The sequence below is a fragment of the Juglans regia genome, chromosome 7, assembly GCF_001411555.2.
Source record: "Juglans regia cultivar Chandler chromosome 7, Walnut 2.0, whole genome shotgun sequence".
NCBI lineage: Eukaryota > Viridiplantae > Streptophyta > Magnoliopsida > Fagales > Juglandaceae > Juglans > Juglans regia.
Window position 1 is genome coordinate 50,050,785 of NC_049907.1, and position 240,971 is coordinate 50,291,755.

The window sequence follows — 240,971 nt, forward strand, 5'->3', positions numbered from 1 at the left end:
TTTTGAGCTTTTTTTGGGGTCTAGTTGTTGATGATTAACCTTGTCAATGACATTGGGGCAGGGCACAAATATTAACCCCACAGTCTTCAAAGTGAAAACGGCAAAACAAATCCCCGTCGTTTACGTCTTCCCAATACTATTTGGAAAAACGGTGCGTTGTACTGCAATTAGAGCACGAATTAAAAGGCAGAGAATGATCGTCTCAGCGCGAGGATGAAGGCATCCGTGTTTCTTGAATTTAAAATAACAAATAACATTTTTCAAGATTATTATTTGCAGCAGAAGAAAAAAGAAAACAAAATAATTATAACAAAAGTAACTACATTTTCAGTAACTACATCACTTTGGGAAATTGGAAGGCATGGTGAATGCAGTTTTTAGTAAGAGTTTTGCAATGTATAAGTAAGTTTACGTATTAATTTATTGATTAATATTGTTATTTTTATATTTTAAATTTAAATTAGTATTATTTTTAATAAAATTTACTTTTTAATCAATCATATTAAATAGATGCGCATATTAGTGCGCAAAATCGTTTACATTTAAATTTTTCCTTTCAGTAATTGGATTGAAATCTTCGATGTCTGTATTCACACTTGTTTTTTGTGTTTTAAAGCTTGAGTTATGAAAACTGGCAAAGTGATATTTATTCTTGCGATCTTTTAGCTTATGTTTCTTGCTTATCTTCTTTGATCGATTTGTGTGGTTGAGAATTCCTGCATACATATTGATATTGATTACAGTTGGGCATACCTGGCTGGTGAGGTGATTACGAGGGCATTAGTTAGGTTTTCCTTCATCTTGATTAAATTTATGGATATTACACTACGCAATACTTTCTTTCGCTTGATTATGTGCATTATTGAATTTTGGTTTATTTCATATAATGATGTTCCTCTTACTGGCCGGGCATGCCCGATGATATAGTACTTAGGGATTTATAAATCAGTTCTCTTTGTATCTAGTGAAACATCAAGACTAGGGTAAAAATCCAGTTTTTAAGAAACAAATTGATTTCTGGAATTTACGTGGTATGCTCTATTTCTTTTATGTCTAAATTATTCAATTTCTTTCCTATGCTCTCGTATGCGTATCTTGAATGGGTAACACCCTTATCTCTCTGGCTTCTCTTCACCATTATATGTTACGATCCCATATCGACTAAGTATGAGATTGGTTGATGGTTTATAAGTCCCTAGACACCCTTCCCTTGTATGCTAGTTTTTAAGAGTGAGTTCTACCTAGTGAACCAGGTAAAGGAACAAAGAAAGAAAAGTGCACCCTTGTTGGGTGTACGTATAAGCTTATTCTTTTAGCATGTCTCCATGATGGAGATTGATAATATGTGTATGTTAGGTGGGAAGATCATTATGATTGGAAAACTGGGTCTGTCGTTTTCTTGATATAAGATATTTCTGGAAGATTGTAGTCAACATCATGCTTTATCGATTGAAGTCTCTTAAACTGCTTATAGAAGATAGTTGGATTTGATACTAGGATGAAGTGAATGGAAAAATAAACCACTTCACCAAATGCGCTTCTTGTTCTAATGACAGAGGAGCAAAAATATGGTAGGGGAAGAATGATTGAGCACCCAGTTTTCCATTTGTTGCTTTGTGTCCTTGCACAGAGCATAATGAACTGTAGAAGAAAAATAGTAGCCTGTTAATGTGAAGAGTCTCTAGATGATATGGTTACCTCATTAGTTCCGATTATCTGCATATGTTTCAAAATCTATCTATTAAGTTGTGCTTATATAAGTTGGTGGTTCTTTTTAGGTCTTGTTTTCACTCTATATCATCTTACAGATTTTTTTCCAGAGTATATTTTCCTTTGAACTTTAAATTGAGAGTTCTTGATATGGATTTAATATCTAAGGGAGCTTCTTCTTCTTGTCTTAAAAATCTCTCCTTTCAAATATTTCATTGTTATCAAACAATTGTAGAGATCAACAAGCATTTTCTTTTTACACAAAATGCAGGCAACCAGGGATCACTTGCTTTTGAATAGAACCCTATCTAAGGTAACATTATAAACTAGAAGCAATCTTAAATCATTTTGTGCTGTCACTTTCATATGATATTTATTGAAGAGCAATGAAACAGCCCCGCCATTGGGTATCTCCTGGATGTCAGAACTCATTGTGGAAATCCAAAATGGGCATATTATGCACCTTATTAGGCAATTTTAATTTTAATTTTAACAATTCTCTACAGTTCCTGAATTATGCACCCTGGAAACTCTGAGGGAATGATCTTTTCTGAATAGGTGAACTTGAGCTTCTATGAATCATAGTAATTTTAACGAGTAGACTTCTTAATTTGCACAAACAAAAACTCCTGGGGACCATTAGATTGCTTATATCAACTAGGGGAATACCTCGTAGGACACACTTGTACTTCAGCATGATCAGGCAGAAGCATAAGTAAGCCCACATTGTTATAGAGGACATGTTTCTGGTAAGAAAGTGAGGCATAGACTTTAGGTATATCAGAAAAATGATTATACTGAATAACAATAAAACTGAAAGATTGAGATATTTAGGATGGGCTCAAGAAACTCATGCACAACATGGTTTTTCTAAAGTAAGTGTTAGTTTTCGGTAATTAGAGTAAAGAATTTACATAAACATCGACGTGGCTGAAACTGACTTTGTGGTATGTTGTTCAGTGTGATATGATTCTCCTTGTCCTTGTTTTAGTATTTAATCATGTTTTGTTAGTTTTCCTTGTATCTGAATAGGTTTAGACTAAATAGTCCACCAAGGAGTAGAGGCGTTAGAAATAAAGCTGAAGATTCACTTTAGCCAAGAAAAAAAATGGCCTGCCACTCCCTACAATTATCTGTTGTCAGTTATGTGAAAAAGTCCATGGTTTGTGCTTAACTAGATTATATGTTTATGTTTTCTCATCATAAAGAAAAAGAAGAGAGAGAGAGAGGAGGAGGAGGAGCAAAATCCCCATCCTATTTGCTGCAAATAATGTTTCCTTAGTGTCTGGTTTCTTCATGCGTTCACCTCCTTAAACGAGTATGTTACAATTTCTCCACTTCTCAGAGCCTTTATCTAATTCAAAGAAATTTGAATCCGTTTTCAAAATCTCAAGAAAGACATTCGATTACATTTGTTCTCTTGTGAGGGATGATATGATGGCTAGGCCTTTGAACTTCAATGATACAAATGGCAAGCCTTTGTCTTTAAATGACCAAGTGGTTGTTGCTCTTAGGAGACTTAGCTTTGGTGAATTACTATCAAGCCTTGGCGAGTCATTTGGGATGTACCAATCAATAGTTTCCCAAATAACCTGGAGGTTTGTGGAAGCAATGGAGGAAAGAGGACTTCACCATCTCCGTTGGCCTTCGACAGAAGTAGAGATGGAAAAGGTAAAATATAAGTTTCAAAAAATTCATGGCCTTCCAAATTGTAGTGGTGCAATTGACATCACGCACATCATGATGACTCTCCCTACAATGGACTCGACTGATGATGTCTAGCTTGATCGTGAGAAAAGCTGCAACATGATCTTGCAGGCAATTGTGGACCCATAAATGAGATTCCATGACATAATTACAAGGTGGCCAGGAAGCTTGAGTGATGCCCTTGTGCTCTGAAGCCCAGGTTTCTTCAAAATTTCTGAAGAAGGTAAGAGGTTAAATGGAAAGAAAGTGGAACTTTCTCAAGGAATAGAGTTAGGAGAATATATAGTAGGGGATGCAGGGTTTCCCCTTTTGCCATGACTTCTTACTCCTTATCAAGGGAGAGGCCGCTCAGATTTTCAATCCGAATTTAACAAGAGGCACTTTGCAACCCAAATGGTGGCACAGAAAGCTTTAGCTAGGTTGAAGGAGATGTGGAAGATAATTCATGGACTAAGGTGGAAGCCTGATAAGCATAGGTTGCCGAGGATCATTCTGGTTTGTTGCATACTGCACAACATTATTATTGATATGGAGGATGAGGTGCAAGATGAAATACCTTTGTCTCGGCATCACGATTCGAGTTATCGACTACAAACTTGCCAATCTGCCGATAAGTTTGCCATTATCATCAAAGAAAATCTTTCTCTCTACTTATTTGGAAAACTAACGTGTTGAGAGCATTCTTCTTTGTCCTTGTGCATGTGAACAATTTTCTATGATTGTACTCTGCCTTTTTGTTAGCTGAAAAGGGATGTTATACTATTTGGTTATTTTTCCTCTCACATAGACTCTGTCAATCTTGAACACACTGAAATGATACATAAACTTGAATCTCTCTCTCTCTCTCTCTCTCTCTCTCTCTCTCTCTCTCTCTCTCTCCCTAAGCTTGAACATATAGTAAGTGATTGTTAATTTATGTGAATCTCTCTTACTCTCTGTATCTTAGAAAATATTTCAACCCAATGCTGAAAATGATTTAAGGAGGTGAAGTTGTGTTGTGAGTCTGTGACACAATAAAATGTGCCAGACAAAAGAATGATGATGTGTGTTAGGGGAAATGAAGGCTTAGGAAATAAGATGTTTTATTGGATTTTGAGAAATAAGAGAGAAAAAGTTTGAATTAAAATATTATAAAGTTAAAATGTTGTTTGAATATAATTTTTTAATATTATTATTATTTTGATATTTGAAAAAATAGTATTATTATTTTTTACTATTTAGGAGTTTGAAAAAATTATAATAATTAAGTAATAAATATATGAAAAAAATGAAGATTTGAAATTGAAAGTGTTGTATTTGAGTGATGTTTAGGAATAAAATATATAAAAATAGTTGATAACATTTATGTTGTCAAACCAACCCTAATTCTCTCTATTAATGAATACGAATTCCACGTTAGTATTTTAAAATAAAAAACAAAATATATTTACCGATTGAACTAATCTAAAAATAAAAATAAAACCTGCCTTTTGACTGTAAGTAATGATACATACATAACCTTTTTTATAAAGCTTTTAACACGTTTATTTTAAATACTTGTCTTCATTTTAGATCATGCCATCCTCAATAACACTTGGTGATGTAATATATTTAAAGTGGAAGTCATACTAGTGGTTGATAAAAGAAGTAATTTCAAATGTGTCATGTCATCACTTGTGATTGAGGATGATATAATTTACAAGTATAATTATTTCTAAAACATAAAAAAAATTTATTTTCAAGTCAGTATATAGAAAATATTTGATAAAATATTTATATAATATAATTTAATTTAAACAATTAATTTTAAAATTTGAATCTTACAAATTAAATAAAACTATTTAAGAATCGAAATCTTATTTTGAAGGTTGTTTGTTTTATTATTATTTAAAAAAAAAAAAATTAGTTGTACAAAAGAAAAAGTTGTCAGGATAGCTTGAACATTAGTTAACGAGTCCAGGCCCAGTCTTCCTGTTTTAACGGATTTGGGCTAATGGTATGGAAGGTTTGTTTCCAGATTAAGCCTGAAAACATAAGATGGAAAAAAAGGAAAAGAAAAGAAATACCGACAAAAAAATGCCGTTACGGATCAATCATAAAAATAAATAATAAAAAAAAAAAAAGCCGGAGCCGGGGCATTTCTAGGGTTAGGGTTTTGATTTGAACATGGAAGTGAAGAATCTTCTCAAGGACAAGAAGTTCTGGCTCGCTTCCTTTCTCATTGCCTGGGCCGCAGCTCTCCAGGTAAAATTATTTCTTATACACGGCCCAACCCATGCCGTTAATTACCCATGAATATTGTGCGCGCGTATATAAATTACATCCATCTAATTGGTGAATGAATGTGATGAGGATCTGTGCGTTGATGTGGTTGCAGGGGCATATGATGTGGTTGCAGAGGCAGGACTCCTTCAAGCAGAAGTTTGGTACTCTCAATACAAATGGTAGTGATGATGAGAAATGAATCACCCCTGTGCTATGTTTGAAGCAAAACAGGGACTTGGTAGCTGTTGATTTCAAGTCCTTCATCTGAAATCGTTCTGTTGAATACTGGTGAAACTGATTACATAAACTATAAAGGGAAAAAACCCCCGGTTTCTTTTTTATTTGGATAATTATCAAGTTCTTGTTCTTATGGGCTTGCTTACATGCTACCAGTGTTGCCTGTTTGGATTTAATTTTCAATTTTTCTGGGAACACCAGGAGATGCACTGAATTTAAGTAGTGCGAAAGATAACTAGGAGCATTTTCAATGGTTCTTTACTTAATTTGGATATTGCGCATGCGTGTGATGCTAAGTGATAAGTGTAAAGAAGAGTGAGTTATTCTTGGATATTGCTGTTGGTCGGTTAATTCCACTTTGAGGAATTTGTGTGAACTCCCCGTATTGAAAGGCCTAGTTGGGACTCACCAGGAAAAAGCTTGTTTTATAGGAAGTTGGTTGCCATTAGGCTTAGGTGGAGAACTTTTAAGTTCAGTATGACCTCGTTGGGTTTACATATATTCTCATAGCCCCCAATATATAGTGGTTGTGATCTACCAGTGAAAAGTTGTGAAACTAGTTGAATATGTTTATAAGTGACGAACTCTTGCTTACAGGTTATGACTTATGTGTATAGTTTTGAGCAGTTTATGCATTGACAATCTATGTAACCCTTGAGTTTTTCTTCACACCGATAGCTTAGAGATGTGGCCTCTAGCATGGAGACATGGAGGAATCATGGGTTAGCATAAAATGATTGTTGCTACTTCCTTCACAATTTCTTGAGGAATAAACTAATTGGTTTTATATAACTCTGCTTTTAGGACTTGTGAAGCTGTGACAAATTTTTGGATATTCAGTTGAAAATTTATTTTTGATAGGTAATCGATCAATAAGTTTTATTCATACAGTTGAAAATTGACCACCACATTAGATGATTGTTACACCGAATGTATGGGTTGGAGCCCCCACCACCAGCAGTGGCTTCCCCTGGTGAGTGGTCGTGTGGGAGTATGAAGGAGAAGGTATATAATTGTGCAAAATTCCAGTATCTTAAAACTTCAATACCCCATTGTTTTTGTTGTTCAACTCCTTGCTGTTGCCATTGCTGGGTGGGGATATCGTTGCTTGAAGAAGCAGTTCTGATATACAAGTGCTTGGCAGAGTAGCAAATCATGTAGATGCAGCTACCATAGCATTTGACATAAGGTAGATGAAATACTGGTGTAAGGATAAATGTTTGTTGTGACTTTTCGCTAGTGACTGAGAAGGAGCTTCATGCTGTAAGGCGCAAACGTTTGGCGCATTTTGGTTGTTTCTTCATTTTTTTTATTGGTGTATTCTTATAATCGGCTAGGGAAGTTCTCAGGAGGATGTCTGATCATGTATCTATAGTATAATAGTGTAACGGAGTAACTAACAGTTGCTCTAATTGGAAGTTGAAAGTGCAGATCTTTTACCCTCTCCACTAGGGCATAACTGTCCAAACTAAGTGAACATGGCAATTTGTTGTTTCTTATGTTATGTTTCCCATGTTGCTCATTTTACACCTTGGCTTGACCGTTAGTGCATTTTTTTTAAAAAAATGTTTAAAAATTTATTATTAGTGAGCTTGTGTATTTTAAAAAAGAATGAATTAGGCTTCGTTTGATTATGCATATTAGATTAAATGAAATTTAAAGATAAATAAAATATTATTAGAATATAATTTTTATTTTTATATTTTATATAAAAATTTAAAAAATTATAATAATTAGGTAGGATAGCGATGAATCCATTGGCATGAGCTTCGGGCCGACTAGCTTGATCAATAGAGTTTTCCCGTCCACACGTACGGGTTAAGAAACGGCGAGAAAGAAATAAGCTCGGTGTCGGTTATAAAGTACTCTTACTGGGTGGGTGTGTAACGTGTGTTGTCGGAGTACAGGCTTCTGGATAGATGAGTGGATCGGCTATAATAAATGATATTATTTTTATAAGATATTTTATAAAAATATTTTTTATTTAAAATATAATTATATAAAATATTATAAAAAAATATCGTGTAAATCATTTTCCAGGATACTGCTTATTTCACACCAGGCCAGAATGATCTGAAAATCTATACTGCAATGCCATGTAAAGACTTCTGGCGTGGTTGTTGGTCCTTGGTGAGATCATCTTGTCGTCATCAAGGAAAATAAGAAAAGTTGGAAGGAAGCCTGCGTCGCTTGTGATTTCTGGGTACAGTATCCCTGGTCTGTTTCAGTGTCAATTCCGTACGTTCGGGGTCAATGCCCCGGATGCTTTGAAGTTCCCACATAACCATATCATCCCAAATAATGCAAAGGAAAATTATTTATACATAATATTTTATATAATTATATTTTAAATAAGAGATATTTTTATTATAAAAATAATATTATTTTATAAAAAAACCTTCATTCTATAATATTATTATATAATATAATGTGTGTATATCATTATACCAACTTGTATTCAGACTCTTTCTTTAGAGAAAGATGGCAGTTTTATTGATCGTGTAGGCCGTGAACATGTGAAAACGTGTCATTTCCAATTCTGACGTTTAAAGTTTAACCCGTGAAATTATGTGTTGCAAAAACAAATACTCGCTAAACTGACTATTAGCTAGCTAGGTCCCAGCTCCAAGGAGAGAGAGAGAGGGAGAGAGAGAGAGAGAGAGAGAGAGGTGCATGAATGCTATATAGCTTTATTTTCCACGGAGTAACGTATTACTTAAGTTGGTCCCAATTTTGTTGTTTTACTTAAGTTGGTCCCAATTACGCATAACTTGGGAATGAGTTCCTGTTTGACCTTATATATAACTTGAGTCCCACCTCAAACCCGATCCGCTCTTTTTTTCAACCAATTCAATATTTTCTTCATTTCAGTTGGTAGTGACTATTTCTGACGATTGGAATAACGTTTTTATACATATTGTAAGATTGTCTGTTGTCCGTCGGAATTTGTGGCTTCTGACTACAATTAATTTCTGATGTACCCGGATCTCATTTCTACGTATGTATGTACCTCGTTAATTTTCGGACTTATATATATTATAAGTCTACGTGCTTTGTTATTTATAAGTTTCACATATCATACACCATAATTTTTTTATTTTAAAATAATTAAATTTGTTTACTTATCATCTATATATCATATATTTAATAAAAAAAGAATTAAAAAAAATGGTGTGTGGTATGTAAAATATATGAATAGAATTTTTCTAAGTCTATATATATTTTTTGTAAATATTATTCCAACCGTACACCATCCCGCGCGCCCAGATGGGGTCATGCAGATCATAAGCTCAATCGGTTGATGCAACTCATGTCAACACTCCCACTGCAGCGTTAGTCGACACTAGCTGCGAGTGGGACCATATATATCTGATAACGCTGATATTGGTGGAAATAATAATTCTGACTTTTCATGTTTCTCTCTCTAGATCTTCGCATTAAACTCTCTATCTCAAAGTCTATATCATATACATGCGGACTTTATAAGAGTGAAGTTACGCAAGACGCTGTGATACACATCATATATGGGAAAATGCAAAGAAATTACGTTCTGGAATTAATGCGAGAGAGAGGTCGGTACAGCTACGGATATCAGCAGGGATAGGTAGCCGACTACTGCGGCTTTACGCCCAAACAATGAGATGGGTATGCATAAGTATTTGAATTATATAAGTCTTAACCAAACCAATGGAATTTCTTTTCCCTTAACGTCACCGCTTACCTGATAAGTGATAATTCTTTCCTGGTAGCTAAACATCAATACTTTAATCATCCTCGAGATGATCTTCAGATCAAGACCCAAAAAAATAAATACACGTCTTATATATATATATATATACACACACACACATATGTATTTGTTGGGTATGACTTTAAGTCATCAAGGCCGGCCGGTCGTACACGTACACACATGGGCGGACGTATACCTATATATAGAGTAGTACTGCTAATTTGGGTTCACACCCTGCAATACAAATCATGATCTTAAAGCATTTCTGAATCGATATTATTATACTGAGAATTGCAGTTATATTTGTGTTTAGCTTGATAAGAATACTCCGTTAATTTCTGTTAGGGGAAGTAGGAAACTGGTACAATAGGAAGATGATTAGTTGCAACTTGCACCAACTGTTGAGCTAAAATATAGCTATCTACCTTTGTACATATATATATATATATATTATGCCAAGTACTGTTTGAACAAGCTGGTTTCTCATGATCTTGATCTTGGCACTAATTATTAAGGACCAGGTCGTAGCGTGCGAATATCTTTAATGTACGTACGTAGTGCATGTATCATAATATATATGCGTTTTTCCAACCATTTAGCCTGCTAGCTAGGACCGATCGAGAATATAATGATCAGTAGTTGGCCCCTTAATTTAATATATGGTAATCATGCATGTTACTACAGTAGCTAGGCAGCTTAGTTCGGTATTATTAAGGTCTATAGGACAAGATCATCCTTAATTATATAAATTGGTGGGCTGATTTGAGAATCCTGCGCATCATTAATCAATAATTAACAAAGAAATATTACTAAAGATTTTTTTAAGTTGTTTATTAATTGGTTTTATGTTAAGTTATTTGTACTCATATTTTAATTACAAGAAATTAGGGAATTAATTCCCTTCCAATTTAATTAAGAAGAGGCCGATTAATTAAAATTAAGACAAATAGTTGTGTTAATGAGACCCAAAGATCATCTAGCAAGAAGCTGATGCATACATGACGATCGATCGAGATATAACAGACAAAATAAAGAGGAGAGACGAGGGGTTTAAAGGCTCCATCGGCTAAGCCCTGCCTCCATCCATTGCGTGAATTGTGAAATTAGGAGGAAAATGAGAGAGAGAGAGAGAGAGGGATCATTCTACACGCTAGCTATTCATGACATGAGGCAGCTGAAAGGACGGGGCCGGCTGGGATCATTTAAACAGTAAATATCGCTGTACGTACGTGAATTATTTATAGACAAAAGTTTTTAATTCTTAGAAAAAAAAAAAATATGGTTTGGCATGATTTAGGACACAAGCTATCTAGTAACTAACAGGATTAAATATTAAGTTTGTCTTTATAGTTTGTCTTTATAAAATTGGTCTGCCCTATATATAATATAGGTTGTCTTAAAATACTCAAATTATTTCCAGAACTTTTTAATAATCTACTTAATTAATTAAAAACGATCAAATTGATTTTCTGTAAAAAATTCAGTTAGTAAATTAATGTTAAAAAAAAAGGGCCTACAATATCATCACTAATAAGTAATAACAATTCGACACGTGCCACTTAATTAATTTACAGGTCCTATAATGGGCCATTTGAGTCTTTTTTAAAATCACATATATAAAATAAAATCATGTTCAGTTAAAAAATAGATTAAATAATCTAACTTCAAGAAAAATCAAATGCAAAGATCAAATTGGTATTATAAATAGTAGTCCACCCACGGCCAGTAAGTTATATATAATCCATGCACTGCTATTTACTTATGCTATAGGGATGCTAATTAATAAATAAATGACGTCCATGACTGTACTGGCCGGGGATGATCATGATAAAGACATTAATATTGTTTTGTTCATCATATCAAAGTAAGCAAATTCACAATAATTAATTAATTATATACATATTTCTTATAAGCCAAGTTATTAATTAATTAGGTTTATGCTACTCAGTAACGTATGTGGCATCATGAAGTACTTGCAACAGCCAAGATAATTAAGAAATAATATTATGTATCTAGCTATCTACCTAGCTAGGCCGCATGTTTTAATCCGTTCATATTCGTACGCACCGGGAGATCATCTAGAGTTTGATTTGATTTATTCTGATCACGAGTTCCTCGATCGATTGCTCGCGGCCAGTGACACCCAATTATATAATATAAATTAAAGCAAAAAAGAAGTCTAAATGCTCACTTGGTGGGGGCAATTTTGATCCTAGCTAGTAATTTAAGCAAATTTTGAAACAATTTCATGGGAATTAGCTGACAAATTTTAACGAGTGATTAAAATTAATTAACCTTCCTCGGTTAGCAATGCAAGCTTAACTAACGTAATAAAATGCCAAGAACTTGATGGTCTAATGACAAATGATCCGCTTTTCTAAATAAAAAACCAGAGCCCGAAAACCCCCACCCTCTTATATAAGAATATAAAAAAACTAACATGATAAAAATTACTTCCATCTGTTAGTATTCTATGCTGACTAATTTGAAGAGAGTAATTAAAAAGGCCGGTTATAATTTATTAAGTATTTAAATTATTTGAAAGTCGTTGGATTGATTTATAAGTATTATATCCAATGAGCCTTATCCTCTTAATTTCTTCTTTGAATTTCATTCGTAATTGAATAGAAAAAAAAAAGAAAAAAAGAAAAGAAAGAAGACGTTACTAAGCTGCACACGCCACATTAATTTAGGAATTAACGAGCTCACCCCGCCCCTATATATATATATATATATATATATATATAGTTGTCTTCTAGAATTATGACTTTGGGAAAAATTGCCTGGTTTTTTATTTATTAATTATATGCAAGCACAGACACTACTACATGATCAATTAGTACAATACGCTATATTTTTTACTTTACATATCGATCACTACCCGAGGTTCCTGATTTTGTCGCTCTTAATTATTCTAATTGGGTGATAATCTCGACAAGACAAAATTTCCTTATATTCTAAATAAAATTTTATTTTGATCACGATATATATATACGTACCTCTTCGATCGGATTATAATTATAAACATATATATAATTTTTCTTAAATATATTTAACATTTTTCTATTATTTATTTGATCTTGGTGTCGTTGACATAGAATACAACAATTAATGTTTTTTTTTAAATACCACGAGGTAGCCACGCGCGGAGGGTGGTCTATTCTTTGTTCCTTAAGTTCATAACACCTAGCTTTCCTTCATCTATAAGCCAAGCCAGATTCAGTGTGCTGGCTAGATACAAGTTACAACATCGCCACGCCGGCCATATTAATCATGAATAGTTAGGTTTTGCCTTTCATCATATATATCTATAATGCCATAGCTGATACCAACGGTAGACCTGCATCTGCCAACCACTTATACGTCGTTTGTTCATCCAATTAATGATCATGCTATATATTTATATAACAAATAAACTAATTTTCTTCTGCGGATTATTTCTGATAATCATGAAAGCCCAGCAGTAATTACCACATGATCTCGATCTGATAGATATACATACCTCCTCTTGTACGTACGTTGCATCTCGCGTCATGTGTTCTTGGAAATCTTAATTCTAAGCTCTCAGATATTGCATATATACAAGATGCATGTCTATATGTATGTAAGCTCCACTAAATTAACCTACGTACGAACAAATACCCGATGGTTTTATACTATAATTAATGAACAAATATATATGTATAATAAATATATCATACTGATCATGATCATGTGAAAGATCAAAAGAGAGAACTACAGTAGCTAGCGGCCTACCGTATGGGTAAACACATGACAAGCTTAATCATATTACAAAAAACAATCAATCAAGGGTGCTGCCTTCCCAAGCCTTACACACTCCAGATTATTCTCAACGGGTGTCAGGTTGAGATCCAGAAACAAGACTCTCCGACTAGTTGTTTTCTTTACGACGGGTACTACTTGTGAAGAAGAAGAAGAAGAACTAGCACCCAGATCAGGAACCTGCAGCAGGCTTTGTGGGAGATTGAAAGGAGCTTGGTTTTCGTGATGAGTCAAGGCTGTCCTGTGCCTCCTCATGTGACCCCCCAAAGCCTGCCCTATGGCAAACTCTAGGCCGCAAATAGAGCACTCGTGGGTTTTGGGTTTGGTTGGGGATGAGCCATGTGACTGCGACTGATCGAGATTTCCTCCGTCTGCGCCTCCCATCATCAACCTCGGCTTCTTGTGGCTCGCTCGGTGACCGCCTAGCGCTTGGAACGACTGGAATTTCCGGTTACATGTCTTGCACTCAAAGACACGGCTTGGAGAGTCGTCGGAGAAAGCGTTCATTTCTCCCCCGCGAGCGAGTAGCATCAAGCAGTTTGCCATGGTCATGTTATCGATCTCTCTTTCTGCTATGCTTCTCTTCATGTGTGCCAAAAACTAATTAAACAAACAGAAATCAGGAAATATATACTCAGGCCGGGTGTGAAAAAGGGTAAAGGATACGTCCTTTTGAATGAATAATATGGCTTTGGTGTGAAAGAAGTTTGGCTTTGGTGTGATGAAAATCTGAATGAAACTTGGGCAGTCTGCGGGGTTACGATATATATATATATATATATATATATATATATATATATATAGGGCCTGGTTGGAATTCGTATTTTGTTAGTTGCGGACTGTGACTTTTCTTTTGTAAAGTTGACATTTTGGAATGACACCAGTAACCAGCTTGTTAATTACTTGTACAATAAGGTAACACGAGGAGTATGATTGTAAGGGGGGATTTAATTTGGGAATTAAGTAAAATATTGGGTCCGGAAGGGTTCAGTGTGAAAGTGCCGCCATGGGATCGACCGCGTAACAGCGTAAGCATGACCTCGTGGCTGAGGCAATAAACCAAGAACAAGTCTCCAGTACTGGCAGCAAGAGTACTGACTCGTGGCTAGTCCTTCCCAGAATCTTCTTCAACTTCTAGAACTCGAAGAATCAGATTTCACTTACTTCCTAGTATGAAACAGATCGCACCCTCGTTGTCAGTACTCCTCGAACTTATACTATTCAAAAGCATGCATGACTCTCGATTACATTGAATTTTCTGTGAGGGAAAAAAAAAAAAAATCTAGAACTTCTCGGCTTCATAATTTTCATGTAGATTATTCTGAAGCACATGAAATAAGAGAGAAAAAAGATACATATAATACACATGATGCGATTTGGATATTTCTATCATAGGCCAAATGTAATTATACGTAGGAATATTATACGAATTATAAGTTTTTTTATTTTTTTTGTTTTAAATATTGCTTTTACTTTCGGGTTTTTTCCGGTGATTAGCTTAATTTATAATTTCTATATTTAATTTTGGAATTTTTTTTTTCTAATAATTAATTCAGGATCATGTGAACGAAGATGTTACGCGTTAATTAAACAGGTAGCCTAGCTAGCCAGCTGGATAGTCCAAATTAAGCATTAATAATTAATATTATATACAATGAAATAGCTAGCTGCTGATCATCATGTATTTGGAAATTAGTGGAGTGTGAATCACGTCTTCACTGATCTCATTACTGGTAACAGTAAACAGTACGTACGGCTGCCTGCTGCGCACAAATTAAAAGAGATCGATCATGGAATTTTACCTTGTTCGATCATGCATGTTTCTCACACTGCGTGCGTGTCTGCCTGCGCGCCTTGAATATTTTATGGCTTAATCTTATCCCATGACCTTTCTAGCTAGTTGATGATCATCACTTCGTATTAATTATTTGTGGATTGAATACTAGTACTCGCCTCCTCCAGCTGATCTTTGTGGCTTGTGGTGGTGAAAGTACTAATACATGCATGTATTAGATCTTCACGTTTTCACTGCCTATAGTATTTAATATTAATGCTAGCTAGCTGATGTTGAATTGTGAAAGGATTTGGAAAAGTTGGCGTACCGTGTAAAAAGTTCAAAGTTCCGCGTCTGATCCTGATCATCAGTGGGCAAAACTGTGCGTATCTCACCCAGCTTCTTACGTGGACCATCATTGTCCGCCATATATGTATATACTTCGCTAAATCCATGGGTGACTGTCGATCGAAGAACTTCTAGCTCTTGCATGGCCTATATCTATATAACATAAGAAATCTTAGCATTATTTTTAGATCCTGAAATTATCTCAGATGATTTGTAAATAATAATAAAAAAATAATAAATAGTTTGTGAAAAGATTAATTTACTTATAACCAAACACATATTTAGAGTGCATTTGGACGCTAAGGTAATTTAAGATAATATGTAAATAGTAATAAAAAAATAACGAATAATAGTGAAAAAATAATAAATATAAGTAGTAAACTGTTTGTAAATACTAGCTAGTTAATAGTAGAGAAGTAATTAATTTGAACTTTGAGATTACAAACAGTTCACTAACCAAACACAGCCTTAATGAATTAATAGTCTGGAAAGTTGAATCCATATTCTTTCAATCCACTGAATTTATTTGTTTTATATCAATTACAAAAATATATTAATTTCCAATATATACTATACCAAAGTTCAAAAAATAAATTCGTTGATAGTACTTTTTCTTGGAAGTAGCTGAAAACTTGCAAGATCATACGTACGTGATGTATTATAGTACTGACGGTGCTGCCACGCACGTATAGATATATTCCCGCCTCCCCATCGTTTTGGTCAATAGATACTTGATTGGAATGCTATATGGAGTATGTGTGTTATCTTTCGGTTTGCTTGCTGGATGAGAATGCTTATACTTGTAAGTCAAGATTCACATCTTAATTTAGTGTTGCTGGCAAGTACATGATCATTCTGTCCATGTCAACGTGTAAAACCGCCACAGCACATAGGGATCGTTTGATTCGTTTTAACAATATTGTCTAAACATTGTTAAAAATAATGTAATCAAGGTGCTTTCAGAATATATAATATTGAATATATGAAATAAGAATAATTTTACTTATCATCCTCTACACCACACACCAATATGTAATTTATTTATTTTTTTTCCTTTTATTTAAACATACATATTTATACGTCAATATGAGTGTATTTAAATAGAATGATAAAAATGATAAATTACATATTAATGTGTTACATAAAAATGATAAATAGAATTTCTCATAAAATAATGCTTATGAAAAAAAATAACTTATTGACATGAAGTATTTTTATTTGGGCTATTTTTTATTTTTTTATTTTTTTAATGATCTTGGATTTTACTTCCATAAGAATTTCTGTTAATGTATGTACAAAATGACATCCGTCATTAGCCCTTTACTCCCTGTATAGACTATGGACCTCTTAGGTAGAAGGGCCTTAGCACAGGCAGCAACACATGACTGCTGCTAAATCTCGGCCCATACTTCGATAGTCGAAACGAGTCGTTCGCTGTTTGGTTTGTGATTTTTCGATTTTTGACTTTGGGCCTCTCTATTAGCCCACATTAAAACTTCGGGGGATTGGTAAAGGGATAGAAAATCGAGCTACAAACCTAAACGAGCGATGTTAAAGGTTAATTTCATTTTGTTCTATCGAATTTTTATTCAATTTATAATATATATTTGAAACTAATAATTATATTAAACTAGATTCTTAAATTTTTAAAACTTTTCAATCTCCCATTCTATCTACTAACAGCATCAAATCTAATGGAAATTTACTATAAAGATATAATTTTTATCTAATTTATTATTATTGATCATATAAAATATAAAATAATATATATTATCAATTAATAATAAATCATTAATCTTTATTCATATATCAAATTATTTTATACCTAAGTTGTAAGCAAGTATGAATAATTTATGTACATAATGAAATTATTTGATATTCATTAACTATATATAAATTAATAAAAAAAACTTATTTAATGATTTGTGACTTATTATTAATTCATAGTATATATTATTTTATATTTTATATGGTCAATCATAATAAATTAGATGATAATTACATATTTACAGTGAATGTTATGCACATGAGCAGTATGTGCAATGAATATTCGTTAGATTTGACGCTGCCAGTAAACGGAATGTGGGGATTGAGAAGTTTTGTAAGTTCAAGAGTTCACTTTGATGCAATTATTAGTTTCGGAAGTACACTGTGAATTGAGTTAAAGTTCGAAAGGACAAAGTGTAATTAATTTTTTTTTATTATATTAACATAGAAAAATCTTAACAATTGATTTTAAAAGCAATGACATGTTACGGTAATTCAAAAAATTTAAAGCATATTTGCCTGAAATTGACATGCATGGTCACTTGTGAGCTTATTACCTACCTCACTTACCATATCACAAATCACCAGCCCATTTTTTTTAAGTCAATTAATTATCATATCTATCTGCTAACAGCTTAGTTTTAGCTTTTCAAATTTAAACCGCTCATTAACTATAATTGCTGAAAACTGGGGCGCACAAACTTAATATAAAAACGTTAATATCCGTACAATGTAGGTCGTACACAATTAGATAATTTGTTATTAATAATGTCTTGTCCCAACTTAGGAATGGGACGTAAGTGTAGAAACTAGAAACTCTCAAACTCATGGTTAATGTAATTTATTCTTCCTCTATTATATTATAAATATTATATGTTGAATTATTAATTAATATAATAATTGATATAAGTTAGATACTGCTTATATTATACTAGTATAATTAGGCACTAGTTAGTAGTTACACTATTTTAATCTTATTAATCAAGTTTATTAATCTCACTATAATAAATTCAACACTACATATATTATACTAGTAGAATGAGACATTAATGGATTAATAATTGTTAATAATAAATACTAAATTATAATAACTAAGCTTAGTGTTGCAAAACTAAACTTATGTAGTAGTGCCACACGTATAAACAGTAAACTGAAAAAATTGAATCAGGCCGGACTTAAATAAGAAAAATCGAAAATTTTGGTTTTGATGATAAATTGGCCTATATCAATTCATAAATTTCCAAAACCTATTTATACCGGTTTAGTTGTAAAATTTATCCAAAATCAGATTGAATTCAACCAGTTCCACCCTATTGCCATTAGTTTCATCAAATTTATCTCTAAAATTTATTAAAAAATACATATTTTTCAAAAATTCAAAACCTCTCTAATTATAAACTCACATTAAATTAATCAAAATAATAATATAATATTATTTTTAATTTATTTGTATCATATTTTAAAATTACATTAAATATATATTAATTAATAATTTAATTTGATACTTAAATTATTATTTCTCAACTTAAATATACTATGACTCAAAATTGAAAAATAATAATTTGAGTAAATGAAATAATGGTTACTGAGTGAATAATTTAATTTTCAAATTTAGAGATGAATTTAAATATAGTGTAACTTAAAATTAAATATTTTAGTATATACCGAATCTAATACAGTATTTTTAAATATAAATTCTTCAAATTTTAAAAATAATATTCATTTGATGAGTGTAATGCTTAATTATAGCTTCTTTTACGAGCTCACGGGCTTCCTCCGTGAATCACACACCACTGGATCCAGCGAAATATGCGAACCTATAAGGAACCAACACCTGGCACATCTACCTCGTATGGTAAAGCGTCATTTCAAATTAGATTCCCATATACGTACGCCTCTTACTTTAGCGGCCAATGGCCATGATTCTTCTGTCAATTCCCCATAGACCCCAACGAATAAAACTCACGATGAAGATTTAAAATCACACTGTGGTCCCCACAAAATCGTAAATTTACGGCCCAGATGAACCGAACCATATATGGAATAGTACAGAGCTCCATACAATATCTCTCGTCACAGTTGAATCACATGCTCAGAGAGCGCTCCCCAAGTTCTTCTTTCCTCCTAGCCCGTGTTTCTATCCCCGGCGCGTCGCCGTCGGTAAACATATCCGGCGATCGCTCCGTTCAATTCACAGGGGAGGTACTTTCTCTCCGGAACCCTCTCATTGATCGCAGTTCAAGGGTTCAGCCTCCATTTCCATATCCAGTGCACACATACATGTACATGTTTATGTATAGGTTTCTGAAAATTCACTTTGGTCGCTTTGAGCTTTATCTCTCTCCAATACGATTCATTTTTTAAAATCTATGTGGATCATTGGCTCCATGCCGTATGTGATCGAAGCTCGATTTCTTGGGTGGGTTTGGAATTTTTTTTTGAAGTGTTAGGTTTTGTGCTTGTGTGCAGAAGAAGTAGCAACTATAGAGGCTTTGAGTTGGGATTTGCGTGCTTTGTGTCTTCCATGGTCAAAACGGCGCACTAAAAGGTATAGTGGTTTGGATACTAGAAGATAGTTCGAGTTTTGTGAGAGTGGGCTGACTCTGATTGGATACTAGAAGATAGTTCGGGTTGTGTGAGAGTGAGTCCTGCTTTGGCTGGGATCATAAAATGGTAGGCTCGAACTCCGATTGAAGTTTTTGCATGAAAATGCTGTGTTCGAATCTGTGGTCCTTTGGGTACTTTGTATCTAATTTTCGCGCTAAAGAGGTTTTCTTTGGCTCTGTCATTATGCATGTTCTGCGTTTTTTATTTATTGTTACTATTTTGTTATATTCCATTTGGTTGAACATTTTGTAAGTGTTCCATATCTAAAATGCGTGTTTCTTTGTGTTGAAGTTATTTACGTTTATGTGCTTATGATACTTTAGTATACATTGGTTGAATCCCCATTTTATATAGATAGTATCTTGGGCCAATCTTGAATACTGTTTTTTGATAAGTAATAGAAAGATTTATTGAAAAACCCGAAAGGCATAGCCCAAGTATACATGACATGTAAAAGAGAAACAACTGACTAGAAATAGAAAAAAATACAAGAAAATCATTAACTCAGCCCATTTGAATTTATTGCGGCTGCCCTGTGGAACATATTATTGAGGAAGAAAACTTTAAACTCATCCATTATCTGCTCATGGTACTCAAAATTTCTATCGTTTATTTTCCTCCAAATACACAATACTAGACAAATAGGAGTAACCTTCCACACTGCTGCAATTTGTGGGCTGCTATATAACCTTTTCCAGCTTTCAAGGAGGTTTGCTAACCTTCTAGGCATAACCCAAGCCAACCCAACTATACCAAATAAGTCTTTCCACAAGGATCTGACTACCGCACAATAAAGTATAAAGTGTTCTACAAATTCTCTGTTGTTTCTACACATACAGCACTAATCAGCTACAATGATACCACATTTCCTTAGGTTATCAATAGTGAGGATCTTTCCAAAGGATGCTGTCCACAAGAAGAAATTTTGAGATTTATTGTGTCTTTGAATATAAAATATCTATAATAATGAGGCTGATTTGTAAATAACTGCTTTACATTTCATCTCAATTTCCGTAAATTTATGTTAAATGATTTCTCTAGAGTGAAAAAGTGTCCTGTTTATGGTATATGATCAACTGGAATTTTAGGAAACAAGGGCTTGACAATTTGATCCCCTTTTTATATACTTCCTATAAACATTGTTTTGTGCTTGCTTAGATTACTTGATCACCAAAAAATTGTACAATTGTACAGGGAAATTTAGTGAGTTATAAGGTTTCGTACCTACCATTTAAAGTTGTAAAGATGAAAGGAGTAATGCAGTTATTTCTAAGAATCAATTGAAGAGATTACTCCCTGTAAGTTAGGCTGACTAAAATTTCTCCAACCCGAAACATTCAGTTTTTAAGTGAGATATTTGAGTGAGTCTGCACCCTGTTCATAAAGTGATCCAGCCTTTCATCGAGTTCCTTAGGAGTCTGTCCATATCTCACTGGGTTTGGATTACTTGACAAGTGATATTGCATGAGGTCTAGCCTTTTTCCACTCCCCATCAAATTGTAAGGTGGACACCTGGTTGTTAATTGCCACCATCAATCTGTTGTATCTGATATTGTATCTGAAAACTTTTCATCAAATTACAAGGATAGACCTGCTGGAGTTTCTTAAGAAGAGCTTAATATCACAGTTTATGGGTCCAGATCCAGTTGGTCATGAGTGTTTGATTATTGCTTATTTTCTTAAGAAAGGTAACTCCACCTTTTCTTCCATAATCTCAAACCCTAAAACAACTAATCGAAAAGACCATCCTTTTCTTCCATAACTCCACCTTTCCTTCCATGCATAAAGACCATCCCAAAACAAGTTTCCTAATCTCATACATATATTAAGTTTTTCTCTCTCAATACGTAATCGAAGATTTTATTGAAAAACATAAAAGGCATAGCCCAAGTAAACATCTCTCATATATAGGTAAAAGTCAAAGCTTTGTTCTAGAGCTGCATTGTTCTCATCTGTAGCCAAATAAACTAAAAAATCTTGTGCTTGGTGGAGCAAGGAAATGCCTTAGCTATAAGCACAGCTTAGACATGTGAAATGGAATCTGAGTTTGTATGCATCTATTAATGTTTAATTCTCATTGATAGCTAAGTGCCTCTGGCTTCACCTATCTGTTATAGAACAAATTCCCAAATATTTTCCTGAGAAGAGCCAAAAGATCTAGCCTATTATTTTCCTGTTTATGCATAAGCACGTGAACGTGGTTTGGCATAAACAAAAGACCAATGTCTCATCTCAATGTGTTTTAATGTTTTGAAAAAGATCTCAACAAACTATGGATATCAGTTGGATTTTGGGGGTACCCTTGTACCAGAGTTTCCTTGAGGTTTTGAATATGCTTTTTTTTTTTTTTATCGGTTGAGGTTTTGAATATGCTAAAGCATTAGGAGGCAAGTTTTCTAAGTATGGTGTAAGATGGTTTTCCTTCAAGTCAGTTGTGCATCAGCTGTAATTGCTTGAAGATTGTTTCTATGAGATATAACTTAATTTAGCAAGAAGCTGGCATGCATTTTTCACACCAATTCTTGCCAATATCTTCTTGTTAAAAAGTCCCTTTGAAGGGTGCCTTTTCTAGTTATTCAGACCTGAAAACAGAACTCTATAATGGCTGTGTTAGAAGAGCATCTCAGGAGGGAATTTGAGGGTCTCAGTATGGATAAGCTCTGGATGAGGCAAGAGTGGATATAAATATATTTAGAAGTAGCTATGTAACCTGTGGCTGTGGACCATCCTGAAGATTTTTGAGCATTTGAGGTAGATGTACTGCCTAAGTCACCAAAGCTTCGTCTCTTTATCCAATTTCCAATAGAAATAACTAATGAGTTTTTTTGTTCTAAAATGCAGCATTCTATATGTGGCTGTTTTGATTATCCATTCTTGTATTCCGTATTTCAATTTTGTCTTTATTGTTGCAATTAGATTAGTGAACATGAAATTTGTGTTATGACACGCTTCTAATTTTTTTTTTTTTCTTTGAGATTGTGCATTCTCATTTTTTTAGCAGGAAGATTGTGCATTCGTAGTTGACCTTTATAAGCTCTTGTTATTGGCAGTCGTTTCAGCAGAAAAGCTTTTGGATGCAGAGAGACGCTGGGTGTCTTACTGATGGAGAGATTGGTTGTGATAATTCATCCAGAATTGAACCGAAGCGGAGTCATCAGTGGTTTATGGATGCCAGTGGACCAGATCTATTCAATACTAAGAGGCAAGCTGTAGAAGCTGTGAATGGAAGGCCAGTTTCAGGAGTTCCACAAATGAATGTTTTTCCATGGGATAACACTTCTGGCTTCCATTCTGTTCCAGGGCAGTTCACTGAACGCCTCTTTGGATCTGAGCCTTTACGGACTGTCAATCTTGTTGATAGGAATATTCCTTCTGTTGGAAGTGGAAATATGGTTATAGGAATGAGAAGTTTTGAGAATCAGTATGGAAACGATCCTTCAGTGGATTTGTCTAGGTCCCATAACATTGAAGATCCATCATCGTGTCTGAGCTTTGGTGGGATAAGAAAAGTCAGAGTCAATGAAGTTAACTCTGACAATGAAATGCCTGAATCTATGGGGCACTCCTACAGCAGGGTTGATAACACTGGATTTTCTATTGATGCCTCATATAATAAGAATGATGAAGACACCATATCATTGGGCCCTGCATACAGGAATGGAGATGAGAATACCATCTCAGTGGGCCACAACTTCAGTAAGGTAGATAACAAGTTCATATCGATTGGGCACCCTTTCAATAAAGGAGATGGCAATTTCATAACAATGGGTCACAACTTTAGAAAGACAGATGATAGGATATTATCCATGGGTCAGCCCTTTGACAAGGATGATGGAAATTTTATATCCATGGGTCAGTCGTATGAAAAGGGAGATACGAGTGTCATATCATTGGGTGCCTCCTATAACAGGGGGCATGAGGATTTTACAATGGGCCCAACCTATAGTAAATCCAATGAGAATTTCATGTCAATTACTTCTTCCTACAATAAGGGGAATGATCACATCATATCGATGGGTCCTACCTATGAAAAGGCGGATTCCACCATTGTATCTATGGGTACTTCCTATGACAAAGGAGAATCCAGTGCTCTCTCTATGGCTCTAAACTATAGTAAGGGTGAGAGCAATACCATATCTTTTGGAGGTCTACATGATGAACCAGAGACAAATCCCTCTGGTGGCATCATTAGTAGCTATGATTTGTTTATGGGTACTCAGAACTCAGCTCAGGCTTCAGAAATATCAGGCCAGAAGGATTTGGTTGAGTCCAATGCCGACCCAATTGTAAATGATGTTCCGAAAGCCAACTCTAAACTTGAAGTCAACCCCAGAAAAAAGGAGCCAAAAACAACTAAAAAGGCCCCTCCTAACAACTTCCCTTCAAATGTCAAGAGTTTGTTGTCAACTGGTATGTTCGATGGGGTCCCTGTTAAGTATGTTTCCTGGTCACGTGAGGTATATTTATTCTTTAGGCTGCTTTTACATATTTGTCATGCTGATCTTGCTTTCTGGATCTCTTTGGTTTTGTTATTTTACATCTGCTAAACTTAATCTTTGGCAGAAAAATCTTAAAGGAGTTATAAAGGGAACTGGGTATTTGTGTTCCTGCGACAACTGCAATCTCTCCAAGGTAAGGACCTTGTGTTAATTTTCAGCTTCTTTCAGAAAAGGTAACTAAAGAGTGTTCAATCTGAGTTTAATGACCAAGCTTTTATGTTGGATTGCATTATACAGTCTCTTAATGCTTACGAGTTTGAGCGTCATGCTGGTTGCAAGACCAAACACCCAAATAATCACATTTACTTCGAGAATGGAAAGACCATTTATGCTGTTGTTCAAGAGCTGAAGAGCACTCCTCAGGAGATTCTATTTGATGCAATTCAAAATGTGACGGGTTCTCCAATTAATCAAAAGAATTTCAGGATATGGAAAGGTAATTCACAATTTACAACTTAAGTGACTGGTTCAGCATAAACAGGAATACATTCTGTGTCTCCATTGTCTCTACTGAACCAGGTGAAGTTAAATATCTCTTATTCTCTCTTATATGATATTTTTTTTTTGTCTTCTTTTCCTATTCTCAGCATCATACCAAGCTGCCACACGCGAACTCCAGCGGATCTATGGAAACGATGAACTAAACATGCCATCCTGAGATGAAAACCCTTACTTTCTGCTTCTAAAAGAAAAGAAAAGAAAAGAAAAAAGAAAACCCTTGGTTTCTGACGATTTTGAGGTTGGTGGATATGTGATCTGTGCATAGCAGCATATAGCCTATAGAAAATATAGACTCCTTTTGGGATTTAATAGTTTGAGCATATGGATGTTTATAACTACTATGGCTTTTTATATTTTCTCTAGATTATTCCTATTTTTTTTTTTTTTTGAATTTTTGAAATTTGGATTATTTGTTAGATTGTAGATTTAACAGTTTTGGTTTTGATTGGAGCACTAGAGGTGCCATTTTCTGTGTTAGTCGTGGTGCAAGAGAATCCCTTTCTGAGCAATGGGCAGGTTAGGTGCTTGGTCAGGCGCTTTGGGGAGTGGTAGTTTGTCCTATTTTATACCAACCAGATATAGAAACGAGATAACATTTAAAATTATAGAAAATCAGAAGCATTTGACTGCAGATAATGGGACGATGAAACTCGTGGGACTATGTGTATATGCCCTAAGGAATATTTGGAACAATCATCTGGTGTTCAGCTGTTGTAGATTGCAAGCAATCCCAACTGCACAATTTACTGTAGATTGAGACAATGCACTCCCCATCTTGCCAAATTTTAGCTCAAGTTCGATAATTTTAGCCCAAACCTAATGTATTTCCAGGTATGGGACCCAGATTCCAATAGTGTGGTTCTTTTTCGCAGTCTAGTGAAGTCCAGGTCCATTTTAGGTCCAGTATCGTTTGTCTTGGGTGCGTCACAATCAGTTACTCTTGCAAGTTTTCAACATGTCGATGCTTGGAGATGATGCAGGAGAGGGGACAAATCCCAGTAGCAGCTCCTGATAGGGTCCCCAGTAGCCGCTCCTGATAGGGTCTCTCCATGCGAGTTGGGGTTGTGCTTTACGAGCTGTAAGACCTATTATATATTCACTGTTAGTCTGTGGGTGGCTTCACCGTGAAGAATCTGGTGCCTGGCGGATTCCGCGTGGAGCAGCATCAGTAGTAGCTGCTTCCACATATTAGAGTACTGGTGTTCTAGTATATGCAATTCTCCCAGTACTAGAGCGATATGTCTACTGTCTTCGTTGATATATATATATATATATGTCTATATATATATCTGGATTTGATGCAACGAATATAAAGATTTATCTCAGTGCCTTGAAATAGCATTGATGAACGTATCTGTCAGTCCGACAAACAATATAAAGTGCTCATCGCACCTACATAGTTTGCTTTTAGCGTTTAGGTTGGTCAACAACGTATTGGGAAAAGATACTGATGCAAGAAAATCTGGTGAGTGGAAGAAAGGTACTTTTACAGCGGAAACGAGGTTGCAAAAGAGAATTGATGTTCTCATATTTTAGAAATCAACCACAAAAGAGCTCAGGCAGATGATGCTATATACTTGCAGCAAAAGACGATGCTCTAGAATTCTTTCGGGATAATATTTTATGTTGCCTGGAACTGGAACGTACCAAGAGAGAGAGAGAGAGAGAGAGAGAGAGAGAGAAATGGGGGGGAAGGGGTGTGAGGGTCCAAATTCTTTGGTTCCTTCAAACAGTTTCATCCGTCCGAACAACGCTGCTAACAGTAATGGCAGCATGATCGGAAGTCCCCAAACATTCACCAGGTGTAGGTGTGCTGATTTGTTGTTCGCTTCGTGCTGCCGAACCTGTGTTTGATTGAGATGCAAGTTGATCCCTCCTTTTACCCCATAGAAGGACATATAGGCCAATGAATATAATGACTACTCCAATAATCCTACAAGGCCAACGGGACAACATCCCACATTTTTTTAGAAGTTTTGCTATATGTAAATAAACATGACTCTTATCCCACTTCTACGTGACATTGTTCATCAATTATTAGATCGATTATTCTTTTATAAAATTCAAAATTTAATATATGATGAATAATGTCACATCATTACAGTAGGATATAAGTGAGATGTGAGTCATGTAGCATAATCATATAATATCATGCGATCGATCCAAACCTTCCTAAATATATTTTCTCTGCTAATACAAATGAGCCCAAAATTGTAATAACGATCGTGGTCAGAGGATTAAAAGCAGAGAGGAAAACCGGACCCTTCTCCTTGGTTACCACTCCCATTATATAATACGCGACCCCAGAAAGTATTCCCTGTATAGCGACATCATCTGCATGCGTTAGAAGTTAATCTGTTGAGTGCAACCACCAAACATAGAACTTTTGGACTCTGTTAATAATATATGCATCAGACATCCTTTTATATCATATCTGAAACAATGAAGAAAATGCTAACATTTAGATTGCAAATGTTACATTAATATTTGAGGTTAAATTTTTCTTACTGCATAGAGACTGGCTAGTAATTGGACATCCAAGTGTACTGACCACACTGCAGCATTGCCCCTTTCAAATGCCAAGCCCACTATGACGGCTTCCACCATGCCCGAACTGCATATCAAAGTTGTGAGGGAGAGCTGGGCAGGATATGATCTTAGTGTAACTGCCTGCAATAAGCACCCATAACCGGCGACGGAAAAAGAAAAAGGAAAACAGGAAATTAAAAAAGATACTTCAAATCTTTTTGCCAGATAGTGTAAAGCTTGGGGAGTTAGATAACATTGGATTGGGAAAGCTAACTTGCAGAATGATGAAGCAACACCAGCAGAAACAAGATGCTATGATCAGTAGAGAACCCTTCATGAGATCTTGCTTATTTGTTGCACTAGCAGATTGAGCAGGGTGGTCTGATCTTCCTTTCGTCCATGGCAGATTGAGCTCGCGTCCTTGGATTAGAGTCATCAACATTACTCCTCCAACCACCACTATGGTTCCCAGTATCTTTGCCTGGCTTTGAAGTCTCCTAATATTGACCTTCTCGAACCTACAGATCATTACCATCCGCAAAAGTTACATCTCTATTTCCAACAATTCTAGATCTCTTCTTTGACTTTACATGCAAGCACATGTATAAATGATCCTGATATTAAAACTAACCCAAAAATCCAAGCCGTTGCAAATGCCAGAGCAGGAAGGATATTGTTCATAGAAGATGCGAAAGAGGCACCCGTATATGTCATCCCAATGTAGTATAGGTTCTGGTCAAGCAAAGGGCTGTATAGAAAACATCTGAAGCCCAGTAAAAATTCTTAAGACGATTGAAGTAACTTTAAGAAATTCTATCTCAGTTGTCTAGATTCTTACTCAAACAAGCTCAGCAACATGGCCTTGAGTAAGATGGAGAAGGTCATTTTTGGCCTTGATTGCCTGTTAAGCATTATATATGTCAATATAAATTATTATAAGCAGCTTCTTCATTTAATTTGTTGGTTTTTACAGCACAGAGAGAGAGAGAGAGAGAGAGAGAGACCTTTCCAAAACAACGGCGAAAGGAGCCATAACAGCTGTGGCAACGGCCATCCTGTAGGCCACCAGCACGTAATGGCTCATGCCCCGGTTTAAAACAAACTTGGCAATAATGGTCATCCCTGCAGAGCCAAACTGCAAAAGAATCACTGCCAAATATAGCTTTACCCGGCGAAATAAGCGACTGAAGAACTCCATGATAAATATTAATATTTTCTGTCTCCTTGTAAAGCTTATTATAAGCATTTATATATATACAATAGAAATTAGGGTACTGAAATATATAGCTTATATAGAGTTTTAAACCACACAGATTAGACAAGTTTATTTTTATACGTTCTCCTTTAAGAAAACATTCCTCAATGTAGAAAAATGGCGTTTCTTTAAAATATCAAACGGCCAGCGGTCTCTAATTACCTCATATACTATCGAATGATGCTTATTAAGAGGGCTCAGGTAATTGCACTAATTGACCAAACAAGGCTATGATCGACTCTAATTATAGCCATTTCATAAACCGTAGCTGATGTAGCCTAGCGGCCTGCATGGAGATATCAGAACATGAATACTTCTAACAAACAATCTGCTGCATGCACGTACAAGCTGCTTATCTTATCTGGACGACAAATTAAAAAAAAAGTGTATACAGAAAATATTAGATTATTGTAGGCTTTGTGGAGATTAATTTGGACATGCCTAGCTTGAAACATTATCTCATTCTGCATGTATCCTTCTTGGTCTTGCTTTTGCTTGTTAACCATATAGGAACCTCTCAAAGGTAGGGCCCTTCGGATCCATCCCTGCAGAGTAAACTCCAGTCTCGTGTATCGCACCCTCGAAAGTTTTCCTACATGGAACTGATTAAATCGTTGGCACTTTTCACTAGGGGTGTGGCCCCAAAAAATTGTTTGCACCCATGAGATTAACCATATATATATATATTGCAATATTTAAGTTTTCATTCAGCAATAGTTTGCCGAAGGTCTATCGAGGTCCAAACTAAATCATGTGCATGCTTACGGTTTTACCATGCAAAACGTATCATGCATGCAGTCCCATATATAAGGTATAAGGATAAGGAGTCAAGCAGCGTTAAACCCAAAAAAAAAGAAAAAAAGAAAAAGAAAGAAGGAATCCATGCACTAGTAATTAATGGAGAAAAGCTCTCTAGATTACTACTTAAAGTTAATTGATCACGACAAAAGACTCGATCGAGCAAGAATTAATGATAAGAAGAATTTTTAAACATTTCAGCTTTCTTTATATAAATATATATATATATATATATAACAGCATAAAACATAACTACGTCCTCTAGCTAGCTAATAACAATATTATAACACCAAATTAATTAATACCATTAGAGAGACGAGTAAAATAAGCTAAAAACTCGAAAAATTTATCTCGTCATACATGAAATTAATGTTTTTTTTTTGTTTTTTTTCCTAATCAAGCTTGCATATTTATAAATAAGAGGTTTAAGTTACAGAACAAGAAGAGTCATTGCCACTATCAATAAGTAGAATACTATAAAGTAAAATAGTTATTGGTATGCGACCAATCATTCTATTAGTTGTGTCCCATTGCGTCACAAAATGCGCAAATCGATTTTGAGATCCATCTATTTTCTTAAAACACCTTCATTTATGAGAGGACATGATAAGAGCAATATCTTTAGAGATGATAGAAATTTGCCAGATTGATGATGATCCTTGAATTGCTGAGATTACAAGAAGAGAATCGCCTTCAATTGTGAGTATATATGGAAAATTTAAATGTTTAGCTATATTGACTGCAAGTCTTGCTGCAATTGCTTTTGCTACTACTGGATTTGTTGTTCCAATTTCTTCTGTCCATATTTCAATTGCACTTTCTTCATAATCACGACTTACTGCAAGGGCCAAAGAGGACGTTGTCCTGACTGCCGCATCAAACGAAATGCTTACAGTGTTGAGATGAGAGTTTTGTCATAATTGTGGTTGCTTTTCTTTCAGTTTCATTTGCCAAGCAGATATATATTGTTGATAAAGGAAACCCAATTGATCTATAGCTTTCCTAATAGATAAAGCTGTTTGATTATGAACTATATCATTTCTCAATCTCCAAGTGAAATCCAATATCATAATTGCAAACAGCTGAAAAGGGTGCATTTCCTGTTAGCTTAATCCTAGCTTTAGCTCTAGATTAAGAATGAAAGATATCCAATCTTGTTTTGTAATAATTTCCAAGGAAGACATATTTAGTGGCTACTTGCTTTGGCTCCATAGGATTCTTGATATAGGACATTCCAGAAAAAGATATAGTAGCGTTTCTTCTTTCTCATTACACAAAGGGCAACTAAAGGAAGGCATAGATGGTATGAAGTTCTTTAGCCTTTCTCTAATTGGAAGTAAATCCCAGATAATTTTCCACAAAAGAAGTTTATGGCAATCATGGATTTTTAGTTTCCAAATCTTCCCTATTGCAAAATTAGGGAAACTTACTTGAAGAGCACAATCAATATTTGCTGCTAAGTGATAAGCTGTTTTGACAGTACAGAACTTCCCATATTGAGTTTTAATCCATATATTGCAATCTTCTCTGAAGTTTGATCGAGGCAATGGTATTTTAAGTATATCTCTAATACTTTCCCATTGGAAGAAGTTGAGCATTTTCTGTATATTCCAAGAGTGGGTTGTATTGTTGATGAAGTCAAAAACTTTAAGAGAAGGCGATAATTCCATGAGATAGTTAAGCGGTTGTGGCTTAAAACTTTCCAATGAAAGAATTCATGGATCAAATTAGACTTTCACTGAATTTTCATTAAAAATTTGATTACACATACTTTTTTCTAATACTCTGCGTGTGTGCAATAAATTTATCTAAAAATAAGAATATGAAGCTTTTGATGTCACCTGCCAAATGAGTTTGTTAACAAATATTTGTTTGAAAGAAGCTTGTGACACATACTCGTTCGAAATAAGGACGTTTGACTAAACATTGACCACGAAACGTACGTTTCAGGCCAATTCCGGTTTGACCATTAATACATGATGATGATCATAACTTCGATGATCTATAATTGCATTAATACAGCTAGCGACCGAAGCCAATAACGATCTGTCGGCCAGCTTCAGCTTGGGACTAGCTAGCAGGATATTGGTTCTTATATATTATATTAATTTAATGTCAATTTATATATATATATATATATATATATATAACATACTACACATCATGATCATTACAAAGTAATTAAACTCTTCGATTGCTCACATGAAAAGTAAATACATGTACCAGTACTACCTTGAATTTAATGGCCGGTATGAATGACATCTTGAGTTTTAATTTATGTGAAAGAAGGAATTAAAGCAGTAGCTCATTACTCATTAATTATTTCAAAATTCACTTTTCAGAATTTGAGAAAAAACATGAGTACCGAGAGAAGCCTTTTAATTAGTGTTCACCAAAATGGTTGCGCTTGTGAACAACACCACATGATGACTTACAAAGCAGATATATATATATATATATATATATATATATAGGCAATTAATATTCGCTATCTTGTATAGGTACTGGCCGATGGAGCTTAAAGTACTGATATTTGGAAGGCTGGAGAAATAAATTCATATATTTCATGGATGAGCTGCTTGTTCATGATATATGGCTCAATTAATCGGGTCTTTTTGCAGCCTATTAATTAACCAGATCGAAGGTTCAATTCATTCCATTTTCTTTCATGATCTGATAATACAGATGATCAGATGAAATATTATTTGACACGAATAGGGGAAAAAAGAGAGGAGAATTTGATCCTTGCTTGCTTCTTAGCTTGTGGTGGTGTACTTACGATATAATTCTATGAAAAATTATACTCATTATCTTTACATCATACATGATTTTTTAATTTCTTAATTTTTTTTTCTTATCAAATATATGATGTATGAATGATGAATAAAAAAACTCAATTAATTTAGCAGGAATAAAAAAAAAAAAAGTTAGGTGCATGTGTAGTATTTGGGATGATGGATAACAAAGTTCCTATTTTATATATATATATATACACACACACACACATACATACTCATTCCGTGGCCTCTTGGAAATGCTTGATGCATTGCTGCTTTAATCTAATTCAAGCTATATATATCACTACAAGGAATATGACCTTTATCGGCGGTGCAAGTTCGCCGCAAAAAGACGATAAATCGTCGGGAATAATGTTTTTCCAGCGTTTTATACTTCGCCGCTCAATGGTTGCCAAAAACCGGATGCATAAAATCACCTCCGTCGTTCTTCCACTAATCGTCGTGAATAACATTATTTGGGGTGAATTTTTCTACGTTGGAATATGGTCTTTTACACGCCGGCAAAAAGTTTCGAAATGCGGAGATAAACTGCCGGAAATGGTAAATAGCGACGATTTGAATCCATTGCAACAGCCTATTTTAGCGCTGCAAATTGAACCGACAACTCAGCCTTCTCGCCAGTAATGCTACTCTATTCCAGCGTGTATGTTTGCCACATAAAATTAATACCAACGAAATAAACTTCTTCAACATTTGCAACAAGTTCATGAGTTCGCTGCAAAAAAGAGATTCTTTCTGGACGATTTTACCATCGCCGTGTGAGAATTCTGTCGATTATTTTGCAACGGATTTTGCTACAAAAACCATTCTATATTTGCAGCAGCGTCTTATTTCATTGCAAAATTTTTTTTATCCCAACACAGGGCATCGTTGGGATACACTGGTGCAAGCCACGTTACGTGGTATCCTTTCCTAGCGAGTCTCTAAAATCGCTGCAAATATTGCGAATTATGGTCAGATACCCGTCGCATATGGCCAACTAAAATGCATTAGTACTTGCTTTGGAAATGTTTTCTAATTCTTTAGGAACATTACGTAATACTGTATCTGCAGTCCTTGCCTTAAATGCAAAACCATATATATCACAAACTCATAAATATATATTCCTATAACATACTTAAGTAAGAAGTAGTGTATTGAATCAAATCAACAACCATTTGATTTTAATATTCCATCCACATACATTTGTTAAAAATCCTTGATCAGTTTAAGACAAAACTGGTCAAGGATTTTTAACTATTACATCCTAAATCCAATTAAGCATTCACAAACTTAATGTATGGAAACTTCAAAAATACAAAGAAGTCAAGCATAAACCACTGAATCCAACTTAACCTAAAATTTATAGGCATCAATATTAATGGCCTGGCAGGGTTGGGTGAGAAGGCAATGAGAATTTCATTCTCTAAGCAGTCATTCACTTCACAATCTCTCATCCACCATTCTTTATCCATGATGAGTTGTACTTCTAACATAGCAATTGTAGTACTGTAGTAACAGAGCCCTCGGCTTACATGCAACCAGGATCAACACCTCAAGTACCTTATTGACAAAAAAAAACATCTAAACATATTAATAGCCCACCGTTGCATCAATCAAGGCAGCCTACTAATATAAGCTGAAAGTAGCAGCTACAACATTAATCGAAGTTGCGATATATACAAATTAATGTACTTCCTTTTTTAATGTGATTATTTGTAGCTGATAATGCACTCGGAAGTAAACTGATCAGAATAAATGAGTTTCCACCAACCTAGCTCGTGATGATCAGTAGTATTTATATATATATAATTACCTCTTACTTTTAGAAGTACCAAACAATCAGGCCGCTACAATAAATACTGATTTTTTTGAAAGTGTCAGTCGTGGAAAAAAGTATATCTTTAGTGAAAAAAAAAATTTCTCACCAAATTGTTCCGTGAGAGACTCGTGGCTTATCATTGGTGAAGAATGAGTCTTTTTCCACCAAACCACAAGTTCATGAGAAAAATTTTCTTTTTCCCGCGACATACGTAGCGGTTAAAACATTTTTTTTTCGTGACAAATAAGGTCTCATTTGGTATATTATGGTGGGAATAACATCATTCTCCATGGGAAGAGGTTGTGGCAAAAAATGTTTACCCATGACATATCTTCGTAGAAAAAGTTGTATTTGATATTTCTTATAAAATACTTTCCTGGAAAATATATGTTTTTCGCAAAGTATTTCGTCAGAAATACTTATTTACGAAAAAATCTTATCACGGGGAAATAGTCATTTCTGGCTAAAGAAAAAAAAAAGAATTTGTCACGAGTTTCATTCGTAGCAAATACTAAGAGATTTTAGAAAAAAAAATTATAAAATAAAAATTGAGACTGTGCCAAAAATAATCATAACAAATAGTCTAATATATGTTAAAATAAATATATCTGAACCTTGGAGATTCAAATACAGACTTATAATAATTTAAAAAAATAAAATAAAATTATACTAACATTCACAAAATAAACTTATAATGAGAACCCACAAAGAATTAAAAAAAGGAAATTATATATCCCTAGCTAGCTAGCTGGAACTCACTCGGTTCTCTAACCCATGAACTCCAATTAACTATTGGTGATCTTAACTTCTAACCTTCCAAAATTAAGCAACGTTTTAGTTACGAGTACTTCCCCCTTTTAAGTCAATGATCGATCAGATTGAAACTAGATCTAAATAAATTACACGATATGATGATCAATCTCATGTTACCAAAAAAAAAAAAGATATATTCATGAAGTGGATCGAGGGTGATTATTATATAAAGATATGGGCCATTCATTAATATCTTGCTGTTCTATAGAAAAAAGAAAATCAAGTGGCGGAGGGTAATTATGTTATTTATTTCATAAATGCGTCTAATTATATGAATTCTTTAATCTAATACAGCTACGGATCATCATAACTACTCGTGATGAAAGTTTCAATTGAGAAAGGTGAGTTGTTTCGTGACGTAGTTTATATTAGACAGCAGATGCATTAGAGAATGAGGCGTACGGGTTATTAATTGGAAAATACACACGACAGTACATATATATGATTTATTTTTATATAGCTTTTGGCAAAAGACAGCTAATATTTTCAGATAACATGCATAAATAGAGAATGAACCAAGCATATTTAGAGACAGAGAGTAAATTATAAAATTGAAGTACTTCCGAAATTTATGAGTTTCGTCGATCCATGAGTAGTGAGTTGGATATGCATTGCATTTTCAAGGGGGGGCATGCAGTACTCGAAATTGGACAGTTCATATTATATTATTGAGAAGTGCTATAAATATAAAAAGATTATATAAAAATAAATCTATAAATTGATATGATTTCATATGATAGGGGGGAGACTGCATGCAGTACTCGAAATTGGACAGTTCATATTATATCATTGAAAAGTACTATAAATATAAAAAGATTATATAAAAGTAAATCTATAAATTGATATGATTTCATATGATATGTTAAATTTATTTTATACTAAAAATAATTTTATAATCTAACATATTACATCAAATTACGTCAATTTATAAATTTACTTTTATAACATCTTTTATCACTAAAACATTTTTCTATTTTATTTGGAGCAACAAATACTTTAAAATTAGGATGTCTGAGGCGAAAACTTTGTTCTTTATATATAGGAGATAACACGCGGATGTGACATATTGATGTCCCCACTTAAGTTTTGGAATGTAGACAGATACGTATACATCAAGAAATTAACAAAAGGAGAAGGGCTCAAGTTATATAAAAACCAAGCAAACTTTATTACTACAAAACGAAGGAAACTGTAAACATGAGTAAACCGGTACTTACTTTAGAACATATATATATTACAATTATATAAAAAAATCAAAATACAAACATTTTTTCATATTCGTTAATTGATGCGTCAGATTTGCACATCAATAATGTATTTAGTATTTCAATAAAAAAGTTTATAAGAAATAGATTTTTGTCGTATCCGAGCTCGGTGCCGAAAGGCCTTCTTGGATTGGTTTACGGTTACAGGCTCGGCACGTGGTCCTCTGGACCGAATTCTCTGCCCACGGTTGAGTTTCGTCTTTGGTCCTGGTGTTTCGTAGCTTGACCTCTTCGGGCCTGGCCCCCTTCCTCTTTCACACACACACACACACACACTTCTCTTGCTTTTGCTTGATAGCCATATATATTACAATCAAGTTTTCATTCAGCAATATCTGACCAATCGAAGGTCAAAACTAATTTAAATGCGCTTACGATTTTACTATGCAAAACTTATCATGCAGTGTAAGGTGTAAGGATAAGAAGTATATCAAGCAACATTAAACCCAAAAAAAAAAAAAAAAAAGGAATCCACTAGTAATATTCAATATTGGAGATCGAGAAACTCTCTAGATTACTTTAAGGTCCCATTTGGATGTTGAATTGAGTTGAAATAAGTTGAGTTCTTTATGAATAGTAATGAATTGAGATAGTGAAGTGAGTTTTATGGAGTCCACCTAATATGAGTTTAGATGTATTTATGAAAAATTGAAAAAGGTTGTGGGTTCTGCAATGAAAGATATGTTGAGTTGAAAAAAGTTGTAGATCTCACATGTAAAATTTTTTTGAGTTGAGATGAATTTAGTGATTTGAAAGTTAGGTATTTAGATGTTAAGCTTAGTTTAAAATTAGACTGAATTGAGTTGATCTTAATTCAGTTCAAATTCCAAACAACCCTTTAAAGTTAATTCATGATCACGACAAAAGACTCAAGCTAGAATGAAAGGGTTTTTAAACATTTGATCTTTATAATATATAGGCTACAACACAAAACATAAGTACGTCCCGGCCCCTAATAACAATATTTTAACACCAAATTAATATCATATCTCGAACCCCTTAAAAAATTAAGAAACTGTTGGGCTAACTGCTTGGCTCTGGCGATTATGGGAATTTTGTTAATTGCCTTGTGGGTTCGTGGTTTTCTCTCACTTTCAACTATTTGTCATGATTTAAGGGTCTATTTTCTTGTCTTAGGTGCAAGATTGTTACTTTTAGAGGTCTACTTTGCCGATTTTCTAGACTAATGGAGGACGATTTGGCTGATAAATGGAAGAGATTTTCTCTAACTGATGTTGAGCAGGTGGACGTTTGTATTCAAGATTCTTCATAGGAGTCCATTGTTGATTATAAGGATTATTGCCTCATTTTCAGTTTACTCTCACGTAAATTCTTCAATAATGAGGCTTTTAAGTTAGCAATGCACACTATTTGGAATCCAGTGAAAGGGGTTAAGTTCTTTGATTCGGGAGATAATGTTTTTCTTGCTTAGTTTACTGATACGAGCGAAAAGCAAAAGGTTCTTCTTAATAGTCCATGGTCTTTTGATAAAAATTTGGTTATGCTCATGCACTATGTTGGTGATGTTCAAGCGTCACGTATTAAGATGAATTTCGCTTCCTTTTGGGTTAGATTATATGATTTGCCTTTAATGGGGATGAATTATGATACAATACGTAGTGTTGGGGAGTCGATTGGTAGTGTTGAAGACATTGATTTGTCTGGTCAATCTCCAGGATGGGGAATGTTTTTGAAGGTGTGAATTTGGATTGATGTTAGATTATCATTGCCCCATGTTAAGAGACTCTATTTGAGGAATGGTGAGGTGCTTTAGGTTCATCTGAAATATGAGCATCTACCTAATTTTTGCTACTGTTGTGGGAAGTTAGGTCATTATGATAGAGATTGTGATTTATGGGTATCTAAGAGGATTTTATTTGAGAAGGATGGGTTTCCCTTTGGAGCATGGCTACGTGCGAAAGGAAGGACCACTTTTGATAGACAACGTAAATCCTTTTCAACAGGGGCGGAACTACCTTATAGCTCAAAGCCCCCCCAAAATTTTTAAATTTTGATAAAAATTAAGTTTTAGAAGGTATTTTTAAAAAATAGATTATATAAAAATTAGTATTTGACCCCCTCAAATTTTTTTTTTTTTTAAACTTAGCCCCCCAAACTAGATTTTCTGGTTCCGCCCCTACTTTTCAAGAGATGTATCCCATACAGTGACTAAGGAAAATACAAAAATGGATATTAGTATGGGTGATGGCGATTCATTGCAGAAGATTATTAATGAGGAATCAAGAGTAATGGAGCCCAATGTGGGTGGTTTGAAGAAGATAATGCAGAGGAATACAGGTGCTATTGATGGTATCTGTTGTGGAAGGTTGAAGATGACTGACATGGGCCTTTCTCATGATCGTGGGCCATCTGTTTCGAGTGTGAAGAGTATAGATGTGGAGTGTTTTATTAAGCAGCCTGAAGGCCCACTCAAGCCCAAAGGTAGATGGGATGTGAAGAAGCACAGATTCATTAATTTTGAGCCATCTACTTCGGGTCTTAAGCTTTTAAGCTTTTAGACGTCAAAGAGTTGCCTGGGTTAGCTGAAGGCCCGAGGGTTGTGAAGGAAAATGACGGATTTGAGTTCCACTTTGCTGCTAACATTTGTGAAGGAAATGCATAGGAGATTGACGTTGTGGTTTCGAAGGCTAGGGTTTCCACATCTTATGTGAAGAAAAAGGGGAGGCCACAACGTTGGGAGGCTACTGTTTCTAATGGGCACTCTAGTAAGAATTTTAAAATGTTTAATTTGACTTTACTTGCTAAACAAGGGTGAAGGTTGTTAATGGAACCTCAATCTTTGTTATCTTGGGTCTTTAAAGCCAAGTATTTTCCTAATGAGGATTTTTTGCATGCTAGTTTACCAAGAAAGTCATCTTATGTTTATAGAAGTATTTTTGCTTCTAAAAAAAATTCTTTGTTCTGGTTGTAAGTGGAATGTTAGTAAGGGTGATAAAGTCCGGATCATGCTAGATAAATGGCTGCCTATGAGTGTTTAATTGCTACCTCAGTCTTCTCAACATATTATTCAATCTGATACCACTATTGATTATTTATTAATGCAGAATTTACCTTTGTGGAACAAGGAGTTAGTGTTTTTAATTTTTCCTTCTAATGTGGCTGCCTCTATATGTTCTATACCTATGCTGTCCAGACAGCAAAATGACAGAGTCATGTGGCTGGGTAATAAGAATGGGGTATACTTTGTAAAGTCAGGGTATTATTCAGCTTTAAATTTGTTTTCTCTAAATGATGGTCTTGAGAGCTCTTATCCAGAAGCTACTAAGTGGTTTTGGAGAAACATTTGGAATTTAAAGCTACCTAATAAAGTGAAGAATTTTGGATGGAGGGCATGCAATGATAGTTTACCAACAAGATACAACTTGTCGAGAAGAGGGATCCTACAATCAGCCCTTTGTGTTCATTGCATGCAGTGGGATGAAGATGTTTTTCATGCTATTTGTGGCTGTCCGTTAGTACATGAAGCTTGGGCAGTACACTGTCCACAGATTATGCATCATTTACACCAGGTGAGAAGTTTTTCAGAGTTGGTTTGGATATTGATGAAATTTTATCCTAATTTAGTTCCTATATTTACCACCATTTCATTGGGAGTTTGGAAGTACATGAATCTAAAAAATTTTCAGAATTCTGAGTGTTGCATTCTTGAATTAATTGATAGTTGTCTTGGGTATGTTGAGAGTTATCTTCATGTTAAGAAGTGTCATGTAGTGTTGTATAAGGAAAAAATACTTTCTTAGATAGCTCCTACTCAAGGTAAAGTGAAGCTTAATTTTGATGGAGTTTTGTTTCATTCTTCTGCATCAGCTAGTATTGGTATTATTTTACTGAATGATAATGGGGATGTTATGATGGCTGCAAGCCGTAAGGAGTATGGGGCTTTTGAAGTTGATGATATTAAAGCTTTAGCAGTTTTGAAAAAGCTTTGAGGGGTTTGCAGTTAATACTTTATATAGGTTTGTTGAATCTGATTTTGAAATGTGACTCGCTTATTATTATTGAAACTATTTGTTCCAATGAAGCTAATTTATCTAAGCAAGGGCATGTGATCAATGAGATTAAAAGCCTTCTTCGTCGTTTTAATTCATTTGAAGTTCTCCATGTTGGTCGTCAAGGGAATGAGGCTGTTCATCTATTGGCAAGACATATTTATTTTATTGATGATACTTTGTAATGGTCACATTCATGTCTAGAATTTATTCAAGCTAGAATTTCTTTAGATGTTGCTATGTAACTATGCAGGGATATTATTTGTATTGCCTATTCTCTATGAATGAAGTTATGCTATTATTATAATAATAATAATATTCAAGAGACGAGCAAAATAAGCTAGAAATTAATTTATGTCTTCGTGAAATTGTGGCTGCAACGCATTTTAAATAAGGTTTGACTAAACAATGATAACGAAACATTTTCACGTGGAGAAATGTTTTGAAATCTGAATTTGTATTTCGAATGTTTTTATTTATTTATTTAGTGATTAAAAAAATATTTTTTAATAATATTATAAATTTTTTATTTTTTTATAAATATTTATAATGATTAAAAAAATACATAAAATTAAAAAAAAAATATTTTTTATCTTTTCGATAAATTTTCGAATTACATCTCTCGAGAGACGTCGCATACTGCCATACTCTTCCGCATGATGACCATAACTTCGATGATCTATCATTGCATTAATTAGTTCGATCAAGACGTACGTACAGCGACAGAATACATTCTGACAGCCAGCTTCAGCTAGCTTAGGACTAGCTAGGACTTCTGTTGATCAAGTCGACGGCCTACTTTCTTTTGCTAGCCCCCTTTTTTTTCACTCAAATAGTACTGCATGCATGGTTCTTATTTTAATCTAGAGCATTGCTATTTATAAGCCTATACACCACACACCAAAATGTTTTTATTTTTTTAAAATTTTTTTAAAATTTTTTTTGATTTTATTATTTTTAAAATAATTGAATTATTCTACTCATAATCCATATACCACATATTTGATAAGAAAATAAAATTAAAGAAATCATAAAAATGATGGTGTGTGGCGTATGAGGCTTAGGAATAGAATTTTTATTTAATCTAATGTCATTTGTTTTACATAAAAAAAAATATACTACACTTTAAGAAAGTAATTAATAGTACTACTCTTCGATCGCTCACATGAAAAGTAAATACATGTATGTATGAATAGCAGTTTTAATTCATGTGAAAGGAGGAATTAAGCACATTAATTATTTCAGGAGGATTCACATATTTATGCGTTTATCTTTTTTTTTTTTTAGATTTGTGCTGAAAATTATAGATAGAGATAGAAGCCTTTTAGTCTGGTTTATTTTTTACAGATGAGATGATAAGAAATTATGAGTTGAAATTAAAGTTAAAAGTTGAATAAAATATTATTAAAATATATTTTTTTTAAATATTATTTTTATTTTTATATTTAAAAAAATTGAATTGTTTATTTTATTTTGTATGAGAATTTGAAAAAATTGTAATGATTAGATAAGATGAGTTGAAAAGAATTGTGAAAACAAACGAATTAATTAGTATTCACCAGAAGGGCTGTGCTGCGTATCAGCCGAAAGCCGCAGCACACCACAGGTAAATTTTTTTTTTTTTTTACTCAATAGAGATAGTGTGCGGCGGCTGATATGCACAGTAGACTGATATTTATATTTTCTATTCACCAAAATGGGTGTGCGTGTGAGTGAATAGAACACTAACAAAACGGATAGGCAATCGCTATCTAGTGTCGGTGGGATTAATTAAACTGATAATTGGAAGGCTGGAGAAATTAATTAATATATTTCATGGATGAGCTAATTGATAGCTTAATCGGGCCGGGGGTGATTATATATATATAAAGATATGGGCCCATCTTTTTTTGTTGGATCTATAGGAAAAGTAAATCAATTAGTGGAGGCTGGAAATTATATATATATATATATATATGTTATTTATGTCATGATAAGTGCGTCTAATTAATTATTTAATCTAATACAGCTAGCTAGGGATCGGATCATAATTGATAAAATTTTCAATTGAGAAGGTACGGTGAGACTTTGTTACGTGTCGACGTACTAATTAATTTATAGTTGAGACGCCGCCGATACATTTGTGATTTGAGAATGAGGCGCGCGGGTACGAAAGACTATCTCTTGCAAGAAAATGAACCATATTTAGAGACAGATTGAGGGAGTAAACAAAATTGATCAAGTACTTCCGGAATTTATGACTTTCATGAGTATCGATCAATCCATGAGTATTGGATTATTTCACGTTGAAGCTAGGGAACTCTTCGTTACGTGCCCTAGGTTTCGATACTGGGGGGGAGTTCGTGAAGAAGTGGTTCTGAAATGGTGCGTAGTGAGTTGAAGGGAAAGTACATGCTGGAGATGTTTGGATTCGAAGATGACTTGAGATGACTTGAGATGAGATGAGATGAGTTGAGATGAATTGTGAATAGTAATAAGATGAGTTGTGAATAGTAGTGAGATTTGTGAGTTAAAGTTGTTGAATAGTAATGAGATGAGTTGAGATGAGCTGAGATGACTTGAGATGACTTGTGGGAATAAACGGAACGCTGCGTTTGGGGGTCCTATCCTAAACATGCGTTTTGAGCAGTGGGTCAGTAGTGTTAAAACGGTGAGTTTTGGGGGTCCTCGTTTTCATTGTAGCTGTTAAGTTAGATTTATTTGCTCTCTGTTATGGGGGTGGTGAGCATCTTTCTGTTATATATAGGGGAGGGAAGTCAGGGTGTGTTTTTTAATCTGGAATTTGCTAAATCTGAACTTGTACGGAGGTTGGAAATTCTCTCGAAGAATTCCTGTTATCAATACAATCTTGTGACTCTTTCATACATTTCCACAAACATCTATCATCCTTCCCTTCCTTCCATTACTGCACGGTTTCATTTACCAGTATACTATCTCCCGGATTACATTCGGCAACTCAACAGCAAACACAACAGCCATTACAACAGAAATCATAACAGGTTCTTAACACTTTTTCCACGTACGTACGTGGAAGACATAAATCCCAACCCATGAGCAATATACGTACGGACGCAGGTACGTCCCATGATAATCTTGAAGCATGCATGCAGTTGCCATCTTACATATATATATATATATATATATATTTCTACAGGCTAGAGTTCTCGGACGGATGATCAATGACCACAATTTGATCTTGATTTGAAGAAGTCGTAGTGGTTAACGTTATGGCGTGATTGGTAGTAGCCATATGTTGGGCAGTTGTAGGTACTGCTGCTGCCGCCGCCTTATCGACGTCTGACGTACTCGTAATCAGGTGTTCATGTCCGTCTTTGCTTTTGCCCCATACAACCAGATATAGGCCACCAACAATCACAACCGCTCCAATAACTCTGTAAAAACAAATTACAAACAAACATGAATATTATTAGTTCTTGTATCCAAGTTATTTAGCCTGCCTTGCATGCTATCATGCATATAACTTAATTTATAATACTATTGATCCTATAATTAAGAAAATGCATGGATATCAAAACCATTCGTAAGATCAGCCTAAGATTGAGCTTTTTTGTTGTGGTAATTGTAGTTGTAGAGAAGTGGATCCAATGCATGCATGCCCACCTTCCCAAGGATGTTATCTCGGCTAGAATGAACGAACCCATAATTGCTACGAGAACCATAGTCAGGGGCCCAAAGGCAGTCACGAAAACTGGTCCCCTTTCCTTTATTATCCCTCCTTGAAGCCAATATGCAATTCCTGAAGCTACTATGCCCTGCATGCAGCATGCAACATTTTTTAGTATATATAAAAATATCAACTATGTTTTGTACTCTGTATTAATAAAGTTATATTAATACGGTTTGGTAACTTTTGACACAAATCAAACACGAAATTAACTAATTACGATTTAATTATGAGTTTGGGCTAAATATATAATTATAACCCCTAAACCGGTTAAGAGATTTGAACCTAACACAACAGCTTTGCTGCTGTATTCTACACAATCTACTGTAACATACTATTCACTTAGGCATTACATAGTACATTCCATATTATTATAAGTAGGACTATCCACGACCAGTACTACATTGTATATGTCATGTTATTCGATTTGGTCTGGCCTGATCTCCAACTTGGGCATTATGAAATCCGTTTTCTTTCCCTAATGTTATTTGTATTTTTTTATAATCATTTGATGTCATATTAAAAGAGGATGCAAATATAATATCAGAAAAGAATGATGAATATTTTTTTTAATCCATCCAAACTGATTTAATCCTATCTAGATTCACAATATGCCTATTCGACCATATCGGCCCGACCCAAAAGATATCCAAAGTTCGAAGAGAGAGAAGTTCCCTCTTCCCCTAACTCAGTCTGACCAATATTTATTCTTACTCCCTTCCGTTTGTGCGCCACGATCAACTCCGACATGGTCCAAATCGATTGCTGATGTAATATGCCCTACGCGCAATTTAAACCCGTATCTCATGAATAAGTACTTCAACATATTTTTTTTTCTTGGCAAATAGATTATACCCAGACGGGCATGATTTAGATGTCATTATAAGTTCAAACGAAAAAACAATAAGTGTAACTAAACATAGAGTTTCTCACGCCGTATAGAGCAGCTAAGAGCTTGGTATCCATGTGGATCGACCAGGCCGTCGGGTTGCCCCGTTCAATTACAAGTGCAAGTATGGTATTTTCCACTGTGCCCATCAAGCATATCAAAGCTGTAAGGGAAAGCTCTGCAGGATATGATCTCAGTGTAATTGCCTGCAAAAGTAACAATCACGTTTTAACTAAAATTGATCAGAGTAGAAAGAAGAAGCGATATTATCTCGTGTGGCAGATCGTAAATCAAGTGCAAGTGACTCATTCAAAGAGGGCAGGGTCTCTAATTAAGTGTAACCCCCGGCTGGCCTTCAAGGCCGGCCATCGAAGCTCATGAAGTGGCAATTAAGCCACTTCATAACTTATGGGCATATGAAGAGGAATGGGTGCCCACTTTAGGAGTCCCTTTATTACAAAAATGATTGGAATATCGTATGCAAGAATTAAGTTGATTATAGTGGTCAATTAAGTTTCTCTTACTTGGAGAATGATGAAACCAGACCAGCAGGCAGAACCTGCTATAACCATGAGACCACCCTTGATGTGATCTTGCTCATTTGCAGCTTTCGTAGATTCTTGGTGGGTATTTCTATTTGTCCATGGCAATTTCAACATGGGTCCTGAAAACAGAGTCATAAGCATTGCTCCCCCGACTGTGACTATAGTCCCCAATATCTTTACCTGGCTGTGCAGTCTCCTAATTGACACCTTCTCAAGCCTACAAAAGCACTCACAAATTTGAAACACCCGAAAGTTCATCCACCATATACGTAAGAACAGAAAGAATTTGAGTATGGGTCCAAAGAGAGTTGATTTACCCGCAAATCCAAGCCATTAAGAATGCAAAGGCTGGAAGAATATTGCACATTGCAGATGCAAAAGTTGCTGTAGTGTACTTCATCCCAGTATAGTACAAGCTCTGGTCCATTACAGGCCTGAACAGGAGAAAGTCATGAATGCTTATAAGTGAGACTGAACAGAAAAAATAATGACGATAATTAAATGAAGCTCAAGACCTAAAGCTAGCTTGTTTCTTAATGGTCGAGATTCTTACTCCAATAAACCGAGGAAAAAGATCTTAGCAAAGACAGAGAAGGTAAACTTGGGCCTTACTTTCCTGGTAAGAATGTTAAATCAATGTGATAAGCCTATTCAACTCGTTCATCTTATAAGATGAAAGCAAAGAAATGACACGCATAAACAAAGAGAAGAGAGAGACCTATCCAAGACAATAGCAAATGGTGCAGTGACAACAGTAGCAACTGCATACCGGTAGACTATCACTACATGTAGGCTCATCCCCTGGTTTAGAGCAAACTTAAAAATTATTTCCATCCCTGCATAGATAGATTGTAATAAAGTTACTGCCAAAAATGGCTTCACCCGGATATACATTTTTGCTAAGGATTCCATTGACCTGTTACGCTTCTGCTGGGCAAAAAACGAATCAAGGGGTTTACTTTATATACAGTTTTTTTTTTTTTTTTTGTTTTGTTTTGTGTGGTTCTGGTTCATTTTGTCATGGAAGAAATCAATCTGAACACGTCTTCCTCCTGCAGTTTGGCCCTTGGGGTCCCAAAAGAAAATTTATCACCACAAACATTAGATTCAACAATCTTTTTCCTCAATAATTAATTGTAGGAGATAATACCAAATTAAGAATTTGATTTCACGTTGTCTTGATTTGATTTTCATAATGGTTAAAATATTTATGTTATTTCATTTCAATGTAATTTTCTTAAAAATAGAGATCTATTCCTTGTATTCAAACACCATTAAAAATAGTAAAAACGTAGCCTTCAAAATATATCTATCCCTTCTCTTTCATTCTGTATTTTCTTTTTCTATTCTATATTTTATTTTCTATCATGATATTAGAGTTATTGGCTAACACTAGGCTCGATCTTGTGGATTATCTCTTTTAAAGTTCTTCCACTCTTTATCTTTTTTAAAGTTATTCTGCTAGTTTTACCTCTCATAAGATTTTCAAGTTAACTCAGTTGGAGTATCTTTACTAGCTGTGAGCATTTTTTTTTTGGATTTTGGTCTATTATGAGTATTGTTTTAAGCCTCAGACTCATTTTTGGCCTTTTGATTTTGGTCCTATAGTTTACCAAGGCCATATATAGCCCATTGTCAGTTTAATCTTTCCGCCTATTGTTAGTCATTTGTTGGCTTTGGCCCGTCCGTTATCAATCCATTATTGGCCATAGCTCCAGATTTTTTTATGTTTCAATTGTACTCAGTCACTTTATCACTATCACTTTCATCATCGCATCGGTGACCAACCAACAGATATGAAGGCTACACTCAGATTTCAAAATTTTCTACTTTGAGTTTGACGAAAGATATTAGAGATAATATCAAATTAAAAATTTGATTTGATATTATATTAATTTGATTTTTCATAATTATAAAATCACTTTAGATAGTTTAATTATGACCCATATTTGTGAAATTTCAAGATATGTCCAATGATCAAGCCATATTCCTTCTAAACTCGCCAAGAATATTGGACTTCATTTGTAACACCCCGCTCCTCAAGTTTATGAAAAAAATCATTTTTAGAAAATTTTGAAGAATCAGTGTGATACTACTGAACCTGACTTAAAATATTTTTTTTTTCCTAAAAGAAGCGTCAAGTACAAATATTCCTTAAACTAAATAAAGTCATTTTGTATTAAAATACTGAAATCATAAATGAGAGTGAATGAAAGTTTAAAATTTCTCAAAATCTGCACCATAAAAATCATAACATAAAATCACTATACATGATCTAGGCCACACTTACGCCTCATTGGACTAAGTCTCGTTCTGCAGCTCTACCTTCATAAATATTCTGACATAAGGGGTTTAAAAACATAAAAATAAACTAAAAAAATGAGTCGATGACTCAATAAGAAATCTATCATAACATAAACAAATTTAACATAAGATTTTCATAAAATATTTCAAGCTGAGAATTAAAACCATGGTTGTTCATAAATATGTTGATTACATGTATGACTTATCTTACTTATCATATTGCCCACACACTTCCCTACGTGCAAGATTGTACACAGGCCCAACATCCTATGTCAACAAGGTAAACCGCTAATAGTATTCTAGCATATTATGGTAGGCCACACTTAGCTCCGTAGCTTGTACATCCACCCATAAATCGTATTGGTACTATGCATCTAAATGACCATCTGATTAACTATTATGAACTTATCTTATACTTGATCTTATGAAGGTTTACATGTCTTATGCAACGTGAGATGCATGAAATGCATAATACATACATAACTATAATGTGTGGAATGAAACATAATGAATGATATGTTTGTAAATATCATAACATGCGTGATACATAAACACTGACTTCCAAAAAAACTAGCTGTAACAATATATATAACCGTTGCCATAGTCATATTGATATATCGATGTTCAATTTTAACATTCCCAAGTTTTGTTGGTGATATTCCAAGAATTTGGAGCTCCATGATCTATGGCCTCAAATGCATACTTTGCTTTCCAAATGAGCGGCTCTAAACTAAAGAGATTGAGAGCATTGATGATGGTATAGTTTAATTAATTAATTGTTTTTGTTTTAGCGAAAATGCGGTCCATGTCATACCTGAATAAGTCATGTATTTATTATCATCATGTAGCTCGCGTTAATTTGCTATGTTGTGTTTAAAAAAGCACAACTAGCTAGTTACTAGTTAGCGTACTGCTGTGTTCTTACTCCAATAATCGGTACGTATGACCTAAGAGCCACCAAATTCAGTATAAAGTATTTTTGGTGTCAAGTGGATTCAGTGCTTTTTTTTTTTCCCCCCTCAGATTGTGGATTTAGTGCTTACTCCAAGTTTATCTCAATCCAGGTCAGGCCGCATTGATTTGAATCCGAATATTCTTTCTGAGCGCAAGTCGCTATTTCCTTTAGTTTTCTTTGCCACCACATGTTATTTGTATCTGATGGGCAATGTTATAATGTTGTATGGAAGCTACCTTTACCAAAACTAATTTACTGTTCCTGACTGATGTATGTGGCTTCCACTTGTTTCATCTGATTAATGACTACTTTCAAGAGTACCCCATTCCAATAACAGGAACTAGCATTTTATAATCAGCTCCACAACCCAATAATATCCTCTCCATCCTAAGTTGGTCGCGGTCATTTAAAAAGAAAGTTTGAATTTAAAAATATGATCTAGTAGCTCATTCAATTAAGAATTGATAGTGATTGAAACTGCATAGAGAACTTCAACTAGTGATATTTTAAATTGACGTAATTTCTAGTAGCCGATCGATCTTTAAATCTTAAAATGAGTCTAACTCATTCAATAAATAATAAATGAGATTTAACCTAGTTATTGAGTTTAACTAAAATTCATAATCAACTTCAATAAGTTAGTGCTCGTGGACTTAATTATTTAATATGACCTATTAAATATAATTTAGGTCTAATTAAAATTATCAATACTTCAACCTTAAAATTATTGAGCCGGAATGTTACAGCGTTTAAGAGTCCTATTAACTTAATTGGATTAGCAGTTAGCCTTTGTCCGCTAGTCCACAGTATGAAGGATCAAGTCTATAATAAATTGTACAATATAAACAACTAAATATACTACGAGAACAGGCGACTATAGATATTGATATTTAACAAAATAAGAATATCGAGTACTTGTGTTTATTTCCTTTTGAACTTTGCCAATTCTAGCTTTGAGTCTAAACAATACTCCAAGCAAGATATTGAGTTTGACGTGGTGATCATGACATTAAAATTTCCATCGAAAGAAATGCATTCCGTCTCATACCTAACCGAGTCTATGTCATGACGTGGATGCGCAATTGCGGCGCAATCCAAGATGGCAAATCAACTTAATTCGCATAAAAACCGCCGCCATAGTACTCATACTGATATATCGATGTTCAATGTTAATTAACATTCCCAATTAAGTTTTGTTGGTGATATTCCAAGAATTTGGAGCTCCATTTATAATGTCCTCAAATACATACTGCGCTTTTCAAATGAGTGGCTCTAAACTAAAGAGATTGAGAGCATGCAATTGACGATGATGATGGCCGTCTAGTTTAATTAATTGTTTTTGTTTTAGTGAAAATGCGGTCCATGTCATACCTGAACAAGTCATGTATTTATCATCATGTAGCTCGCATTTATTATGTTGTTTTAATAAGATGCTAATATGATGTATGTATAGAATTTTCCGTCTAAATTAATTAAAAAGCACAACTAGCTAGTTAGCGTACTGCCGTGTGTTCTTACTCCAACAATCCGTACGTATGACCTAAGAGGCCACCAATTTCAGTAGCTATAGAAAGTATATTTTTTGGTGTCTTGTGGATTTTGTGCCTACTCCAACAAATAATCTATCTCAATCCAGGTCAGGCCGCATTGATTTGAATATTCTGAATATTCTTTCTAGAGTAAGTCGTTATTAATTTCCTTTGCCACCACATGATGTTATTTGTATCTGATGGGCAATGTTATAATGTTCATGTATGGAATTAGCTGCAGGATGCATGCCATGTCGATATTGTTATCTTTAGAGTGGTTTAGATTCAGAGATGAATTAAGATGGGTTAAAATGGTTAGTGAATAGTAGAATAAAAGTTGAATTATTTATTATATTTTGTGTGAAAATTTGGGAAAGTTATTTTGAAATTTGAAAATTTTGAATTGTTTATTATATTTTGTAGAAATTTGAGAAAGTTGTAATGATGAGATGAGATCAGTTGAGGTGGGTTACGAATACAAACGAGTTCTAGTACCATAACTAATTTACTATTCCGGACTGATGTATGTGGCTTCCACTAGCTACTTGTTCCATCTGATTAATCATGACTACTAGGGCTGTGCAAAAAAGCCATCAACCCGCACCGTCCGTACCAACCGACCCGACCCGACCCGGCCCGATAAAAGTGGGTTGAGCTAACTTGCGGGTCAAACATGTTAATTGTTGGTTTCGATCCGACTAACTCCTCAAATCTCAAACCCTAGCTATCATCCCTCCCCATTTCTCCCTGTCATCACCGTTAACTCCGTTCGTCATCATTGTCGACTCCATTTGTCTTTCCCGTCGACTCCAACAAGTAACAAGCACAGCCTCAAACAGAGAGAAAATAAGGAAAATCACATGGCCATTCTAACTCAAACAATACAATCACATTCACTTCTCCATGACCCAATAACGTAGCCCTCGTCCACCAAGCAACCATAAATTCATCACAAGCTGGCTGATTAATCGACAAAGCTCATCTTAGCTAAAACATTTTGGTAGCCCGAAGAAAAACACCACGCGACCTAACTTATCCCCATCGAGGAGAATTTTGCGTTGCAAAGCTTTTGTGGTGATCTTATCTAGTATATCTTCCACGTCGTAGGCCAAGTCTCTGAGATCATCAAGCCAAGCTTTCACTGCCGTTTTAGTGAGCTGCTTTTCCTTTGCATCACCAAGGACCTTTTGAATTGTTGTCATGGTTTTACCCCATTTTTCCAGTTGTTGTCGAAGTCCTTGGCGAGCAAATTTCAACAATTCGGGAGACGCCAATCGGTCAAGGAATGGGGTCGATTTATGTTTTTGGGCAACGATCTCAGTAGTTGATGATTATCACGTGACCCAACCCAAAAACATCACGCGACCCAACTCATTCGGGAAATGCAGAAAGAAGCAGCTCTCCCACTGCCATTGAAAGAAATTAATCAAGAAAATATGCAAAAAATAGTAAAACGAAATCTTAATGTTCTTCTCGATGGGGATGAGTTGGGAGGAAGGAATGTTTAGGGCTTGGAAAAGAAATGAGGAGATCGGTTTTACCGTTATGTTCTCAAATGGCAGACGGGTTGACCTAACTAAAGTCGGGTCGGTTCTTTTCTTGTTGGTCTAAACTCGGGTCGGGTCGGTCTCAAAACCTGTGCGGGATGGACGGTGTGCAGGCCTAATGACTACTTTCAAGACCCCATTATCTTGGGAATTTCGGTTGGATTATAGCATATATAGTCATCAACCAATAACAGGAACTACCATTTTGTAATCAGCTCCACAACCAATATTATAGATATATATATAGATATATATATATATATGTATATATATCCTCTCCATCCTAAGTTGGTCGCCCAGGGTTATCCCCTCATCCTCTAGGGTTATCCCCTCATCCTCTCCTCCTTTTCGACACCAAATTAGCCAATATATATAATTTCTAGCCGGCCTCGTCCCCAAAAGATCACTATATATTAATTAATATATATCCCAATAAATTCTTACCTACTACATCATCATCTGATTCCATCATGCCTAGCTGAAGCATCATTGTTGGTCTGTGGATTGCTAGCTAAAACTGTGAAGAGCATGCGCGCCCTTGCTTCCTTGTTTTACTTTTTCATCTCGAGTTGCAGAAATGAGAGAGCCCTTTTAATCAAAGTCCAATATTTTACTTAGTGATAATTGGATAAATTTCATCTTCGTACGTCCACCATTGGGTCAAACCAAAGGGTAAAAGCAAACGAGCTAGGTATGTGGTACTGGTGCCAGGAAGCTTCGAGCTGTACGTAGCATGCAGGAGTGTATTTACTATTCAGCCGCGTGTAACAGTTTCAAATGGCTGAGCAAAACGTCAGGCAGGAGATAACTACTCATGAGCAACGCTGACGACGCCTGCATTATAGAAAAAAAACAAGCAAAACCAAGAAAAGCATTTGCAAAAGAGATCTGCCAATTCAAAGCCTCCAGGTAATATATAATAGATAAAGAGAAATATTCTATATTATATAAAAAAAATTTCACAAATTGATATAGTTGATGTGATCTATTTATTAAGATTTATTTTATTATAAAAAATAAATCACATAAAATTATATCAATTTATAAAATTATTTTATAATTTTAGCACTCTGAATATATAATGGGGCGTCAAAGTTGTCATTATTACAATATTAAAAAAATTACTTTATTAAGCGCATATGAGTGAGTGTAGTCTGAAACGGCAACGCGCAAAAAATAGGGCGATCCTAGGGGAGGTAGTGTGTCTGTGTGTGTATATATATATATATATATATATATATATATATATATATATGTCAAGGAAAAGGATCCAATTAAGAATCATTCACCAGATCAACGTACGAACCTTGGGTTTAGCAATGCTAATTTCTAGATCATAGTCATGGGTTTTCCCTTTTTCTTTCTAGAGAAATGTGTGCATTGGATTTAAGATACTGATCAAACCCTTAATTAAGAGACATTCCTTTGGAGAGTAGCCTGGAGATCATATCACAATATATACTTCTAACAAACAATCTGCATGCACGTACGTACAAATTAAGTAACTTATCTGGACAAGAAGTTCAAAACTGTAAGGGAATGCTCTGCAGGATTATGATCTCAGTGTAATTGCCTGCAAAAGTAAAAATCACGTTTTAACTAAAATTGATCAGAGCAATATTATCTCGTGTATCAGATCATAAATCTAGTGCGATTGTTTTACGGATCTTTTTCAATCATTGTTGTTTATCCAAAATCATCATCGTCAATGACGAAGTGTGCTACGTGACAATATTAGAATAACACTCATATATTCTACAGTCTAAATTTTGAAATTAGAGAGAACCAATACACTGAGAGAGACTATATTAAGATGGAGGGCCTCTAAGTGTTAAACCCCACCCCGCGGGCGCCTGCTGGCCATCGAAGCTCGTGAAGTGGCATACTTCATAACTTATGAGCAAATGAAGAGGAAGGAGTGTCCACTTTGGGCGTCCCTTTATTACAAAAATGATTGAGAATGTCATATGAAAGAACTAAGTTGATTATGGTGGTTAATTAAGTTGCTCTTTCTTGGACAATGATGAAACCAGACCAGCAGGCAGAACCTGCTATAACCATGAGACCACCCTTGATGTGATCTTGCTCATTTGCAGCTTTCGTAGATTCTTGGTAGGTATTTCCAGTGGCGGACCTGCATAGGGGCAGGGGGTGGCCATGGCCCCTCCCAAAATTTGAAAAAAAAATTAATATATTTTAATTTTTTATGATTTAATTAGATTATATTATTTCATATTGTATTGATCCCCTCTCTAAAAAATTATTTTGGTCCATTCTACAAAATTATTTTGATCTTATAAATTATTTTGACTAAAAAATAGAATAAAAAATATTTTATTATAGTTTTAGTTTTGCTCGGCCCCCTACAATAAATTTCTAGTTCCGCTACTGGGTATTTCTATTTGTCCATGGCAATTTTAACATGGGTCCTGAAAACAGAGTCATAACCATTGCTCCCCCGACAGTGACTATAGTCCCCAATATCTTTGCCTGGCTGTGCAGACTCCTAATTGACACCTTCTCAATCCTACAAAAGCACTCACAAATTTGAAACACCAGAAAGTTCATCCACCATATACGTAAGTAAAGAGAGAATTTGAGTATGGGTCCAAAGAGAGTTGATTTACCCGCAAATCCAAGCCATTAAGAATGCCAGGGCTGGAAGAATATTGCACATTGCAGATGCAAAAGTTGCTGTAGTGTACTTCATCCCATTATAGTACAAGCTCTGGTCGATTACAGGCCTGAACAGGAGAAAGTCATGAATGCTTATAAGTGAGACTGAACAGAAAAAATAATGACGATAATTAAATGAAGCTCAAGACCTAAAGCTAGCTTGTTTCTTAATGGTCGAGATTCTTACTCCAATAAACCGAGAAAAAAGATCTTAGCAAAGACAGAAGGTCAGCTTGGGCCTTACTTTCTTGGTAAGAATGTTAAATCAATGTGATAAGCTTATTCAACTCGTTCATCTTATAAGATGAAAGCAAAGAAATGACACGCATAAACAAAGAGAAGAGAGAGACTTATCCAAGACAATAGCAAATGGTGCAGTCACAGCAGTAGCAACTGCATACCGGTAGACTATCACTACATGTAGGCTCATCCCCTGGTTTAGAGCAAACTTAAAAATTATTTCCATCCCTGCATAGATAGATTGTAAAAAATTTACTGCCAAAAATGGCTTCTCCCGGATTTACATTTTTGCTACGGATTCCATGGACCTCATGTTACGCTTCTGCTGGGCAAAAAAAAAAAAAAAAAAAACTCTATATAAACTAAGAGTAATGCTACTTGCAGTCGTGAGCGTGCAGTCGCCGTGCAGTCGCTTTGAAAAAAGTGAATAAATAAGGGACCCATATGAAAAGAAATTAATTTTTTAATAGTAGACCCCACTCTTTTTCAAAACGACTGCACGGCGTTTGCGCATTCCACGACTGTATGTAGCATTACTCATAAACTAAACCCTTTCTGGTTCATTTTGTCGTGGATGAAATCAATCTGAACACGTCTTCCTCCTACAGTATGGGGTCCCCACGATCCAGCATATACTCAAATAATATTAGATTACTTATCACCACAAACATCAGATTCAACAGTCTTTTTCCTCAATAATATCTGAAGTGTAGGAGATAATATCAAATTATTTGATTTAATGTTGTCTTGATTTGATCATAATGATTAAAATATTTACGTTATCTCATTTCAATGTAATTTTCTTAAAAATAGGGATCTATTCCTTGTATTCGAACATCATTCAAAATGGTAAAAATGTATCCATCAAAATGAATCTATCCCTTCTCCTCCCTTGTGTATCTCCTTTTTCTATTCTATATTTTATTTTCTATCATGGTATTAGAATCATTGACTAACACTAAGCTTGATCACGTGGATTATCTCTTTTAAAGTTTGTCCACTCTTTATCTTTTTTAAAGTTATTATGCTAGTTTTGCCTCTTACAAGATTTTCAAGTTAGAGTATTTTTACTAACTGTGAGCATTTTTTATTAGATTTTGGTCTGTTGTGAGTATTATTTAAAGCCTCATACTCATTTTTGGTCTTTTGATTCTGGTCCTATAGTTGACCAAGGCCATATATAGCCCATTGTTAGTTTAATCTTTCGGCCTATTGTTAGCTTTTTGTTGGCTTTAGCCTGGTATCAATCCATTGTTGATCATAACTCCAGATTTTTTGATGTTTCAACTGCTAGTCACATCATCAATGTCACTTTCATCAAATCATTGGCGACCAACCAACATATATGAAAGCTGCACTTAGATTTCAAAATTCTCAACCTTAAATTTCACTCTTCGTCCGCCCTCCACCCTTAATGGAATATGATTTATACATAATAATTTTCACAACATATTTCACAATAATGTATTAAACGAGGGATAATTTTGTAAAATACTTTATAAAAGTAACATTATTTTACAAAAATACATTCATCTTACAACATTATTGTGAAATGTGTTGTGTATGTATCAATAGCCTATTATCAATCCATTGTTGGTCATAGCTCCAATTTTTTGATGTTTCAACTGCCAGTTACTTCATCAATGTCACTTTCATAAAGTCATCGGTGACCAATCAACGGATATGAAAGCTATACCTAGATTTCAAAATTCTATACCTTAAATTTCACTCTCCATCTACCAGCCTCCCCTTAATGGAATATGATTTATGCATAATATTTTTCACAACACATTTCACAACAATGTATTAAATGAGAGATAATTTTGTAAAATACTTTATAAAAATAACATTACTTTACAAAAATACATTCATCTTACAACATTATTATGAAATGTGTTGTGTATGTATCAATAGCATGTTATCAATCCATTGTTGGTTATAGCTCCAATTTTTTGATGTTTCAACTGCCAGTTACTTCATCAATGTCACTTTCATCAAATCATCGGTGACCAATCAACGGATATGAAAGCTACACCCAAATTTTAAAATTCTCTACCTTAAATTTCACTCTCCGTCCACCCGCCTACCCTTAATGAAATATGATTTATACACAACACATTTCACAATAATGTATTAAATAAAAGGTAATTTTGTAAAACACTTTATAAAAGTAACATTTCTTTACAAAAAAAAAATATCCTATCTTAAAACATTGTTTTGAAATGTGTTTGGAAAATATATTATGTGTATCAATACTGGAAGCAAATAAGGTATGTGGTACTGGTGCCAGGAGGATTCGAGACGTAGTATGGGCTGAATTCAGCCGACAACCCGATTCTCTATTATTATTATTATTATTATTAATTAAGGAAATATTTTTTTAATGTGTTTGTGATTTTTTTAAAATATTTAAAGAAATTTAAAAAATATTTGAAAATAAAATTAAAAAAATTTAAAAAAAGTACAATTTTGCACTATTGATACAATACAGGGATCACCTTTCTCAGTGACCTATCATTGTCCTATGAAAAAACATCCAAAACCAAGAAAATCATTTGCAAAATAGAACGGCCAATTCTAAAGCCTCCAAGTAAGATAGATATTGGGGGTGTCAAAGTTGTCATTATTACAATATTCAAAAAATTACTTTATTCAGCACACACGAGTGAGTGCAGTCTGAAACGGCAACGCGCAAAAAATAGACGGTCGATCCTAGTGGAGGTAGCAAATGTAGATCTCTGTGTGTAATTTTTCTTCATAAAAAATAATTCACCTTAAAAAGGATAGTTTATTGGTTCACGCTGCAAGGCTTTCTGCACAAGCTCAGTCTGTTCCTTAACGTGAACCTGATAGAAACCAGTAGCTGTGGCAGCAGATGGAGCGCGGCCAGCGTACTTGATGTCCTCCATAGTTCCTCTGCCCAGTGCTTTCATGGCAGTGCAAAGGCGGGGTGCAACATAACTGTATGCACCCATGTTCATTGGCTCTTCCTGGCACCAGACAATTTCGGCATCTAACAGAAACGAAGAATGATTCAGCCTCAAAATGTGAACAGAACTTGCAAAGTAAAAAACCGACAAAATACACTCTCCTCAAATGACCTAGCAACTCAGAAAATGACCTGCTCAGGAGTGCACCCACTCACATTAACCAATATTCTTGTAATCTATTCACATTCCTCAGCTGTTTCTCAGCTTCAAAAATTTTTCAAGGATCATGGACTAATCAAACATCATTCTCAGATGATCCTTTCTTTTTTTTTTTTAATAAGTAATCACTATTTTTATTGATTAAACACCTAGCTAGAATTTTAATCACAAATGATCCTATATGCCTAGTTATATTCGTATTTATCTATGGGGAAACAGAAAAGGAATACAACTTTGGTACACAGGTGGATTGAGTGCCAACCACAGACATAAATAAAAGAAATAAGCAGCCCAAGATTTGGCATGCGAATCCAAATTTGACTAAAGAGTGACATATTGGTAGTGACTCGGGAGAAGATAGAAAAGAGGGAGGTCGTTACTGAGATACTCCACGTAAAACATAATAGATCTTATTTTCTAGTTAAAAGTTCCAAACACATACTTGGATATCGCTTCAGCTCTCGCTGTATGAGGTCATATGGGAAGGGGCAAAGCTGTTCAACCCTACATATTGCAACATCCTTCGCACCCACCTTTTTTCGCTCTTCATCCAGCTCGTAATAAACCTGCAAGAGATGAATTAGCAATAAGGTTTAGCATCTGACAGGAAAAGGAAAAACTGCATTAAATGAAAAACAGTAAACATCTGAAATAATAACTCACGGAGATAAAACATATCAGAAATCCTAAACTAATATAACCAAAAGAGCCTTGTGTTCAACTAAAAACCTAGATTAAAAAAGCAAAGCAGTCAAAGTGTGACCTTTCCAGAGCAAAGAACCAGGCGCCTAATACCCTCCTCAAGATCAGAGTGAAAATTCTGATCCTTTATTAGACGCTTAAATCTAGTCCCCTGTTTGTCGAAACCTGGGTGGCCTTGGACATCATCAAACTCGGACAAATTGGATTTGCAGTCCTTGTGACGAAGCAAGTTTTTAGGAGCCATTGAGATGAGAGGCTTACGAAATTCCCTGTGTATCTAGGCAGTGAAACAGGAAATCATGAAAAAATAAAAGTTAAATATGAAAAGTAATTCATAAAAATTAAAGATGGAAAGTATCCATGGTCTAACTAGTTGCACTCACTTGACGCCGCAAGACATGGAAGTAATTAGCAGGAGTTGTGACATTAACGATTTGCCAATTGCATTCCTGAATTTGAGTCCGAAGAGTTTGATCCATCTCAGGAATAACATAAGGATTGTCATCACTCATCTGCCATAAAATTGAGAGTAGATATAAGCTGGGAATATGCTAGATAATATGGAATACAATAGATCATGGGGGTCAAATAGAGTGGAGAAGGGGCATGAGGAAGAAAGGGAAAGAGGGAGGGGCTGAACAATGTAAAACAAGGTAGTCCTCAACCAAGACAGAGAATCTGCAGCACAAAAGGTGGAGAGTCAAAAGATCATTTTAGAAAAATTGATAACATGCTCACACTATATGTTAAGTTCTTTCAGTGATCAATATGATTGATTTGAGCACCAATCAAGTCCTGAGAAGTCTACAGGAAATACTCATTTTCTGTAACGCTGAGATTAAGTATAGAGGTAAAAAAAACCTTATTAAGCCTCCGGAGATTCAAACCAGGAGTATAATATACTTGCTCACAAAATCACCAATAAAAATGCAAGGCAGGTGCACATAGCATAAAGTGTTTGAGGATTTATGATGCATCAATTGTCATATAAAACCATTTAGTTCAAGTTGATATTTCTTCCAACATATATTTTTACTTATAAAAAAAAAACATATATAATTCTATGCCCTCAAATTTTCTTCCAACTCCATCACAAGCGCAGATCAATAAAGGAACATACAAATATGAACGTGGATGTGTGCGTGCTGTGTGTGTGTGTGTGTGAGAGAGAGAGAGAGAGAGAGGAGAGTTTTCCTTAATATTTCAAGGGAGAGATAATTATAGAAAAATATTAGGAAGGCGCCCAATTGTTATACATATAAACAACATGAAGTCCTTGATTGGAATACCTGGAGAAAACGCTCCAACCGTGCACTGGAATGTTCCGGACCCTGGCCATCGTAACCATGGGGAAGCAGCACAACAAGCCCGGTTTGACGGAGCCACTTAGACTCCCCACTGCTCAAAAACTGATCAAATATAACTTGAGCCCCATTCGCAAAATCGCCAAACTGAGCTTCCCATATTACCAATGAATTTGGGTTTTCCATAGAGTAACCTAACTCAAATCCAAGAACACCAAACTCCGAAAGAGAACTGCACACAAAACATATTGCTCATGTAAGAGACATTTTAAGAAGGCACCAATTCAGCAAGAATCACTGTGCACTAGAAGTTATATGTAGGAGTTCAGCAATCTTCTTACATTTGGGCTGGCATTTAGCTGTCCTGTAGTACTGAAATTTTGGAAACAAGTAGATGCTGTCTACAATTTTGATCATCATACAATTTTGACAACAACATATGATCATCATACAATTTTGACAATATTCCTAATTCTGATAAGGGGAAACAAACTGCATTTAGAGCTAGAACGGCAAAATCCAACAGCATCACTATCACACACAAAATATGGACATGCATATTGTTTCAATAATTTTTTTTGTACGTCATGTTGTGTCACTAAATAAATTATATGAACAATTCTTGGCAGCAGAAAAAAAAGCAGTAGAGAATCGCATATTCTATTAATAATCATTTGCAAAGAGTTGCACCATATCACCATAAAGATTATATACAGCAGTTGTAGGTTGTAAACACAAATGACAATGAAAATGAAAACCTTGCTAGAAACCAACATTAATGTTGCTATGAATTACTTACAAAAGAAGAAGTTACCATAGACTACCTGTTGCTAACAGTAAACATCTCCTCATCTTGGTTCATGATTACATGATCCAGAGGGCAATACTGCTCCCCAGTTTCCTGATCATGAACTACTGCATGGCGATGACTAAATGTACCTCTTTCAACATCCTGACCACTCAATCGAACGTGGTTACCTTCCACAAGCAATGTAGCAAAAGCAAGTGCTTCGGCAACTGCCCAGTCGATGCCTTCACCTGTTTCAATCATTTGAGCACGTTGCTCATAGACCTTTTTCACTGCTCTGTGAGGCTTAAAGTTATCTGGAAGGTGTGTGATTGCTTCGCCAACATTCTTCAAAATGTCTGGGTTTACCCTTTATATCAGAAAACCAATGTCATTCACACACACACTACATATACATGCATATATATATAGTCAAGACAGCCAAGTAGAAGTGGAAATTGACCAAAACAACACAAACATACCCAGTGTTTCGGACACGTGAAAGCTGTTCAGGTGATTTGAACCCAGACCAGTGTGATGAAAGCCAGTCCCTTCTTTTTGGAACATAATCTTTGCTAGCCAAGAATTCTTCATCAAGGATCTTAATGACCTTATCCTTTATCTTATCAATGTCTTCCATAGTCACCTGCCCGGATTCTAATAGTTTGTTTTGATAGATCTCAAGAGCTGATGGATGATTCCGGATAACCTGTTAGCACCCAATTGAGAAATCTAAGCAGTTTCGCTGACTAAGCTGAAGAGCAGCAGTGTGAGTAGCTTTGAGGATCATCATGGATAAGTAGAAAAAAATATCAAGATTTCTGGGCGAATGTTACTCAAAAAAAAAAAAATAATAATAATAATAAAAAAACAAACAAACTTCTGAGAGCTGAAGAGAAAGGACTTACCTTGTACATTTTGGGCTGCGTGAAGGATGGCTCATCAATCTCATTGTGCCCAAAACGACGATAGCACACTAAATCGACCACAACATCTGAATGGAAAGTCTGGCGCCACTCAGCTGCAAGCTCGCAAACCTGAGCAACTGCCTCCACATCATCACCATTTACATGGAAAATCGGGGCATTCAAGGCTTTTGCAACATCAGTGCAATACTGTGAAGATCTGCCTGCCTTCGGATCAGTTGTGAAGGCAACTTGGTTGTTCACCACTATGTGTATAGTGCCACCAGTAGTGTAGTTTGGAAGAGCACTAAGATGTAGAGTTTCATACACTACACCTTGTCCAGCAAAGCTACCATCTCCGTGAATCAAAACACCCATATTCTTGATCCTGTCCTCATCATTTGAGTAATATTGCTTTGCTCTAGTTTTTCCAACAACAACTGGATCCACAGCTTCCAAGTGACTTGGGTTTGCAACCAAAGACAAATGTATTCTCTTTCCTCCTCTAGTTGGTCGATCATAAGAAGTTCCTAGGTGATACTTAACATCACCAGTTCCTGTATAAAGGCCAATTTCATCCACAGGCTTTGTACCACCACTAAACTCACTAAATATCTGACGCAATGGCTTCCTAACCACATTACCCAATACATTCAATCTTCCTCTGTGAGGCATTCCAATAACTATGCTCTCAACCCCAAGATCTGCTGCCCTATCAAACATCTCCTTCATGCCCGGAATAAGAGTTTCCCCACCTTCAAGCCCAAACCTCTTTGCAGTAGTCCACTTAGTAGCCAAAAAGCTCTCAAACTGTGTACTCCATACAAGTCTATCAAGAATTACCTCACGGCGCTGCCGATTGTATTGCATCGTTGTTGGGGTTTCAATCTTCTCTCTTAACCAATTACATTTATCACGATCTGCAATGTGCATGTACTCATACCCAATGCTCCCACAGTAAGCCTGTTCAAGTCGGGTCAATATGGATCTAAGGGTCTGCACGGGTCTGTTTTCAGACAAAAATCCAGACATATTCCACGTACCCAAAAAGAATTCTCTATCAAGATCAGCTTCTGTGAACCCATAAAGAGCAGGGTCCAATGCTTCTGGTATTTCTCGTTCTTCCAAACCCAAAGGATCCAGCTTGGCTTTCATGTGGCCATTAACTTGGTAAGCCCTCACAAGCAACAACAACCGCATACTCTCTTGAATTGTTTGGCCTGAAATTCCCGGGGATGTGGCGGTTTGACCCACGAAATTTCTAAAGAAATTGTCCCATGACTCATCAACACTATCTGGATCAGCTTCCCAAGCCCTTTGAAGCTCCTCCAAGTAGACACTGCTTGTCCCATCTAGGAAGCTGTCAGTTAGCCTAGAGAGGGGCACAGGACGAGGGACAGGTGCAGCTTGCGCCTTTGATCTGAAGACAGTGGTGTGAAAATACCGGTTCTGTGATGGAAGGATTCGTTTTCTTGTTGCATATGATCCACCCCGAGATATAGTTTTCCTAATGGCAAGCTTTGCTACACCAGAACCACCTCTGAACCAACCCATCACTATCGATTCAACTGTCCTGGTGACCAATCTCAAAGCTCAATGATGAACATCTAAATGATCTGCAGAGGAAACAAATCTTATTTAGGAAATAAAAATATTTCCGATACTGTGAACTCCCAGCATATATAAGGAAGCATATGCAAACGCGCACTATCACTAAGTCGTGAACACCCTAACTCTGAATCGTGAATTCCACCACTTATAATACTTCCAGAAAAACGGTATAGTCATAAGAAAACGAATGAATACAAATAAAATTTAAATCTAGCAATCAGAAACCAGAACAGAAAAGAACGTAGAACTCAACTAAATGTGAAAGGCAACGGAAAATATTCTAAAAGCAAAACGCTACTTGAGATAAAAATAGCCAGAGATCAAAACCAGTGCCGAAATTAAACTGAGATCACATTGAACAACGAAAGTGAAGGCAAAAATAACCGCCCGAAATGAACCTACAGATTCCAAAGTCGGTGTGACATGAATATATTCACAGGATTTTATAATTTGTAGCATATCCCACAAGACATTGAAATTGCATACTGGAAAAAAAAAATTCGAAAGAACAAAATTCTCCGGCTGAACAGCTACAAGTATTGGTAAAAGTTTCAGCAAATACAAAACGGAAGCGATGATCCAAAATGAGAGAGAGATTGTTTGTAAACAAGGAGAATGAGTGCCTACCAAGAGAGAGAAGAGTGGGGGGGAACCCGAATCTCTGTGAAGCAACGGTGAAGACTCTGACTGAGCCAAACAGCAACACAATGACTCTTTATGCCTTCCGTCCCAAACGACAACACGAAGATTCTCGTAACTGATAGAGTACATGATGAAAGACGTAAAACTTCTGGTCCGGCCCAGACCGGATATAGATTTCAGAAGCTACGGTCTTTCTTGTTCGGACGAACCGAACATTTTGACTTGCATTCCTTTTTGGCTTCCCAAGCGTTTACTGTTTGGTGCGACGTAACATCACATGCACACCTTTGTTACACGATAATATAGTACACTGTATGTTAATAAATAATATTTTCTTAAGGAGCATTCCAGATCCCGCTCAAATGCAACATAAGCTTAATCAACTCACGTGACACGTTCCCATAACACAACAACCTTTTACTTTTGTCACATGATCATATCCATTGTACAAGATGGAGACTCTTTACCACTTAAGAATTTACTCAATAAATAAAAAATAAATAATCATATTTCTTATAGTAATGCTACATACAGTCGTAAAATACATAAAATATCATACAGTCACTTTGAAAAAAAGTAAAATCTACTTATAAAAAATTAATTTCTTTTCATGTAGATCTCATATTTATTTATTTTTTTCAAAACGACTGCACGACACTTGTATACTCACGACTGCAAATATCATTTCTCTATTTTATATTGCTATCTTACTACCTTTTCAGCTTACTTTTACCACCTATTAAAAAAAAAAAAAACTTGAATTGAACACTTTTGCCAAATATTTTTACAAAGGCAGGTTTCCACGCTTCTATGTCAAATATACACATATTCTAGTAGTCTCAATTCGAAAGGTGTAAATAGGAACACCAAAGCATTTTTTCTCTAGTAAGAAAAAAAGCTTGATGCTCAGTATCTACCTACAAGCAAGACTAGTAGTCAAGAAAAAATAAGTCAATTATCCGAAGCCCCAACATGGTGGGTTACAGAATAAAGGGGGGAAAGAAAAGACTACTAGAATGGCATCATATCTTGGTTGTACTTTATAAGAATAACACCGGGGAAGATACATGCACCCTACAGTGTCATCGGAATTGCTTAAACACCCAAATGAGTACCACCATCAGAACATCCCTACGCTCTCCCTTTATGAGCCACAGCAACTTGACTTTTGAGCAGCTTGACCACCACCGTCCGTCTGGTCCGCTTTGTTGATCTTGAGGGTTGGAAGCTGAAAATACCAGGAATAATCAGTCCGTTAATTTGGAGAAAAAGAATAAACTAGGATTCCTATGTTTGATGGCACAAATCTACTGCTTTTTCAGGGCAAAAAAAAGAGAATGGATCACACAGAAAGTCAAATCGGAGCTGGGAAAAACAAAACAGGGAAAAAAAGAACGCATACCTCAGCCCTGGAATCGGTCTCTGCAAGCCTACGCTTAATATCCCTTGCTATTGAGAAGAAAACCTCCTCCACATTCATATTTGTCTTTGCACTCTGTAGAAGATACTGTTTTGTTACAAACAGGAGATTATCTTGTGTTTCAAATGTAGATTACGTCTTGACAGCCTGTTGCCACTTACAGTTTCAAAGAACTTGATGCCATACTCATCAGCAAGAGCTTGACCCTTAGAGGTAGGCACAGCCTAAGAAAACAAAGAAAATCTCTTTCCAGTCAACAATGTAGAACACGTTGGCGGGCACACAAATATACACACACATACTTCCAGGGTGTTCCATGTTGGATTGAATAGACTGTTATAGCCATCCATGCAGTTCTGTGCTTAATTTATGAACTAATCCAGCCCAACAGGTGAAAAAGAAGCATTTTCTGCTAATTGATTAATCAGGAAAACCTACCCTTTTGCTTTCATCCATGTCAGCCTTGTTCCCCACCAAGATTTTGTTAACATTGTCAGATGCATGTTGCTCAATGTTGCGAATCCAGTTCCTAATGTCTGAACAGGAAAAAAAAATATATATATATATATATAGATATTAGTCTTTATTTCAAAGCTCCAAAAAACAAAAGATAGATCCATAAGTCACATTATGCTATGAACTCATCAAACATTGTCATCGGACACAAAAACAAAACCAAGACAAGAAGAGAACTTACTGTTGAAAGATGACTCATCAGTAACATCATACACCAGCAAAATGCCCATGGCTCCTCGGTAATAAGCTGCAAAAGAGCATAAAGTATATAAGCAAACTCCTCTAACATATGAAGATAATGCAAGATACAATTCAGGTAAAGATAATACTGGAAAATGAACCGCCCCTACAAGCATATATCAGACCTCCCATTCTATATGCCAGCAAGCACAGAAATCTGGGAACCATCAATACAGTGGGACTCCATCAAAGGTCTGATAGCTATCACATGGAATCATCATCATCCGGGCTACAGCATTTGAGTTTTGGGTTTTTAGGAGAATCATTTTCTTGATTCTCTAAATGAACAGATCAATAGCCGGGTGGCTTTAGGATGTCAAGGCTTGAACAGACAATGAAGATACAGCTTTTACCCAAGGGAACACTCATTTGAAAGTAAGGAGGCAAACTACCAAGCAATCAACCCACATTAAAATCAAGAATGCAATTAGTGAATAACAAGAAACAAACCTGTAGTAATAGTTCGAAACCGCTCCTGACCTGCTGTATCCCAGATTTGCAATTTAATTCTTTTACCATCAAGCTCAATGGTTCTTATCTTAAAATCAATGCTGTAAAAAATATAGTATCAAAATCAGAAGAAATCTTATGCATATGTAACTGAGGTGCTGAAATTGTTATTGGTAAGTGACACACATCCTATGATTTTTGAGCCCATGACCACATCTTCCACCTTGCACTTACAGGTGGAGGAGGTGCCTTCCAAACTAGAGCTTGTTAGCAAAAATACACGCATGCATGTGAATATGTCTATATATATATGTATGTATATATGTATGTATGTATGTATGCACGCACGCATGTACACAAGTATGTTTGTATGTATGTGTTTATATATGCATGCATGTTTATGATGGTCCTCAACTCCTCAATCCATTACTAAAAGGCGCCTGGAAGTCTAGACCCTCCATAAAAGAGACGTCTAAAATGCTATGACCATTGTTGAGTGATTGTATACCATTTCCATCAGTTTATTTTCAAGTCTTTTATACCAGCATAGGATGAAGAAGGCCAACAATCATCCAAGTGCCATTACTTTTTCCCAATTATTTATAGAGACCCGTCATTTTCCTCGATCCTCTTCTTGACAGCCACTTTTGCTTGATGCAAATATGCTATAACATTTCAAAACATAAAATCTTCATGGTTCCAGATGATACAAACCCAATGGTGGTAATAAAACTGGTTGTGAAGGAACCATCGGAAAAGCGTAAAAGCAAACAACTCTTGCCCACACCTGCAGAGATTTCATCGGAATGTCAAGTAACCAGAAAAAATATCAAATATAATCCATCTCCACATTTTTCAGGAATTTGAACCAAGTCAATTTTACATGATAAAAATGAATGATGCATTAGAGTTTGTGATCTATTTGGTGAGTTAACAACCTAATGGTCGAGATCAGGCAATCCCTGACACTCGGCTAACTAACAAAGAAAACCAGGAATCCACAAAACAAGGTATGGGAATTAAACGAGAGTATGCTTTTGCATGATTGGGGAGTTCAAAACAAGGCAGGAAATAAAAGCTCCAGATGTTAACATTATTAAGTATCTATTAACAAAAAAGTGTCGTTGTGAAGATCAACACGAATATCATGTCCAGTATCTTTCAAGTGAACCCATCAAAATTAAGCCCCATAGATCACCAGCACTCGCCTCCATTACGATTCCAGACACATTAGTGTACTCATCAGGATAAATACCCTATGCTTTTCTCTAAGTTCATTACTAAAGACCATGTAGGACAATACAGGACAAAGCTGAACAAAATCAAGAATCAACGGCCTAAAAGAAAGCGTGAAAACTCGCATTAAAAATTACAGCAATCACGTATTATGGACAAACTAAGACCAATAAAATGAGATACATAACACATACTTTAACAACCCAAGGAAAGCACACCACATCTAGACTTATATTCCAGAAGTACTAAATAATGTTACAATTGGAGTCCCTTTGAATAATCACATGAACTTCTTCTTCTTCTTTATTTTATAACTATAACCCCTTAGAATCAGTATAAGCTGTATTTTTTTTTTATCAGTCAGTACAAACTGTATAATAGCAATGACTTCTCTTCCCCAACGTGGAATGTCACTCGGAATTACACATACCAGTCGTTTCGCAGAGCAAATGAAAAGCAGAAAGAGCACCCGTAATCGTCACAACCAAACTTAAAACAAAAACAAAAACAAAAAACAAAAAAAAACAGAGAGAAGATTAAAAATATCTCAAGTAGTCAAGTTTTCTATTGTACACGTTCTTTTCCTCCATTTTTTAAGCTAACCAAAGAAGGAGAAGAAGAAAAGCTAACCACTGTCGCCAATAAGGAGAAGTTTGATGAGGTAATCGTAATCGGCACGAGCCCTTGCTGGTGCTGTAGCCATCTATTTATCACCAACCCCCAACAACCACAAAATGGATCCCTCTCTTGGTCTCTGTCTCTGTCTCTGTCTCTGTCTCTGTCTTTCTCTCTTCCTCTCTCTCTCTCTCTCTCCTCTCAATAAAACCAAAAGTAGAAGATATAAATGCAAGAGCAAGACTGTACGAGATCTGAGATGGAAAGAGAGACGGAGAAGGAGAGAAAATGCTTTGGGCGCAGGTTAGCAAATTGTCGGCGACAGATTCAGAGAGACGATCCGATTGTTTTCTGTGCGTGAGTTTTGGGGGTCTCGTACTTCGCTTTGCCGTGTACAATACGTGGGACTTGGGAGGTGGGTGCGGTACTGTTCTACGACGAGGAGTAGACCCGTGGCCTTGTATCGATGGTCTTGGTCCTTGGATGCAATCCATGATTTTCCCCACACACATGACGTGAGTGCAGAACTGTCTTTGGATCCGTCGGCCAAGGAGTGTGATTATAATAGAATTATTCTCTATTTTTTTTTTTTTTTTTCTCGAATGGGAATTGGATGGAAACATAGATAGTAGAGATTTATGTGAAGCTTGTTCTGTTTAACAATAATCAGAGTAATTATATGATTGAATTAAATAGTCTAATTAAATACATTACAATTATATATCATTAATTAATATTTTTATTATTTTAAGAAGTCTGAAATTAGAATCTTGGTATAATAAAAATATTAATGACGACATTGACCTTAGATAAGATATTATTAATCTTTTAATTGAGTATAATTGAGGGAAAATTCTTATTACAGTCCCCGAATGGAGGACTGCAATACAGTCCTTTAATGAAACGCAGTGTTTCATTAAAGGAAATGAAACACTGCGTTTCATTACAAGGAACAAATCAGGTCCGAACCTGATGAAATCAAAAGAATGAGGACATAGCTCCCTTGCGCCCAGTGAAGTCAATACCAGTCCCCCCTTGCGCCAAGATGAAATCGTATCCCATACCCAGATGAAATCGCCGTCGCCGTCGTCGTCGCTCAGTGAAGTCAAAATCGCAGTCAAGTTTTGATGGATGGACTAATCATTTTCACAAAAATAACAAAATAAATTTGGAGATGAAGGAAGCCAAGAAAGAAAAAGAAAGACGAGGATGAAATGTGACAGTGGACTAGGAAATGAAACTGTTCAGTAGAACAATGGAGCTGTGATTTACGTCAATGGCAACAGTGGACTAGGAAAGAGGCTTTGTAGATTGCTCATTTCGGTCAATCCTCTTTCTTATTCTTATTATTTTCTCTATTCCTAATTTGATTCTCCGGAGTAATGATGTTCGGTTCCTTAAGGTATGGAATAGTTTGGTTCTGAAGGTGGTTTATTTTTCCATTGCCTTGTGTTCTTCGTCTCTGACTTAATTCTCTATATTCCAATTTCGTAGATTAAATAAACGGGAAGATAAACTTCCATCGTTGAGAGAATACAATGATTATTTGGAAGAAGTGGAGGACACGAGTAAGTTCATTACTCCTGAAATTCTATATGTAAAGTGTTTATTGTGACCAAAGGAAAATCGTGAAGCAAAAACTGCAAGGGTTTTAAAAAAAAAAAAAAAAGCTTAAGGAAAACAATGGAACAATTGAGCTATGCTTTGCGTCAATGGTGGCCAAGGATGTTGTAAAAACCTTGAGGAAAACCTCGAGGTAAACAATGGAAATCAGCTGGGGCGCGCGCTGAGGCCAAAACCATATTCCAGTTTCAAATGTTTTGGTTCAGTATGTAGAAGAAAGAGGGGGTAATGTAGTCAATTCAAGACTAAAGATGGGGACAATTTAGTCCTTTCATATACTGGGTCTGCAATACAGTCCTCTTTAGAGGACTGTATATAGCACGGCTCATAATTGAGAAGTAGCTCGTCAAACATATTTCTTCAAGTTGATTATTAAAAGAGTTCACCATCTGAACAATTTTGTGGTCAGTCTAGTGGAGGAGTAGACCCGAAACCCAGCAGAGGTCTGCAAGTCTCATCTTCCTCTTTTAAGACCTGTATCTGGGCCAAAAGACAAGCCCAACTCTGTTACTGAAAAAAGTCCAGGTCCACTTTTTCTAAATATATCGCAAGCGAGTAAATAAGTAATTTTGCTACTGAGAAATTATATTTGTAATCGTGAGTGTGCAACTATCGTACAGTCATTTTGAAAAAAATAAATAAATATAGAATCTACATGAAAAAAATTAATTTTTTAATAATGAATCACACTCTTTTTCAAAATGACTGCACGGTATTTACACATTCCACGACTGTATATAAAATTACTCTAATTTTATACACTACAAATTATATTTATTTTTATTTTTTAAATTTGTTTATTTTTTTTATTTTTCTTAAATTAATTGAATTTTTCTAATCATCATTTATACATCATATATTTAATAAGAAAAAAATAATTAATTAATTAAAAAATTATATATAATGTGTTGTGCGAAAATGATGAGTGGATTTTTCATAAATAAGCCACATAGGAGTTAGGAGCTGCCTACACTCAAAATTCATATAACACCAAGGAACGACAAAAATCACAAGAGAATCTGTATTACGTATATTCCACTATTGCTGCTAACATCACTATGCATTCTTTTCGGTTTTTAACTGAGAGCAAGTAGAAAGGGCAGAGGAAGGGAATGTTAAAAAAGAAAATTGTACTTTGAGGGTATATGCTGAGAAGATGCTCCACCCCCCTCTTCTCTCTCTACGGTCTACACCTACAAAAGGGCACTCACAGGCCCAAATTTCATCACTCACAGACTCTATAAACTCGTCTTCCATCGTTCCTTTCCACTTTGCTATCTAAACTCTTATCGTAAATCCATGGGCATGGAGGCTGGCAGTAGCAGCAGCAATGGCGACGAGGAGGACGAAGTGGAGAGTGATCCTGAAAGTTAGGTGGGCGATGACCGTGATGGGAAACCTGCAATTTTGAGGGCAACTACAATCTTTGGCAATGTCATATGCAACTCACTCGAGACCATAATAATGGCTGTTAAATGCTATTACTCAAGCTGTTTCGATGGGAGAAATGCTTTTAACTTGGTTTTATCCTCGTGGATTCTTTACTAACGGTTAGATCTATTTCATGTACTCGTTTCCGGTTTGTTTTTAGTTCTAGGATCTTATAAATATATATATATATATATATAATATAGGAAAATCAATAGTGTTTTAGCAAGGGCTACCAGCTTTATCATATCATCAGCGATCCTAGTTGTTTGCTTTTCCCTGTCCATTTCACTAATTATGAGAATTACAAATCATACAGATACGTAAATGATGAAAGCCCAAAATTTAGGTTGGCAGGGTTGTTTAAGTTGTGGATCTCCCATTTAATTAGTTGTTGGAGGCCGAAGAAATTCAGATGTTTACAAGAACGTCCCCTATACTTAATATGGTGTATTTGACAAGAACGTAACACCCGAACATTTAAAATTTGAGAAAGGACGGTGTATGAGGAATGAGTTAAAAATTACCATCTTCCGCAACCTCTATACTTGGATGGCTACCCACAACTTGGGATCTCTTGTTTAATAGACTGGAAAGGCTACTGCTCTTTTTAGGCCTCTCTTCACAATACATCTCATCTAATCTAATCATTACAATTTTCTCAAATTCCTACACAAAATAAAATAAATAATTCAAACTTTTTTAAATCTCAAAACAATAACAATATTAAAAAAAAATTTCTAACAATAATTTATTCAATTTTTAACTTATATCTCAACTCAAAAACAAAGCCGTAATCTTGTTAGTTTATTTTTTACCCTCCGTGTATTTGGGTTGTGCCACTTTATGCCTTCAATAAAATGCATTAGTTTTTTTTTTATATAGAACCAAGCTGAAATGGTTAGTAAACAAAAAGTACAAGATTAAGCAAACATAGTACCTTTGCGATAGGATGACAGCAAAAAAGCAACATTACAGGCTTCCATTGATTAGTTTAACCCAAAATGAAACATTACAGCCTTCCATTGATGTGGGTAACAACGCACTACCCACAAAATAAAAAAGCATCAATCAAATGAAACATAGCCCTGATCTATATTAGGAAGTTCGAAATACATCAAATAACTCATCTCAAGCAGAAAATTCCAAATCATTCCCGAAAAAAACTCGGCCTAATAAAAGAAACCAAGCACTTTACCACCAACGTTTTTTCTCCTAGCCTCTTCATGATCCATGATACCAGCAGAAGTTGTCAACACAATATAGCCAAACTACAATTTTCGAAAATGTTAAAAAGGTCAGGAAAATAATACTAAAAGGAATAAATTAAAGATGTAATTCACATTATTGCTGAATAACCTGACGGAAAGACCTATTATTTATTTATTTTTATAGGTGAAAAGACCGCTTATTTATTTCGGGGCCATACCAAAGAATTTTTTTTAGAGCTACAAAAGGTAGAAATTAACTGATTGCCTTCCTTCCAGTTGTAAAGTACAACATAACCCTATCAAACTGAAGTTGGATTTTAGTAGTAGGAAAGACATATCAAGACACAACTTTATAGTACGTTAACAAAACAACAATACTACGAAACTTTTAAGAAAAGCATTTATGAGAAGCTGCCGGTGCTAACCTGTCTAGAGGGGAGCAACCTTGCAGTCCAGCCTTCAATCTCTTTGACACCTACATCAAATCGAGGACTAATAACCCCACATTTGTTTAGCCTTCCATTAAGTTCGACAACAATTTTGCCAGACCTGTGGTCATCAACGTACTCAAACTCCCCAATGTAACCTATAGAACAACACAAAATAGAGAAAGTGTAAAAATTTATAGAAGTTACGATTCCAACCCAAAAAATTAAACAAAGATAATCCATGCCTACTATACCATGCTTCTGCATAACCAGAAGGAATTTGATGATCACTTTTGAGGATGGCCTGATCATGACCTGGCGCTTTCCACGTTTCTCCGCATTGTACATGCTCTTAAGAGCATCATTCAACACACTAACTCGCACCATTGTTTCTGATACATATTGGAGTAAAATGACCACAAGGAATTAGCAAGAAAACCAGATATGGTTAAAGAAGGGATCAAATTGAATTTGCCTTCTTGAATTGTTGTTCGACAATTAGAAAAACAAGTCAAGCTTCCAATTAACTAATAGATGTTTCAAGTTCTTCCCCGCCCCTCCCTCTAGGGAGATGAACCGTGGGGTTGTATGCAAACCAGTTGCTTGACAAGGTTTATCTCAAATCTTAGGGGCAGGAAAACCTCGTTGTACCTAGTTATTTCATATATTTGTTTCAAACAGATAAATAACTCGACACAGCCCGCCAGTTAGTTGTGATCTAATCCACCGATCAGCAAACTATTACTATATTTTCGATTTCCTTAGATTTTCCCTAGCAACCAAACAAGCCAGATATCATACCAAAAAGAACGCATAACTAAAGCCAGAGACTAGTAACAATAAACAAGCACCCACGTCAAAATTGATGCAAAAATACAGTATAAAATCGGAGCCCAAACAGATCGAATCGAAAAGAATAGAACAGAGATCGATCCCAGAGGACATCAAGTGAAAGAATTTGAAGACTCGTACGTATTTGCTTGGTTTTTGCATACCGTATAGGAAGCAGAGAGTTGAGCAGAAGCGCCTCCAAGACCGACGGACGAGCTCTTAGGGTTTCTTGGGGGTGTAGAGAGAAAGAAAGGGAGGAAACCCTCGTGGCTATATTTGGTTTAGAAAAGTTGTTGATTTACTAACTTGCCCCTAGAACTAGGGCTCCAACTACTTCACTATTATTTGGGACCAAGGGCTATTTTATTTTTACCCCAACTTAATTGCCAGTGGTAACTAGGCCTGGAACAAAATGGGCCCGTTTCTTTTCCAACTGAGCTACTAAATTCTATATTCCTGTCAATGGGCTAAAAATTAAAAATAAAATCTAATAAAGAATATGACATTAAATTTAATAGTAGCAAAAAAATATTGTCGGAACAATGAATATGCTTCATTGTTTGTCTTATTAATATTATTATTAACTCAGTTATATATATTCAAGGATTAATTTGGCCTGCAGATGATTGTTTATGTACCGAATTACAACGAGAGAGAGAGGGGATAAATTTTTGGCTATGTATCCTAACTTTAACATGAAATATACACTGATAAACATATTAATTTTGAATGGAAAAGCGAGGAAAGATTCAATACTCCTTTTTGGGTAAAGCTATTAAGACGGACGATGAACTGATGAAATTTGACCGATAAGTCCATGCAAATGCATTTTATTTTATTTTATTTTATTTTATTTCAATCATTTTTTATATATGTTTAAATATTTTTCAGAAATAAAAAAATACCAATTTTCTCATAGTCACTTCCTTAATTATTAAGTAAAAAAAATAAAAAATAAAAAATTTAATCGATCACTTTTATCGATAACTTTTATCGGTTCAAGTAATATTTTCCTTTTTTTTTTAGTTACTAAACTTAATTAATTATACCGTGCAGTCCCAAGAAAAATAATATGTAATTAGTTCGTGTGATGGGTGTTTTCAATTCTATATTGTATATAAGTCGAAAAAAAATATTTGAAAAATATATACTTGAACATAAACAAAAAGGGTTTTGCAATATTGATTAGGGTGGTGCTACTGTGCCAGATGGTTATGACCGAAAGAAGTGACCAATACTTGTTTTATTTAATTTTTTTATATTTCTTTTAAAAAAAAAAGTATCGGTCAGGAATGACCATCAGGCAATATTATTGTCTTCGCTTTGATCAGCAGAATCGAACCAGATCATGTAAATAAAACTGAATGGCAATGGGACATATTAATTTATTGGTTTAAAATGTCTTCTTTCTCTATGTGGTAGCTAGGTTGGTTGGCGGCTCATCCTCATAATCAATCAATTGCCCTACGGGTTCCAAATGTCATATTTCTGTGAGTCGGATACAGCACAAATGATTTAAATATATAGAAATTGTTTCATCTCATCTCATTATTAAAATTTTCTTAAATTCTTATAAAAAAATATAATAAACATTTTAAATCTCAAAATAATGATAATATTAAAAAATAATATTTTATTTAACTTTCATCTAAAACTATCTCATTTCATCTCATCTCATTATTCAAACAGAGTCTTAATAGGAATCAATTTTATTTTATGTTATAGACCAAATGAGTGATTAGGCAAATTATTAAAAAACAGATTTCATGAATGTTTAGATAGTAATGAAATGATAGTTACATGCGGCCGGGCATTATATTATATTATGCAAGTTTTGAATTCCATAATACACGGGAAGATCGATGATCCTTGCAAATTAAAGTACATGATCAAGACAAAGAGAGAGCTTGCTTAATTGACGTTTGACTTTCGAGTTTTAACGTACGTACAGGTCAATCATTTTAAAATACGAGAATGCTTGGCTGATAGGGTATGTACGTGAGCCATATTTGCCAGATCATGATCATTAGCTTGCAACCTAGAAGAAAATGTCAAATTATTATAATTTGATCAAATGATCATGCATGTAATGGTAGACCAAACATATTATTTTAATCCGAAGCTGGTACCATTTTTGCATGCAGTTTACACGACTGGATTAATGGTCAAACAGTGGCGGACTATGTCTATACTACGTACTAGTCTACCGGGTGCATGAATCGTACGTGGCACAAGCTGAGACAGGGACCAAGAGCCAAAAACATGAAAGAATGTAAAGTTGTTTATTATTATTGAGTAATACTATATACAGTCGTGGAATGCGCAAATGCCGTGCAGTCACTTTGAAAAAGAGTGGGGTCCACTATTAAAAAATTAATTTATTTTCATGTGGGTCCCTTATTTATTCACTTTTTTCAAAGCGACTGCACGCTCACGACTGCAAGTATCATTTCTCTTTATTATTATTTCAGCCTTGTTATAGACAACCGGGGGTGGGAATTCCGGGAAATCGGTATGCCACGTAGCAAATATATTAAATATAAAATAAAATTAAAAAAAAATTACTGAAACATAAAAAATTTTGTGAAACAGCAGACTAAAATTTTCTTTTTTTCCGATTTTATAAGCTAAGCTCACCCTCGTTCCAACAACTCAATTTCTTCTGCAACCTCGTTAAAACCAAAGCCCCCAACCCTTTCCATGACAACTTTGAGTTTTTCTAACAGGATCTTACAGTTATCAATCTAAAGGGAAACAAGGAGAACATTTATAATTTTATAATAGTTAAGAATCAATACCTAGAAGAAGATCCAAACAGCACCTGAAGGTTGTTGGGATGATATGAGTTGCTATAGTGAAGACCAACATGTTATTTTCTTTACGGCCATAAAATACAGAATCAGTGGATTTTTTTTTTGGTTGATTTTTTTTTTTTTAAATATATCTCAGCTTTTGGGAATATTGATTCACTCACTTTTCACCCAAATCCCATAAACAATAAAAATGTTGTTTCTTATTGCAATAAAACTACATAAGATATTTCTCTATCTGTTTCTTTCTTCTTTTTTGTTTCTTTCTGGGTTTCTTGCAAGCTTCCATTTGCCGCATGCTCAAATACCATGGCCCATTGTTATGAAATCATGGAGATTAGATCTAAGAAGTAGAAATCTATTGGCCTTCAAACAACCCACGGTAATGTCCCCATGGAGATGGAGATGGATGGATTTAGGGTTACAATATGGAGAGTAAGAGGGAGGAGAAAACAAAATGGAGAGGAAGAGGTCTGACGGAGATGGAGGGAGGGAGAGGGAGGGGGAAATGAATATTCAAGGGACTGAGGGGGGGAACAAAATAGAGAAGAGAGGAAGAAGAAAATAAAATAGATGAAAAACATACCGTTTTATTAAATGACATGGACACGCCGATTGCACATCGGTTAGATAAGGCGGTTGCATCTATCATTATACTTATTATTTTCTTGTTGTTCAGAATGGAAAACTCTTCGAATCCAAGCGCGAAAAGAAGATTAATTATGTATGCCTCCATTTTATAACAAAATACATGTCATTAAGTACCACATATATACACAAGTAAGTACTGCAATACGTCATTAATTACAATATCTTATCATGACATATACGAGAAATGATAATTGGAGTCGTGAGTGTGAAATCGTCGTGCAATCACTTTAAAAAAATGAATAAATACGGGACTTACATAGAAAAAAATAATATTTTAATAGTAGATTTCACTCTTTTTCAAAATAATTACATGATGCTTACATATTTCACGACTGTATGTAGTATTACTCGACATGTATATATAGAACGGAGTATAAAATGGCATAGATTTGAATACGGGGGTACATACTACTATTAGATAATGATTTACAGTAGCATACAGCAGCACAACACGAAAAGAAAGGAAAGGAAATCATCAGTGCTGAAGAATAAAGTTTTTTATCTCTGTTTCAGTAGTTTTAAATTTATGTTAGCATTTTGTCGTTTCTTTTGCTGAGTTGTATAGAAAGGGTATTAATGTCTTTACAAACTTGCTAGGCAGTTAGAATATTCTTTTGGCAGTTGTATATATATACGTGCTTTGTAATCTTTCCAGATAAGGAAATACACACAGAGAGCATTTTTTCTCTCTTCCTAGTTTTTCCTCTTCTACAAATTTCTTTTCATTTCAATTTGTTACATGGTACCAGAGCTCTCTCAATTCAATGACAACCACTCTTGAAGATGATGCTCCTAAAACACCCCACTCGAAGAATTCTTCTTCTAACTGATACCTCAATTTTTTTGATCCATTTAACCCATTCTAAATTGAGAATGGCAATAACCCTGATGCTGCGTTGGTTTCTAACCTTCTTCCTGATGATAATTATGTCAGATGGTCGCATGTTGTTAGCCGAGCTCTTCGTGCGAAGAACAAACCCGGGTTCATCAATGGCACACTTCTCAAACCAGTAGATTACTCAGATCCCCTTTTTGAAGCTTGGGAAATGTGCAACGATTTAATTGTCTCTTGGCTGTAGAACTCTATAAGTGTTTATGTGAAATCCAATCTTGCATTAATTGATGATTCAATCACATTGTGGACAAAACTTAAGGATTGTTTTATACAACAAAACGATCATCGTATTTTTCAACTCAAACGTGATTTAGCTCGTTTATCACAAAGTCAGGATTCTATTAGTGTTTATTTTGGTCGTCTTAAAGGTTTATGGGATGAGCTTGCCGTGTATGACCCACTTCCTAATTGTGATTGTGGCAAATTGAAAATTCTTCATGCCCGTTATGATCGTGACTGTGTCATTCAGTTCCTTATGGAATTATCTAACTCATATTCAAACACGAGGGACCAGATCATGCTTCTTGATCCCTTACCACCTCTCAACCGAGTGTTTTCTATGGCTCAACAACAAGAACGATAACACCAAATTATATCCACCTCCTCTCCTTCTGATCTCATGGTCATGATGGCCAAACCTGCTTACCACTCCACCAAACCCGCTACCAAATTCACCACCTTTTGTGGCCCTAAAACCGACCCTATTGTTCCCATTGTAAAATCCAGGGTCACTCTCTTGATAATTGTTTTAAGCTTGGCAATGCTGCACCCCCATTATGTACACACTATCACATGATTGGCCACAATGTTGAGAAATGTTACAAGTTATATGGTTATCCGCCTGGACACAAGCTCCATGGGAAATCAAAGACTTTTTCAGCAGCTGCCACCCACTCTCGCATTCTACCAGAAGGTGATATTGAAGATGCATCAACTGAAACCGTGGCACTCACCAAGAGCCAGTATCACCAACTGCTTACTCTCTTGCATCCCAAAGAAGCCAACTCTGCTATGGCTTCCTTTTCTGTTGCTCAGTCCTCTCCTTCCCCATCCTCCAATATTGTTAGCTCTTCTTGTATTTATGGTATGGCCACTTGTTCATCTACACACACACAAAAATTTTCTAATTCATACACCACCTTGGATCATTGATACTGGTGCAACATATCATATAATCTGTTGCACCTCTCTTTTCACCTTCATTACGATTACAGTTTCATATCAAGTTCAGCTACCTAATGGAGAAGTAGCACTTGTTACTCATATTGGTGTTGTCCGATTGTCTGAGCACTTAGTGCTACAACATGTGTTGTGTGTGCCTTCTTTTAAATTCAATTTGCTTTTTACTAAACAGCTTGCTTAACATGCTTCTTGTTGTCTAATATTTCTCTCCAATTCTTGTTTCCTCCAGGACTTAACATCTTAGAAAATGATTGGGATGAGTGAAGTAAGAGATGGTCTCTATCACCTCCTCAGATCAAGGGTGTCACCTTTAGTTTTGGTTGATGCTTGGCCTAATTTCATACATAAAGATTAATCCAATTCTGCTTCCACTACTCAAACAACTTATATTCCTAGCATTTGGCATTATCGCCTTGGTCACATATCTCCTTCCAGATTACGTTTAATTAATGATCCTATTGTAACACACAATTTGACTTATCATAATCCAACACCTTGTTCTGTTTGTCCTTTAGCCAAACAGCATCGTCTTCCTTTTCCCCACTCTGAGCATTTATCTTTACATAATTTTGATATTGTCCATTGTGATATCTAGGGTCCCAACTCTACCATTGCTGCTGATGGCTCTCGTTTCTTTCTCACTATCGTTGATGATTTCTCTAGGACAACTTGGGTCTATACGCTCAAACATAAATCTGATGCAAGAGCTTGTATTGTCATCTTTTGTAATTTAATTGAGACCCAATTTCAAACAAAAATAAAGGTAGTAAGGAGTGACAATGATTCTGAATTCCAAATGAGATATTTATATTACAACAAATGAATTATCCACCACAAAAGTTGGAAACACCCAAATAAAACGGCATAATGGAGAGAAAACACCAACACATCATAAATGTGGCTTGTGCCTTGAGGTTTCAATCCAACATTCCTCTCAAATCCTGGAGTGACTATATCTTAACAGTTGTGTACCTCATAAATAGGACCCACACTCCTTTGCTTCACAACACAACCCATTTCGAGACCCTTTTTCATACCCCACCCCATTATCACCATTTGAGAGTTTTCGGATGTCTTGCTTATGCCTCAACTCTATCCCATGGAAGAGAGAAATTTGACCCATGAGGAAGGGAGTGTGTCTTTTCAAGTTACCCTTTTGGAGTTAAAGGTTTTAAATTGGTAAATGAACAAATTTTTATATCTCGAGATGTTCAATTCCATGAGACCGTTTTCCTCTTTCATTCTCACCATCCTAACACAACATTTCCATCTCTCAATTCCCCTATTTTACCTACCACCTCTCCTACTCCTACTACTGTGTCACTCCCTACCATTTCCATTCCCCACCAACAACTCAATTCTTTTACTCAAGACCCTTCCCCTTTTCCTATTACATCACTACCCGAGAACCCTATCTCTCTCCTCAATCCCCACCTTCCCTTCTTGCTATCTCTTCACCACCTACCTCCTCTCCACTTTCAATAGCTTCTTTTTCATCTCCACATGCTCCTCTCCTTTCTCGCAGATCAATCAGAACTCGTAATGCACCTAAATATCTGCAGGAATTTCACTGCCAGTAGACAACTCTTACTCCTCCTATCCCAGTGTTGGACAAGAAGTTACTGCCTCACTTAGGTACTCCTTTTCCACTTTTTAATACCTTATCTTATCATTCTTTTCACATCCATATCAATCTTTTTTCATTGCTATTTCCACTCACATTGAACCACATACTTATAAACAAGCTCTTGAAGACCCAGGCTGGTGCCAAGCCATGGAAAATGAGTTGGCTGTCTTAGAAGCCTATCAAACTTGGGAACTCATTGATTTACCACCTGGAAAGGTTCCCATTGACTGTAAGTATATCTATAAAATTAAGTACAATTCTAATGGCACTGTTAAAAGATTGAAAGCACAGTTAGTAGCCAAGGGCTACATACAACTTGAGGGAATAAACTATCAATAGTCATTTTTTCCTGTTGCTAAACTGGTAACCATGAGATGCCTCTTAGCTATTGCATCCATTAAACGCTGGTATTTACATCAATTTAATGTAAATAACTCATTTTTGCATGGGGACTTACATGAAGATATTTATATGCTCAAACCTCCTGGTTACAAGAAAGGATCCCCACACCAAGTTTGCAAGTTACTCAAAAGTTTGTATGGCTTCAAACAAGCATCAAGGCAGTGGTATTCTAAATGCTCTACTATCTTAATTGAATCTAAATTTTCTCAGTCTAAGGCGGATTATAGCCTCTTCACCCAAGAAACACATGGCATCTTCATTGTTTTACTCGTATATGTTGATGATATCATTGTAGCAAATAATGATCTAAATTCTGTGAATGATTTAAAGACTTTTCTGCACAGCAAGTTTAAGATCAAGGATCTTGATTCTTTACGATATTTCCTTGGTATAGAAATTGCAAGATCAGCTAAAGGGATCCATTTGTGCAAAAGGAAATATACATTGGATATTCTAGCAGATTCGGGCACTTTAGGTAGCACATCTACTAAGGTTCCTATGGATCAAAACTTGAAGCTCACTAAGTCCACAGACACTCCATTATCAGATCCTAGCATCTATAGAAAATTAATTGGATGCCTTTTGTATCTCACCATCTCTCAGCTTGACATTAGTTTTAGTGTTCAAACTTTAAGCCAATTCATGGCTCAGTCCACTGATGCACATATGTTGGCAGCTCAAAAAGTTCTTAGATACCTCAAGGGTGCTCCTGGCCAAGGCCTCCTCTTCCCTAGTTCTTCTTCTTTTCAGCTTGAGGCTTACTATGATTTGGATTGGGCTTCATGTCCAGACACTAGGCAATCTGTGACTGGATATTATATCTTTCTTGGCTCTTCTTTGATCTCTTAGAAGTCCTAGAAACAATCTGTTGTCTCTCGTTCATCGGTTGAGACAGAGTATCGATCGATGGCAGCTACATGTTCTGAGTTGACATGGCTCAGATTTCTTTTATCTGCCCTTCAAGTTTCCCATCATCATGCTGCCTTACTTCACTGTGATAACCAAGCTGCCCTCCACATAACTGCCAATCCCGTCTTCCACGAAAGAACGAAACATATCGAGCTCGATTGTCACTTAATCTGTGATAAAATTCTAGAAGGAAGCATCTGCACTTGTTATGTCCCTACTTCCCATCAACTTGCAGACACTTTGACTAAAGCTTTGTCTTCAACATCTCTCACTCACCAGTTATCTAAGATGGGAGTCGTAAATCTTTACACTCCATCTTGCGAGGGGATATTAGAGAATGATTTACAACAGCATATAGCAGCACAGCACGAAAAGAAATGAAAGGAAATATCAGTGCTGAAGAATAAAGTTTATTACCTCTGTTTCAGTAGTTTTAAATTTATGTTAGCATTTTGTCGTTTCTTTTGCTGAGTTGTATAGAAAGGGTATTAATGTCTTTATATACTTGCTAGGCAGTTAGAATATTCTTTTGGCAATTGTATATATACGTGCTTTGTAATCTTTCCAGATAATGAAATACACACATAAAGCATTTTTCCTTTCTTCTCGATTTTTCCTCTTCTACAAATTTCCTTCCATTTCAATTTGTTACAACTACATACCCAAAATTAAAATGGTACTATGCTAATTAAGCTCCTGCATTAATTGCTTCTTAGCCAAATAAGATACGTTCTTGGACTTTGTACAATGAAACACGATGAAAATAATCAAATAAATTAGGCATTAATCATTCACCAAACTAGGTACTACAAATAGATGATGATGAAGAGCGTAATTAATTAGGTACTTATGCTACATTGGGGTCTAGTAGGTGAGCATGCAGCTACTAATTATTGTTACCCTCGGTGATATCTTCAAGTATTATCAATTACCAGCTTGTAATTACTAATTACTATAAGAGTAATTTTACATACAACCGTGAAATACGTAAACACCACGTAAATTAACAGCAAATTTATGCGGTATCGAGTATAAGTAGAGGTACTGCTGCTTAAGAATCATTTCATAGCTTTATTTTAGTATCTAATATATTGTATAGTTTCATGCACATGCCATTTTGATTACCAACAAATTAGCAATTGATATTGGGGTATAAGTAGAGGTATTGCTACTTGCACCTCTTGGGCGGGCAACCCTCGGCCTTGCCTTCCCGTGGGCAGGTGTTCCCGTCTAGATGTAAGGGACGAATTGGCCTCCCATGTCATCTGCCTACCGCCCATCATGCAGCGTGTGGTATCGTACAATGAGATTTTTAGAGAGAGAGACTTGGGGCTAGGGGTGACGACAAGAGGGAGAGAGTCTAAGAGACCAAGCAGCGATAACGAGAAATCGACGACGAAACAAATAGAAAAGAAAGAGAGAGGAAAGAGGCAAGGAGCTAGGAAAGTTAAGTTTAAAACCTAATCTACATCAAAACAATGTAGTTTTATTTAAAAATAATAATTTTTTAATATACCTTATATCTGTAATATATATATATATATATATATATATATATATATATATATATATATATAGCGGGCCAGACGGATCCAAAGCCCAGCCCAACACTCACCTCCCACATTTCCACTAGGCGGGCATCCGAGGTATGCATGCGGATGCTCCGCCCACCCTGACGAAAGTCAGGCGGGCAGGATACAAAGCCTTCCCAGCCGCCCAAGTACAAGAAATTGAAAAGGCACAAGAAAAGCAGTTGAACGTTTTGAAAAAAATAATTATCGTGGGAATTATGTCCTTAATCAATAAGTGCATGAAAAGCTTTTTGGTTATGCCTACTGCATGATTATAATCATTACGAGCTAGAATGCAATTAGCAGTAGTACTTGATCTATTAGGTCCAAGCAGCCTAAACTGTTATAATATATCAATATTGAAATTATATATTAATTAATATCCCAAAAAATTAAATGGATATATAAGAAGTCCATTACTTGAATAATTGATTTATATATGTTTCAACATAACGTGACATGAAGTAGGGACAAACAGCTGAAACAAACAGACCCAGCACTCACTCGAGGATTCCTCCTATCAAGTTATCTATTCCAAACTTCATGTGTATGACTAACAATTATCATTTATCAATATTATTCATCCACTCGATCGCGCGCGCGCATATATATATATATATATATATATATATATATATATATATATATATTATAAACAGTAATATTAATACTTAGTGTGCAAGTCTAATTTTTTTTTTTTTTTTTAAGTCAAATTTAGTAAAAGCGACGTCAAACAGATCATTATTTAATTTGCTCATGAGATAGAAAGCCGCCCCTTCCTTTATATATCTTGTCTGATCAGTACTAACCGCCGAATTATCTTTGATAGAACGGGCACCGTCGTCGTTGCTACTCTCAAAGAAACCCCTTATAAAAGTCCCCCAACCTGGATGGCTACAACTATTCTCATATTCTCCTAATTAATTTTGTTGCCAAATTACCCAAGAGTTTTGGCCCGAAGATCTAGATCAGATTTTCTTTGCGTTGCAGATCGTAGGTGAGGAATTCATGCATCAGCTTTAAATAGCCTATTATATACGAAGGATTCTAGCTTAAACTCCTGTGGTACGTACGTTATAGATATTTTGGTTATAGACAGTACTGTATGCCTCTCTTCTGATGCTCTTTCCAGTTGTGAAACCTGATATATAGTTAATCTTGTCAAATGAAGCTTTTCGATCGTTTCCGGCAATGATGACGATCATGGTCTTTCGATCAGATCGAACGACATTTTCTTCTTGCATTTAGTCCGAGATATGTTCACGTTCGAAAAAACCTTTTTCCCCTCTCTGATTCTAAGTTTGATGATCTTGGAGATCCTTAGAATAAAGATATAGTAAAAGGACTCAGAGATGACATCGCCGGTGTGTACATTTTACAGTTGTTTGGATAAAAGTTGCCGAAAACTTAGTCTGAGACTCTGAATACAGCTTGCACATGATCTCGTTTGAGTATATTTTGATTTCATTTGATCATTTTCTCTTAGATTCGGAAATTGCGTACTCTCATGTTCCAATGCTCAAATCCACTATTAATATATATATATATATATATATATATATATATATATCCAAGTTTCATGCATGTCCTAGCTAATTGTCATGGAAACCCGAGTCCTTCCACAAACTTAATTTGTTGGATTGGGTTGGGGGAATGCTAGCGCTAATACATAAATGTGATATCCGGTTTTAAAGTTAGAAAAGTAATTAATTTCAATCGGCCATGTTTCTTAATATATGTTTATTCATGGATATATATTCCAGTTCCAAACCATATTCCTTTTCTTTTTAATTAGGAAATCACAATATGATCTCTTTTTTCGAATATTATTTTAGGCTATACTTGATCATCTCAAAGCTTTGCATCTAGCTAGGGCTTTGAGTTCGAGCCTTCTGATTTGCAAGAAGCATCGAAAGTCGTCGTCCGGTTTGAAGGTGCGGTACTTTCTCAACTTTCTTCCAAGCGAATAATCTGATCAGTCTGAAAATGAGGAACGCTCTTCTTCAATCGCTATACTCTCAACTAAACAGCTTTGGTAATGATCTTTATGGAGCTAGCCAAGAAAACTTTGTCGTTGCTCGGTTTAAAATACGTGTGCTAGCTTCTGAAGATGCAAACGAACAAAATTTATGTGACTGGCCGTGCAGTTTTCAATTCTTTTTCTTATTTTGTTGATCAGGAAACAATTACGAAGCGATCCAGGTGCCAAATTTGGACGTCTCTATGCAGATTAATAGCGAAGGGCGGTAAGAATTCTTTCTCATGTCACGTTGTTATCATCCAAAAAATATATAAAAAAAAATTAGTGAAATGTAATTAAAATTAAGGATAAGCTGCCTACAAAAGTGCTAGTACTTCATGGAAGCTGATATATATTGATGGAAATACATATAAATGAATTAAACCAGCTCCTAGTTAGCCATCTAGCTAAAAGATATATGTGAGCTCTCAATTAATTAATCATTCATGATGAAATTGAAAATATTTGTATGCCATCGATCGATCGCTATCCTTTAGAATTTTGTCATCTAAAAGTACTAGTACAACTATAGTACTGCTAGTCATCTCAATTAATTATCATCCAGACGCGCGTTGTATATACGTACGTTGGTTTAGAGACTTTGCAACAAACTCTCTCAAATGATAAAATTAAATGGAACTGGCGGATTGGCCTGTGCATGATGATGGCCGTAGCTAGCTAGAACATTTCCCATTCAAAAAGATCAAGGGATCGTGCATCTCACTCTAAATTAGCTTGACTTAAGTGTACAAGTTCGGCATCAGTCATGTACGTACGTATATGGTCATTTGCATATAAAAAGCGATAGGTGAATATCAGAGCCCCCACACTCTAACCTCTTCATCAATTAACGATATTATTGGTAGATTCCAATGGATTTGACTATTCAAGGGTGAAGACAAAAATCTTAAACCTAAAGAGTATAACATGGGTATGATATTTAAAGACAAATTTATAACTTACACGTTAGGAAGGCATACTAAAATAAGAAAATTATTAAACCCTGATATATAGTACTGCTCTTGATGATCTGGTACTTTTATTTGACAGAAATCTCCATGAAAATGGCTTTTTTAGGAAGTCCAAAATGTTCAACAATGAAGACCTGCAGCTGGGAAATAATGGATATGCCTATGCAGACCCTTTTCGGTCCCTTGTTGACTATAGCTATCAATCAGGTTCGGTTCATTTCCCCATCTGTCACAATTCTTGGTAACAAGTTTTCTAGTCCGGCCACCATTATTGATGATCTTCTAGTCCGTGCCAACTACTCTATAAGACCAAAACTAAATATTGTATTTTAGTGCATTTACTTGCACAGTAGTACTGTACGTACAACATTAAAAAAAAAAGAACTGATTAAATTAGTACCCGTAATTTCAATGACAGGTTATCAATCTGCAGGTGACTTTAGCTCTGCCGACAATGTTCCTCAGCAGTCAATGTTGCTAAACAATCAACCTTCTTTCCCACAATTTGAAGTAGGATATATCCTCCCTTATCTCTAAGGAAAATAGGTTTACTATCATCCTATTATTTATTTATTTTTAATTTTATTTAATGATTAAAAAAATAACTATTAATAAAATTATATATTTTTTTAATTTTTTTAATAATTAAAAATGTTAAAAAAATATTTAAAATAATAATTAAAAAAATACACTATAAATAATAAATATATAGTAAAAAAATAATAACCTTTATCACTACTTCTAAACTCTGAGTTTTGACTTGTACATGATAATTAATAGCGGTACTTACTACTTATCGCTTTCAGCTTACGACCCATCTCTCCCCGGCCCGGCCCCCTGGCGGCCCAAAAGAAAAAACATCTTAAGAAATGTTGGAATCGTAAATTAAAACATCATTAAAAAAAAAAAAAATCAATATTCATCTTATTGGAATTTTTTTTTCTAACAAATGTTAGAAAGCATTATATATTTTAGTTTTGGATAAATTAAGTGATCAACTTCAATTGGGGGCACTAGCTTAGGGATGACTCCTAGCTATATATAATCACATGATCTTGGTACGTACAAGTTACAACTAATTATAACAAAACTAAGTGGTGAAGATCACTAGCTAGCTAGGGCTAAGCTCCATGAAGAAAAAGGCAGACTGTTATAAATTAAGTTCTATTAATCGTTTTGATTTTTCATGAGGACTTGCAGGCCACGACAAATGCAAGGAAACGTCCAATTGAGGGCAATGACGACGTCTTGTCCAAAATAGGAACCGATATGGTTCGCAACGTGACGACATTGAATGAGTTGAAGAAGAACAAAAGAAACAAGGTGATCACGACCTCTGAACAACAGTGGCAACACGTAAGAAGTTCAGCATCAATATTATTGGATAACGAAGCTAAGCACAGAGTACGTACGTCAATGAATATATGACATGTAACTCAAAATTATGACATTTCGTTCGTTTGATAATGGTATTTTTAAATCTAAAGAAAATATAAAACGTTGAGTATATTTCCACAAGTATCAAGTACGTACTAGTTTGGTCCTAAATGAAACTTGATTATTTGATTGAGATAGGAGATCACATGTACATCTACTTAGAACGGCATAAATAATATTCATTTATTCATTTTCAGTTTGTGTCAGATTGCATGCTTGCACGATGAAAAGATTCTCTCTTTATATTCGCAGTTTCATGTGCCTGTACCGAGGAGAAGCCAAAAGCTCAGTGACCAGATCACAGCTCTTCAAAAGCTGGTCTCCCCCTACGGCAAGGTTATAAGCAATTGCAACTCAAGAAGAATATTGCTAATATATATATATATTAATTAAATTCATTTCCTATTAATTAAGATTGAGTTTGTCGCAGACTGACACTGCATCAGTTCTTCAAGAGGCTTCTGTTTATATCAGGCTACTACACGAACAAGTTCAGGTATATAAGCCAGCTAATTCTCTTGTTGCTTGGCACTTGTAGTAGTACTCTTAACTGATCTGATCTTTGTTTTCCTTTTGGGCATGGGGGTTGGAGGACTGAACAGAATCTATTTCAGATGCTGAGTAGCTCATACAAAAGTTCTGTTAGAGCTGGTCAACGACAGGTAGCTAGGCAGACAGTCATGATTTTCTAAATGAGCCCCTTTTATTTATTTATTTATTTGTTCATTACGAACCAAAAACTAACCGTTTATAAGTACTCTTTCTCTAGCCCCTTATTTATTAATAAAACGGAACTTCCAACAGGAATTAATTGGAGAAGAGCAGCCAGACATAAGGAGCAAAGGGCTTTGCTTGGTTCCTGTATCATTAATTACTCAGAAAGTCAAATTTAATGGAGATCAGCCAGCTCGTTGATCAGTTCAACAGATCCATCATGCATAGCTAGAAATGTGTAATTCTATATATACCTATCAGGCATGTTTAGCTACAGAGAAGCATGATTTTTTTCTTAATTTCCCGATCATGATCTACCTTAACTTCATTCTAATCTTTATGCATGAAATTAAAAGATTAACGCGCTGGCATATCATTAATGCACCACCCCTTCATATTTGAGAGATCAATCCTAGTTTTAGCGGCCGGAGATGATTGTCCTGCTTCGTTAATGTTTTAGAACGAAAATATTAGTTCCTTGTTTTCACTCATGCATGTAGAAAAGATCAGTAGCTAGCTAGCCAGCTAGCTTATATATGTTTTTCATTCTAATTCGTGCTGTTTTATAAATATTAGCAACAAAATGCGGGTACGAGCTAGACGACTGACAATTAATTAATTACTAAGATTAATATGTATAACTACTGGCTAGACTGCATATATCTGTGCATATGGGTTAATTAGAACAATGTCGTGATCAGGGTACGCCCATAAATTAATGCCATGATCAGCTCGATCGAGCTGTAATCTGCCATCAAGTTCTATATATATATAGTCTTAATTTGGACCACCAGATTAAATTAATTGAGAGCTAGTTAATCAAACAGAAGATCAGAGGCCTCTTACTTGATGTTCATGCTCATTGCTCATGGATTTTTGGTGATCTTTCATCATCATCATCACACACACACACACATATAAATGAAATATCCATCTCCAAAGTTTTAATACTCTGATGCACTATACACACACACACATATATATATATACAAATAAAAAATTATATTTTGCAAGTCAGTATATAAGATATATAGATTAACTTAAATACCAATTTTCAACTAAAATGACTCGTACAAAATACACATGAAACTAAAACAGTGTATCATGTTAACTAAATAACTATCATCAACTTAATTACAAAAATATATAGCATTAAAGAAGGTTTAGAATTATAGAAACAAGCTAGTAAGAAGTAGAGATTATATACCTTAATTTATATCATTAAAAAAAAATAGAATTGTATATCGAGAAGCAATTGGACAGAAGCCCATTAAATCTCCATCATCGTTAATTAATTAAGCAGCAAAGAAATGAAAATGTCAAAAAAAAAAAAAAGATCAAAGAATGAGAACTGGGCCAACGGCCCAACACCTTCCCCAAAAACTAGGCTCGGTCCGTAACTGCATATGACTCTATGACCCTACCACGTGACTCGAATGACAATCTCACCGCACATGAGGTGGCACTAACGGGCAGATTTGGAAGTAAGATGAAAATTTTATATTTTATTTTAATATTTAATATTATTATTGTATTAAAATTTAAAAAAATTTAATTGTGATTCGAAAAAATTAAATTATTTATTATATTTTGTATAAAAATTTAAAAAATATATAATAATAAGATAAAATAAGATGAGAATTTTATACCTCATCTCACTCAAACCTGCCTGAGGGTCAACAACCTTCACCGTCACAGCCCCGTGACATTAAGAAGAGCCACCAAACTTGAAGCCTGAAACTGAAAGGTCTTCCTCATTGAGTCATTTCCTATCCGTCGTCTATCTTTTCCTTCTCTCTCTCTCGGAGCCCTAGATTTGTTCTCTCTTACAGTACTTCTATTTATCCGCCAATATTTTCTCGGGAAAAAATGGTGAGTACTTCGACTACTCCACACTACCGTTCTATCTTGGACTTCTTTCTAAAAAGTACTTTATAGTTGTGATTTTAGTATGGTATCTTTTAGTTGTTGTTCTTGGATCTGTGGAACTTGTTGCCCTTTTTCGTGGAATTTCTGGTGCTTTTGAGTGGATTATAAATTTCACCAGGCTTTGTACTGCAACTGAGCTGAATCGATCCTGATTTGATCATGGTTTGGTTTTTCCTTCTGAGCCGTTTGGTGTTCGTTACTAATTTGATCCGTTTGCGTATACTTTTGAGTCGGTGAAGGTGGTGTGGACTTCTCTGGTGCAAGATGGTCTTTGTACGTGTATCTGTAAATGCGCGACTTTTTCTGCATTTGCATGTAGTTTTGTTTGTGTTTATACGTATGAAGGTCCCTTGAAATCAGATTTTTTATTTGTTTCACATTATTCATTGGCTAATCTCTATGTCGGCTGCTTTTTTGTGACTATTTTTGTTTATTTCTCATGGCTAGTCTCCTTCTTTGGTCTCGATGAATGCTGCGGCATACGAGGCTTTTCCTTATTTGGTTTTTCTACCTTGATACTTCTAATATTTTATCACTGATTTTTGCTAATTATTTGGTTAAATTCATGATAAAGAAATTTGTTGTGGGAAGTAATTTGGAGTGTTATTGTTTTCTTGATACTAATTATAACTGAAAGAATGTTACGGGAGGGATCAAGCATGTAACCAATAGTGTAGAATGGGGCATGGTAGAAGGGTAAGCTTTGATTTGGAATCAACCAAATCAAAAGTAGTTTGGGACTTGAGAAGGGAAAAAAGGACCTTATGATGTTGTTTATATGGTTATTTTGTAATCACGGGTCACTGGACTGGTGGATAACATTGCAAGTTTTTGAATTATTTAGGGATTTATTTTTGGTTATTTGTTCGTTAAGATTTGGTGGGGGTGTGGAGTGGACCATTTTGTAGATGTTTAGCATGAAAGTATAGATTTCAAATAGGTGGTAGTTGATAAGTGCGAGCATTTTATCCAATATTGCAGGCAAACGCAGCATCTGGGATGGCTGTGCATGATGACTGCAAGCTAAAGTTTTTAGAACTGAAGGCAAAACGAACTTACCGCTTCATTGTTTACAAGATTGAAGAGAAGCAAAAGGAGGTAATTGTGGAAAAGCTTGGTGAGCCAACCGAGAGTTATGAGGATTTCTCTGCAAGCCTTCCTGCTAACGAGTGCCGATATGCTGTGTATGACTTTGACTTTGTGACAGAAGAGAATGTCCCAAAGAGCAGGATTGTTTTCATTGCTTGGTAATATTTAGAGTTTCAGATCTTACTATGTTCTCATGTTCCATTCTCTGATGCTTTGTCTCTTTCGCTTTATGTATTCATTGATTTGCTATATATACGCATATATGAAGGTCCCCGGATACTTCAAAAGTGAGAAGCAAGATGATTTATGCTAGCTCGAAGGACAGGTTCAAGAGAGAATTGGATGGTATTCAGGTGGAGTTGCAAGCTACTGATCCCACCGAGATGGGCCTTGATGTTATTAAAAGCCGGTCTACCTGAATAGAAAGTGCCAGCTATGCAATGGAAATATCTCCAACTATCCTACTTGATGTTTATAAGTTGTGGAACTTAGTACTTGTTTTAATGCCTATGCTAATGGTTTGTGTTTTATCAACATCTAAAACGTCCTGAATTGTGATTTTGTGGTTTTATTGTGTTATCACTTACTAGTATGAATTTATACACACTTATGATATGTCGGAGTATGGGGTGCATATCAATTCAAATGTTTGCTTATTTCAACCCTATGGCTATGTTGTTTTGTATTTCAGGCTGTTCTTTTTCCTTTCCCAATACTGAATGGTTTCAATCGCTATGTTTCGTAAGAGTCGAATATCTTTATCAATTCTTAAGGTTGGGAATGGTGCGAGGCTGAAAAAGCTCTCGATTGTTTGATGATAGAGTCTCAAGTTTGTGTATTCATCCATTGCCCTTAGAGTGGTTCACCACTGCAATTAATCAATTTTGCCTGTTGGAATACAAAAAGAAGTTACAACGATTGCTATTTACCATCAAAGCAATGGGTTTATTTACCAACTACCTGAACGCCCCGTTCCCCTTTTGTTCATAGTTCTCTGCTGTTGCGGCCAGTGCTCGTTCCTGCGCCTGAGCCGGTGGTAGCTTGGTAACACTTGAACCAATATGATTTCTAATTAAGAAATCTATGGTTCGGAAAATATATATCAAAAGCCCTAAAAGATTCTATTGGAGTTTAATATAGTGATTCATTAATTGTAATTAAATAAAAATCCAATACAACGTATTCAATGAAATTTAATATTTAGATAGTCATAGAAGATTAATTATGCTTTAAGAATAGCATATACAAAATTTTTATTTTTTAAGAAAATCTCTATGGGTGTGTAAAGACTTGATATCCAAGTCTGGTAGGCCATTAAAACGACAAAATGGAAAAATAAATAATAAATACGAAAATTCGAAGCAAATTTTAAAACGACAGCACGCTATGACGCTGGCGGAGCGGTGCTCTCTTGTACGAGGTCGGGCCGGTGTTCGTATTGGTTTTCCTCCGTGTTTACAGAACAATGAGAGTGAATTATGCACTACGTAGACCATATCATGCACCAGCACCCGCGAAGACTGCTTGTGAAATCCCATCTTCACCCTCCAGCAGTTCATATAATTACCCCAACTACCTTCGTCTCCTCTCGTCTTGCAAAGACCTCAAGTCATTGCTTCAAGTCCATGGCCGTTTGATAGTGTCAGGCCTTAGGGAAGACCATTTCACACTCTCCCATCTTATTAATTCCTACTCTTCGTTTCACAAATTTGATTTGGCTCGCTCTGTTTTCGAATTCTCGGCTAGCCCATGTGTCATTCTATGGAATTCAATGATAAGAGCTTATACGCGGTCAAAACAATGCAAAGAAGCTCTCATTATGTACCATTGCATGTTGGAGAAAGGGCTGGAACCTGACAAGTACACCTTCACTTTTGTTTTGAAAGCTTGTACAGGTGCTTTAGACTTGCAGGAGGGTATTTTAGTTCACCATGAAATAGCCCGTAGACGATTAGATTGTGATGTGTTTATAGTGACTGGTCTTGTTGATATGTATTGCAAAATTGGTGATTTGAGAAGTGCAAGAGAGTTGTTTGATAGTTTGCCAAAGAAAGATGTCGTGGCTTGGAATACAATGATTGCTGGGTTGTCACAAAGTGAGGATCCTCGTGAGGCGTTGAGATTATTTTGGAGTATGCAGTTGGGGGGTGTTGAGCCTGACGCAGTGAGCTTGTTGAACTTGGTTCCAGCTGTTTCGAGCTTAGCAGATATTGATTACTGTAGATCTATCCATGGATATGCGGTTAGGAGGGATTTTCATTCTGCTGTTTCGAATGGATTGATTGATATGTACTCTAAGTGTGAAGATGTAAGTTCTGCTCACCAGGTTTTTGATCGGATGTGGGGCCGAGATGATGTGTCTTGGAGGACGATGATTATGGGCTATGTGTTCAATGGATGTTTCCTTGAGGCATTGAAGTTATTTGATACAATGAAAGTAGAGAATCGGAGGATAGATAAGATGTCTGCTGTGAGTGCTCTATTGGCTGCTGCGGAGATGAGAGATTTAGACAAAGGGGATGATATCCATAATTGTGCTATTCAAGAAGGGATTGATTCGGATGTTTTGGTTGCTACTCCTATTGTGACCATGTATGTTAAGTGCGGACAATTAGAGAAGGCCAAACAATTGTTTAAGGGACTTCAGTGGAGGGATTTAGTTGCTTGGTGTGCATTTATAAATGCTTTTGTCCAATCTGGATATCCCAATGATGCATTGTCTCTATTTCGAGATATGCAGAATGACAACATGAAACCGGAGAACGTAACTCTGGTGAGTATCCTTTCAGCATGTGCAGAAGTATCTGTAAGATTAGGTAAAAGCGTGCACTGTTACGCTATCAAGGCTGACTTTGATTTTGATGTTTCAACAGGAACAGCCCTTGTATCAATGTATTCTAAATGGGGATTATTTACTTGGGCGCTGAATGTTTTCAGTAGAATTCCATGTAAAGATGTCGTGACATGGAATGTTCTAATAAGTGGGTTTGCATATATTGGTGACGTATACCATGCTATGGAATTGTTCTGTAAATTACAGCTATCAGGAATACATCCAGCAGCAGGTACCATGGTCAGTTTGCTTGGCGCTTGTATGCTGTCAAATGACTTGAACCAGGGCACCTGCATTCATGGGAAAATTATAAGAAGTGGATATGAATCTGACTGTCCTATAAGGAATGCTCTCATTGACATGTATGCAAATTGTGGGAGCCATTCTTCAGCTGAATTCTTGTTCAATGAAACAGAGTTTATGAAGGATGTGGTATCTTGGAATGTTGTAATTGGAGGATACCTACAGAATGGACATGCAAATAAAGCTATATCCTCCTTTTGCCAGATGAAATTGGAGAACTTTCAGCCAAATTTAGTCACATTTGCATGTGTCCTTCCAGCAGTGGCATATCTGGCAGCCTTACGAGAAGGCATGGCTTTTCATGCCTGCATTATCCGAATGGGATTTCTGTCTAGTGCACTTGTTGGGAATAGTCTTATTGATATGTATGCTAAATGTGGGCAGCTCGATTCTTCGGAGAAATTCTTTAATGAGATGGAAAACAAAAACACAGTTTCATGGAATGCAATGTTTGCAGGGTATGCAGTGCATGGACAAGGCAGCAATGCCGTTGCACTTTTCTCGCTTATGCAAGAGAGCTATGTCCAAGTTGATTCCGTGTCCTTCGTCAATATTTTATCTGCTTGTAGACATGCAGGTTTAATAGAAGAAGGAAGGAAAATTTTGGAGTCCATGTTTGAAAAACACCATCTTGAACCAGGGTTGGAACACTATGCTTGCATGGTAGATCTTCTAGGTCGAGCTGGTCTATTTGATGAAGCCTTGATTTTGATAAAGACAATGCCAATGGAAGCTGATGCCGGAGTTTGGGGAGCCTTATTGGGTGCTTGTAAAATGCATTCTAATATCAAGTTGGGTGAAATGGCGCTGCAACATCTTGTCAAACTTGAACCTGAAAATCCAACAAATCACGTAGTTTTATCGAGTATGTTCGCGGAATCCGGTAGATGGGGTGATGAGGACAGCACAAGGTCAAGAATGAATGAGTCTGGATTGAAGAAAATTCCAGGCTGTAGCTGGGTTGAAGTGGAAAACGGGATCCATGCCTTCAGAGGCGGTGACTAGAGCCATTTGCGGTTTAAACATGCTTTCTGCTGTGGAATAATTCGCTTAGAAAGATGAAAGGGAAGGGAATGTGCCTGAGACGAGCTACTGATATCACACTAACAAGAACAGCAAGGAGAGAGAGAGAGAGAGAGAGAGAGAGAGAGAGGGAGGGAGGGAGGGAGAGATGTGTTTGTGTAAGCAAGAATAATGTCCAGTTAATTCTGTCCATGAAGAATCGATAACGCGTTTGTAAAGAAAAAGAAACTTAATATTTAGTCAATAAGTTATCAAGTTATGCTTCTTATAAGTCGCGCAAACATGGTAATATTTATAGGACGAGTAATGTTATTCATCATTTTAATTTTCATTATTATCTTATCATTTTATGATGTGACATTAGATGGTTGAAGACTATTTATTATATTTTACTTGTGAACTTATTATCTAATACCACATCATGAAATGATGAGAGGATGATGAATAGATTTTTCTATTACATTGGTTATAATAAAAATCTAAAATTCGAACTTTTTTTTTATACTAATTAGTGTATTAAGTCCGTCGATAACGATATTTAGAAATAAAATGTCGCATTTTCAATTGTTCGTTAGAGGTTTCGAGTTAAGAGTCGGATGTAAGATGATTGATATTAAATTAAAGTCTTGCCCTCATTAGCATCAAAGGGTCCATAGCTCAGTGGTAGAGCATTTGACTGCAGATCAAGAGGTCACCGGTTCGAACCCGGTTGGGCCCTTCGTTGATATGTAATTTTTTGTTTCCAACAATATTGCCCCACCCTCCTCCCTTCCAATAAGCCAAATAAAAGTGTAAAACTCCCCTCCAAGGGGGGGCTCTGCTTGCTAGTATGTTTCACTTATTTACTGTCCCAATTTTTATATTCAGTTCAATGGCTCATGCACTTCTCAGGTAACCATCCCGTGATCAGCCAGTCAGCCCGGAAGTGGCCACAGAGAATAGAAGTCGAATCCAAGGTTTGAGTGCGCGCAAGGGGCCAGCCAGCAAAGGAGGCACGATCTGCCCGGTACGGCAAGGAAACAAGAGCCACCAGATTCGAGACCATTTAGTTCTTTCTTTATGTTCTCCTATATAGCTGAAACAGGCTATGTGAACCGCCCATAAACGAGGACTTTCACTGTTCATTCAACAAATCAAACGTTTACAATGGGATGCTACCGATTTCTAATGTAAGAACAAGATCACACCGCACTTTGATTTTCTCTGATTTGTGTTGGGAGTCGGACTAGAAATCAGATTAGGACACATGTCCAGGCAGAACCCAGGAGTTATTTGATAAATTTTACTAAACAAGCCTATCAAGGAGAGAGGAATATTTTAGACCGCCAAAAGAAGGCCTCTGAATTTTGCGCTTCACTTTTCACTCTTTGTATGTAGAGCTCCAAAGTATGTGCTTGCTCATTTATGTTATCACTCGGCATAGCATCTTCAGCTAGCTGAACTGCTGCCATTTGAGATATTTGAAAGTTCTCTGCGGTGTGTTGCAGCTTCCTTGCAGTTGTTTCCTCACTGGTCATTACAAGGGATCCCAGTAAAGATTTGAGTTCATGCTTCGCTCCAGCTGTTAGAGCCATGCCTTTCAAATGCTCCACCAGAGCCATCTCCTCACCAGGGCTACAAATGTCAAGTAATTATTTTGTCCATGAAATTGTGACTCAATTCAAACCGTAGCAAAAGAGAGGAGATTTGAAATTAAATATGAAAATACCTTCCAGGACGGATTTTTCCTCTCTTTCTCTGTTGTCTCATGTCTCTGGCCTTGCTTGCCGCACTTGAGATGATGGAAGACGTGGTGGTCTTCCTGGTCCTGCTCATGGAATGAGGCAAACACTTGAACTAACGGTAGTTTATATCATCCTTCAGACGGACTTTGTTGATGTAATAAAATATTATATAAATTCAGGGTCAAAATTTAATCCAATTGAGTGGTAATAAAGTTTGGTAGTCTCCCGATCAAAAATAATGTTTGGTAGAGTCTAGTTGAAAATTGAATGAAAAGATGTCCAACCCAAGAATTTGCCAGACGCTAATAAAGAAGGTGACTGCTGGGCACACTAAAAACAACTAATAACAACCAATAAATCTACCGAAGAATAATACACTATGGATCCAAAGCTATATGACGAGTAAAGTCATACCTTGTGGTGTAAGCACTCATTCCACTGAAATTACTGCTAGCCTCTGAAGCAGTATCATCATCAAGATCACTCGTTGACCGTTCCTCTGTCTGCAGCTTTGCAGCAAGAAGTAATCTTCTCTGTCGAACAGCTAAGTAGCGGGCCAGATACTTCCCTACTTTTTCCAAACTTTCCTCGTATTCTCCTATCAGCATGCTTGCACATTCCAAAGATGCATTCTTCACTTCCAAGATCAAATCCTCTCTCCTGTGCAAAAATGCAACCCTCAAAGCTTCCTCCCAGTCTCTTGCACTAATTAACAAATTAATGCCCTCATTTACATCTCCACAATACTCCAGAGCAATTTTGGCAGCTTCCCCTGGTTTACCAAGAGCTTGAAGTTCTTCAGAAAGCTCACGAGCCAGTTGCATGACCTCATCTTTTCCCATCTCAAGGAGCCCAGCCACTGTAAGCACACCACTCCAATTACCACAAGCACGATATGACTTTAAAGCCTTTTCCAAACTGAAACAGCACAAATAAGTTATAGCTGCATCCTCGAAACATTTTTCCCCACTAAGATGATCTCCCCATGCCTCGAGGACTTGCTTCCTCTTGGCAGGATCATTGATAAGTTGAAGTCCCAAAGGAAAAAGTTGAGGATTTTTCTTCATGAGGTTCATAAAATCGTCATAATGAGCATCTCCTGCAGAAACGATATGTTTGAGAGCATTCGCATACCTGCGCAGCCTAAGGTCAATATTGTAGCGCATTAAGAGAACTGGCATGTGTTCCAACTCTTGAAGGAAAGGAAGAAATTCTTTTGGATCTCGCTGTGAGTTCAATGCTACTATAGCAGCAAGGTTCAAATCATAAAGGCCTAAAGCAGCCTCAAACACAGCCTCGGAATCAGATAACCACAAGAGATGCTTCAAAGCTTCTTCAGCAGAAGGGTAAGACCTTCTTTTAGGGTCATTCGAACTTGATAATTCCATTTCACGAGTAACTTTTATTCTCGCCAAAGCTTCTTCAAGCAATGGGGGATCACTACGAGCAAGAGTAGTCAAGATACAAAGCTCCCTTGCAGGGCTTTCTGGTAGTTGTTCTTCAAGAGCCTTCCTTATGGCCAGCAGAACAGAAGAACCCTTGTTATTGACATCAAGACCTTTCGGGTCTCTAGCTTTCAGATCTTTGATGTCCTTTGAGCAAGGTAAGGATATGATATCTCCGTACAGTCCCTCTGTGACATTCTCATTGTTTATGGCACAAACAAACTCAGTTATGTGGCTCAAATTGTTAGTCTGCCTAACAAACTCTGCAGCTGATTGGAGGAATGCTTGCCAACCACAATGATCAACAATGACATTGAAATCTATCCTATGCCGCCTCACCATGAGTAGTGCATCTCTGAAGCGTTCTTGGACCAATGCATTGACGATAGAGGCCAGGACTAATTTTCTAGGGTAGATACATTCCATATTTCCCCTAGTTGTTTGTAATATGATAGCAGCTTCATCTCCATGCAGGACGCCAACAATTTTGGCACTTCTTTCCCATATATTTATAAACGTTTTAATTTCCTCTCTTCTCCTGTTACCGGTGTGGATGAAATCCTCATACATTTCTAATTTTCCATGCAAGATATCATTAATGCCAACTATGTAGAGCAAATCCTGTTTAGTGGCAAGAATTAAATGCGTGATCACTTGATCAGCCAAATTGGAGTACAATGAAAAACTGCTGCAGTTGCTGCACAATATCCTCCCACCAACACTCAACCTGCCAATGTCATTGAGTCCAAAAAGCAAAGGCTTCAATGATCCACCATCAACAACTGAAACCACACTCATCCAAGGGCAAGATGATAAGAAACTCAAATCATTATGTTTCAGGGCTCCTATCCTACTCGTATACTCAAAAATTTTTCCTCCATCAAACTGAATATAAGCTGAACATCTTTTGGTGGGGTTGGGAGCAATACCGATAACCTGCCCTTCCAGAGAGTTTTGATGGGAAATTTTTGCATGCCAGCCTGAGCATGTCAGCAAACCTGGGACATGATCCTCAGAGCATGAAAGCTCAATTTCCTGCAAATAAAAGCCAAGAAGCCCATCCTCATTTGATGAAGTTTTGGACAAGTAGTGATCAAAACCATAACGGGAAACAGCAAGCAGTATATGCGAATCCAACCATATAAGATGCACAATAGATCCAAACACAGATTCAGATATGGAGGCTTCAACAATAAATTGTTTGCCTTCAAGTTCATCCCAAGTATCAACTGTGGGGAGCTCTACGACACACAAACAACCATCTGATAGAAAAGCAGCCAAACAGTTCTTAGTATTCTTGGAATATAAAGATATCTCCCGGACAGCAGTCGGGAATTTCAGATTGAATAGATACATAGGAGGTGGCATAAGAGACAAAGCAAGGGGAGTCACAAAAATCTTGGAATCATCAACAACTAATGATATTGAGTTCTCTGTGACAGCCGTATTCCAGACGAAGTTGTAAAGTGTGATATGCCCCCCAAGAGTCCAACAAATCAACTGCATTGGTTTTGTCGGGTCCCACATGAACTTCACTCCATCCTTCTTAGAGTACCTAATTTCATGCTTTAAGTACCAATGATTATTGCTGAACAACCAGATCTTTACAGCATCATGTTTCTCACATCTGACAATAGCTGCAAGAAGATCTGATGTGCAATTCCACCTCAGAATGTCTATTGTTGAATCAATTTGCTCATTGATGCTGAATGAGCTTCTTTCTAACCCATTCCTCTCAAAGAAAACTATTGATGGGCACTCATTATCTGTTTTCCTGTCACAAACAGCCGCAATTTTTGCTCCACTTGGCATCCATTCAATTACTGATCCCATAAATGCCTTTGATTCTGAAGTAGCATGCAATGCCCCTGAATCTCGTTCCCATACCTTAATCCTCTTAAGCAAGGTAATAGAATCACAAACTTCACTCAGTGTCACAAAGTACTTCCCATCACCTCGCCAAGAAATGGGACTCTCATATCTAGAATAGGTGGGTTCACCTGAAAACCATAAGCCCACTCATTAAATTTTCAAATTTAATCAACCCCCCCACCAAAAAAAAAAAAAGAAAAAAGAAAACCGCCATCGTAAAGGTAAAACAAAAGTCTCCCCGATATAATCATCCTAGATAGGAGGAAGTTTGAATTGCAACATAAATTTCGTCCAATTAAGACGATGATACCGTTCAAGCACATATAAATGGTGAATTATACGCCTTTTTCTTTGTTCTATGTTAGTCCTTTTCGGCTAAGGTTACTTCATTAGAAACCCAACACTAGTGCCAATCTATCAGAAAGTGTATAGCTTCGTAGAAACAAGTGGCAGCAGAATATACTATGCATGAAAACTTGGAAAAAAACCAAAAAAAAAAAAAAAAAAAATCAATAATGGCAGAAAGTCATGGAAAAGGGTCCTTACGTACGTCAACACCTTCAGGAACAACCTCCAGTGCAGTCTCATAAAGCAAATCCCAATCATGAGTCATAACCATTATCTGCCCCAGACGACTTATTACAGCAAGCACATCCCCGTCAGGACTGGGTGAGATGCACCTAACCCCACCCTCCACTCTGCCAACCATGGTGGTTTCATTTCCATCCACACCATGCAGCAACAAAAGCCCATCAAAAGTCCCTATTACCAGCGCCTCTTTCTCCATCAGATACTCCAAGGCGGTGATGTAGTCATTGGGCTCCAAGTCGATGGAATCCACGTCCGCAGATAAGCTCCACGCCCTTTCATTCTGGGGGGAAATTCGCAATAATTCAAAAAATAGAATGGAATAAAGAATGGAATTCAGAAAACGAAGGCATAGATAGTGCTTACATGGAATGAGGAGAGATGAGTGGTGTAAATACGGTTGGCAGAAGAAGCAAAGAACAAGCGGCTCTGCTCGATATCGAAGGCCGATAATAGTACGGATTCGTCTTCTTCCTTCGACTCTAGCTCGAGCTTCGAAGAGAGCTCCGAGTAAAGCTTCAGATTGTTCATTCCGGGCTCTGTGTAGAGTGCGGCAAAGACCTGAAAATTCAAATCAGGGGGAGAGAGAGGAGGAGGAGAAATTGCGCCCTAGTTTTATGCACTGGGTGGTTTTGAGGGTTTAAGGTAAAGCCAATGACTAGGAGCCAGAAGGAGCAAAGAAAGAAAGGCACCCGAGAATTTAATCGCCCAGAAAACTAACCTTTTATGGTATTGGGTCGGATTGTTGGGTGTGTCGAGCCCATTCGAAGAAAAAGGGTTTCTAGGCTGGGAGAGCTCAAAGCCCAGATACCTAGCAGTAGGGCTGTGCAGAAAAGGTGCTGACCCGATCCACCCGTATGAGCCGACCTGACCCGTCCGATAAAAAGCGGGTTGAACGAACTTGCGGGTCAAACCCGCTAACTATCGGTTTCGATCCGACAATCACAGACCTTATGTCATCCATTCCTAAATCTCAAACAATACTTGTTATCACTCATGTTTTTTCTTTGTTATCATCTAAGTCGTCGTTGTCGGCAAAGTTTGTGCCCTGCCTGCGCTGCGGCTACGCGATAGGGTTGACAGTAAGCCAAGCTCATGAGGTCGGAGGTGTAATTTTGTTGCAACGTTGGGCCCTATTTTCTTCGATGCGCTATAAACTCAGACAGATCTGACAGAGAGCGAAAGAGATAAACTCATTCAATGGCACAAAACTCCAACTTTTCAAATATTAAATCCAAATGTAGAAATGGAAAACACTATGAATCTCTAATAAAAAACCGATTTGACACAAAACAACGTCAATTTATTGGCAAAGAACTATTTGGATCTCTGCCTCATCTTTCCGCACTTCCTCTTCAACCTCCTCATTCGCTTCTTCTTCCACTCTGAAACCAAAGAGCAAACTCCAGTACGAGATTAGGAAAATTAAAAAATGCCCATTTTTAAGTTTTTAGATCGAGCAAATAGTAGGATCCAACAAATATCATACGACAATAAGACTATAATCAAATCTTACCTTGGCCCTTATGGTGATGCCATGTCTAAGTTCCTTCTCGCCCTTGCTTTTGAAACTCTAGTAGTTCAAAGTAGGCTGCGCAGAGAACGATTTAGAGGCTTGGAGAGAATTTACAGCAATTAAAGAAGAAACCATGTGTGTGGGTTTAGAGGGGTTTCAAAAGACATTTCTGAAGATTGGTCGATATCAAACAGGTTGACCCGACTAGAGTCGAGTCGAATTTTTCTATATTAGCATGAATGTCAGGTCGAGTCGGATCGGGCCCAAATCAAGCACGGTTTGGTCGGAGTGCAGGCCTACCTAGCAGAAGCCCAATCTGTGTAATTCAACTGAGAAGCATAAATGCCATGATTGCTTACATTTTCTTGGAAAACTTGTTTTACAAGGATTTGAACTTTGATTTCGACAATTTTTCTGTGTATTTATCTATGGACAATCCTATTCTGCCCCCACTTTGCCCCTAGTGCAAATTTTTTGTTTTTGCTTTTTTTTTTTAATAAAAAAAAACACTTACAAAAAAAAAACAAAAACCACTTTCAAAGGGGGGCATTTTGGGGAGTAAACTAGCATTTTTCAAAATAAAAAAGTAAAAAATTGCACTAGGGGGCAAAGCGAGGGCATTTTTAAGGGGCAAACTAACATTTTCCTTTTTTATTTATATGAGGTAGAGATGTCATTCGATCAAAAGGTTATTAAATCACTTTATTTAAATTCCGAAGGAAATAAAGTTAATTATCTTAACCAGACTCCATAAAGTTCATATTTGACCTGTGAGCTCAATAGTCGAGCAAAGGAAAAAAGGAATGGGGGATTTGGGTTCAAGCTACTGAAAAAGCTTTAATGCAATTTAACCCCCACATAGAAATGGAGAAGGAAACTGCATTATGGCAGGCGAGTTACGAATATCAAGGTGTCCCTGCAATCCAGCAACTCGGCCAATCTTAACACATTATCGTCAAATCGATTCTTGAATAATAATAATAATCCATAAAATCAATAAATAAAAGAAAGAAAATAAGCATTTCCAGTAACACTATCCATAACTACCGAAAAATGCTTTCACCTTCATTTGATCTATAGACTATTAAGTACAAGTACAAGAACATGGGTAATTACAATTTATCAACACGGTAAGACAGTATCATCCCCCATAACAAAGGGAACAAAATGGAAGACAACAAGAACCACCCTAGAAATAGGAAAGAAAAGAGAATACAAAAGAAGAAAGCGAAAAACCACTAATCTTTCTCTCTAAATCCCAACCTTGACGCCTCTTCTACACCGTATCCGACTATCTTCACCACCAAAACCTTGCTTTGCCAGCTAAGTGAAAACTAAAAACCTCTGTTGTTTTCTATCCTGTGCTTATTTCCGGTGTCTTCGTGAGTCGTTAACATCTTACAACATTCTGATAGCGTTACTGGAACCCACCAACTTACAAAGATGTTCAACCTAAACTAAAATGGTATCAGCTAGACTCCAGGCAGGCCTCTCTCCTCGCTAAGAAACAAAACTGACCCCAAGCTTCCATGAACAAATGCTGTCTTACTGGCCTGACATCCTAACTATTCTACTATATCTAAAGCAGATTTTAATCAAATAGAAAGCCCTTTTCTTTTGCTGCTTCCACCACAGTGCTAGCATTTCCTCTGCTCTTAGATAGGTTATAATAGAATTTCCACAAATTGACAGAGAACGGATATACTGAAAAAGCTTTCTCATAAAACCTTTCAGACATGGCCTCATTACCTGCAATATTGCCCAAAATATCGGCAGCTTCTACCCATACATACTCTGGTGGTATTGGAATAGCATGAAAGATTGCACCGACCAATGTCGAGCTTGCCCAAAACAAAATCCCAGCAGAAGCAACATTGGTAAAGTTGTAGTTTCTGCTTAACAACTTGCAGGCAGACATGGCTAACGGGTAGTTGGATGGTAATATCTCCAAGATGCCTTCGACAAAATCCACCAAATTCTTCAACTCACCAAACTTGGGTAAAAGAGATGGGCCATACCAAACTTCAAGCAGCAAGTTAACCAGAGAGAAATCAAATGAAACAGGATTTAATATGTTATTAACTAGCTGCTGAACTCTTGGTTTCTTGACATCATCAATGAATTTTCTTGATAATGGCACAGAGATGAGGAAAAGTCGGGCATCATCCAGATAACTCTCCAATATGTTCTTGATTCCAACGGTAGGAGAATCCTCCTTTAATGATAATTTGGCAATGAGCAAAAACATGGCATGCTCTCTCAAGCAATGCTTAAACCATTCTGGAGTAGCAGCCTTCATTGCCGAGTCAATGGCTAACTGGGCTTCGATGTGGTTATTTAGCAATAATTTTTTAAGAGAAAGATTGAGATAACCAAACATTAGATCTATCCCATTAGGATTGGAATTCGATGTTTCTGGACTTGCATATGAAGCCAATCCTTGTGAGCGACAAGAGTTACCACCATCCACAGCCTCTGATAATCTGCTTTGATGACATTGAACTTCCCAGATTGAGTGAAACCAACGGATAATAAGTTCCTTCGCAAAATCCAAACTTGCATTCTGGAGGGCATATTCAACGTATTGATTCCAGATACAGTGAATTCCAGGGGCTTCTTTTGGCCAGTTTCTAAGAGCATCCTCAAACCCTAAAAAGCTCAAATCTCCAAAATCACGATTCAGTGTCCGTGCCGATATTAAAACGAGTTCGAAGCAAGATGGGTACAACTTAATATATTTGTCCAACAAATTTCTCATGCTTTCTAAGCAATCAAGTGCCATCAGGCACCTAATAAGGTTGACAGCAAAAAGCTGTGCTGACCTCAGATTACTTTCACTTTTATGGGATTCAGAATAGAGATACGAATCAACAGAACTCGCTGCTGCTTCCACAAGCTCAACAGCCCTCCGTTTCTCATCATCTATCAGATCAACAAAAGGCCATTCTATTTCAAGTTCTTTCTCACATTCAAACCTGTGTACCACAGCATCAGGCAGTTTCCTGTAAATAACTAAGTACACACAACAAACCCATAATACACATTTGTCAGAAATTTTTAAGCATGCAAGAATGTCTGAGTGTGAAAGAGAAAAGGGCTCATTAGAGATTTTCATAGCAGGGAAGAGCCCATAGCTTCTCTGGATGGCCTTCTCAACATTCCCAGACATGCGCAAACAATCCATCATCTGCAAAAACAGGTCTAAGATGCATGCACTATCACGCATTCTGTCCCTGTCAGAAGCAGATGCATGACGACAAAGCACTTTGATGGCTGCATCATATGCAACCAACCGGCCATCAAATTGTGTACGACTGTTGATGTACATAAGCCAGAGCTCATAAGATCCTTCATTGTGTTTGACCTGAATAGCAAGAGAAAAGTGTTTCCATATGGCAATTCAATGTCAGTTCGCTGAAGAGAAGCATAAAAGTGCTTAAACTAGAAACAGACAGGAAATGCAGGAAAAAAAGGTGGAATATGCTATGAAAGAACAAAGACAATTAGAAAAATGATGTCAAGAAGGTTTTCCTATACAAAGAAACATTCTGCATTAATTTCAAACAAAACCATATTATTTTTACTTCTTGTAATCTAACTTTCACGAGCTCTCTGTTCCTACATTTTTAAGAGCAGGGAATGCATGACCTTAAAGCTCCAACACAAACAATAAAAGAAACGAGATTCAAGAGCTCAACGATCCCATTTCCTTTTTACTAATTTATCCCTCGAATAAGTAGAGTTCCAGCCTTGCCCATTGAGAGAGACTTAATTTCGCCCAGTTGAAAAGATAAGTACAACACAAAGGCGGAAGCTTTCATTAACTACCATAGACATCTGGAAACACAAACTATGTATTTGAAGCTCAAGTATAACCACTTTTCAAGTCAACCAAAGAACGTTTATTGCTGTAAAACAGAAAGAGATGCTCTCCAGAAAATAACCAACACTAACCATCCCTTCCTTGCCCCCAACCCAATCAAGGAAAGAAAAAGAGACTAAAAAAACCACCATAGAGTATGTTGGTTGGAGCCAGATTTATAGAGTAGATTTATAGAGTATGTGGGCGGCATGCATTTGAGCACCATGAGTATATTTCACCCTACTTGATCTCACACACTGGATGGTAACAATCATGCATAAGCCAGCATCACATACTAAAAAAAACTCTTATCCAGCGCTTATTACTAGGGAGATGAAACAACAAATCAATACAATTGTGAATCCAGATATAAGATATAGATTACAAGAGTCAACAAATCCATACAAGTCAAACATGATAAATTTCAGTATGAAGCAACGCTATGGAGAATCAGGAAGTCCCATCAGGTGTGTAGACAGCTACCATCAATACATATCAATAGGACTTTTTTTTATAGGTAATGCATATCATTAGGATTAATAAATCAAAACCATATAGATAGAAATCTTTAGTGCCTTCTTAGAGTTACCAATGCTAATAGCAACACCTATAAGCCTGTCTCCACACTTGCAGAAACTCCTCATTCTTCATAGCATACTCCATTTATAATAGGAAGCATATAAATAACATACCGCATAAGAGAACATGTCATCCTTCCCAACTGATTTCGTATTGCTATAGTAAATAAGTAGATAAAAAATCCAGAGTGTTACAGAAGTTGGATCAGTCTCAAGAGCTCGTGACAGCACATCGAGAGCCTACAAAGCTCAAAAATATGAGATGAAAATATTGGCAATGCAGGATGATATTCCAAATGCACAAAAGAAAAATTACCTTTTTCACACCCTCTATATTATTAACCTCCTGATTGAGAATAATAAGCGCCATCTCAATGGATTGATCATTATTGGCCAAAGCTTGTTCAAGTTGATTCTAAGCATACATCATGTAAGAAAAAAGTTAGCATGGATGAGACAAAAAGGGACCAAACAATGCTATAAAACAGTTGCTCATGAATAAAAAACAAATTGGAGACCACTGGAAGTTGTGACCACTAAAAAGATAGCAGCGGTATGCAGGCTAGGCATCTAAATCAAGAGAATAACCTATTTTAATATGAACAGGAAAATCAAGATAATAATAAATGAACAATGAACAAACCAATACGCTGTTTCTACTCCGGAAATATGATGACTGCCTGTTCCAATTGCCATCAATCTCTATACGACCATCACTGCCATGCAAGAATGGACCATCCGCAGGGAAAGGTTTTCGATGCATATTTGATATTGCTAAGGAGATGCTGAAACACTTTTCCCACCATTGACTGGTCACTCGTGCTAGAACAGACTGATATGAAAGCGGATCAGCTCTAAGCATATCTAATCCAACTAGATAAGTTGGAGAGACTGTAACATCAAAAAACTTGGGACCTTTTGTTGCACCACTACATGCTCGTTGATGTAAGATTAATCCAGGTTGAGAACCTGCAGAAGTTTTTTTTTTTTTAATATAAGTAAAAGTAAATTTTTAGTGATAGTAAAGGCATAGCCCAAGTACACCGGTAGTATACAACGAACATGCCTAATTACAACTAAGCACTAGTGAGAGATACAATCAAATCATGAAGATTGTCCGTATTACAAGAACCTGCAGAAGTTATATTTATCCAATTTGAGTATCTGCAAAACTACTATTTCAGGAAGTAAGCAATATAATGCAGGTCTCAAAAATCACCACAGAAATTTACATACCTGCACAATCAGGATCATCATGCTGATCCATATTTCCATTAGAGTAGTCCTTAACATGTTGCCAAGGACATTCATCATTGTTGCATTTTCCTCGAAGCTCATACATGCAAAGGGGCCAAAATGGATTAACTGTGTGGTTGCAGGTATAAGAACCAAATTCTCTTCCACTTAAATCTTTAATTGCATTTGCTATAGCAGTGTTCCTCTGAATCTTGTCAGAGTTAACATGAGCACTCTCTTCATTGTAAATATCATTATCCTGACTTTGCTGATCTCTGGTCTGCAATTCTACTAAACCAATTGGAGACATAACCTTCAGATGACAAAATGCACTCCTCAAAATTGAAGGAGGTGAAGATGACACAGAATTCAGCAAGTGGTGACCTTGCCTAACAGATAATCTGCAGTCCTGGGAATCAGTAGTGGAGTGAGAGTTTGAAGCATTTTCAATTTGATGCTGGTTCCGAACATCAAGAGAAGGCTCAATGATACTTCTTTCTTGCCTATCAGTGCCTAGATTAGGGTAAAACAAGATAAAGAAAAAAAATAATATAAGTTCGAGTGGAATAAATCACTTTACTCTATGCGGATTAATATCAAATGGATCCTCATAACTAAAGACAATAGACATAATATAGAGTTTTGATTACAAGTTTGATCAACAATTTATACTAGATAGTTGGATTTGATTGGATGGAAAATTCTATACACCATACTACCATCCCACTTTCATCCCATTAAGTAAGATGTGGCACATTTATCACCATTAAATGATCATTTATTACATGCTTCTTTATCATCTAATGGTGATGAATGTGCCACATACTACTAAGTATGATCAAAATAGGATAAGAGTGCGGTGTATAGCATTACTCCTAATCGGATTGATGCTGCTTACAAATTTCAGTACAACTAAGAAAGCACATGAGATTAAATATCAGTTTCGAAAAAACTAAATCCTACTAGCATTTCCAAATAGATTTAGCCACAGCCAAATCTTGCATCACAATTACAAGCTTTTTTCATGGCATAGCTGACACTAACTACAAAAAATAACGAGTCTAAATTTACACTGTAATACATGATATTTCTGGTAGATGTTTGTCAGAAAAAGAAAGGTTTTGTCAAATAAAATATATGCTAAGGACCAGTAAATTACATAATAGAATTGAAAGACAATGAAGACCAAACCACAAGCCTACCATGCACATGGCTTTTGTCTTTTTTTTTTTTTTTTTTTTAAATAGGCATAGTCCAAGTACACACTACAAATACAAGAGAAGACACCTAGTCAAAAACTAGAAATAGATACAAGAAAATAATGAAAGCCGAGTCTGTTGAAATCTATAGGAATTGCCCATGACAATAGTGTACATGGTTTTTTATTCTCCAACCAACAAAAGTTCATAACATCATTATGTTTTTTTCTGACATAAAGCCTCACCAAAGCATCAGCCCCACCCTTGGGGAGTAAATCCCATATATACAACCCCACCCATCAAAATTGTGTCAATCAATCCAATAAAAATTCTATCCGAAATTGAACCTCGTAACGACCCAGGAAAAGTGCTAACCACATCTACACTAGGGCTGAGCAAAAATCCGACAATCCGACTCCGAATCCGACTCCGCTCCGACTCCGCTCCGGCTCCGACTTGTCGGAGTCGGAGTCGGAGGTTTTTTCTTCATGACAGTCGGAGTCGGAGTCGGATCCATTGATGATCCGACTCCGACTCCGCTCCGATCCGACTCCGATCCTCCGCCTCCGCCTCCGCCTCCGACGTCTCCCTCCGACTCCGCCTCCGCCTCCGATTTTATACATATTTTATAAAATATGTGTTTTTCTATATATTAATTATTTAAATTTTATACAACTATATCTTATATAGTTAGTTAAATTCAATAATATACTAGTTAAATAATATATTTATACTATAATATATAGACTAAATTGACTAATAATAGTTTAGTATATGACTATATGTAAATATCATACTATTACAAATTTACAATATTACTACCATGTAACACTAAATTACTAATGTATAAATATAATAGCATATAATACTAATAACTAATGTATATATAATATACTATAAACACTAAGATGAATAATAACATCGACATGTAATATTGTAATACTAATGTATAAACACTAATCTATAAATTTATAATAACATATAATACTAATGTATAATAACTAAAGTATTATTCATATAAATTACTAATAGTCTAATAGTATTAATTACTATATATAAATTAGTAAACCACTTTAAGCCTATATATAAATGACTATATAAATTACTGTAGTAATAGTATCAATTACTAATACTATATTACTATATGATACTATTAAGTTATTAACTATAGTGATATACTAGTATTAGAAATTAAGTATACTAATACAATCAGTAATATAGTCAGTATAATACTAATATACTAATACTATTATATAGTTATACTAAATTAAAATCATTATAGCAAATACTAATATATAGTTATTCTAATCACTACAACTAATTCTAATACTAATATAGACTATAGTTATAACTTGTAGTATCATAATTATACTAAATCACTATAACTTATACTAATATAGTTATACTAAATGACTTTAACTATAACTATATATATTATATAGTATTAATATCACTATTAGTATAATATATAGTATTAATAATAACTAATAGTCTAATACTAATATAACTATTAGTATAACTAATATCACTACTAGTATAACTAATATTAATACTAATACTAATATACTAATACTATTAGTGTATTACATATATTTATATATATATTATATATATATATAAAGTATATTAGTGTATTAATAATATTTCGTATACAGTGTCGGTGTCTTTTTTTTAATATTCATATATAATAATATCTATCATATATTTTTTTATGAATCTTCATATATATATATATATAATATAAATTATAATGATAACATTAGATTGATATTGCATGGTCTTCTATTTAGTTTAGATTGTAATATTGATAAAGTTGAAATTTGAAAGCTCACAAATTTTTTTTTTTTTTTTTAAAAATGGGTCAAATATGAAATTAAAAAAGACAAAAAAATAAAATAAAAAAATCCGACTCCGCTCCGACAAGTCGGAGTCGGAGTCGGATCGGATAATATACATCGCGGAGTCGGAGTCGGAGGTCGGATTCGACCTCCGACAAAGTCGGAGTCGGAGTCGGAGTCTGGGCCCTCCGACTCCAAATAGGTCGGTGCTCAGCCCTAATCTACACCATAACACCAAAAAGACTAGTTTATTTGAAACTTCTCAAGAATCACTTACAAAGTCCAATTTCACCAAGTCACTAATGTGGAACTTAGCACCCATGATTACCTTTATAACCTACCCACCCAACGTAATGTTACACATATTCCCAATGTGGGATTGGAGCTGGGTGCTAAATCAAGGATGTCCAAGTCTACAGCTCATCTCACACTTGTGCATGGATACTAGACTATACCCCAACAGGTAACATCATTATAAGCCATTCAAACTATAGATAAGAAGAAGGAAAAAAAAACACCAAATCTTATATCCAAGCATGTTTAATAGGTAGTACAGTTGTTTAATAACCAGCATGATAAAACAGGCTCTACTCTCAGCATGGCACAAATAAGTAACACCTTGTTTGGTTACACAGATGAGATAAAAATTGAAAGTTGAATAAAATATTGTTAGAATATTATTTTTTAATATTATTTTTGTTTTGACATTTGAAAAAATTGAATTGTTTACTATATTTTGTATGAGAATTTGAAAAATTTGTAATGATTATATAAGATGGGATGAGATGAGATGAGGTAGTTTGAACTATGTAACCAAACCAAGCCTAATTGTTATGTGAAGATACAACAAGACCACCTCACACATTCCTGTAAGAAAAGTACCTCCGTGATCATGTTTTGTATGTTTCTCTATCCCTGATAATGAACCGTTCCCAGTATGTGTTCTTTCCCTTCCAACATCGTTTTCAGCCGCTTGTTCCACTGCATGTTCTGTGTTATCACATGAACTGATATTCTTTGATAAATTTCTTGTCCCTAACTGTGCAAATAGTTTAGATCTTAGCGTTGCTTCAAGAAGCAAAGTATCCTGGGAGCTATCAATTAAAATTTTTTTGTTTGACTCATTATTTGAGTTATTTTGCCCATTTTCAAAATTTTTTTCTTTTGTATGACATTCATTGCTGGGTTGAATAGATTCAACGTCAAATGGAAAAGTCTCTTCATCTTCATCTGCTGAAATATTTGCATCATTGGAAGGAGATCGAACTCCATCAGCAGCATTATTGCACCTATGAGGCAATGGTTCTGATGTACTGGCATCTAGTTCACTGCAAGGTTCAGACCCCAGATTGTGTCCACCCAATTGTCGATGTACTGCATTGATGGGAGCATTGCTAATAAAATGGGTATTTGAACCACATCCTGGTTGCATAAAACCATCAAATTCAGGCTGCATATGATGGCCGGCAGTGGGTATAGGATTCGCATTTTCAGACATGCTATTTGAATAATCCAACCCCACCCCAGCATGTTCATGCTGCATCGAGGACGAAAATAAACTGGAGTTCTCCATAAAATAAGACCGTAAGTGGGCTGAATAGTGTTCCCTTCTGCGATAAAGATCAATACATCTAGCGTTAGCCTCAACCAAAGCCCTCTGAGCCTTACGATATGCTTTAAGAGCATTTCTTTCCTCAATTTCACATCTGTGTCGGTGCTCTTGTGCTTCCTCCAGATCCTTATCCAATGATCCCTCCATTTCAACTAAAGATTGTATTGTTATGTTGTTGTGCTCAGAGACATTTGAATTGCCCAAATAATTCCAAAAGCTAGCATTGTTCAGTGATCCCTAGGATACAATAAGAGAGAGATAATAATAGAAATAAAAACAATGCAATTAAATTTAACACAAAACAAACTAGAAAAATATCTATCACCTAAAAAGAGAAAAACATCAGAAGCAGATGCACATATAGGCCTGCATGCCTGGCGACTGGAAACGAACCTGGCATACGTTGTTGAACGAGGGCTCAAGTGTCATATCATTAGGTATGACTTCATGATGGTCTCTACCTCTTATCAAATTGTTCTGAGTTGTCGCTTTGTATAAGAGGGAACCAGGTGGTTGACGGCCACCAATCCCAGTTTCTTGACTCAATTCCAAACTGCTCTGTAATGTGAACAAATATTAAAAAATACATACAAAATGCAGAGAATTCTGAGCCAGATTTCTAATATGTTCATAAGATTCCAAGCAGGTCAGTATGATATATATAATAGGAGTGATGCAAAAAAAATCAAAGCAGACTGAAGAAAATTACGCAATAGAAGTGCAGCATAAATGATGAATATTTTTTTTTTTTACAATTAATAAGAAATTTTATTACCAAGAATAGGCACAGCCCAAGTACAAATAAACTAAGAGCTGCTTTTAAAGGAAACAAATTTTTAAACCTTGCTATGGAGCATAAACTAAGAGCAGCAACTATAGCTTAATTAAAATATTAACTCACCAAATTCTTTGGCAAAGCATTGGAAGTTATATTTGCTAGAGGTGTAGTCTGGTTTAAAACAGCACAATAATTCACCTGCCTACTACTCCTGCCAGACCGATTACAACCAGTATTGATGTCAGCACCTGCAGATCATAAGCACGGCACTAGTTGGGGCATCTCAAAGCACTCCTATGTTAAATTTTCAAAGTAAATTGTTACCATCATTAGCCATGCTGGGCATACTTTCAGGTGAAACAGCAACACATTTGTCATCTTGCCTTTTCAATTTAACAATACTTGACTCTGCTCTACACAATGAAACTTCTCTTTGGCTACAATCAGCCTTATTCAAGTTTTGCAGACTAATGCTTTCCAATGCTGTTCCTTCTGATACAAGAGTAGATTTTGCAGCAGGTATCTCTCGCTGGTCTCCTGAATTTAGCTGGGTATTGATAGATCCACCAACTTTTAAGCGTTTCTTGTCTGGCTCTCTCGATTCCAACTGTATAGAATTGGCAGAAGTTGTGTCGTGTTTCCGAACTGTGTCATTTTTTATATTAATAGCATTGTGATCCCTGTCCAGAACTGAAGCAGATTCCTTATTTTGCTGGGCAGACTTGTGCTTCAATTCATTTTCTCGAAGAGCAATCTGTTGCCGCAAGTCCTGAAGTTTAGTATTGTTCAAACCCACACCCTTGTCACCACTGCGGTCTTGGTCTAAACCCTTTTTTACGGAATTAAAATTTCTCCATCGTGATCCTTGTTCAACTGATGAATTTCCAGCACCCCTGGAATTGGCTCCCTGGATAGCGGTTGTCGCAGACATAAATGGGCGGCTTAAAGAAGTTTTTTTGGGCAATACTTTGTTTACATTTCTTGCAGTCTGCCGTAACTTGGTCAATTCTGCTGAGGATGGCACAGACAGTCTTCGGTTACCCTCCACCACCGTCATGTTTCCTTTAGTTTCTAAGGCTTTATCCTGTCTATACTCTTCAGAGTCACTGCCACTGTCATCATCTGAAAATCTTATAACAAGGTTATTATTGTTGGGCCCCAAAGGGGGACGCCAAGCAGTTGTAGCAGATTTAAGTGGCACTCGGTTTTTATCAGAGCTCTTTTGAAATTTTGGTTGCGTAGATGTTCGGCAATGGATATCAATGGAGCCTGTAGAATTATTACCAGAAAAAAAAAAATGCCTTCCTGGATAAGCTCATTGAAGATACTTTTAAAAACATAATATTTATTAATTAAAGTCAATTCCAAAAATATAAATAAATCAATAAGATGAAACAAAAAAGGCCACTCTTCAAACCTTAAGAAACCACCATAAAATATACAAATTTAGAAACAGAACAAATGTTGAGTTATAGTCTCAAATTGAGACCCATCAGCATATGGTATAGAAAAGATACATATCAACATATGAATATCAGATGTACTTTTCAAAAAATAAAAAATCACATGTATTACGAGCTTAGAAGGAGATAGTATGTATTTACGATGGTACTGATCTAGCAGGTCTGACCCCATGGAGTATGATGGCAAGAGAGTAGACTTCTCTATAGAAGACTATTTGCACTACTTCTAATATATCCTTAAATAGCAACTGGATAGATACCAATAGATATCTTTTGTAAACTCATCTGTGATTAACTAAATTAACATGCATTAGTTAATAATTTTTTCCAAATACAACAATGCATATATAGTTTCACATTAAAAAGAATGTAGTAGTATGCATGTTAATAATTTTTTTCAAATACAACACTGGATATATGGTTCAGCATTCAAAAGAATGTGGTAGAGGCAAAAATAAGCTGCAGAGCAAGCCAGCCAGCAGTTTGGAGTGCAAATCAAAGGTTAATCAATACAGGGCATGAGTATCCGGACACATAGGATCATTTTTTTTAAGTATCCGAACACAGGATCATAAATTATAGCAAGATTCAGTATGCTCTCTTACATCAAAGAGTAGATCAAATATGGGCTTCCCAACAGGACTCCATGTATCCAACAATTCCATAATATTGTTTATGAATGGTCCAAAGCTTTTCTAAATATTTATAAGAGATTAGAAGATTGATCAAATGTTAAGCTCAACAAAATGAATTGGTTCTTCACAAACTGTATATACAGAGTTTGATCTATAGGATGATAGATCTTGAAACCCTACAATTAATGTGTTTTTCTAGTGGAATCTAAGGTACCTAGCCCAAGAAACCTAATATAAGTTTGCCCCAAAAAACTAACAATTATATTTCTCTATTCTTGTTTTCACTTGTAACACTTACCCGCCTGAATGCCTTGGGTAACTTTGATCACTGGAGGAACGGGAATATGCCCTGAAGGTGGCGCAGCAGCACCGGCGGACCGAAGGGCAGAACAAGCGGGATTTTCCTGTCAGGCAACCAGAAATAACCCATTGGAAATTCCATTCCACACGCGCGCGCGCGCGCGAGCGCGATACTTCTAGAAGATAGAAAGAAGAAGTGAAGGTGGGAGAGGAGAAAGGGTGGGAAAGCTTTATATAACGCAATGTTTTCACTGCAATGGCTTGGAGTAAAATATAATCAAAGTTTCAAATCCGAATAATGCATGCTATATAGGATATAAAAACAAATATTATTGAAGAACCTAAAAATTAAATATAGTAGGTGAAAAAAGACAACATTAATATGTACGCAAAGAAAAATATGAAAACTATAGACAACAAACCATTGAAGAATATATAAGAAAACATTAATATAGATATACCAAAGACTTTGGATATCGGAAAACTATACGATTGAATATGAGTTCAAACTTCTAAATCTCAGATTTATTATCATTTGTGACCCGAAAGTATAGTAAAATAAAAGATTCATTTAGCCCAGCCTACAGATTAATGCAAATAATCAACTAAACTGAAGTAACATTTCGTATTTGGAAAAAGTGAAAACGCGTTTTCTTCTAATTATCCTCTGTTTCCTCGGCGACCAAACAGAATCCAGCTGACCAAAAGTAAACATTGTTAACTCAAAGAAACCCTTAACGGAAAGCAATCTCGCTAACGGTCCGTATACGATGAAAGTGGTTTGTAGAACAGTACGTTGTTGTCGTCGCCGTCGGAGGAGGAAGATAGCTCGCCTTCTTCTCTGACTTTGGAGGAGGGCTTATGAGCGAGCTCTGTGTTAGGGTTCGAGTCCGCGGGTTTTGACGCCGCGGCGTCATCGATCTCCTCCATCCCTCTCTCTCTCTCTCTCTCTCTCTCTCTCTCTCAACCTCTTTCTTCTGTAATGAAAGCGGTCTCAAAATAATCCAAAATCGTGACCAATCGCTGAGCGAAGAGGCGGTTAACATTGAAATAAGAGAGCGATCGTGGGGCACCCCGGTCTCTAGACTCTCAAGTCTCTACTCATTAAATGACTTAATTATCCTTTTTGTGATATTTATAAAGAAAATATAATTAATTATTTAATTTTTTTAAATATTAAAATAATATTAATATTAAAAAATAATATTTTATTCAACTCATCTAAAATTATATCAACTAATCTCTAAATTTAAACAGGACCTAAGTTTTTTGCATCCTCAATTAACTGTCCATATCTACTAAGATTAATATATGAATTATTTAAGCCATTGACCACTCGCAAAGAGCCACCTTCAAATGGCATTTTATCCAATCTTAAACCATGGCAAAAAGGCATAACTTCCATTGAACCCAGAACCTTGGCTGACATTGGTTCTAACAAGATGGTCATGGATTTTCCAAGGTTGCTTGAACATTTTCCCCTTGAAATCACGTACAATAACACCCACACCAGTCCTATTATGCCTAGAATCAATTGTCAAATCCCAATTAGCCTTATAGTAGTTAGTATCTGATCGAGCTCTCCATTCATGCAATGAGGCTGTAAAGTGAGGGGTTATGCAAACTTTTTCGTTATGTTTTCATTTTCTCAAAATAAATGCAGTTAACTTGCATTTATTAAAATTATATCTACCATATTATCCTCCATATCAAGTACTATCTACTAAATAATTCATGATATTTATAAAATAATTAATATTCTTTTAATGCTTATAAGTATATTTTCATGCTTCAACGCCATTATCGTATTGGTATTTTATAATATTATTGGTGCCTGCACATATGAGAAAATCTAGCTATCTCTAACTTCTCTTCCCAATTGAATGATTCATATTGAAGATGGATGGAATAAAGAATTTGGAGAGTTTAATAAATTCAGTTAACAGTACATATGAGAATCGTATCAGGTAGCCAAATCCTCCAAAAAGTGAATAAAGAGAATAAAGAATACTTGAAGTGCAACGTATCCAAATTTCAAGCAATCCACCATAATGTCCAAAAAGCCCAATGTCCACGCGTCCCATTTCTACTGGGGTTTAAAGGAGACGTACGTGCCCCCAAACACCACCAGTCACTTCGGGTCCGTGGAAAGGAAAGGAAAGGAAAGGAAAAACGGTAAACCCATTCCTCAGTTCTATCGTGCGTTGTGTGACTACCAGCTCTTCTTCTTCTTCTTTCTTCTTTCTTCTTCCGTCCTGTCAAAACCCTTACACCCAAATCATCGCAATATCTGCCGAAAATGTCCAAGAAGCTGGACATGTCTCTCGACGATGTGATCATGAATAGTCGGAGATCAGATGGCTACAATGGTATTTCCAGGGGCCGAGGCCGCGCATCTGGTCCCGGCCCAGATCGTCGGTTCGTGAACCGCACCGTGCCTAGAACGGCGCCGTACTACGCTCCACAGGTGAGTTAGGCTGTCGGCTCTCTCTCCCTCTCTCCACCTATCATGTTTGCTTACCGGGAAAACGGAGTTACATTTTGCAGCATCATTTTCATTTCCCGCTGAAAAGGAAAAAAAGAAGCTTAACCGAGATTAAAGGTTTATGTACGTTGTTGTTATTATTAGTAACCGTCGGATCATTTGAAAAAAAATTGTGAATGTAATGCAGCCAATGCAAGTGTTGGATCCCATTTTTCAGCAACAAATGGTCTTGGGTGGGGGCTCTAACACGGAGGAGGGCACCAAAATATATATATCAAACTTAGATTACGGCGTTTCTAACGACGATATTCAGGTAGAAATCTCAATTGATTTCGTTCCGCAAGTGTTTTTTTCATCAATAGGATTCCCTATCCGTTTTTTTTTTTTAATATTTTGACTAGCCTTTCTTCTCTCGTGTGTGTAGTTCTTGGTTACAGATATGCTGTTTTTTTTATTTGTTCGTGTTTAAGGCCTGGCAAAGTTATTTGTTGGAATTAGAAGATGGAATGTTTTGGGGAATTCTGGTACAGGCCCGAGTTATGGAACGCATGATGGGGCAGCGTTTTGGTGAAAGAGCCGAATGAAGATCGAGTTAGTGAGCTATGGTGGTGGAAAAAATAAAGAAAAAGATAGGTTAAAATATTTAGAGCTATCTCAAATCTTCAACTAATACGTTGATTGCAAATAATTCTCTAATGCATTTATATATATAAAAAAAAAATCTCCAATGCCTTTATTCATTTAGCTAGGTAATATTTATGCTTACATCTCAACTTCTACTTAAATGAGAACACACTTTCTACTGGAACTCAATCTCACAAATTACTACTACTTCAACAACTAGACACCAACTAGACTAGGACCCAAATACTACTACTCAATACTAGCACTCAAAATTAACTAGGATTAAGTAATAAAAATAAATAAACAATTGATTCTTGACTCTAGGACTCAATAGGACGGAATGGACTCTTAACTCCTACTATACTAAATTGACTCTGACTCTTACTATGATTCTTATGGAGGTTTACGATCAACCTCTAACAAATACTGTGTGGTTCATCAAAGCTCTCGGAAGTTAGAGAATCTTTTGACATTCTTTATTGCCAAGGAAGTAGATAGGGATTGAATATTTGCATCATATTGGGGTTATAGCTACGTGGTTTGATGAAGTGTCTCTTGGAATCGGTGGTGAGGTTTGATGACCACTCTGGCTTCACATCTGGAGTGAGTTTTGAAGGTTTAGCTTTGTTATTTGGGAGTCAAGGTGGGTTCTCTGTAAGAGTAACGCTTGCCAATGTACTCATTGCAGGAGAGACATGGTTGAACTTGTGTAAATATATGTTAGCATTTTTTCTTGTTGCTTGTTTAAATAAATGTTTGTTTCAAGCTGGCTTTAAGAACTCATAATTTGTTTGTCATTCCTTCAGTGATTTCAGTAATTGGAGCCCACTTTTATGTCTTGAAGGGTGCATGTGTGTTCGTGCGCATTCATGTGCTAGCAGTCATTATTTCTGCTTGTGAAAACATCTTCATAGTTGCTATGGGCTAGTTTTGAACTATTGACAGTTTGTGTATAAAGATGACAATACTGCTCGATGATAATTCGTCATTTCTCCTTTCTTCTTGATTCATTTAAATTTTAATGGCTACCATTTAACTCGCATGTTGGGTATGGAATTCAGTTTATTTCTTACACTGAATTAATACATTTTTATATGTTTTATTGAGTATCTTTGCGTCTTCATGAATCATATGATATTGGCATCTAAATGAAAGACAGTGCATCTTTGCAGGTTCTTTTCTCTGAGGTTGGTGACTTGAAACGATATTCCATCCATTATGATAGGAGTGGAAGGTCAAAGGTATATTTAGAGCATTAAGTTGGTCAGGTTCTTCTGTTATTTCTTTTTTTCCAATGATTTTGAAAGATTGCTTTTTTTTTTAGGGAACAGCAGAAGTTGTCTTTTTACACCAGTCAGATGCCGTAGCAGCTTTGAAGAGGTACAACAATGTCCAACTTGATGGGAAGCCAATGAAAATTGAGCTTGTAGGAGTGAATTTGGTTACTCCTGCTTTTGTACCTTCTAGTACAAGTAGCATATTAGGAAAACCAATTGGCGCCTTCAGAAGGTATGGAGTTATATGTGCTATCTCATTTCATATACTTCTTCATGAGCTCCATCTGGTGGTGAATTAATGATCATATGCTCGTTGAACTCCTAATAGTAATTAGTAATTAAACAAGGCATTTCAGTTCTTAATTCCAATATCAATTGAATGGGGGAAGGAAGAAAGATGGAATTTGATATATTACCAGGCTGTATCTGGGTGAAACATCTCTCTCTCTCACGTGGTCTTCATAATTTTTATGCAGTGGACAAGGGCGGGCTAGTCTTGGGGATTGGGTTCGCCGTGGCGGTGGTGGTGCCATTGGACATGGATCTGCTAGGGGTCGCACACAACAGAAAGATCATGTTGAGAAGTTAACTGTAGAAGATCTCAATGCTGACTTGGAGAAATACCGCCTTGAAGCTCTGCAAATAAACTGAAGTCAGTTTATAGTTGATACTGTTTTTTAACATTCTTGGCTAATGCATCTTCCAATTACATTGGCTGTTGCTCCTGAAGTACTGCATGCTAAGATGTTGGAAATGTCAATCGTAGGATACCAGGAATATAATTAGGTGGCATGGCTTTGGTTTGCTGACGGTTTGCTGCCACTCACTTGTTCAGTTGGTTCTTGTCATGCAAAGCCCAGGCTGCTTGTATGCAGCATTGTCCATGCCATTCCTTTGAAATCAACATACCATTTTTCTTCTGTGGTGGACCTATGGCGATGTATTTCCAAAGTATTGACAATTACATGAGCATTGTAGGCATTAATTGTGCGGGCATTTCAGACATGTGGGCTGGGTTTAGCGCACTTCTGTTTCTCATTGAATACGCTAGTAGCCTAGTACATGAATCACAGCTTGATAACTAGAAGATTACGCCCGATAACATTTAGCCGGGATATGTCCAAACCACCCTTTTACGCTTATAGAAAGAGGACTGATACAACAACCAGTAGTTCACAGTTCATTTACAACTTCATCATAAAATAATATTATTTTGAGATTCAAATCCAACAAATTAAAAAACAAAAGTAAAAAAGAAGAATTTTGAAAACCAATATGTTATTAGATAGCTGTCAAGTAATTGCGAAATAGTGGTTAGTTTATAATTTCTCGTGATATATATATATATATACACACACGTACTCCCACTATTATTGTAATTTGTAGACACCTAAAACAAAGAAAAGTGTGAAGGGCTAATGAACCGTGTTTATATGAAAAATCAAACACTGATATACATCGTCTCAAAATTTTTCTACAGCCAATGAACCTTCAAAATCATACATGAAGCAAATTTCTCAGCAGCTACTTTACAACAATCGCCAGGGATTAGGAGGAAAAAATAAAAAAGAAATATGAGTACAGAACACATGTACAAAGTCAAATAAAAAAAAAAAATAGATCAAAAGAATGTATTAGGCAGGCTTAGGAGATGCCCCTAAAAAACAGACACTCCGTGATGCCAAACGGTGGACCCGATGGTCTCATGTAAGTCAGCCAATCTACCTTCATGCATCATTGTCCTATCCACTAGCAAATACAAGGATCTGGAGCAAGGTGATCAACCTCCAAGATATAGCATACTTGAGACATTACCTCAGGATGCCCAATTAAAAAAAAATAAAAAAATAAAGGTCGCCTTCAACATTGACAAAAATAATAAGGCTCGGAGGAAATCTGATTCTGTACAAGTACACTTCCAAAAATTTCCAGAAAGTCTCCAGTGATTGCGTTGTACATCAACTGCTTCACAAAAATATTGGAAATATCTCAGCACATACAAATGACAACGTGACGATAAAGTTTTCAACGCCTACTTCATACCTTGAAAACAATTTTTGAACTAGTAAATAACAAAAGAACCTTATATCATTTGGCTCGAATGTAATAATCAATTTGATTATATGTATGAAAAAAATTGATCTAACTGATAAAAAAAAAATTGAAAAAAATTGATCTCATGTTTTAAGTGCAAGAGGAGTGAACAAACCCTCAACTCTTAATAGACAAATGCTGAATAGTTCAAACTGATTTAAGTTCCAGTGACATATAGAAGAGTTTGAGCTAAAAAGGAAGAGTGAACATAGGATGTCTGCTTACAGTATACAGGGTGGTTGTCTAATTGTCAAATCCACATAAATGACTAGTTAATTACAGTTTGAGTACAGATGGAAGTACCTGAAGATACATCAAGCTCTTGATGTAACATATATTGGCAGATTGATAAGTAGATATGTCAATGAACCAATCGCTCAAAAAAATTTCCAGGACAACTGCTCTAACATTTAATGCCGTGCCTCCATTCCTAAACATCATCTGAACATCAAACTTAATATCTTTAGCGAAAGGAGGGGTCCCTGAATTAATTCATGACATAAAAGTATTGTATATCCATATGAGAAGCAGAAATCAATGTGGCTCACCATTTTGCAGTAATCTCTGCATAAAAATCTGTGGACATTAACGCCTGATTCTTGAAGCATTAAATAGACTCCAGAAAGAATTCTCTAGGATCAGGTTCGAAATTACTTTTGCACACTTATGAAATCAAGCATATCCCAGTTACAGAAATATATGGAAGGCGCTGAAAGAGCATGAGAATTATTAATGGTGACATCGATAGCAGTGTCTCCACGCCAAGAAATATGAAGTTCCACAAAACCACCTCATCAGATTACAACCCAGATCCAAAATCATTTGCTAGCTGAAGTATGCCACGCATCTGAAGATATGGATTCTCCAACAGCTTTTCATTGTTGCTCTGAACATCAGGAACAGAAAGCAAATATTTAAGGGACATGCAACTCCAGTATCCAATTAATAGCTTTCAGACAATCATGGGGATAGAGAGAAACAAAACCCAGCATATCAGGAATGAATTTTGCTACTCATCATCCTCACACACCACACTTATTTTTATTCTTTTTATCTTTTTTAATTTTTCTTTATTTTTAATTTTTGGTTTTATTCTTCCTAAACTAATTGAGTTCTTCTATTCATCATCCATACACCACACACTTGGTAAGAGAAAAAAAATTAAAAAATTATGTGTAGTGTGTGGTGTGTAGATGATGAGTAGAATTTTTCATCAGGAATAAACAGATTTCCATCTGTTGACACTGAGTTTCCATAGACAATATCTTACCAGTTCCAATTAATGTAAAACTAGATTCATCCCTAGTGAGAAATATGCAATCGCTAGATATCATATGAGAATAAATTGGCATAAGTTTCCTATCACATGTAGATTACATTGAATTCGAAGAGTTAATATACACAATTTTCCAGGAACGCCAAATTGTAACAGACAGATCTGATTAAAATAAAATAATTCACTAATACGTCCAAATGATAGACACATACGTCCAAAACTATATCTAAAAAACAGGGATAGACAATTCACAAGAAGATTGTTCCCCGAGTATATATGGAGAATGCCCAATTGAGTTCACAACAAAACAGGTTCGCAGGTTTGCTGCTCATCCAAAACACTATTAAGTGCATAGAATTATTCTCAAAGGATTCCATGTCCATGTGGCTGAAGAGAAGGTCAATACACAAGGAAATAGATTCAGGAAGACCATAATTCCAGGAATTAATCAGTTCATTACCATACTGCCAAGATAATTAATTTTCCTAACCAATATATAGTGTTATAATTATGTTCAATCTTTTAATATCATGGTGCTTTTTTAGCCACTATGTCCTGAACTTCAGAGTTTCTCTTCACAAAATGACTAGCTAGGCTGAACTTACATATGCATAACTATATTAAAAGTCTAAATTACCTTATAAATTAACTATATATATATAAGTTCGTCTACATACAGTCCCCATTGGGAACTGCTCATGCAAGCCCATACAGTTATGTTTAAAAAAAATTTAAAGTTACAATAATATCATTTTTAAAATGATGTTTTTTACTCTTTTACCCCTATTTATCAATGAGACTGCACACACAGTCCCTCACTCAGGACTGCAAATAAAATTTCTCTATATATATATGTGTGTGTGTGTGTGTGTTCTTTCGGACTTTTACTTTGTTCTCCTTTATCTTTGTTTCTTTGAAATAATTTTTTATATACTGTGTGCTTGGTCTACCTATATTACACCTTTTGTTTTTCGTGAGTTGGCCTACTAGGATTCTTTTTTTTTTTTTTTTTTTTATAAGTAGCCTGCTAGGATTCATGGCGGTGAGATTTGCCTGAATAGGAAGGAAGATGAGTCCTTCGAAACTAGTTGTTATAGAATCTAAGTCGTTTGAGGTGAAAAGAGATGGTAGATATGTGCATCTTACTGAGAAGAGTTAGAGAGTTGTGAAAGTTATGAGTTTGGGGATAGCCACGGCAATATGGTTCACCAAGGCTTTAGAGGACTATCTGAAGGTTGGAAGGAAGGATTCTATATTGTACATCGGGAAGGAGATAGGAGTTTTATTGTGCAGAGGTGTTCTAATTCTTGGGGCTATTACATGGCACTGGTGGAGTATGGTGGTGGTGGTGGTGGTGGTATACAGAACTTCATTTTCATACCAAAGGATAATGATGGCAAGGGGTGCTTATGTGGGAGGCTGTGAGAGAAGGAGGACCACCACGTACCCCTCCGCCAGTGACGACAATGGTTTGGAACCAACCACATTCTCATTTGTACAAGGAAGTCCTCCAACAACCGCGACTCTAGGTGCAGTCCCACGAACATGTCAGGATGGGTGCTAGGGCTGACACATCGGACAACTTGAGAGGAGGTGTAGGCACAAATAGAGCAGGAAGTGTCGTCAATTCAGTAGGTGCCTAGAGTTCTGATGGTAGTGGCAGGTGCGCTGTCGGTATGCAAGAGGAAGGGATTCATCATGCTCTGACTAACATGAGAAAACAGATGGGTGAAATGCAAGTAAAACTGGATTGGCTTATGCGGTGCATTGGATTGGCTTATGCGGTGCATTGAGGAATGTAAGGGGGAGGATTTGGGCTTGGGCCTAGGCCTGGGCGGTTTTAGTGGGAAGGCTATTATGCGTGGGCTCAGCCCGAAGGCAAACTTAGGCTTGGGACCAAGTGGACCTCAGCCCATGAGACAAATCAAGACCAACTGTATGTAGGGCCCTATGTGGAGGAGACGGGATCCATGTGATGCAGGCCCATCTTTTGCTCCCTTATGTTTCCAAAAGATAGAGAATTCCAACACTTAAGGTCATGCTTCAAAGCTTTCAATTTGCCGGCTAGAATGTAGAAGGGGTTACCTTCAAATTGATACAATGACCACCATCGCCTAACCCTTTCCAAAAAACCTTCACTTTTAAGCCACACATTCTCAATTTGAGAGAGTAGTTGAGCAGAGAGCTCTCTCTCTCTTGAAGAAGTAGAGCGGAAGACAAAGTTGGCCTTTGAGCTGGAGGGAGTATTATCTCTTGAGGAGATTTCATGGCATCAGAAGTCAAAAGCATTGTGGTTGAAAGAGGGGGATTGAAGCACGAAAAAACGTGAGGGGTGGAGGCCGCAGCTTGATGGTCTTGGTTTTAACTCTATTGAGCCACATACTACGTCATGGTTGGAGAGTCCATTTAGCACCAGGGCCAGATGGCTTCTCCTTGGGCTTTCTCCAGACATGCTGGGATGTAGTAAGTGGACATCATGAACATCTTTCAGGAATTGTTCTTAGCTGGGAAGCTTGAGAAAAACTTAAATGCTACTTTTATTGCGCTAATCTCGAAGACGATCGGAGCATCGAAGGTAAAGGATTTTATGCCAATTAGCCTCGTTAATTGGGGTATACAAATTATTTCCAAGGTGCTCACGAATAGATTAGGGGAGGTGTTGGGGAAGATAATAACGAAGCCACAAAATGCGTTTGTTCGGTTTCGCCAAATCCTTGATTAAGTCCTTATAGCAAATGAAGGCCTGGATAGCAAATTAAAGTCTGGTTCACCTGGGATTATTTGCAAATTAAACATGGAGAAGGCATACAATCATATAAACTGGGAGTTCCTTCTTTATTTGCTGGAGAGATGTGGCTTTGGGGGAGACATGGAGAAAGTGGATAAACTGGTGCATCGTAACGGCAAAGTTCTCAGTCTTAATAATGGCAGCCCCATTGGTTTTTTCAGTAGTTCTCGTGACTTAAGGCAAGGTGACCCGCTCTTCCCACTCATATTTGTGATTATCATGGAGGGCCTTAGTAGGAAGATTTCGGCAGTGGTTACAAATGAGTTTGTGGCTGGTTTCTCGGTTGGTGACCCCAATCAGGGCATTATTTCTGTGTCTCATTTACTTTTTGCAGATGATAAACTATTATTCTGTGAGGCATATCAAAACCAGTTGAAGACAGTGAAGGCACTTTTATTATGCTTCGAAGCAGCGTCAGGCTTGAAAGTGAACTTCGTTAAGTCAGAGTTAGTGCCAGTGGGGAACGTCAACAATACTAGGCAGCTAGCTAGCATACTTGGGTGTAAGGTAGTCTCTCTTCCCATGACTTATTTGGGATTATCTTTGGGAGCTACTTCACGGGCTTCATCCATTTGGGATACAGTCATCGAGAAGATAGGAAGGAAAATAGCAGGGTGGAAGAGATTGTACTTGTCAAATGGTGGTCAGTTAACTCTTATTAAGAGTACCCTTTCTAACTTACCTACATATTTCTTGCCCTTGTTCTCTCTTCCAGCTAGTGTGGCAACTCGGATTGAAAAATTATACTGTGACTTCTTATGAAGTGGGCTAGGGGACGAATTCAAATACCACCTAGTCAGTTTGGATAAGGTGTGCAGGCCGCTCTCATCAGGTGGGTTGGGTATAAAGAATTTGAGAACATTCAATCGGGTCCTACTAGGGAAGTGGTTATGAAGGTATAACATGGAACCAGAAGCCCTATGTAAATTGGTGGTTGATTGTAAATATGGAAGCTTGTAGAGTGGTTGGTGTACCTGTGAGGTAAGTGGGGCTAATGGATTGGGGTTTGGAAGCACATCAGGCGTGGGTGGGGGGTGTTTAACCGCCACTCCAAATTAATATTAGACGAGGGTTCCCAGATAAAGTTTTGGAGGGACAAATGGTGTGGGGACGAGGCCTTAAAGGACTCATTTCCAGCTATATTCCTAGTGGCACGTGATCAAGAAGCCTCAGTAGCGGACCTAATGCTTCGATCAGGGGACCAAGTCCAGTGGAATGTCACGTTTAGTAGAGCGGCGCAAGATTGGGAAGTGGACAGCTTTGAAGCTTTCTTCAATCTAGTATATTCTGTGTTGCCGAATGGACAAGAAGCTTATAGGCTATGGTGGACACCGGCAGGTAAGGGTGCTTTCTCGCTCTTTCTACAAGTCCCTTACTCTTTCACCAAACATCCAGTTTCGATGGAAGAGAATTTGGAGGAATAAGGCGCCTCCTAAAGCAGCCTTCTTTACTTGGACAGCAGCTCTAGGGAAGATTTTGACTACCAATAACCTGAGGAAGCGCAATGTAGTCATCCTAGACTGGTGTTGCATGTGTAAGCAATCTGGCGAGACAATAGAACATCTCGTTACATTGTGAGACAGCTAGAGCCTTATGGACTGAAGTGTTTAGTCGGGTGGAGTTTTCGTTTGTAATGCCTGCAACAGTGGTTGAGCTATTGGCTAGTTGGACTCTCCCGAGAGGTGTTCCACAAATTAAGGAGGTGTGGAAGATGATCCCGAGCTGTATCATGTGGTGCATTTGGCAAGAACGTAATGATCGGACTTTTGAAAACAAGGAGTGGTCAACTGAGGAACTTCAAGCGTTATTTTTCCGTAGTTTATTTCTATAGGCCATAGCTCTAGATTTTAATAGCTTGAATTTTCATGATTTTCTTGTTTCCTCAACCTCGACTTAGATATGTCTTATCTCTTGTATATCATATTGTGTACTTGGGCTATGCCTATCCTTATTAATAATATCGTTAACTTATCAAAAAAAAATATGTGTGTGTGTGCGCGCGCGTGTGTGGACATTCCAAAATACTTATTCCTTGTCAAAAGTCAAAGGCTATTTTGATTTACTTTTTCATAATATCCATTGGTCTTCACATATAGCATATAAGAGGTAAAGCACTTTTTTACTTTTGAGTAATTGGAAATCTCATAAAGAATAAGTAGGTGGAATGCATATAATGCTAGTTGCTTAAAATTTTTGTTTACGAAAGGAGACTATACATAAGGGAGAGAGGAAATATTGTATTCTCAAACTACCAGTGTTCTTAATAACATAATTTGAACTTCACTGGATAAGGCTATACCTGCTGAGCTCTAACAACAAGACTCTGAAGCATGTGCTGGTACTCTTCAGGTTTTTCTGTCATCATTTGCTGAAGTTCGAAACTTAAATGAGTTAGAAAAGAATAAAAATTTAATCGCTAACCTATGCATGTTTGTCAGTGGAAAAAAAGAAAAAGAAAGTGCTCTTGCCTTTAAAAGAAATGCTGAGGAGTAATATGCCACCCTTGAATCTGTATCATCTAAAAGTTCCCTGCCAAAAACCAAAAGTGCATTGACATTAAAATTCATGCATAAAGAAAAGGAAATATGTTATAGGAAGCAAAAAGATAAATAAATAAAATCACCTGAAAAATTCTTCTCCACCAACTTCTTGGAATGCAGCAGGATCTGCAGTGCATTTACCAATTAGAAGTAACAGAAGGGTAGCCCGAATATCTGATGTGGCACCAGGGAGGTTTCCTCTTCCTTTGCTTCCTACAGCAATGCCTAATGCGATGTTGTCTGTTGCTGCACCAGCAAGCTGAATCAGTGGCCAATAGAATAAGGCAGCAGGAACACGTGCCACTAACTGCATAGGAACGATGGCATGTCCTCGAAGAAGTAGTGCTGCCATTGAGGCTGTCTCATTGTCTAGCGGATTGTTGGATCTGACATCAGCTTCTTTCATTAAATTGTCATGGTGCACATCATCTCCATATGGCATTGCAGTTGCAGGAGGAACTCTCAGGCACAACTGAGAGAATAGTATATCACACATCTGACAAGGAGTTATATCATATTAAAGATGGCACAAAAAACTCAAATTCCTCTCAAGAAAGAAAATGAAACAAAGGAAGTGCAGTTAGCCATTACGAAGTGCCAAAAAAAACTGAGTTTTTCATCTCCTAAGTCTTCAATTTATCAGAAATAAATGCAATAGAAATAAATCCAAAGTAAACAAAGCCGTTCTACTAAGACACATGCCATGACTCTCGGCCTAATTGGGAGATCATTAGTGGCATGTCATATAAGATAAGAAGATTTATTCCATGCAAGGCTAACTAGACAAGTAATTTGAGGTCCATTTTGTTATCAAGGCTGTGTTTCACCATTTTGTTCTCCAAACATCCAAAGACAAAATGTGTGTGTGTATTAAAATGTAAGGCCATTAAACAAAAAGGTAGAGGCATGAACCATCTTAGGTAGATCACATCAATTCTGCTTTGGTACCATATGCATCTATAATGTTGGGAATAGCAATTATATCCAGAAAATGATGGGCATGAGTTCCAAGTAATTACCTTCAAAATATTGATGCGGTCTGTTTCATTTATCTGAAACACCAAGGACAAAGCACTGCTCATTATGTCGATCACTGCGTTAGCATTCTCAAGACGACTATCTTTGTCTACATTGCCCTGCTCAGTGCTGCTTGGGTGCTGTATTTCATTCTCATCTAACAAAAATTTGCATCGCATGAGAAGCCTCTCCAGGACAAATAGGAAGCCCCATCTTATGAAGTTGTGCTTGGACTTCAAAAGCCCACACAAAAGCCAAATGGCCAAAGGAACATCTGAAGCAATTGAAGAATCATGAAGACCAGCAAGGGCAATTTTCTGATGCAAGTTTTTAATATTAGACCAGACACCATCATCCCTTTTTTCACTTATTTCTTCAATAAGCAGATCACCTAACCATATGTAACCATTCCGGCGGTATGCAATTCTTTCTGAATGGAGAAGGGAATGTAAATTGGTCCATGAGAGCTTTGCTCCCATGCCAACACCATTTCTGGGAACTATGTCTTCAATGCTTTCCAAAAACTTGTATGATTTGGTTATTTGTATCTTATGGGAGAATTCTTTGTCTACGTGAGTGAATGAACTCACTATTGTATCAAGTTTATCCGCAACAACCTCCAAGAGCTGCAATAACAGAATGAAGTTCTTATAACAGCAACGTTAAATGATAAATGGAATTATAAATAAATTTATATATAATATGATAATAAATCCCAACGTATGAAGTCCATGTAAAGCTGGTGAGATTGCTAAAGCAAAATTCCATCAAAAAGACATCCAAAAAGGGTAGGAAAAACTGCAATGTCAATAACAATTTTAGAAGAGAATAAGACTTAATAGTGTAAGAAGCTCAGCTTCCTCCCTAGGAGAAAATAGATCTTACTGGGGCCTTGCCCTAGGTGTTAGAGGACTTAAATGGGGATAGGACCTAGGGTTCTAACATCACTCCAAGAATTATGACCAAACAGAGGGCAAAGTGAAAGTGGGATGCAAAATATTCTAACCTAGAGGCTCTCAAGGGTTGGGTAACCGAATCAAGTCAAGTTTTTATCTCATCCTAGACAGTGGACCAGAGATAAAAAATTGCAACCAGCCACATTAGGATTCAGGTAAACCAAGCCCCCTGGGTGCCCATATTCTAGTTGTATCTAGTGCATACATCTCCATCACCGTATTATAAGGTAGTAACTTATTTTCTCCTTAATAGAGCCGGGCTGAGTTGGGTCATGCCTAAGAGTGTGGTGGAACTACTAGCGTGCTGGAACAGGAGGCATAATGGCGCTCAACCGGCAGCAGTGTGGCAAATGAAACCTTTGTGCTTAATGTGGTGTCTATGGTCGGAAAGGAATGATAGGTGTTTTAACAACAAGGAGCGTGCAGTGGGGGAAATCTGGAATTTTTTTATATTTCTCTTGTACAGTGGTTTTCTGCTATTGTATTGAAGGGTGGGAATGTCCATGAGTTTCTATCTTCTTTTCAGCTCACTAGAATGTAATTAGGTGTCTCACTTTGTATACTTCATGTGCTTGGGCATTGCCTAGTTTTATTCTATTCAATAAAGATACAAATTTACTTCTAACAAAAAAAAAAAAAAAAAGGTAGTAACTTTTCAATTCTATAAACGAGCATTGATACATGCATATACTACTTGTGAATCAGTCAACAGAAATGAGAATAACAATGAATTATGATCTTTCATGAATTCCAGTAAAAAAACCCCAGAGCACCGCATACAGACCAAGCTACTTCACCCACACTTTCGAGACATTACCATATATAGTCGTTCACTGTTGGGATATTTGGACAGCATAGAAGAAATCGATCTTCTCAAAATCTCCCCAATGCCTTCCACCCCAAGTGTAACAGATATATAGAATGCTTCAGGCGCATCTGCAAGAATGAGCAGGACAGCAAGAGGTTGAATCTCATCGTGGGTATATTCATTGTCTCCGGTAGCTATGCATGTTTCATTTGTTTGATGCAAAACATAGTCAAAAAGGACCAAATACAGGTTTCGCCTTTCTTCCCTAGAGTTAGCGAGGGAATACTGCATTGAGAAAAATTATAGGTAAACACAGATTGGATCAGAGGATTTTTAGTAAAAAAGACAAATAACATATAAACTCCAACTTAGGAAATGGAAGAGAATAGGTAAACAAAGTGATTAAGAAATATCCAACATAGCTCTAGCTAGGTGCTTACTCTTGTATTGTCCTGTGTACTTGGACTTCGCCTAGCCTTATATTCTTATTAATAAAATTCTTATAAAATAAAATAAATGTCCAATAACTAATAACACATTGGATTGACGCTACCCAACACTCAAAACATTTAGTACATTAGTTCCCTAAATCAACATAAGAAAAAAATATCAAACAAATAATTATCCAAAACTTAAAAATTGTTGCTGAAAACCTTCGCTACCTATGAAAACTTGAGAGTATAGACATCCCTCTAGGGTGTGCAAACTCCATGCAGACCCTTTGAAAAAAAGTGGGGCCCACCTGAAAAAAATACACTTTTTGTGGTGAGTTCCATTTTTGTTCAAAGAGACTGCACGAGACTTGCACGATCTAGGCTTGTATCTGGCATTATTCTTCTTCAAATCTGTGACATACATGCTGGTTGTCAAATCAATAGCAATACTCTGATATTATCAATAAACTACATTATGCTGATTACTAATGTCATATAGCATAGATCAAGTTATGTCTATCTCAATCTGCCTATTCTTAAGCCTGCCTTATTAGTGACTCCAAGACATTATGATGACTCAAATACCCCGATACTTCAACCCCGAACAAATCACCCTTGAACACTTCACGACCTCAATTTTTCATGAAAGACTTTTTCCTGTCATCAAGGCACAACCCTTGTGGGCTAAGCCCTCATAGGCAGTGCTGCCAGTGAGAGAGAGTAGTCTGACCAAAAACCAATGTCTAAAAGCTTAACCAAAGAGGATAAAATGACTACCAAAAAACAACAATCCACGTAGGCTGAACAAGAATTTTAAACCCTAGAATCTTGCTTCAATACGGAATTGTAATTTGCATCAAAAAGTTTAGAGAGAAGGTGGATGCTCGTTAAGGCTCACGTAACCTCAAATACTATAATGCATAGGCCAAAAAGTATTACAATGACTAGAATACCCATGTACTTAAAAACCATTTGCAACACTCCCCTCAAGTTGGGGCATATATATCATATAAACCCCGCCAGGAATAAACAAGCAAACAAAAACCATAAGCATACTCTAATGATGACAAATGTTTTGCATACCTCAATAAAAACGAACTCAATTCCTCCAATCAGATCAACCTGGCCTATGAGAAAAGTTGGAGTGCTTGGATTGGCCTCAGAAGGTTCATCAGGAACGTCATAAAACATGTTTGTTAACATGCAAATAAGCTTGCAATGAACTACTTCTGCCCATGAATTCTTCCTGCTAGTTTCTAGAAGTGCTTTAACAACCTGAAAATAGACACACAATTACTGATAAAATATGAACACAAAAATTATGTCAAACCTTGACTCAAAGATGTTCACACAATGCACAAATAAGATAGTTAACAGAACAGAAAACTTGAAATGGCTATGTGGATACTACAGCAGCTCTATAACCTTTTTTTTTATAAGTACAGCAGCTCTATAACCTATAAAACAAACATGAAAGTTTGGTGATAGTCTAAAGAGGGGGGGATCAACTGCAGAAATAGAGGTTAAGATACATAAAATGAAGCAAAATAATAGTCATGATTTTTTTATAATTAATAATAGTCATGATTTTAGTTGGACGTTTTCATTTCTATTCAAATTTTTTTCCCATGAGCTTTTAAAGATTTATTGCTACAAAACAATTTGGCAGAACAATTGTTCAGCAAATTGGCTTTCTTTCCTAGAGTAATTACTGTAGCATGCCAAATTTTCAATCCAAGATGTTAGCAAGTTAAACTCAAGTTTGTACAGGTCTCCTCTGGTACTCTTCATTGATTCAAGGTACCCCCCAGCCCCCAACACCACCCCCAACAAAAAAAGTAAAGAAAAACAGCTAAAGGGAGTAAAATGACTACATGCATTTTCCTTCCTGCAACGATGACATGAGTTTCTATCTAGGAAAAGTAAAGTGCAGCACCTAGGGGAGATGGTTAACATTAAAAAGATCTGGGTAAATTTCATCACCAAAGAATGAAAAAAAAATCTTCACCATATCCCCCCTAAAGAATGAAACAATGGTTGCAGCATAAACAGAGAGCAGAAGGCATATATCCCGTATTATCCCCACAGTTAGAGCAGTGGAAACGCAAAATATCTTCTCCATTTTTGTTTTTTTAATATCTTCTCCATGAAAGGAGGAAAAATCAACTCACCCTTATGTCAAGACCATTTAGGCGGTTTTTCAAGATTTTCCCTCTATCACATACGAAATAAAGTAAACAGCTTAGAGCAGATGCCCAGACAGATTCTTCATTCTCTTCTCTCTGTGAAACAATATCACAGGAATGAAATGGTTAAAAAATCAGAAGAACAAAAGACACATCAGATTAGTTCAAGCAAAGAAGAGATGAGGACAATATCATGGTCAAAATGTATTCTAATATTAACTAGACATTGAAAACCTCTTCTTCTTGAGGGGCAATCGGGCACCTCCTCACAATCCATCTTAACATTAAATGCTCACTCACACACACACAGGTTTATGCTTTATATCACATATATAAAACATAGCTTTGGCACAAAACAAAAAAATCATATACAAAACTGTGTGGCAAGTTTCTGGCATCTTAAAAGCTTTTAAAGCATAATGGTCCCCATTCGTAAAACACCTCACACCTATAACATCAACTCCAATGCTGAATTAACATAGCTTCTAATTTTAACTTCATAATACATATCATGTTGCACCAATGAAGAGAATGAGATGATCACACAGGACAACAAAAGTCATCTTCTCAAATTGTTACATCTAAAGAATGTTTGATTCCTTAATGAAACGAAAGATGACTGCCTCACAAAGTTTGTATAATGGTATTATATTAAAGTTATTATCTCCACTATTGCAGAGCTCAGTACATGATAAAATACCAATTATACCTGAACAAGAAGAAGTAGAATCTCATATAAAATGTTTAAAATCCAAGACTCAAAATTATCAATAGCTGACAAAGCGTCCATTTTCTTAATAGAGTCTTCTTTTCCCTTTCCATGGATTGTAAGTGGAGCTTCATTGTCAAAATAAGATTCTTGAGAATATTCTTCCACTATCGTTGCAGCAGTGTCAGTTATAATTGGCTCTAATAAATGAGCATGAACACCAAGGTTCAGGATTAAATCAAAAGCACGAGCCCTGCAAGCTGCTTTTGGAGAACTAAGCATTTCCTGGGAGATAATTGAAGTATTTATAGGTTAATAATAAGCCAAACAAAATGAAGAATTTAGAGAAATATATTTGATGCATCACCTCAAGCATTGACAGAGTTAAAGGACCAGCGGTGCCAGAGTCTAAAACATACCTACAAAACAAATTTTGTCGATGATCAGTCAACCATCAAAGATATTGAAAACTTTGGTATTTCTTCCAGAATTTTTAGTAAATAAAATGTTTCAGCATTCAGTCATCTAGATCATGTGGTAGGCATACGACAGATAAGAAAAAGTTCATGGCCACGATGTTAAATTAAGATATTTACAAGATAATGCATCATATTCATAGATATTTACAAGATATATACAAGATAATGCATCATATTCAAAGATCATTTTGCATAAACTATCAGATCATTCTAACTTATAGAATGTCAAGAATCGATCAGCATGAAAGAAGCAGATAACTGGTTAAATATCTATGCACAAAGATACCATCTGCAGATCCAAACACACCAACTTTGGACAACAAATGCCATCCCAACCGTGGAGAACATGAAACCATATTATGATAAGCAATGAGATTAAAAAGTTTCTATTCCAACACAATAACAATACCCAATAAATAATCTTTTCAAAATTAGTTATCTCCCCACAATCAAGCAAACTGATGATGGTTGCCTAAATTTTGCACATGTACAGCAGGATACAGAATCAGTCCATCAAATATCTGGCTATTTACTTATCAAAAAAAAATATCTGGCCATAACACACAGGCACACAGAGAGAGAGAGAGAGAGAGAGAGAGAGAGAGAGAGAGAGAGAGAGAGAGAGAGATTAAACATAAGAAACAGACTGAATACTGCCAGCCAAAAAATGCATCAAAACATACATGTCAATAACAAGTTTGACAAGGACGCTCACAGCCACGTCCATGGACGGCTTTCCACTGGGATTACTTAATCTAGATGATACTGTCATGAGATTAGCATTTCTTAATGATGTCTCTGAGCAAACTGCAGCCATCACATCGCATACCTCAGTAGGATTCAATCGCAAAGGTTGTTGCTCACTGATCCACATCAAAAGAGTTAATAAGAGGACAGAACAAAACAATAATAATGGATTATTAAAACTAGCGATCAAAATTCCCATTAGGTACACACAAATAAGAAGCAAACAGTTATCATTATAAATTCAGTCATCTGACCAGCCTCAACAACCATTCTAAGTCATCCATCATCTTATTTTTCTCTTGGAAGTAATTAAGATTTTATTAAAAGAGCAAAACCATGTCCATAGGTAGCATACTAAAGACAGCTCCCATCTTCAAGGGATGCAAGTAAAGCACATATTCATGAAACGTACAAAAGTAGGAAAGCTAAAATTATAATGGACCGCCGTCCAAACATAGAGGCATTTGAACATATCTAGTTCCAGCTCAAACCCTGCCCTTTCTTGTTCATTAAGCATAATGAAATCATTTGCCACTTCTAAATGAGAAACTTTTCTATCCTTTCTAGCACACCATAAGCTCCACCACTCCTAGTCAAATGATTCCCTACTCTTTTTGCACATGCAACACCAATTAATCAATATAACAAGCTTCTTTCTTTGGTTGTCCAAGGCTATGGTCTTCCCTAAGGCTACTAAACATATAAAAAATGCTACTGATGATGGAGCCTTGAACTCCAACTACTTTCCAACAAAAAAAGAGTGCCCTCATGAGATCAAAGAGCAATACGGGACATACAGAACCTCAAAGTCCGCTTCTTGAGAGGGCCCATTGGATTTTGTCCTCCACACCCCCATGCAACCGAAGGGAGTACAAAACACTGAAGAACATATAAAACAAATCCACCACTCAATCAAGCGCACAAATCCACTAGAGGTAATATTCTATTACGGGTCATTGGATAGTCGTATACGGTCCGCCATTGAAGCCTCCTTATACTTAGAGATGCAAAGCAATCCCACAAAGGTCATCTTCAAAGATTGCTCGCCGCTCATACATCATGCCAGAATCTGATCTCACTCCTGTCACCCATCTCATAACTAATAAACCTATAGAAATCTCCCCACCTGTCTTATATTTTTCCGTACCCCTACCCATATGACTGACTGACCACATTTGAGCTGCAACCCCCCTAGCTGCCATATTTGATCTCTATGACAGCCCACTGCAAAGCCTATTGTTTTGTATGCCACAACCATTTGCCAATTGTAAAGATGACACTTGGCTTCTTCATCACTGCCACCCCAGCAAGAAATCTCTCTAGAGCTTTTCAACCCAGTTAGCCACATAGATCAAGCTAGGGAAAATACACATTTAATCGGTAGGCATGTGCAAGAAGTATTCTTGAGTCTTGATTACATCTAATTAACCAAATTTGCATTAAATGACGCCCCCAACAGAAGGCAAAATACTTCATTGGTAGCAGGCAGAGGCAGAACCAGAAAATTTCTTTGGAACGCAAAACTAGAGTGTTTTTTAGTGAGGGGAGGAATTGAATTTTATAGAATTTACCTTTTAAAAAAACCTTAACAACTAATTTTTAGTGATGAAAATTTGGGGGTGGCTCAAGGTTATGAGTAGTTGTGTGCATGGTAGTAGGCAATAGAAGTCACACATATTGACCAGACCCTCACGATCTACAAGCATATCATTTAAACAAAGATGATTAGAATATTAATAAAAAATCAAAGACGCCTTTTTTCAAATAGATCATCATGACAAAATGACAAGGAAAATAATTAAAAGATCCAATGATTAAAGCAACAGCCATGAGTAAATTTACTAAGAAAAAGTCATGCTTCTTAGAGAAACAAAAAAAAAAAAAAAAAAAAGGGTAATAATTCAGGTGATATGGAGAATTTTAATACACCCCCACAACAAAACCACTATTGCTAGGAAAACCCAAGAAGTTATGTTGCTAACAACACAAGGGAAGTCAGTCCTCCTTCAATAGTATATGCATTGATAACCACATAACATAGTTTTATGAGAGACATAAATATGCAATGACAATCTGAAGAATCTCATTTTGTACCTGTAATGACGATACTGGAAGAGTGGGCGAGCCTTCGGACGAAATGTGCTCACAGGAGATTCCTCCCTAAACATTGGAAAGGCAAGACTCAGAATGATCAATTTCTTATATTTAACTAAACTTGTGGTTTTGATTAATTTATAGATTAGTTTTTGTATGTTTGTTAGATATTTATAGATTAGTTTTTGTATGTTTGTTAGATAAGGTTCGGCAAAACACCTTCACTTCCATAATTATCATAGGTTTAACTCCAACAGTGAATTGTTGTTGAAAAAAATTCTTATACAAAATTTAATGTATGAACGCAACTTAAATCCCATGGGCATAATATAATTCCCACACATATGTGCAACAATGAGAAAAAAAAAGAAACAAGTGAATATCAAAATCAAATACCTCTCTCTCTCAACGAATTGTTGTAAAAATAAATAAATGCCTCTCTCTCTCCCCCCTCCCTCTCTCTCTGACACACATTTAAGAATGTTTTCTGATCAAAATTTAACCTGAAACAATTTCAAACCTTATTATACTTCTTTTTCTTAAGCCCCCCCCTTTTCACTTTTATAAGATATTAGCAAGTGCCTTCATTTTAAATGAAAAAAGATGGATAAAAGATTACCAGGTATCTTGGTCATGTCTTCCCATGTCTTAAAAAGATCCAAAATGTGTCAATTAAAAATTAAACTTTGGTTTCAAGATTTTTTCTCTTGCTTTATTCTTCCATATTGAAATTTAAAGTCTTGTGGACACACACAAACAATCGTCTCATGAGTTTGAGGGGTGTCCAACAGATTGTGCTAAGCAGTGAGTCAAACAAGGGTAACTCTGCTCCAAAGGAGTTCCCATGCTTCAAAGGAACCAGATTGCCAGAAAATACTCTGACTCTTCTACTTCAATTACCTTGACAAGCCAGCTTTGTTTGGGTTCAAAATTTCACACATGAGATGATACAAATCAAATTCACCCTCACTTCCCGCAAGGCAGATCATCACGACTAAATTAAATTTAAGAGCTCAAGCAAAAGTTTGGGTTCAAAATTTCACACATGAGATGATACAAATCAAATTCACCCTCGCTTTCAGCAAGGCAGATCATCACAACTAAATTAAATTTAAGAGCTCAAGCAAAAGTTAAAAAGGTTGGACTTCATGAACCCCAATTCAACCCACAACATGCAACTCTCAAGTCTCCTGACATCACTGCACTCAGACCATCAACCATTATGTGGACAGAAAGGCATGTAAAATCTGGAGTAAAACAAAATAAAGTTCCCTAATATCTAGCTATGAAGGGCAGTGGTTAAAAGAAAATGAAGGGAAAGGATTAAGAACAACTGAGAAAAAATTACACTCGACATCTCAAAGCAATCATTTGAGAGAGAAGGGAATGCCAATTTTGACAAGAGCCTGTGTAGCAAGTAAAATGGAAATTGTATCACGTAAAGCGCATCACAACACAAATTAATAAAAAAACAGAAATTATAATTTTTTTTACAACACAGCCACACCAAGGCAGGGCCCTTTGGACCTACCCTAGGACTAAATCCGTGAAAAAATTATGATATGTAATGAATTCATTTATAAGCAGAATATGTGGGAAAAAATTATGATAATCGGGAACAGCAAACATGTCAAAGCAATTTTTGAGAGAGAAGAACATGCCAAATTTGTCGAGGGCCTGGTTTAGTGCGTTTAGATGCTGTTATTGCTCTCAGGTGGGGCCGTGCATAAACAGAATTGGTAACTGTTGTTACCGGCGAAAGCTGCAATAGTTGATCAAGATAAGGCATATCAGCAGTTCCTAAAAATTTCCAAGGTTGGCCCTTTATTTTAGCTTCCATATCTCCTACAAGCAATGATGCCGCACCAACTTCTAGGAAATTACATTTTCTCATGCCTTGGGGATTCACAGCACGATCACTGTATTATAGAACATGTCAATTAGCCTAGTAACTTATTGGGAAAATAGAAGAAAGAAGATAAATAGCCAAATTGCATTTGAAACACAAGTAAACAGCAATTACCTTTCAGCTAGAAAAGATGATGAATGATGATCCCCAAGCCAACGCCATTTCAGAACGTCATGTGCAATGTATGCATCATCCACAAATTCATCAACTTTTTCAATGATTGGTAAGTTTGCAATAGATACATCCGTAGCATCTTTCTTCTCTAAACATTCTCCAACAGTGGCAGGGCTTAATTGCGAATTGAAGGATTTACTCAACAGAGATGACAATGTTGGAAGTGGTTGTCTTGATGTAGGAGGCGCTCCAGCAAAAGCAGCTGGTTGGAAAGACCGTTTTGGAATATGTTTAGCCACTAGGGAGCGCACATAGTTCAATGATTTCACAAGTGCTTCAGAAGCAAAACTAGATACAGGCAAAGGAGATGTATTCGAAGGTGCTACTGATGCCCCTGCTTGTTGGTCTAAAGATCGTGAACATGGTAACAATCTTTGGTTTGGACAAGTATCGCATTCAGCAATTGTGCTCACACAAAACCGATCTATCTGCAGTAGTGTCTCCTCACTTGGTTTGTATCTGTAGAAAGTATAAAGAACTTTAAACTCATAAAATGATAAGGAACAACCTAATTGAAAGGACTTCTCTCCAACAGGTATTGCTATAGCAGAACGACTGACACCACTTGCTTATTCCAGTGACATAGGGATAATGTCCACAGCAGTAAGCACCCATCGACTCAAAATTTCAGGTGGCCCCTCAAAGGAGGTAAATCCATATCCAGATGAATCAAATGAGTAATAGTTCAAGAAGTTGAATCATCCAAAGACTTTTTCTTTTTGTTTTCCTTTTTTTCATTTTTGCAACAAGCAAAATTGGTAGGTAACTTGACAACTCCATAAAAGGGGGAAAAAGGAGCACTGATAGAACATCAATGACAGTTCACAAATCAAGTATTAGGTATAATTGACACCAGATGAACCGAAGAACATACCGTAGAAGATGGCGTTTTAAAAGTGCTACACACCTTGCAACTACAGCGGGACTGGTAGAAAAATGGAAAAGAAAAATGAATTAGTTACAGAAGGGGGGGAAAGCAATATAAAAGAGACAAAATTCTGCTATTTTTGTACCTGGAATGGAATTTCAAGCCAAAAATTTGTTACATACCAAAGACACTACGTGAAAAAAAATTTTGGGTGAGAAAGCACATGCATATGATACATGTTGTCAAGTTACAACGTTGAAAGAAAGACCGGCCCTCACCCATCTCAAGATGGATGTCTTACGATTTTTGTCTATTACAAAAAGGGTGTTTTCTCTCATTCAATCCAAAGACTAAATAAAATATAGTTCTAATTCTTACATGTTAGAACATTAAAATATGAGTTGTCGAGTACTGTGCCCATTTTGAGCAAGAGAATAATGTTAAATATTTCTAGGACTCGACAAGGTGAAATCTGCATATAAAGACCATTGGAAAGATGGGTTTTGCTTCTGTTCTGTGCCCAACTATTGGAAATTTTATTTATTTGTGAGCTGTCCACAAAAGACGTTAGATGGAAACAAGTGCCAAAGATTCGAAGGCCATGAAACTAGAAGGTTATAGTTGATTCTTTTTTAGGGAGAAAATTTGAGTCAGAGGCTTAAGAGCTACAAGTCTGCTTATGTTCAGGGGCAGAATTGCAATTTCATGCACAAAGTCCTACTTGCATCAAGTTTATAATAGTTTCTAAAAGTATTAAACATATACATCCTTGGTACAAATTAAATTTGTATTTCCCCCAATAAATAATTCAAGAGTTGCGAGCCCAGAGCTATTTGTATATGTTTCAACAATATTTAGCAGTTACCTATAAATTTTGCGAGTTTGGACTAAGGTTTGATAGTTCATTGTATCATATAAAGAATTTCATAGGAACATGTGTATGTCTGTACTTTTGAGAATAGGTTAATTGGACTAAGGCTTGCTGATTGCTTTGATGAAGATACTGAGTGATGGCTATATACCAGTAAATGTAGTAAACTAAGAAGTAACTAAAATGAGTATTGCCACATACACAACAATAACAGCAACATACAGCAGTTACCTGCGCTCCCTCTCTGCAATTGTATGTTCTAAAATTACACTATAAGCCAGGTCGGTTGTAGCAGGAGCAGCCAGATAGTCCTGTCATTAATAAATTTAACTTGTGATATTCGGAAATAAATCTCATGCATGCAGCATATCCATGCAATAAGAAGATGACATGATACACAAATGAAATGTCAACAAAACGGGTTTTGGGGTCAATGGGCTACAACATCCATAGTTCTCAACACATTGACTCTCCTTCAAGCAAACAGTATAACTTAAGCTGTGAAAGTCAAGTGAATTCAGTCCGATCCCCAACCAGTCCACATCAACTGACTACCATACGAAAGGCTTATTCTCAAACCAAACTAGGAATTAAATTCAACTCGTTGTGGCAGTCAAGCACCACATATTGCATCATTTTCATTTGAGGGTAGCAGAATTTTCTCCTAACTTCACCCAAAGAAAGAAAATATCGATCCTAAATTTGGAAAAAAAAACGACAATTAATAATTCCATGGAGGAACTACATTATACGTAATGAAGAATCAACTATAGAGATGTTCAGATTTGGAAGACTATGTAAGCACTCCCATCAAACAAACTGCAACACAATTTGCAGTAAGAATAACACGTTTCAGCATTAATGTTCTGCTTCGTTGCTAAAAATGTAAGAAGCTAAATTTAGAAGTGCTCTTTTAATGCATTCGGGGAGCTAAACACATTAATTTGGCTAGTTTTGGCTGAGCTGTCCACATTTAATAATAAAAATAGATAATCAACACGAGGCCGAGACGTTTCTCACCTTTCCCTTATATAAGCAATCAACCGAGCACAAATATTGAACTCAAACGCCCAAAACAACCATTTCAAAATACAATTTCACGCGCAGAAGCGGTATCGAAACTCGGATTCGAAGGTGCAAAGCAACCACAAAAAAGATCCATAAAATCCATAACGAAATCAGTACTCAAATTCACAAAAATTACGAACCCGGAGATTTCTCGAAGCTTCGGAGACGAGCACAGCCGAGGGACCCCCATGGTGCGGGGTAGAAGCCGATGAGGCGGAAGATGAAAACGAAGAAGACGACGACAGGCAATCGGATACGGCTCGTCGTAGTGGCTCCGGCGGCTTCTTGAACGAAGAGGATCTAAGGCGCGAGACCCCGCCAACACCGCCCAATTGTAGTCGCGAGCTCCCGGGGCTCCGCGAGGGACTGAAGCTCGAAGACATGGATTGTGTTGGGATACCGAGGGGTGGGGGAAATCTCACGGAGAATCTTGCGTTGAACTTTATAATTGCTCAAGAAAACAAAACCGGTTGTCGTCTCGGCGTCTTTTTGCCTCACATTCGAAAGTATGGAACGAAATTGAATAAACTGTTGGTTGTACTGTGCGAAACTGAGAGAGAGTCTCAGAGAGAGAGAGGGGGGGGCTGTGTTTCTTGAATTTCGCAAGTGAGAGTATTAGCTGTACGTATCGGCGTGGTTTTACGAGGCTTATTAGCTGGCATGCGCTATAATCTGTCACCTTTTTTTGTATTTTTAAATAAGAGGGATCAATGGACAATTTTGGGAAGACAATTCAGATTCCCAATCCACGTCTAGGGCTGAGTGGGAGTGTGACTGTCGCTGATGTGGGATTACCTATAACGGACTTTTTTTAAAAGAATATATATTTATATTTATATTTACATATATATCTACTTATATATAAAGTGCGAAGGTATGATGAACAGTAATTTCATCTAACATTTATTTTTCAATTTTACCCCTGCTTCTAATCCCAAATTTCGGTTTTGCCACTCGTATTCTTCCCATTTTGCCCCCGGTTTCTCCCGTGCGTGAGCCCCTCCTCCCCTCTCCCCCGTCTGTTTCTTCATCTCGTACAGCGCGCCGCCACACGCCGTCGTGGTCCACACCGCCCGTCTCATTCTCTTCCCCTCCGACCGGCGTCTCTTCCCTTCCAATCTCAGTCCCTCTCGTGCCATCTTTGACCGCCACGAGCAAATCCAAGCCACGGCCCGTCAGTTTCTTCGTCTCCTCCAGTGCACCGCCGCACGCCAGCGTGGCCAACACCGCCCCACCCATTCTCTTCCCCTCCGTCCAGCGTCCCTCCCCTTCCAATCTCAGCTCCTATCGTGCCGCCGTTAACCGCCACGAGCAAATCCAAGCCGTGGCCCTTTACCCGGTACTAGATCTCTAACCCGTACCCGGAATGGGTTGGTCCGGATTTTACAACCCGGATTTGAACAGTTACTTAAAACGAGGTCGTTTTGTTCAGTGGAGGACTGGATTTGTCTTAAATTAGTTTTCGACAAGTCTCTACTTCATGAAATTTTAATAGGCACCCATTCTTTCTATGATGTTTTTAGAATAACCCAACGCAAGCAGTAATTTGCTCATACGAGCTAGACTCTTGAGAGCCTTCCATTGTGCCACTCCCATTGTAATTTCGGCCATAAGATTAGCCATTTGATATTTAAACGCAAAACAGCTAACCCATTTTGAATATTCTTAGCCGGGTTTGGTTTCCAAATCTTTAAAACAATCACATTCTATCTCATCAATATTATACTCTATTCAATTTGCAATTTTATAAATGCTTGTCTTGTTCATTATGTTTGTTTTCATTCTTAATTTTTTATTATAGCATCATTCAATAATTAGCATTTTAATTTAATTATATTCTGTTTCTTTATATGTTATTTGTCATGGATTAGCTGGTTCAATTCTTATCTTGGTTGACAACATTTCACTACCTGTTCATTTGCGCTATTCTTATTATTCATTTATTTCTCCTCTACTTTTCAGTATTTTTTATCGCTTTTACTTGAAGAATATTTTTTATTTTACTTTTTTGTAATATTTATATTGTTTATTCATATCGCATATTTAGATTAGTTAATTTAATGTCCCGTTTAGAGACTTTTTTTAAAATAAATTTTTCATTTTCTTGCTTTAAATATAAATATTTACCATATCATCTATGTTTATATTCTTGTATATATGCATGTATATCTATATGTTTGATACATTGTTATTTAATTCTTATATTTTACTATTAAATTCATGCAATATCAATAATTTACTGTAAAAAACGAGATTTGGTGAAACGATATTGTTAACATTTATACTTAAAATTTTCAAATATCATCATTATTAACTCTTATGTAAATTTTCCTATAAAAAACATTTTAAAATTTTAAATGAAAAAACCTCAAAGAGAAATTGATATATTGTTCAATTGAAGGAGGAAAAAGAAGACATTTACCAGAAAAAATCACTTAATATGTTTGATGTAAGGTTATTTAATATAATTTAATAATAAAGAAATTATTTTAGACACCTCATGTCAATTAATAAATATCAATTAATATATTAGTAAAATCCCTTATAATTAAACAAATTTAATAATATTAATATGATTATAAATTTGCGTCAAAACAAATTGAATGTGCTATTTGTTAATGCCGTTCGTAAGACAACAAATTGAATGTTTTAAATATCTCTTTTAAAACTTGTCGCTCTTATAATATATACTTTAAAAATATCTGTATATCGTTGTGACTTGATTCTTGTAAGTCGTTGTATTCTAATTATAAAAATTATGTAGATCATATGTATAATGTGTTCTAAATAGAAAAAAAAAATCTAAAAATATAAATAAAATTACGTCCGTTTATAGTTAAAAATTTGAAACATGACAAAATTAGTCAACTGGGCAAACGTGCAGCGCACGTTATCCCTGCTAGTATATATATATACTAGTAACATATCAACGTCCAAGAGATGTTTGCTAGTTTAGATTTTTTATAAAAATTATATGATTTTTAAGAAAATAAAAATGATTAATAAATTATTTAACAAATTTTAATAAATATCTTTGGAGGATGATATGTTAGTAAAGTATAATAATTATACGTTTGGATAGATTGAAAAGTAAAAAGATTAGTTCAAAATACACCATAATTTAATACAACAATTTGATTATTTTGCTAAATTTGTTTAATACAAGTTTAACAAAAAAATTAGTTCGGATGCCGGCTGGCTAGTTTGTGGCAGATCGTGCAATGCATGACACCTCTTCATGTTCATTGTGTAAATTAAGTCGTGGAATATGCATATATATTGTGATTGAGCAATGCGTCTCAATTACATATTAATTTGAAAATTATGTACCTAAAATTCATTTTTTTAATCATATTACATCCCTTACATTTCATTTTTTTATTATCAAAATATTAGCTAGTTTATCATTGTACATAATAACTTCATTTGCTCCTCAAATATTCATTGGAAGTCAAATGTTAATAGACCCATCGTTCGACCAGGGAAGTTTTAGCTAGAACACCATAAGAAAAGGGTAATAAAATCTTAGGCATGCCCTAAAAATTGAGAAAACTAGCAATCATCGTAAATTTCTAAAACTTATCGCAAATAATCAAACCTAAAAGAATTCCACAAAGATATCGCCATTTATCAAATTTGTCACAAATAATCAAACCTGAAACCTAGAATATTAGATTCACCTTTGTGTAATAAGCTTTCTTGATTTCGGCCTCCGTGGTTGCAGGGTTCACTCCAAGCATGTCGTAGAAATCTGTCTCCTTCACCATCTTAGACTTCCCTCTTCCGATCCGATCAATTATATGCAGCTACAAATTCCCCTGTCAAAGTTTCAAGAACACATTGATTTTCAAAGCCCCTGTCATACCTAGGACATTTGGGTATGGAGTTAGCGCGAGTAGCCATAAAGTCAAGTTCTTTTCCTGTACTTTAAAAACTGAAGATAATGCTTTGCTAAGTTTAGGCTCATTAGTCATCTACCAGGCAAAAATGCAATATTCAATCCTCTAAGATTTGACCCAAATGCCATCGATCTTGGTATCTTCCTAGCTCTTCAATGATTGATATAGAAAGAAAAAAAGAGAAAAATAAAGAAACTGAGACATGCAGAAAAATTGAGACAAAGAGAGCTAAGAGGTAGAGCTGAGAGAAACTATAACAAAATCCAATAACTCATGACCAAAAACCAACAATTCACTACCCACGGCCAAGGACTCCTTATCGGCATGGTTGAAACACTCATCGCAATTCACAAGGCATTCTAGGCAACGTCATCCATTTATTTCTCATAGGATCAACACTTTCCACCTCTTGGATCACAAACTAAATATACCCAATGCTCCACAATCCACAACTGCTTTCTCAATCCATATAAACACTCACTTTTAATTATACCATTAAACTTTGAGACAAGGATGTGTAGTCCAATCTACTTGCCAGAGCAAGGCAATTTAATGTGGCGTCGTCAACAAGGCCCAGGAGAAGCAAATCACTTGTCCAAATCGGGGTCGACCATCATTCATTCCTCCCCATGAACTCATGTCCGAAATAGTAGTCATCTCCCTCCTCCCCTCCACTTCCTCCACAAAAATAATCATAGCAAGCTTTGTTTGTTATATTAAAAGCAAATCTCCACTATATCCTCCAACAAAAGCAAACAACTTTCTCAAACAAAATTAAATCTTGGTAAACGGCTCAAAAAAACTTATTCTATACCACAAATACCCCTTCACCATGAACGTAGCCGCTATTCATATGCTTGTCGCAATGGACAGCCTTGATGAAGTCTTCCCCAACCACACACCCAGCTTTCTCCAAATGTTCCATTAGAAACTTCACCATCAGAGTTGTCAAGGAAAAAATAAATAAACAAAGTCCTTTAAACAATCAGTCTATATTTGGCTATCCGTATTCAACATGAGGGAAAATAAAGGATGAAGAGCCCCTACTCATTGAAGAAGAACTGATATCTGGAGTTAAACACGTTAAACAAAAGAAGAAATAGAAAATAGGGGGGTATGAGTTGAGAGGGGAGGAAACCGAAGATATACAGAAAATTAGCTGCTACCCTGTAACGCACCTTGACTAAAAAGACCAAAACGCCTTCAATCAGACGAACAAAAAACAAGGAACTCAAGATAAAAATGTACACACCCAGCTAGACAAAAGGACGAAAGTGGAACAACAAAGTGTAAAATAAAAAAAAAAAAAAATCATTCATGTTCATTTATGTATAGTGGCTTTTAAGATATAAGGGAAATATGTTGGAAATATCCAGGTCTTTCTTTCAATGTTGTAGAGGGCCCGTATATTGTGGCGTTGCCGAGGATCGGGGGGCCGGACTCATGCCCATCTCTTTGCCGTTGGTGTTGTTGCATTCTTGGGAATAAAATATTATTAATTTTAATAATTTGTATTTAAAAAATATAAATTGATAAATAAAACTTAATCATTTAGTTTTACATAAATAAATAAATAAAATAAAATAAAAACCCTATCCCCAAATAATTGCCACGAGTTCATAATATTTATTATCTCCAAGTTTACACTAGACAGTAACATATGCCCGTATTTGGTGCAAAGCCTTCGTTGGTTTCTTAAAAGAGTCGGGAGCATCCAATTCCTTTCCAAGGTCATATTTTTTATTGTTTTATTTTGAATATTGTAATTCTCAATAACACTTATCGATATGACACATTTTAATGGTTTCACTTTTAAAATGTGCTCGTGCGAGTTTTTTTTTTCCTGTAACATATTGTTTCGAGAAGTACCTTTCCAAATCATACAATTTTGATAATGTTTTCTTCATTTAAAATTCGTCCATTCAAAATCGCATATAGTAATATTGCACATTTGTAGTGATTTCATACAAAAAGACTTGAAATTATAATCAAGTCATTGGAATGCCTTGACTTTTTAGACCAGCCTTTATATAGGAGGTCAATGCAATACGATAATCATCTTTAAGCAATGTAAGACTTACTACTAAGTCTCATATTGCTTAAGAATGACTATCGTATTGTGTTAGCCTCCTATATAAAGGTTGGCATATGATGCCAAAACAATCTAAAATCTAACTCTAATGAATTTAAGTTTTTTTTTGTAATTATAAAATATTTGGATCAAATTTTATTTTAGACCCAATGCTAGGCGGGAGGTTTGGCGGATGGGGTTTTTTCCCCCGCTCCCGGCACTGGGGTGGGGTGCGAGTACCCCCCGCCCTACACCATACGGGTATTAGCCCTAATTATAACGTTTCCAAATCCTAAACAAAACACACAAAAAAAAACTATTTTTTTAAATTTCAAAATAAACATTATATTAAAAATTGTATTTAAATAATTAGTTAACTTTATAATATTTTTAAAATTTTCTATCTCATTTTTCAAAATTTTATAAAATATTTTAACTCAAATCATTTAACTACTATTTATAAAAATATTGAGATATTCTAAGTATCCAAACGAACACCTAAACATATTAACTAATTAATTAGATGGAGATCGATAGTAAAGTGTCGTTTTTATTAAATGATGTTTTTTATCCTCAATTTATCCGATAAAGTAATAGAATGAACTATTTATCCGATTTATCTCGATTTATTAAAGTGCTCAATGTGAGAAGTGTCTTAAATTATGTTAAACTAGTTCACATGATATATGGCATATTAGTTTTCATTTCCTCGACGAATGAGTCCACGACATATGGTTCTGCTTTTTATTTTTGTTTCGTTTTCATTTGTTCATTTATATGAGCTGAAACTTATGCCAGTGGACCGAAGGCAGGTCCTACTCAAGCCAGATATCTTTTATATATGAAAAAAGTTACTTGCACTATGGGACCGGGGTATAAAATCGTGTTAACGGATCGTGTTCGTATCGTGTCGTGTCAAGATATGTACATTATATTTAATGGGTCAATACGAACACGATCCGTTAAGGATTTCGTGTCAAATTCCAAACCCAAACATAACACGATAAGATAATAGGTTGACACGATACGACCCGTTATGACCCGTTAATGAATAAGAAATAAATTGACACGACACGACCCGTTCCATTTCAACCCGGTTATGTTAATAGGTTGAACATACATGATACGACACGACACGACCCGTTTGACTTAATTGATTTTATATAAATGTTTAAATATAAATAATATCTATAAAAAAATAAAAAAACTAACTACAAGTCTAAAATTACAATCCAAACAAATATGATCCACACAATTTGTAATAATATTCATTATTAAAATTACTTCCCAAATATAATAAACAAAACATACAATGTAAATATATTAATGTTACAATTTCAAATATAATAAAAAATTAAAAACACAAATCTAAACAAATTTAGAACTTGAAGAAGGGAGTGGAGCTTCCTCCTTACCCTTTAGGTCTAAGGGTATAAAGGTAAATTTAATTTTCTTAACAGGTAATAATGGGTTGACCCGTTAATGACTCGTTAAGCAATCGTGTCTTAACGGGTCAACCCGTTTTGACCCGAATCCGTTAAGGCTAAACCCTAACCCGCTTTTATCGTGTCGTGTTCGTATTGGATTAACGGGTCGTGTCACATATTGTCACCCCTACTCAGGGTGAGAAATCCGGTGTAAACGACCATCCACGTGTATAAAATGAAATGGGACGTTTTATTTATATCTAAAATCACTATGATTTGATTCAAGCATCAAGACGAAACAAATGACTGAAGGAGCAGAACTCTGGGAGCAAGCTTTTCCTTTCTTGCAGAGAACACGAATATCAATTTCTTTGTGCAAACCCATTTTTTCGTCTCATTTATTTTTTGCATCTACTGCATATCTTTTTTTCATCTTCATCTTCTCACTTTTTTTATAGCACTCCCATTTGATTTGCAGCATAAATTATATAATGAAACTCACTCAACATAAATTGTAAAATTAAACAGAGCGTTTTGTTCAAATTTAGTACATTTCATATTCTTATTCTCATCTTCTCATTCGTATCTTCTTCTCATTTTCATATTCTCATCTTAAACGCAGCATTCCCTTTCGTATACTCACAAAATAGATTCGGCTTCGAGAGCAAGCTTCTCCACGGCGTGGGGCATTCGTTGCCTGAGATTGAATATTCTACAGTCTCGATGAGATGCTGAATGAAACTCTTCAACTTGTCCATGGCTTTATGTTGTTTCATATACTAGGCCATAGAAGATAATAAAGAAAAAATGAAAAAGGCAGCCATTTTGCATAATTGTGAGTTAGAAGATTTGTTTATGAGACTTTATCCTAATAATACAACTTGGGATGAAGGATTTGCTTCTGAGACTTATTTTGGCGCTAGTTGGGATGGTGGGTTTTCTTTGTTTATGAAATCCTTTATTTTTTTATTTAAATAATATTTGTTGACGTGATTCTCCGATAGGTATCCAATGCCGGATAGCATAATTGTTTATATATATAGAAAAAAAATAAAAATAAAAAAACCTCAAGCCCGAGATGGAGTACATTATTCACGAGCCTGGGCCCAATGCAATCCCTATTGCAAGCGCAATACGCAATGACAATGTAGAAGGAAACGACTCGTAGCCCGTAGCCTCATAACTTTCATCACCCGTAAATATACAATTGACTACTTAATATGAAAGAGCAGAGCTTTATTATAAAAGCGTTGCAAGGCTCTCTTAACTATCTGGCAGCCTGTTGTGTAGAAGGTTGTGTAGAATTTTTCTTTTTACAAAAGAAAAACTATCTGGCACCTTCGAACGTTGAAACTACTTTTTTGTTCCGCTCCCAGTCGGTGAGTCGGTTATTTCGATATAGGATTTCTGGAATTGACCGTACTTTGTATTTGGCTAGAAGTAATTTTCATCAGACAAGAAGAAAGAACCGAGAAAATGAGGAAGTTTGATCCATGGCCTGCGTTCTTCAAGCGAGAGTGGAACCGAAACTGGCCATTCCTCGTTGGCTTCGCTACCACCGGGAATATCATAACCCTATACACAGATGTTGCGTTTGGATGTTGAAATGAGTTGAGTTGAGTTGAGTTGAGATGATAAAATATTGTTAGAATATTATTTATTATTATTATTATTATTATTTTAAAATTTGAAAAAGTTGAATGATTTATTATATTTTGTATTGGAATTTGAAGAAGTTGTAATGATGAGTTGAGATGAATTTTAATTCCAAACGTAGTCTTACCGGTATCTTTGTAGGCCTCGCTCACAATATAGTGATTTAATTTACTCTATCTGTTTTGATACGAAATCGTTTGCAGAGGAGGATGCAAAGAAATCTCCGTTCGTGCAGACGCACCAGGAGTTGAAGCGGAAGAAGTACGTTCTAATCTCTACTATCGCAACGGTCATCAAATGCTTATATATGTGTGTATAATCTTTAGTACTTTCCTCTCTTTTCTCTTCCAACAATGGATTTGAAGAAATCGATTTACTTCTTATTATCAAGCATTATATCAGATATGAATTTTAGACACCTAAGAATAAGGATTTGGCAATTCGAGGCTAGATCCTCGGACATCGCTGTGGCTTTAATTGATAGCAGTTCAGGATTATCAAGGTGCCACTTGTTTGTTTGGATGCAATGATTAAGGATAATTAGTGCGGACGTGAATGAAGACGTCGTATTTCTAAAGCGAGCAAGTTCGTTGATCGGGGAGAAAGAACTTGAGACTTGAGTAAGTTCATGACTCATATAGTTGTACTCTTGTAGAGTGCAGAAGGAATATTGAACATACGCAGCAATGTTCTATTATATATTCTCAGAATGGTTGAAATTCTCTCTTTAATTATATGCTTTTTGGTGAACAGAATATTTACTCACTACCGTGTATCGTTGTGATTTTAGGTGACCTGAAAAATGTTTGGAGACTTGATCAATACAATACCTTCTGAAGGAGCAAGAGCTTTATGTGAAGTTTTTGTACTTTGTTTTTTGGTAATTGTCTGTTCTATTTTCAGTTTAGTTTATCCTAAACCTTTACTTTGGTCAGTATGTTTGTATTTCTGAAGTCGGATAACAGAGGAAATGGTAACTGAAGTGACTACGGATCGATGGTTGCATATGCCATCCAGTTCAATGGTATAGATTTACGGTAAGCGTTTGCCAATCGTAAACACACTAAAATATGGATCCAAGCCAACTTTATTATGATAAAAGATGCTCTCATTTATGCTGCCAAGGTAAATGCTTTAGGGACACGAGTCTCCCGAACCTGGCAAATGCACTATTATAATCATGCCAGCGTTGTATACTTATTTTGAGAAAGAATCATATTTATTATTAAAAAATTAATTTTTTATATATATTAAATATTTATTTATTTTTTAAAAAGAATGTACGATGTTTACATACTTTATGACTGTAAATATAATTTATATATAAAAAATGATAGACACATACAATATTTATTGTTATTTGTGGTGATTTTCTATATAATTTTTAAAAACACTATTTTATTATTGTCTATGTTGATTTTTTAAATGCTCAATAAATATGTAAGTTCTATTTGATGCATTTATCTTTTTCACTTGAAGGCTTGAAGTTGACTAAGAATTTTAAAATATTTTTTCGTTCCAATTATGTATGAACTTATATTTTAAACTATATCTAAAATTATAACCGAAATCCCTTTAGATGACTAAAAATGATTTTTTTTTTCTTTTACTAGTATAGAGATTACAAAGTAGAGTTTTTTTTAGAGTAACGCGAGAGTTATACAGTTCGAAATATTGCATTAAAAATAACCCGAGGAGGTAATAATAATATCATTATATCATGCCACATACCGATGCTTCTGAAATTGCTGAACCATGGTCTCATTGTTCCAATTTTATTTCATCTTCCTTTTTTTTCCTTTGTTTTTGGTTTTATTCAGCCCTTTTATTCAGTTCCAATTAGAAATAGTAGTATTATAATTTTAAAATTGCGTCATAATTTTTTTTCCCCCTAGGTAGCTGATTGTGGTTTAGGTTCGCTCGTTCTGAAATGGATAGACGCCCCCAATATAAAAACCCTGTTTCAACGCTTGAGACTTTGAGTCAAGGAGAAAAAGAAAAAGAAAAATGGCAGCGAAAATGAACCAGTCGATACAGAACGCTATCTGGCTCCTAAATCCTCTACATCATCATCCCCTCAGTTCCAAAGTCAAGCCCCGTCTCCATTTTCGTCGACAGCCCTTCTTCGTGTCATCTACTTCTTCTTCTTCCATGTCGTCTAAAAGAGCTTTATTCTGCACCTGCACCAGCTCAAGCGCTGACAATAATGGTCTCCACGATGGCGGGCCCTTTGTCATAACAACTCCGCTTTATTATGTGAATGCCCCTCCCCATATGGGCAGTGCTTACACCACTATCGCTGCCGATGCCATTGCCCGCTTTCAGGTTCCCTTCTCTTCATATTGTCTGTATTTTGTTGTCTGTTATCATTTTCAATGCGAATTAAGTTTTCAAAATTTCGGTTTTGAATTCGATTTTTGTAAGAAAGTAGGATATAGAAGGTTGGGGTTTCTTGTTATTTTAGGATTCTAAAGTCAAGTAACAAACAATATTTAGCTTCCTCCTGTTACTTCTAGTTTTTTCTTTTTCCCCAGAAAAGGTGTTTTTTCATGAATTGAGAAACAGTGATATACAAATGTCTCACTTGAAATAGAATCAACTAAATATTAAAAGCTCAGCCAGTTAGCCAGTTTACTTTTCTCAGTCTGTGCTGTTTGATGGCATATAGTGTCTTTTCTTCTTCGAAAATCACAGAAAAAGATGTAATAATTTGATGGGGTTGACCGATTCTAGGATGTAGTAGAAGGTAATTCTTATGGCTCGTGTATTGTGGCAGAGACTGTTGGGAAAGAAGGTCGTATTCATCACTGGCACGGATGAGCACGGAGAGAAAATTGCTACAGCTGCGGCTGCCCAGGGTTCCAACCCAAGTGAGCATTGCAATGTCATTTCACAAGCTTATAAGACTCTCTGGAAAGATGTAATATTTAACCGCCATTACCATATACTCTCAGTTTACCGTTAACTGACTCGTTGAATGTTAAAATTCATGTGGTCCTTTTACATTTTTCGTACTTGCTGCTGCCTGCAGTTAGAAATAGCTTATGATAAGTTCATTCGGACAACTAATCCCAAGCATGAAGCAATCGTGAAGGAATTTTACTCGAGGGTTCTTGCCAATGGTGATATATACCGGGCTAACTACGAGGGACTATATTGCGTCAACTGTGAGGAATACAAGGTAGTGTTTGCATATGAAGTGGATGTAGCAACCATAAAGTGTCTTTATTTTTTTGTGCTGATATATTTTTAGAAAATCATCTTTGAAACTTGCAAGAACTCGACAATAAAACTCAGTATCTGGGCCTCCTTTTTCTTATGTTCTCTGATATCATTTTCAGTTTAACATATATATCAATATATGCATCATATGTTTTAGTGAAAGCTTTTATGCTGTTGTGGTCATTTTGCTCAAGAGTAGCTTTGTGCTTGTGCACTTCAGCAGTGTAATATCGTGACTCAATTTTTTTTTTCTTTTTCTTTTTTTTAAAAAACTGTGTAATGTCATTATCTCTGTGAATATGCAGGATGAGAAAGAATTGCTGGATAATAACTGTTGCCCTATGCACCTTAAGCCATGTGTTATGCGGAAAGAGGATAACTACTTCTTTGCCCTATCAAAATATCAAAAATTATTGGAAGCAACTTTGACGGAAAATCCAAATTTTGTGCAGCCTTCGTTCCGTTTAAATGAGGTAAGATAATGGTAAAATTTGTAATTAGTTAGGGTACGTTTGTTTGTGGAAAGGGTCTTGGAATGGAATGACTATATCTTATTTTGGTCACATTTTTATAAGGAATGGTTACTCTGAAAAATGAGAGATTCCTAATGCATTGGAGTAGCTAATTTTTCAAAATACTCGTATTACTTATTATAAAAAAAATGGAAGTGCCTTGGGTGGCTGGCCACCCAATCCACAGCAACCCACGGCCACCCCCGTGATGGAAACTAAACCACCCAGGGGTTTTTGGAGGTGTCTAGCCACCCACTTGGGTGTGGGACTTAGGTATTTTAGGAATTTTTCTCCAATTCGATGAAACCCTATGTTTTTTTACCCAACGAAAGATTAGGAGTGCTCATTCCCATTCTTTTCTGAATGGTTCTTGAGCCAAATATGCCCCTAGTCTAGTGAACCCTATATACTTTGCATCAGACACTATTGTAAGATTTATGCAATTCTTGCTCTCAGTATGACTGATTTTCCTGCCAAGGTCTTAAATGTGCTCATTGAGAATGTTGTAAGCTTGATATGTGAAATATTGTGTATATATCATCGTAGAATGTAATAGCTATTGCTGTAAATTGTAATCATAGATACAGGAGAGAAATGCAATTTAACCGTTACAATAATGCATTTTCTGTACTTATAGTTCGGGATATTTAATTTGAAGTATTTATCCATGATTGTAATGTGCAATTCTATCTTAAATTAGTTCTTTCTTGGAGAAATGCCCGGTATTGGTGGTGCTTCTGTATTGGTGGTGCTTCTGTTAGAAGTTGATCCTGCTACCACCCAAGGGTGGGTGGGCAGGAATACTACGACTTTTCACCCAAATTCCCTCTTTCGACACACACACACACTTGTTTTTCTGCTGTTACCACTTCCTTCCCTAATCAATTTCTCCTATAAAATATCTTCAAGGTGCAAAGCTGGATCAAAAGTGGGCTGAGGGACTTTTCCATTTCCCGAACATCAGTGGATTGGGGCATCCCAGTTCCTAATGACAATAGGCAAACTATATATGTGTGGTTTGATGCTTTATTGGGGTAAATCTCTTTTCTTCTGTAACTTCGAAATCTTAATATTTTATAAGCTTCCAATTTCCTTATTTGCATGACTAATATGTTTTCTTTTTTTGTATATATCACTGCGAATTGTAACTGACATCAGTTACTGCTAACTAACGAAAACAGATGTTTATAAATTGTTTAAGACAATAGAGAGTTATCATGGCTCCTGCTTTACATATCACCCAATACTCTATGTTTATGGGTGGTAATGTTCCTTTGGTGAATATTTAGTTGTTGAATTTCTTCAGTTACTTTTTCCCAGTTATGTATCAGCACTAGCAGAAGACGAGGAGCAATCTAATTTGGAAAGTGCCATTTCTTCAGGTTGGCCTGTCTCACTGCACTTGATTGGGAAGGTAGAACATCTTCAATGTGTTTTAAGATGCATTTTTTCCCCTAAATATTACCCTTTGTGAAGGTTTTGTAGATTTAATCAGCATGGCAATCCGCCACCAAAATGTAATCTTGTTTTCCATGTTAGTAATGCCAATTATGGATTATCAGTTTCCTCCTCTCCGTCTCTAGAATGTGGTTTATGGTGTCATATTCTCCTTGAAGATGCTTAGTTAGAAAGTTTGTGTGATTGATCACCTAGTAGCTGTGCTAAATTAATTATCTTTGTGCTAGTCATTACAACCTGAGATAAGTCATACTACCCCTTATTCTTCCAGTGTTTTTGCACATAATTCTCTCTCCAGGATTTGATTGGCTTCCTTGTAAGTGGTATATTTAAGCAGTTGACTTCAGATAATTGATGCTGTGAGCATCATATATTGATGTGAACACGCTCACAAACACACCCGCACACACCCACACCTTATACGGATCGAAATCAAGAAAGAGTCGATAAGTTTGATTGACAGGGGTAGGGCGTATCACTTACTTGAACCTGCTTTGCCTCGATAAGTTTGTATCTGGTAGAATTGTTGCAGTACACATTATTCTTGTGCTTATTCTAAACCCATGCAAATTTTGCTGGAATGCGGAGAATTCTTGGAATGTTTGTTTTTATAATTTTTCTTATTTTATATTTCTCTGATCCTCTGTTATTTTGATTAAGTTGGGTGTTTTTTTGTGTGCCTTCTCTTTTTCTTTTTTGTTGTCAGGAGCCTTGTCTATTCTAATGGCTGTTTCAATTCTCCTTCTTTACTATTACTAAGAGTTAATATTATACTTCTTTAATGTTTTTGTTATTCTTCTGTAGGATATTTTGCGATTCCACGCAGTTTACTGGCCAGCCATGCTAATGTCTGCTGGACTTAGCCTTCCAAAGATGGTGTTTGGCCATGGATTTTTGACAAAGGTATTTGAACCCAGAGCATAATTCATTTTCCCTCTATAGCTATAAATATAATTTCATTGTGTGCTGTGTGTTCTCAAGGGAGCTATTGGTTTTGAAGTCTAAGCACATGAGCACATATTTGGATAGTTTCTTAACTTTGTTCTAACCCCTAGGGGTTGGCTCAAGTGGTAAAGGCCTTGGGCTTGGGGGTATGCTCCCCCTAGGTCTAAGGTTCAAATCTCCTTGGGTGCAAACAATCTCTAGGGGCCATTGGACCGGAAGATTTTCCCTTGAATTACCTGATGTACACTTACGGGAAACTCCTTACTGAGGGCCTGTGCACTCTGGGATTAGTCGGGACGCTGTTCCTAGACACCCGGTGCCAATAAAAAAAAATCTTAAATATACCATGATGCCTGCGGAGTTATGCTTTTCTGCACTATATTGGAAAATTCGAAAATCTTGGAAAAATTCTCTTGGGGAAATATATTGATGTGATATATCTGTACAAGAGAAGTGGGATTGATGGACTCAATAGAAATCACAGTATTATGTGCATACAATAATGGACATTTCAATAGTGATCCAAAGCATTGCATCAAATTGGACTTAAATCAAAAGAGATTGTTCAAATTAATGTTAATAACTGTTTTAATCCAAAAAAAAAAAATTACTTATAAAAAAAAATAACTGTTTTAATCTGTTTAGCATATTGATGACTTTTTTTTTTTCTTTCTTTTTCTAGTTGATAAGTAGAATACTTTGTTTAACATTATCTTGGTTGCTGTAGTCTCATAAAATACCAGATATCTCAAAGTAAGCTTTGTAGAAGTGTCACTCTTGGAACATGAAATTCTGTATGCTTGTTCAACTTGAAAAATCAGCAGTCATGCGCGTGAGGTAGAGTTTTTAAATGTCTCATATGCCTAATTTTATTTTATGCAGCAATGCTTTTTATTTTTAAAATTATAGGATGGCATGAAGATGGGGAAGTCGCTAGGAAATACCCTTGAACCAAATGATCTGGTTCGTAAATTTGGGCCCGATGCTGTCAGGTACTTCTTCCTTAGGGAGGTGGAATTTGGTAACGATGGGGACTATTCTGAAGATCGTTTCATCAATATTGTCAATGCACATCTTGCCAATACAGTTGGTACATCTCCTCTGGCTTCTTATAGGCAGTCTTTCTGGATCATTAAGGTTGCTTTATACTTGTTTGAATGGTTAAGTGAAAATGAATGTATATGATCTCAACTATTTCTTGCAGGAAATCTTCTTAACCGTACTCTCGGACTTCTAAAAAAGAACTGCCAATCTACTTTGGTGGCTGATTCAACGATTGCAGCTGAAGGAAATGTATTCCGGGACACTGTAGAGAAGTTGGTAAGATTTGTGTGGAAATGTCTCATACAAGCGTGCTGTTAGTTTAGTGGAATGACTTGATAAAGGGTCTTTAAGTTTCAAACCATGAATGCCTGTGTACTTGGGCTATGCCTATCAATACTTCATCAATATAATTTTTGTTTACTGATCAAAAAATTTTCCAAATCATAAATAGCCTTTACGGACTGGTGCATTTCTTGACCTAGTGGGTCCTCTTAACTTGGCAGCTGCTCAGCATCCTGGCAGACTGTTCTGGATTTTGATATAGCAAGCTAATTCCACTACTGCCAGCTTTTCCTAGTCAACATTATTGCTAAACCACTTATTAAAAAAACCATTATTGCCAGACCAGATTTAATTATATCGTTCTGATATTAGCTTTTTTTCCAGAAGCCTCTTCATGTTCATAACCTTCCTGGTTGAACTGAGGATATTTTCCTATATGTATCTATGAGAGGACATGGAATTCGGTTTCCTCACATAAAATTTGAGTATCTATCCCCTCATTGGGGGTTCTCTTGTTTGGTTTGGATTGTTGTCTGTGATTAATTGCTTTAAACCTTTACCCCAGGCCTTCTGACTTTCCCACTGTTTACTTTTGGTAGGTTGAAAAAGCCCGGGTTCATTATGAAGGGCTTTCATTATCATCAGCTTGTGAGGCTATTTTAGAGATTGGCAATGCTGGTAATTCCTACATGGATGAACGAGCACCCTGGTCTCTCTTTAAGCAAGGGGGTGATGCTTCTGAAGCAGCTGCAAAGGTTATCCATATATGCTCACGATAAAATTGTAGCTTAATTTGAAACCAGTAATCAATTCTATTTATTTGTTTAGCATTTGAATCTCACATAAACTCAGCCTTTTCTTGTATTTAATTTATCTACTATAAATGGTATGAATACAGCTGCTCCGTCAGTATATAGGTCAATTAACCGTCATAGTAACTAGATGCTTTTATTGGACCTCATACTCGGTGAGTTTTTGGTGTTAGAGCAGGACCTTGTGATTATATTGGAAGCATTGAGGATTATAGCAATTGCATTGTCCCCGGTTACACCAAGCTTATGCTGGAGAATATATGGACAGCTTGGCTTCTCAAAGGACGAGTTTGACTCTGCAACATGGGTCTCTCTCTCTCTCTCTCTCTCTCTGAAAGCACATAATTGTATAAATGCCCATGTGTTGTAGCTGATGCATCATCAATTCATTATAAACTAAACTAAAGGTTTTGCATTGTAGATTGAGACCAAGTGGGGTGGGCTAAAAGGTGGTCAGGTCATGGCTCAACCAAAACCAGTCTTTGCAAGGATTGAAAACCGAATGGAAGACGAAGATGGGGGTGAAGCAGCAAAAAAGGAAGTGAAAAACAAGGACAAAGTACCTCAGACCCAAGGTGTTGCGGAGGCGTAGGGAAGAGAATACACATCTATCTTGTCCTTACCGCAAATTTCTGTTTTTTATTTTATTTTTCCAGATTTTGTTGTCAATTGTAAGATTTAAATTACCTATTTTTAGCAATGATTTCGAGACCGATTGCTCTTGAAATCTCCAATAAATTGCTTCTATATAATATATATCATTTGTTTATATTCGGTAACAAAGAGCCGGTTACAAGTTACAACATGTCAAAATGTTGTCCCATAATATATCGACAAAGAGAATAATCCAAACGAGTGAAAGTGCTTAAATGCTCTTGCTATTAAAAGTTAATTCGTAAAAGACGTTATCCTTAACCAGCAAACTGCAAATTGAAAAATCCATACAAACCACCATTTAAGTCAATACCGACTCAGAAGTCAGCGGCATTTTGTTAACCTTAAAAATCATATTTTTTATTGGTTAACATTCAAACTTTCAAATATCTTTGTATAATTAAAACAAATACACAACCGTCAAGCCTTCAATGCTCCACAAAAATCCTCGAAGCCTACTATCAAAGATCGACGTGAGCAAGACTATCAAAAGAGCAGTGCAGCGGGCGTCTGGGTGTGGCACGAGACGGGTCCAATAAGGGCAAAAAAGTTTGTAAGAATTGTTTTATACTCTTAAACATTTAAAAAAAATCACATCATTAAAAAACATTTCTTTAATCACTAAGTTAAAAAACAAAAAAATTGTTGGGACCCAATTGTCGGTGAGATTAGCACTTTTCCTATAAAAAAGAAGATTAACACCAGTACAACTTTCTTCGCCTCTCTCTCATCTTGCACCCAAAACTCAAAAACATAAAACGCTTGAGAAAATCAAGGGGAGGTTGTTCGGATAGGCAGTGCATTACCCTGATGCCAAAATATGAGCGTGTAAAATGGACATGACCAAGCCAATCTAAATTTAAATAACCAAATAGCCAAAGAAGCAATAAGCTCCGCATTCTAACCAATATAAACTGAAAAAGCAAAGGTACGCAAGATACCTCAGACTAGAAAGTTTCTTCTGAATATCAAATCAAAAACCGTCCAAATCCACAAATAGAGGTTCTTCAACAAACTAGGCTACGCACTAAGGGGCTCAATGCCATTTTATTCTATATATATGAAAATAGAGAGCAAATAATATTATGCGGAAGAAAGCCAGATGTCAATAATTTCTCAAATGCTCCTATTGCTCTTATCACCAGGTAACAAATGCGCCCGCATTCTAGCAGTTCCTTCCCTACCATACTGGGAGTTTTCATTTCTTAGGGGGGACTCCAAGCCTCGTCCGGAAATCCTCCTCCATGAGGGGAAGTCCATCACGCAGCTTGATCTTTGGTTCCCATCCTAGCAGCTCCTTAGCCTTTGTGATATTTGGCTTTCGCTGGCGAGGATCATCTGGTGTGTTCTCCACCATTGAGATCTCCACATCAGGATTGATAAGCTGCAGGCGACACAATGAAGCATTTTAGTTTCTATGATTATCTATTCCAAGTTCATATATTTGTAAATAGTAGTGAAATAGTTTGATTTAAGATGTTTTATGGATTTTGGAAAAAGATAGAAAATTTCAAATAAAAATATAATAAAGTTAAAATATTGTTAAAATTTTTTATTTTTTATTTTTTGAATTTGAAAAAGTTGAATTCTTTTTTGTGTTTTGTTTAGAAGTTTGGAAAAGTTGTAATGGTTAAGTAATGACTAGATGAAAAAGTTGAATATTTAAAATTGAAAAGTGTTTGTGTTTGTGGTGTTTGGACGTTAAGATGAGATGAGATGAGATTATCTTGCAATCCAAACGAGGCCTTATACTCTATAAAGCGTAATCAGCAGAATTGATGGATATAACATTTGCTGGAGTAAGAATGCAAAGTGATAACACGCCTCTTTACTCAGATCTATATTGATTTCAAGTATTGGTAATCAAAGGGCAACAAATGTTAAAAAGAAAAAGAATAAAAAAAAAAACAGACCTCTTTGACGGTCTCCGCAAGTTCAGTCATTGTAAATTCACCTGTAACGCATAAACCCGAGTTAACAGTGAGAAATCTAAATTTCATTGTTGGAATGATACCTAATGGAAACGAGTTACAAGATTTGTATAAATAACCTGGGTTCCCTATATTGATGGGCCCAGTGTTCTCTCCTTGCATTAGTCGAATAAGGCCATCAACCTTCAAAATCGGAGATAAAGAGTTGTGGATCAATAATCAAACCAAAACCCAATGGGTGCTCATATTAAACCTTCACCGGTAAGACAGCTCTGGCATACCATGTCAGAGACATAACAGAAACTCCGTGTTTGGGTTCCTGGCGCTTGAACAGTCAGGGGCTCACCACTGGACAATAATAGTTGACACATCCAAAACGTTTCATATATCATAAATGAAATAAATGTCAGTTGATCCAACCTCGGGTAAGGAACAATGATGGAAAATCTCGGGGAAATAATGGAAATGCAAAAAGGTCAGTAGGAATTGGCAGGGAAAGGGGAAGAAATTGCTGTTAATTCACTGTTAATACAACACAATTACCGGATTGCTTGAGCTATGAAATTGCTGACAACACGCCCATCATCAATATTCATGCGGGGCCCATACGTGTTAAAGATCCTAGCAATCCGAATCTCTGTCATTGAATTATTAAGAATAGATGACATAAGAATTTTCATTATAATAAAGCAGGTAGAACATAAAAAATATAACTCTTGTTCACTTATAAAGCAGAGCAAGGGAAGAAGAAAAAGAAGATAATTTTTTTTACCAATCCCATGCTGCCTATGATAATCAAACATCAAAGTTTCAGCTACACGCTTTCCCTCGTCGTAACAACTCCTCACTCCTGTACATTTATGCAACACATAAGACAATTGGAATGTGCTTAAAGTTGGCCTAATTAGTATGCGTTGAATAAGAACTTTACTAATTTATACAGATGACATTCATATTAAAATGCAAACAGATTAAGCCACAATAAAAGTGCAACTCCAATCAAATGGCCTTTGAGGAGAGTTCCTAGAATATAAACACTGAAGAAACATGAAAAAGTTGCCTTGAATATTGCAGAGACATCATGATCAATATCTTGGTTAGCAGAATGGCAGACATACCAATTGGGTTTACATTTCCCCAATAACTTTCCTCCTGGGGATGCACAAGGGGATCTCCATACACCTCTGAGGTTGATGTAAGTAAAATCCTGCACGCCCATTTCATATCCTTGAGTAAGGCAAATATATTTGTAATGGCCATATAAACAATATGATATAGAAGTCTCAGACCTTGCTCCCACTCGCTTTGCGAGTCCCAGCATATTCAATGTACCGATCACATTTGTTTTTATTGTCTGTCAAAGTATCACACGATTACAAGTTAGATGACCTCTATATCCCCACAATATGAAAAATATTCACACTAAATTAGTAATAAAAGAAAGTGGATTTTGTTTTCTTTTGGGGGGAGGGGGGGAGATCTGCATAAAGCACAAATTCAAGAGTCTGTTGCAACTTCTATCCTTGAGTCCTCCCAACAGCTACACATGGCTGTTTGTGTTCAGAAAGAAATAAGTACAGATATACCCACCTTCACGGGGTTGTATTTGTAGAAGATTGGAGAAGCAGGGCAAGCAAGATGATATATTTGATCAACCTCTACTAGCAATGGCTCAGTGACATCTGCAAGAAATAAACATGGAATATAAAAATATGGACACCCTCTGGCAGATATTATGACATGAAATTTTGAACAGATTTGAAACTCATTTCAGAATGGTAAAGCTGACCAACCAAGAAAATATACAAAAACATCAAAAGAAAAACGAAAAATCCAAGCAGTAAAAATTGACGGCATCAGTATACTTCTCAACTACCAAAAACTTGGCAGATATTTGACCTGTCCTTCCATATTTACAATATGCCAGCCGTAGTCTCCCGCACTAAAGGTCCCCAGTTCGAACCTAGGCTCAGAAAACTTATTATTTACTTATAAAAAAAATCATTGATGCCAACAAGTTTCACAATAACCATTATGCACGTCTATTCCATCCTGTTCAATTTGTCTATTTTCAACTCAAGTTGGAATTTCTACCGATCAAAAACAAAAATATGCAAGTTGGAATTTATACAAATTCTTTTTTTGATAAGTGACAATATACAGAGTGAAAAACAGAACATTATACAGAGTGAAAAACAAGAGACAACATACCATGACGAATAAGCTCGAATCTTGGATGGCCAATCCACTTCTTTAGGTTGTCCTTTGAGCCAGTGAAGTAATTATCCGCAACAATCACCTGAGTATATTTGGAAAGGAAAATGGTAGGCAACACAAGAAAGATAAATATGGATTATAAAACTTCATCAAAGTGCACATATAGACCTATATATATATATATATTTCAATATCTACCAAATGATGGTTCGATGTCTAGCTTTCATACAACGCCATATTTACAATCCTATCATCATTCATATCCTATTTATCTGACTGCTGGATATAGCGGGGAGAGGCTTGGTTGGTAAAGGGGTTGATCTTATGATTCAAAAGAACAACAGTGGAAATAAAATGTTTAGCCAGCTACGAATGCTTACCTCATTCTTTTCATTTTCCATCAACTTGTCCACAAGGTGAGAACCAATGAATCCAGCTCCTCCAGTGACCAAAATTCTCAAATTGGACTGCCATCAAACGAATGCTTAAGATCATTTTTTTTTTTATCGGTATGAATGCTTAAGATCATACAACAATGAGAGACTATTATGAACAATTTGAAAATAAATTAGTGTCAGATCGTGCCAACAAACCAATCGTATAACAGTTTTTTTAAAAGAAAAAAATTGCATTACCTGAAAGAATTTGGAATTTCTTAAAGGAGATGGGGTTGGAGGTGGTTTTGTAGCTGCATGATTGTCTCCATTTGAGGCTTCCTTGGCCATTGCTATCAGTTTCGTCTTGAATTCCTGAGCCACAAAACAGTCAAAACTCTCAATTAAGCGTCAAATTCACAAAAAATCCACAAACTATACACTCATTTAGCTGTAGTCAAACCAACCCAAAAACTCAACTCCCATAACTTTCCCGTAGAATTATAGCTACATCATGAAAAGAAACTGCTAAATTTGATTTCAGAAGAAAAGAAAATCAGATCACCTGTGAGATATGAAAAAATGTTTTCAGAGACACTAACTTAGTTTCTGATATTGTATCTGAAAGACGAGAGCTTTATATAAAGAAAGAAATGGCACCAAACGAGAATTTTGTAAATAACAAAAATAATAATGTGTCACCAGTCACCAACTTGAGAAATCGTACCCACTGAAGAGAGAGGGAGAACAGAGAATTCTTGAATAACACGGAAAGTAGAGAGAAATGAAAGCTTCTCACCAACAAAACCTGACCCCACACCTAACGATTTTTCAGATCTGAATCTCGCTCTCCAAGTGCCCAAACAAACAAATTAAAAAAAAAAAAAACCCAAACAAAATATAGAAACAGTGATTACAGATAGATTTTGACTCTTGACTGGGGCAAATTACCTACGAGATATACAAACCCGAGGCTTATCTTCTTTCTCTACTGAAAGTCAGGGATTTGAAGGTCCCATGAATGTATATAAACACGGAGTTGGCGTTTTATGAGCAGTCCTACACCGAGGGTGTATCACCAGACAGGTCCCCAATAAGGGAAATTTTTTATTTATTTTTTAAATATTAAAAAAAAAATTTACAAAACACTTTTTTAATTATTAAATAACAATAAAAAAAATTGTCGATCCAATCGAAACCAACCGTCGGTGAGAATATCATTTTTCGTGTTTTATTAGTAACTGAACGGCGAACACTGCGGTGCCTCTCGAAACATTTGGATTTGACGGAGTGGGTGGTACGCTGGGAAAATTCATCTGCCGAGCATTAGATATAACATTACTTTACTTGCCCTATCGTAAGGGCCAAGGGGTCTTGATCACCACGTCAGACACGGCTCAGGCTCTTGGGAAAAAATGGAAGGTCCACGTATCAGTGAGTTATCCTATGTGACGCGTCAATGCGTTGGATGGTTTGACTTTGAGGAGCGATAAACGCTCGTGGATGTTATCATCTTTACTTTTAAAGTTAATGTTATGTATTTAACTTTCTATTTTCAAGCAAACTTTGAATATCCTATTCATTCTCATCCTGTGATCAAAATGAAACATCATCCGTTGCTCATCTTTATTTAATGTGGTACAATAGGATTAAAAATATAATTTATTTATTTTTTAATCATTTAATTAAAAATAATAGGAGAATGAGAGAATTTAGATTAATGATGATGATCAATAGTACTCGTTTTTATTTTTATCTACTTTAGAGAAAAAATAATAAGAAGTGGCTGTAGTTTAGTGGTAAGAATTCCACGTTGTGGCCGTGGAGACCTGGGCTCGAATCCCAGCAGCCACATCTTTCGATCATTTTTTTTTTTTCAATCTATCTATCTTTTTCCAGTTGTGGCAGGGGTTATATATTTTTGTTCAGAAGAAAAATAAAGACTTTCTGAACGCTCTAGATTTTTGGAAGGGACTCGGTTTGTTTTCCCCTTTTTCGGTTATACTTTTAGATTGACAGATCATCTAAACAAATTAATTTCATCACTATAATTTTTTTAAATATTTTTATATAAAATATAATAAATAATTTAATTTTTTAAATTTAAAAATAAAAATTATAATAATATTTTATTCAATTTATAACTTACATCTCATCTCAACTAACTATTTAAACAACTCCATCTATATAAAGAATGAATCATTTACATAGGGAATTTTTTTTTCTTATGAAATTGATTGATTTTTTTTTTAAATCTGAATATTTAGTACAATGAATTCTCAAAAGTCTTCTAAAAATCTCTACTTTTGAAAAAATATCCTGATGGAAAAGAAACAAATAAATAAATAATTCTACTATAGGTACTAACCGTTAGGTACCTGTTGCGAAATCGTCTAATGTGATTAATGCCATGTCACATTTATATTATTATTAAAAAAAAAAGGATTTCAAAAGCCCGTCACGACGCCAAACTCATATTTTTTTTTCCCCAACATCAACAATTTCTCTAGCTCTATGTAGCAGATTAACGACCATCAAATCCTTCATTTTCTTTATGCGGGAGAGAGTAGAACCGTGAAGAGGAATAATTGTTGGGGACTTCATCTCCAAAAATGTGAAAGTTCATCTCAATCAAGGGGAAGAATTGCATCTTAGCACTGCACCCTGGAGATTTTTTTTTTTAATTTATTTAATGGGAAGGGAGCTCTTTTCCTTTGGGAGAAATTCCACTAAAGAGTTTTTGTTGTCTCGGAACGAAAAGTGAGGATTGAACTTATTTTTATCATCTTCATTCATTGGCCTTCTGAGCAACAGGCATCAAGTCTTCGACTCAGAAGAAACTGTACCGTTGTGCCGTCGAATCCCCATTTACACCGATGGTCAATTTTTGAAAAAGAGTGTCACCGTAAGTATGAGTATTATTTATTCTGTTTTATGCATTTTTTTATTATTATTTTTCTTTATCTTTGGCCATCCTTCGAAAGAAATCTAAGCTTTTTTATTTTTACTCCTAATCATTAAAGGTCCAAATGTGATTTAAAATTCTTGATTTTGCGATTGCAAGTTTAACCCCTCTGAGCTTGTGGCCCTTAGAACTCCAAACGTGTCTTTAATGCCTCTGAGCTTGTGAAAATCGAAGTAAAATGCCAGACAGAAACTGAAGGATCATGAGCATAGTAAACATGATTTTCGAATGGACCATGTTTGCACCACAACCCTCTACAAATACTACACCAGATTTTGTCAAACCAAAAAGATAACATACAAGCAATATTTTGTTATCAGTATTCAGGCAAGCACACCCTTAAGTTATGGAGTGTACAAGCATTTTTATCTCTATTGGTTGAAAATCTCTTTGAAAAAATCCACTTGGAAACTATACCCTTTTACTTATAATATAATACAAAGTACTCAATTGGAGTTTATTAGGCATAAAACCTAGATCAAATAAAAAAATACAGAGCAAATCACAAAATATAGAAAAAATAAAAAACATAGAACAAATCACAAAAATTGTGCGAGATTTTGAAAATGTAAAACCCAACTGCAAATGGCCAGCCCCCAAAACCAACTAAACAAACCACACATATATAAAATAGAGAGAGAGAGAGGTGACGAATGGAAGAAAATGTTAGGACTTGGGATTTTCGAGTTGTTGTCGATAACCAAAGTCTAGAGAAAGCGGGGTGAAAAATGGAAATAAGTTCAGTTAAAAGGGTGCAAACGCACTGTTTGACTAATGCAGACGTGGAACCCGGGTATGCGGGGTGTCTCTGTCCAGGGTGAAAGTAGAGTTTTTGTTTTGAAAAATTATAAACTTAAGCTTTATATTTTTATACATTCACTTAAAAATATGTCATTTTATCTTTTTATTTAAATAATAAAAATGATTTCAGATATATTTATAAATAAAATATAATAAAAAAATATAATAAAATATTTTTAAATAGATATATAGAATGTCGATATTATGTATAGCACTCTTGCATTTATTTTTCATAAACAAATCAAGGCTGTTGGGCAACATTTTGCATTATTATTTTTAAAACAAAAGGAAGGATTGTGGGCCTGGCCCGAATAATAAGAATGGAGGCGTATGAGCCTACACTTCGGGAGCATAAACTATAAAGGGCAAACAACTGTATTTTTGTCCCGCGTTTGGAAATTTTCGTCTCCAAGATCTGATAACTAGCCTCCACGGATCTGCCGAAAGGTATTCTCTCTCTCTCTCTCTCTCTCTCTCTCCGTCTCTCTCAGAGTAGTTTGTGGGGATCATAGGCATATAGCCTGCGTTTGTTTTCTGACATGCGGATTAGGTGATTTTTGTTTTGCTCTGTCCTGCGGCCTGCCAACGATTTCCTATTTTTTCTTTGCTGTTGATCTGAAATTCTCGTAATTTTGTCCGTGTCTTCAGTTTATTTCCAGTTTGTGGTCGTATCTTCGATATAATACGAATCCCATTGGGCCATTAAGAGTGACAAGCGATCGCATAGCGGAGTGGATATCGCGTTAGACTCCGAATCTAAAGGTCGTGGGTTCAAATCCCACTGCGATCGCCGCCGTTCTTCTTTTTAATTAATCCATGCTTTTTTTTTTTACCCCTTTTAAAGGGTTTTTCAAAATTAAAAACTGGCTGCTTCAATTCGTTATGCTATGCACTAGCTGTTAGCGCCCGGAAAAGGTTTAGCGCAGGAAAAATTAGTGACATTATTACGTTTATATCGAGCTGTTGTAGTTTTGTTAGGATGGTTAAAGTTTAATTAAATTATATTTAATAGTATTTTAAATCTTTTGAATCAATGATTGAGTTTTTAATAATTGATATCAGAACAGTAACTACGTCATGGGTTCAAGTCACGAAGGGGGTAACCTATAGGTTAGATTAAAATGTCTTGATACTCTCTATATGGACATAATGTCAAGTCATTGAATATTGATAGATGAGTGAAGTCGTTAAAAGGAAAAGGGCTACCACCGGATCAATGTTGATAGAGTAGGCCACTGTGGATGTCAGATTCGAAAGCGTGATGGAATGTTATGATTTTGAGGATTACAAGTTTAACCAAATTAGTATCTAACAGTCTTAAACTTTTGAATTGATGGTTAGGTCTTTAACAAATTTGATTCTTCTAATTTCTAAATTCTATATTCTATAGCAAGAATGGTTTAATTTGCATTTTTTTTCTCTCGTTTTATTTTTTGTATTTACGCCTCTCTTCTTTCAGACACATTATCCATTTCAACCACTCTGGTCTCTGCCTTTTCTTTTTATCTTTGCCATCGCAGACTCCGTCGTCTCCGTTACTCCCTGATTCAATCCCTGGTAAGTCTCTTTCTTTTTGGTAGTTTTTCTGGGTCCAGAAGAAGTGACGGAAAGGGAAAGAAGAGTAAAAGCTCTTTGAATGAGACCCACTCAGATTGTGAGGCCCAACCCAATCTAGGCCCAAGAGTCAAGACCCGTTGAACCCAGCCCAAGCCCCTCACATACCCAAGCCCAGTCCTCACCAACTACGTCGTTTTGGGAAAAACCCTAACTTCCTCTTCCCCCGTTCTCTCTCTCCCTCTCTCTCTCCCTTCCCTCCCTGTCGGCTTCTCACCCTTCTCTCTCCCTCGCCTTTGCCCTCTTGTTTTCCTTTGCTCCACCCCGCCGTGCATGACCACCGCAACCCTCCCATCTCCGGTAACCTCCTCTCTCTCCATATCTATCTCCAACGCCCCCTGCCTCTCTCATTCTCTGTGAGTTGCCGCCGCGCTGCCCCTCCCGACCACGAGCACGCTGCCGGTAACCCTCTCGGCCTTTCCTCTACCTCCGTTTCATCTCTCGGCGCCACTATCTTCGGTCAGATTTCTTTCCCTCTCTCATTCTCTTCTCCGTTTTCTCTCTGTTTGGCTCCGCCTCCGTCGTTTTCCACACCCCGGCACCACTCCTCATCGGAGACCGTCTCCACTCCTCTCTCTGTCTTGCACTCTCTTTCTATCCTTCATCCACTTTTCTCTCTCATTTTTCCCGGCGCAACCCACCCCATCTCTATGATTCTCGGCGAGTCACCGTCGTAATCTAAGCCCTTCCGCACCGCCAACTTCTGCTGCCGCCTTCTGACACCGAGACCAGCCTGGTAAGCCCCTCAGTCTCTGTTCCTCTCTCTAGTTATCCCCCCTCTCTTTCTCTCTGTAACTCACTCCTCCGTTGCGACGGGTGATGATGTGATGTCTCGGGTAGAGAGAGAAACGGTGCGTGTATGTCGGGAACGACCACAGCCAGCAGCAGAGCTCGGGACGCCTCAATCATCCAGAAAATTTCCCTCTGCGCTGTAAGTGGTTCTCGAAACTAATCTTGAAAATAAATGTTGATGGAAACTGAGAATTGTGATCTTTGTAGTTCTGTGAATTGTTGGGATTATTATGTAGTCTTGATTGTGGTTCTGTGTGGTGGCAGAGGGCCCCAGTGAAGTAAGTGTTGGGATTAAATTTGTTCTGATTGTGGTTCTGTGTGGTGGCCGAGGGCCCTGTGAAGTTGTTGGGTTTCTCTTTGTATTTCTGTTTATGGCCAAGGGCACTTGTGAAGTGTTGAGATTTTTTATGGTTTGGGTTTCTGGTAGAACCGCCACCTACGTTCCATTTGTTATTTGGTTGCACTAATGTTGTGGTACCTTCTTATTTGAAATGCTGTTGTTATGTTATAATAAGGGGAATTTTCCCTTACTTGCACTGTTGATTAGTCGCAATGGGGTGTTGGGATTTCCCACTACTGCACGAGCTTACAGCTTGTGAATGTGTGTTGGAAATCCTCTCCCTTGCGTTGGATCACAGCATGTGAGTGCTTGTTGGAGAATTTCCCATGTGTTTTTCCTTATGCAATTAACTGTTGTATTCTTGGATTGCATCTTAACTAATATCTATTGCTGATCATCTTGCCATTGAAATGTAATTGTGTGTAAATTTAAAGCTGTAAAATTGCTGGATTTTTGGGTTAAAACCCTGACCGATTACTAACAAATCAATGTGATTGGTTTCAGAGGGTATAAATGTCTCAAGTCCAGTGTGTGCTATTTGAAATGGTTGCAGAGAGTATAAATGTCTCTAGCCAAGTGAAACCAACTGAGACCTAGAGGGTACAAATGTTTCAGGTCCAGTGTGCTTGAAATGGTTTCAGAGGGTATAAATGTCTATGGCTAAGTGAAACCCAACTGAGACTTAGAGGGTATAAATTACTCAGGTCCAGTGGGTGCCCCTTGACTGGTGGGGGCTTGGCATGGTGATCTGGCACCGCCAGAGGATTGAGGATTGGGGCTTTCCCCCCATTTTGATTAAGTGCTATATATCAACTTTACAAAAGGAATGAATGATTGTATTATTCTTTTGCTCATGGGTTTGTGACAAGCGACTTATGGATATTGTGGTTGGGATGTAATTTAGTTTTTTTTTTTGGTACTGTTAATTAGAAGTGATTGTGACTTCTTTTTTATTATTATTATTTCCCCTGCAAATATAACTGTTCACCATTTATTTTAAGCATGCATGCACACACTTGTTGTCACGATGTGCGATGGGTATATGACCCGTGTGACCAACATCCCAGCGTCGCGGTCCTTGCTGAGGTGGGGCTGGGGGCGCCCCACAGATATTTGGTTTCAAAGCCAAATTTACTCGCTTTCTGGGTTTTACTTGCTCTCTGGGGTGGGGAGGTGTGGCTCAATTTGTGTTCAATGTGTCTAGTTGAGTGATTTCTTTTGAGGCTGTGGAATTTGATTTAGGTAATTTGCTAGGAAGTTGAAAAGCTGCTGTAATTGCTCTTTACGCGTTAGAAGAGGAAGCTTAGTGTGAGTGAACCATGTTTGGTGGGATTCACCCAAGGGTGTTGTTCGAGATCCGGAGACAGTTGCACACGCTGTCCCATGAAAGCCCCTCCCAGACCTTGAAGAGCAAGATCGCAGAGTTACAGAAGATGAGGAAGATGAGGAGGAGCCCGAAGAAGGACCAGTTCTTGGTGGAAGTTCCTGAGTCGAGAGCCTACCTTGACACCGCCACCATGCCCATGATTGTCGCTGGTGTCGGTATTGCCTTCTTTGCCAAGCTCCTCATGATGTATGATGATTCTAGGTCACAAGAATTGATTGAGCGGAAAATAAGGAATGCCCCTGCGGGGCAGGGCACTGTCAGGATGCTGTCTCGTGAAGAGTGGGAAGAAATTAGAGAAGTAAGGCCTAGGACTCCCTTTGAGTCTAAGCTTGCTCGTCCAAATGCACGAATTCGAACTGGGGAACCACTGCGCATGGAGGATTTGAAAGACTGGACGATTGATGTGCTCACAGACGCATTCACCAGAGTTGAAGAAACTGTTAGACAAAACTCCGATGAGTCAAGACTTTGATTGCTGATACACATAATGATAGATACTGTTTTACTAATTCGAACTGGAGAACCACTGCGCATGGAGGATTTGAAAGACTGGACGATTAGACGCATCCAACAGAGTTGAAGAAACTGTTAGACAAAGCTCCGATGACTCTGAGACTTTGATTGCTGATACACATAATGATAGATACTGTTTTGCGTGTAACACTGGAAATGGGTTTGCCATGTAATCCATCTACAAATGGCATCTATCAGGAACTCTAAAAAAGGTTGCAGTCACATGACATACTAGGCCTTTTCTTTTCCTATTCCCCCCCCCCCCCCCCTTCTTGGTAAGCAGCATTTTCAAGTGGACTTGGTTGAGAAAGGAAAGGATTATCAGATGGGTTTAACATCTTCAGATTTCTTATGTTCATATACCAAAAAGAAGCATAATTTAATTTGCAAACGATAATAGTATTCTTGCTAATGCCCTTCAGCCTACTGTATTTTTTCCCCATTTAATCATTTGCGTACTCCGTATAATGTTTGTTCAGGCTTCCAGAACAAAACTTGTCAAATATATGCACACAAAAAATGCTTGCTCAGGTTTCCATTTTTTGTTTGGCCGTGGAGTGCTACCCTCAAATTCAATTGATTTGGCTTTCTATATCATTTTCAATTTGTATGCACTTCGTTGATAAAAAGCGTAAAACCAACACATTTATGAATCCTTGCCAGTATCTATATTCTTATGGGATATGAACTTGACTGAAACTCGAATTGTTCGCTATGCGTAAATCAAGTGGTTAGATTTGATTTGGAAAACAGAGATCGGAAATCCACCAACTTTTGTGTTGAAAAACAGTGTGTAGTTGCTGTCTCCGATGTGGCAGATTTATTACTCCATTATGGGTTTGATGTGATTATTTTGTAGCGTAGCGCCAGCATACTTTATCTGACTCTGCATGCGATTGACGATCAAGACTTGGGACTTTTTTGCCAATTGTATTGACATTTTTATATACGTTTCGGTGTCATTGAAGAGAGATTAAAAGCAAGTTTCCTGGAAAATTAGTGGAAGACATCTTCATCCCGTGAGCCCCATTTTTGGTACTTCGAAAGTTAAATTGTATGTGCATCATGTCGGTTTTGTTGGTGTTCAGTCTTTGACGGTCTTTCAGCTATCATTTTCCTATGTGCAATCTCAACAAGCGCGGTGGAAAGGATGGTGAAGTATCGTGGAAATGACCTCGTATTCCTCAAGCCTTGTAACATTACTTTTTTAACTTCTTTTTTTTTTTTTTTGAAGTAAATTTGTATCGTTTCCTTGCAAAACTAATATCCAAGTGTTGGTATTTTTTTAAAAATAATTATTAGGTTTTATTGCTTGAACGTTATTTAGCTTGCATTTATTCTCTTGATTTGCCAGTAGCCGAACATTTTGGTCTGTAACGTTGGTTTCTAATTAATTTATTGTCGTTATTATTTTTTTTTTTTACTTTTGAATCTTGTAAAACACTGGCAAAACCGACTTCATGGCTTTATACGTTTATCAACGTTTCCATTAACGTTTAAACTTTAAATCATTTATGCAGGTCGGTTTATTTTTACATTTTAAATTAGTAATGAATGTTTTTTGTGTCGTTTGTATTAACGTCTACCTTTCTTTTTAAATTGGAAAGAGATTGGCATCCGACGGGATCTATCTTTTCATCTATTGTGTGGTTGTTATTCAAGTGTAGTATTTTTTCTTTTCGGTACATACAAAGGTAGTAATTTTCTTTTAAAAAGAGAAAGATAAAGTGTGTATATTTTTTGAGAGATTTTTTAGATAAAAGAAATGTGTTCTTTGAGTGGAGTTTTAGGCTCAACCGCTTGTATAGAGTTGATTCGGACTATACGACGTTCAGTTGAGCTGTTGTATCCTGGAGGAGTCAAGTTAAGAGAAATTCTGTTACATCGGTTAATTTAAGACTTTGTACACTGCAGAGGGTTTGAATCTTCTTAAAGAGAGCAATATTTTCGTGCCTCAGTCCAAACTAGATTTGTCTTAATTTTATTTTAATTGTAATTTTTATTATATTATTGTGTATTTTTACCAACAATTTTAAGGAGATTCGTCATGGAGCCTACAACTGAAAAATTCACGGAAAGCATTGGATATCTCAACAAGCCCTTCCGGTTCAAAGGAGCTTATTTCAAGAGATGGAAATGCAAGGTGCTCTTCTATCTAAGCCTTCTCAACGTTTCCTATGTTCTCACTGCAAAGAATCCTAGCAATATTACTATCGAGAACATGACTGAAGCACAAGTGAAAGCTCATGAAGAAAAGATTGAGAAATATACCAAAGATGAGTATAACTGTCGATGTTATCTTTTAAATTGTTTTGCTGATCAATTTTATGATTACTACAATACTACTTACACCTTTGCAAAGAAAATTTGGAAAGCTTTACAGAGTAAATACGATACAGAAGAAGCCAGAGCAAAGAAATACGCAGCAAGCTGCTTCTTTCGATATCAAATGGTAGATGAAAAATCCGTTACGGAGCAAGCACAAGAGTTTTAAATGGTCGTAGTTGAAGTTAGATCCGAAAGCATTAAGATTGGAGACAATCTAATTGTTTGTGGCATCATCGACAAGCAACCACCTTCGTGGAGAGAGTTTCAAAAGCCGATGTGACATAAACAAAATGAGACCTATTTGGAGACATTAATCACACGTATTCGTGTAGAGGAGAAAGCAATAGGCCAAGATGATTTGGTGTTTCAAAATAGTAATGAGGATTCCATGACAAAGGTAAACTTAATTTCTGAAAATGGTAACGAGCCCAAAGGTCAAAATACAAGGAATATTTATTTGAAGCCGTAAATAATAGATTTCGAAAAATTTAGTAGACCTCACAAAAAAGGTTTTCAAAACCAAAATGATAAGAACCAATGACCCATTCACAAAATCAAGCATGTTTTGTCTGTGGCAAATTTGGGCACTTTGCTCGAATTTGTAAGTTTCGAAAGCGAGATAATAATCCTCAAGTTAATGTAACTAAGGAGTCATTTGTAGCAATGGTCACATACATTAACATGGTTCAATTTCTTGATTGTGGTGGATAGATTCTGATGCCAATAGGCATGTTTGTTATGATAAAGATTGGTTCAAAAAAATTTACTCCTTTTGAAGAAGAGAAGACTATTATGCTTGGGAAAACTCCATATGCAGTCGGGCTGCGTAAGCGCAGGGGAGCGGCTACTTATGTGGAAAATGAAGCACACCGTTTTGGATTTTCTGCAAAACAGTGCACTTCATATCAAGACCAATACCCATGAAGACCCACGAACCATTCCCCTTCGTCTCCACCAATCCTCCCCTCCCTCCTACAAAGTCCTCCCATCGTCTCCACAAACTCTCCCCCTCCCTTCGATTTCTCCTCCTCCGCAAAGGGCAACCGAGATCTTCCCTCCCATGAAGCTGCTCTGCCTCTCCATTTGTTGTTCTGCGTCTTCATTTGATACTCTGCCTCACCACGAAGCCCTCCTCCTCTTGTCTTCCAAGACCTTCCCTCCCACGAAGTTGCTCAACCTCACCACCAAGCACTACCTTCTTGACAGCTTGAGAATTATGTTTTGTGTTCCCTAAAAATGAAAAACACTCAGTTCGGTGAAGAAGAAATTAACCCAAGTTTTACGTAGCAAAACCAAGATCCCTGCCCCATTTTTTTCAAAATTGTTACCATTCAATCACATATATAATAATCTATAATCACAACTAACATGAGTACTATAAATTGAAAATTTACATAAATTTAAGAGCATAGAAAACTTATCAGTTCAAGTCCTCAAAGCTTGAGGGTCGATATATATATATATACCTGTTGGAGGATATGGTTTAAATGGTAGGTGAAAAGTAAAAAACAAAACAAGTAACAAGGGATTTGCAGATCTGAGGGAGAAGAAATGAAGTGTAAAGAATAAAGAAGTAAAGGAAGATGGAGGCTATGGGTAAATCTTTCTAGGCGATGTGTCAAATGGAGTGAGCTCAATTCCTACATGCTCAGTGCAAGCATCTGCCACTAATTTTTCGGTGAAGAAGAAGACGAAGACCCACATGGTAGAGTACTGTGAAGAAGAAGATGAAGACCCACACCGTGATTTTACCGATTTATTTACAGATGATGATACCGAAGACTAAACGCAGAAGAAGATTTCGGAAGAAAAAAATCAAACCGAAGATGATTCCCAATATTTTTCCCACTTTCTTTCAACAATCAAAGCAAGCTCAAAGTTTTTTCCATTTTTTGCCGTGCTCATAACATTTCAGAAGAAACTTGAAGAAGCAGCTGCCAGCTAGCTTCTCTCATCTTTCCTGCATTTTTGCTTCTTAGTTTTTTTTTTTTTTAATTTTTTTTTTATATATATATATTAAATTGACATGGTAATTTAAAAATATTATTTTAAGTGCCGACTGTGCCCCGTTTGCAACTGCCGACTGCCCGTAGAAGTATCGTTATGCTTGATGATTCAAGTAAAACCAAAGTTCTTGGGAGTGGTGAGATTGAGTTGAAATTCACCTCTGGACGTATATTGATGCTCAAAGATGTTCTCTATATACCGTCTATGAGGAAGAATTTGATGTCAAGTTTTTTACTCAACAAAGTGGGCTTCAAACAAACTATGGAAACTAATCAATATGTAATTACAAAAAATGAAGTTTTTGTGGGCAATAGCTATGCTTGTGATGAAATGTTTAAATTGAATATTGAGACTAAAGCATATTATGTTTCTTTTTATGTGCATTATTTTTAAAATATTTTGGCTCACATGCTTATGTCTTTCTTAGATATGGAATAAAAAATTACAGTCCAATTTTTCATATTGGAATAAAGTGATTTTTGAGTAAGGTGCATTTTTTTTATGAAAAGAAAATTTATTTTTTATATCTAAAAATTAGTGGGGGTCAAGGTTTTAGAAAATAATATTTTTTTTAAAAAAATATATTGCCCCAACGTTTTCTTCAGGTTTATTTTCTTTGAGTTTTGGGAATAAAGTCACTAGTGCTGGTTGAAATTTTTGGTGTTTGGCGAACGTTTGTGTATGTCTAGTGCATTTAGATGCACGAAAACTGTTCCAACTTCCAAGCAGCAAGCAATTTTGTACGCATTTACATTAAATGCTTTTTTAATCTATTGCCGTTTGCTTTCTTTAAAACGTATATGGTATTAATCTTGAACTTAATGCCATAACCAAAAGTTTTTAACGTTCAGAATCTAATATCAAGCCGTTTCAGAATTTAAGTGCTTTATTGCATGTTTTGGCTGTCGCATATTTTACTGCTAAGTCATAATTGCTTTGGCTTCAATAAATAAGCAAATTAGTGGAGAGATTTATTCCTTTGTGGAAAAAAATCAGTTTCATCCATAATATTTCATTGTGATAGTCATGGTACTACTACAATTAGTAGAGTACAAAACTGTTTTTATAGCGGTAAACTCAGATCCTTCAGAAGAAAAATAAAGTACCGTAAGATTTTCTTTGCTGATAATATTATTAATGTGGATTCACTAAATAAAGTTTTGACAAGAGAAATGATCTGAAATACATCGAGGAGAATGTGATTAAAACTCATAATTCAAGAGTCATGTATGAGGATACCCAACCCGGGAACTAGAGATCTTGAGAACTGGGTTCAATGGGAAAAACGAATCATATGATGGTAGTAAGAAATGCACTATTTATTTTATTTCTCATTCCTATGATGTGAGTGCATTTATCCTGTAATGTTGTAGATGATGAGTTTTTGAAAAAAACTCTTAATGAAATTATGTAGCTCTTATGAGTAGGGTGTTAGAATTACAGGAACACTTTTGACAGATTTCATTTATGTGAGTGTGAGAGTGGGGCCGCTCTCTATGAAATTTGAGTTTATTCTCAAATACACTCATGAAACTGAGATTAGCATAAGGCCGTAATGTGTTGGCTAATAAAACTCATGTCAACACTTGGATTACTGTGTGTGAGTAATAATTCTTTATTTCTCTTAAGTAGTCATAGTTCAAGTTTGAGACCATTACTAACTCTGGAGTAAAGGTTATTATTTCACTAAATGAAGGTTCAATACAAAGCATATCTTTATGATGCATAATAATCATTTATATTATTATTTTTATTATTATTAAAAAATAGTGGGGAAATATTGGTATTTTTTTAAAAATAATTATTAGGGTTTATGAGTTTTATTGCTTGAACGTTATTTAGCTTGCATTTATTCTCTTGATTTGCCAGTAGCCGAACATTTTGGTCTGTAACGTTGGTTTCTTTATTAATTTATTGCCGTTATTTTTTTTTTCACTTTTAATTCTTGTAAAACACTGGCAAAACCGACTTCATGGCTTTATACGTTTATCAACATTTCCATTAACGTTTTCAACGTTTAAACTTTAAATCATTTATGCAGGTCGGTTTATTTTTACGTTTTAAGTTGGTAATGAATGTTTTTTGTACCGTTTGTATTAACGTCTACCTTCCTTTTTAAATTAGAAAGAGATTGGCATTCGATAAGATCTATCTTTTCATCTAGTGTGTGGTTGTTATTCAAGTATAGTATTTTTTCTTTTTGATACGTACGAAGGTAATAATTTTCTTTCGAAAAGAGAAAGATAAAGTGTGAATATTTTTTGAGAGATTTTTCAAATAAAAGAAATATGTTCTTTGAATGGAGTTTTAGGCTCAATCGCTTGTGCATAGTTAGTTCGGTGTATTCTAGAGGAGTCAAGTCAAGAGGAGTTTTGCTGCATCGATTAATTTGAGACTTTGTACACCGTAGATGGATTGAATCTCCTTAAAGAGAGCAATATTTTCGTGTCTTAATTTTATTTTAATTGTAATTTTTATTATATTATTGTGTATTTTCACCAACATCAAGGAATATAAAGTTTGTCCTGTATTACAAGCGTAAAGATCCCTCATCTATTTTCAAAGCTAACTTTGCTAATTGATGGGACACTATATTGTTTTCCCTATATGTATGTTGTATCTTCCAATTTGTTCTACTAGTAAAAATGCTTTTCAATTCTTCAATTAACTGACCATACCACATCCAAACCACCTCTTTACTATTTACATCTCTTATCACTGTTTGTGCATCTCCTTAAAAAATAATGTTCTTCATGTTTAATTCCAAACGAAACTCCACAACCCTCCACAATGAATAAATTTCAGCAAGTATAGGGTGACTAACATTTATTTTACTCATACATAAAGATGCTAATACCTCACCGTCTTTATCCCTCAAAATGATACCTGCCCCCATCTTCAATCTCATAGAGTTAAAAGAGGCATCCCAATTAACTTTCACTATGCCATCTCCTGGTCTCTTCCATTTTTCCACTGCTCGCCCAAACCCTGCAGCTCTGAAGTTGCAAACTAAGTCCTTATGTGTCTTTTGATACTCTTCTAAAATTTTCAAACCTGTTCTTATAACTTTGTAAGGATTAGAGAACTTCTCTTCAAAAATAAACTTGTTTCTTCTCAACCAAATGTTCCTTATGATGGTTGTCACCTTCTTTAGTTCTCCTTGATTTAAGTTCTTCACTAATCTTTCACACAGTTGATAGAAGTCCAACTCAACACATAACCAATTTTTACAGGACTTTCACTTTATGCCCAAACATATGAGGAAGCATCATAACTCCAAAGTGAATGAGTAACTTACTCCACTTCCCTACTACATATGAGACACGGGTGACTTAACAACTTTCTTCTTTAACATGTTCTCCTTAGTGGGTAAACAATTTTTAACCGCTTTACACAAGGAATTTTTTACAACAGCAGGTGCATTGAGCTTCTATACCTCCTTACACATTCCACTCTCATTGTTTGTTCTAGAGGGTTCACCTTTTGCCATTCTCTCTAGCCTCAACTCTAAGTGATATGCATTCTGTACTGAGAAATATCCTGATTTTGTGTAGTCCCATATCTGTTTGTCAATGAATCCCAGTCTACTAATAGAGATGGTTTTGACTGTATCTGCTTCATTCTCTCCTAGTACTTACTTGAGCATTTCTCCCCTCTATTCACCCTTTATTATCTATAAAATCTTCCACCATCGCAATTCTGTTGACTATATTAGCTAGAGCGCGAATTCTCGACAGGTTGATGAAGAAACCACCCACCTGTCCTCCGAAAAAAGTAACGTTCTTTGTAGAGCAACCATGGAGAACATTACTTTTTTAACCAGTAGCGCACATCTTTTTTTTTGTTTGTTTTTTCTTTTTGCCTAAGCCAATATATTAATATGATATGTTTTATTCAGTTCCTCCTGAAATATCAGGAGACGGGAGTTGTAAAATACTAAAACTCCTCTCCATCCGCGAAGTCTCGAGTTCTCTCTCATGTTATCCATAAATAATAATCTCTCGTATGTTTTTATAATTTATTTTATCTAATTATTATAAAATTTAAAAATTTTTACTTTAAAATTTTAAATAAAAATAATATTAAAATAATATAATTTAATGATAATTTATTTAATTTTTAATTTTTAATCTCAACACATCTCTTCTAAAAAAAAAAAAAACGCTACCTTGAGTTGGGGGGGCGGGTGTTGAACAAGAGTCCCATTCGAATTGATGGACACGATAGATGAAATTGATAGTTTGTCCTATAACCAATATATAAAGGCCTCCCAATCTAATCAAAGATGGAATTGGAGACAGTCAATCCTTTAAAATCAAATTCTTAGAGAAGTGGGGGAGCCTTCATTGGGACAAACTGCCGATAATACATAAGACTGATTGCCATTGATCGTGGTTTTTAAATGGATTTGACCCAAGGTGGTGTGGGCTATTTGGAATAAAAGGCATTCTCAATGTCTCATTCCGTCGTTCGTCTACACTCCTTAGTGCATTTTTATTGATTTGATAAAAGATGAAGAATAGTTAAAATTTAGATAATTCGTGTTAAAAAAACTTTACATTAGATTAACCATCTCTAAAATAATTTAAATTTTAGCTACAGTTCTTCACCAAATATAGTTAACTATAATTGATTCATCAACTATTAAAATATTAATTTCTTACTCTAAGTAAACAAATTAAATTAATTAAAATATAATTAACATTTAGAATATAATTATTATTAACATTTAATAATATTTTTTAATATTAATTTAATTAGAGTATAATTATTATTAACATTTAATAATACTTTTTTTAATATTAATTTAATTAGAATATAATTATTATTAATATTTAATTGGTAGAACTACAAAATGTGATAAAAATAAATTAAATTAATTAATTATTAAAATAATAACATTTTATTATTATATAGAGAGTAAATAGATAATCCAATGTAGGAATTGAATTTAAATGAAATAGGTAAATGTAAATTCATGTGATATTAGCTAAAATTTGAAGATGCATTTGGCCAATTTAATGAGAATGCTCTTAGAGCACTAGTATTGGACTCATTAAATGAGTCAAATCTTCAAAATTTGATGATTTTAGCTTTAAAATCCTGGCATTGGATTCACCATATGCTCAAATGTCAAGCTTTTAGCTACAGTACATTCATTTCATCTTCAAATTTGAAGACTCACTATTCACACTCTATAACCATTATTTTATTTATTTAAATTATTGTTTTTCAATTTTGAGCCACAATATATTTAAATTAGAAAATAATAATTTAAGTATCAAATTAAATTATTAATTAACATATAATTAGTGTAATTGTAAAATATAAAAAAATAAATTAAAAATATTATTATTAACAAAATAATATTATATTATTTTTTTGATGAATCCAATAACTAATCAAATTTGAAGTTATGGATAAAGAGGTTTTGGATTTATGAAAAATATACTTTTCATCAAACTTTAAATATGAAAATGATGAATCCAATGCTAATACTCTTAGCCAATTTTCTTTACAAATCAAAGATACATTAACGGATACACATCTCCATTATGTGAGGAGTAACGTGAAATATGTAAATATCACGTAATTATTTTAAAAAAATAATTATTATTAAAAAAATAATTTTTTTCATATAAGTCTCATGTTTTATTTTTATTTTTTAAAATAATTATACAGCGATTATACAATTCACTGATTACATAATTCACAATTATAAATATTTTTTTTCTATTGTGACTGCTGTAGTAAAAATTGGTTTTTTTGTTGTTGTTATTTTTTAAGAAATTCAGGAATCTCATAAATGTGTAATTGTTTTTTATTTAACTACTGTAGTCAAAACACCTCTCTTTTTTTTTATTTATAATATAAATAAATCTCTCGATTATACATACAGGCCTCAAAATCACAGAACTTATAGCAATCAAATAGTACTGTAATAAGGTACACGATAAAAAAAGCAACATCCCAATACACACAAATACTGCCGTATCTGATCCTCTCCATTCAAAGATGAAAACGAGAGCCGTTGATTATGAAACTGACGACGCGAAATCCCGAGAGCAGGGACGAAAACCCTAGGAACAGAAACCCGGCGAATCCCAGGGCGATCGAGATGTCCGACTGGATGCAGAACGCGCTCGTGTCCGTACACGTGTCCGTCCGTCTCAGTGCTTTTGCCAACGCTGTTCCCGCCGAGTTCGCCGACAGTAGCAGGTACGCGAAGACCTAGACGATCACACCCCAGACACACCACACTCGAGTTCATAATTCAAAGTTACAATTTAAGATTAAACAAGAAAATTTCATAACATACATATCAGAGACAGAAAGAGTAAAGGCAGGGAAGTTTAGGGTTTGGAGTTTGAACCTGGTCGTGGCCGAAATCGAACCAGACCTGTAGGATTTCGGGTAAGAGAGTGGCGCCTCTGGAGATTTCCCAAACAGAAACTACCATTTCGAATAGAGAGTACACGGCCACTATGGCATTCGCTGCGAACACGAATCTGCAGGAGTTTTGATCGTATGTTTTTAATTTCTTTGAAAAAGGTATTGAGAAAATTGAATTGAAAAAAAATGCATCTTTTCAATTTTCTGTATGTTTCGTTGGGGAAGCTGAGTCGCGGAATTGACTTCCAGTAAAGAGCTTCTATTTCTTCCATAACCGGAGGTGTTTGTTTTTACAGTGAAATCGTATTCGCTAGCGTTTTTGAAACAGTTTGTTTCCGAAAAAAAAAACAGAAAATTGTTTCCAGGAAACATGTTCTTCTTTTTCTGTCAATTTTCAATTTTTGAAATGAAACAGAGCAAAGTTTTTTATTATGACTAGAAGAAATCAATCTTGCGTCTTGTTCTTCCACATTTTCTAGTAAACCAAACGGAGAAGAGAAAAAAGGGTGGTTACGGGGATACCTGAAGGTGTCGAAATCGTACCAATGCGGGGAAGAGGAACCACGTGAGTTGGTGAGCATGAAGATAGAGGAGGCTAGGGAGAAGCAAAAGGTGGCGAGGCGAAAGACGAGGACGAGTGAGTTGAAGCGGCGGAGCTTCTGTTCGGAAACTGTGGAGTGGAATTGATGGGTGGAGGTCGGGATACGGCGGTGAGGGGAGAGGGGATAGCATGGTGATAGTATACAACAAGGTGGGAGATCATTAGGAGTAGGAGGAGACAAAGAGAGAGACAGACGGACAGAGATGATGATGACGATGACGATGAAATAGGGTCTGGTGGTGGGAAATTTTTTAAAAATTTTCTGGTTGGAGCGATTTTTTGGGGAATTTACTTTAATGGTGGAAGGTTCAGATGGGAGGTGGAGTCACGGGGAAGGGCGAGACGTCCATGAGAGAGTCGAGAGAGAGAGAGAGAGTGAGAGGGAAAGTGCGGAGTAAAAGAAAGAAAGCAGAAGATGGACAAGAGAAATGGGATCTCTATTTGTCTACGGTGAGAAAGCGACTTTTCTCTCTTTCTTCCTTTAGCATGCATATTATTTATATATACAGCTCCTTATAGTGCTTCCTATTTTTCTCTCTGAGTTGTGCGAATTTGCGTTTTTTTTTTCAGCCTCGCTTTGTTGTTTTCCCAATTCCATGCGTTCCTTCATCCGAAGCTTCTTTTTCTCATGTAATGAACTTGTTTATACTGAGCTGCCATCTATCATTGTTCTTGAGAAGAAGATGGCCGTGAAAAGCCCTTGTTACGAGTTACTTTAATCTTCTAGACATCTTTTGCATGGAATTTGAGACACCCCCGCCCACAAAGGCAACCTTTTGGAGTTCACACGCACTTTCTAAAAGCCCCCATCTATCTATTCCGATTCCTCCGGAAACACGATGAATGTGAGTCGTGACCAGCAAAATTGCTTCACAGCCGAAAGATCTGTGTCTGCGGGCAAAGTCAATGTCAAATAAATAAATAGACTCTTCAGAATTATTAGTGGTTTTACTTTGTTTTCAATATTCAACTAACTTATGCAATACTGGTCTTTGGCCGTAATCCCTGGTCGCCATTTTTGGCTTTCTTTTCCCTTTCTTGTTAATAGATCATCTTTATTCTTCATCGGTAAAACTAGGCAGTAAATAGATGCTTGTACCATGTGTTTTGATTTTGAATTTCTGCAGCATGATAATATGGGTGAATTGTGAACAAATTTTCTTTTTCATAAGTGAGATTTGTTTTAAGAACAAAATATTTAAAAGGATGGGATGGGATATCCCAACAAAAATACCATAACATCGATTAAAGTGGATCAAGGAAAAGTAAATGAAATGGAAAACGGAACATCAAAAATTGATATGGTCCCATGTTTTCTTGATCAAGTAACTGTCAAGAAATTGTCCTCATAAGAGAGATTTTTAGAACATTACATTAAGGTGAACATTGAGAGTCATCGATTGTGGTTGGAACCAGCATAGGGGAAATGTGTTTTGAAATTAATTGCATTAAGGTTACCATTGAAGAGCTCAATTGTCTTATGTACGACTCTCAGATAAAGAGCATTCTAAAACAAATCTATGGTATTTTCTTGCTTGATAAATCTGGTTGGAGCTCTTCATGTGTTGATGAGAAATGAGGGATGGATGATGACACCTGGTGAATTAGTAGTTAAAGAAGAATCTAGTGGCGGGGTATGTGGTCGGGCGGAGGAAAATAAACAGTAGACAAAAATTGAGAGAAAATTAGAGGGAGGGGGGGAAAGGATGGTAGAGAGAGAGAGAGAGATAAACGGGAGAAGCCCGACATTGGCGTTCAATATCGGAAGATGGCACTGGCCAGAATCCCGTGAAAACTATTAAAGCAGAGAGACTATTTATCATGAAATCTTTGCTTTACAATTGCTGCACTTTTGTGCAGCATATGCCACAACTTTTCACGACCTTCTCTCCTATCGAAGAAACAATAATCCCCCCACAACGAAAAAATGGGGGCCAGATCAAGATTCTGAATTACTTATGTACAACTCATCTTGACTGTTGAGCCCTACAGCCTGATAATTCCTCTCTTATTGTTTGCATCATCAAGTTTTTTTTTTTTCATTTTTTGTGTGGATAAGTCTCCCCGTTTATATATACCGTATAACATGTGATAATGGTGCAAATTTTTGTACGTCATGTAGATCCCATCAATGTCGAATGATGATTTACAAGACAAATAACATATATATGTGATTAAACTTTCATTTCTGGGTGGAGCATATGACTAATGTGGATGTGCCGAGCGGAATGAGTCGTTCCATTAACAAAGCATATCATTTGATCTCTCTGTATGTGGGGCTTTTCATCTATCAAGTGTGCTGTTTCCATGGCTATCTGTTCAAGAGCAATTGGTTAGATGGTTAATTTCATTTTTTCTAAATCATCAACTAAAGTTTTGGGTGCTAACATGATATCAGAATATTGGTTAGTATGGGGACTTCTTTCCTTTTTAACCCTGGTTCTATGGATTGGGTGAAAATAAAACATGAGTGGATATAATTAATTTATAAATGTAGCAGGAAAAAATAGAGGATACAGAGCGATGGGCCTGGCCCAGAAATAGACTATGATGGGCTTCGGTCCATATATAAAAGAGAAATAAACGATGGGGCATTCCGAGAATTGAACTCGGGACCTCTCGCACCCTAAGCGAGAATCATACCACTAGACCAAATGCCCTTAGATGCTGTCTCCTTGCTCAAAAGCTTTATATCTGAATACATTAATATCTTTATTCCCCTCTATCCAGTGATCACAAATTTCAAAGCCCAAAATTGTAGGCTTCATTTGCGTTCGTTGCACGCATTTGATCATCTAGTAATGAAGCATTGATTCTTGAGATGGATCTTACAGTTTGCCTTTATGTAAATAAGGGTGGTCAAAAGACAGGCAGGACGGACAACCTCAACCACAAGCGTAACAGGAATCCAAAACACCCACCCAACTTTTACCAGAAAAAGTGACTAAAAACTCAAAAGCTTAAGACACAAAATCCAAGATTAATCAAAATACAAAATTCGTATTAACAGTACTGAAAGCATCATTATGAGTTTGTCTCACGGGGAGTCAACGAAGCAAGTATCATCATTAACATCGTAAGGGTCTCTTCTTTTTATAGGTGGTGTTACTCTCTGTGTAACTTCTTCTCATTTGACAAATAAGTTAGAAAAATAAACAACTGCTGAGAATTTTGACTTTTGGAAGCTATCGAGGTGGAGCATATAGTTAGTTGAACTTTAATCTAAACATACCGGCCGGGGACACTAGAATTTACTAATATAGGGCTTCAACGAACCACTTCAAGATATTGAAATGGCCATTAGGCAAAGCAGATATTGTTGTGAGTGCATGCCAAATTAGTCACAGGATTGGGGACAATATATACATGCATCTCTTCTCTCTCCCCTCAAGCATCTCTTATTCAGAAAAAACCCGGGAAAAAAAACAAGCATATCTTGCTCAGTCTAGACCTGTACCAAGTACAAGACATTGATCATCTGCAATCATGTTCTGTATGCAGTTTACAAAATTAGCTTTTTCACGAGCCATTAAAGAAGAAGAAGAAGGAGAATCTGATTTCATTTGGCTCCGTTTGGATACAATCTCATTTCATCATTATAATTTTTTTAAATTTATACATAAAATATAATAAACAATTCAACTTTTTCAAATTTTAAAATAATAATAATATTAAAAAATAATATTTTATACAACTTTTAACTTTTATTTAAAATCATCCAATCTTACTATCCAAACGGAGCTTCGGTGTTCTTAAAGAGCACGACAGGTCCATAATTACCCTCATGTTATGGGCAGCGTGTTGAGAAATAATCCCACATTCGCTGTGGATAAGGTCTTGGACATGTTTATAAGCAATGAACAATCATCTCTTGTAAAACTGGTTTTATGAGACGAGTTAGGCCCATGAATTTCTTCATGTTATCAAAGCTTGTCACAGGACGAATGAGGGTCTACACTACTTACCCCGTGACAAGGACCAGAAAAAATACTGACCTACACGTGAGGGAGGGTGTTGAGGAATAATTCCACATTGACTGTGGATAAGGTCTTGGGCATGTTTATAAGTAATGAAAAATCCTCTCTTGTAGAACCGGTTTTATGAGATGAATTAGGTCCATAAATTTTTTGACAGCGCATATTAGATGTGGCAATCTTTTGATTATTTCTGTACAGTTTATATTGTAGACATCTTATCAGTAGACATGTTTGCTAGCAAAATAAAATCGAAGTACTTACTGTACTCGATCTGCTACAAAAAAGTTTTATCCGCAACGCAGATATTCAACTTGCATATATGGGCACGTACCGATAGGGAGCAATCTATTTCCTGATTTGCAGATACCAACATTTGGGAACCTAAAGCTGTAGTAAGGATCTTTATGTTAGGGTCATGGAGGACAACAGCGTTGATGGCTCTATTATATGGTAATGACCCAACAGTGGTCAACGGACGATGACAAGAAACTCACCTTTATACCCTAATTAATAATTCTAATCTAATATAACATTGGATTCCCAGGCACCTTTAACATGGCATTCCATAATTTCAAAAAAACAATGATTAGGTGAAAAATGATCGACTTATATAACATATATACTTCTCGTGCCTAGCTATATAAACCCCACACCTTAAATACCCCCACTTACTCCCACCCTGCACAATCCCATGCAAAAGATGAAGAGGAAAGATATTCAAATATGTCTCTTTTTGGCCTTCGTCTTTATAGCTACTAGAAATTATTCTGCTACGGCCATGAGGATTCGCAAAGCAGAACCAGGTAAGTCCCTAAGCTGGCGCCCTTGCTGATACAATAATGCATACTAAACTGGTATCTTCAGAATTGAGTAGAAACAGACAGATGGTTAATTTCTTTGTTGCTTCCCTAGGTGGCTTCAAGCTCAAACCTGCACAATCGAGTGAAGGTTCAGCGGCTGGATTCTTGTCTGCTACTTGGGTGAGTAGAACTTCTTCCGGGTGGCATCTATTTGTCACTATAGTCTTACATTCAATATGACGGAAACTGCTTGTACATGACTTCTCTTGTTTCATGAAAAGAACAAATCAGGAATGCAGGTCATAGAAAATTATCGTAAAGTTCCTTCAGCACCTAATCCCATTGGAAATCGGCACCCACCAGCCAAGCATGACTGAAAGGAGGCACTCAATGCTCAGCAAAGCAAAACAAATATGGTGAAGATGCATTTATCTTTGTGGCTTATTGGTTAGAAGTTATGTATAACATTTCACTGTCTCGTATTTGCAAAAGGATGTTTTATGTTTGGGATGTAAGTCATATAAACAGAGGGCACCTACCTCTAATACTAACAGTTTGGGATGATTTTGCATACTCGAAGAACCTCAAAACTGTGTCACATATAGCTACTAAATTTTAGATTGGAATTAAATGAGGTACGAACAATATGAGTTTGCAGGAACATAAGGTACAGCTGCCGGAAGCAATTTCCTGCCTGCTCTGCTGTGCTAGTCTTTCTTATATACCTTCCACACTTCAAAGAACTACCCTAAACTATATCTGTCTGAGAAAAATATCTTCATCTGGCATATGGAACCAAGTGGCGTGGAAGGTTGTCTTGTCACGGATCTTTTCCTGAAGGCATACAATTTCTTTCTTGGAGTCCAGACTCCAAAGTATCTCGCTTAAGAGTCATCCTGCTTCATTAAAAAAGTTAAAAAAAAAAAAAAAAAAAAAAACAAGAAGAAGAAGAAGAGAAAAAACAGTGGCGGCATGGAAACATGATCGTTTAGTCTATTCAAATACCCATCTAATTTTTAAATGGAAGTATTTTGTTCAAAACCTTTACAAATATGATTGGCCAATCATTATTTAAAGAAAATTTTCTCGGAAATCGCGATTTTTTTTAAGGGACTACCCGGTTATAAGGTTGAAAGATGTGCCCATGCATCGTCAAGGCCTTGTAATTCTCGACAATGAAGCAGGCTGCTATGAGGAGCATTTGAAAACATTGGCTCGATTCATTCCTTCTTGTACAACCCAAGCCCATGTTCCAGAGCCGTTAGTCCGGTACTCCAAAACACCTAGAAAAATAGAACAAAGTGGAAAAAAGCATGCCTATTTAATGCACTAGTCATGTTAAGTATCATCAAAACATGGCCGGTGGCACGGTGCAATGCAATGGCATTCGATTCTTTTTACTGTTTTTTATTCCTGAAAGAAATTTAATAACGTAGAAGATTGCCACATGGATGTCAACGATCGAGGCCCACCAATGTCTAAGCTGTAACCTTATCATTGTCTGTATTTAGTATTTCTTAACACAAGTTATGTACGCAGAAGACAAGTATAACCTTGCAATCCCCGTTGCAGCTGCGTTGTTTCAGAGGAATGACTCTTTGAGGGCACTCTAAACTCTAAAAGTCTCTCACAATTGCTAGCTGATTAATCTCTTCATATCATGGCCAACGACGATTTCAATATCTTAGGAAAATTCTTTTTCCTTCTAGCTACAGTGGGATCAGCGGCTATCGTGGTCATAATTTACCATTGTATAACTGTTTGTTTTTGTAACCGGCACCCGGCGGCTGCTAACCAAAGCCCTCCACAAAGACTCAGGCGATCACGTTTTGTGTCTGAGATCACAATGGAGACATCTATCGGTAGTACCAGCGCTTCTATGGTCCAACTCATCCCAACGCACAAGTATCAGAAAGGTGTGGACTTGATGGGCGAAGATGGCACTTGTGCCGTGTGCTTGAGCGAATTTGAAGATGGTGAAGAATTACGTACCTTGCCAGGGTGCATGCACTCGTTTCACGTCCCATGCATTGATATGTGGCTCTACTCTCACTCAACTTGCCCGATTTGTCGGTCTGATGCCGCTCCTTTGTCATCAACATTTCATCGTGCAACAATTTCAAGTTCCGACGAGTCCGAGGCACATTCAGTAACGCTGCAAGATATTGTTATACATTCTACGCGGGCATGACAGTGAAAGGTTTGTCCCACTATATTTGCTCAAGGTTTAGTCCTAGGAATCACCTTACCGCTGATGTTTTCAATACATTTATATTGGCTCGGATGTTTTTCTTTTTCTCCCGCCTCTAGCGCTTGTGCTGTATAGAGAGAAATGTTAACACAACAGGACACCCGGCCGCATGGGGGTTTGATTCCAATATTCAAACTGTGAGCAGGCAATATTTAATTGAGCTTTGCTACACAATCTCCACCACACTCTACACTCCACACTTTTTTAAATGTTTTAAATTTTTAATATTTTTTTAAAATTTTTTTTTGAGTTTATTCTTTTTAAATTATTTTAAATTTTTTATTCATTATTTATATAATAAATATTTAATAAAAGAAAAAAATAATAAAAATTAAAAATAATGTGGAGTGTGGAGGTTGTATGAATAGTAGGAGGTTGAGTAGATTTTTTGTATTTAATTAGCCTTTAACACCAATAATATGGGCCGATTAAATTTGACTGTGGGTTGGATAGGACCATATGCTTTTAAATAAAGATTTAATTTACTGTTAAACTGCATGCATTATTAATTTATTAGTCAAATACAGTCTTTGATCATGCGCCATGTCTATAGGGCCAGGGTTGGCCATATGGATGGATGGTTTGGTTTGGCATACTAAATAAATACTCAGAACTGGGCCTAGACAGGTGGCTTAACTGAGGTTAAAAGCCCATCAGAATCTTGGGCTTCACATAAATGCAAAAAAAGGCACATCTGCAATTTATTTTAGTTGTTTTAGGCCACCGGAAGGGAAAGCTGGAACCTTTCATTAGAGTGAGAACTGAGTCACTGACTGAATAGTGACCTGTCATACTCAGATTTCAACTTTATTTCACCCTATTTTTACGACAGAAGATATCAAAGTTATTTAGTTGGACATAACTTTATTAACACGGGGATGGAAAATCTTGGTGGGGTTGGTTGTGGGTAAATGCACTGTAGGACAAATTTGCGTCTTTACGTCGCAGACAGTATGATTAAGAGCACGATCTATTCCTCGATCGACCAAAATGGCTTAAGATTTAAAGAAAGAAAGCCGTTCTCACCAGATTTGGGGACACAAAATCAGTGGTGTTAACCATAATAAAAGTAGTATCTTACCAGATATCTCTGATATTTTGTGCTTAAAAAACTACCCAATAAGATAAGCCGAAGTCCTTAAGTCCAAGGTGCAATGATGATCGCTATTTCTTTCCTTACTGAGAATATGCAGTCGAGTTGTTTTGGTACGCAGAGAGTGTCATTTTGTTCTTGCTATAGAAAAAAGTATTCGATTAGCTGTGATGTTGTACGACTTCCGTATAAGCCCAAAACCTTTGTTTGTATGCATATTTATATTTTGTAGGCCTCATTATAGCCATACTTTATTTGTTGAGTCGAGGGAAAAACTACAAAATGTCTAGGTTGATGAAAGATTCTTGTTTGTCCTAAATTGCCATTGACCAACATAAAACCGTCGACCATTCCTTTCAAGTGGTAAAATCTTAAACAATGGGTATTTTAGTACATTAGCCACGATAGAATTATTACATGGGATATCACTTTCAGCTGTGATCTCATGTGAGCATCCCTCGAAGGACGCGACAACTCAATTAACCATAACCAGTGAGGCGTTTACCGACTTCTTTTGCTCGGTCCGTTTTTTGGATAAAGAGAATCTTTTTATTTTATTTTATTTTATTTTATTGTCTGGTTAAAAGACAAGAGTGTCCACCGTTTAATAGTTTAGCCGTTTGGGATTAAAGTGAAAAGGGATTTACAGTCATGCTCCATGATTCAAGAGTGTGATTTTCAGAGAGAAACAGAGCCTTTGGATATGATTTAGCAGGTGGCTGTTTTGGGCTTGTCTTCGCATATAGGAGTTAGGAAATACTTTAAAGGTTTTCACTTAAGAGAGGCTGCGAGTTTGATACATATCTCTTCTCAGTTGTAGTGAGAGTTCATGATCTGGGTTCTTGGGCTTGTCCGCTGTTCATATAAGATCGAGACCGTTCAGAATTCCCTAGTAAGCTTTTTTTTCTTTCACTTTCCTGGGTTTTTCTTGCAGCGGAAACAAAAGGGTTTCAACTTTTCCAGTATAGTTTAGTTCGATGGTTTTACAACTAAGCTATTGCAGTGGAAGTTGATCTTTCTATGTTTAATTTGAGGTAAGATCTAATGTGATTTGAATGCAAAGATGAAATCATTGAGTAGTGTAGGACTTGCTCTGAGTGTAGTTTTTGGTTGCCTCTTCTTGGCTCTTGTTGCGGAGCTTTACTACTTATTGTGGTGGAAGAAGAGGTTAACCAACAGAGAGATGGAAAATGATTACAGCGGCCCAGCAAGCGAGCTGTTCTACATGTTTTGCTGGAAAAAGTCTACTTCTTTGAGGCACACAGCTTTGGATCCCCAAGAACTCCGTTCTTCTATGGGAATCACAGGCACCCTTGTCCATGAACCAGAAGGCCAGCTTCATATGCAGTCAAACAAGGATTTTTTGCTTAAACCCTTCGGAGATGATGACATGGAGACAGAGTTCATGAGGCTGCAAAACCTCTCAGGCCCTCCGAGATTCCTGTTCACAATTATAGAGGAAACCAAAGAGGATTTAGAATCTGACGATGGCAAGTCTAGGGGTGACAAGAGTGGAAAGGGCTCCAGAAGTAGAAGCTTAAGCGATTTGCTTCTACCATCGGAGACACCGTATTTGACCCCCCTGGCTTCCCCATCTTTTTTCACTCCCCCTGTCACTCCTATGAATTCTTACAATCAGCATGGATTCAACCCTCTCTTTGAATCAGCAACAGATGCAGAGTTCAAAAGCATAAAGTCCTCACCTCCTCCAAAGTTCAAGTTCTTAAAGGATGCAGAAGAGAAACTAAAAAGAAAATTAATAGAAGAAGCCAAGGAAAAGGTTCATAGCGCCGATGAGGATGTCCAAGAAAACAGAAATCCAGCTTCCCCATCAAAGTTTCATAAAGACGAGGAAGATGGGCCTTTCATCACAATCATTGTTGATAAGCATAAAGAAAGAGATGTTAATCACCATCCACTACAGTACCATTCAAGCACTTCACAGGTACTTCCTCTAGCTTCTTCACCCTCATCATTCCTATCACCGATTAACAAGAAGCCCAGTTTACATTAGAGTTCCATTAACCAAAATGAAATGGGTCTGTCCTCACAGGCACTTCATCTAATTATCTTTTATTAGATGTTTTCATCTGTCAGGTTCTTGTGTTTATCTCAATTTCTTTTGAGGGGTTTGGGGATGCAGTTACAGGTTAAACATTCTTAACCCTTGTGCTCTGAATCTTTTGTTTTTGGGGACGGGGGCACATTCTCTGCAACTTTGACATGGAGAAGTGGGTCTGATGCAAGTGGTGGGGGACCTGTGGAGTTATTTGTTTTATTCAATCTCCATGTCTCCTGAGTTGTCTCATAGCTGTAATTCTCATGAGTGATGGTCCAACTGATGCTATTGTCGAACCAGCTCTGCAAAAGCTTTTTTCCCCGCTAAATTTCTAGCCTTTATTCGTTGTTTATCTTTTTTTTTTTTTTTTCCCGGTTAGAAGGAAAGTTTAGTAAAAGCCACGAGGCAATCGAATACCAAGGAGCCCGGTGATAGCATAAAACCCCCGGCATCTGGTGAAATCACAGTTACCAAAGCACGAAGAAATAGGGTATTTGTGGGCCAAAAGGTAGGTGGTAGGTTAGGGTTTGCATGATGAACCATTCAACAAAGTGACAAAGTTGGAAAAGGGGGGTTTATGAGATGCGCCACCTTCGGCTTTTCATAAACAACAAAGGAGGCAAATGCCCGTGAAAATGTCTCGTGGTAGTAAAAGCCAAAAGCTACAGACACTGTAGAATCATCATACACACCACCCTTTATCAGCTCTTTAAGAGTATGCAGCAGCATGATTTTATTATTGCCATACAACCAAAGCTGACCCAGACCTTGTTGCTACTTGCATTCTTTACTGATCCAACCTGACACTCCTCGGACTTCCCTTGTATGACATTTAAATAGCTACAATTATGTCAATGGGAAGGATTAATTCGAACAATTACTAACAATTCATTAGTATACGGGCATTCCATACGCTGCAAACTTCATATGCGGATTGAGATTCGGACTACGCAATCGTGCTCAACTGCATCATTGTTGAGAGCAACTTTAGAGCATAAAAAAAGAACAAGAAATATCAAGGTTCACGATGAGCAACGCGATCTCATAAATCAGGCATCGGTGGCAGCGAAAACATTATACCACAAACCTTATTTTTCATTTTATGCTTTACAAAGAAGAAAAAAGTATTTTAGAACATACAGATGCAAGGTGATTATATTAAATGAAGTAATGAGTGAGTTAGATAATTTGAATTTGAATTCAATCGCTGCTTGCCCAATTTAGCATGAGAGTGCAACCAATTCCTTTTTTTGTGATCAAATTCCATATATATGAATGTTACAGAGCCAATAAAATGAAAAAGAGTTTCAAAGTTAGAGCCCTGCAGCCAAATCTGTTATTGGGCTGAACGCAGAGCAAGTTCATACCGGATTCTCCCAAGAGGCTGAATGAAGTGAATCCACAATAGGAGTTGTAAAGCTTACTCCCCATCTGGCTGTTGGAGGTTTCTCATTGATGTCAATACTGTCTCAAAGTCGATACTTGAGAAGTTGTATCCAACAATCTTTAGTATGGCTAGGGCACCATATGTGCTTGCCAAGTGACTGCCGTTGTGACTCAAAACCTTAGATAAAGTCGTAGAACAGAATGCTATTATAACAAACACAGCAGAAAACAGAATGATCGAAATTTAAGCGCACAATCTGTTTGTTACACCCCATTATTGTCTGGAGGAAATTGAGAAGTGCTTGAACCATGGAACGCCTAAAATTGTCCTGCATAAAACTAATAAGGCATCTCAGCCAACAGCAGCAGTGCAACGCACTACACCAACAATGCATAGTACAGTCAATGCACCACAGAGAGAATATTCTGGAATGCTGTAGCATTTAGACTATAACAGAATGTAATAGCTAGAGTGACATCTGTCAAAATGTGATAGGAGAAGGAATCAAGGTTGTTATGAACATTGTCTATAAATAGTATGATGTAATACACTTTTCAATAGAATGGAATGATGGAATCCGAGAGCATCTCTGAGTCTGCATTGTCTTAAACATTTTCTCAAACACCCTATGTCCTTTCTATTGTTTAGCAAAAACCAAGAGCTTTATAACATTTTCTTTACTTTTGAGTTACCTGAGTGAATTATAGAAAACATGCTTAAAAGGGAAGGCTCCCAGAAAATATAGATAGAGTTATGTGCGATTAATATTAGTAAGCGAGCGCATGCCATCTTTCAGTTCAGCTTTATTTTTTTGGTGAGCTTGCAAGGATAAAACCCAGTTGGCAATTGCATCCTTGCCATTTGCCAACCTAAAATGCCTATAAAATAAACACGTAATTAGATTTGTTTTTCTAAAGTAAGTTGTTTGATTCAACCATGTGGTTGTGAACATAATCAAGTGCCTATCATGATACGAACATCACTCACTCTCCGCACTATGACCTCGGGAGAAGGAAGAAAAAAGGTTGGACATCCCCAACATTAATTCCTTCGAGTCATTGCGAAATAATAAAGTGAACAAAAAATAAGGAAACACCAGATTATGATGCTTGGCTGCAGTAGGATCAAAACCAAACATTGAAATCAGGACACTCAACCATGGTTAAAAAAAATCCGAAATATCTCAAAAATTCAGAAGCAGACGTAAGATGGAGCTACAATAATCCAACTTTCCAAAGCAAAAACGCAAAAACAAAGAATATATGAAAGTACACTAAAAACCCTGTTTCTTTTCACCCGCGAAAGCAAAATGGAAGAGAGAGGGAGAGAGGGGTACGCGATCGAGGGCGGAGAGGAGGTGGAGACCGGAGATGACAAAGAAGGCGAGGGTGAGGTGGTTGATCTCCTGGTCCTGGTAGGGCGTCGGCAACAGATGGTACTACATCATCTCCTGGTAAATCACGTGCCTATCCCTCCCGAACACCGAAGAATGAGACGACGGGGATGGAGGCTTATCCAATGGCAATGGTTCACGGTCCGATTCCTTGGCTTCCTTCCTTCGAGTGTTTGAGTTTGTTCTTGTATACGTAAGATCTATTGCGTTGCAGGATCTTTGCACTTTATTTTTTCCCCTTTTTCGCTAGATTGTAGGGATCTAGCTCAAGAGTCTTTTCAAGGTTCCCGATGCAGCCACGTCGGATACTCGGGGCAGGATGAGGAGTCGAATACACTGTTCACGTCACTCTTGGATAGGTAAATTTTTGAAAAAATCTAGATCACACTCTATTGTTTGTTTTCACCCAGCACAATCAACGGGTTGGGTGAAAAAAAAAAAGAAAAAAAAAAAAATTCTTTACAGTGTGCTGCGACTTTCGACTGCTCTTAAGCATTTCTCTAAATTTTTAGTTGGTTTATTTTTTATTTCAATATTCAAATTTAAAACTTTTTTTTTTGTTATTAAAAAAAACCTAAAAAGGTTAAAAAAAATCCATTATTTTTTAAAAGAATTCGAATGCATTTACAGGTTATTTAATTTTAACAAAATAGATTTTATATCATATACTTTGATAAAAACCTTTAAATAATTTATATCTATTATATTCTTAAATAATATATATTATATCAGAAATTGAATTTCCTTTTATTGTTTAAAAAATGATATTTTATTTTTTCTAAAAAATAAAAGTTTTTAACAAAATTAATTTTAATATTAAAATAAATACCAGTTTATACAACTTTTCGAATAATAATATCAAACAATACATTTCACAATATATATTGATATGTAAATGATATGGGTTGATCTCGGAAAGTTATACGGCTTCGTCTCCCTGCTTCCCCAGCCGTAACTCCCTAAGAACCTGACCGATTTCACGCTACAAGTCCTAAACCCCAGCCTCGCCCTCCTTCTAACACGCCCGCGCGCATATACAAATAACAAAAGTAGCAGAGTAATTTCGTCGAGCGCTTGGGTTGCAAGATTGCGAAATCCACGTAGTCATGAAGGGCAAGAAGGCAACGGTTTTGACGTTTGCAGATAAATGCAAGGTTCTCTCGCTACCTCCCTCCATTCCCCCTTCTCTCTCTCTCTCTCTCTCTGCGAATCAAAATTTGATATCATCTGTAACGCTAATTTAGCTTGCTGTTTTCGCACGATGATATCTCTAACTTCTGGTGGCTTTAGATTGTTAACACTAACGATAAAAGGTATTGCAGAACATATTGGCTTCAAACTGGCAAGGCCACCTTAATACCATTAAAGCTGACGCCAAAGGAAGGTATCCTTACCATGCTCAAACGATTTGTTTTATTTATTTTTTCTCAACTATATATAACTTCGTAAAGCCTCTTTGTCGACTTTAGCTTTGTATATGCTTGGTTATTAGCGATTAAGTAAAAAAGTAAAAAAACTAAGTAAAGAATCATGTTAGAAGTCTAACAAAATCTTTTTTTTTTTATAAGTAAGAAGTCTAACACAATCTTACAATCGTTTTGTTTTTGGTAATCGAGCTGATGATTTTATAAACCAAATGACGCATTCCATGGATTTGGATATTGTAGATTATTTTCTTTCTTTGTTATTTTCTTCAAATTGTTTGTATGGCTACTGTTATTTGATGAGAGAAAACGCTACTTTGCACATTAGTAACGGGGGTTCTTCGCTTATACTTTGTATGAATGTTTAAGTAAGGAGGATATTTACACATCAAAGGTTAAATACATACTCAGAAGAGGGAAGCCATACATTTGGGTGCCTGAAAAGGATTTGCATAATGTGGTAAGTCCCTCTTTGTGGTGCATTCAGTTTTATATGCCCGCAACAAGTATGATATCCTTAATTCATTTTTTTTACTTAATGTAGAACACAATCATCGATGAGCGTGGTTCATTTGCTGTGTCCAGTCCCATCCCAGGACCACTGACAAGCTTACTTGGATCGATGAAAAAGGTTGTTGATGATTTGGAATTGCATTGCTTCTTTTTCCTTGTTCAACTAGTCTATGAAGATTTCTTTGTTGTGCTCCTAAAATATTTTTCCCCCTCGAGTGCTTCCATTCACAAACTATAGTAACAAGACATGTAGCTGTATTGTATAATCTATATACAATTATTCTGAATTGTAAGAGTCGATGTTGATTTATTCACCTTCTGCAGCTACCAGCTCGGGTTGCTCTGACTGGGGATGTAGAGCCTCTTAAAGATGGAAAGGTATTCTAACTCCACTTAATGATAATGGAACATGCTGGCTCAAAATGGCGTTAATAATTGATCTCTCTTTTTCTTTTTGAAAAAAAAAATAATTTTGATTTTATAACCTATTAATTCTGGTCTTTGACTTCAATCTCTCCACTTATTTAATGCGTATTTTTAGTTTGTTCTTTGCTGTTATCGTTGGTGTGTAATTTAGCTCCGATAACTTTTCCTCAAAAGTAATTGCAGTTCAGTATCTTACCTAAATGTGGAGCCAGACCTTGATTTGCCATATTCTTTCAAATTGTTTTACCTTAATATTTTTCAATGTGATATTTATAACATTTCATATTTGACTATTTTTTTTTCTTGTTCTTGTTATAGGCTCAGTCTGCAGCAGAAAGCCTTAGAGAAGTCTTATTATCTGAACAAAAAGCAATTAGTCAGTGCAGCTATACAGTTTCTGGTGTATTAAGTTCGTCTAATCTTAGTTATGCATCTCGACGTGAAAGCCTTAAGGAGTTACTGGAAGGGGATGAAAAATATGTGGTTTATAAATTTAATTTCAGGTAAACAACATCCTCTCTGGATTACTTGTCTTGTACCGTTTGGGTATAGTTGGTTTAGCAATTGAATATCCTCGTTATGTCAAAAGGATCTGGAAAATTTTATCACAAGCCCCGAAAGAAGTTCAAATTCTGCAATTATTACTAAGTGCAACTTGTCAATTGTAACTTTTCACTTATACCTTGTTTACAGAGTCTGTAACTTTTGATGTATACTTGACTTTCCCTGTATATGTGATGCACCTTCAAATTGCAGTACCCACTCTTCCAGAGCACGCCGTGAAAGTTATATTTGGAGCATATGAAATTAAATGATTATGCAGTTTGATATTGTGCTTGTCCTTTCTACAATATGGCTCAAATTATATACTACATTTGCTGCTCTCATATACCGATTACATTTGACTCAAGATCTCAATTGTCTAGATCCTCCATGTTTATTGATGGCAATGGAGGCACTTATGAAGTTGATTTCGAAGACATAAAAGCGTCTAAAGCAGATCCACTAGGTCAGATCATCAGCATAAGTTCACCAAGAAGATCATTAGCAACTTCAGCATAATGGCGAGCATATACTTGCATGAGAGTAGAATAACTTTTGTGCATCCATATTTTTTCTGATGGCATGAATTTTCTAATTACTTGATAATTCTTTTTCTTGTAGCACCTTTTTCTGCAATGCTAATTGACGGGATTAATCAAAGTGGAGCAAGGCGTAGAGCGTTGATGCTGTTTTGTTTCATATATTTGAATGCAAATGCAAGGGTAAGACACTGATCTATTGAACGTTTACCATACTACAAATTACTAGTGTATGAAATGCTGTGATGAGCCCATTATAGTTGATGCCCATTTAATTCAACTTGCTAAAGGTTGTTTTCAACTTGTGTTCCTTGCTGCATGTTACAAATACTAGATTAATAGATTAGCAAATGACTATGATTTTAATACCAGAGTTCTTGTTAGTGAATAAATAATTTCTTGTGGGGGTAATTAACTGTTATTCTGAGACATTACGTTGTTCGTTGTAGTTTTGCCACTGGACTAGAGGAATGCCATACATCACTCTCTCCACCCATTTCCAAACCAACCACCCCCCCCCGGCATGCCCTGAAACCTTGGGTTCCTTGCCTGAGCAGTCTAGGACAGGATAAATCTACAGCAGAAAAGTTTATTGCTATCAATTAGTTCACTAATTTACTTCTGTTACTTGCATAAGTTTACTGCTAATTAGTTTTAGACAAGAGGCTTAAGGCGTTTAATTCTATTGTTGGGATTACATAGTCCGTAATCTTTAAAAATGGCATCCTCAAATCCAATAACCAGCTGCTCTATATTGTCTTGTTAAGGATGCATACATGCTCTCCATTGATCGCAAGGGATTTAGTGTGCTGGGGAAGGTCCCCAGTCCAGTATTGAAGGATGGCTTTAGCCAGTCCCAATGGAAAGAGTTCAGGTTCACGTTGAAGGAAGAGGCAAACGATGTTGAAACTTTCTGCCGTCAACTTGTGGAAATGGAAGAGGAGACCGTCAAAAAAGTATCAAGCTACAGCGGTCTACAATAAGGTGTATGATAGATCTTATCTAAGCAATGTTCCCGCCACATCTTTATATTCATTTGTTATTTTCTTTTGGTTCTTAGAGAAAATTGTATCAACGAATGTTATATGGTTTTTACCGAAACTATGGTTGATTATATTACGCAGTTTCATTTCATCGGCCAAGGCCAAAATTAGGTGGCATCGACTGCCGTGCGAAAATGGGCACAATTTGTACCATGCAAGGTTGTATCTTGTTGACCTCGGCATTCTTCTGCTCCTTCCATTGCGTCCTTTTTCCATGTGAACTTTTTTCTGAAGAAAGATGATCTGATTTTGTTTTTGTAAGTTCGTAGTTTTCCTCTACGCGTAGATGCAAGACTTTCACATTTACTAGGACTTTCACGTTTAATATATTAATATGCTTTGCTTGTGGTAAGCGTGATTGCCTATGTTATACCACAATTTTTATGGGTGGCATGAAACCGGACGAAGGTAAGCAGCTCAAGCCGCATATTGCATTACTAAAGCTGAAAACTCTCCCGACGTGAAAACCACAATTTGCAGGAAATGTGCGAGCCTTTCTTGCCACTTGGTTACCAAACTCATCTCAACTTATAATTACAACTTTTTTAAATTTTAATATAAAATATAATAAATAATTCAACTTTTTTAAATTATAAAATAATATTAATATTAAAATATAATATTTTAATAATATTTTATCATCTTAATTTAATTTAACTCAACTCACTTTAACATCCAAACACAATGTAAGAGCGACGATTTAACTCTTTAAACCGACAGAACGGTATCCTGAATGAGAGGATAAAATATCAATTTGACAACACAACATTCGAATTCAATACACCAAAATTCCACGGATTCCTAGTACGCCAAGAAGCCCTAAATTGTAAAGGGTGGCTGTAGGTGGAAATTCATCAATTTTTTATGCATTTTTTTAATAACTTTAAACATTTAAAAAAAATTACAACATCATTAAAAAAAAATACTTTTTTAATCACTAAATAAATAAAAAAATTGTGTCGGGAGAAAAGTCTCGGGACAAACAGCATTTCCCAATTGTAAAATACGGATATACAAAGTCCACTGAAATTAAAATTGAGAGCTTAACTACGATATTAAAGTACTTGAAAACCTCCTAAACAGAACCCCATACCGGCATTATAAAAATAAAAAAGCAGATTAAGGCTCTTAGTCAACCTCCTCAATCTTAGGACCAGCACCACCACTGCTTCCAGCAGGAGGGCCATCCTCGTCCATGTCACCACCACTCATGTCAGGCCCAGCACCCTGATACATCTTGGCTATGATGGGGTTACAGATACTTTCGAGCTCCTTCATCTTGTCCTCGAACTCATCTGCCTCTGCAAGCTGGTTGCCATCTAGCCATTCGATGGCTTGTTCAATTGCATCCTCAACCTTCTTCTTGTCAGCTGGGGCTAGCTTGGAACTGATCTTGTCATCCTTAATAGTGTTCTTCATGTTGTATGCATAGTTCTCCAAAGCATTCTTCGCCTCGATTTTCTTCTTGAGCTCCTCGTCCTCCGCCTTGTACTTCTCAGCCTCCTGAACCATCTTCTCAATTTCTTCCTTTGACAGTCTTCCCTTGTCGTTGGTGATAGTGATCTTGTTCTTCTGGCCGGTGGTCTTGTCCTCGGCAGAAACATTCAAGATACCATTGGCATCAATATCAAAGCAGACATTGATCTGAGGAACACCTCTGGGAGCAGGAGGAATGCCAGAAAGCTCAAACTTGCCAAGCAAATTGTTGTCCCTGGTCCTTGTTCTCTCACCCTCATAAACCTGGATCAAGACACCTGGTTGATTGTCCGAGTAGGTGGAGAACACCTGCTCCTTCTTGGTGGGGATGGTGGTATTTCTTGGAATCAACACAGTCATCACACCTCCAGCAGTTTCCAAACCAAGGGATAAAGGGGTGACATCCAATAGTAACAGATCCTGAACCTTCTCATTACCCTCGCCAGTCAAGATCGCAGCCTGAACAGCAGCACCATAGGCGACTGCTTCATCTGGGTTAATGCTCTTGCAAAGCTCCTTTCCATTGAAGAAGTCCTGCAACAGCTGCTGCACTTTGGGAATCCTAGTAGAACCTCCGACAAGAACAATGTCATGGACGGTGCTCTTGTCCATCTTCGCATCCCTTAAACACTTCTCCACAGGCTCCATACACTTCCTAAATAGATCCATATTGAGCTCCTCGAATCGAGCACGGGTAATGGTTGAATAGAAGTCAATACCCTCGTACAATGAGTCAATCTCAATGGTGGTCTGCGCAGTGGATGATAGTGTCCTCTTTGCCCTCTCACATGCTGTCCTCAATCTTCTAAGCGCTCTGGGGTTACCACTAATATCCTTCTTATTCTTCCTCTTAAATTCCTGAACAAAGTGGTTCACCATTCTATTATCGAAGTCCTCTCCTCCAAGATGAGTGTCACCAGCTGTGGCCTTTACTTCGAAGATACCCTCCTCAATGGTGAGCAGTGATACATCAAAAGTACCACCGCCAAGATCAAAAATCAAAACATTCTTCTCACCAACGCTGGTTGCCTTCTTGTCAAGACCATAAGCAATGGCTGCTGCAGTCGGTTCATTAATAATACGCATGACATTAAGGCCAGCAATGACACCAGCATCCTTAGTAGCCTGTCGCTGAGAGTCGTTAAAGTAAGCTGGGACAGTCACAACAGCATTCTTCACTGTCGAACCAAGGAATGCCTCAGCAATCTCACGCATCTTTATCAGGACCATAGATGATATTTCCTCAGCAGAAAACTGCTTCTCCTCGCCCTTGTAGTTGACCACAATCATGGGCTTGTCACCAGGACCAGCAATGACCTTGAATGGCCAGAGCTTGATGTCACTCTGAACAGAGGCATCACTGTGTCTCCTACCAATCAGACGCTTGGCATCTGTGGACACCGGAAAATATAGTGTAAGCACACAACAACAAACAGATACGTCACATAATCAAAGTACAGAAATCTAACAAAGCCATTAAAGCATCCACCCCCAAAAACTAAAGCACCGGAATCAATTGCAGTTAAAGCTGCATTAAGTTTCATGCACAACCATATATCGTGGAATTTACCAACGCCAAACAGAATGCAAATCCAATAGCTTTTTAATCTGGTTAAGCCTAACTTTATTATATCTATCTCAACCACCCGCCCTCCAAAACAAATCCCAGAAAAAAGACGTTATATAAATTCTGCAAACGCATAGTACCAGCTGTTGTTCAATCTACGAAGGCACTAAAATTAGAATTCGAGTGCATTTCATCATTTTATAGATATTAAAAAAAAAACATTACAAGTCCATTACTGCAAATGGATCCAGAAATATTAAAAAAAATATATCCACATAACCATTCCACAATCACGGTTAATTATTCTTCTAAGAAACCCTGAAACAGTATTCAAATGGGACCGTACCGACTACCGACCTGTGTGCACGTCTAAGAATACCAATAACGACAGTCGTTTTCTAATACCACTATGACGGCCCACTTGTGGGTATAAATACAGAACACGTAAATGGATCTTCCTCACGCTCAGATCTAAAATGAAAAGATAGTAAAAACTTACCGAAGACGGTGTTGATTGGGTTCATGGCGACCTGGTTCTTGGCGGCGTCTCCGATCAGTCGCTCGGAGTCGGTGAAAGCGACATAAGAAGGCGTCGTCCTGTTCCCCTGGTCGTTGGCAATTATCTCCACGCGATCGTGCTGCCACACTCCGACGCATGAGTAGGTCGTGCCGAGATCGATTCCAATGGCGGGACCCTCTCCTTTTCCGGCCATAGTTTATACGAAAATTGGGGAGTCTCAAGAAGCTTTAGAGAATAGAGAATTAGTGGTGATGAATGTGAAAGAATTAAGATCCCTAGGGTAGCTGTATATACATGTTCTGCTAGCGAGAGGATCTAGAATTTTCGATTGTTTTTTTCTTTTTTGGTAAGTCTAGAATCTTCGATGGGAGCAAATGGCTGTCGGCCATAGATAAGGGTTTGTACGTGCGGAGAGGATTGATTCGCTTGTATCTGAATATCTCTTGAGTATCCGATTCCTGGCTGTGGTTTTTAGTTCCATATCATACCAGTTCATGCTAGTTTTACGAATTTCTGTTTTGGCTTAACATGCACGTGGAGAACTGGTCATATTTTCACTTACCAATAAACAAATATAAGCAAAGGGTGAAAGACAAGTCAACGATTCCCCTTTTTTCTCCCGTTTTTCGTTTTTTTTAGTTCATACGATATTCACCACTCACTTTATATGTCGCTTTTTCCCACTTAATAGGATTTTTTTTCTTTAGTACACTACTTGCATGGCATGCTACTAAAGATAGTGGTGTAATGGTCATTGGAATACTCCAAATGGTTTGATATGTATTAAGTATTGGATTCAAAATTAAATATGCACTCCCCTTAAACTATTAATATTCATTCACGTATCTAAAGATTTAGCAGTGGCACCACTGTGGAATACTGCAGTCACTTGAAAAAAAAAATTAATATTTATAATCGTGGAATGTGTAAGCATCACGCAATCTTTTAAAATAATGAGTAAATACAAGATTTATATGATAAAAAAATATTTTTTTAATAGTAAACTGTACTCTTTTAAAAAAAATTATACAATACTTGCAAGTTCTATAATTATATTTAACATTATTTGAAAAAAACAAACCAACACGGGAAGGGGTTGAAATGGTCTGAGCCACTTATATGAAATCAATCCATTGTTTGAAGCCATTCCAATTAGAAAAGTGCTTGTTGCAAGCGCCTGGTGCAAATGACGTGCAAACGTGGTTGACATGGAGACACTTGATAAGAGAGACCGAGTTGATGAGAGGAAAAGACCGAACTGCTGGAGCTGATGGGAGAGAAAGACCGAGTTAATGAGAGAGAGATACTTGATGAGAGGAAAATTTATTTTAAATCTGATGTGGCGTGGACGACTGCACGACAGTTATATCTAACGACTGTATATAAAAGAACTGCTCCAATTAACATGCTTAAAAACACAATCCCGTCAGGCAGGAATCATAGCATTAGACTGCCCTAATTAGGCCCAGAAGCCTAGAACCATCCGCATCTTTCTTGAATGGACTTTGTCACTTTGAACGAGTTTTTGAGCATTTTACATTTGGTAACAATTTACTAGTGGGATGATCCTTCTGTTGTCCTTCCTATTGTTAAACGATTCATAACACTCTCAATAGATTAGCTAATGTTAAATAACATTTTTAACTAATAAGAGATGAATTTAATTTTATCTATTCCATTCACATTGAGGGCGTCTTCATATTGAAATAACTATTTTTTTCATTGTATAACAATAAAATAACATGAGATAAATTTAGTTTTGACTATTTCATTTACATCAAATCCTCACATCGAATTATTCATTTATTTATTATATAGTAATAAAATAATATTAATTTTAAAAAATATTTAATTTTTATAATTATTAATTTACTTAATTTTATCATATTTAATTTTATACAGACACATAAAGCCGTGCATTATTAAAAACTTAGAAATATAGCATCTTATATTCATGACTTATGGTTATTTATGCAAACCAATGCCACCATGGTAGTAAATAAAAAGGATATCATAAAAATAAGAAGAAACCATTCATGCACAAAGTATTTCATAAAAAGCACTTGCTTGAAGGCACTTGTGATGAGAAGAAGAAAGAAAAACGATAATAAAATATAAATTTAATCTATGTACAATAACATTTAAGTTTGGAGTTTATTTTGAAAGTTACTGTAGTTAAAGTATAATTTTTTTTACTTTAGCTAATCCATTACAGTCGATTTTTGTTATCTAATAGATAAATATATAATGAATTTAACTTTTAACTAATTTATTAAGAATGCTTTGAATGATGAATTTTTTAAAATTATTTTTCTTCCTCATCTTTTAGAGTGGGCTTAACAATTTCTCCAATAGTCCATCAACTTGTTCTTCTAGCTAGCTAGCTAGACACATTATGATTGAATGGAAATCGATGAAATGAAGTGAAGTGTGGAAATAATCGATCGATGCTATCCATTTAATTCAAAATATTAGGTTTTATGTCCTTTCACTTATTAATTTAATCATTTTGAAAATTGAAAGGTGACACAGGTCTCTCTAACGTGATTAATAAGGGAGGATTTATTTTATGGAGGATTCTTTGCTTTGTCTCCAAGCAAGGCCTAATTATGGGATTACTTAGCCTCCAAGTTTAATTAATTATGATATTTCTTTCTCTCTAAATTTAGGGATATTATTGTAATTATTTCTTACTTAGGGAACCCTCAAAGCTTGCCTATATAAAGGCATGCTCTTATGTTATATTTGAAAAAAAGAGTTGGAGAATTAAAGTTTAAGCCTTTGGCTTGTTTAGAGAAGAGTTTTCTGTTTGAGTGTTCTGTATCTCTAGATCTTTTCTTTGAGTGGTGAGCGTGTTCTTGCTCTATATCTTGGAGGAATTGCCCGTAAGTGGTGATCACTATAGCTCTGCATCCCCTAGGTGGGATTCCTTTGGGTGTTTTTCTCGCAGTTTTTTTTTTTTTTTTTCTATATTTTCCCGCATCAAAAGGACTAAAATAACAGATTTTACCATTATATCCGAAGAAATAAGGAGTGTTTTAGCCCAAACCCCAATAAGCCCAACTCATCTAAGCGGGTGGACCTAAGAGCCCAAAGATTCGTGGTTGAGCGGGCCCATTTGGAGCTCGCTGACCACACGGTAGCCCACATGCGGGACCAATGACCTCATATATATGGGTCCCACATCGGGCCTATATCGTGTGAAAGCACCATTAATTAATTAACTACTGATGCAGAAAAGGAAAGGACCACCAGTACCATCTTTGATGTCTAAAAAGCTTATGAATTATGATAAAGCTAGGCATTCTACACTCTGGCACGCGGGTCCAACGGTCTTAAACAAATAATTTGGAATCCCTCGTTAAAATCTGCACGAGCTCAGCACGTGATCGAGCACGATGGACAGAAAGATTTTTCTGTTTCTTTCTTAATCATGATTTAGATAGGGAGGCCGTTGATTTGTTGATATATGATATGATAATCATGCATCACTCTTCAATGCATGCACTGTTCTTTAATTATGTGAAGGCCGGGGGAGGTAACAGCAACTGATCAACAAAATAATGGGGGCAAAAGCTGCAAAGCCAACCCAGCTAGCTTTCCTTTCCCACTTTGTATGCCATTACAAGATCGAAGAAGAGCTGCTTTTTTGCATGGAAATATGGGTTAAAGATTTATATTCTGTCAAAGCTAGATTGAGTACTAGATAGACAGGGGAATTAGATTCCTATACCACCAACCTTAAATTTTTCTGATTTTCTCACATGTACATGATCAGATAGATAATCGATACAGCAATTTGGCCAGATTATATATGGTTCGTAATTGTTTCATGCATCCTCCATCCAAACAAATTAATTAACAGCATTTTTTATTTGCTTAAGAAGAAACATAAGGTTTGATTTGTGTGGGACTGTGTCCTCGATCGAACACATCTAGTTTTAATTTCACATACAAATATTACCCAGAATGAATTCGTGGCCCTATATGCAGTAAATCAAAGGTGGTCTTTGGCGACAATGTTTTGTCATCAGTTTTATAAATACACACACACGAGCTTACAGATGCTAGAAAGGGATGGACTTGGAATGATGCTACAAACAGGTCATGATCATTATTGCAACAAGATTAATTCTATATGAAGGAAAGAAGAAAATACTTAGCTAGCTAGCTAGCTACTAAAGAAAATAAAATAAAAGTTGCATATTTAGGTAGCTAGGTTTGACAGATATTTATTCATTAACCTGTTCAAAGCTCCATTTATAAGCAACCAGAATTAACTAGGCATTACGTTTGCGAGGGTTTCTCAGGCAATATTATTCTTAGTTGGTAATTTCCATACATCAAGTTTACACGGAAGATCAAATCAAAGCGGAGTTTGACAGTTATTTAGATATATAATTTGTGGATAAGTTCCATTATAAGAATAGAGTAAGATCGATTTTTGAAATTGGGAATACTGCCACGTACGCGGGATGCCTAGTCAGCGCATCAATCAAAGTTGGAAAGTGGGAAATGAAAGCGAGAGGGGTCAAGGTGGAACGAGCTGCGAGACTGACAATGCATGCAGCACAGGCGCAGCAGATCATAAACCTACATGATATGGATACGACAGTTTGCACTCCATATAATATATATATATATATATATATATATATATATATATATATATACACATATTAGGGTGGGCAATTACACGTACACCAAAGCACAGTTTTTTATTATTCAAAGCCCCGGGAATATGCGGTTACGAGGAAAAAGTGTCAACTATTCTCTAGAGATTAAGATATATATATATATATATATATATGAAGATATGCTATTTTTGCTTTAACTTTTATCAGTATCCACTTTAGAAGAAATGGCCAGACCCTCTGCATGGTTAATGGTTCTCTGTAGATGCAGGCCGCAGCCTCATGAAGAACATGAAATATTAATTTGGATCCCCATCGATGGGGAAAGATCAATCACGTAAAAAATTTCTGGGCCATAAAATCTTGAATGTTGCCCATGTACTTGTATGCATATAATATACAGATGCATGTCAAGTAAAGGATCATTATCGCGCCCAGTCTTTAGTATAAGCTCGCTCTTGATCAAGCTGTCTCTTTTAGTCTTTAATTTCCTAATTCAATATATATATATATAGTGTTCATGTACTTAATTGAATATATATTGGATTCAATGTATATGATTTGAGGTGTGTACATACGTTATATATATATATATATATGCAGCAATTAATCTACGGTACGTAGTACTGCATATATATAAATGATGTGCTGCATTTTTTTTTTTTGAAAAAAAAATAATAATAATGGTATTACATCCGTACATACGTTTTAAGGAAAAAGCAGCAGGCCGAGAGTTAACGAGATTTATATTACTCATATGTCGTTGGTTTTGGACCACAGTACTGCATGCATGCATGTCTGATATTTGGCAATGGAAGATGGGAATCGGGACAGCATCATGGAACATGTTCTTCTTTTCAGCCTTATCAGTTATCAATGACAGCTCATGTTAACAAAGAGCCATATATAAAGAGAATATTTGTTCATTCGGGAAATTAGAAACCAGAAATATTGACGATTTTTCCAATTCAAATATACATATATATATATATATATATATATACACACATATATATGTGTGTGTGTGTACTGTGTGTGTGTATAACGTCCAAGAAGCCAAAACCTGTGTTGAAAGGGCGTGCTTTAGGAAATTAGCTGAAAGAAGTACTGAAAATAGACCTTACGCGGTACTTTGCGTGAAATGGAGGTGCGTGAAAATAGACCTTACCCGGTTATGTCCATGAAAGTGAAACTTAAGATAAGTCCTCGATCGTCAATATACATAATTATTTTGCCCAAAACCCAAAAGCTGGGATCTCCCCTTCATTATTGACAGCAATATTACAATATTGTTGACGACTTAAAGTAATATATTCAACGTGACAACAGCTTGTCAAGTACTCTTCCATCCCAAGACGTACGTCCCTTTATTGGGCATAAATCTATTTTATTTTTTAGCAAAAATACTATACTTCACATTTTAATAACTAATAACTATATATATTATATCTTCTGCATGAATTTTTAAAATACTACTACAAATGTCTTTAATTGATTTGAGTCACTAGCTTCTTACATATATGCATTGCACACGTCGGATCTCTCTCACCAATCACCATCCCGCCATTAAAAACTAAAGTACGTACTCTTCCGTTTCTTATGCTTGAAATCCGTAGCAGGGGTCTGGAATATTGGACATCAAGTACGTACCCATGCATATATATATGCAAATTACACACACTCACACATATTATATAAGCTATATATATATATATATATATATATATATATAGGCATGTATGAAAAAGATCATGGTGGCCGCGACAAACATGCATGCCCACTCGCCTCTTTTCTTCTTTTTGGGTAACATAAAATGCCTATCAAGAATCTTCAATTTGGTGCCACCCTCCTGATGGGCCATAGCTCAAGAATTATTGGTAACTGAAGGTATATATCCATGTAGGGAACAAGATGCAAGAAATAAAGCAAATGCGAACACACCCATTTAATCATGCATGCATCATGCAGGTGGAACCAGCCAATTTTAGGCCTCACATCATATATACATGTATATGGGTGGTGGGGACGTGGGTTACACAGTTTTGGAATCGATCCAATGACCACAATCGCCTCAAAATACTTTGTTTCACATTGCATTATGGATGTGATTTGGTCTAATGATTCGATCAGTGGAAACTTATCGCCAAAACCTTGGCCTCATCTTTCATGCGGGGGACCTTCATCTTCAGAGGTACTACAGATAATACCTGCTTTTTCACCGACCGATAGAGAGAGAGAGAGAGAGAGAGAGAATCTGGGTTGGCAATTGACAGGAAGGTGGTGTGGGACAGGTTACAATATGACGTGGCACATGGAAAATTAAAGTAAGGGTTGCCCGACCATGAGCATCACATGACGACTACTCTATTCACCCAACATCCGGCGGCTTGGCCATATAGCGAATTATGCAGGTTAACTACCTAGTCATGTAATGGATCGAATATCTGGTCCGACTTATATATATATATATTAGCAGTGAGTGAGTTACGTCCGATGCACGTTTTTCTATAGTGACTAATATTCATAAAATATAAAAATAATATATTTTTTTAAATAAAATTAATTAATCAATAATTTAATATATAAGAGTAAAAAAATAAATTTTAACAAGTATCATAATGATAACAAAATATTACAGTAATATGAATAATATGAAAATTAAAAAATTTTGGATATTCTAGCAATAGTTTTCTTAACAAAATATATGAATTGTAGAATTTAACCATACTACTCAATGACTTAGGGAGCACTAAAAAAATTATTTTATCTAAATGATTTTAATTAATTAAAAATATTATGAGATTTAAATTATATTTAACAAAATATTTAATAATTTTATTCTCTTAAAAATATTTAACAAAATTCTATTTTTTATTTAATGATAAAAAATTAGTATTTTATAATAGTATTTTAACAAAATTCTATTATCATTTAGTACTAATAAAATCAGAAAGAGAGAGAAGAGAATGACCATGAGTGCGACAGAAACAAAGAAGAGAGAGGGAGAGCGAGAGAAATAAAGCAGGAGAGATGTTAATATGAACAGTAATTACTGTTTATTACTGTTCATATTATACATACTTTTAAGATATAAGAAGATATATCATATATATATATATATATATATATATATATATATATATATATAGTATATTGCATCTGAGTGCTATATATGTTACCTGACGTACAGGTAAAGAAGAGGATGATTCTTATCCATATACATATATATTTTACTATTTTAAAAAAAATACAATTATAGTATAAGTACTATATGTGAGATCTATTTGGGTAATTGTAATATCATCATCATCAGGATTTTGATTTAGGTTGACTTTCATATATACCTTTTACAAAAGAATAACTCAATGCTTAATTTAATTTGATAGAGGGGCCAGTAGTACCACTTTTGCCCTTAGCTTCATGGTGATCTTCAAGGGTATCATGATGTATTACATGCCAAATGAGATTCTGTAGTTGAACTCTACGTTTATGTTTTATAATGAAAGAAAAAAAAATTTCCTATATAATTAAGCAGTGATGAGCACCTTATAATTAATTTAGTTCTTCTAGGGGCAACTGGGGGTGAGGAACCCCCGCGGCATCGGCTGGCCATGTCAGCTGATATTAAAAAATAAAAAATAAAAAATAAAAAAATGAAATGAGGGATATGCGCCTTCGTTCGTCTTTCAATATTCGTTGGTAATTTCCTTGTTTTACTAGAGAAGTTCAAGCACTTGTAGGTAATTTTCTTGTTGCCTTCAACTTGTAAGAACACGAACGTCCCTCCCAAAAAATAGATGAAGACGTCGTCGCAACTTCCTCGTTTGATTTTGTTTTTTGGCATCTTGGTTTTGGGTCAAATCCCCTGCTTTATTTTGTTTTCTTGGTTTAATAAATGTTCAAAATCCAATAGCTAAAATTTTTCCCATTGTTTTACAGCAGGTATCGATGAATGTTCAGAATCTAATGGATGAATAACATTTTTCCCTCTCTCTCTCTCTCTAGCTCTCTGCAAATTTCCTACTTGATTTTGTGAAAGGAGGATAGAGGCGAATCCCACCAAAAAACACACGTTTCTTGAATTGCTCATATTCATATTCACAAATCACAAGACCCACGGAGGTAGATTGCTCATATTCATATTGATGACCACAAGACCTAGCATTTCTAGGAATTGATGATAGAAACCAACAGCTCGTTTGGCACCACAAATATCTATCGATTGAAAAAAAAAACCTTGCTCGCAAATAAATTGCCCAAATCGAAACATTAAGAAGATTGAATCAAATTGAATGTCAAAGACCAAAAACCTCTCAGAAGGGAAAAGTCTTCAGTGATAGTATTAATGGAGTAACGGAGAAAAATTGAAGGTACAGTGGGAGGGAAAAGGGGCAGACGGGGTTAGTGGAGGAGAGTAGGGATGGAGAAGACGAAGAGCATACTTCTGTCTTCGTGAGAATGGGCTTCGTGGGGATGGATAAGTCCCGAAGTGACGAAAGGGATCAAAATAGAAATGACGTCGTTTGTAATTTGCCATGTCGGACGCGATGCAGCAAGAGTTTCCCAAGTCGGTTGCAAATAGAATTTTTCTAATTAATTAGTTCATTAATATAGTTATTTTAGTTGATCGATCTAGGTGACTTGAGAATCAAAAGTAGTAGTACTACATACGTACGTACGTACTGATCTCTAGATCATCCAGTACTTAATATTTCTCAAACTATCGAGACCTTAATTTGTCATTAAATTAATGATTTATTTCAGAACTTTCCATATTTTACTCGTGTAGTACGTACGACGTAGTACCATGTGATTAATTTATCATTAGTCAGTACTAGGGGTGTACAAAAATCGCCTAAACCTGCTAAGAATCGAGTAGACCTGCCTCCAGAGTAAAGAACCGGCCGGCGAGCGACATGAATTGATGAAAATCGATATCGGCCGATTCAAACCCTTGGAAAGTCGCTGAACTGGCCGACTTATATATATATATATATATATATATTTTAAATATATATATATATATAAAATGACGTCTTTTTTACCTTGGAACTTAAAAAAAAAAAAGGAACGGTGGCAAATGGCACCTTTTCAAAATGGATTTAATAAACCCTTGGCCCCACATCTTCTTCTTCCTCGCGTCTTATTTCTTCCTTCATTTCACCTGCAACTTTCTTCTGCTCTCTCATAGTAAATGTCGACGCATCCCTCCTTTGTCATAGAGACGCTGACGGCAGACCTAGGAATTGAACTGCATCGCGTCGAGACCGATAATATCGGTTTTCTCTCCCCCAATCGACCGGTTTCGGCCGATTCTTTTCTCTCATGGCAGACGTCGGTTCGGCATCAATTTGGTACCGAAACCGAGCCGAACCCATCGGTTTTCAACCTTATTAGTCAGCTTTCATTTTCTTATGAAAAACATTAATTAGGTGGTAAAATGGGACAAAATTGTGTTGATCGTGTGATGAATTATGACTAATTAATTAATTAGGATTTGCATGCAGCAATTGCTACTACTGGAGAGCCATATATAATATGTCCCCAAATAGGGGCTGCATGTACAAATCCTTCATTAAATAAAAAATATCATTTTAAAAAGGATATTATTGTAATTTTAAAAAATTTTAAAGATAAAATTGACTAGGCCTGCACATACAGTCTCTATTTCAAAATGACTAGACTTGTAATTTGGGGACTGTACGTAGCATTACTTATATAATATATATTCCGGTTCGCAAAATACATATGTAGCAGCTGGATCGCTCTTTGCATGTGTATGCATGGTGTGTGTTTGTGTCATGTGTGTATATGTATTTTATATACATACATACATGACACACAAGATGGATCACGGCTTATAATTAACATGATTAATCTATTTTGTCCTTTAAAGAATGTAGGCAAGAAGAATTTAATGTACTAATTAATCCCAAATCCTTAATGGCCAGTGAATATATAAGATAGAGATAGGTATACGAATCGACTTAATTTCCCTCCGAATAATCTACGTAAAGGGGCTTCATCATGTATGAATTATATATAGAGAAAGCTTTATATATTTGCATGGAAAAATATATAAGAACCCTATGGGGAACAGAACAGAGAAAAAAAGATACATGATGTGATTGTGACACCTCCACTTAAGACCAATCAACCAACACTCACCTTCTTCTTTTCTTTAGTTTATTAATTTCAGAATTATTCGCATAGACTTTTCATTAGGGTTTCTCTCTCTCTACATGCATGCAGGGTAGTAAATCTATTTTTGGCACAGTTAAAAAGCATCGAGTAGAAGCTTTTGGATTAAAAGAAACTTGTTCTCTTCTCCTTCAAACCCTAAAATTTTAATAAAACAAAAAGAGAGAGTGGGGATGAGAGAACAAAGAACAGAATAAATAAACACCCCATCCTTTATCTTTCCGTCTCCTTCTGATCTCTTTCTCTTTCTCTGCAACTCCCTTGTTAATTGATGTGATTCTCCACCAACACCTCTAAAAGAACCCACCCCTTTACAAAAGAGAAAGCTCTTGCTAATTAGAGCCATGGTTTTCTCATCCGTTCCGGTCTATCTGGATCCACCCAACTGGCAACAACAGGCCGTAAGAGTTTTCTCTAAAATTTTCTTTTCTAATTAGCTTCTTCAACAAAAAGCTAAAAATAAAAGATAAATATTCCTATCCTTCTTTATCTCTTGTTGAATATACCAGATATTTCATATTTTTTCCTTTTTTGATTTTACAGCAATCAAATTATCAGCAACGTCCAACTGGAGTTGGAAGTGAGAATCTCCAACTCCCACCTCCGCCGCCTCGGACAGACGTTGGAAGTGGAGGAGGTGGAGGCCCAGGCTCGATTAGGCCGGGTTCCATGGCAGATCGAGCCCGGCTAGCTAAGATTCCGCAGACCGCAGAGGCCGCACTAAAATGCCCGAGATGCGAATCCACGAATACTAAGTTTTGCTACTTCAACAACTACAGCCGTTCCCAACCTCGCCACTTTTGCAAGACCTGTCGGCGCTACTGGACAAGAGGAGGTGCCCTAAGGAACGTGCCTGTTGGGGGTGGTTGTAGAAGAAACAAAAGAAGCAAAAGCAGTACTAGTACTAGACCGAAGTCTCCTGCCACAGCCGCTGGCTCTAGTTCCACTAGTACCGTTTCTTCCAATTGCTGCGCCACTGATATGTTAAGTCATTTGCCTCCTCCACCATCATCACAGTTACATTTTTTGCCTCCTTTGCACCATCTAATTAGTGGATATGCTTCCGGGGACATTGGCTTAAATTTCGGGGGATTTCAGCCTCCCGAGGTAGCAACAGTTGGGGGGAGTGATGGCGGTGATGTTGAATTTCAAATCGGTACAAGTTCCAGTGCTGTAGGTTCTATTTTATCAACTGGCCTTGCTGAACAGTGGAGACTGCCGCAAGTGCAACAAGCACAGCAATTTCCTTTCTTGGCTGATTTGGAACCACCAAATATTGGGTTATTTCAATGTGATCAGGGTGATAATGTTGAGCGGCCGAGCTATGTAGGGGTAACTGGGCAGCTTCGATCAAAGCCATTGGATTCTGCGGTTACTGGCTTTAGTCAGCTAGCTTCCGTGAAAGTGGAAGACATTAACAAAGGGTTGAGTTTGTCAAGAAATAATATTTTGGGTACTGCAGGAAGTGATCAATACTGGCTGGGGGGTGGCAGTGCATGGACTGATCTTTCTGGTTTCACTTCTTCTTCCACCAGCCATATATTGTGACTTTGATCTGATATTTTTTCATCCCCAAACTCGACGTACGCATCTTTGCCTTTTTTCGGTTGATCAATTACTACAGGTTCCTCTGAATGGAAATAATCGTATTGGATTACTTCGACTCAAACAACCCTAAGAAGCTGAAATGGGAAGGCTTGAACAATTCCTTTATAATCTGCTCAAACAACTTAGAAATGGTAGGCTCCTCGATCGTCTGGATTTTCTCTGCGTTTGCTTAATTTATTGTTTTTGGGTTGTATTCTATGCGTACGTTTACAGATCGAAGGAGAAGTTTTTGTTCATTGAGTTTATGGTATATATCTGACACGAATGTCTAAATTAAATGCAAGAACTTGATCAAAATGCAGTACTGTATAAATATATATATATATATATATATATATATATATATATCAAGTAATTTTCCTTGAAATGATATATGAAGATGGGTCCGTTTCTACTTTTTTCACTACACATCTGCACTTACTTCCATTGAGGTGAAGAAGAGAAGTGGGCCGATTGGCCATTACACTGAACTAAAATTATTTGGCTGATTTGAACATTGATGTGCGAACAAGAACGTACTCAGCTTGTTTCCAATTCAGGTGTTGAAGAGAGGAATATTTGAACTTAAAATTACATTGTTTAAATGGTTGAAGGTTCTCTCATGCACTTCTTGAGCAGAATTTGTGTGAGAAGTTCCTGCCATTTCTGCCAATCGAAGCCATCTTCAAAAGTGAAGTGGTAAAGAAGTCAGTCTCCATGCTTTGGCTTTCGTGAAAAATGTTAAGATCTGTACTCTCTTATCTCCTGCAATCCTCTCTCTCCCCCTCCCCCCAACACACACTGTCACCAACCACGAATTATGTAGATAACCCGGCCCGGGAAAATTTTGAACTACCTACTTTCACGCAAATTTCTTTTTCTAGTACGCTCTGGGTGGTTCAGGAATGCCTTTTGCTCTCTCTTTCAGGCTCATGAAAGTACGTAGTTAGTGATCTTACAGATGATCACTTGCCTCGATCAATAGAAGTATTAGAACCCTCGAATTCATTAGTACTCATCTATGTGGCAATTCCAAGCTCCTAAATGTATGATCTATTGCTCCCATAATTTTAGGGATTTTTTTTTCCTGCCCTCGAAAGAAAAAAACAGTTTGAAAACGTTAATTATTAGTACGTTCATGTGATCCATAATAATATTGTAGTTGGAATAATATTGCTCCCATAATAATATTGTAGTTGGGATTGTTTGCCGTACTAATTTGTTGGCTTGTGTGGAGACTTGAAAGTTTATGCAGTAAGTATAAGAAATTTGAATTAGGGCCGGTTTGGATTGAGAGATCTCACTACTATTTATTATTATTCATAATTTTTAATTTATAAATTTTATTATTATTCATAAATTATTTCATCTCATCTCTCAATAGGGTTAGTTTGAATTCCAAACTCATCTCAACTCATCTTATCTAATCATTATAACTTTCTCAAATTTCAACATAAAATATAATAAACAATTCAATTTTTTTAAATCTCTAAATAATATTAATATTAAAAAATAATATTTTATTTAACTTTTAAATTTCATTTCAACTTAACTCATTCTAACATTCAAACGTAGCCCAAAGATGTGTTAAGATTTGAGATTGTAAGATGTGTTAAGATTTGAGATTGTACTAGTTTGTTGCATGTAAACTGAGAATGGTTGAAAAAGGAAGGAAATTGTGTACTTCATTAAAGAAACGCTAAAATCCCACTCAAAACCACCCAAGGACTCAAGTATGTATGATTCTTGGGTAAGGAAACAAAACCACACAAGATTCAAAAGCGTAACAAGGAAAAACAAAAAAGAAAAATCCTATGGACTTTGTTTGGTTTTGGTTCCATATTCCTTTACTTTCCAGCCAAAAGTAACCAAAATTTTGACCCATTTTTTATTATTGCTTATTATGTCATCATTACTTAAAAAAAGATTATAATTATGTCATTATTGTAATTCTAATGTGATTAAAAGATTTTAAGAGGATGGAATCTTGACTTTAATTTGAGTTGCTTTTGAACCAACATCCATGCATGGAATAAAGTGAGATAATATTGTCAAAAAAGCAAATCTCTCTCTCTCTCTCTCTCTCTCTCTCTCAACGTGAAGGTGGTTTTTGTTGGTCGTAGGTCTCAGAGATCTGAAGATAGTGATCCCGAAATTGACGATGGAAATGGGATAAAAAGAAGACAGTGAAAAAGAGAAACCGAAGGAGAAGAAGAAAGTCAGCACGGAATTCCAAGCTGTTTATGTACAGTTTTGATGCCCGCGTGTGTAGGCGTGAAGATGTTCTCTCTGTTTCCATGGCAGCTTTCACTTAGGTAGCGTTCTTACCATCTCTCCCTTTCTCACTTGATTCCAGTCCATGCACTTCTTGGTTCTCTGGCCTCACGTTCCTTCACACGTGTTCAATCTCATTTTTATATATTATATATATATATATATATATATATATATATATGCTCTTTTGTTTCCTCATTTTCATAATCTATGTATTTAAACTTTTTTTTTTTAATTTTTTTTCTTTTTTTTTTTTATAGCTTGGAGGACAGCACCTCCTGACTTTTATTGAAAATCACTTATGGCTGAGAAACCGTGGTAAACATCAAGGAAGGAAAAACAACAAAACATTTGATCAGAAAGATGACTGTATAATCTGCATAGAGAAGATGAGATATATTCGGAACATTTCTCAGGAGTGAAAAAGCGACAATCCAACCTTCTTGATATCTTTTTTTCAAAATTCTCAACAAAATTTCCTTTACATAAGAGTAATGCTACGATTCTCGAATTTTTGTTTCGAAAAAATGTTTCGAACAGTATATTTCACTTATTTATTTATTTTTATATATTTTTTAATCATCATAAATATTTTTTGAAAAAATAAAAAATTCACAACTTCATTAAAAAAATATTTCTTTAATCACTAAAAAAAAAAAATCATTCGGGACACTTCTTCGGATCCAAATTTGGATCCCAAAGTATTATGTTACCATAATAAACAAGTATAGAATATCTTTTTTTTAGTTAATAAATAAAGAATTGATTTTTAATATATTGGTATATTTTTTTATATTTTTTAAAAATATATAAAAAATATAAAAAAATAAGAATAAAAATATTTATATTAATAGACACGCCAAGCGGTCAAAACTGACAGCTCACCAGCACTATACATAGATGTGTAATTAAGATGTGGTAGATTCCTTGTCATTTCTATAACCTTTATTGGGAAAGTAATTAAGAATTACGTGCATAAAAGGTTGAAAAAATTAGGCGGCTTTTCAATTTTCGATTTCCAAAATTATTTTCTTCAGCCTCTCTTCTTTCATGTGCTGAGGCCCATCAAAGATTTAAAAAAAAAAAGAAGCAATTTGAGGATGCTGAAGATAGAAGAAACAGTATTTATTTTAGTGTCCGAATTTGATCCAAAATTGTTTCTTGTGTGCCTCTTCTTTCTTGTGATCATGGGATTGATGCATCAATGAGGAACATAAGATACCGTAAGTGAGGCCGGGGGGTTTGGGGTGGGCCGGGGCACAATTAATTTAAAGTAATGCTTCGATAACATTTGTCAAGAAAATTAAAAATACTAATTTGGAGATATTAAAATATTATGTTCGAGCATTAATTAATCTAAATCGATCGATATCTTTTCCTTTTCCGGATCTCTTGGCCCGAGTAGTGCGTGGCGTGAAACACGCAGTCAACGTAAAATGAACACAATTTCTATATATATATATATATATATATATATATATATATATATAAAAGGAATAATAATACATACAATCGTAAAGTATGTAAATATCGTGCAGTCGTTTTAAAAAATAATAAAATTTATTATTAAAAAATTAATTATTTTTCATATAGATCTTATATATATTCACTTTCTTCAAAGTGATTATATTAAGCTTGTATACTCACCTATACAATATTTATACACTTGATAATTATATATAACATTATTCTTTATTTATATATATATATATATATATATATATATGGGGAGGTACGTAGGAGCGATATATAGCAATTGTATTAACTACGAACAAAATTAAAAAGCAATGATGGATGCATTGATGTTTAAGATATTATATTGTCTTTAATAGGACGGAAAAAGGGAGAAAAATGAATTCTTTTTTGCGATCAAATATTAGTGTCCAAAATATTCGAATTAATTAGTTTCGATAATAGGTTGGACGAATTTGCTGGGCTTTTGCATGCCTTTGGCGGGCCTTTCGCAGTTTCTCCAGGCGGGCAAGATTGCATTGTCCAGAAGGGAATTGATCTGCTTTTATGCTCTTTGATCATCAGCATCATGCCTAATTAATGCACGAACTTAGAAATAGAATATCACGTAACGAATCACTAATTTTGATTCAAAACCAGGCTTCTTTTTCTGCGACTGCGTCCCAGCACAACTTCCAATATGTTGCCATATCCATGTCTTTTTTAATCAATCCACAAGGAAATTAACATATGAATATAGCTTTTGTAAAAGTGAGAGATCGATCGATGATATAAAGATACATTAATTCTGCTTAAACTTGACTAATCCACTTTGGGAAACCCGTTGATGATGCCACCTTGCATGGTTCAAGTTAATGAAGATATATATAATTCCTAGCTATGATGCGAGACATTATATTAAGTTGGTTTCGATCCATTAATTTAACTTTAATCCCACTCACATGGTGCATAGTTCTGTAAACCCGAATCGAGATCGTGTCTTGCTCGATCGAAACAGCTTCATCACAAAATTAGGCAAGGCTAGAAATTTGAAGATTAATGTAATTATATATATTTGATTTTGAGAACAACCTCTCTTTGTTCCTTAATTTTTTTTCCTTCATAAGTTAATTAGGCACTCGCTAGCCAAGCTAAAATATTCCATTGGTTTTCCTTAATTTCTTTGTTTTTTTAATTGAAACTGTTATCATTCATCATCAAAAAACTTACATCTATAAACGGATATATTCTAGGATGCATTTGTATCAAACATGACATCATAAACAAAAATAATGCATTTGTAGCTTTACTAGTATACTATTTCCTCTTGTGACTGGTTTGATTTTCACTACTACTGATACTTTCTACAGAAAAAAGTATGAGAGACGAATTTTTTTTCTTTTAATTAACAATAAGGAAAAAAAAAAAGATAGATGCAAAAAAAAAAACGGATTACAGTTTGGACTAACGCCGGTAGACTTTATAACAATGTTTTGAATACCGTACCGGACGTCATACCGGTCAAGGCACTAGAACGAAATATTTCTATACCGGTACCGTTTCGGGATAGCGTTTCGGGATAGTCGATATATAAATAAATTATATATATAAATATTATATTCTAAAATAATAGTCTGTATATAAATAAATTATATATAAATACATATATATATAAATTATAAATAGTCTAGTCTGAATTAGGGGTTAAAAAATAAGTTTGTAGTTTAAAAAAAAAAAAAAAACAAAGCTGAAATATCGGCCGGCACTCGAAATATAGGCCGGTACAGGCCGAAATTTAGTCCGGTATGGCCAGTACCGGCCGATATTTTAGTCGGTACGAAACAGATATAGTACCTGTACCGGCCGGACGGTCGAAACGAAAAATTTCGGCCGTACCGACTGATACGGTATAAAATTTAAAACACTGCTTCATAATCTATGACGGCGCGTGAATGGAACATGCTTGTCTCTTTTCAACCACAAATGTCATATTTAAAAATTTTGGTGGTGATGAGTCCGGTGATCTAGCGTGTGTGGCGAAAAGAGTTGCTGAAAGGATGGCGCGTGAGGACCACTCGCGATGATTTTCGAAAAATTGTCACTTTCCTCTAAACGATTTGCGGTTTGTGAGTTTGCTTGTGCTGCACATGTTTCTCAAGAATTGTCAGAAAGTTATAGATCTATTTTTTTTTACCTTCAAGAAAGTAAAATAAAACTACACAAAAAGAACTATCTTAATAGACAAAATGGATGCATGGATGGAGGAAGGAGAGGGAGAAGGAAAAGATCTGACAATTATTTCTTCGTTTTTTTTAAAAAAATCTACATAATTATTTCAAGTATATAGTAACTTTGTTTGTTTTGTCTTCATAGATACTTTTGAAATAATGTTTCTGGCAATCACCGCATGAGTACACGTTGGTAATAGTTATGCTGATATAGGTCCTCCAGACCCAATTATTAACCTGCAGTACTTGTGTTGAACTTATAAATTTTTGATAAATACAAACTTCATTTCATTCAATGAATCGAAGTTACAACTGTAACTTATTAATACAAGAAAAATCAAGACTATAAGCTAAATTATGCATCTACTTTGGGACACTTTCGCACACAAATTTTTTTGTGGCGAATATTATCTTAATTTCTATAAAACTCTCTCCAAATAGAGAAAGTGCTCTGTAAAAACAGAACTAATCGATCCATTTTCTAAAAAAAAGAAGCACTAGCCCCCTCCATCATTCTAGAGAGGAGGAGTACGGGATTTTGCAGCTATGGACGCTAAGTCTAATAGCCTATTTTTTTTATTAATTACTAAAAACAATAAATTGCAAAAAGAAACACATTAAAAAAATATAAACACATAAGAAACTGCAAGTGAGAGCTAGGATTTCATCTCTTCCTAGCCTGCCACCCTCCCTTCTACTTTTTTTTTTATTCTTTTATTTTTTTTCTTTCTTCTTCTTCTCCTTCCTGCATTTTCTTTGTTGCTGCTGCCGCCCCCTCTATTGCTCTCTCCTTGGCCTGTCCCTCTCTGCTATCGCTGCCCACCACAAGCCTCGACGTGAGCCCAGATGGCACGCCCATCGCAAGCATCGGCTTCACGAGCCCAAACGGCACGAGCACCCAGCTCTCGCCCAAGCACCGGTCTCCATTGCTCAAGCGCTCCTATGCACGAGCATGAATCACGTGACTACTGGCTGTAGCATCGCCTACCCCTCTCGACCAACTCTTGCCCTAGATAAGAACCGATCCTTGCAGCTCCACACCTCACTCAAGTCAAAGGAAAAGATGAAAAAAAAAAAAAAAAGGTTTTTCCGGAAATGAAAAAGAGGAATAAATATCTCTGAAATGAGGAGAGGAATAAAGGCTATTAGATCTGAAAAAGCTTACCTTTATTAGATATGAAAGTAAAACACACACAAAAAAAAAAAAAAAACCTAACGTAAAATATGGACAAAGGGAAGTGCGGGGGTTGGGAGCTTCAGCCTTCACCTCCTCGAAAGAGTCGAAACAATATTCGGATTGGGAGAGTTTTTTTAGAAAGAAGTTTCTCTCTCTAAGTTGGGAGGGAGTTTTTTACGAACTGCTGAACTTATAATTGGATGCCACTAATTTCGCCCACAATATTTGACCTGAGATTTATTAGATCAGTAGAATGCAAAGTTTTTGGATTGACCTAGTTGATCTTGTTGTGTCATTAATAAGAGTTCTGAGAGAAACATAGGAATTATATGTGTTCAAATGTATTAAATATGTCTAGATGAGTTGATTTATTTTTATTGAAAAATTAACAAAATAATAAATTTTATTAATGATTGAATTGCATATGTTGTTTTAGGTTTACAATAAATGTTTTCTCTATTTTTATTTTTGGGCCATGATATAGTCATCGCTCCCAGCCATCACTAGGAGTTACCGTTAATTATAGAATTTTATTTTATTTTATTTTTATTTTTTCATACATATATTTTTTAATATTTTTAAAAAAATAAAAAAATTATAATATTATTAAAAAATACTTTCTTAATCATTAAATAAAAAAATTAAAAAATAAAAACGATAGAAATAGAGTAAGAAGTAGAATTGAATGGAAAGAATAATATTATCCTTTATTTTTCTATTTTGCGCTGGGAACAAGTTAACTGTGGAGGATTTTTAGTATGTAGGCGAGCTTATCAATGTAGCCTAATCCGAAACAAGCTAATTTGTGATACATTTCACTGCCCCATTACACGGGCCCATAATTAAAATAAAAGTTTTATGTGTCTTTGCGTTTTGTGCCTGTATTAATATAATTAACTGGATCACTTTTTTTTTTAATATAAAATAATTACTTTAGTCAAATATATCAATGGAGTGTTTTGGATCATAATTAAAAATGGGTCAGCTACTACGCATATTGAGGACTAGTTTTGATTAAAAAATATCTCATCTCATCATTATAATTTTTTTAAATTATCACATAAAATATAATAAATAATTCAATTTTTTTAAATATTAAAATAATAATAATATTAAAAAATAATATTTTAACAATATTTTATTAATTCTTCTAAAATTATTTCATCCCATTTCACTATTATAATCTCCACGGAGACTTCTGTTTTGGTCTAGAATTTTACGCCCTGGGTGTACAACAAAGAGACCACACCTTGACCTGGGTGAGCAAAAGTTCCAAAAATCAGCAAGCACAAGTCGCAACGACGGAAAAAAAGAAGAAGAAAAAACTCTGTTGTGTCCGCGTGTGGTGTTCAGAAAATGAAACAGAAGTTTGGAGGGGGCAGACAGCCCACGGGTACTCCGTCGCTGGCGTGGTCGTGTGCTGTTATTGTGGTCTCGCTCCTCGCAGGCGCATCCGTTGTCCATAACACATATAAGCCTGATCTCGTAACTCTCTCTCTCTCTCTCTCTCTCTCTCTCTCCACAGGATCTGCTTGATTAAATCTTTGACACAATGTCAATATCGTAGTATTTTCTATTTTCGAAAAGAATTCGTTTTGGAGTGGCCTCAATTATACGGGAATTCAAAGGACCGTGACCTGTTTGATACAATGCCGTGGAAACAATCTCGTTTCTACGGCTATGCCCTTTCTGATAAAATTTCGTGTACTCTACGATTTTGTTAGGTAATTAGTCTTTGAAGTGCATTTCTTATAGACCATTATACCATTGCGTGCAGACATTGCCTCCAGTGGAGAGTGTTAATGGGGCTAAGCTGAAACAACCTGAGAAGGAATGACTTTGGTCTTTTCGGCATTATGTTGGACCCGTATCGATTTCAATGCAGGCTGAGAAGGAATGAAATTTGGTCTTTTCTTGTCACAAGAAGCTCGGAAAAAGATGTCGCCATTTGATTCTAGGTATTCTTTTCTTTTCTTGTCTTAATAAGAGTTGTAATGGGCTTTAATTCTTAAGCTTGATAATTGTAGTCCATCCATTTCATTCTAAGTCGTTCTTTTCAATCACCATCGAACATTTTACTCTCTGAAATCAATACCAACAACGAAAAAACAAGAAATTACCTATAAAAAAAAAAAAAAAAACAGAAATTGCAGACTAATATTCAAATGTTCCAACTTCCAACAACCACAAAAGGAAGAAAAATCGAAAGACAAAAGAAAATACTCTAATTAAAGGTTTGGACGAATAGATTTAAAAAAGTAGCACCGGTAACATGGTTTGAGCTTTTTTCTCATGCATACTACCTATGTACCTGGGCTTTGCCTTTTTCTATTAATAAAATTTCTATGATTACCTATCAAAAACATGGTTTGAGCTTTAGTTCCTTGCGATCGTAGCTTGTAAGCTGCTATGGCAGACATAAGCATCGACAACTGTAATCCTTTGTTGAGGGGAGGCTGCACAATTTCTTATTAGTGCCTAGATACTTAGTGCCCATATAAGCGGATTGCAGATTAACTTGAGCCCTAAAAGCTTTTCCTCAAACTCAACTACCTCTGCAAGCTAGCTTCAATTTTCTTCTTTTGAGCGGGGGCAAGCTTAGCACATATCTCCTTATCATTAATATTGTTCCTCATGCTGTAGGCAAACTTCTCCAAAGCTGCCTTAGCCTTTGCGCTCTCTCTATGTTCTTCATCTTCAGCCATGAATATCTCCGCTTCCCAGACCATTCTATTAATCTCTTCACTGGACAGTCTCGCCTTGTGATTGGTGATGGTGATCTTGCGACTAGTGCCAGTTGTCTTCTCTTTAGCAGAAACATTCAAGATACCATTAGCATTGATATCAAAGCAAACTTTGAGCTTAGCAACACCCCTTGGTGCGGCAGGAATGCCCTGAAGCTAACCAATTGTTATCCAACGTTCTTGCCCTCTCACCCCCATAAACCAATATCGAAACCTCAGTTTGGTTGTCGGCGGCAGTGGTGCAAATTTCCTTCATCTTGGTTGGAATGGCAGTGTTCCTTGGAATCACAACAGACGTGTCACTTCCTGTAACCTCCACCCCTAGGGACAAAGGTGTGACATCTAAGAGCACAATGTCTCGAACTCTCTCATTACCCAATCCAGACAACTTTGCAGCTTGAACGGCTGCTTCATATGCCACAGCTTCATCCAGGCTAATGCTCTTTCTAAGCTCCTTACCATCAATGAAGGTCTGCAACAGCAGCTGGACCTTGGGAATTCTAGAAGAACCACCTGTAAGAACGACATCGTGGATACACCTCTTGTCAAACTCAGCACCGGTCGAACACTTTTCCACAAGACGAATAGAACTCCTGAACAAATCCATATTGAGCTCCTCAAATCTGGCACGAGTAATGATTGAGCAGAAATCAATACCTTCATACAAACAATCAACATTAATGGTCGTCTCAATTTCAAAGGAAAGAATCCTCTTTGCTCTCTCACAAGCAGTTCTCAGCCTCCTCAAAGCTTTGGCGTTTCCACTAATGTCCTTCTTGTGCTGCCTTTTAAATACATCCACAAAGTGCTTTACCATTCTGTTGTCGAAGTCCTCGCCTCCAAGTTGTGTTTCTCCAGCAACAGCATTCACCTCGAAAATATCATCCTTAATATGTGACCACGATCTTAGGCTTGTCACCAAGACCACCAATGACCTTGAACGGCCAAAGGTTGATATCTCTCTGAACCAAGGGATCACTGAATCTCCTACCAATCAATCGCTTTGCATCTGGAAGATTATAAGAGAAGATTAAATAATCAATTTGTCAATATTAAAGCAGGTGAAACAGGAAACCTATATATCGATTAGTTTACAACCGATTCAAAGCTTTTTCTTTAAATTGTACTCTTATCAATATTATTTGGTCATTTACAATTTAATGTATACTACATTTAATATCTTATTTATTCAATAACGGGATGAGATTTAAAAAAAAATGCGTTTTAATTTTATAGGTGGCTTCAAGTAATTTTCTTAAATCGTTTTCAGCTTTTAATTGAGTTGTAAACTAAAAAACTATATATATCTAAAATTGTAATCAATTCCCTTCCAACTTTTATTTATTTTTTCTTTTTTTCACTTATTAAAACAAAAACTCTTCATTTTTTTTTTCTTTTTATGCTTTAAGAAAACCTTTTAAGTTAATCCAATTTTAGAAAAATGAAACCCTTAACAAATTCAAATGTTTACTTACCAATATCTTAGTCAAACGAGAATTTTGAAGAAATAACAAATATATCAGGAGATTACCAAATATGGAGTTGGTGGGTTCCTGGCGATCTGGTTCTTGGCAGCATGCGGCTCAATATAAATTGAGGGTTAAGACGAAATTTAATTAAGTCATTTGTAAGTATAATATAATAAAATATAAATTATTATATATAATATTTTTAAGCTTTTTAATAAAATGAGATTTTATTTAAAATCTTTAAATATAGATTTTGTGAATGTATATTTACAACAATTTAAAATGAGGCCTTAATATAGATTTTGTGCCTCAATTTAATAAGATCTTAAAAAAATTATTTAAAATATAGATAATTCATTGTATTACTTATAAAGAAAATCATTATATTAAATATTAAATTTAGTATTATGAGGCCTTACACACATTGAAAATTATAAAAATTATTTAAAATTTTATTTAATAAAATGGTTTTTTTTTTTTAAAAAAAATTAAAAAAAAAAACCTTATTTTTTATTTTTGGAGAAGTTGATCGATGGAAACTGTGTGACTTTTTTAAAAAAAAACTTTCAAATATCCTTAAAATTACCAAACTTCGTTCGATACATATCGTTAAAACAGGTGACCATCTGGTAGTCCTGGGGGTAGGGACCGCCATTGTTATTTCTTTCCTACTGTTCAGTGTTTTTAACTTTTTTTAAAAAATATATTATTATAAATTTTTAATTATAATTTCTTTTGTTAAGAAAAATAAGATTTCTATGTGATAATCTTATTGATTTGTCACATATTTTTTATTGATTAGAATGGACGAAATTTATAATGGAAGAGTTTGATTCCAAATTTTTCATAGGGGTATTACTTATAAAGAAAAATTTGGGGACGACTATTATATTTTAAATACGCTGATCTTAGGACAAACCACGAGACCCTTGGATTCCAGGCCTAGCTTCTCCCACTCTTTATTTTTCTTTTTCTTTTTCCTTCTAAAAAAATCCCTTTGAATAATGATTTTTAAGTAATAGTTCAGGAATAGGGTGCAATTCAGGTCCGGCATTAGAGAAATATCCTTCAGTACCTATTGAAACCTTGCCCTCCTATGAGAAAAAAAGGAGAAAAAGTTACCGAAAGTGATTAAGATTCTTGCTGGTTGATTTCAGAATAGTGTGGAAGAACGAATTTCTAGTGTCAAATGAGATAGGTGACCGGATCAAATCCTAGCGGCACCAAAAGCGCCGGGCTAGGGCGTCGAGGCTCATCCTCATCAGTCCACAGCCAGTCCCAACCACCTTGGTAAAACTCCAACTAAACTTCCAGTTGTTCCTCTAAATCGCTATCAAACCTTGACACACACAAATCAACACCAACAATGACTATCAAGTTACAGATCATGCATAAATTTGAGAATGTTCCAAACTGTACCGAACAAAAGCAAATTCAAACGCACTAGCACCAAAAATACTACCATTAAAAGGTTGCAAAAACAATGTCGGAAAACAGTCACAATAACAGTCATCCCTCTTTTTCAGTAAGGAGCTGATCAATTGCAGTGTTATTTAGCGTTTTTGGCAATGATGGGATTGCAGATTAACTGAAGCCCTATCAGCTTTTCCTCTAACTCATCTGCCTCCGCAAGCTGGTTCCCATCTAACCACTGAATCACCTGGTGAACAGCACCTTCAATCTTCTTCTTACCTGCGGGGGCAAGCTTTGCACCATTCTCCTTGTCATTGACAGTATTCCTCATGTCGTAGGCATAGTTCTCCAAAGCTGCCTTAGCCTCAGCCTTCTCTCTATACTTATCATCTTCAACCTGGTACATCTCTGCATCCTTGACCATCCTATTAATCTCTTCCTTGGGCAGTCTCGCCTTTTCATTGGTGACTGTGATCTGCTGACTCACACCAGTGGTTCTCTCCCGGGCAGAAACATTCAAGATGCCATTGGCATCGATGTCAAAGCAGACATCGACACTAGCAACACCCCTGGGTGCTGCAGGAACACCATAAAGTGTAAATTCTCCCAACCAGTAGTTATCCACAGTTCTTGCTCGCTCACCCTCGTAAATGGCGAATGTTATCTCAGTTTGGTTGTCCTCAGTGGTAGTGTAATTCTTTTCCATCTTGATTGGAATGGCAGTATTCCTCGGAATCATAACAGTCATGACACCACCTCGGACCCTGACCCCAAGGGACAAAGGGGTGACATCTAAGAGCACAACGTTTTGTACCTTTTCATCACCCATACCAGTCAAGTTCGCAGCTTGAACAGCGGCTCCATATGCCACAGCTTCATCTGGGTTAATGCTCCTGTTAAGCTCCTTCCCATCAAAGAAGTCCCGCAACAGCTGCTGAACCTTGGGAATTCTGGTAGAACCACCAGTAAGAACGACATCATTCACATTTTCCTTGTCCATCTTAGCATCAGTCAAACAATTCTCCACAAGATATATAGAATTCTGGAATAAATCCATGTTGAGTTCAGCAAATTTCGCACGGGTAATAGTTGAGCTGAAATCAATACCATCATACAAAGAATCAACTTCAATGGTAGTCTCAATTGCAGAAGAAAGAATCCTCTTTGCTCTCTCACAAGCAGTTCTCAACCTTCTTAGAGCTCTGGCGTTTCCACTTATGTCCTTCTGGTGCCACCTTTTAAATATTTGAACAAAGTGGTTAACCATTCTGTTGTCGAAGTCCTCACCTCCAAGGTGTGTGTCTCCAGCAACAGCCTTCACTTCAAAACTACTCTCCTCAATGGTAAGAAGTGAGACATCTGCAGTACCACCACCCAAATCAAAGATCAATGCATTTCTCTTGCCAATTCTACCCACCTTGTGAAGGCCGTAAGCAATTGCGGCGGCGGTTGGTTCGTTGAGGATCCGCATGACATTGAGGCCTGCAATGTCACAGGCATCCATTGTGGCCTTACGCTGAGCGTCATTGAAGTAGGCAGGGACAGTAACAACTGCATTTTTCACCATCTTGCCCAGATAGGCCTCGGCAATCTCACGCATTTTTTTTAGGACCATCGATGAGATTTCCTCAGCAGCGAATTGTTTATCTTCACCCTTATAACTTACCACGATCATAGGCTTGTCTTTGGAACCTTCAATGACCTTGAATGGCCAAAGATTGATATCATTCTGAACCAACGGATCACTGAATCTCCTTCCAATCAACCGCTTTGCATCTGCAAAACAAAGTAAGATGCAGGAAATATAAATATCAAACTCTTCTAAATTTTTTATAGGCATGGTTTCCTTCTTCTTCTTCTTCTTCTTTTTTTTTTTTCTGAACTGGTAAATTAGTTATCACTGCATTAGCCAGAGGGAATTAAGTTTTAAAAAGATGCATTTTTTAATAGTTTGTAGGTCCAAATCCAATAAACATCTAATAAATACACGAAGGTAAATAATAAAAAAACAATTGACACACATTAAGTTATTCACAAAATTGATGGATTTTCACATTAAAATTTAAAAAATAATTAATGTTGATAATCTAAGCTTAAAACGCTAAATTTGAAGATTATTAAAATATGTGCATACCATGAATAAAGACTAGTGCTTGAAGTTAGAGAGACAACAGGTTTAGATGGTAATTACATTAAAACAAACTTTGTTAGAATTAAGAGAAGTGATTCAACCACAAAGAAAATACATAAAAATAAATCCACGCACTGGTTTCGTATGATACGATCTACTTTGTAATAAAACTAAATTTTACAATATACCGTACAGGCACGGCGTAACCCATTGCCGCCATATAGATTTGCATGCTCTCTTGCTTATTATTATTAATGTTGATGTTGTTGTATCTTAAAATTAGGCTACGGCTATGGAGAATTGATGTACAAAAATAATTTCTCAACAAAAAAAAAACAAAAAATAGAAAGAAGGAAAGAAGGAATGAGAAAAATGATACTGAAAAATTACCAAAGACAGAGTTAGTAGGGTTCCTGGCGACTTGGTTCTTGGCGGCATCACCTACCAAGCGCTCTTTCTCGGTGAATGCAACATAAGATGGCGTCGTTCTATTTCCTTGATCATTAACTATTATCTCTACTCGATCATCTTGCCACACTCCCACACACGAGTATGTCGTCCCGAGATCGATCCCTATTGCTGGGCCCTCCTTCCATTCTTCGGCCATTGTCGACTTCCAGAATGGTCACGGTCTTGAAGCGAGTCTTTTTATATGTCTCTCGCAGACGATGCTGTTTTTATATAATTTCTTTCCTTGCCCAGGAAGTAGACGGCATTTGTCAAAGTTGCTTTTTCTACGATATTTGCGCGAGATATTGAATCAGTTCGGTTCGGAATCCGGACACCCAACTCATTTTAAGGAGTGGTTTGGATTGAAATATGAGTTAAAATATATTAAAATGGTTTGTAAAAAATAGAATAAAAATTAAATTATTTATTATATTTTGTGTAGAATTTTAAAAAAGTTAAATTAAATGGTTTGAGATTTGAAAAAGTTGAATTGTTTATTATATTTTGTGTAGAATTTTAAAAAAATTGTAATAATGAGATGAGATAAGTTGAGATAGGTTTTGAATCCAAACCTCTCCGAAAATAATCATAGATTATTATTCTATCATTCTTACACCAGATATTATATATGATTTTTTTATTTTTCTGTTACTAAATATGTGGTGCATAGATAATGAATAGAATAATTCTTTTAGTTTTGCAAGAATAATAAAAAAAAATCATGTGTGGTGTGTGATATAGAAATGATGAGTAGAATGACTTTTGTTGACTAAAATATTGTTACAAAATTATTTTTTTAATATTATTATTGTTTTAAAATTTGAAAAAGTTGAATTATTTATTATATTTTATGTAGAAATTTAAAAAAATTATAATAATGTGATGAGTTAAAATAAGATTAGATGAAACAACATCTCATTTCTGTATGCGTAACTTAACAACATCATCTTTTTGAATTTCTATTCATATTTGTGATGTACATAAGTATTTTTTTCTTAACACATTATTTATTATAGGATATATTATAATTTTAAAAAAAACTCAAAACATCGATATTTTTTTAAAAATTCAATCTTCCACACCAATTATACGTTGAGTGTGTTAAACAAGAGACTTACAAAATTTTTTTTTTTTCTTCCTTAAGAGAATGACGTTACCTCAAAAAGAATGGACATATGCGCATTTAATCCAAATATTTCAATCGATGAATATTATTGAGAAAAGTTACCGATTCTAATTTTATTTTTTATATTTTTTATTTAATTATTAAAGAGGTATTTTTAAATAAACTTATGAATTTTTTTTAAAACAAATATTTAAAAGAATTCAAAAAATATTTAGAAAATAAAAACAGAAAATAAAAAGAGGCATTGCACATCCTCTAGAGCCACTCTAGCTGGACCCCAATCCAAACAGAAGAAACGGACATGAACTCGAAAGAATCGAGATTGCTACTTTAAAATTATAATGCTTTAATGGTAGAATCGTTGATGAGGTCATGGAGATTATCAAATCGTGCAGCACAAGTTTTGTCATTCTAATTTGTGAGTAACTATTGGTTTTATTGCTCGTCATTAATACAAAGTTTTGAAGATTACAAAAAAAATGTGAAGTTTGTTCGTATCATTTTTTTTTAAAACGAAAAATAATTGAATAAATTTTAAATGTTCCAAAAGAGAGCGGTAGATTTTGACTAGGCTTGCAACCCTATGCGATATAGTCGGTTTTGTGCCAGACCCGATCTGAGAAACTGACCCGACCAAAATAGAATCGTAGAAGAACCAGCTTCCATTTTTTAATTGAATACCAATTTATTTTCCCCCGAATCAAACTTCAACTTTCAATCTTATCTACAATGATGCTGATCTCTACAGGAATGCTGAGATTAAAAGAAAACAAAAAAAAAAAAATTAAGAACAAGAAAAATAATTGCATTACCGCTTCCTTTCCCTTCACACTTTCTCGAAAACCAAATAAATACAGACCCACTAAATATTGGACTAAGTTTGATAAATACTGGACTGAAATAACCATACTAGACCCACTGAGATCCTTTAAATCTGGACTAAACACAAGAAAAATTCTTTTAAAGATCTAACATTGTTTTCAACACAACAATATTTTTCAGGATTAGCTTCCAAATCGTCTAAAACCACTTGCTCAATAACATGTATATGTCCTACACAACAAAAAAGTTCATACTCAGCAATGGATTTTTTCTTTACTCAACGTTAGAATTAATTTTTTCCTTTGTTTTCTCAAGAGCCAAACAATTAAAACCACAACAGGAACCCATTTCATTTTCTTTATTCAACGTCAAAATTCATTTTTTTCTTCGTTTCCTCATGAGCCAAACAACTAAAATCACAACAGATTATATTCAAATACGAGAAAAAAATCCAAAAAATTCAGAAACTTGAAGACTACTTGAATCAAAAACACCAATAGAACTCCAAATCTGTAATGGGAATCAGAAAAAAGTTACCCCATGTCATTCAATACAAGAGAGACCCAGAAAAACTTACTCCAAATCTACATAGAAATCAGAAAAACTTACCATCATTAGAGAAAAAATTATGAACCCGCTCCAACAAAGAACAATGTCCAAGGTCCAAATGATGATACATAAGAAGAAAGGAAAATCCATATAAGTTTTAACCGAAAATTTTGAAAATGCAAATTAAATGTGAAGCCAGAGAAAACCAAACCGAAAAAGATTAACCACATACCATTTCATTCGGAAGTTCTTCTCTACAAGCCTCCGTTTCGTTCGCTTCACCGTGAGCAAAATAAAAAACAACCACAGAACATAATCTTAATCTCAAAATCAAACCCTAGATCACGATCCCGGGCATAAAAAACTCAATAACAAGCCTTTAAAGTGAACGAGGCCCACCACATTCTCTCAAAACGCGACGAGCAAGACCGAATCCACGTAGATCATAAGTGCACGCAAACAATGTTTAAGCATATCTTGAAATGCGAAAATAGTTGTTTACTGGCGAGGAACAATGTTTATAGGTATGGAAGGAAGAGAGATGAACGGTGGATGAGAGATAGAGAGAGAGGGAGGGCTTACGCAAGAAAGACCCACACAGGATTTGAGATCTGAAGAGAGCAGCTAGGGTTTGAGATTTGAAGATAATGATGTTTGTATAGTTGGACGGGTTGACACCAAAAATACAAATCCGCTTCTTGTCGGGTTGGAGATCCGATCAAATAGAAACCTGATAAAAAACGGGTCGGGTCGGTTCATTTTAATCGGGTCTATCGGTTCTTCAGATTATATGAACAACTCTAATTTTAACTCTCATAAATATCTTTTTTGATAGTGAGATGAGAATTTTTTATTTTAGATGAAAATTTAAAATATTATTATTTAATATTATTATTATTTTGAGATTTTAAAAAGTTGAATTATTTATTATATTTTTTGTAAGAATTTAAAAAAATTATAAAAATAAAATAAAATAAGATAAAAATTTTATATCTCATTTTTTTAAAATAGGACAAAGCTACTGGAATCGATAGTTTAATGGAAAGAAGTGGACTGATGTAAATATCTTTTTTTATTTTCTCTCTCTTTTTTTTTTTCATTGTTTACATGGTTTTATTTTTTATTTTTTTAAAATATCAATTCACTAATATTTACTTTCTTAATCATTAAAAAAATATTAATTCACTAATATTTCCTTCCTTAACTATTAAGTAAAAATAAATAAATTAAAAATAAAAATTTAATTGGTCACTTTTATGGATTTAATTAGCATTTTTCTTATAAATAATATAGTTTTCATGAAAGAGGATTTAGATGCCAGCCTTAAATTAAGATTGACCCAAAAATAGATGACTGGTCCAAAAGCGAGTAAACAAAATACAACAATCCTCGTACTCTTTTTCAAGAAAGCAAAACACAGAATATAAATGGGAGACAGCTTCCACCACCATGCACCCACTCGCTAAAGTAGGAAGATTTTGGTGCCCGACTCCATTGAGTACTTACGCATCCACCATTTCAGATTTTTTTTTAAAATGTTAGACCACACGCACACCATAAATCCTCCATCTTCCATTTTTACCAAAAATCTCAAGCTCCTCAGCTTACCTCCAATGTGCAGACAGCAGAGACAAGTGACTACTACCTTAGTTAGGTCTTTGAGTCTTCTAGGCTTCTCGCTATGAATTAGTACTGCACCTTAATTACCGCAATTCTATTTAGACAGTCTTAAAAAATTATTATATGGTTATGGGCCAAGATCAAAACATGATGGTCAATAGCTGCTTCAATCTTCTTCTTACCTGCAGGGACAAGCTTGGTACTAATTTCTTTATCATTGACAGTATGCTTGTAGGCATAGTTTTCTAAAGCTGCCTTAGCTCTCTGTCTGTGCTCATCATCTTCAACCATGTATATATCTCTGCGTCCTTCACCATCCTATTGATCTCTTCGCAGGACAGTCTCGCTTGGTCATTGGTAATAGTTATCTGACAACTCACGCCAGTAGTCTCCTCCTCAGCAGAAACATTCAAGATACCATTCTCGTCGATGTCGAAGCATACTCTGAGGTTACAAACACCCCTTGGTGCTGCTGGAATGTTGAAAAGCTTATTCTCCCAACCAAATGTTATCCTCTACTCTCGCTCTTTCGACCTCGTAAACTGAGAACAATGCAGATGTTTGGTTGTCAGAGATGGTGGTATAGGTGTCTTCCATCCTTCCTGTAATAACGGTATTCCTCGGAATCACAACAGACACGTCGCTTCCTTTGACCATCACACCAAGTGACAAAGGGGTAACATCTAAAAGCACAATGTCTCGAACATTCTCACTACCCATACCAGACAACTTTGCAGCTTGAACTGCAGCTCCATAAGCCTTCATCCGGGTTGATGCTCTTATTAAGCTCTTTTCCATCGAAGAAGCCATGCAACTGTTAGAAAATAGAAGCTGAATAAAGAGTACAGATGAATCTGGAGGAAATCAACTTAACTTCATTGAATAACAAACTTGGCTATTATATAGCCTTACAAAGCAAATAGAAATAACTGAACAAACATGAAAATAGCCCACATCTAAACAACTCCTACAACGTGCTGAGAAGACCAAATCAGCAAATAACAGAACCCAAAATAAAAGGTATTTAAAGACGTAGTGGTAACTAACCACTAAACCAGTAAGATAAACATAAAAACTAACATTTCCTCCCTTAAACTGAACACTACAAGCTTCAGTTTACATTAGTTTCAGAGCAAACTCCCAATTGTCCTCACAGCTTGATAAAGGTATTCAACTTGAGTGGCTTAGTCATTACATCAGTTAAGTGCTCTTGTGTATCACAATATACTAATTCCACAGTACCATCCTTTGTAAGGTCTCGAAGAAAATGAAAACGTACATCTATGTGCTTACTTTGACCATGCATTACTGGATTCTTCGAAAGTTTGATTGCAGAGCTACTGTCACATTGAATAACAGATGACCTGCTTTGATTTTGATTTAGCTTTCCCAACACCCATTTTAACCATACTGTTTGACATGCACATGAAGTTGCTGCAATGAATTCTGCCTCTGTGGTATATAAACTCACTACTGGTTACTTTTTTGATGACCAAGAAATTGCTCCTGAACTTAATAAAAAAATATAACCTGAGGTGCTCTTTCGATCTTCCAAATCTCCAGCATAATCACTGTCAGTGTAAGCAACAAGTTCATCATTATCTCCTCCCTTCCTATAGAAAATCCCAAAATCAAGTGTTCCTCTCAGATACCGTAGCACCCTTTTTGCTACCTGTAAATGTAGCTCAATAGGATTCTCCGTATACCTACTAATGATACTCACTACAAACATTAGATTTGGTCGAGTAGCTATGAGGTACATGAGACTCCCTACTACT

General features: G+C 36.1%; 26 protein-coding genes, 1 long non-coding RNA gene, 4 other non-coding genes and 3 pseudogenes across 59 annotated transcripts; 17 read left to right on the top strand and 17 right to left on the bottom strand.

The window, feature by feature from the left end:
* Positions 1-2,868: 2,868 nt before the first annotated feature.
* On the top strand, positions 2,869-4,225 carry LOC109019144 (annotated as a pseudogene).
* A 1,241-nt stretch (positions 4,226-5,466) lies between these two features.
* Positions 5,467-6,524, top strand: LOC108986337. The gene is made up of 2 exons (XM_018958909.2): positions 5,467-5,640; positions 5,774-6,524. Exons 1-2 carry the CDS (start codon positions 5,563-5,565, stop codon positions 5,858-5,860), a joined length of 165 nt encoding a protein of 54 aa, XP_018814454.2. The 5' UTR covers positions 5,467-5,562; the 3' UTR covers positions 5,861-6,524.
* A 6,770-nt stretch (positions 6,525-13,294) lies between these two features.
* Positions 13,295-14,173, bottom strand: LOC108986325 (zinc finger protein ZAT11-like). Its single transcript, XM_018958899.2, has one exon. It carries the CDS (start codon positions 13,997-13,999, stop codon positions 13,418-13,420), a length of 582 nt encoding a protein of 193 aa, XP_018814444.1. The 5' UTR covers positions 14,000-14,173; the 3' UTR covers positions 13,295-13,417.
* Positions 14,174-19,365: 5,192 nt separating this feature from the next.
* Positions 19,366-25,384, top strand: LOC108986369. Of its 7 annotated transcripts, none has more exons than XM_035692233.1 (6): positions 19,366-19,502; positions 19,770-19,973; positions 22,883-24,364; positions 24,471-24,539; positions 24,644-24,842; positions 24,994-25,384. In XM_035692233.1, exons 3-6 carry the CDS (start codon positions 22,982-22,984, stop codon positions 25,062-25,064), a joined length of 1,722 nt encoding a protein of 573 aa, XP_035548126.1. In that variant the 5' UTR covers positions 19,366-19,502; positions 19,770-19,973; positions 22,883-22,981; the 3' UTR covers positions 25,065-25,384. The 7 variants fall into 7 exon arrangements, with proteins under 7 accessions (XP_035548126.1, XP_018814525.1, XP_018814523.1 ...); XM_018958980.2 differs by having other exon boundaries at positions 22,958-24,364; XM_018958982.2 differs by having other exon boundaries at positions 19,392-19,502; positions 19,770-19,848; positions 22,958-24,364.
* An 833-nt stretch (positions 25,385-26,217) lies between these two features.
* On the bottom strand, positions 26,218-28,672 carry LOC108986338 (WAT1-related protein At2g39510-like). 4 transcript variants are annotated; one of them, XM_018958911.2, is made up of 7 exons: positions 28,441-28,672; positions 28,275-28,337; positions 28,068-28,184; positions 27,711-27,954; positions 27,416-27,577; positions 27,076-27,224; positions 26,218-26,840 (listed from the first exon to the last, which is right to left on the bottom strand). In XM_018958911.2, exons 1-7 carry the CDS (start codon positions 28,632-28,634, stop codon positions 26,633-26,635), a joined length of 1,137 nt encoding a protein of 378 aa, XP_018814456.1. In that variant the 5' UTR covers positions 28,635-28,672; the 3' UTR covers positions 26,218-26,632. The 4 variants fall into 4 exon arrangements, with proteins under 4 accessions (XP_018814456.1, XP_018814455.1, XP_018814458.1 ...); XM_018958910.2 differs by having other exon boundaries at positions 28,068-28,199; XM_018958913.2 differs by lacking the exon at positions 26,218-26,840 and having other exon boundaries at positions 27,028-27,224; positions 28,068-28,199.
* Positions 28,673-42,997: 14,325 nt separating this feature from the next.
* Positions 42,998-46,246, bottom strand: LOC108986385 (WAT1-related protein At2g39510-like). 2 transcript variants are annotated; one of them, XM_035691676.1, is made up of 8 exons: positions 46,188-46,246; positions 46,014-46,096; positions 45,849-45,911; positions 45,613-45,729; positions 45,275-45,512; positions 44,795-44,956; positions 43,798-43,949; positions 42,998-43,568 (listed from the first exon to the last, which is right to left on the bottom strand). In XM_035691676.1, the coding sequence occupies exons 2-8, from the start codon at positions 46,091-46,093 to the stop codon at positions 43,325-43,327; spliced, it is 1,056 nt and encodes a 351-aa protein (XP_035547569.1). In that variant the 5' UTR covers positions 46,094-46,096; positions 46,188-46,246; the 3' UTR covers positions 42,998-43,324. The 2 variants fall into 2 exon arrangements, with proteins under 2 accessions (XP_035547569.1, XP_018814547.1); XM_018959002.2 differs by having other exon boundaries at positions 46,014-46,225.
* Positions 46,247-57,023: 10,777 nt separating this feature from the next.
* Positions 57,024-63,867, bottom strand: LOC108986378 (2-oxoglutarate dehydrogenase, mitochondrial). Its single transcript, XM_018958995.2, has 9 exons — positions 63,632-63,867; positions 61,397-63,009; positions 60,971-61,197; positions 60,526-60,858; positions 59,687-59,933; positions 58,781-58,909; positions 58,459-58,674; positions 58,138-58,261; positions 57,024-57,559 (listed from the first exon to the last, which is right to left on the bottom strand). Exons 2-9 carry the CDS (start codon positions 62,945-62,947, stop codon positions 57,321-57,323), a joined length of 3,066 nt encoding a protein of 1,021 aa, XP_018814540.1. The 5' UTR covers positions 62,948-63,009; positions 63,632-63,867; the 3' UTR covers positions 57,024-57,320.
* A 535-nt stretch (positions 63,868-64,402) lies between these two features.
* LOC108986379 (ras-related protein RABE1c-like) lies at positions 64,403-68,599 on the bottom strand. Its single transcript, XM_018958996.2, has 8 exons — positions 68,139-68,599; positions 66,987-67,059; positions 66,273-66,373; positions 65,764-65,829; positions 65,505-65,602; positions 65,228-65,290; positions 65,049-65,141; positions 64,403-64,874 (listed from the first exon to the last, which is right to left on the bottom strand). The coding sequence occupies exons 1-8, from the start codon at positions 68,209-68,211 to the stop codon at positions 64,791-64,793; spliced, it is 651 nt and encodes a 216-aa protein (XP_018814541.1). The 5' UTR covers positions 68,212-68,599; the 3' UTR covers positions 64,403-64,790.
* A 3,501-nt stretch (positions 68,600-72,100) lies between these two features.
* Positions 72,101-73,952, bottom strand: LOC108986384 (40S ribosomal protein S15a-1). The gene is made up of 4 exons (XM_018959001.2): positions 73,809-73,952; positions 73,068-73,205; positions 72,811-72,971; positions 72,101-72,445 (listed from the first exon to the last, which is right to left on the bottom strand). The coding sequence occupies exons 2-4, from the start codon at positions 73,198-73,200 to the stop codon at positions 72,347-72,349; spliced, it is 393 nt and encodes a 130-aa protein (XP_018814546.1). The 5' UTR covers positions 73,201-73,205; positions 73,809-73,952; the 3' UTR covers positions 72,101-72,346.
* Positions 73,953-84,532: 10,580 nt separating this feature from the next.
* LOC108986339 (transcription factor bHLH112-like) lies at positions 84,533-89,256 on the top strand. Of its 3 annotated transcripts, none has more exons than XM_018958914.2 (10): positions 84,533-84,688; positions 85,527-85,726; positions 85,871-85,937; positions 86,762-86,889; positions 87,101-87,192; positions 87,883-88,086; positions 88,372-88,455; positions 88,550-88,615; positions 88,722-88,781; positions 88,924-89,256. In XM_018958914.2, the coding sequence occupies exons 2-10, from the start codon at positions 85,678-85,680 to the stop codon at positions 89,032-89,034; spliced, it is 861 nt and encodes a 286-aa protein (XP_018814459.1). In that variant the 5' UTR covers positions 84,533-84,688; positions 85,527-85,677; the 3' UTR covers positions 89,035-89,256. The 3 variants fall into 3 exon arrangements, with proteins under 3 accessions (XP_018814459.1, XP_018814460.1, XP_018814461.1); XM_018958915.2 differs by having other exon boundaries at positions 86,789-86,889; XM_018958916.2 differs by having other exon boundaries at positions 85,527-85,625.
* Positions 89,257-90,494: 1,238 nt separating this feature from the next.
* LOC108986377 (actin-depolymerizing factor 2-like) lies at positions 90,495-92,518 on the top strand. Its single transcript, XM_018958994.2, has 3 exons — positions 90,495-90,705; positions 91,744-92,009; positions 92,120-92,518. The coding sequence occupies exons 1-3, from the start codon at positions 90,703-90,705 to the stop codon at positions 92,268-92,270; spliced, it is 420 nt and encodes a 139-aa protein (XP_018814539.1). The 5' UTR covers positions 90,495-90,702; the 3' UTR covers positions 92,271-92,518.
* Positions 92,519-93,251: 733 nt separating this feature from the next.
* Positions 93,252-96,269, top strand: LOC108986297 (pentatricopeptide repeat-containing protein At2g39620). The gene has a single exon (XM_018958872.2). The coding sequence runs from the start codon at positions 93,317-93,319 to the stop codon at positions 95,990-95,992; it is 2,676 nt and encodes an 891-aa protein (XP_018814417.1). The 5' UTR covers positions 93,252-93,316; the 3' UTR covers positions 95,993-96,269.
* A 387-nt stretch (positions 96,270-96,656) lies between these two features.
* TRNAC-GCA lies at positions 96,657-96,728 on the top strand. Its single transcript has one exon. It is a non-coding gene; the product is annotated as a tRNA-Cys (tRNA).
* Positions 96,729-97,100: 372 nt separating this feature from the next.
* LOC108986366 (elongator complex protein 1) lies at positions 97,101-102,315 on the bottom strand. Of its 2 annotated transcripts, none has more exons than XM_035692021.1 (5): positions 102,006-102,315; positions 101,602-101,922; positions 98,149-101,179; positions 97,719-97,817; positions 97,101-97,624 (listed from the first exon to the last, which is right to left on the bottom strand). In XM_035692021.1, exons 3-5 carry the CDS (start codon positions 101,010-101,012, stop codon positions 97,309-97,311), a joined length of 3,279 nt encoding a protein of 1,092 aa, XP_035547914.1. In that variant the 5' UTR covers positions 101,013-101,179; positions 101,602-101,922; positions 102,006-102,315; the 3' UTR covers positions 97,101-97,308. The 2 variants fall into 2 exon arrangements, with proteins under 2 accessions (XP_035547914.1, XP_018814520.1); XM_018958975.2 differs by having other exon boundaries at positions 101,598-101,922.
* Positions 102,316-104,195: 1,880 nt separating this feature from the next.
* Positions 104,196-117,671, bottom strand: LOC108986348. Of its 3 annotated transcripts, none has more exons than XM_035691728.1 (11): positions 117,452-117,671; positions 116,655-116,760; positions 114,607-115,527; positions 114,382-114,506; positions 113,874-114,038; positions 112,751-113,717; positions 108,832-109,344; positions 108,239-108,564; positions 107,912-108,010; positions 107,710-107,835; positions 104,196-106,519 (listed from the first exon to the last, which is right to left on the bottom strand). In XM_035691728.1, the coding sequence occupies exons 1-11, from the start codon at positions 117,584-117,586 to the stop codon at positions 104,747-104,749; spliced, it is 5,256 nt and encodes a 1,751-aa protein (XP_035547621.1). In that variant the 5' UTR covers positions 117,587-117,671; the 3' UTR covers positions 104,196-104,746. The 3 variants fall into 3 exon arrangements, with proteins under 3 accessions (XP_035547621.1, XP_035547620.1, XP_035547619.1); XM_035691727.1 differs by having other exon boundaries at positions 108,245-108,564; positions 114,583-115,527; XM_035691726.1 differs by having other exon boundaries at positions 114,583-115,527; positions 117,452-117,670.
* Positions 117,672-118,785: 1,114 nt separating this feature from the next.
* Positions 118,786-122,080, top strand: LOC109015291 (THO complex subunit 4B-like). Its single transcript, XM_035692628.1, has 5 exons — positions 118,786-119,123; positions 119,329-119,454; positions 120,938-121,006; positions 121,090-121,274; positions 121,519-122,080. Exons 1-5 carry the CDS (start codon positions 118,956-118,958, stop codon positions 121,691-121,693), a joined length of 723 nt encoding a protein of 240 aa, XP_035548521.1. The 5' UTR covers positions 118,786-118,955; the 3' UTR covers positions 121,694-122,080.
* A 372-nt stretch (positions 122,081-122,452) lies between these two features.
* On the bottom strand, positions 122,453-144,673 carry LOC108986360. Of its 2 annotated transcripts, none has more exons than XM_018958948.2 (19): positions 144,201-144,673; positions 143,224-143,303; positions 142,128-142,178; positions 141,194-141,712; positions 140,832-141,089; positions 139,171-139,236; positions 137,013-137,192; positions 136,218-136,269; positions 135,851-136,135; positions 135,127-135,237; positions 134,039-134,230; positions 132,531-132,806; positions 130,760-131,383; positions 129,824-130,236; positions 129,669-129,729; positions 129,500-129,568; positions 123,685-124,022; positions 123,440-123,577; positions 122,453-123,004 (listed from the first exon to the last, which is right to left on the bottom strand). In XM_018958948.2, exons 1-17 carry the CDS (start codon positions 144,441-144,443, stop codon positions 123,936-123,938), a joined length of 3,567 nt encoding a protein of 1,188 aa, XP_018814493.1. In that variant the 5' UTR covers positions 144,444-144,673; the 3' UTR covers positions 122,453-123,004; positions 123,440-123,577; positions 123,685-123,935. The 2 variants fall into 2 exon arrangements, with proteins under 2 accessions (XP_018814493.1, XP_018814494.1); XM_018958949.2 differs by having other exon boundaries at positions 122,453-123,007.
* A 10,400-nt stretch (positions 144,674-155,073) lies between these two features.
* On the top strand, positions 155,074-162,144 carry LOC108986349 (methionine--tRNA ligase, chloroplastic/mitochondrial). The gene is made up of 12 exons (XM_018958930.2): positions 155,074-155,438; positions 155,890-156,033; positions 156,145-156,294; positions 156,641-156,808; positions 157,757-157,881; positions 158,168-158,261; positions 159,110-159,208; positions 160,160-160,340; positions 160,455-160,570; positions 161,176-161,331; positions 161,567-161,695; positions 161,810-162,144. Exons 1-12 carry the CDS (start codon positions 155,121-155,123, stop codon positions 161,978-161,980), a joined length of 1,851 nt encoding a protein of 616 aa, XP_018814475.1. The 5' UTR covers positions 155,074-155,120; the 3' UTR covers positions 161,981-162,144.
* A 772-nt stretch (positions 162,145-162,916) lies between these two features.
* Positions 162,917-167,863, bottom strand: LOC108986350 (UDP-glucuronic acid decarboxylase 6). Of its 6 annotated transcripts, none has more exons than XM_018958931.2 (13): positions 167,516-167,863; positions 166,826-166,939; positions 166,571-166,657; positions 166,185-166,272; positions 165,564-165,655; positions 165,263-165,327; positions 165,092-165,180; positions 164,746-164,823; positions 164,517-164,610; positions 164,255-164,321; positions 164,093-164,156; positions 163,956-163,996; positions 162,917-163,426 (listed from the first exon to the last, which is right to left on the bottom strand). In XM_018958931.2, the coding sequence occupies exons 2-13, from the start codon at positions 166,913-166,915 to the stop codon at positions 163,241-163,243; spliced, it is 1,041 nt and encodes a 346-aa protein (XP_018814476.1). In that variant the 5' UTR covers positions 166,916-166,939; positions 167,516-167,863; the 3' UTR covers positions 162,917-163,240. The 6 variants fall into 6 exon arrangements, with proteins under 6 accessions (XP_018814476.1, XP_035547918.1, XP_018814480.1 ...); XM_035692025.1 differs by having other exon boundaries at positions 167,768-167,800; XM_018958935.2 differs by having other exon boundaries at positions 167,364-167,654.
* A 483-nt stretch (positions 167,864-168,346) lies between these two features.
* Positions 168,347-168,418, top strand: TRNAH-GUG. Its single transcript has one exon. It is a non-coding gene; the product is annotated as a tRNA-His (tRNA).
* A 2,302-nt stretch (positions 168,419-170,720) lies between these two features.
* LOC108986362 lies at positions 170,721-175,397 on the top strand. 7 transcript variants are annotated; one of them, XM_035692161.1, is made up of 3 exons: positions 171,790-172,680; positions 172,785-172,875; positions 173,581-175,397. In XM_035692161.1, the coding sequence occupies exon 3, from the start codon at positions 174,396-174,398 to the stop codon at positions 174,933-174,935; it is 540 nt and encodes a 179-aa protein (XP_035548054.1). In that variant the 5' UTR covers positions 171,790-172,680; positions 172,785-172,875; positions 173,581-174,395; the 3' UTR covers positions 174,936-175,397. The 7 variants fall into 7 exon arrangements, with proteins under 7 accessions (XP_018814512.1, XP_018814508.1, XP_035548054.1 ...); XM_035692162.1 differs by having other exon boundaries at positions 174,319-175,397; XM_035692160.1 differs by having other exon boundaries at positions 174,331-175,397.
* Positions 171,048-171,120, top strand: TRNAR-CCG. The gene has a single exon. It is a non-coding gene; the product is annotated as a tRNA-Arg (tRNA).
* Positions 175,398-185,144: 9,747 nt separating the features above from the next.
* Positions 185,145-186,739, bottom strand: LOC108986299 (CASP-like protein 4C2). Its single transcript, XM_018958877.2, has 3 exons — positions 186,227-186,739; positions 185,685-185,820; positions 185,145-185,542 (listed from the first exon to the last, which is right to left on the bottom strand). The coding sequence occupies exons 1-3, from the start codon at positions 186,283-186,285 to the stop codon at positions 185,321-185,323; spliced, it is 417 nt and encodes a 138-aa protein (XP_018814422.2). The 5' UTR covers positions 186,286-186,739; the 3' UTR covers positions 185,145-185,320.
* Positions 186,740-188,893: 2,154 nt separating this feature from the next.
* On the bottom strand, positions 188,894-188,965 carry TRNAP-AGG. Its single transcript has one exon. It is a non-coding gene; the product is annotated as a tRNA-Pro (tRNA).
* A 2,007-nt stretch (positions 188,966-190,972) lies between these two features.
* On the top strand, positions 190,973-191,473 carry LOC108986341 (CLAVATA3/ESR (CLE)-related protein 46-like). Its single transcript, XM_018958919.2, has 3 exons — positions 190,973-191,085; positions 191,195-191,262; positions 191,364-191,473. Exons 1-3 carry the CDS (start codon positions 190,974-190,976, stop codon positions 191,457-191,459), a joined length of 276 nt encoding a protein of 91 aa, XP_018814464.1. The 5' UTR covers position 190,973; the 3' UTR covers positions 191,460-191,473.
* Positions 191,474-192,742: 1,269 nt separating this feature from the next.
* On the top strand, positions 192,743-193,273 carry LOC108986315 (RING-H2 finger protein ATL52-like). The gene has a single exon (XM_018958893.1). It carries the CDS (start codon positions 192,743-192,745, stop codon positions 193,271-193,273), a length of 531 nt encoding a protein of 176 aa, XP_018814438.1.
* A 1,790-nt stretch (positions 193,274-195,063) lies between these two features.
* On the top strand, positions 195,064-196,826 carry LOC108986381. The gene is made up of 2 exons (XM_018959000.2): positions 195,064-196,371; positions 196,524-196,826. Exons 1-2 carry the CDS (start codon positions 195,490-195,492, stop codon positions 196,578-196,580), a joined length of 939 nt encoding a protein of 312 aa, XP_018814545.1. The 5' UTR covers positions 195,064-195,489; the 3' UTR covers positions 196,581-196,826.
* A 64-nt stretch (positions 196,827-196,890) lies between these two features.
* Positions 196,891-199,597, bottom strand: LOC108986383. The gene is made up of 3 exons (XR_001995356.2): positions 199,209-199,597; positions 197,853-198,210; positions 196,891-197,449 (listed from the first exon to the last, which is right to left on the bottom strand). It is a non-coding gene; the product is annotated as an uncharacterized LOC108986383 (long non-coding RNA).
* A 567-nt stretch (positions 199,598-200,164) lies between these two features.
* On the top strand, positions 200,165-204,014 carry LOC108986298. Of its 2 annotated transcripts, XM_018958875.2 has the most exons (10): positions 200,165-200,419; positions 200,588-200,649; positions 201,059-201,149; positions 201,234-201,320; positions 201,527-201,580; positions 201,947-202,131; positions 202,555-202,637; positions 202,793-202,893; positions 203,478-203,694; positions 203,835-204,014. In XM_018958875.2, the coding sequence occupies exons 1-9, from the start codon at positions 200,372-200,374 to the stop codon at positions 203,691-203,693; spliced, it is 927 nt and encodes a 308-aa protein (XP_018814420.1). In that variant the 5' UTR covers positions 200,165-200,371; the 3' UTR covers position 203,694; positions 203,835-204,014. The 2 variants fall into 2 exon arrangements, with proteins under 2 accessions (XP_018814420.1, XP_018814419.1); XM_018958874.2 differs by having other exon boundaries at positions 203,478-204,014.
* Positions 204,015-204,665: 651 nt separating this feature from the next.
* On the bottom strand, positions 204,666-207,797 carry LOC108986352 (heat shock cognate 70 kDa protein 2-like). Its single transcript, XM_018958936.2, has 2 exons — positions 207,296-207,797; positions 204,666-206,620 (listed from the first exon to the last, which is right to left on the bottom strand). The coding sequence occupies exons 1-2, from the start codon at positions 207,507-207,509 to the stop codon at positions 204,882-204,884; spliced, it is 1,953 nt and encodes a 650-aa protein (XP_018814481.1). The 5' UTR covers positions 207,510-207,797; the 3' UTR covers positions 204,666-204,881.
* Positions 207,798-218,332: 10,535 nt separating this feature from the next.
* On the top strand, positions 218,333-220,053 carry LOC108986304 (dof zinc finger protein DOF3.6). Its single transcript, XM_018958881.2, has 2 exons — positions 218,333-218,552; positions 218,695-220,053. Exons 1-2 carry the CDS (start codon positions 218,496-218,498, stop codon positions 219,697-219,699), a joined length of 1,062 nt encoding a protein of 353 aa, XP_018814426.1. The 5' UTR covers positions 218,333-218,495; the 3' UTR covers positions 219,700-220,053.
* A 9,052-nt stretch (positions 220,054-229,105) lies between these two features.
* Positions 229,106-230,675, bottom strand: LOC108986333 (annotated as a pseudogene).
* A 1,778-nt stretch (positions 230,676-232,453) lies between these two features.
* LOC108986330 (heat shock cognate 70 kDa protein-like) lies at positions 232,454-235,327 on the bottom strand. Its single transcript, XM_018958907.2, has 2 exons — positions 235,017-235,327; positions 232,454-234,271 (listed from the first exon to the last, which is right to left on the bottom strand). Exons 1-2 carry the CDS (start codon positions 235,231-235,233, stop codon positions 232,632-232,634), a joined length of 1,857 nt encoding a protein of 618 aa, XP_018814452.1. The 5' UTR covers positions 235,234-235,327; the 3' UTR covers positions 232,454-232,631.
* A 3,625-nt stretch (positions 235,328-238,952) lies between these two features.
* The window catches only part of LOC108986316, a 6,532-nt pseudogene continuing 4,513 nt past the window's right edge, over positions 238,953-240,971 (bottom strand).

Bases quoted from the DNA above. Each gene is read 5' to 3' on its own strand.
- LOC108986384 (XM_018959001.2), bottom strand. From the start codon at position 73,200: ATGGTGCGAGTTAGTGTGTTGAATGATGCTCTTAAGAGCATGTACAAT. The intron at 72,972-73,067 runs GTATAGTAGGCA...GTTGTTCTATAG, and splicing joins TCTGGTTATGCAGAAGCATG to GTTACATTGGGGAGTTTGAG. The intron at 72,446-72,810 runs GTTAGCACCGGC...CGAAAATTGTAG, and splicing joins GGTTGCTCCCCTCTAGACAG to TTTGGCTATATTGTGTTGAC.
- LOC108986304 (XM_018958881.2), top strand. From the start codon at position 218,496: ATGGTTTTCTCATCCGTTCCGGTCTATCTGGATCCACCCAACTGGCAA. The intron at 218,553-218,694 runs GTAAGAGTTTTC...TTGATTTTACAG, and splicing joins CCAACTGGCAACAACAGGCC to CAATCAAATTATCAGCAACG.
- LOC108986330 (XM_018958907.2), bottom strand. From the start codon at position 235,233: ATGGCCGAAGAATGGAAGGAGGGCCCAGCAATAGGGATCGATCTCGGG. The intron at 234,272-235,016 runs GTAATTTTTCAG...TTTGTTTTGCAG, and splicing joins CCCTACTAACTCTGTCTTTG to ATGCAAAGCGGTTGATTGGA.
- LOC108986385 (XM_018959002.2), bottom strand. From the start codon at position 46,207: ATGGAATCCTTAGCAAAAATGTATATCCGGGTGAAGCCATTTTTGGCA. The intron at 45,912-46,013 runs GTCTCTCTCTTC...CATTCTTACCAG, and splicing joins TTTGCTATTGTCTTGGATAG to GAAAGTAAGGCCCAAGTTTA. The intron at 45,513-45,612 runs GTAAATCAACTC...GTGCTTTTGTAG, and splicing joins TTAATGGCTTGGATTTGCGG to GCTTGAGAAGGTGTCAATTA.
- LOC108986381 (XM_018959000.2), top strand. From the start codon at position 195,490: ATGAAATCATTGAGTAGTGTAGGACTTGCTCTGAGTGTAGTTTTTGGT. The intron at 196,372-196,523 runs GTACTTCCTCTA...TTCATCTGTCAG, and splicing joins ACCATTCAAGCACTTCACAG to GTTCTTGTGTTTATCTCAAT.
- LOC108986349 (XM_018958930.2), top strand. From the start codon at position 155,121: ATGGCAGCGAAAATGAACCAGTCGATACAGAACGCTATCTGGCTCCTA. The intron at 155,439-155,889 runs GTTCCCTTCTCT...GTATTGTGGCAG, and splicing joins ATGCCATTGCCCGCTTTCAG to AGACTGTTGGGAAAGAAGGT. The intron at 157,882-158,167 runs GTAAATCTCTTT...ACTTTTTCCCAG, and splicing joins TGGTTTGATGCTTTATTGGG to TTATGTATCAGCACTAGCAG.
- LOC108986378 (XM_018958995.2), bottom strand. From the start codon at position 62,947: ATGGGTTGGTTCAGAGGTGGTTCTGGTGTAGCAAAGCTTGCCATTAGG. The intron at 61,198-61,396 runs GTAAGTCCTTTC...GGGTGCTAACAG, and splicing joins CGCAGCCCAAAATGTACAAG to GTTATCCGGAATCATCCATC. The intron at 59,934-60,525 runs GTAGTCTATGGT...TTTTGTGTGCAG, and splicing joins ATGTTTACTGTTAGCAACAG to TTCTCTTTCGGAGTTTGGTG.
- LOC108986377 (XM_018958994.2), top strand. The intron at 92,010-92,119 runs GTAATATTTAGA...GCATATATGAAG, and splicing joins AGGATTGTTTTCATTGCTTG to GTCCCCGGATACTTCAAAAG.
- LOC108986325 (XM_018958899.2), bottom strand. From the start codon at position 13,999: ATGAAGAGAAGCATAGCAGAAAGAGAGATCGATAACATGACCATGGCA.
- LOC108986366 (XM_018958975.2), bottom strand. From the start codon at position 102,170: ATGAACAATCTGAAGCTTTACTCGGAGCTCTCTTCGAAGCTCGAGCTA. The intron at 101,923-102,005 runs GTAAGCACTATC...ATTTCCCCCCAG, and splicing joins CTCATCTCTCCTCATTCCAT to AATGAAAGGGCGTGGAGCTT. The intron at 97,625-97,718 runs GTATTTTCATAT...TGACATTTGTAG, and splicing joins GGAAAAATCCGTCCTGGAAG to CCCTGGTGAGGAGATGGCTC.
- LOC108986339 (XM_018958914.2), top strand. From the start codon at position 85,678: ATGAGGAACGCTCTTCTTCAATCGCTATACTCTCAACTAAACAGCTTT. The intron at 86,890-87,100 runs GTTCGGTTCATT...TTTCAATGACAG, and splicing joins TGACTATAGCTATCAATCAG to GTTATCAATCTGCAGGTGAC. The intron at 87,193-87,882 runs GTAGGATATATC...GAGGACTTGCAG, and splicing joins CTTCTTTCCCACAATTTGAA to GCCACGACAAATGCAAGGAA.
- LOC108986315 (XM_018958893.1), top strand. From the start codon at position 192,743: ATGGCCAACGACGATTTCAATATCTTAGGAAAATTCTTTTTCCTTCTA.
- LOC108986299 (XM_018958877.2), bottom strand. From the start codon at position 186,285: ATGCTCACCAACTCACGTGGTTCCTCTTCCCCGCATTGGTACGATTTC. The intron at 185,821-186,226 runs GTATCCCCGTAA...AAACTCCTGCAG, and splicing joins TACGATTTCGACACCTTCAG to ATTCGTGTTCGCAGCGAATG. The intron at 185,543-185,684 runs GTTCAAACTCCA...GTGATCGTCTAG, and splicing joins TCGATTTCGGCCACGACCAG to GTCTTCGCGTACCTGCTACT.
- LOC108986350 (XM_035692025.1), bottom strand. The intron at 166,658-166,825 runs GTAATGCAATTT...GTTTGATGGCAG, and splicing joins GAAATTCCAAATTCTTTCAG to TCCAATTTGAGAATTTTGGT. The intron at 165,328-165,563 runs GTGGGTATATCT...ATACTTTGACAG, and splicing joins ACAAATACAACCCCGTGAAG to ACAATAAAAACAAATGTGAT.
- LOC108986341 (XM_018958919.2), top strand. From the start codon at position 190,974: ATGCAAAAGATGAAGAGGAAAGATATTCAAATATGTCTCTTTTTGGCC. The intron at 191,086-191,194 runs GTAAGTCCCTAA...TTGCTTCCCTAG, and splicing joins GATTCGCAAAGCAGAACCAG to GTGGCTTCAAGCTCAAACCT. The intron at 191,263-191,363 runs GTGAGTAGAACT...TTTCATGAAAAG, and splicing joins GATTCTTGTCTGCTACTTGG to AACAAATCAGGAATGCAGGT.
- LOC108986298 (XM_018958874.2), top strand. From the start codon at position 200,372: ATGAAGGGCAAGAAGGCAACGGTTTTGACGTTTGCAGATAAATGCAAG. The intron at 201,150-201,233 runs GTAAGTCCCTCT...TACTTAATGTAG, and splicing joins AAAAGGATTTGCATAATGTG to AACACAATCATCGATGAGCG. The intron at 202,132-202,554 runs GTAAACAACATC...TCAATTGTCTAG, and splicing joins GTTTATAAATTTAATTTCAG to ATCCTCCATGTTTATTGATG.
- LOC108986379 (XM_018958996.2), bottom strand. From the start codon at position 68,211: ATGGCTACAGCACCAGCAAGGGCTCGTGCCGATTACGATTACCTCATC. The intron at 65,830-66,272 runs GTTTGTTTCTTG...GCTCTTTTGCAG, and splicing joins GTTTCGAACTATTACTACAG to CTTATTACCGAGGAGCCATG. The intron at 65,291-65,504 runs GTAGGTTTTCCT...TTGTTTTCTTAG, and splicing joins ACATGGATGAAAGCAAAAGG to GCTGTGCCTACCTCTAAGGG.
- LOC108986348 (XM_035691726.1), bottom strand. From the start codon at position 117,586: ATGGAGGAGATCGATGACGCCGCGGCGTCAAAACCCGCGGACTCGAAC. The intron at 109,345-112,750 runs GTACTTTTCTTA...ACCCTAATCTAG, and splicing joins TACAAAACATGATCACGGAG to GCACTGATAGGCAAGAAAGA. The intron at 108,565-108,831 runs GTATGTAAATTT...AAACTTCTGCAG, and splicing joins TGATGATCCTGATTGTGCAG to GTTCTCAACCTGGATTAATC.
- LOC108986362 (XM_018958967.2), top strand. From the start codon at position 174,396: ATGTTTGGTGGGATTCACCCAAGGGTGTTGTTCGAGATCCGGAGACAG.
- LOC109015291 (XM_035692628.1), top strand. From the start codon at position 118,956: ATGTCCAAGAAGCTGGACATGTCTCTCGACGATGTGATCATGAATAGT. The intron at 119,124-119,328 runs GTGAGTTAGGCT...AATGTAATGCAG, and splicing joins CGCCGTACTACGCTCCACAG to CCAATGCAAGTGTTGGATCC. The intron at 121,275-121,518 runs GTATGGAGTTAT...ATTTTTATGCAG, and splicing joins CCAATTGGCGCCTTCAGAAG to TGGACAAGGGCGGGCTAGTC.
- LOC108986338 (XM_018958910.2), bottom strand. From the start codon at position 28,634: ATGGAGTTCTTCAGTCGCTTATTTCGCCGGGTAAAGCTATATTTGGCA. The intron at 27,578-27,710 runs GTTAGCTTTCCC...TGCTTATTGCAG, and splicing joins GTTGCTTCATCATTCTGCAA to GCAGTTACACTAAGATCATA. The intron at 26,841-27,075 runs GTTTGGATCGAT...TTGGCCTTGTAG, and splicing joins GAGAAAATATATTTAGGAAG to GATTATTGGAGTAGTCATTA.
- LOC108986360 (XM_018958948.2), bottom strand. From the start codon at position 144,443: ATGTCTTCGAGCTTCAGTCCCTCGCGGAGCCCCGGGAGCTCGCGACTA. The intron at 137,193-139,170 runs GTACAAAATGAG...GATGTGGATCAG, and splicing joins TTCCAGTATCGTCATTACAG to TGAGCAACAACCTTTGCGAT. The intron at 134,231-135,126 runs GTGAGTTGATTT...GTCTATTTTCAG, and splicing joins TAAATGGTCTTGACATAAGG to GTTGTTAAAGCACTTCTAGA.
- LOC108986369 (XM_018958978.2), top strand. From the start codon at position 19,389: ATGCTCAGAGAGCGCTCCCCAAGTTCTTCTTTCCTCCTAGCCCGTGTT. The intron at 24,540-24,643 runs GTAAGGACCTTG...TGCATTATACAG, and splicing joins ACAACTGCAATCTCTCCAAG to TCTCTTAATGCTTACGAGTT. The intron at 24,843-24,993 runs GTAATTCACAAT...TCCTATTCTCAG, and splicing joins GAATTTCAGGATATGGAAAG to CATCATACCAAGCTGCCACA.
- LOC108986297 (XM_018958872.2), top strand. From the start codon at position 93,317: ATGAGAGTGAATTATGCACTACGTAGACCATATCATGCACCAGCACCC.
- LOC108986337 (XM_018958909.2), top strand. From the start codon at position 5,563: ATGGAAGTGAAGAATCTTCTCAAGGACAAGAAGTTCTGGCTCGCTTCC. The intron at 5,641-5,773 runs GTAAAATTATTT...ATGTGGTTGCAG, and splicing joins CCTGGGCCGCAGCTCTCCAG to GGGCATATGATGTGGTTGCA.
- LOC108986352 (XM_018958936.2), bottom strand. From the start codon at position 207,509: ATGGCCGGAAAAGGAGAGGGTCCCGCCATTGGAATCGATCTCGGCACG. The intron at 206,621-207,295 runs GTAAGTTTTTAC...CGGTGTCCACAG, and splicing joins CCCAATCAACACCGTCTTCG to ATGCCAAGCGTCTGATTGGT.